The 276,107-nt window shown below is 41.7% G+C and overlaps 10 protein-coding genes, 1 long non-coding RNA gene, 4 other non-coding genes and 1 pseudogene across 18 annotated transcripts; 5 read left to right on the top strand and 11 right to left on the bottom strand.

Moving 5' to 3' along the window:
- Positions 1–24,834: 24,834 nt before the first annotated feature.
- LOC117386264 (bcl2-associated agonist of cell death) lies at positions 24,835–39,311 on the top strand. 4 transcript variants are annotated; one of them, XM_055229054.1, is made up of 4 exons: positions 24,835–25,000; positions 25,700–25,852; positions 26,978–27,174; positions 34,302–39,311. In XM_055229054.1, exons 2-4 carry the CDS (start codon positions 25,708–25,710, stop codon positions 34,419–34,421), a joined length of 462 nt encoding a protein of 153 aa, XP_055085029.1. In that variant the 5' UTR covers positions 24,835–25,000; positions 25,700–25,707; the 3' UTR covers positions 34,422–39,311. The 4 variants fall into 4 exon arrangements, with proteins under 4 accessions (XP_055085029.1, XP_033839492.1, XP_055085027.1 ...); XM_033983601.2 differs by having other exon boundaries at positions 24,855–25,000; positions 25,700–25,795; XM_055229052.1 differs by having other exon boundaries at positions 24,862–25,011; positions 34,302–39,305.
- Positions 39,312–43,505: 4,194 nt separating this feature from the next.
- Positions 43,506–56,079, bottom strand: zgc:101765 (uncharacterized protein LOC450036 homolog). Its single transcript, XM_033983600.2, has 6 exons — positions 56,036–56,079; positions 55,260–55,501; positions 54,357–54,502; positions 54,137–54,276; positions 43,903–44,061; positions 43,506–43,722 (listed from the first exon to the last, which is right to left on the bottom strand). Exons 2-6 carry the CDS (start codon positions 55,496–55,498, stop codon positions 43,543–43,545), a joined length of 864 nt encoding a protein of 287 aa, XP_033839491.1. The 5' UTR covers positions 55,499–55,501; positions 56,036–56,079; the 3' UTR covers positions 43,506–43,542.
- Positions 56,080–83,365: 27,286 nt separating this feature from the next.
- LOC129457072 (glycoprotein hormone alpha-2-like) lies at positions 83,366–84,993 on the top strand. The gene is made up of 3 exons (XM_055228885.1): positions 83,366–83,477; positions 83,914–84,098; positions 84,889–84,993. The coding sequence occupies exons 1-3, from the start codon at positions 83,366–83,368 to the stop codon at positions 84,991–84,993; spliced, it is 402 nt and encodes a 133-aa protein (XP_055084860.1).
- Positions 84,994–86,714: 1,721 nt separating this feature from the next.
- LOC117386056 (glycoprotein hormone beta-5-like) lies at positions 86,715–89,474 on the bottom strand. The gene is made up of 2 exons (XM_033983363.1): positions 89,286–89,474; positions 86,715–86,903 (listed from the first exon to the last, which is right to left on the bottom strand). Exons 1-2 carry the CDS (start codon positions 89,472–89,474, stop codon positions 86,715–86,717), a joined length of 378 nt encoding a protein of 125 aa, XP_033839254.1.
- A 20,059-nt stretch (positions 89,475–109,533) lies between these two features.
- On the top strand, positions 109,534–112,294 carry LOC117386055 (glycoprotein hormone beta-5-like; annotated as a pseudogene).
- A 2,467-nt stretch (positions 112,295–114,761) lies between these two features.
- Positions 114,762–116,317, top strand: gpha2 (glycoprotein hormone subunit alpha 2). The gene is made up of 3 exons (XM_033983362.1): positions 114,762–114,801; positions 115,238–115,422; positions 116,213–116,317. The coding sequence occupies exons 1-3, from the start codon at positions 114,762–114,764 to the stop codon at positions 116,315–116,317; spliced, it is 330 nt and encodes a 109-aa protein (XP_033839253.1).
- A 1,722-nt stretch (positions 116,318–118,039) lies between these two features.
- Positions 118,040–120,799, bottom strand: LOC117386051 (glycoprotein hormone beta-5-like). Its single transcript, XM_033983361.1, has 2 exons — positions 120,611–120,799; positions 118,040–118,228 (listed from the first exon to the last, which is right to left on the bottom strand). Exons 1-2 carry the CDS (start codon positions 120,797–120,799, stop codon positions 118,040–118,042), a joined length of 378 nt encoding a protein of 125 aa, XP_033839252.1.
- An 11,546-nt stretch (positions 120,800–132,345) lies between these two features.
- On the bottom strand, positions 132,346–209,925 carry ppp2r5b (protein phosphatase 2, regulatory subunit B', beta). The gene is made up of 13 exons (XM_033983599.2): positions 209,592–209,925; positions 177,314–177,510; positions 176,526–176,627; positions 176,212–176,304; positions 174,988–175,118; positions 172,580–172,639; positions 171,116–171,224; positions 142,347–142,400; positions 139,583–139,633; positions 137,728–137,847; positions 134,784–134,911; positions 133,084–133,185; positions 132,346–132,574 (listed from the first exon to the last, which is right to left on the bottom strand). Exons 1-13 carry the CDS (start codon positions 209,779–209,781, stop codon positions 132,346–132,348), a joined length of 1,566 nt encoding a protein of 521 aa, XP_033839490.1. The 5' UTR covers positions 209,782–209,925.
- Positions 209,926–218,154: 8,229 nt separating this feature from the next.
- Positions 218,155–241,248, bottom strand: batf2 (basic leucine zipper ATF-like transcription factor 2). Its single transcript, XM_033983787.2, has 3 exons — positions 241,078–241,248; positions 237,245–237,358; positions 218,155–220,648 (listed from the first exon to the last, which is right to left on the bottom strand). The coding sequence occupies exons 1-3, from the start codon at positions 241,120–241,122 to the stop codon at positions 219,437–219,439; spliced, it is 1,371 nt and encodes a 456-aa protein (XP_033839678.1). The 5' UTR covers positions 241,123–241,248; the 3' UTR covers positions 218,155–219,436.
- Positions 241,249–241,701: 453 nt separating this feature from the next.
- arl2 (ADP-ribosylation factor-like 2) lies at positions 241,702–246,920 on the top strand. Its single transcript, XM_033983788.2, has 5 exons — positions 241,702–241,880; positions 243,380–243,490; positions 243,728–243,890; positions 245,939–246,019; positions 246,678–246,920. Exons 1-5 carry the CDS (start codon positions 241,816–241,818, stop codon positions 246,810–246,812), a joined length of 555 nt encoding a protein of 184 aa, XP_033839679.1. The 5' UTR covers positions 241,702–241,815; the 3' UTR covers positions 246,813–246,920.
- Positions 246,921–247,014: 94 nt separating this feature from the next.
- On the bottom strand, positions 247,015–251,632 carry LOC117386433 (uncharacterized). The gene is made up of 15 exons (XR_004542669.2): positions 251,604–251,632; positions 251,056–251,099; positions 250,471–250,505; positions 250,272–250,295; positions 250,063–250,106; positions 249,719–249,774; positions 249,436–249,483; positions 249,261–249,275; positions 249,010–249,070; positions 248,760–248,787; positions 248,485–248,509; positions 248,080–248,137; positions 247,921–247,974; positions 247,773–247,802; positions 247,015–247,620 (listed from the first exon to the last, which is right to left on the bottom strand). It is a non-coding gene; the product is annotated as an uncharacterized LOC117386433 (long non-coding RNA).
- Positions 248,206–248,276, bottom strand: LOC117386742 (small nucleolar RNA SNORD31). Its single transcript, XR_004542717.1, has one exon. It is a non-coding gene; the product is annotated as a small nucleolar RNA SNORD31 (small nucleolar RNA).
- Positions 248,852–248,976, bottom strand: LOC117386743 (small nucleolar RNA SNORD22). Its single transcript, XR_004542718.1, has one exon. It is a non-coding gene; the product is annotated as a small nucleolar RNA SNORD22 (small nucleolar RNA).
- On the bottom strand, positions 249,141–249,209 carry LOC117386741 (small nucleolar RNA SNORD30). The gene has a single exon (XR_004542716.1). It is a non-coding gene; the product is annotated as a small nucleolar RNA SNORD30 (small nucleolar RNA).
- LOC117386740 (small nucleolar RNA SNORD29) lies at positions 249,340–249,404 on the bottom strand. Its single transcript, XR_004542715.1, has one exon. It is a non-coding gene; the product is annotated as a small nucleolar RNA SNORD29 (small nucleolar RNA).
- A 3,161-nt stretch (positions 251,633–254,793) lies between the features above and the next one.
- Positions 254,794–274,959, bottom strand: sb:cb1058 (uncharacterized protein LOC394209 homolog). The gene is made up of 3 exons (XM_033983784.2): positions 274,940–274,959; positions 268,350–268,919; positions 254,794–255,073 (listed from the first exon to the last, which is right to left on the bottom strand). The coding sequence occupies exons 2-3, from the start codon at positions 268,884–268,886 to the stop codon at positions 254,927–254,929; spliced, it is 684 nt and encodes a 227-aa protein (XP_033839675.1). The 5' UTR covers positions 268,887–268,919; positions 274,940–274,959; the 3' UTR covers positions 254,794–254,926.
- Positions 274,960–276,107: the final 1,148 nt, after the last annotated feature.

Genomic DNA, 276,107 nt, shown 5'->3' with positions numbered 1-276,107 from the left:
CCGGTCGGGCCCAGCCCGAAGGAACGACGTGGGGCCGTCCTCCCGTGGACCCACCACCTGCGGGAGGAGCCATGCGGGGCGGGTGCAGAGATATCCGGGCGGCAGTCGAAGGCGGGGACCTCGACGACCGGATCTCCGGACATGGAGACTAGCTCTGGGGACGTAGAATGTCACCTCACTGGGGGGGAAGGAGCCTGAGCTTGTGCGGGAGGTTGAGCGTTACCGGCTAGATATAGTCGGCCTCACCTCCACGCACAGCTTGGGCTCTGGAACCCAACTTCTTGAGAGGGGTTGGACTCTCCATTTCTCTGGCTTTGCCCGCGGGGAGCGGCGGCGAGCTGGTGTGGGCTTGCTCATTGCCCCACAGCTCAGCCGCTGCGTGTTGGGGTTCACTCCGGTGAACGAGAGGGTCGCGTCCCTGTGCCTTCGGGTTGGGGACAGGTCTCTCATTGTTGTGTCGCTGGCCCTACGGGCCAAACAGCAGTGCAGAGTACCCGGCCTTCTCTGAGTCCCTGGGAGGGGTACTAGACAGTGCACCAACCAGGGACTCCGTTGTTCTCCTGGGGGACTTCAACGCCCATGTGGGTAACGACAGTGACACTTGGAGGGGCGTGATTGGGAGGAACGGCCTCCCCGATCTGAACCCGAGCGGTGTTTTGTTATTGGACTTCTGTGCTAGTCACAGCTTGTCCATAACAAACACCATGTTCGAGCACAAGGGTGTCCATCGGTGCACGTGGCACCAGGACACTCTAGGTCGGAGGTCAATGATCGACTTCGTTGTCGTGTCATCTGACCTCCAACCGGAGGTGTCTTGGACACTCGGGTGAAGAGAGGGGCTGAGCTGTCAACTGATCACCACCTGGTGGTGAGTTGGATCCGCTGGCGGAGGAGGAAGCCGGACAGACCTGGCAGGCCCAAGCGCATTGTGAGGGTCTGCTGGGAACGTCTGGCAGAGCCCTCTGTCAGGGGGGTCTTCAACTCCCACCTCGGGGAGAGCTTTTCCCTGATCCCGGGGGAGGTTGGAGACATGGACTCCGAGTGGGCCATGTTCTCCACCTCTATTGTCGATGCGGCTGCTCGTAGCTGTGGTCGTAAGGTCTGTGGTGCTTGTCACGGCGGCAATCCTCGAACCCGGTGGTGGACACCGGAAGTAAGGGATGCCGTCAAGCTGAAGAAGGAGTCCTATCAAGCCTTGTTACCCAGAGGCGGACTCATCCATCACCCTGGCTGAAGTGACTGAGGTGGTTGGCAAGCTCCTCGGTGGCAAGGCTCCGGGGGTGGACGAGATCCGTCCTGAGTACCTCAAGTCTCTGGATGTTGTGGGGCTGTCTTGGCTGACACGTCTCTGCAACATCGCGTGGCGGTCGGGGACAGTACCTGTGGAATGGCAGACCGGGGTGGTGATCCCTCTGTATAAGAAGGGGGACCGGAGGGTGTGTTCCAATTACAGGGGAATCACACTCCTCAGCCTTCCCGGTAAGGTCTATTCCAGGGTACTGGAGAGGAGAATCTGACCGATAGTCGAACCTCGGATTCAGGAGGAGCAGTGTGGTTTTCGTCCTGGTCGTGGAACACTGGACCAGCTCTATACTCTCCATCGGGTCCTCGAGGGCTCATGGGAGTATGCCCAACCAGTCCACATGTGTTTTGTGGATCTGGAGAAGGCATTCGACCGTGTCCCTCGTGGTGTCCTTTGGGGGTGCTCTGGGAGTATGGGGTCCGGGGCTCTTTGCTAAGGGCTGTCCGGTCCCTGTATGACCGGACCAGGAGCTGTGTTCGCATTGCCGGCAGTAAGTCAGACCTGTTCCCGGTGCATGTTGGACTCCGCCAGGGCTGCCCTTTGTCACCGGTTCTGTTCATTATATTTAATGAGGGGGTCTGGTTTGGGAACCACAGGATTTCATCTCTGCTGTTTGCAGATGATGTTGTCCTGATGGCTTCTTCGAGCCAGGGCCTGCAGCAGGCACTGGGGCGGTTTGCAGCCGAGTGTGAAGCGGCTGGGATGAGAATCAGCTCCTCCAAATCCGAGGCCATGGTTCTCGACCGGAAAAAGGTGGTTTGCTCTCTCCGGGTGGGTGGTGAGTCTCTGCCCCAAGTGGAGGAGTTCAAGTATCTCGGGGTCTTGTTCACGAGTGAGGGAAGGATGGAGCGGGAGATTGACAGGCGGATCGGTGCAGCGTCTGCAGTGATGCGGTCGCTGTATCGGTCCGTTGTGGTAAAGAAGGAGCTGAGCCGGAAGGTGAAGCTCTCGATTTACCGGTCAATCTATGTTCCTACCCTCACCTATGGTCATGAGCTCTGGGTGATGACCGAAAGGACAAGATCGCGGATACAAGCGGCTGAAATGGGCTTCCTCCGCAGAGTGGCCGGACGCACCCTTAGGGATAGGGTGAGGAGCTCGGTCACATGGGAGGAGCTCGGAGTAGAGCCGCTGCTCCTACACGTTGAGAGGAACCAGCTGAGGTGGCTCGGGCATCTGCTCAGGATGCCTCCTGGACGCCTCCCTAGAGAGGTGTTCTGGGCATGTCCCACCGGGAGGAGGCCCCGGGGAAGACCCAGGACACGCTGGAGGGACTATGTCTCTCGGCTGGCCTGGGAACGCCTTGAGGTCCCACCGGAGGAGCTGGAGGACGTGTCCTGGGTGAGGGAAGTCTGGGAGTCCCTGCTTAGACTGCTGCCCCCGCAACCCGGCCCCGGATAAGCGGAAGAAAATGGATGGATGGATGGACTATGAATGTTGCTAATCTAACTTTTTCTTAGTTCAATCAATGATCCCAACAGGGCTAAGGGGAAACTGTTGCGATTTCACAAAAACACAGTCAATTGAATTAAACACCACAAAGTTTTGAGTTAAACTCTGACTCTGAACTGTCTGAATCAGCTTCTACTTGAATTAAAAACACATCTTTGAGAACAAGCTCACCTTCCAGTTCTTTAATCATATAATAATCATTTATATTCTAAATATATACCTTTATACATCTGCTCACCTTGTTGTGCCATAATGAATGCACTAATTATTCAATCTGTATCCAAACTGCTGTCTCTGATCATTATAAGGCAATACAAACATTAAAAAATATATGTTCTAACACAGCCTCAGAGCAGTTACTGACTCATCATGTTTGCCTATAGACTGTACCTACAGCTCTATGTTACCATTTACTCTTAAATACAATTGCAGACTATAAGCTACTGAAACCAATAATACATAGTTAAACAAACATACTCCAAATACACATAAATTAGTAGTTTATCATGTTCTCAGGGTGAACTTCAGCTGCATACATATGTAAAACACTGCTGATGTGTTGTGCTCACTGCTTATGGCTGTGGACTGTGCAGAAGACCGACGTCAAAGCTGTGAATGGCTCCAGAATTTTGCATATGACAGGCCCAACTCTGAGTCCTCCCCCAATAACACTCAAAGCCTCATCTCTGTCAGTACTACTACAGACAATACAAATGCAGTTTCAATTTAAACTCATTTCAGTGTCTTCTTTTTTACACATCTAAACACAGTCACATTAAGTGAAGTCTTCACTAATGCACAGGGCCTGATGTTGTTGTCCAACAAGGTCCTGGGTTCAGCTCATTTCAATTCACATTTACATTTCTCCACCTGTGTCTGCTGTGGCATTAACTTTTATGTAAGAGGCAAAATTTTCCCTTTAACAGAAAGGAGCATGACATACTAAAACTAACTACTACTACTACAACTACTACAACTACAAAAAAGATGCCCCTAAAGAGTTTTATTTCACTTAAAAAAAAACACAGCTCAAATGTATTGACTCCAAAATAATGGTTTGATGACAGGCCCATTGTGCACTAGACACAGTAACAACAAACAACAATACAATGTAGGTAAGATTATTGAAATAATTAGCTGGAAAATACAGCACAGTAAACCACATAAATCATTACTCCATTAGAGTAGTCAAAAACACATACCAAAAAACAAGAAATGATACTCATCAAAATCACATATAAATCATTATTAAACATAGAATTTACAAATTCTTTGAACAAGTAGCAAAACTGAAAAAGCCACATTCACAGAACAAATATTTACTTTTCCTGAATAGCTTCACAATTCAGTTACACTGCATCAGAACAAGAATAAAATCACATATATCTGGACCACTGTAATTATGCAGAGAAAAAGCAACAAAAAAGCTAAGTACATGTGACATATACAATGATATTGGAAGTAATGTATGTAGGATGGAAAAGTCGAAGGATGAAAGAGCAGCTATTTTTGGTGGCATAAATCCCGCGGTCGCAAGGGGTGGCGAGGGCCTTTATCACTGCTTACAGTTTTAATTAGGCCTGAGCCTGGGACTCCGTCCCGGTGAGGGACTCATTAAAACCGCGTCCGGAGCGTGGAAAACGGCAAAAATCAAGTAGTAAACACGCCCTGACATGGCAGTGAGTGGTGTCAAAAATTAGAACTCGACGAGCTCTAATTGTCACAAAAGACCCTGAGAAAAAATAACGAAAGACGACTCAGTAGCGCCCCCTCAAACTTTGATTTTCATGGGGCCAATGGGAGCCCGACTCGGAAAAAAGTCAAAGTAAAAATCTGAAACTCGCATAAAAAAAATAGTACATGTCGGGACATGACAAAAATTATATAATGGCCCCGCCTTAAATTGTACAGGAAGTCGGCCATTGTGGGCGGAACCCCATTTTCATCAAAATTTTACCTCTCACATTTGGATTTTTTGAGCCGTGAATTTTCATTTACGAAACTTGCAAATTGGTTAAAAATAACTAGACCCATGTGGGATTATAGACTACTCTTCCTAATTTTTTTAAGTTATAAAATGTGGGTGTGGCCAGCCTGGAAAGAAAAAAGCTATATTTTGAACTATTAAATTGCGCGTAACTCACACATGCAGTGTCCTATTTCCCGGCATTAATATACATTTTTTTCAAAATGTGGATCTGAACACATACATATACAATTCGCATAGGTCAGACATTATATTGCTCCACAGCGCCCCCTTGAACTTTTGAATTGGACCAAAAAAATTACTTTGACATAACCATTTGAAATTTGGCATGGATATCCCTATTGCTATACTGAACATAAAAGTCAATGACACCATACCTCTATTTTCAAAGGTGTTGCCATGGCAACGTCTGACATTTCTCATTGAAATACATGGGTTTTGGATAACTGGGATGAAAAATTATTACTTTGTCATAGACCATTGAAATTTGGTACACATATTCCTCCCATCATACTGAACAAAAAAGCCAATGAGAACATACCTCTATTTTCAACTATGTTAAAGTGGTAACATAATAAATGTGTCATTGAAATGAATGGGGTTCAGAGTACTGGACTTTGTTGTAGACTAAATAGATGCTCTACACTCACCAAACTATGGCCTAAAATTCAAGATTGGCAAAAAGTGTTGTATTTTCAGGTGGAAAAAAATTAATGTTTCAAAATGACTCAATAGTGCCACCTCAAAAGTTGAAATACATTACGGCAATGAGAGATCTTTTTCATCGTAGACAAATGAAATTTGGTACAAACACAGAACATGTCAAGACAAGTAAAAAATTATATTATGACCCCCCCCTAAACCCTACAGGAAGTCGGCCATTGTGGGCGGAACCCCATTTTTTCAAAATTTTACCTCTCACAATTGGATTTTTTATGTCGTGGAATTTCATTCAAGAAACTTGCAAAATGGTCACAATTTACTAGACCATTGTGGTATTATAGGGAACTCTTTTGGAATTTTCTAAGTTATAAAATGTGGGTGTGGCCAGCCTGCAAAGAAAAAAGAAGATTTTTGAAGTTTTAAATGGCCCGTAGCTCAAACATGCAGTTTCCTATTTTCCGGCATAATATACATTTTGTTCAAAATCGTGATCTGAGTGCATAGATATGAAATGTACACATATCAAATATTACATTGCTCCACAGCGCCCCCTTGAAATTTTTAAATGGCACATAAAAAAATTACTTTGTCACAAACATTTTTAATTTGGCATGGACATCCCTATTCCAATACTGAACAAAAAAGTCTATAACACCATACCTCTACTTTAAAAGGTGTTGCCATGGCAACGTCTGACATTTCTCATTGAAATACATAGGTTTTGGTTAACTGAGATGAGAAATTATTACTTTGTCATAGACCATTGAAATTTGGTACACATTTTCCTCTCATCATACTGAACAAAAAAGCCAATGAACACATATCTCTATTTCCAACCGTTCAGGCGTGACAATGTGATAAATGGTCTCTATGGAATGAATGGAGTAGTATTACTCAGTCGCAGATTTTGGGGGGAGGAGCGATGTAAGCAGGAATGAAAGGCAGGATCTTCACTGTGGCCTGTACCCCGCGGTTGCAAGGGGTGGCCGCTTTGAAGCCACTTTTGACCCCCTGAACGTTAACGAAAAGTCAATTTTATTGGACCCAAAATTCAAGGTTGTTGAAAAATTTATTATTTTGATGTTCAAAAAAATTAATGTTTCAAAATGAATCAATAGCGCCACCTCAAAATTTGAAATACATTGCGGCAATGAGAGACCTTTTTCATCGTAGACAAATGAAATTTGGTACAAACATAGAACATGTCAAGACAAGTAAAAAAATATATTATGACCCCACCCTAAACCCTACAGGAAGTCGGCCATTGTGGGCGGAACCCCATTTTTTCAAAATTTTACCTCTCACATTTGAATTTTTTACGCCTCGGATTTTCATTCAAGAAAGATGCAAATAGGTCAAAATGAAGTAGACCCATGTGGGATTATAAGCAACTCTTTTGGAATTTTCTAAGTTATAAAATGTGGGTGTGGCCAGCCTGCAAAGAAAAAAGGCATTTTTTTAAGCTTTTAAATGCGTGTAACTCACACATTTAGTGTCCTATGTCCCGGCAGGAATATACTTTTTTTTCCAAAATGTTGATCTGAATGCATAGATATAAAATTTACACAGGTCAGACATTATATTGCTCCACAGCACCCCCTTGAACGTTTGAATTGGACCAAAAAAAATTACTTTGACATAAACATTTGAAATTTGGCATGGACATCCACTGTACTATTGCACACCCCTGTCTTGCGCACCCTCCTCTCTCTCCTGTACTATTGCACCATTTTTTCCAGAGTTGTTTTTCTTACTCATTTTCTTGTTGTTACCTTTGTATAAGAAAATCATCATTTTTTTCTGCTTGGAGGAGCAGATTAGCTGTCTGTTTTGCATCTTTGTCTGCTAAAGCATTTCCTAGGGAGATTGGGTCTGTTTGATTAGTGTGGGCTTCACACTTATAAATTGCAATTTGTTTACGTAGTTGTTATGAGAAAGAATCATTATAATTGTTACCATTGAGAACCAATAGGCCCTCTGTCCCACCTCATTTCAACCCTGTGCAGGTCCATGTGCATCTGGTCTACACAGGGGGGAAACTTGGCTAGGAGTCTGCACCTTCTCCTTCATAACTGTGACCTTAAGTAATCTCAAGATCTTCAAGAAGCATTAAAAAGACAGTGTTTTATCTTTTAATAATATGATTTAGTTTGCGATACAAACACATTCAGAAGTATTGGCATTTTTACTTAATATAAAGCATCATAGTATGTCAACTAAACATTTACAACAAATAATCTAAAACATTTCAGAACCTAGCGGTCTCAGGTTTCATACCTAATAAAGCTACATATTTTTGCTTGTACTGGTAGTTTTACTGCTTAAAAACATCAGTTTCTAATTTTAATTGTGGCCATTCTAAATGCCATTTCATATGAGTTACATATACTGTATGTTTCAGCCTTGATGCAAAAGCGCTGATATACAATGAAAAGAAATAGCCCAAATAATGCTACATTTGCAAATGGTTGTTTTCAGTAATGGAACAAAAATGTTTAAAAATAAAAGGATACTCTTCTAAATTTTGAATTTGGTTAAAATCAAAATATTTAACAGTGTGGATCTGAGAGTAGGTTCCAGTCATGAGTACCCAGGCAAACACAGCCCAAACGCAGCAGCAGAGACAGTTTTATGGTGCCTTAGAGGAGCAGCAGAGCAATTGTTGAAGGTTTTGATTCAGTTCATTCATTTGTCATCTGACCACTAGAGGAGCAGCCTAGTCCATAGACGAGTTTCAGACCCAGCAGGACTTTCTTTAATTTTAGTTCAGTTCATGTTTCTCAGTGACACAGCAGCCATTTTGAGACAGTCTTTAGACAATAGCAGAAGCAGAACCAGTCCAGGTCATGTGACCTTTCAGTTCAGAGCTGAAGAGACGTGCACCCAGAGAGCCATTGCACTCAGACCACGGTCACCCTGGCACAACAGGCTAAAGACCTGTCTCAAATCCACTTCAGTCAAAACTAAAATCTATTAAAAAATCCATTCCAACTTTCATGGACGTGGATGGTTGTTCATTGCATAGGTTTGCATATGAAATCTATATTTCTATTTAAAATATCCTAAATTCAAAGTCAGGAAAATTCAATATTTATAAAGATAAGATTTAAACAGTTTCTTTAATTTTCAGCATGATTTAATTAAACATAAATTCATCTAAAGTTTATTTGAATGCTAAAATAAAATCATCACTGTCAGATGAGTTAAAAATTAAACCAAAAAAAATTGCTTTTCTTTGCATTGTACAAAGCATCATCAACTGTGGCGCTTTAACCATTGGTTTTATATAATGTATTTTTAGTTAAACCGAAGTTTAATTGTATTGTTGAGACCATTATTTGTTAATTTGCTTCATTTGAAACCGCAAATTGCAAATCTGCAACTCTCCTACCCACTGTTTCTGGCACAGTCTAAAAACTTTCCCGTTACTTTCCTACAGGGACCATGAGCCTCCTCCTCCTCCTCCTCCCCCTTAGAGAGGGGGCCCATGGGCAGCACCGATTGGCCCCTGGGGCCCCTCCATAGACCATCGCTGTCCCTGACAGCTCCCTTATCACGCCACCCAACACTTGCTCTTTCATCTCTACTATTTTGCTGTAATTTGGTTTTATTGTGTAAAAGCAATTTCTTATTTAGAACTTCACAATCTTTCACTATGAGTTTTCCACTAAATCCATATTTCTTTACCTATTTTTAAATATAGATTATGGACCCTTTGCGTTTCTTTTCCATATATCTACACTCTCCTTCATATTCCAATTTTGGATGAGATGACCCCATTATGGTATTTGTCCTGTCAGTGTCGCAGTCACTACAACGGTTGAGAATTCACTTAGGTGGAGTACTTCTTTGAGCCGCGATGGATCCTTTGAGAAACAAGTCTGGATTCTCCTGGGTGTTTTTACTCACAAGGATACCAGGACGTTTTAAACCACCAGTTTATTCTTACTATGGCCTTAATAAAAATACACTGTGATTCTTGAATTCAACAGAAATATGGGACCTTATGTGAACACCATTAGGTTTCCAGTCCCAATTGCCATGAATCTTAAATCAAGTGTCTTTTTCACTCATTCACGGTCGTCACACTCATACAGTCACACTCATACAGTCATTTGAGTCCCAGACTCAGATTAACCTTTATATTTGTTCCCTGACCAAAAACTAATCCCAGATTAGTTATCGAGTCCCTGACTCAGGTTAATCTTTGGATCCAAAAACTAATCCCAGTGTAGCGGACTATACTATAGAATTTTGGACTTTTGCCGCTGAGGTGGATTGGACTGACAGCGCCTTAAAAGCTGTATTTTTAAAGGGACTTGCCGACCGACTAAAGGACAAACTAGTTTCCCGTGACGAGCCTCCCGACTTGAGAACTCTGATTGCCCTAACGAACGATTAAGGCGGTTATCAATTGGCCCACTCCTAGTAACTGTAAACAGCTCCAATGGTTCATTAGGTTCGCCAACTTTTATAGGAGGTTCATCTGTGCTTTTAGCCGAGTTATTTCAGGCTTCACTAAACTCACTTCTCCTTCCCAGCAGTTTATCTGGTCCCCTGAAGCCTAATCAGCCTGTGATCGTCTGAAGAGCCTGTTCACCTCCGCCCCCATCTTGCACCAGCCCGACCCCTCTCGCCAGTTCATCGTGGAGGTAGACGTATCGGACACCGGCGTGTGAGCCGTCCTCTCCCAGAGGTTTGAACCTAAAAAATGCCTTTTTCCATGTGCCTTCTTTTCTCATCGTTTATCCCCAGCAGAAAGCAATTATGACGTGGGGGATCGTGAACTGCTAGTGGTTAAACTCGCCCTGGAGGAATGGCGCCACTGGCTGAACGGGGCAGAGCAACCTTTTTTGGTATGGACAGACCATAAAAATCTCTCATACATTCAGTCAGCTAAACGTCTTAACTCTCGCCAAGCCCGTTGGCCTCTGTTCTTCAGTCGATTTTATTTTACCCTCACTTACCGCCCAGGGACTCGCAATGTTAAGCCCGAAGCCCTGTCCCATCAGTTCGCCCAGGAGGAGAGTTCCACCGCCCCGGAGCCCATCATTCTGTCCTCCCGAGTCGTAGCGGCCGTCCGGTAGGAGATTGAGGACCTGGTCCAGGAGGCCCAACGGAACCACCCTGACCCAAGTAATGGCCAAGTAATTCCCAGGTCCTGGAATGGATCCATTGCTCCCGGTTCGCCTGTCACCCCGGAACCAACCGCACACTCACCCTGTTGAAATGACACTTCTGGTGGCCCACCGTTGACAAGGATACTAGGGCCTACGTTTCCACGTGCCAGGTGTGTGCCAGGGGTAAATCCTCCCATTCGCCGCCGTCTGGTCTGCTTCATACGCTTCCCGTCCCAAGGCGTCCATGGTCACATGTGGCGGTGGATTTTGTGACCTGTCTTTCTCTGTCCCACGGCAAAACCGTTATCCTCACCATTGTCGACCGCTTCTCTAAGGCTGCTCACTTCGTCGCCCTGCCCAAGCTTCCCACTGCCAAGGAGACTGCTGACCACGTCACCCACCAGGTCTTCCGTCTCCACGGAACCCCGTCCGATATCGTGTCCGACCGAGGCACGCAATTCACCTCTCAGGTGTGGCGCGCCTTCTGCGAGGGCCTGGGTGCGTCAGTGAGCCTCACGTCGGGGTTTCATCCCCAGTCCAGCGGGCAGACCGAGCGAGTCAAACAGGACCTGGAGACGGCCTTACGGTGTGTGGTGTCCTCCACCCTTTCAGCCTGGAGCTCTTTCCTGCTCCTCCTTTGTGCTACCCTCCAGATCTTACTCCCTGGACCGGCTCAGCTCCCTCGCTCCAGGCTCTGCTCCGACCCTGCTACCCAGCCCTGGTACAGTCTGTCTTGTCTTGCCTCTGCACTCCACGTCACTGGACCCTGCCTCACACGCTGTTCCTCGTTCTGGCTCTGCTCACCTTGTCTCCGTCCTTGCACTCCACGATCCGGACCCTGGCTCGCACTCTGCTCCCTGCTCCTGTACTGCCCTCACCGTCATCTCTTTCCCACTCCACGTTCCGCCCCGGGACCCTGGCCTGCACCTCGCCCACCGCTCATCACCAGATCTACCTTCTTTATTGTTCAATTTATCACTTATTGTAAATAAACACTTTAAACCTTTCCCAGAGTCCTGCATCTCTTGGTCCAATCCGCCTGCATTACAACACCCAGATTAGTTGTTTTAAATTTTAGGCCTTTTTCTTTTTTCTTTCTTTAAGTCATAGTCCCAGACTACTTACACTTGTCTGGTCTTGTAGTAGTTCGTCGGATGTCGTCAATTTGGTCCAAAAGGCAGATCGTGGTCAACTGGCCAATCATAGAATTCACTATGGCGGTCTTTCTTTTCACGGTCCCAAACCGCCAGCTGTGCACAGTCTTCAGTTCACGACAACCCATCCTCAGGAATGCAGGTATGTTGACATCCAGCTTGAAGAACCAATTTTTATGTCAAAAATACTCTGCTCTTGATGCAATGTTTACCAAAAAGACTCAAGACAAGTATTAGACTTATTTCTGCTCTGATCAGCGGGAAGAAAGCACACAAACGAAGAGCTTCACATCTTTGCCTCGTCAGTGCTTTTCTCCGACTTTCCTCTTTTCACAGCGGCCTTTTATTTGGACTGATGACGCATTCTCTATACACATGACATACATTTCTTTAACACATGACACCTATTTAAAACATCATTAAGACATATGATTTCAACACAAGACATAACCCAGCATTTTAAACAATAGCACTCTGTATCTTTCATCTCTTATATGACTGAAGCCAATGTTAGAACTAATTTCATCAACAAATTAGTCACGGAGAGAAATGACCAAGGCTCTGATTAGTTCAGAATGGTTCAAACTGAGAGTGGATGAAATTATGCATAATCTAAAAAGAAACATTGCACATATATGTGTTTTGTGCACAAAGATCTCACTCCTGTTGCCTGGTCTGCTTCTGTGCTGATTCTTGTGTTGGTTCAGCGTTAATCAGTTTTAAAATGCATAAAAATTTGAAAGAGAAATATTCGGTTCTTTAAAAAAAAATTTTGATCTGGCTCTAAATTTTCACATTAAGGAACCATTTAAAAGAGCTGACTTGAACTGACTCGAGCTGACTCAAGCTGACTCAAGCTGGGGGTCATAGAGGAGGTGAGGCTGGGGGTGAGACTGGGACACATGTGGAGCAGAGTGTGGTTGATCTGGTTGTGAGTGAAGAGCACAGGGAGCAGTGGGGCCCTGATTCATCTTGTGGACACAGTGATTAGGGTGTGTCAGGGCTGAGGCATAGCTTCATGTACGCACTTATAACAACACATAGGTGTGTGCACAAAAGAGGGGAGTGCATGTGAGAGAGGGGACAGAGGTGTGTGTACGAGAGAGGTATCTGCACGAGAGAGAGCACAGAGGTGTGTCAGGGTTGAAGCATGGTCTATACACAGTTATAACCATACATACACCTCTGTGCAGACAGGAGTGTGCGTGAGAGACAGGAGTGTGCATGTGAGAGAAGTGTGCATGAGAGATAGAAGCATGCACAAGAAAGGGGTTTGCATGAGAGAAAAGAGTGTACACGTGAGAGGGATGTGCACCAGAAACAGGAGTATGCATGTGAGAGGGGTGTGCACAAGAGGCAGGAGTGTGCTCGTGAGAGGGATGTGCACAAGAGGCAGGAGTGTGCATGTTGAGAGAGGTATGCACAAGAGGCATTAGTGTCCATGAGAGACAGGAGTGTGCACATGAAAGAGATGTATATGAGAGAGAGGAGTGTGCATAAGAGACAGGAGTGTGCATGAGAGACCGAAGAGTGCATGTGAAAGGGGTGTACAGGAGAGAGAGGAGGGTGCGCAAGACAGGGGTGTGCAAGAGAGACAGGAGTATGCACATGACAGGAGTGTGCACGAGAGACAAGAGTGTGCATGTAAGATGAGTGTGCACAAGTGACAAAAGTGTGCATGTGAGAGGGTGTGCAATGAGAGATGGGTGTGTGCATGTGAGAGGGTGTGCACGAGAGAGGGTAGTGTGCACATGAGAAGGGTGTGCACGAGAGATTACATTAATCTCAATACCATAGGTTTGATTGTGACAGTGAGTCGGCTTATTCACACTCTGGGTGAAACCGATCCCATCCAGGAGCACGCAAAAAGCATTACTGAGGCAATCGCTGCCGTTATCAACATGTATGTTGAAATCTCCAACTATAACAATCCTTTCCCAATTCAAGACTAAACTTGAAATGAAATCAGAAAACTCTGTCAGGAAGTCGGCATATGGACCAGGAGGTTGATAAATTATTATGAATATAACAGCTTTTTGTTTTTTCCAATTGGGGCACGTAATGGAGAGTGCAAGGCTTTCAAAGGAGAGGAATGTATAGTTGGGTTTGGGGCTGAGAATTTGACTGGAATGAGAGATGACGGCCACACCACCACCTCGACCTGTGCTCTGGGCACTCTGAAAGTTCATGTGACTTGATGGTGTAGATTCGTTTAGTCTAACATAATCATTTTCCCGAAGCCATGTTTCAGTTAGGGCTAGCAGTCCACATTTTACACACTTATCATTTTGTTTATTTGCGGCACATTTATTTATTTTTATTAAGTTATAAGATCTGACAGCTTCCTTGTCAGAGTTTAGGGGTGTTTTTTTGTGCTTTTTGTACGTGGGGCACACACAGTCTCTGTCTGTTTGGAGCTGTTCTCGCTGACTGAGCTGTGCTTCACTGGTCTAAACTGCTCCCTAACGTCACTATAACTGTGCTTCCCTGAGCTATTCTGCGTGCTAGTCTTACCTGGTCAATCTAGACTAGCAATCATATTCTGAGCTAACAGGGCGGAGCCAGCCTGCGTGGGATGGATGCCGTCTCTACGTATAAGCCGAGGCTTCCCCTCAAATGCCCTCCAATTATCTATGAAGACGACACCATTCTGCGGGCACCAATTGGTCAACCACTGGTTGACTGCTGAAAAGCGGCTGTACATTTCACAATTGGTGTAGGTTGGGAGGGGGCCAGAGAAGTATACGGACTCCGACATCGACTTAGCCAATTCACAGACTGCTGCTATCTGTAACTTAACCACCTCTGACTGACCGCGCCGAGTATAGTTACCCCCCGCTTGTATAACGATCCGGCGGTACCTATTCTTACTTTTCTTTAAAAGCCTAAGATTCCTCTCGATGTCACCCAGTCTGGCTCCAGGATAACACCGCGTGGAAGCTGCAGGCAGTTTCCACGTCCCTGACTATGGAGCTCTCTATGATTAAAGTGTCCCGGGTCCAGCTCAGGGGAGCAAACCTGTTCTGGACGGGGAGCTCTCTACTCTCAACCCTATGTCCCTGGTCTGCTACAGTCCTATTCTCAGCCCTGTGTCCCTGGCCTGTCCTACGCTTTCTTCTAACTGTCACAAACCTGTCCTGGTCTGATCCCGGCTGCACGGGTTGCGCTGGGGGGCTAATCTCGCTAGCTACGCTAAAGCTACTGCGGTCCGTGGTCCCTACTGCTGCTACCTGACTGTAACTCGGGGTCAGAGTCTCCAATGAGCGGATCCGCGTTTCTAACTCTGAAACCCTGGCCTGCAGGACTGCCACTACACTACACTTAACGCAGTTGTCCCTATCATCGTCAAATAAGCCAGGGTCATCACTCCACATATGGCAACCAGGGCAGGGAAGAGCGAGAGAAGAGGAGGAAGGTTTAGCCATGATGCTAGCCGGCTAGGCTAGTTCAGGCTGAACCAAGAGATAGAGGGGCTTAATCCACGAAGTGCGGAGCAATAGGTGCTGAATGAAACTTTGGAGGTTTAGCGAAGTATTCAGGCACTAGTGTAGATGTTAGAAACTGCAAAAATTGTAAAGATTCAGGAGAGAGCCGCTAGATATACAACTCGCAAAACAGAATGCACTCACCCGGAAATGATGTCAGCAGTCACCAACAACTCTGAACAGCCCTATCACTATCCTATACCAAGGTTAAGAGAGGAATAGTTGTAACCTGTGGACTTTGAGCGGCTACAGGAGCTGACTATTGACTGGAGACATTGTCTGAGTAAGTCCATGCATCACAGAAAGCACATGTGTGGTGCTGTCTAATGCCTGGCTCATTAGTCACATCAGGGTCCACGTTACAGCCCCTGCTGTGCTCCTCTGCTCCATCAAAGCTAAACGTACCTTCACCCCACCTCAACCCACAAGAGAAGGGTGTGCATGAGAGACAGGAGTGTGCATTTGAGAGGGGTGTGCACAAGAGATAAGGGTATGCACAAGAGACAAGGGTGTGCATGTGAGATGGGTGAGTTTTTTTCTTGCAGAGAAAGAATTTCTAACGACAGGGGGTGTTCTGGGACAGTTATCCATTTGCTTTTTTTCTGTTGATTAATTTGCTTGTCTGTTTCTATTTCATTGTCGATTTTCTAACTTTCTGTTGGTTAAATCAATTATCATGTTCAGCCTAAAAGAGCAACTCCTGTTGTGATTTTGGTCTTTACAAAATAAATTGAATTGAATCAAATTGACCCTCACCCACGAACAGTTTTTTTTTTTTTTTTTTTGGAGTGATAACTGTATAATACTCTTTGTAGTTGTTGTACTGTTCTGTTCCTGATAGACTGAGCTTGGATGTAAACGCACAATATTAATCCTTTGTCTACAGCTTGTGTTCAATTGTTATGATTTAATGAGTCTAAGTGCTTGTGTCTGCTATGTCATAGTCTATGACACCTGTGGATCATTATGTTATAATTTGGACAGTCTCATTTGTGAAATGAAAATAAAATAAATACAATTGGAGATCAAAGCAAATACAAAGCATTTGGAGTATGCTGGTGGAGGTGAACATGGGGCGACATATTGCTCCTGTAAATCAGCAATATGGCATCTTGAAAATAAGCGATTAAAGATTGCACAAACATGCACAAATCACTCCAAATACAACTTCAGAAGGGAAAACAACTATAACAAGGTTAAAAGTTCTAAAAAGTCAATTTTGCAGAATAGGTCTGCATTGGTCCACCATGTAACTTTTGGATATGGGGTTTGCCAATTCAGATCTTACTGGTTTGCCTGAAAATGTTCCACAGTATGGCATTAAATATGTCTACCTTGTATTTGTGAGTGGAGTTACTTCGCCACAGATCTAACCTGTAAGTAGGCCTAATGGTGTCATCATGGTGAAGTTTAATGGAACATTCTATGTAAAGTAACCACATCTGAATGGAGATGAGCTGATGGTGGATCCTCTGAAAAGTTATGAAGGGCATGCACTGGCTCGATTCCTAATTTGTGAGCATAGATGTAATTTTAAAGCCTCTATAGTGAGAACATTTACATTTATAACAAAAACTGCAGCAGATATAAAAAAACAAAAAAAACCAACAAAAAACATGTGCATCATGTATTCATGCTTAGCACCACATGCTAATCGGCTCTATAGTGTACCAGCCAAGTGAGGCCAATATGAATGGGCAAAATGTCTCCTTTGTAGCAGAAACAAAGCCAGTGCAGTAATGAGGGACCCTCCACTCGGCCCCTAGAGCCCCTGCCACACTGTGTTTCCAAGTAATCCCAGTAGTCTTCCATCCAAACACTATTCAGGCCCAATTCTGCTTAGCTTCAACAACCTGACGAGATTTGGCACTGACAATCTTGGCTTCAATTTGTTTCATATCATGAAATGTTACCATGTTGCAAATGTTAGAAATACAATTTGAATATGGCTAAAAACTCATAAAACGACACATTTGACATAGTTTATCACCTCTAACAGTTGGTGCTCAACCTGGAAACAATAAAAATGCATTGATGCACTGATGAAGAAGGCTGTCTCCTCATGTGCTATATCATGGTCCTATTGGTCTGTAATGGGCATCTAACATCTGCCCCAGCTCAATTGTACAAATCAAACACACTCCTCTGGATCCTCCTCTAGACCTATCTGGACCCCCTTGAATCCTCCTGGACCCCCTGGACCCCTCTTGACCCCCCTGGACACCTCTGGAATCCTCACTGTTGCGTTACAAGCCAATCCATGGGTTTCAGAATTATGAAAAATTAATACCGTTGCCACAGCAATTAACAATTTAAACAAAACAAAAAACAAAAAAAAGTGCATCTTTTGAATAGAAAAGTTCAAAAGCTCAAAATGTATGTATTTATTTTAATTAGGACAGCATGATGATAATAAAAAAAACACTCTTTCTTTAGACAATAGAATGTGATTTTTAAACTTTAAATCATAGTACTTTACTTTATATTACCATATCTGTGTAATGCCTCAATCGTCCAGGTGGGTTCCATAGTGGCCCATGGGCACATACTAGTCTGTGTGGTCTTATGCTTGTTCTGATACAGCTCAAGATCATTCTAAAGCTATTCAGGAAACGTTCATTTCTGTCCTGTGAATGGAACTATTTCAGTATTGATAGCTGCTCAAATTAGTAATATTCTAGTTTTAGTATGGATGAATATCTGATTTTCAATACTTTTAACAACCCAATTTCAAACAGTCTGTAAGCTGGTGGTTTGACTGTGTGAGAGCAGAAGAGCTTTTGGGGTTGTATAGTTTCACTTTGTACATTTAGCTTTTACTAGTGCAGCTTTGAGGTTGGGAAAAGGAGTAGAGCTTTTTTAGTCTGGCAGAGGCAGATGTATTTCAAGGGTGTGTGGTGAGCAGAGGGAGACCATCCATAGAGTCTGATCACAGAGCAGAACAGGGTGTGGTGGGCATATAATGACATGTTCTGAGGAGGCCACCGGGCAGAAATTGGGTGGAGCTCAGAGGACCAGGGAACATACTAATCTCAGAGCATATGACAGGCTAGGCCATTGAAATTGGGATTCAAAGAGGACATTAAGTTATATTTCATATCATAAAATTGTTCCTCTAAAATATAATTTGCCCTACATATCAGCTTGCTGTTGCTGGGGCATCTAGATTGACTATAAAATAAAATAATTGGTGGACCTCCTGTTTTGTATAACATAGTACCAGGATGCTTAACAGTCACAGACTGCTCCATATTTTCAGTCAGAGGAATAGAAACCATTAAGAGAGCTCCACACATAGGACCCAGAGGAGGTGAGGAGCACCCAAGCCTGCAGACGGAGCTCCCTGTGTGGGAGGGGGAAGCAGGAGAGACTGGAGCAGGCTGGGTGGAACACAGCAAAATAATTATACAGCTCCTGTACGCAGCCACACTCGAACATAGCAACAAGCTCAACTCCAGCTTTGGTCTATTTTAGTCCGGGTTTATTTCTGATGAAGACTCTTTTAATCCAATTTTAGATCTGATTTAGTCCTGGTTTAGTTCTGGATTAGTCTTGGTTTAGTTCTGGATTAGTCCTGCTTTAGTTCTGGCAAAGTGCTATGCAGTCTGGTCTAATTCAGTCATGGTTTTATCCTGGTTGTGTCTCATTTATATCATACTCACACTAGTTAGAGTAGACTGTGTCTACATCACTTCAAATAACAGTATTTTCAGTAGTAATGAACTGGGCATATTAGACTTGTGCCCACGGACAGACTGGCACAGACATAACTGCAGTAGTGTGGCTGGCACCTCTATCACCAGAAGATCACAAAAGCTATCATGCTATTGTCTAATCTATTTATTTATTTATTTACTTCAGGGACAATGCACATTAATAAACATTTGCATGTAAATATGCCAGAATTAGCCCGAGGGCTATTTTTCATCCGTAGTCCCAGGACAGGTGTAAAATGTCAACCTCTAGGAAATAAAATACAATAGAATAAAAACAAGGTTATCTACAGTATGTTATAATATTTTCTCATCAAAAACATACCTGGAGTTATGTTTTGTTTCATTCACACATTTCATTCACACACTCCTTGTGAACTAACTGCATACAACTTCATTAAAATCATTTAGAATCTAAATGATTCAATTCCAGGGCTGAGATGATCTAAATTTTAGATCAACTGCCGATTTCTACTGAGCTAAATCTAAACTACTGCTACATGACATCACAAGGTGAGCTTTGGAGATGACTAATAAATAAAAGGTTACTCAAACATATGTGAATGAAACAAAACACAACTCAAGGTATGTTTTTGATGTGGTAACAACATTATAACATAACTTAAATTTCGCAATTTATATTAAAGGTCCTATATTATTATGCATAATATAGGACCTTTAAATCTAGGCAGTGTGCTTCTTCTAGTAGTCCACAAATCTATTGTCCTTCAGTACATTTTATTACAGTTTTAAAGTGTTAGTGGTTTCCCATCTTTGAGTTTGGAGGTTTAATTCCCTGTTGCCTGCCTTTCCTCCTCTCTCCAGCTCTCCCTATCCCAGACTTCTCTAGCTCTGGACCACTGCTCCCTCTTTAAATGGAACTAAACACCAAATCAACTTTTTTGCTTATAAATTCTGTATATGGTGTTTGAATAGTGTATCTACTGTTCTTACTCATTTTTCATTTAGTGCAGAATAGGTACATTTGCAACTTTTTAGTCAAAAATAGTATGTGCTACCTCCACTGACCACTGCAATTTCTAGTGCTAAGTGACATCAGGGTTTTGTGACCACAAACACGTGGCCGCAGGGTAGGGATGCACCGATCCAGCATTTTCAGTTCTGATACACATTTAAAAATCTGTATCCCCACCTGCTCTCCACTTTAGTCATCCAGGTACTGCCCAGTTTAGCAGCTCAGTTGGAGTTTAGTGTTTAGTCCCACTTTAATCTGTGCAGCACTCACACAAAACCTGAGCATGTTTTTGAATGCACTTTTTGTACATGTGTCTTTTGTTGTTTATTTGTTGTGCTTGTTCCCATCTGCTCTCTCTGGGGCAGTATTAAACACTCCCAGTGGCCTGTTTCTCTCTCTCTCTCTTCTCATATTGACTTGAGGCATTCTACAGATTAAGGAGGACATAGGTTTATGGAGGGCTAGGTTTCCCATGCAATGCTCCATACACTGTGCACAGCTCATGTATTCTTCTCCTGTAATCCTCAACTCCAGAAATAGAGATGGTTACAAAGCAGAGAGGAGAGGAAATCGGGTCACTGTGCAGTGTTTTCTAAAATGTTTGCTCATAAAAGTGAAAGAGTAGATTTGCGTTTTAGGCTCTGTACTTCTGCCCTGAAAATAAACTAATTTAATTAGTGTTTGCCTGGGGTATCTCTAAAAAAAGTATTACTCATTGTCACAATAAAAAATGACATACAAAGTTTAGTTTTTACTTTCCAAAACACAAAATAGACTCTTGCGAGCTTGAAGTCATGTTATAATGCTGTTACCTCATCAAAAACATACCTAGAGTTGTGTTTGTTTGAATAATGCTTTGAATAGTCTATGGACATCTTCAAAGCTCAAAATGTGATGTCATGTAGTGGTAGTTTTCAAGTTAACAGCTACCTTTTATAGTTAGTTTAGTAGAAATTGGCAATTCCAGGGCTGAAATCATCACCCAAATGATTCTTGTAAAGGTGTATGAAGTTTAAAAACACAGTGGAGCACTTCCTGTATCTGGTGTGCCAAACAGGAATAATGTGGAACTGAAGCTCCTCCTCAAACATGACTGTCTAACTGTTTAAATGTGTGTAAAATGAACTGTTGAATTTGTTGATTTTAGTCACTTCAAAGTAAAGTCTGAGTGACATAGGCCTGCTGCCACTGTGTCTGCATTTAGTGGCAATAGGCTATCTGTTAAGTGCCATTTTTTCATCTCCGGCCACTGTGTGGCACTATGCGTTTGTTTTCTGTGGGTTGCTACCATTTTAATTAGCAGTGCCAGGTGTTGCAAATTGATCAGGAACAGTCTTTTGACTGTGTCCGCGGATCATGCCAAAATATAGGAATATTTGCTTTAATGGAGTTTTGTGTTCATTTACATGGAAACATGCGTCAAAAATGTCTTTTAAAATATGCATCTTAGTGGCTTGTGTGGCATAGGGCCACACTGCTCTAAAAAAAACTCCTCAGTAGGCTACAACAGACTGGAGGGCGGTTCTAAGGGCAGTTACGTAATTTCCGGTGCGACAAGGGCTCTCCCATTTCAACCCACCCTACTGAATGCGGCCGAAAACCTGCCCTTCCCTTTGCACCGTTTCCATGGAGATCGGACGTAACCGAAGCGTGCATCCGTGCACACTTCACGCACTTCTATATCCCATCATGCACCGCGGCTGCACAAAAAAGAGAAGAAAATGGAGTCCACTGCACAATACACGTTCAAATGTTCGTACTGGTTTACCTCATCTACAACAGTGTGACATGAAACTTTTAAATCTGAATAAAGATAAGTACAGGCTGTGTGTTTGATGATTAAAAAGGAGGGGAGTTACATGGAATAAAGGAATGTGGAGTTATTGCTAGACAATAAGAAGACATTATTATCATTAGAAAATATTACTGCAATAAGAATAATGTAAGAATGTTCGTTTCTATTGTAAGCGTCAAAGACCAAGAGACTGAAACGTAAAGTCAGAAGGGTTTAATGAGTTCCACACAGGTAATGTGAACAATGAAGCAACGGACTCTGAGGAAAGGACAGAAGAGAGTCCTGAGACGTGCACAAAATCTTCATAAGTTCCGTACATTCCATAGGTCTGCACCCCCTCGTGGGCACGTGTCATTTACCTTCGTGTTAGTAAATCAAGATACTAGCTTGATGTAGCGCTGCACTGCTAGAAAATACCTTATAATAATCAGATGGAAAGAACTGGCACGGCATAGAAGGGAAACAGTGCCCTCTACTGTTATTAAAGTGCTGTAGCCACTGGCCAAAATACCGAACCATTAAACTGCAATATCCCACTATATGTACCACTAATCAGTGTTCTCTGGTTTATAGACTATGAATGTAAAAATTATATTGTTACCTCTGTCTCTGTTATTACGTTTTCACAAGGTATATTTTTTTTAAGTTAAGTAGCTACAATTGAGTAAAAAATCACCTCAAACGTTATATTTGCCTATTGATATTCAATCTAAACAGAAAGAAACGGCTGTGACGACGACATCTGGACTTTTCTTCTATTAAATAATAAATCATTAAAAATAACGTACGTAATGCACGTATCATACGCTCAAAGACAGCGGTGGAAGTGCGGTCCGTGGTGTAGGCCTGTCCCACTTCAGCAAGATGGCAGCTACACTGAGGAGGGCAGATTCTCGACCGGAACCTTCAAACTACACTTTGAAGAGTACTTCGAAGGGACCCTTCAAAAGGTGCATTTGTCGAATTGGGACACAGCCAATCACTCTCCGCAACTGCTTTCTGTCTCGCTGCAACTGCCTTCTGTCTCTGAGAGCCGCGTTTGGTCACTAGAGGAAAGGTGGCAAAGCGGCATTGATTTGGGTGAGGATAGCAACTGGGATCATGTGTGGAGGTGGCGGTAGAGAAGGAGGATCCATGCTACGGACTTCAGCTGATTGAACTGGACACTGACAGAAGCCCCTCAAACAAACAAATCAATGTATAGTAAAATACGCTTACAAGAGATTTGCTCAACTTATTGAGCTTCCATTTCACTTATTTCATCTATAAACGTAGTTCTTTAGCCATAAAAAATTATGAGTAATTCACAAATTTATAACGGTTTAAGTTCAACAGCAGCTGCCTCTTAGGGCTGAACAAGAGAATTAATTTAACCAACAGACGGTTAAATCAACAAAACAAAGTGTGAAAAAGAGAAACCTCGAGGAGAACCACAGTGAAGGAGAGATCCACTCCCATGGACAGCTGCAAATGTGTCCAGGACTAATGGGCATCCATTTGCAGATAGAGGTAAAGTCTATAGGGCCAGAGCTGACTCAAATTGAGGTTGAAAAGGCAGGTCAGATTGTCCGCATTGAAAGAGAAACATTCCATAGAAGAGCAAATGGCAATAATCAGATGGAAAAAGGAACTAGAAATGGAAATTAACTAGGCAGTTTTAGCTGTAATTTCTAAAACTAAGCCTACATTGGATTCACGTAAATTAGAGACTAAATTCAGAGCACCCAATGCCACAAAGTAATTGCACCAACTCTTCTGTTAATTTCTACCATGTCTGGCAAACATGCAGGAACCGGGAGAAGTGAGCTTTTTTTATAATGGACTCTATTCCACCCATTGCTGATCACTTCTCTGACACATCATCTCCATGTCAGGAGGAACAAACTGACACTTTAATCTCCAAAGGTGAAATTCAATCCTCTGAAATTCTTAGATTCCTCAGGTGTGACCAACAGCGAAGGCATAGGGTTGGATGCTGTGGGTGCAGGTGGCCCTCTGAGGGAAAGACAGTGTCACGCCACCTCCTCGTGTCAATGAAGAGTTCTTTTACTGATGGCTGGATGAATCTTTAATTGATGCAAGTGCAAACTTGATTGTTGATGCCAACAATGTCACCATCGCCGTCAAAACCACCAAACCACCGTCGAACTAAATCATTTACATAAATTGCAATTAGAAATATAATAATAAAAAACATAAAATAACACATGAAATTACAAACACATACCTCGCTGGCTGACCCAAATTTAGGAGGTAGAATGAGCTTTACTTTGACACGCCACACTTTGTTGGTAAACCAGTCGTGCGTCCCTTTCCAGTGGTCGAGCGGAACCAAACAAAACAACAGTTCCTACCTGACTACCAAAATAAAACACTAAAATACCATATAATATATTATTAACATTAATATTATTTAAATGAAAGATAAATCTAAATTATGGCAGTAAAAGACAGGGAAGGACAGGGCAGGACTGCCCTTCTTGATATTAATGAGATATCAGTGCTACAGAGTAGAGGCATACAGTTTTTGACCGTGGTTGTGCTAATGTAGAAAATTTACTAAAAGGATTCTTTATGCTAAACATATGGGTATTGAACTTTTCATCCACGCGTTCTAAAACCTTTAAACTGTCAGCCTAGTAGCACAGGGCCGCTGGCCGTTTGGGCGGGTTGGCCTGTTTTCAGTGAGAAGTCTGTACACTCTGTCCTTCGATCCTGTGCTTCCATCTAGTGGCCACATCATAAAAATCTTTTGGATAACTTGCATAAAAAGTTAGGCCTACTGAATTAAATTAGTGTAACTAGATTTGGGCTAGAACTGCGTCTTCGTTTTTCTTGTCCCGGTCCACGTTGTGACAAATATTTTTTTTATTTTTTTAAACATAAACAATAAGTCTACTCTAGTGTACTGTAATAAAACATTTTGCTGTAGACTTTCCTCATGAGCTGGCGGCTGCTATGCTGAATATTATTTATTTTTGACAAGGCTTTTTTTAAAATAAGCATTACATGGTAGCTTAACCTGGCTCTCACCAGATAGATATGTATAGCCTAGCAGTTTGTTCATTTTGAGGCGTGCAAAATGTTCATATTATGGCAAACTAGGGTCCCGGCCCCACAACGCGCGAACCGGCTCTGCTCCGAGACAAAGCGCACTCCAGTCCTGCTTGCAACAGTGACGTCAGCGCGTAGCCGCAGTGCCTGACGCGCAGGATCATTGGGTAAGCGCGCAGTACGCACGGAGCTAAAGTGAATTGTGGATTAAAAGACCAAACAACAACAAGCTTCGCGGGCGCATGAGGCGACCCGTACACAGCCAGCCGCTTTGGGGACGCACACTCGGACATTTAGGGTAAGATTTGAGTTACGTCCCCTTTATTTACGCTTGTTGTAGAGAGAATAGCTCCGCACCGCTTCCGCCTCTAGGAAGTTTCTTTTGTCCTCAGTCAACAACACAACAGCCCGGTGCTGTGCGCGTAGACACGGCTAATGATCTCTTCTGTGTCAAGTTTCTTCTGTGTTAATTTATTCTGGAGTCCTGTTAAAGCTGTTTCCGCTGCTGTATCACCGTGGTGTTGTTGCATGTGAATACCTTTGTACTTTCCATAGTAATAACGTTATCAACGCTGCTTGAACACTGATAACCCGCTGTGTGTGAGACTGGCACCAGTTTGGGACAGCGCTCATTCCATTGTATGATCGTATTGTTAGCGCTTAACTAGCATCATTTTTCTATGTTGTTTTTTAACGTTTGTCAAATACCCTGTGATATTTTTGTCACCTTTTTGTAGATTAGGCTACAGAGGTAATTAACTGCAGGTCAACTCAGTGATGGAAAGATTACTGAGAATTTGTACTCAAGTAAAATTGCAGTGTGTTACATGGCTAATAATGTTGCATTTTAGATGACTTATATACAAAACTTGATTAATTAATCATTTTAAAGCAAATGTTGCATTTTTGTGTAAGTACAAGTTTAAACATGTACTGAGTATTTGTAATTTGTTATTTTCTACCTATGCTAATAGCCTGATTTTGTATGGCTGTACAGGTTTTACAATGGCTGCACACTTCACCATCTCTGACAGTGAGTCTGAGGAGGGGGTGGAGGAGACTAGACCTGCTCCAGGCTGTGTGGGCCATGATGGTACAGACAAAATACAGAGAAAACACAAGCTAACATTACCAGGGCTCCGAGAGGCAGGTGAGAGGGAACCTCAAGCTGAGAATGGACAAAGCATGCATTAATTCATTTGGTTTGACTGTATTCTAGAGGCGGGCAGATTATAAAAATATTAATGTTATTCTAAGACGTTCCAAATTTGAATATTATGTCTGTGTAATCCCTGAAGTCAAATGTAGTCATCAAGTTTTGCTCTTCTACAAAAGAAAATTGAATTCTGAGAAAATGGTATGGTTTTGGATTCTGTTTCCTTTTGCCTTTTAAGTATTATCATTTGTAATGTTAAGTTCCAAATAAGAGTGTGACATTGTTTCTAATTTTACAGTAATTTCACATTTGCTTTATACTTAAACCTCAAATCTTGAATACATTTAAAGGTACAGTATGTAACTTTCTGGAGGGGGCAGGTTTGTGAATGATCCCACAGAATCAAAAAGTTAAAACCATACTTTAGAACATTCTCCATCGAGATAAGTTTTATGCCATACTGTGGAATATTTTAGCTAAAGGAACAACATTCTCATGAAAACGAATAGGAAGAGTCCCTGCTCCAGGCCAACTATGAGTCAGGTTTGTTGAGATGCAAGCCGGCTCATAATAAGGACACATGTTTTTATTGTGCAGTAAACACAACCAAAATTTTAAAAATCATGATTTTATTTTGGTCTATTTTTGGCTAAAAAACTACATTCAGTGACTTCAAAGACATGTTTTAATGTCGCTTGGATTAACATATCGTCTGAATATTGTTATTGGAATGCTGAAAAAAAACCAAGATGTTTATTTTGTCATTATTGCCCATTCTCAGCATCTCGGCAATCGACACATTTAGTGGTAGGCAATACATCAGTATGACCCCTTTTGAGTGTAAATGAATATATTGAAGCCATTAAAGGTGCACTATGTAACTTTTCTGGTGAACACCTGTAATTAAAGAAATTCAAGTTAAAGATCTGTGTTACACAATTTCCTGATCAAAAACATACCAACGTTTTGTTTAATTAACACACAAACTCTGAATATTTAGACTGAGTTATTCCCTCAAACTGAAAACCTTCTTTTCCACATTGTGATGTCATGTGATAACACTCATACTCATTTTTAATGATAAATATGACTATATATTTAGAATGTGTATTCCCTCAGGTGGCAGGATCCGGCTGAGCTCAGAGTCCCATGCTTCAGAGGAGGGCAGGACAGAGGAGGAGCTGGGCACCACCACAGATGGTTTCCCTTTCCGGGGTCGCTCCAAGTCTGCACCCCCCGCTCTATGGGCCGCCAAGAAATATGGGCAGCAGCTGCGCAGGATGAGCGACGAATTTGACAGCCTGCTGGATAGAGGGGTGAGTCTACATCACAACTGGCACTGACAAACAAAATGTGGCATTTAGTTTTAGCATATGTTTAACAAATACAAGATGGAGATGTCATTGGTTTGTCTGGACTGTTCCAAAGTGTGGCATTAAATGTATCCAGGTGATGCCACCAGGCCAAATGACTGTTCAGTGTATTCAGTGTATTCTTTGCAATAAAACACCTGTAACTGATTAAATGCAACATGGGTACATGTAAAGTAATACTGTAGAATATTCCAGACAAAGTAATAAAACATGGAGACAAGCAGGTCATGTAGATGTTGTGTATAATCCTGGTAATACTCCTAGATTTTATTACACAACCATCCTCAAGTCTGCTCTGTCCTGCCAACATGACCATACACCTTGCTAAAGTGACATAAAGCTGTGATGCATTATGTGTTATTTGATTCAGTGAGATTTGTTTAAATCACTGAAGAATTGAAACAAGCCTAAACCAAGGTGGGGCATACGTTGAGAAAATAATATTGAATAATTAAGAATATTGCAATTTAACAGTGCAGTTTTGATTTACAGTGATGCAAATAAGTATTTGAACACCCTGTGATTTTGCAAGTTCTCCCACTTAGAAATCATAGAGGGGTCTGAAATTTTCATCTTAGGTGCATGTCTACTGTGACATAATCTAAAAAAAAATCTGGAAATCACATTGTATGATTTTTTTTTTAAATAATTTATTTGCATGTTAGTACTGCAAATAAGTATTTGAACACCTGAGAAAATTCAATTCAATTCATTTATTTTTGTAACGTCCAAAATCACAACAACAGTTGTCTCGAAGGGCGTTCATGCTTTGGTTGATGGGGGAAACCGGAGTACCCGAAGGAAACCCATCCAGACACGGAGAGAAACATGAAAAACTCCACACAGAAAGGCCTGACGACCCGGGGATCCAACCAAACCCTCTTGCTGTGATGCATGAGTGTTGCCACTCAGCCACCGTGCCGCCTACACACAAAAACAAAACAACAGGAAAAATCAGACAAAACAAGAAAAATCGGCCGGGCGAGGAGGAGAGGGAGGCGGGTGGAGGAGGGCCAGGCGGGGAGGAGGAGAGGGTCCAGCTGTCATCAGCCTATCTTATCCCGGGTTTTAATGTCCCTAACTCCCTCACTATGTAACCTGGTCATACGCTATACCGAAGAGGAAGGTTTTAAGCCTGGTCTTAAATACAGAGACTGTGGGGGCCTGTTTAACATCAGCAGGGAGTTGATTCCATAGCACAGGAGCTTGGTAACTGAATGCTCTCCCTCCCACTGTACTTTTGGACACTCTAGGAACCACTAATAGTCCTGCATTCTGAGAGCGGAATGCTCTGTTTGGCTGGTACGGGACAATAGCATCTTGCAGATAGGATGGGGCCATACCGTTTAGGGCTTTGTATGTCAGGAGGAGGACTTTGAATTTGATTCTAAGCTCGACAGGAAGCCAGTGCAGATATTTTAGTACAGGACTGATGTGGTCTCTTCTTTTAGTTCCTGTTAGGACTCTGGCCGCTGCATTTTGCACCAACTGGAGGCTCCTTATAGTACTTTTGGGGCAGGCGGCGAGCAGAGAATTACAGTAATCAAGTCTGGAAGTAACAAATGCATGGATGAGTTTTTCAGCATCGTTTTTAGGTAAAATATTTCTAATTTTAGTTATATTTCGCAGGTGACAGTATGGGGTTTTACAAGCTAGGTTTATATGGGCTGTGAATGAGAGATTTTGATCAAATAGGACTCCAAGATTTTTTACAGTAGGGCTAGAAGCTATACTCACATTGTCGATTGAGATTATCTGGTCCGACAGAGAATCTCTTTGACCTTTGGGACCAACGACAATGACCTCTGTTTTTTCAGGATTTAAGAGCAGGTAATTCAAGGTCATCCAGGTTTTGATGTCCTTCACACAGGCACTGAGTTTATCTATTTGATCAGTCTGATTTGGTTTCATTGATAAGTACAGCTGAGTGTCATCAGCATAGCAGTGAAAATTAATGCCATGTTTTCTGATAATGTTACCCAGTGGCAACATATACAGAGTAAATAGGATTGGACCAAGCACAGATCCTTGTGGAACACCACAGGCTACTTTAGAACAGGGAGAGGTGCTCTGGTTTATACTAACAAACTGGTACCTATCTGATAGATAGGATTTAAACCATTTGAGGGTGGTCCCTCTGATTCCAATGTCACATTCTAACCTCTGCAGTAGAATGTTGTGATCAATGGTGTCAAACGCTGCACTGAGGTCCAGTAGGACCAGGACTGAAGCCAGTCCGTTATCAGCAGCTAGTAGTAAATCATTTGTTACTTTAAGCAGTGCAGTCTCTGTGCTGTGGTGAGCTCTGAATCCAGATTGAAATTTTTCAAATATATTATTGTCCTGCAGGTGGCGGCAGAGCTGTTTCACCACCACTCATTCTAGAATTTTTGAGAGGAAGGGAAGATTAGAGATAGGTCTATAGTTGACTAGTTCATCAGGATTTAGGTTAGGTTTTTTCAAAAGGGGTTTAATCACAGCATACTTAAAGGACTGAGGAACGTAGCCATTTTCTAACGACATATTTATGATGTTATGGATGGAATCTATTTTTAGGGGGAGGGCTTCTTTGAGGAGTCTGATTGGAATAGGGTCGAGCATACAGGTTGATGGTTTGGACGACATGATGGCTGAGGTAATCTTCACCTCATCAACAGGAGTAAATTTATCTAATATAAAATCAATGTTAATATTTGGTACAGTAGACTTTGTTTGCAATTACAGAGGTCAAACGTTTCCTGTAGTTTTTCATCAGGTTTGCACACACTGCAGGAGGGATTTTGGCCCACTTCTCCACACAGATCTTCTCTAGATCACTCAGGTTTCTGGGTTGTGGAGTTTGAGGTAATCTGAATGAAAAACCTAGGACTAGATTCTAGTCTAGTCTAGTTTCATTTGCACTTAAGTGAAAGTGGTGTGGGAATTTCAATCGAATAATGAAGTAATTTTTTGACGGCAAACTACACCAAAACCATAATGAATATTTCCAAAACGTGGATGATTACTGATGAACAACCTCTATAGATGTGGCATGTGGAGTTTGAGCTCATTCAGATGAAAAACCTAGGACTAGATACGTTTCATAGACATGCAAGTCAAAGTGCCATGGGAATTTCTTTTCAATTCATTGCGCCCCTTGTGGCCAACCGTAGAAAATAACCCATGGCCATAATGTAATTTTTTGGTTCTCCTGATGCCACCAATTGATTCCCCAAATTTCATAGGAATTGGATAATGTTGGCGCTTCACCTTATGTGTAGGGGGCGCTATAGTGTTCATTTTGATAACAATTAATAGTGCATTCTACTAATGGAGTATCACATGTGTGATGTGAATTTCAGCTGTCTAGACCAATGTATGTGCGTGTACGAAATTTTTTTATTTTTTGAGTCTTTGCGCCCCTGGTGGCCAACCGTGGAAAATGACCCATGGCCATAATGTAATTTTTTGGTTCTTCTCATGCCACCAATTGATTCCCCAAATTTTGTAGGAATTGGATAATGTTGGCGTTTCACCTCTGGGGTAGGGGGCGCTATAGTGTTCATTTTGATATCAATTAATAGTGCATTCTATTAATACCTTCATATCACATGTGTGATGTGAATTTCAGCTGTCTAGACCAATGTATGTGCGTGTAAGACATTTTTAAATGTTTTCTTTTGTGGTCTTTGAGTCCCTGGTGGCCAAGTGTGAAAAATGACCTATGTCCATAATATAATTTTTTGGTCCACGAAATGCACCCAATTTATTCGTCAAATTTCATAGGAATCCGATAATGTTGGCGTTTCACCCCCATGGTAGGGGGTGCTATAGTGTTCATTTTGAATAAATTAATATTGCATTCCATTCACGCCCCAATCACGCATATGTGATGTGAATGTGAGCTCTGTAGACCAATGCCCCTAATCGTGAGAGGACATAAAAAAAACAGGAAACGAAGGCGTTTTTTGGTGGCGGCGTGCGGGCAAACCGTGTAGAATTTGGAGAAAACATGGATGTTTTATGAAACCCCATGTGTCTAGATGTGGCCTGTGAAATCTGAGCTCATTTGGACCAAAAACCTGGGACTAGATACGTTTTGAAAACACGCTGCGAATAAAGTGGCGAATATTTGATCCAATATGGCCGACTTCCTGTCCGTCATACGGCAGTGCTATATTTATGTTTTTTGCTTTTCACATGGAGCTCTATCGCTGGTGCGAATTTTGTCAAAATCTGAATCGAGCCTCCCTATTAAATTGAAAATCTCAAAATTTCTAGGTGGCGCTGTCGAGTCGGTGTGCGTCGGACATTGTAGCGATGCCAATTTTATGAAATTTTTCGCCGAGGCGGTCGATACTATACCTATATGTATGACTTTTCGTCAGCGTTCAGGGGGTCAAAACTGTGATCGTTTGGGCGGAAAAAGAAGAAGAAGAAACCAAGCAAGAACAATGCCGCTCCAATAAGAAGAAGAAGAAGAAACCGAGCAAGAACAATGCCCCTCGCCATCACTTCATTAGTGGCGAGGGCCAAATAAAGCCACAAGCAACATCGAACGGCCCTCACGGGCTGTGCTTCGCACTCGGCACTCCCTGTGGGTGGCGCTGAAGTGCCATTTTCCTCTGTTTATTGCAGCTTTGGGCTGCATTTGGAATCAAGTGAAAAGACATTGGAAGCACTGATGCAAAAAATGCAAAAACATCGGTCTTTCCAGGCATCGCCATGGCAACACCATGCAAAATACAAATTTGGAGCCCTGGACTTTTTTGACAGGGATGACCTGAAGAGTTACTGTGCCAAATTTCACATTCCCTCAATGAAGTGAAAAAGTTGTCATAAGACTTTTTGAAATGTACGAAAATTTGGAAATTTTCCCATTAGGATAACATGGGCTGTTTTGCGCATCGCCATGGCAAGCCAGTGAAAAATATGACATGTGATTGAGTTTTTTGATCAGGATGACATGAAGAGTCATGGTGCCAAATTTCACATTATTCCATGAAACTAATTTTGTCCCCATAAATGGGAAAAATTGGGAGGTTTCCCATTAGGATAACATTGGCAGTTCGCCACATCGCCATGGCAACGCGGTGTGATAAAACAACATAGGTCTGATTGACTTTATTGATTGGGATGACCCAATGGAATTTTGTGTCAAATTTGGTAACATTTGGGAAAACTAAATTTTCGGTCCTCCATACAAATATATTAGATGTTCTGTAGGGGGTGCTGTCACACTAGTTTAGTTTCTTTAATAATGAGTAGGTTTAGGCCCGAAAGTTTTGCAACTGATTCGAATTTGATCCCAATCGGACTTTGCATGCGCAAACGGGAGCAAATTTTGAAATTTCAAAATTGCCAAAATTCCGATAGAATTTTGCGGCTTCGCCACACGCAAACCGTGAAAGGCATCATCATAAATTGGATAACTTTTAATGCCCCACTTGTCTAGATGATGTACAGTGATTTTCACCGCTGCCGGTGAAGCGCCTTCAGAGGAGTTGATTAAAATGCGATGTCAGCGAAAACGCTGACTTGGCATTTTGAAATTTTCAATCCAAGATGGCCGACTTCCGGTTTGTCAGGGGGCGTGGCATAACAATATTTTTTGTTTGGCATCACTTGAAGAATGTGTGTACCGAATTTCGTGGTTCTACCTCAAAGTTGACATTGGGATGTCTCCCATTGACGCAATGTATTCTGACGTGTGCAGGGGGCGCTGTTGTGCCATTTTTTTATGCCCAATGATGCATCAATGTTGACGCTGACATGCTAGCAAGAACAAATATGCATATCCCATGCTTACGGCATGGGTTGCTAGGATAGTGGAGGCCGAAGCCCATGTACTCATCATTGTGGAAGCTATGGGCTCGGGCCTAATTAAAGCCGCAAGCGGCATCGAACGGCCCTCGCGGGCTGTGCTTCACACTCGACTGACCTGGCACTCCCTCTGGGTGGCGTTGACGCACCATCTGCCTTTGTTTTATTGCGGCTTTGGGCTGCACTTGTCACCAAACAAAGTCAAAAGACATTGGAAGCGTTGATGCACAAAATGCAAAAACATGTTTTTTTTCCATGCATCGCCATGGCAACACCGTGCAAAATACAGATTTGGTCCCCAGACTTTTTTGACGGGAACGACCTGAAGAATAACTGTGCCAAATTTCACATTCCTCAATGAAGCGAAAAAGTTCTTATGAGACTTTGAAATGTATGAAAATTTGGAAATTTTCCCATTAGGATAACATGGGTTATTTTGCGCATCGCCATGGCAACCCAGTGAAAAATATGATATGGGTCCCATTGACTTTTTTGATCGGGATGACATGAACAGTCATGGTGCCAAATTTCAGATTATTCCCATGAATGGGAAAAATTGGGAGGTTTCTCATCGCATCGCCATGGCAACACGGTGCATAAAACGACATTGGTCTGATTGACTTATATTTGTTTTTCTGTAGGGGGCGCTTACGTGCAAATTTTGTTTCTTTCACCATGACTAGGTTTAGGCTCAAAGTTCTATGACTGATTCAAATTTGAGCCCAATTGGACTTTGTATGCAGAAACGGGAGCAAATTTTGACTTTTGAAAATTGCAAAAATTCTGATGGAATTTTGCGGCTTTCTCTGTACGGAAACCGTGATAAGCATCATCATAAATTGGATAACTTTTGATGCCCCACTTGTCTAGATGATGTGCAATGATTTTCAGCCCTGCCGGTGAAGCGTTGATTAAAATGCGACATCAGCAAAAACGCTGACGTGGCATTTTCAATCTAAGATGGCCGACTTCCGGTGTGTCAGGGGGCGTGGCTATAAAACGAAGTTGTGTGCTTCGAAAAACAGTTGTGGAAGCAATAGGCCCTATAGGCTCGGGCCTAATAAATTATTTTAAAAATCATACAATGTGATTTACAGAGTTTTTTTTTAGATTGTCTCTCACAGTGGACATGCACCGAAGATGAAAATTTCAGACCCCTCCATGATTTCTAAGTGGGAGAACATGCAAAATCACAGGGTGTTCAAATACTTATTTGCCTCACTGTAGAATGACTTGAGTGACTGACTGCTACCCCTCTGTAACCACAGGAGATGAAGAAGGTCAAGACCAGGCCCATCCACCACTCCAAAACCTGGTGGAGTTATCTGTTCAGTCACCAAGAGAACGAGGGGGAGAATAACCACCACGAGTCCCACCGCACTGAGTAGACCCCTGTCCCTGCCCGGAGTGTGTACGCTTTAGGGGCACTCACAGGGGACTTGGTGACCATGAGAGGGGGCGGTGGGCTGGAGAAGGCAATGAGCGAAACGAGGCGCAAACACATGATGTTACTATAGCTGAAGCTTTTGTATTGGTGTTGCTCATGTTGTGGATTCTTCTGGCCAGCCACTGTGAAGTAGTGAAAGTAAGACTGGCATGTTGCTAGACTGTGGTTCAGATGTATTCAGTTCAGGTCCATGGAGACTTACACCCTCATCAACACTATGCACTGTGCCATAGATGAGAGGGACACATATCAGAAGGCTGTATTTGACCCTGGAAATTAGCTTTTCTTTCAAATCATTTCTGCTAATCTGATCCTGAAAATAGCCAGCAGACGTATACTAACTCATGCACTACTCTAACATGCACACAGAGAAAACAAAGTTTCTGCCCTACTTCAATTGCAACAGGGTTTCTAACTTATAAATGCGTGAATCTATTTAGGGTGTTTTGGGGTTTTTTAGTAGCACAATGGGAGAATACTGTTGGTATTCTTGCATTGAGTAGTGCTACATTTGTACCATAGACTAGACTGTATACATAGTGGCTAGATTCAGCTCCATTGACACTGGCTCCAATCCACTTTCTATTGAAAGATCATTGCCTCTTTCTGTAACTGCTGCTATGAGCCTTGTCTGACCTTAGATTGTTCATATTAACCCGCTCTACATGATCCTGGTGTTTTCATTTTGCTATTTTGTCCCTAAATCAAGATATGAACATTAATAACAGATAAATTAGGGGTTTTCAGGTTCAAATGACAGTCACGACTTGTTGCTATCAATAACCTTGCTCCTTATTGGCTTTGTTTGCTGTGAAACACGCACTGTGATTTCCAAATAGGGATCACTGCTCCAAATTATTATTGGCTATAACTGCTAATCTCGATTTGCTTCAGTTGTCTGGAGCCAAACAGTATGGTGTCCCTGAGCTATATACACATTAAGATGTATACAGCCTTATCTGGTTATGCTGGGAAAGGCATGTGACGGGACAGGGCAAGAAACGGTGAAGACAATCTTATGAGTTTTACTCTTCAGATTCATCATCATCATCAACTCCAAAAGAGTGGTTTTGATCACGTGTATATTTTCCACAGTGGTCTGAACTGTTCTCTGCTTGTGTCTGGTTATAGTCCAACTTCCCCAAAGTCAGTGTACTCTTGTGCATATAAACAAGGTAGTGGAGTGTGCCAAAGTGGTCATAAGCCTTAAGCTTCTCATATGGAGAAAACAAGAAACAGCTATTCCTAGGTCTTTAAAGGTACACTATGTAACTTTTCTGATAGCTCAGCTGCTGTCTGGTCACCATGGAGATGTTATTGCTTTGCTTGGAATGTTCCACAGCATAAATCTATCTCAGATTTGTAGAGACACGTTCACTCAGTTACAATGCAGCTTCAAGTTTAATGCCATACTGTGGAAAATTCCAGGCAAAGCATTAGCGTCTCCATGGAGACAAGCAGGTGGCAAATTACCCACAAAAAAGTTTCATAATGCACCTTTAAAGTTAACCTTCTGCTCTGCCTCGAAAGTCACCTGCAAAACCGAAATAGCTAACTGTATACGCTGCCATTACTTCTTCTGCTTTATATAAAACTTTATATCAACGGACGAACAATCTTTTACAAGGACAATCTCTGTTGCAGAAATATCTTTTGTAATAATTCAGGGTTAAATTATATGAGCAAATAACAAATAACTAAAAGCACATCTTTTTAAAGCTTTGGCAAAAAATGGAACTGTGGAATCTATGTGCTTTGTAAATATTGTATTTATACTGAAATGACTGGGATGGGGAGTTATTTTAGCAGTTCCTCTATAAATTAGTGCGCCGAGCTAGCAATAGGCTAAGTACAATCCACCACTAGGTTAGATACTGAAGGACAGGTGGGGACAGGGGTATTTGAGCCTATTTCACCAGTCAATGAGCATGCAAGGATGTTACGTGATGTCATAACAACTCTAAACAGGTTTGATGATGTCATGGGCCTATGCAACTCTACAGGAAATTCACTGTTTTTGAAAGTTCTTAAAACATATGATCCACAAATGTTGAACCTTGTCATTATTTGTTTAGAATCGGCTTCACAAACTTGTCATATTAGTTTTATGGCTATGGCAAATAATTTAGCACAGTAGGTTCAGAAAGTGTTTTCATTACTCATTCTGACAGAAGATGTTCATCTTTGTGCCAACTTTTGTTTCATGTGGATAGGCCCAGTAATTAGAGATATTAACCATAAACCAGGTAAACAAATTTGCAATCTGACAGTTAAACGGCAAATCTGCCTGAAAATTCTGACCTGTTCAAAGTATCGTTATAGATGACATTTTAACGACCCATTAATTCAAAACATTTTGAATTTTGTTGGCCATAGTTCTAATGTTCAATCACTGAGACTCTGGATTGGCATTACCCAGCTAGAATATGATTTTATTACTAGGTATATCCACTTTACACCAGATTTTGTCTAAAGGTATATTGATACTTTGCAGTGACATCACTGGGGTGTTTTACATGAATCTCTATGGTGGAATGTTCAGCAGTTAACATGGTGACACAATGCACACATGAGCAAACACTGTCAAAGTTTTTAGATTGACTGGTCAGATTGAGATTAAAGTCTAACAAGAGCAGTTCTTATAATTGGCATCACACCCCCAGGGAATGTTGACATCAGCTGCAAAGTATCAGTAGGCCTCAGCACTCCATCTGAAATGATGACATCAAATTTTACAATGTGAGCACAACCTACAATCAAAATGTGTACAGGATCCTCTACATGTAGCCTCGATGTGGCTCAGGTGAAACAGGATCTCAAAGTAACTTTTGTGGCCACGCTATAAGTTATGTGTTTTTGAATGCAGTGATTGGCAGCTTGTGGAGTCATGTTTATGCTGTGATCATGTGATAGTGAAAGTTGTGCATCTGTGAACGTTTTACTGGAGTCTGGACTCTATGGGCTGTGGAGTTGTCACACTATAGCACTATAAATTGCTAGAATTCTCAATATCATATCTTTTCCAGAATGGCAGAAATTAAGTTAATAAGTACATGAATTAAAGACATTGTACCCATTTTTTACGGTCTTAAAATGAACTAGTTCTGTTTTTTTTAACGTTTTTTAAGTGGTTTGCAGTGGTCCAAAGTTATTCCTCACTTAGCTTATGTACTCCGAGCATCCTAATTATTCACCGCAATGAGTTTACAAGCACTTTTCACAGCTTTTGGAGGCCAGAGTGGAGCTTTGCCTTCATGCTAAAGCCAACAACATCTAGCATGCTAATGCACACTTCCTGATTATTGGAAAATATACATTAGATACAGACAGTACACTGCAGACCCATTTTGAGCTCAAGAGCTGTACTGGGGCAAGACACACTTCAAATACACGGAAATTGTCAGTTCAAATACATGGAAATTGTCAGTTATTGACTGCTTCTGATTATTTTCCCCCAAGATGCTTTGGCTTTTTTGAATACATAACTTATTCAAGCCTGTGTCACGTGGATTTGATTTCATTCTAACATATCTTGGAATCTTGAAAGAAAATGTCACCAAATAAAGTACTACAATAATAATCCGTTCTATCCAGCCTAATCCAAAGTAGTGGTTCAAATATAAATTTGTCATCGCTGTCATCTTTTTCATTGTGTTAGAAAATGGACACTCTGATAATCTACACTGCACCAATGTTAGCTAAAGTGCTGGAAAGTGGAATGTGTGTTTGACCTGAAAATGCAGTTTCCTAAAAGGTGTAGCTACACTTTTATACAATAACTTTTTAAAACAAATTTTGTTGCAATTTTATCATTTTCTTCTGATGCTGACTTTTCTACTCTTATGAGATGGTTACGTCTTTTGTATGACCCATGACCTGTAGTTCTGCTCCGACATGCTGTACCTTTACAATTATAAGGTTCAGTCTGATAGTTCTGCGCAAATTTACTTAGGGTAAGATGTTTTCCAACCCTCCACCTAAAATCTTAAATGCCCTGTTAATATTGAGGATAAGGGATGTATAGGGATATGTAGCAGATGTATAGGGATATATATCAAAATATTGCAGTATTGGTTAATGCAATAATCGATTGATTTTACATTTTCAAAAGTAAACAATGTAATTGACTGTTTTTGGTCACTTGCCAGTCATCTCATATTTGCCATCGTTATTTAAAAGCCAGTTATTTCTTTTATCATGTTTGTGCATCCCTAATTTGTATAATATTGTTTCTGAATAACTCCTATAAATCAAGAGTTTTCAAATTTTGAGATTTTTTTGGCATCTTATGACCAAACCACCATTTCGATTTTGCAATATGATTTGTTAAAACCTTAACAAAACAGCTCAGAACTCCCCAGAGTATCATTAGAAGCCTTTTAAGTGGCTAACATAAATAATGCTTTACTATTCCAGATCTCAAAGTAGAAAGGTTCTCAGTCTGCCTTGAACAGGTCTGGACTTGTTCATATCACCAGCCTTAACTTGCCGTGGCTGTGTTCATTCTTGTCCTGGATGGACCCTGGGTTAGTCCTGATGTATACTGGGTTTAGTTCCTATTTAGTTCAAGTGTGAGCGCAGCCTTGTACTCTCTTGACAAGCACAAGTGTGTGGGCTCTGAGGCAGTCGAGCAACCTGTACACATGGAAAGACCTGCCGGGTACCTGCTGCTCTGCTAACTAACTTGGGATTACTTGAATATGGAATTGTGCGAGAGAAAGTCAGATTTGAACATGACTTGGTTGATGGTTTCCGTTTCGTTAAACTTTTGTAAATGTGTTTTCTACAGCTTTCTGACTGTGCTGTCTTGAATAAATCATTTTGAGAGTGCAAGTTTGTATGTGTCTGTTATTTTTCTGTGCACATGACAGGTTAGTTAGCTGACTCGAAAGGCAACTGCTGTCAGTTTACAATCTATGTTCCTACCCTGACCATGAGCTTTGGGTAATGACCACAAGGACAAGTCTTAAAGACTCCTCAGAATCCCATTGGAGGAGCTGCAGGAAGTGTGTGTGGAGAGGGAAATTCTAGCTTAAACTGCTGTGTCTGGGACCCAGCCTTGGATAAGCAGAAGAAAATGGATGGATGACAGGTTAGACTACACTTATGTAGGTAACATAATTATATTTAAGATTTTGCTAGTCTGGATTAGTTTTCTTTAGCCTTCCTCTTGTGTTAGCTTTCTATTACCATCTCTTATGTTAACGGGTCAGTTTTGACCCGTGTCCTAAATCAGCTGTAAAATACACTAAAAGCAATCATCTATAATCAAATTTGTTTCTCATCTCTTGGTTACCTTGTTAGGCTTCCTTTTCTATGAAAATGTTAGTTTTAATGTCTTTGGTGGGAGCCTCAGCTCCTTTTTTTGTCAGTATGCCCCTCTATTTCAATACAAAGAAAATGGTAAAATGAAGCTCAAGAGAATAATATAACTAAATAAAAGTTTTTTTGTGTTACCTGGCTTTTACTGAGGGGTATTAGACACATCTCTAAAATAAATGTGTTTAATTTATTTTTTCATTTTGATGTTCTTAACTATAGTAACATCTATGGTGTTACGGGTCGATTTTGACCCCTATATATTTATATTGAGAAGGAGGCAAAAAAGTTTTGTTTTTTTAACAATAGAACTGTAATATAAACACAAAATCAGAACATGTCATAGAACAAAATATAGATTTGCAAGGTCTAATAATAATCAACAAAACAACAAACAATCAAGCAAATCAAACCAATTGAAATCAATTTCTAGTTTGTGTATGCAAGAACTTGTGTATTTGTGTGTCTTCAGATGTATGTGAGGCAAAATGTGACACTTTTAGTGTGTTCCATGCATCACAGGCTGCCCAGATTTGTATACCATACTTCCCTGGCTTATTGGGCATGTATTGCCGAAAGGGGCATTTTCCTCGGAAAGGAACAAGACACTCATCCACTGTCACCTCTGGCCCAGGGTTGAACATCAGTGGAAGGAGCTGCACCCATTTCTCCCAGACATCTCTGATAGGGAAAAGCTTGTCAGATCTTGCTCTGGTATCTTTGTTGTCAAATCTGAGGACTCTTGATATCACTTGAAAGGTCTGAAGTGACATTGTTGCCCGGAAAATATTTCTGCCTGTCGATGCATCCCAGAGACTATCAATGGCCTCAGTGCAGGATCTGTACACTCCAGCAAGAAGAAGACCAATATAAGCATCCAGGCATTCTTCATCAATGTCGTTCCACCTGTCGCCATGGACTTTTTATCCTCAAGGTTTGTCATGCCAATTATGACTTTTTTTAGTGACAATGGCATGAACAGCTCATAACATGTCTTGATGTCACTGACTCTTGTCACAGCAAATGTGGTGATTCCAGGAGTCTTTTTGAAGACATTTACACAGCTGCCCTGCCACATACATCATGAGATTCTGAGCAGATCTTACCATCTTAGGACTTAAATCTTTCAGCTAAAGGGGCTTCACCATCTGTGACTTCCTCATCTGACTCATCAGATGTGTTTGTGTCTTCTGGATGATACTCCACATTGTCTTCCTCCTCAGAAACCTGCTCATCCACATCACTATGCTGCTCTGTGTCATCTCCCTCATTTTCATTAAAAACATGATCCAGAACTTTCCTTACTGTAAATCTTCTTCTCATTTTTGCATCATACAATTTGGAGATGTGCAGTCTGCAAGTCACCAACAATATATACTGACTACCTGGACTTCTCTGGACTTGCTTGTCTTTGTTTTATTTTTGTGCAGGTACACAGGAAAACGACAAAATGAGACTTCCCTAAAGCTCAAATGATTGGGAGAGAAGCTGGCTGTCACTATTTTGGCTTACAGTGCATTTATGATTTCAGTTTTGGTAGTAATAATTGCTTTATGGTCATTTTTTTATAACCGGGTCGAAACTGACCCTAACACCACAAAGGTCATATTTTTAACCAGAGCATTTTATAATTAATTTAAAAAAAAAGTTCATTATTTTGTTAGAAGTAGAGATTCCTGACAAAGTCAAAAAGCCTTGATGCAATAAACTAACCCTATGTGGTTCTTTTATACATTTAAAACCTAAAACGGGTCGGTGGCGACCCTAACACAGGAGGAAGGTTAGTGTGACAATTTTGGTGAAGTTTATAATGTGGTTGAACATAGACAGCAGATGTGATTTATGTAGAGGCAACCATACTGTAAACAAAGGCCAAAACTTGTCTAATTTCCAAAACCCAAAATTAAGGTAGTGCAGAGAGCAGACTCAGAAAGGTACAATGAAAAAACAAATACCCAGGTCAGATGCCCATACCTGAAGCTGTTCCCTGAATATAACCATGCCACCATCACAGTGGCAGATATCCAGGAAAGAGTCATGCCAGTAGGCATGGAGACATGATCCATGCCTACTGGCTAAAAAAAATCACTGCCAAGAACCTGCTGGCTCTTAACATCATTACGGCTAAATAAATGAGCACATGGATCAACCTGTGCACTGGCTATGGCTCAATGCCACACATGGATCAGCAATCCAGCAGGAAAAGGCCCGATGCACTCCACTGTTGAATGAATCAACAGTAGAGTGCAGAAAAAGACCATCATGGAGGACAAGCCACTACATGGGATATGCCATAACTGAAGTGGCTGATATCAAATCCTACTAATGCCTTGAGAGAGGTGGTCTGAAGGACTCATTCTGGCTTCACAGGAGCAGGCCTTGAGCACTAGAGGAATAAAGGCTCACCAGACAAGACCCAAGGCTCTGCAAAGTGGCACCTGAGACAATAACTGCAGGGTGTAAGATGCTGGCAGGGAAAGCATACATGGATCGGCATGACCAAGCAGGCATATTGTGAAGCATCAGAACAGGACAGGAACAACAGAAACATTTGTGCAGAGTATGGACTGGAGACCACAAGGTCATCTTCAAACGTAGTGGACAATGATTGTGCCAAGATCCTGTGGGACTTCCAGATACAGAATGGTGAACCAACCAGACAAACAACAGACCAAAGCCGTTGTGGCGGACACTGCAGTACTAAGTGATGGGAATATCAAGAAAAAGGAACATGAGAAACTAACATGAGATACCAGGGGCTCAAAGAAGAGCTGGAGAAGGCCTGGATGGTGAAGGCATCAGTGGTGCTTGTGATCATTGGATCACTTGGGAAAGTAACCCCCAAACTGGAGGAGTGACTAGAGCAAATCCCAGGAAAAACATCAGGCATCTCAAAGTGCAGTATTAGGAACAGCAAAGATACTGTTGGACAATTGGCATTCTTTGACTCTGGCAAGGCACACCTCTGAAATGAAAACCATTTCAGCTGACTTTTTCATGAAGCTCATTGAGAGAATATGATTTCATTATTTTTTTCACCTACATAATTCCATATATTTTGCTTCATATGTCTTCAATGTGTATCCAACATGTAGAACATAGTAAACATAAGGAAAAAAAAAAAACATTGAATAAGAGGGTGTGTCCAAACTTTTTACCGGTAACGTAAGTAGTATTTCATGGGATCCAGAATACACACTTCTTCAGTACTTTATGAAGATGTGAGTCTGGTCACCTGAATCTCCCTGTTTTCAAATGGGCGTGATTGGCAGTTGAATTAGCCAATCAGAGATGCACATGGTCTGTCCATATCAGAAAAAAATATCACATTGGGCTGAAAAACATGGCGGATTTCTGCAGAATCAATGAGCAAAGCACCAAACTCTGTTCACCAGAGGTAAGAGAAGTTGTATTTTATTTATAAATGATGGGTGACTAATGAGCTCCTTTGTTTCACATTTGTCACTGAAAAAAACAAATCTAATTGCGCGATCACATTTGGCCAGGCTTGAGCGGAGGATGTGGTTATCAGACTGATATCAGTCTGTTGAAATCATTCTGGATTTACCAGACACTAGTACAGTAGTGCACTTCCCTGTAGAAAGCCCCAAGCCAAATCTGGTTATACTTTTCCAGTTTCAGCACAGATAGCAAAGTAAGCAGATAGCTAATTTATAGCATCTGTAGGCATTGGTATTAAAAAGTCCTGTTGCACTATACAACCAGAGCTAGTGCAGTGGAGGTCAGACCACATGTGAGGGGTCCCAGCAGAAGCGCTGTCCACAGTCCAGGCTGCTCAGCTTGTTCATGTCCTCGTCACTCAGGAAGAAGTCAAAGATGGTGGCGTTGGTCTTTATTCGCTCAGGACTGGATGACTTAGGTAGAACTCCAATATTCTGCTGCACAGCCCAGCGCAAAAGAACCTGAGTGAGAACATTAAGGAACGATCAGACAGTACCATAAACACAATATTGATATCGATAATATCAATACCTGCTCAAATGAGTATCGAGTTTCAATACAAGTTTTAGTATTGATTAGTATCTAATTTTCGATACTTTTGACAACCCTGCCATACAAAACCGCAGCCTGGTGGAGAGTACCTGTGCAGGGGTTCGGTTACACGCTTTGGCCACCTCCAGCACCACAGGGTCACTGAACAGCTCCCCTCTTGCCAGAGAAGTATAGGCCTGGAAGAACACCCCAAACTTAGTACACAGCGCTCGGAGCTCAGGCTGGCCCAGGCGTGGGTGGAACTCAACCTGCACACAACAAGAAAAAAACAGAAGGATTCTTTTAGCATTAGTAATATCCTTCAAACATACTGTGTGCTTTAGTCTTAGATTATTTTTGTTATGGAGCTCATCTGAATAATTTAGGGACAGACATAAATCATAGTGGTAAAATAGTCTCAAAAAGACCACATGTGGAAAGGGAAAATAGGCAAATTAAATAATCTTAATTAGCCTTATGGTCCAGAACAGGACCTAACCAAGTCAGTCAAGTACTATGATCAAGTGTGAACCATTGACTGTAGAAAAGCCTCTGAAAAAGCATTGTTCAAGGCAAGGCCCCTAAGAAATTTGAAAGGTCCCTAAAATGCCATTATAATAAGGCTGGAACTGCACTGCAGCACAGACACACACTCACACCAGACAATTCTTTTTAAAATGTAAAAGTCAACAAATATAATGTGTAATGCACATAACAAAGATATGTGCACTACGTAGCCATAATCAAGAGCTTGGAATTTATTAATGATCTAAATAAAAATGATATTGAACAGTTCTCAGATGACATCACTTAACCACATCTCTCTGCTAGCATAGTCCGAATCCCCCTTTAATCCAGCCGTGCTCCAACCTCGTTGACACAGCCATGAACCGGCGCTACTCCAAAGAGGGCATTTCCTTTTACAGAATCCCAGCGGAAGACTTCTGAAAACAGTCGCATCTGTAGCAAACACTTTGTGGGCGGTAGGTTCAGCACACGCTTCAAAGTTTTACTTTTGATGTGTATTTGAAACTTCATTTTAAAATAACAAGAGGTGTTTGAGCATGGTTACCAAAATTCTCGGGATTTCATCCGGGGGCGGGGCTTAGCGTTCCATGTCAGTAAAGCTAGTTACTGCTATTTTCCATAGAGAGTGTTGAAGGATCCCAGCAGGGGTTGCCAAAGGGTGCGTGAACGTGACGTCACACTGCTTTAATAATGCTTAAGGTAGTTAATTAAAATGTTACGCTAAAGTTATGAAGTAGATGTGACTACCGACTTATCTATATCAACTTGCTAAATTTAGACTCATCTGTTAAATGTGTATTTGATTAGCTTTGCTTTATCCTTTTATACACTTATGATATTATGATTATTAAAGGTGCCTAAGTTACTCAATTGGTTAAAAGAATGTTTTGACTAAAAGGACCTTATGTGTGTGCTAATGTTGCTAGTTTATGAAGTTGCTTTGTTGTATCTTTAGGACTGCATTTATAGCTTGTTTTGATTTTATGATGCATTTAAGTAGCAATTTGATGCTAAATGATTTAATGGTATATTACAGTATAACTAAAGTACCTTTTGTTTTATTTTTACTTTTATACTTTTTATACTTTTATACTTATTAAAATTTTGCTTATGCTTGTAATAACAAGGTGATAATTGTAAGATCAATGTTTGACAGTATGAACTGGGCTGGCTATAACTGACATTGAATTAAAAGCTTAAATTTGCTCTAAATTGAAGTTAAGACAAAGTTCAAAAGTTCAGTTGAGTTTAAGACAAGTTCAAGACACATCTGCGCAGGTGCAACTCTACAGTTCACTGAGTGCACAGGGCCATACCATATTTGTAATAAAGGGGAGGTACCTCCTGGTCAGGCCATGTTTGCTGTCAAACACTGATTGGTTCTTGAGATTTGGAAAGCCCCTTGTAACTGTATATAAGCTGTGCTCATTCTGCAAGCAAACAGAGATCTCTCTGACGTGGAGACTTTATGTCTCTCACTCACTGATGCTTCTCCGAGGTCTTTTTGACGTGGAGACAATACGTCTCTCCCAATTAGTCACCTCTAAGTGCTTGCCACCGATTGGGTGTAGGCCATTCAATTCTTGGAAACCCAGGAGTAGAGGTGGGACCCGCCTGTCTACCATTGAGACAGTTGCCAGAATCTCTCACCAATCCAGGACCATATTGAATTGTGCCTCAATTTGTACCCTCGGCTGAATGGGTGTAGGTTGTTCGATACCTGACAAGTCTGGATTAGAAGTGGGACCCGCCTGTCTACCATTGAGACAGTAGCTAAAATCTCTCACTGTTCCAGGTCACATTGAACGTACCTGAATTTGAACCCTCGGTTGAACTTCGCTTGGCAATAAACACACAAAAAAGGCATTTACTGACTACACCTCATTTTTGTCTCCACACTTGATCTCCTCTACTTTTAGCTAGACTAAAAGTTTAGTAGTTGATAAATCTACTTGCAGGAGACCAGATCCTCGTAAGGTAGGTTCTCACACTTTCTTACACATTTCTGGGCTGGTCCTGGTCCAACCTTGGGAGGTAAAAGGGTTATCAATACGGGTCATCGGGTGTCTCTCCCTCAGGTAAAAGTTGTTAAAGTTGCTCTACCACTGCGGTGATTCGACAGAGAGTGAGTTAACTTAGATGAAAATACAACAAATATTAAGGTTGTGATCCGTTACATACAGTTAACAAATACCCTTTTATTTATTTATAATTTTCTTTTGCCTAAAAAATTACAGCTCAGTTTAGCCAAAAATCGGTTAGCACACCTATCCCAAAACCCTAAACTTACCTGTTCATAAACCTAACCCTGATCCTAACCCTAACCTTAACCTGAATGTGAAAAGATATACTGACCAAAACCAATATTAGCGAATAGTGACCATAACGACTAACACAAGTTTGTTGTTGTTTGGCATAACTGGAGTTTGGGGAAAATGGTTTCACCCAGATGCATTTTTTAGGCCTGAGCCCCAACAGGGCGTAGGGCCTACCGCTTCCACAATGATGAGTGCATGGGCTAAGCAGTCTGCATGGGCAAGTGCAGCACGAAGCGCTCATGTCCCCCAAAAACACTCCTAGCACCGAGCCCTATCCAAGCACCGATGCCGCAGGCATGGGCCATATTTATTACTGCTAAAATGAATGGAACTCAATGGGAGGTTAATGGGCTACCGCGCCCGTCATTTCGCCATTGTGGATATATTGTTTTTGCTAAAAATATTATTAGCCCGAGCCCATACAGGGCGTAGGGCACTCATCATTGCAGACTGTCTTCGAAGTTGTGTGCAAAGCACGTGTCCCCTGTCGCCCCCTGCCCTGACTCCTGTATCCTAGCAACACATGCCATAGGCATGGGATATGCATATTTGTTTTTGCTAGCATGTCAGCGTCAACATTGAGTCAATGGGCAACTTTGCGGCTTTAATTTATTCTTTCTTCCGCTCTTTGAGCAGGAATTTGACCCTTTGAACATATTGAAAAACTCACAAAATTTTCCCCAAAATTCAGGTGTGCCGAAAAATTTATTTTTTATGTGTTGCATAATTGTGCATTAAAAAATGGCACAAAATAGTCAAAATACATTGCGTCAATGGGAGAAGTCCTGACGTCAACTTTGCCATAGAGCCACGAAATTCGATACACGCATTTATCAAGTGATGCCAAACAAAAAAAAAAAAAATGCCCACGCCCACGACAAACCGGAAGTCGGCCATCTTGGATTGAAACTTCACCGGCAGGGCTGAAAATCACTGTACATCATCTAGACAAGTGGGGCATCAAAAGTTATCCAATTTATGATGATGCCTTTCACGGCAGCCGCAAAATTCTGTTGGAATTTTCAAAATTTTCACGTCAAAATTTGCTCCCGTGCACACAAAGTCCGATTGGGCTCAAATTCAAAACAGTTGTAAAACTTTCTCGTCTAATTCTACTGTTTGTGAAAGAAATAAAACTGGCGCAATAGTGCCCCCTATAGAATTTCATATGAATTTGTATGGAGGGCCGAAAATTTCGTTTTCCCAAATGTTACCAAATTTGACACAAAATTCCAGGGGGTCATCCGAATCAATAAAGTAAATCAGACCCATGTTGTCTTTTGCTTGGTGTTGCCATGGTGATGCGCCAAAGTGCCAATGTTATCCTAATGGGAGTGATCCCATTCATGTGAAAAATATTACTTTCATGGAATCATGTTAAATTTGGCACCATGACGCCTCATGTCATCAAAAAAGTCAATCATTTCATTTCATTAGGCCCGAGCCTGGGACTACGTCCCAGCGAGGGACTCATTAAAACCGCATCTGGAGCATGGAAAATGGCAAAAATCATTCGAAATGGCAGTGAGTGGTGTCAAAAATTAGAACTCAACGAGCTCTAACTGTTACAAAAGACCCCGAGAAAAAATAACGAAAGATGACTCGATAGCGCCCCCTCAAACTTTGATTTTCATGGGGCCAATGGGAGCCCGACTCGGAAAAAAGGCAACGTAAAAATCTGAAACTCACATCAAAAAATATTACTTGTCGGGACATGACAAAAATGATATTATGGCCCCGCCCTAAAATGTACAGGAAGTCGGCCATATTGGATCAAACCCGGGAATGACAAAAGTGCACACCCTCACATTCAGGACATTTCCTTGCACAGTTTTCATCACAAACACTTACAATTTGGCCCAATCCCACTAAACCCATGTGTGATTAAATATTATCAATTACATTTTGATTATGACTTTGGGTGTGGTCAGGGTGAATTTTCAACAAAATTGCAATTTTTGGAATATTTCAATAAAATATTTCTCTTTCACACATTTTTTGTTGGGAAAACGCTAATACAGCGTTTACGCACATTTGTGAGTTGAACGCAATGATATGCAAATCAAGGCACTCTCTCACAAAATGGCTCTCTAGTGCCCTCTTCAAATTTCATTTTCAAAAATTCGTAGAACACAATTGAATTGTCGTGGACGTGTGAAAAATTTCACAGGGGCCTTACTTGTGATGGGGCACAATGTGAGAAAGTCACATGACTGTAGCTGTTATGGTTTAGGAGAAAGATAATGGGTGGAAAATGCATTTCCATTATTATTATTTTTCTTTATTATTTTGGTCGTGTCGTTGAAGCCATTTTTGACCCCCTGAACGTTAACGAAAAGTCAATTTTATTGCACCCAAAATTCAAGGTTGGTGAATTATTATTATAATTCACCAATTATATTTTGATGTTAAAAAAAATTAATGTTTCAAAATGACTCAATAGCGCCACCTCAAAATTTGAAATACATTGTGGCAATGAGAGACCTTTTTCATCGTAGACAAATTAAATTTGGTACAAACATAGAACATGTCAAGACAAGTAAAAAATTATATTATGTCCCCACCCTAAACCCTACAGGAAGTCGGCCATTGTGGGCAGAACCTAATTTTTTCAAACTTTTACCTCTCACATTTGAATTTTTTGCGCCTTGGATTTTCATTCAAGAAACATGCAAATTGGTCAAAATAAACTAGACCCATGTGGGATTATAGGGACCTCTTTTGGAATTTTCTAAGTTATAAAATGTGGGTGTGGCGAGCCTGCAAAGAAAAAAGCCATTTTTTTAAGTTTTTAAATGCGTGTAACTCACACATTTAGTGTCCTATGCCCCGGCAGGAATATACTTTTTTTTTCAAAATGTTGATCTGAACGCATAGATATAAAATTTACACAGGTCAGACATTATATTGCTCCACAGCGTCCCCTTGAACGTTTGAATTGGACCAAAAAAATTACTTTGACATAAACATTTGAAATTTGGCATGGACATCCCTATTGACATACTGAACAAAAAAGCCAATGAGAACATACCTCTATTTTCAAAGGTGTTGCCATGGCAACGTCTGACATTTCTCATTGAAATACATGGGTTTTGGTTAACTGGGATGAAAAATATTTACTGTGTCATAGACCATTCAAATTTGGTACACATATTCCTCTCATCATACTGAACAAAAAAAGCCAATGAAGACATACCTCTATTTCCAACCGTTCAGGCGTGACAATGTCATAAATGGTCTCATTGGAATGAATGGGGTAGTATTACTGAGACGCTGATTTTGGGGGGAGGGGCGATGTAAGCGGGAACGAAACGCAGGATGTTCACGGTAGCGTGTACCCCGCGGTCGCAAGGGGTGGCGAGGGCCTTTATCACTGCTTGCAGTTTTAATTTCATTTTATTTTTGAAACGCCCAAAATCAAAACAACGGTTGTCTCGAAGGGCGTTCATGTTTTGGTTGATGGGGGAAACCGGAGTACCCGGAGGAAACCCATCCAGACACGGGGAGAAACCTGCAAAACTCCACACAGAAAGGCCTGGGCGACCCGGGGATCGAACCAAACCTTCTTGCTGTGAGGCAAGTGTTGCCACTTAGTCACCGTGCTGCCTACACACAAAAACAAACTGGAAAATCAAACAACAGGAAAAATCTGAGAAAACAAGAAAAATCGGCCAGGCGAGGAGGAGGGAGGGGGGCGGAGGAGGACCAATCAGACCCATATCATACCTTTCACTGGGTTTTTATGGCGATGCGCGAAACAGCCCATGTTATCCTAATGGGAAAATTTCCAAATTTTCGTACATTTCAAAGTCTCATTAAAACGTATTTGCTTCATTGAGGAACGTGAAATTTGACACAGTAACTCTTCAGGTTGTTTCCGTCAAAAATGTCCCGGGGGCCAAGTTTGTTTTTTGCACGGTGTTGCCATGGCGATGCCTGGAAAAACCCATGTTTTTGCATTTTGTGCATCAGTCCTTCCACTGTGTGTAGACTTTGTTTAGTGACAAGTACAGCCCAAAGCTGCAATAACACGGATAAAACTGGCGCGTTAGTGCCTCCTGTAGTGAGTGCCGGGTCGGCCAAGTGCGAAGAACTGCCGCTGAGGGCCATTCGATGCCGCTTGCGGCTTTAATTTATTATTACTTTTGTCAGATTCAAGTTATTTCTGTGACCATTGTAAGTTTTTCTTTCATTAACCGATGGGTACCAACAATTTTGTCCACGTGTGGACTTCAAAATGTGTTATCATAAAAGTCTTATTATTCAAAAGTATTCTACAGTGTGAGAATGTGTTCACCAGTATTGACCCAGCAGCTTATATGCTCTGATTTAACAAATGTTTTTTGTTTTTCTTTCTTTCTGCATGACAGTGATTGAAGTAGCAGAGGGGGAGGATGATGATGCAACAGAGACAAACTATGTCCATAGCCCGTAATGACCTCTTTATCCTTCTATCTCTCTTCTTTTCCTTATGATTCAGGATCTTTGTAGTGGAGAACCCTGGAGTATGGCCAGTAAAAATCAGAGTAGTAGAATAATTAGATAGCTGCATCTCATTTTTGGATTGTGTTTACATGCACCAAAGAAATCTGATCACCAAAAACAGGTGACAAGTGTCAGTTAACTATTAGATATTTAGAGTAACAGTAAAGACTACTGCTGTAACGTACTATTAGTTTTAAATGGCTTTTTCTTTTCTTCTTTAATCTTTCATCTTGGTCTTTCTTGGTACCACATTAGTTTGCCCTTTTTCATAATTGTCAAACCGCCTGCACAGGTGGGAACAATCAGAAATAAATCAGATTACTGATAATCACTCCATAAATCAGGCAATGATCAGATTTTTGGTGTGCATCTCAAACCTAACCTGTAATAGGAGTAACATAGAAAATCGATCCTTTTCCTCTGGTGTGGAATTATGTCTTCCTCAGTAAGTTTCATAGCCTTCACCAGAGGCAGAGCAGAGCATTTAGCACTTCTGTCTATAGGGTTGCACAATTATGGGAAAAAAATTTGTGACTACTTGTCATGATCCGCACCGTCCGCTCCTAGTTTCCTCCTGTCCTGCTCTTTCCCTCCCTCACCTGCCGGATCTGGGCTGGGCTCCTGACTCCTCCTGCGCGCACCTGCAGGTCATCCGCACAATCACCACCACCTGCTGTGTATAAGAGGAGCCAGGACTAGACACTCGGTGCGTGATCATCGTCGTTCCTTCGTTCTGTCATTCCTGTCATTGTCTGCGGGATCCTACGTGTGTCTTCGCCTCCTGTCCTGTCTTGGTCTTCGGCTTGTTTCCCGTCACCTGCCCTGGCTCCCGCTTGCTGGATTACTCCTGCTCGGTCCTTCCTGTTCCCGCGCCTTGTCCTGTCGTGCTCCGGCCCTGGATGTCTCCTGCCCGCTCTGGACTACGCCCGTCTGGCCTGCCTCCCGCTCCCTGTCCCCGTTTGTGATTTACGAACTATTGACTATTAACTCTGCACTATTGTAAATAAACACCGTAAATCTGCCCCGAGTCTGCACTCTTTGGTCCGCTACACCCACCGTTACGACACTACTACAATTAGATTTATAATATGTCTAAAGGGCCTATATTGCATTATTTTCTGATCTCTGTTATAATGTGGTTTCCTCATAGATACCTGAAGTTTTGTTTTTTCCAGTCACTCTTATTTAACACATAAATCCTGCATATTTAGGCTGAGTTCCTCTCTCTCTGTTCCACCTTGTATTCCACCATGTTATGGTAATACAGGAAGTGATCTACAATTATTGAGCAGGTTGTGTACCTCTCACTACAAACTGGACACATCCCATCCTCCCTTAAAGCTACTGTCATCCGCCCCATCCTAAAGAAGCGCTCATTAGGTCCAGAGGTGCTTGCTAACTACAGGCCTATGTCAAATCTCATCTTTCTGCCAAAGGTCCTAGAGAAGGTAGCAGCCTCCCAAATTCAGAACTATCTCAAGCGAAATAGCTTGTTTGCGAGGTTCCACTCAGGCTTTTGTTCAGCCCACAGCACGGAAACAGCTCTGCTCAGGGTGACAAATGACCTACTGATGACACCTGATTCAGGTTCACCATCTCTGCTCAACCTGACAGCAGCATTTGACACTGTGGATCATACCATTCTCCTGGATCGCCTCCACCACAACAGCTTGTTGGGAACTGTATTACAGTGGTTCCAGTCCTACCTGTCTGACAGGACTGAATGCGTTCTGTTGGGTGGAAGCAAGTCCAGGCTTCTCTCTGTCACATGCAGCATTCCGCAGGGGTCAGTTCTCGGCCCCATCCTTTTTACTATCTACATGCTACCCCTCGGTCATGCTTTTGACATGGGTTGTCCTTCCACTGTTATGCTGATGACACACAGCTGTACATCAGAACTGCCCCAAGCCCCTCTGAAGCTCTGTCATGACTCACTGCATGCCTTGAGGAGGTAAAGGCATGGATGAACAGCAGCTTCCTTCAGCTAAACAGTAGTAAAGCCGAGGCACTCCTTGTTGGCACACCCCATCAACTTCGCTCCTTTCACCTTTGATGGTCAGGTCATCACCTTCTCCTCCTCAGTCACTAACCTGGGGGTTCAGTTGGAGCCACAGTTGACTTTCAGTAACCACATAAAACACCTGTGCAAGACATCATTTCACCAAAACATCTCCAAACTCCACCCCTTTCTAAACCTTCCAGATGCAGAGAAACCTGTCCATGCCTTTATCTCCTCAAGGTTGGATTATTAATGCAATGGACTTTTCGTTGGAATTCCTGCCAAGGACATTCAAAAACTGCAATACATTCAAAACAGCTCCGCCAGAATCCTAATGAAAGTCCTAATAAAATTTGAACAAATCACTGCACTGGCTCCCTGTTTCATCCCGGATGGAATACAAAATTCTTCTCCTGATGCTAAATGCATCACTGGTCAGGCACTACTGTATCTGCAAGACCTGATCACTTTGCAATCTTCAGACCGCACCCTCAGGTGTTCAGGCAGCATGCTCCTTCAGGTGGAGTTTGCATGTTCTGCCTGTGCCTGCCTGGGCGTTACATTTTCTCCTACCCCTAAACACATGTACAATTGAGTCCAGTCTACTATGGTCTTTGTCATTCTTTGTCAATAAGAAGACATGATTAAATAATTGTAATTCTTGACGTAGTCCTGAATCTAATTCCATTGTTTGCTAAAATTATAACTAGCTGAAATCCTGAAACAGCTATCAATCAGTATTAGTGCAGAAAAGTGAGGGTTATAAAGATTTTCCAAAGTTTTGAGTCCATTTGAAGTCATTGGTTTAATCATGTACTGCTCCTTGTGATCACACAGGAAAGTCAGCAGAAACATGATAAAGGGCAGCATGTGCTCCTCCAGGAAAATGATTTTTCTGTTGAATTTACTGTGTGACTTTATCCTAATTCATCTTTTTCCAGTTATCCTTGTCTTTGAACAGTAAAACCATTGCTCCTCTACAAACCAAGCCATACTAACAGATTTAGTTTTTACCTGTAGCAAAGCAGGGGGGACTTTGCAGCTCTTCATCAGCGCCCTCATGTGGGCAGGGGTGTAGTTGGACACTCCAATGGCCTTGAGCTTCCCCTGGACGTGCAGCTCCTCCAGCGCTGCCCAGCTGGCTGCTCTGTTGTCTGACACACACACACTCATTGCACTAAATATCATTTAGGACATGGACACTAAAAAATGTGACATGTGTGGGTCCACTCACCAGGGTTCCTCTGGTCTGTCACCTCCAGCCCCTGTGTGCCGGGCCAGTGGATCAGGTACAGGTCGATCCAGCACATATCCAGCTCTGACAGGCTGCGCAAAGCTCCCTCCATGGCCCCCGCACCCTGGTCTTTAGGACCCAGTTTACTGGACACAAATATCATACAGGATACCACTGTTGCATGTTCATGGCACATGTGCAATAATGGGATAGCACATGTGTCATGAATAATTAAGATTTATGACAAATAAAATGGCAAGACTTAGCTGCTTTAATCCTGCTTTTAACTGGTTAATTATGAATTGGGTGCTGCTACTACAGATGCGTAACAATACAATGAAAGAGGTTATGCATTTTAATCATTTTATTCAAAAAATGCTCCTGGCATTTCAGTGGCACTGAAGCAGAACTATGGCCAGCACAACTGACAAAGGGTTTCTTCTTTTTTGCCTCATTTTTGTCCATAGGTCTTTTGTTTTCATACCACAACCCTTATTTCCTCAGCATACAGAAACATGTTACTTAAGGAGAGAAAGGTTTAGGTCAACTGTGTGTGATCACAAAGTCTGTATCAGTGATAAATGTGCCTGTAGTCTGCCATATCCCTGTTGCTTAACTGTTAACTGGTTTTCTACTTTTATTTACTTGATTTTCATATTTTGCACATCAGGTACAAACTAAATAATTAGCATATATTTACAGTCATAGGACTTTATATTTGTTATTGAGCTGTAGCAGCTCTTTCACATTTTGATGTGTTTTGAGCTTTTACATAAGTATATGCCATTAATCACCATTTACACTCATATCCCTTTGTCACTCACTAAGAAAGTTCCAAAGGTTATGACGTCATCTGCATAACCTCTATTGACTGATAATATAGATACACTCACATTTGAATACCTGGTTATGAACACGTCCTCTCTGGTGAGCCCATACTTGGGCAGTAACTCTTTCAGCGCTCGTCCTAAATCGGCCTCATTGCGGTACACAGCAGCACTGTCGAAGGAGCGATATCCAGCAGCCAATGCCGCATCCACAGCTTGGAACACAGCTTCTGCCCCCATCAGTTTATAGGTGCCCAGGCCTAAGAGGGGCATCTGGGCTCCGGTGTTCAGGGACACGCACATGCCGGAGGACATGACCTTGGATTTTAGGAGAGACTAGTCTGTGAACAACAAGAGCCAGAACAACATGCTTGTGTATATATATATATATATATATATATATATATATATATATATATATATATATATATATATATATATATATATCTGACAGAGCGGACGAATCTGCAAACCCCCACTTCTCTGATGATTTGCCTATACTTACTTCAAAACAAAAACGTTGTAGTGTATGTAGTGTAGTTATCTGATATACTTGAGGATTCAATACCATTGTTAAGACACCGTGAATTGGACTGAAAAGGGTTAGCTTTTTTAAATCTTGAATTAATGATAAATCCATTGTGTATTGTTTTTAATGTATTGTAAAACACTGCGTGTTTTTTGTATGAAATACACATAATAAATGCAATTCGATTGATTCTTTTGTTGCAGTGTATCAATCATACATTATAAATGAGCAATAAAGTGCATGCAAAGACTACGTGTGGGTTATTTAGTCAGTGTGAAAGTGAGCATTTATCAGTAGAAAATGGTACTGGTATGGCTACTTACTTCCTAAACTAAGTGAAGACAAATAGAAAAACAGGCGAATATAATCCAAACTTCAGCCGCAATTAAGTTTAGTTTAAAACCACTACAGAGCCTATTTATTACGACCACACACTGTCGCGTTCATAACACTGAGCCACGTGGTTCTGAGGCAGTCATGTGACGTCCCCTCTACTTTCATCTGATTGGAGGAAGAGACAGCCAATCAAAATGGCCCAAATAAACCGCTGGCCACTGGGCTGCCTAGTGGCGGGAAACCGAGCACCCGAGCACCAAGCTCTTCAGCGTAGGCACTGAGAGGAACCGACAGAAGAGAGCCCCGAGCACCGGGACGAGATCAGGACAGCAGCGATAGTCCGACAGCCGACAAGTGAAGGGACACTTCCAGCTGCTCAAACCTTGGCTAAAATAGTTGTTTATTTTGTTATACTGGGACTTTTATATTATTGGTAAAAGTTACCATACAATCTCATATTTAAAATGTAAAACGCTAACAAATACTCCAACCTTTAATTTCTATGTTTTACTTACTTATAACTTATAAACAAGTTACTAAACAAGTAGGCCCATACACCATTTTTTACAAGACGTGTAATTTAACAAATGCATATACTATACATGCAATAGTTTACAGTGATGTCTACAGTGTACTGAAATAAGAAAATAGGCTAATATAAACATAGATGTATTCAGATAAAATATTCAATTTCACTTGTAATATACAGATAAAATATTAAACGTGGAATTGTTTTTGACATGTGGATGCAATTGTGATTGATTTATCAGTTTGATTTTTTACTTCTCTTAAACGTTCGGCTCATCAGCCATTTTAATCTACACATAATCAAAGGAGTACATTTGATTACGTAACACGTGTGCACTATGTATAATCCACACATCTCTGCCAATAGGACTAACCAGTTAAATTATGCTTTATCTTTTGTCTGCTTTCAAAAGAAACAAAATAAATATGTTGAATGTTTTAAAAATCTATTGAAAACCCACAAGCCTAGTATTAGGCCTGTTACTATAACAAATTTTTTAGTGCGGTGTATTGCTGGAGTAAATATAGGCAATAAATGATAATATTGAAACCAATCCATAAAGCAGAAATATCCACCAAAAAGTATTCTAAATGTAGAATATTGTTAAATAATAGATTGCAACATTAGTAGTTATTTTGTATATAATGAGTCATAGGGGTTGATAATTCATCTCTCAAAAGCTCTCATCATAGTACAGAAAAAAAAAATCCTACTGGTACAAAGAAAAAGTACCTATGAGAAATATTGACCCCAAAAAATAATTGTTCCATCTGTATTGAACGATAAGTCGATTATAGTATTTATTGTGACAGGCGTACCTAGTATACAATATTAAAATGGCTTCTTGTTTGAGTGTGTTTAGGAGAGCCATGACACTGCAGCCCTTCTCATTCCCCTTCCCTCAGACACGCTTCTTCAAGGCTGGGACGTACATCTACAAGTTTAAGATCCGAGGAGGCAGTTCATACAGGCAAGGGCACATCCATGCTCACTCTAGATACAGCTTCTTTACAGCTTTCACTGACAAAAATCGATGAAAAGCTTCCTGTTAAAAAAGGCAAATACTGCATTATACAACAAAAGGACTATTTGGCACAATTACATCTCATAGTAACAAGGTTTGGATCATTTCCCCCAAATGATTTTATTTGAAATAGTTATTGACTCACTGTTTTATACACTGCATTGCTCTGCATTAGAAACATATGTGTAAATAAAAAATGTATATTCATGGGTTTTCAACATCAATTCCTTCCTGTTTTGAAGGACTTTGTGAGTACTTGGTGAGGTCCTTTCTCCATTCAAAAGATATAATATTTTGATTTGAATTGCTTAGTTGCTATGATCATGGAGGATAGTTGCCATAGCTTGAAAGTTTGAAACCCATGAATAGGCATGATTCCATGGAAATAGAAGGTTAAATCCATACATCTCTATGGAGGTCGATACGTTCTATGTCAAAGGAACAACATTTCCATGGAAATGAACGGGAGTAGGACTTCCACCAGGCCAAGTATGAATCAGATTTGTGGAGATGCAAGCCCACTCAGAGTAAGAATGCATGTTTTTCAGTACAATAAACACAAAAAATAAACACACAAAATAAAATAAAATAAAACATGTTTTTGTTTGCATACTGTGGCTTTAAGAATGTCGGTGTCTGATCATTACAATAAACACAAAAAATAAACACACAAAATAAAATAAAATAAAACATGTTTTTGTTTGCATACTGTGGCTTTAAGAATGTCGGTGTCTGATCATGTCATTAGAATAAGAAAGTATAATAGTAAACAAGTGCTCAAGTTAGGGGGTATTCTGAGTGTGAGAAAGAGCCTGGGGTACTCAAGACAAAAAAGTTTTGAAACCACTACCAGGGAGTACAGTAAAATCTTCCTATGGACTAAAGTGTGCATGTGGATGAATTGTAAAGCTGGAGCTTTAAGGTTGATATATCAGTCAACCAATACATGGGTCTATCCCAAGGTTTAATTATGGTAATAGTAATCACATTATCTATCCACAGGGCAGTAGAGGCAACAGAAGGACACTCATACAACCCTGAGCATGAAATGGAGGTAGACTTTACAAAGTACAGCAGCAGCATTCATTCATACTCGGTGTAATAAGAGTCTGTCCCATGCTGTGCTCTCAGAACATCATCAGGACTGTGCTGGGCAACCTGGAGTGTCTGCAGCCCTTCACTAGCACGCACTTCCATGTCTACCCCTGTATCCTTTCCCTCAACTCAGGTTAATGGTACTACCAACACTTGAAGACCTTCTGGAGCCAGGTTGGATCTCAAACAGTCAAGGAGCAGTCCAGAGGGGAGCAGGTCAGGGGAGGAGCAGCCCAAGGGAAGAATATGATGTTTAATGCAGTATATACTATTGAAATTTATGCATGGGACTGTAAGATACATTGGTCAAAAATTGGTCAGTAAATGAAATAATTTTCTGCACAAATGGGAACATTTTGTGCCTTATTGTGTGTAAAAGCTGGAACTCCTGTAGTTTAGACTTCTGCAAACATGTTCTAAAATGCATGGGATTCTTGTATTAGTGTAACAGTTCATGTATTATTTCTTCTTTCAGATGTTACGGAAGTGATTCAGCTTTATAGTACATATTTCTAGACTTCGTTATATTTCTTTAAACTATCTACCAGACAAAAAGGCATGGGAAAGAGTGCCTCGTGTCATGTGTAAACACGGAGAGGATTTTAAAGCCTACCGCTTCACTCTGCTCCTGTACTTGGACAAAAACGTGCACAAGGGTGCTTAAGGCCAGCATTTAGGAATCATGGGCCATATCGAGCAATACTGTGGATACATCTATATTAATCATTTCTGATTTTGTGCATTGTTTCAGGTTCATTCACAAGAGAGACAGCAGACAGAACACAAGTGAGTTATACTGGCTTAATGTGAACAACTGTATGAGTATTTAAAGGTGCACTGTGTAACTTTTCTTGTGGCCATTACACTATCTGCTTGTCTCCATAGGGATGTTATATTGATTCATGTGGATAGTTCCACTTTTAGACATATTAATAATGAGCAAAGTCAACAAATCTGACAACTAAACTGCAAATTCCACCATAGAATTCACCTTATTCCATCCTATCCACATTTTCTGCCACATTTTCTGTAAATGGAACTAAACTGCGAAGATCCATCATCTGCTTGAAGCATGCTTAAAAAGAGATTTGTTTAAAGCTAACAAGGTTATAAGCATGGATCTATGGATATAACTTTGACAGAAAGTGTACAAGAAAGGTTGAAGTAAGAAGCCAGGCTAGGCTAAGATGATAAATTGAAAGGTAATTGTCTAGTGATGAATCAGGAACAATGACAACACTAGAAATCAGCTGTGCACTCTGGTTGGACCAAGAAGTTACATCGTCACTTAACTAGTGTGACATCACCACATTGTAAAATCAATTTAAAATTTAAAACCGGTCACAATTCTATGGTTGGAATTTGCTGTTTAACTGTCAGATTGCAGTTTTATTGACCTGGTTTATGGTTTAATATCTACATGAAACAAAAGCTCTGTGTCAATATTTTTAAAAAGCTTAAAGTTTAAAATAGTTTAAAGTGGCGCTATTAGTCAACCCAATAGATGTGACTATAAGTTGAAAGGGATTTAAACCATTTAATCTATGTGGTTAAATTGTAGAGTAAATCCAATCATATGATTATTTTTTTGTTATGAAGACCTTGCCTTGCATCTGAAATTATTATATAATATAATATTATATATATATATATATATATATATATATATATATATATATATATATATATATATATATATATATATATATATATATATATATATATATATATATATATATATATATATATAATTATGCTGATCTATTCTACAATACATTCCAATGTTTGTTTTAATATAGAGAGATTACCACACCCCTGTGGTTGTGCAGTTTTTGAGGTCAAGTGCAAAATCAAGTGCAAAATCTGACATCTGTTTTGTTTGTGTAATGAAAAGAAGTTTTTATTTGGTTAAAGTGCTTAAAAGAAAAAAATGCTATACACTCTAGTAGTAACAGTATTTGTAGTGCACACTGAGGGAGTTGAGTTTGTATTGCAGGAAGATTATGAAGAGAGCCTGTATGAGCGCTCCCCAAAACTGCAGAGGAGAGACTCGCCACTAGAGGATGCAATTCTACAGGACTTGGAGAAGGACAGGGCGGCTGAGATTAAGGTGTCTGTGCTCAGGTCAGTGGGCATGCTAACCAGCCATTTCATTGTCATTCAACAGAAACAATCACATAAATGTTCAGAAATCCAGTTTTTAACAAATGTAGTCATTTAAGGGAACATTAAGACAAGACACTGCAGGCGAATAGGGGACTTTACAGATTTCATTTCTGTTTTTATAAGTAATGTTTTCCTATGAAATGGCATGTGTATTTCCGGTACATAATTAGGAAGATTCTTGGTTTGATTTGTTGACATGTGAAAAAATAAAAATGCATGTATGGTTGCTGGGCATGTCCCACCGGGAGGAGGCCCCGGGGAAGACCCAGGACACGCTGGAGGGACTATGTCTCTCGGCTGGCCTGGGAACGCCTTGGGGTCCCACCGGAGGAGCTGGAGGACGTGTCCGGGGTGAGGGAGGTCTGGGGGTCCCTGCTTGGACTGCTGCCCCCGCGACCCGGCCCCGGATGGGCGGAAGAAAATGGATGGATGGATGTATGGTTGCCTGGGATCCAGAATATACATCTCTCTAATACATTACGAAGCTCCCCGTTTTCAGATCAGGGACGAACATGGCGCATCCCTAATTGACTAATAATTGGGAAAAATAGTACCACAGGGGGCTGAAAAACATGGCATATTTCTGCAGAATAAATGAACAAAGCACTAAACTCTTAATCTGAGGTGAGAGAAATTTGATTTTATTTGTAAATGATAGATGACCAATGAGCTCCTTCATTTTACATGCATCACTGAAATAAACAAATCTGATTGCACAATCATAGCACTCATTTTGGGGGGCGTGGGGACCACAGGGATATCAATCTGTATAAAAATACAGAGAGAGCTTTTTGGACTTGCCAGGCAACATATATGGTGGAAATGTATGTATAATTTAAGTTTATTTTGGGAGGAATTAAAATCTCAATAAATAGTATAGGTTGTTTGAGTAGATGGTACATGTAGTGTTTCCTTTTGTGTGTGCTCTTAGAGTCAGAGCTGAGCAAGCAGTGCACTCTGTAGTTATGAAAGAGCTGAGGTGCCAGCTCACTCATCTGACAGTCAATGCAGTGAGGTGCACATGATCATTTCAAACACTAATACAGCCCATGTAAACATCCTGTCCGCACAAGCCCTAGGTGATGGCAAGTTACAGGTACAGTGCAGCTTTTAATGGAGATGCATGAAATAAAGCCTTATATTACATAGCATAAAGAGCATTACATCCCATTTCAGTGTTTAACTCAACTCAACGTATCTATCTCCATGGAGACTAACAGGTGGGGCCAGAAGGCAAAGTTACAGATCAGATCTATCATGTGCTTCATGAAGACCTGGCTTCATGCGCACTTCACAGACCACAGTCTGTACCAGGCTTTAAGACTTTGCAGGCAGATAGAAACACTGTCACTAGCAGTAAGAAGAAGAGTGACAGGATTGCTGTTTTGGTGGTGCAATCCTGGCCATATTACTGTGGAGGAGCATATCTGTTCAATGGACATTGGCCTTTTGGCTTTGGGAATGGGTCCATATTATTTACCGAGGGAATTTACTTCTGTCCTCATTGGAGTGTACATCCCTCTCTGAGCAGATGAAGATGCTGTGTGTGACAGGATGCACACTCTGGTCTTTGGGCTGCAGCTCAAACAATTGGAGGCTCTACTTCTGATAACCCGTGACTTTGATTATGCTTCCTTGGATAGTGTTTTACCCACACTTCAACAGTATGTGGATTGTAAAGCCAGGGACAATGGAACTCTGGACTTGCTGTATGCCAATTCTAAGGAGTCATACACTGTCGCTGCCTTTTTCCCCACTAGGATGATCAGACCACAATCTTAACATCTCAGTATGCTCCTGCAGTGAAGAGGCAGCCTGGACTATAAGGAGGTGGAGCCAGGAAGTCAGCCATGCCCCTCAGGACTGCTTTGACTTCACAGGTTGGGATGTGCTCTTCTATCCCCATGGGGACAACATCGACAGCATGACATAACTAATAACCCATGACTAATAACAGAATACATTAACTTCTGTGAGGCTGCCCCCACACAGACTGTCCACGGTTATTTCAGCAGCAAGCCCTGGAGCACCAGCCATCTGCTGCACAAGAACTTGGCCTTCAACTCTGGAGACAAGGATGATTTCAAGAGGCAGCTGAAGTTCCAGTTCAGGCAGGGTCAGGAGGCGCCTACGGGAGAAAGTTGGAGGTAAAACTCAGACAGAACAACACCAGAGACTTTAGATGGGGATGAAGTCCATTACTAATTTTAACACCAAAAAAATGCAATAGCCCAAGACAGGTCAAATCTACTCAGTTTGCTTTTTAATAGTTTTTCCTATCCCTTCTGTCCCTACACATCTCAAGTGAGCAATCCACACCTCAGTACAGACCACACAGACAGCCATTCATCAGCCCATTGCTTCTGCTCCCACACCTACTCCCACTCCCGCAAATGAACCCAGTGCAGTGATTTTGTCACCTGCCCCTGTAAGAAGGCACCTGGAGAAAGTTCATCAAGGCTAGTCTCCTAGGCCAGACCAAGTCAAGAACTTGAGAACTTGTGCGCTTTCTCTGCACTGTGAGTCTGGACCTTGAAAGGATACTGGTGCTATGGCATTGTGCCACTATCGAAGAAGTCTATTCCATCTGGACTTAATGACTTCAGACCCCTTGCATTGACGTCTTATGTCATGAAAATGTTTGAGAGCTCAGACTCCCGGTGGGCTCTGCCCCCTCCCCAATTTGCATATCAGTCCCATGTTATTGTGGGTGATGCTGTCATCTGTCATCTGTCATCTGTCTTCTGCTTCGTGCTCACAATTTCGTGGTCAGTAATGTTGGTAGTCAAATTTTGTGGAGTGGTGCCAGGCAAACCATCTGCTCCTGAACGTTTAGAAAACCAAGGAACTGGTGATAGACTTCAGGAAGAAGAGGACACCTGTGGAGCCCATCACTATCCAGGGTCAGGAGGTGGAAATGGTGGACTGCTACAAGTACCTATAGACTACTTCATGATAACGCTCAGGTCTTTCAATGTGTGCAGCAAGTTACTGGAGTTTTCTATCAGTTTGTGATGGCCAGCGCCCTGTACTTTGCTGTGGCCTACTGGGGGAGCAGCATCAGTACAAAGGGACATTGGAACTGATCGGTCATGTGATCAGTTTTGTGCTGGAGAAATTTGTTACAGTGAGGGATAGGAGGAAACTGGACAAACTGCTCTCCATCATGGGCACACTGCTCATCTATAGAGAGACAGAGGAGCTCATTTTCCAACAAGCTCCTACAGCTCCGCTCAAACAGTGAGAGATACAGAGAGAGATTTCCCTTGTGGATCAAAGTTTGTCTGAGTTTAAGATCTCTGATGAGGCCATCCACAGTAAAGATGCTTTTTCAAGGTATTTTTGAGCAGTTAAAATACCTGTAGTTGAATAAATTCACAATGGATAATTTAATGCCATATTGTGGAACATTCCAGATAAAAGAGTAACAACTCCATAAAGACAAACAGACAGCAGACTCCTGACCAGAATAGTTGCATAGAGTATTGTTTTATATATATATATATATATATATATATATATATATATATATATATATATATATATATATAGTAGTATATAGTAGTCAAGCTGCTTGGAGATGGTCTTATAGCCTTTACCTTTAACATGCTCGTCTATAATTTTCATTCGTATCTCCTGAGACAACTCTTTCCTTTTCTTCCTCTGGTCCACATTGAGTGTGGTACACACCATGTCACCAAACAGCACAGTGACGACCTGTAGCCCTATATATAGACCTACTGACTGACTGATTACAAGATTGTAGACACCTGTGATGCTAATTAGTGGACACACCTTGGATTAACATGTCCCCTTGATAACATTATTTTCAGGGTTTTCTAGGGGTCCCATCATTTTTGTCCAGGCCTGTTTCATGAGTTTATTTTTTTTAAATAATTCAAGTGAAGCATGGTTGAAAAGCAATGTCTGACTTTCATTGGTTAAATTTCATAGAATTTGTATTTATTATTACTTTCACCATCCTTTCAGTCTGTATCTGGAAGTCCCACAGGATTTTGGATCAATCATTCCCCACTACCTTTTGTGGTGTTCCCCACCTTTAGGGTCTCTAGTCCATACTTTGCACAGATGTTTCTGTACACTGTATCCTCCACTTGATTATGCCGCTCCATGTATGCTTTCACTGTCAGCATTTTACACTCTGCAGTTATGACTGTCTCAGGGGCCTCTTTGCACAGCCCACACCTTGGGTCTTGTCTGGTGTGGTAGATCTGGGCCTCTATTGCTCTAGTGCTCAAGACCTGCTCCTGTGCAGCCAGGATGAGAGCCTCTGCACTGTCCTTCAGACCAGCTCTTTCAAGCCATTGGTTGGATTTTTTGATATCAGCCATTTCAGTTATGTTTTGGTGGAACATCCTATGCAGGGGTTTGTCCTTCCTACCTCTAGCATCTATTCCTTTGCACTCCACTGACATTTGCTGAGCATGTCATCTGTTGGGACCTTGTCTGTGATATACTTATGGATCTTGGATGTTTCATCCAGGACTGTGGCTCTCACACTCACTAGTACTCGGCCTCCTTCCTTACAGCTCACGTACAGTCTCAGGGTGCTGGATTTGGGATGGAAACTCCCATGCCTGGTCAGGAGCTTTTGTGTCTTAACGTCTGTGGTCTGTATCTTCTCCTTTGGCCACCTTATGATTCCTGCTGGGTATCTGATTACTGGCAGGGCATAGCTGTTTATTACCCAGGTCTTGTTCTTGCCATTGAGCTGACTACTTAGGACTACCTTCTCTCCCTTTGTCACCATCTGGCTACACTTCTCAAGCCCAAATGACATTCCAATGTCTGTACTATAGATCCTGGTGATGTGGATCAGTGAGTCGATGGCTCGCTCATTCTTAGCGTACAGCTTGATGTCATCTGTGTGGATGAGGTGACTGATGGTAGCCCGATTCCTGAGTCGGTATCCATAGCCAGTGTTGTTGATGATTGGGCTGAGGAGGTTCAGATCTATGCAGAACAGCAGTGGGGACAGTACGTTTCCTTGCTATATGCCACATTTGATGGTTACTTGTGCCATTGTCCTCAAGGGTGGTTTTCCACAACCGCATTGAGTTTGCAATGAAGGCTTTTAGATTCCTGCTGATGTTGTACAGCTCCAGGCATTCAGTGTAATCAATCCAGGTAGTGCTCTGGTTGGTCTTACGGGGCCTGCCATCTCAGGCGACTGTTTGGTCTCCCAGGAGCTGGTGTTTAACTCCCCTGCTAACTTGGTACCTTTTGATCCATGTGTCCACTTATCTTAGCCGCTGTGAGACCTGACATGAGCTTCCATGTTGTGGAGAGACAGGTTATTGGCCGATAGTTAAATGGGTCTGTACCCTTTGAGGGATCCTTCTTGATCAGGATTGTATGCCCTTCAGTTAACCATTCAGGTTGAGTCCCATCCCTTAGCAGCTGGTGCATTTGTGTTGCCAGGTGAGCAGTGAGTAAAGGGCCTGGTGCAGTCCAGATTTTCATATGTGGATGTCTGCCAGTGTGACCTGTGTGTACAGTGGGTACAGTGGGTACAGAAAATATTCAGACCCCCTTACATTTTTCACTCTTTGTTATGTTGCAACCATTTGCTAAAATCTTTAAGTTCATTAATGTAGACACAGCAACTTATATTGACAGAGAAACACAAAATTGGTGAAATTGTAGCAGATTTATTAAAAACGAAAAATTGAAATATCACACGGCCATAAGTATTCAGACCCTTTGCTGTGACCCTCATATATTTAACTCGGGTGCTTTTCAATTTTTTGATCATCCTTAAGATGGTTTTACACCTTCATTGGAGTCCAGCTGTATTTGATTATACTGATTGGACTTGATTAGAAAGGCCACACACCTGTCTATATAAGACCTTATAGGTCACAGTGCATGTCAGAGCAAATGAGAATCATGAGGTCAAACGAATTGCCTGAAGAGCTCAGAAACAGAATTGTGGCAAGGCACAAATCTGGCCATGGTTACAAAAAAAATTCTGCTACACTTAAGGTTCCTAAGAGCTCAGTGGCCTTCATAATCCTTAAATGGAAGACGTTTGGGACGACCAGAAACCTTCCTAGTGCTGGCTGTCCAGCCAAATTGAGCAGGGGGAGAAGAGCCTTGGTGAGAGAGGTAAAGAAGAACCCAAAGATCACTGTGGCTGAGCTCTAGAGATGCAGTTGGGAGACAGGAGAAAGTCAACCATCACTTCATCCCTCCACCAGTCGGGGCTTTATGGCAGAGTGGCCTGACAGAAGCCTCTCCTCAGTGCAAGACACATGAAAGCCCACATGGAATCTGCTAAAAAACACCCGAAGGACTCCAAGATGGTCTGGTCTGATGAGACCAAGATAGAACTTTTTGGCCTTAATTCTAAGTGGTATGTGAGGAGAAAACCAGGCACTGCTCATCACCTGTCTGATACAGTCCCAACAGTGAAGCATGGTGGTGGCAGCATCATGCTGTAGGGGTGTTTTTCAGCTGCAAGGACAGGACGACTGGTTGCAATCAAAGGAAAGATGAAGACCATGACCCTAAGCATACAACTAAAATAACGAAGGAGTGGCTTCAGGACAACTCTGTGACTGTTCTTGAATGATTCAGCTGGAGCCCTGACTTAAACCCAACTGAGCATCTCTGCAGAGACCTGAAAATGACTGTCCACCAGCGTTCAAGGAGGAGGAATGGCAGAGGATCCCCAAATCCAAGTGTGAAAGACTTGTTGCATCGTTCCCAAAAACACTCATGGCTGTATTACCTCAAAAGGGTGCTAAATACTGAGCAAAGGGTCTGAATACCTGTGGTTATGTGATATTTCAGTTTTTCTTTTTTAATAATTCTGCAAAAATGTAACAATTTTATGTTTCTCTCTCTCTCTCTCTCTTTCTCTATCTATCTATCTATATCTCTCTCTCTCTCTCTCTCTCTCTCTCTCTCTCTCTCTCTCTCTCATATATATATATATATATATATATATATATATATATATATATATATATATATATATATATATATATATGATTAAAATGAATATGGTTTTCTGTTGCAGGCCGTATGAGGCAGGGTTACTGCTGCAGCAACCTTCTGATGAAGACTCCCACCATGAAGACAAGGTGCACAGTGATGTATTTCTTATGTGAGGCTTCATCACTTTAAAAGTCAGCTGAAGACTTACAGAGCACACTCATTGCAATCAATGACCCAACCTCTTGGTGAGAGGGCTGTCTACTTGGCCTCTGTGCAGTCTGCCTGGGGCTGGTATGAGCACACACACAGGTACAGGGCCAGGCGCAGCCACATGAGCTCACCTCCACATCCTCACTGCTACGGCTGCCCTCATTAGTCGACTTTATGACTACAGGAAAAAGTATCCAGCCATGTATGATTTAGGGCTGCACATTGATGACTTGCACCAAATGAGATGATAGGGTGAGCTCATGTAAAGATGATGTATGTTCCTGTCCCTAGAGGCTACTCCTACTTTGACAAAAACACAACCACAACAAACCATCAGTCTTTGGGTGTCATGTACTGCCACGTTCTGCATGTTGACAGGAGAGAAACACTTAACAATATCTTTAACCTCATTCAAACAGAATGGAAAACAAACAACATCGTACAACTTTTTGTCCAGTTGACAGATTTTACATTTTGCTTTTAATGATAAAACTCTTTCTATTGTAACCAGAGACATTTTGGATACATTTCTTACCAAATAAAGGTTCCAATCTGGTGACCGAAGGCTTTTACATAGAAAGTATTTACGAATAAAGTATATCATTGATTAAAATCTGAAATGGGTTTATTCTCGTTTTGATTTTTAAATTTGATAATTCTACTCTATTTGCTATAAAAAGGTCTATAAAATGTGTTTTAGACTCTGTATGACGATTAAGATGACCAAAACTGCAATTGTTTTTGTATAGTCAACTGTCACTATTACGGTAATCAATTACAGCCCTACTTACTATTGAAATTTAGTTTGAAATGTTTGTATTGTGATAAGACTAGTTTAGATCCCCCTTCCTTATGTAGGCACTGGAGAGTACAGTCTCTTCACAAAAAGATGGTCTGGGGCTTTAACCCACAGCCTCTTATGATAGGCTAACCTGGCTCATACCACATTAATATGTGTAGCACTCTAAACTGAGTTCTACGCATTTATCAATCTGGTTAGTGTTAAGCTGAGCATAGAATTAATTATATTATGTTTTGTTTTTTTTGTTTTTTTACTTTTTTGCAGTTTGTTGATATGAATTCAGTCCCAGATGCTGTAGAAGAAGATGATGATGACGATGAAGAGGACGATGGTGAAGAATCTGGTGGTGAAGACTCCCCAATGCAGCCAGGCATGCTCTCCACACTGACCAGGTTAGGTCTATACTGCACATGTTTGATGGAGATTAGCTCTGTACTGCAAATGTTTGAGACACTGACCAAGTTAGATCAGTACTGCACATGTTTAGTGGAGGTTAGGTCCGTACTACATGCTTGATAGAGGCAGTCAGACAGGTGGAAGTGATGGTGACTGGGTCTGACAGTGCAGCGGATACTGAAGCTGACAGGGGAAATCCAGGCTTGGACCAGCCCCAGCCTTTCACAACTATTACAATATCAACTTGTATTTCATCGTATTCATGGGAAGTATCATTTGACTGCACTAACCACGGGACTTTTTCTTTTCTGTTTTACATTGGAGTTTTACACTGTCAATTAATTCAATGAGACATATTATGTTAAATTGACTTTGATGAGCTCGTAACCATGTTATAATGATATTCCCTCATCATTAGCTCACTCAGAGTTATACTTCAGTGGATTCATGCATGTTTGAATAATTCTGTATTGACCTGTATTTGAGTCATGTACCTTTAACATATTTATGACTAACTACTATCTAGCAAGTTTGATTAAATTAAACAACTGGTTAAAATGGTTTAAAGTTAGGGGTAAGGTTAAGGTTAGGCAAGTAGTGACTATGGTTGAGGTTAGAATCAGTTTCCAGGATATTAATGGAAATGGATGTATTATCTCCACAAAGCATCTCACGTGTGTGTTCCAGGCACGTCTTTCCCTTCTCCTTGTTCTTGAGGGCCACTTCACAGACATGAGTGTTCCACACCAGTCTCTGCCACACAGGTGCTGCTACATACACACATGATGCTTCAGTTATTGTTTTTCACTATATGTGCAAGTACAACAAAATCCCAAAGATCAAATAGTCCTGTCCTTATATAGGAGAGATATAGTTCATTCTGTTATCTGTTAACATTGTATTTATTGTTATCCAATGTATTTTATTTTATTACAACATGTATAACTTTTTCTTCTTCTTCCTCCTCTTCTTCTTCTTCCATTATTATTATTATTATTATTATATTGAATCTTATTGCTGTATTTTATTTTCGCAGAGCTGTGCTGTGACCTGTAGTGCTGTGGTCTGGATCCGCAACATTCGGTTGTGATCCTACAAAAGTGCCTGAAAATCCATCCTTAACCGAATTATGAATTCTGGAACTCTTCAAGATGTTCAAGATGGCATGCAACATCCAATAAGGACCCATAGCAAGGACCACAAGTTTATGTTAAATTCTAGTAAAGTTCACAGATTAAATTTTCACTCTTGTAAAAATAATAACAAAATGTATTTATCTGGTATATAAAATCATTTATTGCATGGCTATGTAAATACAGCTATATTTTTACTCATGAGTCTGAAATCTGATGCACTGAAGGCAAACTGAGAATGACATATAGGTACACAAACCGGGGCCATGCAAAAAAAAAATTAAAATTCAATGTCCGATCGATACCGATATCTGGTCTGACATCTCCAATAACTTATCCCTGAAATAAACCATGCTTTGTGGTCACTTAGGTTTTATACAAGAGGCAATTGGGTTTGTGATAATAGTTGAGATTTAATCCAGGAACAAAGCATAATGTGCGGAGTATTTTGGCAAAGAATGTCGAATCCAGATTACAGATGTTCTTGTGTTAATTGCCCTAACTGCTCCATAACTGCTCTGTAACTGCTCCGTAATGGACTGAGGCGGTAAGATTGCAGGGAGCACTTGTTGACAGGGCAGAGCAGAGCTGAGATTTCTTCAGGTAATTGTTCCACGCAAAGCTCCAGTATTTCCACTTTGCTGTATACCTCCAGTTCTCTTTGTGTGGAAACTCCTACCCCGGCCTGTCACTCACTACACACCTGCAGGGATACTGCACAGTACAGTTTGCTTGCTTGTGTCAATTGTATTGATGTTGAGTTTTGTATATACTTTTATTAAAAGCAGACATATTGTGCTTCTGTCAGATATATAATTGTAATCCATGACACCTGTGATCATTATGTTGTATTTTGAAAAATTTAAATCACAATATTGATCTAAAATGCAGAAGATGATGACACGCGCACGCAGCAGATTTTTTTCATTTGTGCCGAAATGGCTATGCCACGCTGCTGAATCCTATGTGTGTCACAGATTAAAAAAATAATAATAAAAACAAAATTGGAGAACTAAGTATGTCACAGGGGGTGTGTACTGGTGGCAGTGAAAACAGGGGTAGATGTCCTGAATCCAGGAGAATAAAGATTACTCACAACTTCAGAGGGTAAATGAGAAGGGAAACGATTATAACAAGCTCTGAAAACTCAATTACAAATTAAAGCCGCAAGCGGCATCGAACGGCCCTCGCGGGCCATGCTTCGCACTCGGCCGACCCGGCACTCCCTGTGGGTGGCGCTGACGCGCCACTTGTCCCTTTTTTATTGCGGCTTTGGGCTACACTTGTCACCAAACAAGTCAAAACACATTGGAAGTGCTGATGCACAAAATGCAAAAACATGTGGTTTCCAGGCATCGCCATGGCAACACCGTGCAAAATACAAACTTGTCCCCCTTGTATGTTCGTCGTTGACGTTAATAAGTCGTTATAAGACTTTGAAATGTGCGAAAATTTGGAAATTTTCCCATTAGGATAACATGGGCGCTTTCGCGCATCGCCATGGTAACACAGTGAAAAATATGACTTGGGTCTGATTGACTTTTTTGATCAGGATGACATGAAGAGTCATGGTGCCAAATTTCACATTATTCCATGAAAGTAATATTTTTCCCATGAATGGGAAAAATTGGGAGGATTCCCATTAGGATAACATTGGCAGTTTGGCGCATCGCCATGGCAACACGGTGCAAAAGACGGCATAGGTCAACATTGAGTCCTAGCAACCCATGCCTACGGCATGGGTTGCTAGGACACAGGAGTCTGTGCAAGGTCGCGGTGCTGCCACGAAGCGCGCAACTTCGTGAAGACAGTCTGCAACGATGAGTGCTTCGCACTCATCGTTGCGGAAGCAATAGGCCCTACGCCCTGTAGGGGCTCGGGCCTAAATACAAAATAGATAATAGATAAGACAGGGTTTAACAACAAATGAATGAGACTCTTGTAAACACTCAAACGTTTCTATTTTTTTCTTGAAAGTCAGAACTGAGCTCCAAGTAATGTTCTTTTACTGGCACAGATTAGCTGGTACACTGCAAAAACAACACAATTTATAATAACTCTCTATATAACTCTCTTGTTCTGAGTAGTTTTTGTTTGTTTATTAAGTTTAAAGTGTAATGTTTTAAGTGGAGTAATACGTCCATTAGTAAATTTGAGTTGTACTGAAATGTACTTTATTTTAAATTGTGTAGTGCAAATTTAAAGATGCACTAGGTAACTTTTCTCAATAGAGAGTTATTGCTTTGCCTGGAATCTCCCTCATGCATTAAACATACATATAATATCAGTCATACATCAGTCATACATATTTATTCCATTACAGGTGTTTATATTGCTTAAGAAAATCTGAAAAATAATCTACATTCTTACTGTGAGAGGGCTCGCTTCTCCACAGATCTTACCTGGTGGCACCACTTGCTTGTATGAAAGTTTAATACTATACAGTGGAATATTCCAGGCAAAGCGTTAACATTTCCATGGAGACAATCAGATACTATGTGCACCTTGGTGCACCTTGGTGCACCTTTTAGATTCTTCTTTTAGATTCTTCTTTGTGCAGTGCAAACATTATAATAAAAAAACGCCGAAGATGTTCATTGTCAATTTGAAAATATTTAATTTGTATTTGATTAAAATGGGATTAATTCCAGCACTCCTTAATACAATACTTTAGTTAAATGTGGCATTTGTGTGCGTAAAATTACACAGGATAAACAGGTCAGGCAGAGTGGCACCTCACCTCATGTCATGGAGGAGCAGGAAAAGTTTGCCTAATCCGTTCTCAGATTGTCTTAGAGCCCAAAATAACATAGCCCACGCCCCACACGCTGATCTTAAAATAACAGGACGCCACAAGTGGAAGCGGACACATTAATGATATTATAGGCTGTCTCCATGGCGATGTAGAGCATAGGAGTCACGCTGCCACACAAACAGCTTGAGTCACTGCACTAGAGTGGGGCTAATGCGCTCCCCTGTGGTGAAAGCTCATTTACAGTCAACAGCCTAATGGGAGTGAGTGTAGGAGGGGCCAGGCTGAGCTCACACATTCCGTTTTCCATTGACATAACTGTTTGATGACAATTGTGTTTTCCTTAGGAGCAGAGCGCGTTCAGAGGAAGCGCCTGGCTCACAAATATCATCTTACAAAACCTGAAGCGAAGCCACTCATAGAAGCTACAAAAACATCACTAATAAAATTGTATTCATGCTCAGGCTAACCTTTCACAGTACATAATCAATTGGTTAAGTAAAGGTCCTGCACCTGGTTGTTTTCCCCATGCATTTGAGCAAAATATGTCTTCCATACAGATATAGTGTATGAGCAGCTCTCAAGGTCAAAATAGGTCCACTGTGAACTATCTGCATCTAATTTATAAAGAGGTTTATTATCCGATAATAATGAAGGGCTTATAAACTCTTCACGGAATGTATAAGATAAGTGAAGAATAACTTTGGATGACTGCAAACTTTTAAAAATAAACTAGTTCTGTGGTTCACGTTTTGAAGATGGTAAAATCAGGCACAGCACCTTTCAGAGACACTTTATTGTCCCCATAGGGAAATTTGTTCTCTACATTTGACCCATTTTTCAATGCCGCCGGGGCAACCTGTCAGGAGCAGTAGGTGTGGGGACCCATCTCCAAATGCCTTGAGATAGGCTTGTTCAGGAGGTCTGGTGTTTTTGGTTGATGGGGGTAACCGGAGTGTCCAGAGGAAAACCACCTAGGCACAGGGAGAAACATACAAACTCCACACAGAAAGGCCTGTGAATCAAACCCTGTGCTAGCCACACACCTAGCGTGTTGCCTTAAAACAATCTTGGTTTGTATTATCACCCAAATAATTATGATTCTGACATTTCCCCCCAATTTAGCAGCTCCAAACCTAAATTATTCAATATTTGTGTATTTCTGGGCCATTTTCTTTTACCTATTTATAGATGGCACAGGTGAGGTGGGGAGTGCTCACATTTAATAGATTACATTTTAACTTAAAATGCAATTTGTGCGTCACAGAGTAGTTTTCTGAACTTGTACTCCTATTATTATTAATGAAGTTATGGGACTCTTACTTGGAGAGTAAAAGATCAAGGCCAGTTACGTCGCCCGGACTGGCGTTACCGGGGCCCCACCCTGGAGCCAGGCCTGGGGTGGGTGCTCGGCAGCGAGCGCCTGGTGGCCGGGCCTTTCCCCACGGGGCCCGGTCGGGCCCAGCCCGAAGAAACGACGTGGGGCCGTCCTCCCGTGGACCCACCACCTGCGGGAGGAGCCATGAGGGGCGGGTGCGGAGAGATCCGGGTAGCAGTCGAAGGCGGGGACCTCGACGACCGGATCTCCGGACATGGAGACTAGCTCTGGGGACATGGAATGTCACCTCGCTGGGGGGGAAGGAGCCTGAGCTTGTGCGGGAGGTTGAGCGTTACCGGCTAGATATAGTCGGCCTCACCTCCACGCACAGCTTGGGCTCTGGAACCCATCTTCTTGAGAGGGGTTGGACTCTCCATTTCTCTGGCGTTGCCCGCGGGGAGCGGCGGTGAGCTGGTGTGGGCTTGCTCATTGCCCCACAGCTCAGCCGCTGCGTGTTGGGGTTCACTCCGGTGAACGAGAGGGTCGCGTCCCTGCGCCTTCGGGTCGGGGACAGGTCTCTCACTGTTGTGTCGGCCTACGGGCCAAACAGCAGTGCAGAGTACCCGGCCTTCTTGGAGTCCCTGGGAGGGGTACTAGACAGTGCACCAACCGGGGACTCCGTTGTTCTCCTGGGGGACTTCAACGCCCATGTGGGTAACGACAGTGACACTTGGAGGGGCGTGATTGGGAGGAACGGCCTCCCCGATCTGAACCCGAGCGGTGTTTTGTTATTGGACTTCTGTGCTAGTCACAGCTTGTCCATAACAAACACCATGTTCGAGCACAAGGGTGTCCATCGGTGCACATGGCACCAGGACACTCTAGGTCGGAGGTCGATGATCGACTTTGTTGTCGTGTCATCTGACCTCCGACCGCGTGTCTTGGACACTCGGGTGAAGAGAGGGGCTGAGCTGTCAACTGATCACCACCTGGTGGTGAGTTGGATCCGCTGGCGGAGGAGGAAGCCGGACAGACCTGGCAGGCCCAAGCGTATTGTGAGGGTCTGCTGGGAACGTCTGGCGGAGCCCTCTGTCAGGGGGGTCTTCAACTCCCACCTCCGGGAGAGCTTCTCCCTGATCCCGGGGGAGGTTGGAGACATGGACTCCGAGTGGGCCATGTTCTCCACCTCTATTGTTGATGCGGCTGCTCGTAGCTGTGGTCGTAAGGTCTGTGGTGCTTGTCGCGGCGGCAATCCCCGAACCCGGTGGTGGACACCGGAAGTAAGGGATGCCGTCAAGCTGAAGAAGGAGTCCTATCGAGCCTTGTTGGCTCGTGGGACTCCTGAGGCAGCTGATGAGTACCGTCAGGCCAAGCGTGCCGCGGCTCGGGCAGTCACAGAGGCAAAAACTCGGGGTTGGGAGGAGTTCGGGGAGGCCATGGAGGAGGACTATCGGACGGCCTCAAAGAGATTCTGGCAAACCGTCCGACGCCTCAGGAGGGGAAAGCAGTGCTTCACCAACACTGTTTACAGTGCGGGTGGAGAGCTGCTGACCTCGACTGGGGATGTTGTCGGGCGGTGGAAGGAATACTTTGAGGATCTCCTCAATCCCACTGTCACGTCTTCCGAGGAGGAAGCAGAAACTGGGGACCCAGAGGCGGACTCGTCCATCACCCTGGCTGAAGTCACTGAGGTGGTTGGCAAGCTCCTCGGTGGCAAGGCTCCGGGGGTGGATGAGATCCGTCCTGAGTACCTCAAGTCTCTGGATGTTGTGGGACTGTCTTGGCTGACACGTCTCTGCAACATCGCGTGGCAGTCGGGGACAGTACCTGTGGAATGGCAGACCGGGGTGGTGGTCCCTCTGTATAAAAAGGGGGACCGGAGGGTGTGTTCCAATTACAGGGGAATCACACTCCTCAGCCTTCCCGGTAAGGTCTATTCCAGGGTGCTGGAGAGGAGAATCCGACCGATAGTCGAACCTCGGATTCAGGAGGAGCAGTGTGGTTTTCGTCCTGGTCGTGGAACACTGGACCAGCTCTACACTCTCCATCGGGTCCTCGAGGGCTCATGGGAGTATGCCCAACCAGTCCACATGTGTTTTGTGGATCTGGAGAAGGCATTCGACCGTGTCCCTCGTGGTGTCCTTTGGGGGGTACTCTGGGAGTATGGGGTCCGGGGCTCTTTGCTAAGGGCTGTCCGGTCCCTGTATGACCGGAGCAGGAGCTGTGTTCGCATTGCCGGCAGTAAGTCAGACCTGTTCCCAGTGCATGTTGGACTCCGCCAGGGCTGCCCTTTGTCACCGGTTCTGTTCATTATATTTATGGACAGAATTTCTAGGCGCAGCCAGGGGCCGGAGGGGGCCTGGTTTGGGAACCACAGGATTTCATCTCTGCTGTTTGCAGATGATGTTGTCCTGATGGCTTCTTCGAGCCAGGACCTGCAGCAGGCACTGGGGCGGTTTGCAGCCGAGTGTGAAGTAGCTGGGATGAGAATCAGCTCCTCCAAATCCGAGGCCATGGTTCTCGACCGGAAAAAGGTGGTTTGCTCTCTCCGGGTGGGTGGTGAGTCTCTGCCCCAAGTGGAGGAGTTCAAGTATCTCGGGGTCTTGTTCACGAGTGAGGGAAGGATGGAGCGTGAGATTGACAGGCGGATCGGTGCAGCGTCTGCAGTGATGCGGTCGCTGTATCGGTCCGTTGTGGTAAAGAAGGAGCTGAGCCGGAAGGCGAAGCTCTCGATTTACCGGTCAATCTACGTTCCTACCCTCACCTATGGTCATGAGCTTTGGGTAATGACCGAAAGGACAAGATCGCGGATACAAGCGGCTGAAATGGGCTTCCTCCGCAGAGTGGCCGGGCGCACCCTTAGGGATAGGGTGAGGAGCTCGGTCACACGGGAGGAGCTCGGAGTAGAGCCGCTGCTCCTACACGTTGAGAGGAACCAGCTGAGGTGGCTCGGGCATCTGCTCAGGATGCCTCCTGGACGCCTCCCTAGGGAGGTGTTCTGGGCATGTCCCACCGGGAGGAGGCCCCGGGGAAGACCCAGGACACGCTGGAGGGACTATGTCTCTCGGCTGGCCTGGGAACGCCTTGGGGCCCCACCGGAGGAGCTGGAGGACGTGTCCGGGGTGAGGGAAGTCTGGGAGTCCCTGCTTAGACTGCTGCCCCCGCGACCCGGCCCCGGATAAGCGGAAGAAAATGGATGGATGGATGGATGGGACTCTTACTTGAGTAAGTCTATTAGTCTATAAGCAACAAAAGATTTACTTGAGTCATTTCTTAGACAGTGTTAGATTATTTTGATGAGTGGATTATTGGCAGCATTCCCCACCTCTGATCGGCAGGCAGCAAGAAATCGATGAGCTCATTATTAAAGACCTTAGAATGAACAAAAAGAGACCGCTTGAATTTTGATTAAGTAATTATACTTATTATACTTCAAGTTACAACAAGCCAAGTCCTTACAGTAGTTCTATTACTTTATTTCAGGCCTGTGTCTATGTCAGTTTAAGCCAAAAACATTGACCTCAGATGGACTTGTCGATGCTGAAATGGCTAAAAAAGTTGCCAAGTGAAATCCTCAGTGCTAAATTTGTCTTGTATTTAGTAATTTTTGAATGCAGTAGCTCATAACCCTCTTGCTACTCGATCTCCCCACAGAGACAAGTAACACTATCAGCGTCTGCACACAGCGGCCCACGGCAGTTTTGACCCAGAGCTGTCATGGCACCGTGATGAATGATTTATGATTATATAGTGACTGAATATTTTACAGCATGTGATTATGACTATACAGTGCATTTGGGTGAGTGTGTTCATTCATAAAAGCTAGTGCATACACTGTCTCTGACCCAGACACACAGGACTAACAGAAGTGCTCCACCAACCACAGGCTCCAGATGAGAGAAACATGCATAGAGGAAATTGAACTTCAACATACACCTCTGTCATGGTTGTATCCTGACCCGGAGTCTAGTGCTGTTTCATTGTCACTGCACATTGCACAAATTGACTGGATAATTGTACTTTTTGAGGAGATTCTTAAACATGTACCTGTACTTGTAATTGAGTATAGTTCTGGAGAGGTTTATTTACATCAGTACAGGATCAAGTACCCAGAGACATGAATCCTCAAGACACTGTCATAATGTTGTCCAGTATAGTCTAGTTCACTCTGGCTATGTTTCTGTTGTAGGGAGTGTCATATCTCATGATGTTGGCAAAGATAACAAGGACTGAGCTGGCGGTGTGGGACTAGCACAGTACAGAAATGTGATGTCTCTATTAAAATGTTTGAGAGGGGGGTAAACTACAGGTACAAGATTTTTGTTATGCCTGTAATTTAGGTCTAAACTATGGGTACAAGATTTTTCTTTTCTAGATATTTTGCTCTTTGCATAGAGCATTCCATTATCGCAATAATTGCAGCTTTTGCAATGCTGTGCCAAAATGTGTTGAGTTGATTTTGATATATTTTGCAGCCCTACTAGCCAAGTAACTGTGATGGGCCCCAATTGTCCAATTTCAGCTTTAAACTATTTAATTATTCATATTTTGCATACAAGACTGGTGGAAAATGCTGCAAAAACTGTGAAAATTAAGTAGTACTTTGAGTAGGCCTATTTTTTATTTTTTATTTTACCTACTTAACACTAGCCTTGTCCCTTTGAATGCTTGGATTAGTGTCGCCAGCATGTCCCACAGTAAGGCATGTTTTGCCAGTAAGCCATGTTACAGAGCAGATCAGAGGAGAGGCACACACTTCACTGCAAAATATTAAATTTAATTGTTAACTACGATTTTGAAATGTCATGAGCATTTCAAAAAGCCCCAAAGTTTCATGATAAGCAAACAAATGCATTTGAATTCACATGAAGTTGATAACTGCAGGTCTTGACTCTGGTTGACCCGTGTGAATGGGCTTCATTATGTGATCTACTCCCATGCACATGGAAACCCCGCTTTGCTTTCTGCACTTGGATTCACTCGGTTTCTGACATATTAAACAGCTTTGACTCATCGAACCAACCACTTTTCCCTGTTTTCCTGAGCAGCTTCCCACATGGAGATGGAGATTGGGTCATGACTGGCTGGTGCCATTACCCTCTTTGAGACTCGAGTAGGTCAAAGTGGTGGCTTTATTGGATTACATTGTAAACACAATATCAACCACAAGTTTCCCTTGAAAAATAATACATTTTATACACTTGTGAAAAGAGGAGACAACATAATTAACAAATTGTTTTGAAGACATGAAACATAAAAATATATACATAAAATAAATATATGTATATGTATATATATATATATATATATATATATATATATATATATATATATATATATATATATATATATATATATATATATATATATATATATATATAAATAAAAATAATGTGACTATAGTTATCAAGACATTCATTAGTATCAACATCACTCAGCCTCTTTGCTGAATTGAAGATAGCATTTTTACTATTTACCCTGTTTTTACATAACTGGGTCTAAACCCAGAATTAAACCTGAACAAAACCAAGAATGAATCAGGACCAGAACAGGACAAGTGCCTATGCACCCTTAGAAGTACAAATCGCAATGTGCTGGTGGAATAAGAAAATCATGCTAATTTAATGTTATACTGTGTAACTTTTCTGTTGAAGGGTATGCCACCTGCTTATTGGAGATGTGATTTTTTTTTTTTTAGATGTTTTTCAAGGTATTTTTGAGAAATAAAAACACCTTTAATTAGGTAAATGCAAGATAATTCTGTTTAATGCCAACCTGGGGGACATTCTCAGCAAACTTATTACATCTCTATGGAGACAACAAATGGCGTACCCCACATCAGTAAGGTTACACAGTTCACCTTTAAACCGGAACCATGCGTTGTATACATTTAAACAGACGATATAGGGTGTATTCTGAACGGCTTTAGATTTGGTGTGGTACAGCCTTTTGTATTGTGATGATGGTGGAAAACCTCTCTACTTTTCCTTCGTGTCACAGCAGCAATGCCCCTCAGTGGAGGGAGGTGGAGGAGAGTGGAAGCGTTGGAGGGACTGAAGGGGGTGGAGGGGCAGGAGGCTGAGGAGGACACAGGCAGAGAGGCTTTACTGCAGGTCCCAAGGAGTCCACCACACTAGCTCCAGCCCCAGCCATGTGCCTGCAGACTGGGGGTGTGTCCCAGGTATAAGGGTTGCTGCTCGATCTCTGGCTCACCTGTCACAGCCTACCTGCTCCTCACCACTGCTCCTCACCACAGCTCAAGCTCTGCTCTGGTTCTCTTCTGGCTCTTCACGGTTCCTTAACTGCTCCTCTCTGCACTCAGGTGGGACTTCTCTGCATCCACTTTTAGTCTGGAATACCTAATATAGCATGTCTTTCTGTTGTTTTACATGCAACAAAACTTAAACAAGGCATTAGCTAGCTTGAGGTCAGTAATGAATGAATGAATGAATGAATATTGTTTATTTGAGCATAATAAGTAATGCTTCAAGTGTCCCATGGGACTCTGGGGAAAAGCTGGCCCACAAAAATAGAATAATTCAAAGAGTATGTGAAAGAAAAAGTAAATCTTATTTTGAAGCATGTGATTTTTTTAAAGTAATTTTGAAATGCAGTCACTTTATTTTTAATACAGTGCATTTGTTTTTAATAGGGTACTTTTGTTTTGTAAAACAAATGTTTTGGTCCATTAGAATAGGCACCAGGCTTTTTGAATTAAACATGAATTCAATACTGAATAAGTTTGCTTTAAGTCAGAATATAGTTTTTTGGAAGCTAAGGAATGGTTCCTGATTTAAAAAATCAAAGTTAAACGTCTTTGTTCCAGATGGGAAATGACTTGGTCACTACAGCTCAATGTACTACAAACAATGTATATACTTGCAGTACATGAGTCTACAGAAAGTACTTTTATGAGTGGTGTACCTGTATGACTTGTGGATGCACTCACCAGCCTGCTGCCACTGGGATGCCAAGTGTCTAATACATGTGATATTTAAAAGGCCTATATTATGCTATTTTTTTTATCTATGTTGTTTGCTCATCAAAAACATACCTGGTGCTGCGTTTTGTTTCATTCACACGTTTAAAACACAAATTTGCATATTTAGGCTGAATTATTCTCTCAAACTGAAAACACCCTGTTTCACCTTCTGATTTAATGTCATAATACAGGAAGTGTTCCACTTTGTTTTTAAACTCCATTTGGATTATTTCATCCCTGGAATTGCCAATCTCCACTGAACTAAGGGTAACAGGTAGCTGTTAACCTACTCACAAGGTGGAACAGAGCATTTTGAGCTCTGGAGGTGTAGACAGACTAATAATAAAGGATTACTCGAACGTGTGATTGAAACAAAAGACAACTATGTATTTCTATGTACTATGTAACTAGGTATGTTTTTGATGATGTAACAACATTCTATTATGACTTAAAGCTTACAAGAGTCTAGAGTCTATTTTATGTAATATAGGACCTTTAAACATGTATTGAACTGTTGAATTGTCTTGCGTTCAGTTCAATGAAATGAAATATGTTGTACATAGTGAGAGGACAGAGCACCCGTAGGTCTATGAGAGTCCGGCTCTGTAGAGGTGGTCCCTTAGACAGGGGGACATTACAGCCCATTTCCTCTAGGACAAAAGCAAGCCTGAGGGGAGGAAAAAGCCGGGCATTTCCCATGTTAATGTGCACACTCCTGACCCAGAGTAATGAAGTCCCCTGGGCCCTGCCATCACAGCCCACAGACCCTCTGCTCCCCTGCTCCCTCTCCTTTGCTTTTCTTTTTCTTTTCATCTTCTGCTCCTCTCTGCTCCCTCTGTTCCTCTCCTCAGCTCCCCTCTGCTCCTCCCTTCCCTCTCCTTCCCTCTCCTCCCCTCTTCTTGTCCCTCTCTTCTCCTCCCCTCTCCTCTGCTTTCTGTGTGCAGGGTCCCTGGAAAGAGCTGCCAGTCTGGGGCCAAGGGTCAGGAGGGATCCCCACAGTGTGAGGAAAAGCTGACTGTGTTTACACACGTGTGTTGGTTCATTGGAGGAGAGAGGATGGGCACAGAGTACAAGAGCAGCGTATTGTACAGATATAGGAGTGCAGAATACAGTGGAGTATAATATGCGAACATGTGAAGGGTACAGTAGAGATAATATACGTACATAGTAGAGTATAGTGAGAGCTTTGTCTGTGTCCACAGGAGCTGCTACACATCTGAATGACAGCAGGGGAAAGCACCGCACTCTGGTACAAGGGCCCCTCAGGGCCATTTACAACATTTAGTATTTAACACAGGTCATAGTCAGGTGTACTATTGTCTCAGTGCTGTGTACAGTCCGCATGTGTGTATGTGAGGGGGCCACTCACAGTGAACTGCTCTAAAGTCCATTCATTATACTATTTTGTATGTAGGAGTCATTCCTCTGTCTGAGACTAAATGCATGCACCTAGTCTGTCTCTTACCAATACTACACCATAAGAATATAGCAGTCTAGTAAGTAACATCTGGGTAAGTAACATACATGTGAAGAAATGGTTTGATTCAATACTATTTATTTTGTGCAGTCCAAAATCACAACAGCAGTTGCCTCACAGGACTTCACAGACAGTTGATTTCACCAACAGAAAATCAAATATTGAAACAATTACTGGTCCATAACAGACAGGCAGATGAACCAACATTCACAGGAAACAAGCACATGGAGAACTGCCTTGAGCACACCCTGTTCTTAGACCTGCACATGCTTAGTACTAACTGTAGGACCAATCTCATTTAGTTTATCTCTATTCAGTCCTTTAGCAACTAAATCACAACCATTAAAGTTATTGTAGTTGAGAGTAACTGGGATTGAGGGTTGAACTGTGCTGTGGCAGAAGGTCAGGAAGTTCAGAGGAGAGATGACTCACAGCAGTGCTCCTTATGGTGTCTTATAGGACTGTCCCAGATGTCCCGCAGCTCCATCCCCCTGTACCTGCTGGTGCCGCTCATGTCCCTGCTGCTGCTCTCTAGTCTGTGCTCGAGTCATGAAGGCCTGGCCCCGGGGTGCCACCTTTACCGTGAGTAGCACCAAGCACCAGAGTCACCACAACACAGCCCCACTCTAAACATGTGTCTTCCATAACCTTCTGTACAGCAGAAAACCCTGCATTTTTTTAATGCACCACCACCGCATACCTTGGGTACATACAATGCCACCACACATAAAAAAAATAATATAAAAATAAAGCCATTCCGCTACTCAATTGTCAGACAGCAAGAAATCCTGTACTATTAATAACCATAATCGTATATTAGGACTAATCCAAACAATATACCCTCATTCACCACAGTTACTGTTGTTCCCATGCCACCCCTCCTTCTCTCTTCTATCCATTTTTTCTTTAAATTCATCTTACTGTATTTTTTTTGTGCAGCATAATTATTTGTATCTATACACATAGTAAGTGCAAACGCTAATAATATAAATAAATAAAGCCATGTCTTTTTGGACAGCATTCAACGTGACCATCCACAGTGACCGGCGCAGTACGTGTCGGGGAACCCACCTGGTGTACGCCTGTGTGGGCTACTGCGAGTCCAGCGCCTTCCCTTCCAGGTACTCTGTGCTCGTGGCCTCCAACTTCACCCACAACATCACGTCTGCGTCCCGCTGCTGCACCATCAGCAAGGAGGCTAAGGTACTATGCTCTGAGAGACCATCTACTTACTATGTGTAAAGTGTGTACTGTTTTAAGGCTATATTATTCAGGGAATACTCAAGGTTTTACTATTATCATTAAAAACGTGCACTTAGACTCCGCTCTGGGGCCAGGCCTCCTCTGAACATGACACTAAAGAATTTTAGTGAAGTCCAGACAAGCACTGAAGACATCAGCAGGTGGAACTGAGCATCTAGTCCTCTTGAGAGGGATGACATAGGGGCTGAGGGTTTAGCACTAATGGCTCATACCAAGGAGCCTCTGAGATCAACACCCTGTGTGGAGTTTGCCCAGTGAAAACCCACCCAGACACTGGGAGAACATTCACTCTAGTTTCCCCCATCAATCCAAAAGGCCACATCCTGTAGCTAAGGTAGTCTTGACCAAGATCAGCTCAAGATCTGGAGATCTTGCCATTGACATGAAAGGATGGGCCAAATGCAGGGGACAAATTTCCCTACAGAGACAATAAAGTGTATCTTACTCTAGTGTGTGTCTGCATGTGTGTGGGTGGATATGTATTACTTTTTGAGGACTCAAATCTGTACACACACTTACGTCATGGGGACCTGCCTCCTTTATTGGACAAAAATCAGGTCCATGGCGTAATTTTTTTTAAAATTAGATCAACAACATGGTTTAAAGTTCAGATCTGAGTTCACATAGGTTAAGGTTGGGGCTTAGGTTAAGATTAGTAAAGTAAGTAAGTAGTTAAGGCTAGAATCAATCTTCAGGAAATGAGTGTCAATGTAATGTGGTTTGTCTGCAGGTGAAGGTTCGTCTGGACTGCCCGCGAGGCAGACACCATGATGAGATTGAGATCCTGACTGCCCGAGCCTGTCGCTGTGACATGTGCCGCAAGTCCCGCTACTAACCCCGCCGCTGCCGCTTACCACAGGGCCAGAAGACTGAATGTGAGAAGTGGTTGGCAACTAACTTGAGCACATAGGGACACTTGAGCAGGGCACAACCCTCTGCAGTAAACAGATCATATACATATGCAGCACAAACCACTAGAACAGACCAAGCATTAGAGAATGTACCAATATTTATATTCATGAATCTGAGCTAAGAGGACTTTTGTAAATGTCTATTTTATTAAGAGATGTTCAAATGTCATTGAGATGAACATTCAAATGCACTGTTTTGATAAAGTTTTAAATAAATGACTCTAATAAATGACTGCAAAACCATGTTGTGTCTATAGATCATTTCTGCAGATCAGACCTAGTAACTTGAAATGGAGCAATCAATCCTATAGTCCTGCTCCAGTGTTGGTTTAGACCTGGTTTAGTCCTGGTTTGGAGATTTTGTGTGAGATTTAAGAACACAGGGATATAGGAGGGTCTGAGGGCATCTGACACGTGGATATAGGAGGATGGGAGGGCATCTGACACATGCACATTGGAGGATGGGAGGGCATCTGACATACACATTACACAGTCTCATTTGAAGAGTGTTTATGTCTGTTCACACAGAGGGTCAGACTGAGCAGAGGATGTAGAGGAGAGGGTCAGATGGAGCAGAAAATACAAAGGAGTAGAGGATGTAGAAGAGAGGGTCAGAATGCTAAAAATTTCAGTTCTTGCTTCAGATATAATTAGTGATGCACTGATGCAGCTTTGTCAATTTTGATATCACTACTTTTACTTTAAGTATCTGCCAATACTGGATATTAACTGATACCAGAGTAGACACAGAAAAATGACACTTATTTCCTTAAAACACAGTTAACTTACAACAGAAGAGATCCAATTGTGTTATGTGACTGTGATTTATTCTTCACATCACTACTGAATAGCTTTGTATGAATTCAAACATTATGAGATGTTCTAGGCCAAAATCAACCTGTAAATAGTCTATACATCCAATTATAGGTGCAATCAGAATATCATGGAACCAAAACCCAATCTGGCATATTTTTCTATACGCTAATATCGTTGCATCCCTAGATATTGATACTTTGCAGCTTATGTCATCAACATTCCCTGGAGGTGTGATGCTAATAGACTGCTCTGTCTGAAACTGATGCTCAAGTTAGATTTTAATCTGAATTTAACTCTCTTAACACAATTTGACCATAAAGAACTGATTTAGCTGGAAATACAACAGATGATCTGTTTTGTGCTGTAAAACAAGTCCCTTTTAGATAACAGATTGCAGACTACAGTCACAAGCTAGCTAGCATTAGCCAACAACTTTTCAGTTAGTCACACTCTGAATGCTCATATTGATCACAGGCTCTTAAAAATGTTTTGTTTGGGTTTTGTTTGTTTTTTTGTTTTTTTGTGTGTGTGTTTTTAATTGTTGTATTTTTTCTTGAATTTTCAGATCACCTTAAAACTTTTTTGACAGTATTTGCTAATCTCAGTATTGTGTCACTATGGTAAGTCCTAAACATTCTGCCTTTAGAGATACATGAAGTATCACTGAAAAGTATCAATAATGTACATGGGTTATGGCTATTAGATGAATGAAAGAAAGCATCTTGCCCTGGCCGCTATCTGGAATTTTGACATTGCAGAACATGACCACAAACTTAAATGAAGTTTTGAAGAAATACACAGAGAGACTTTATGTGGGGTGTGTGGAGCCTCAGAAGGTCTCGCACTCGGTGTCCACAGTGGAGCATATGGCACAGTGACAAGACATGGCCAGTGGGTAGTGGTAGAGAGGTGAGATGTGGGGCAGGCAGCCAGGCAGGCGGGCGGTCATGGGGCGGATGCGACTGTAGGTGCACACCCGGTGGTGTACATGGGTATAGGGCGGCTCCAGCACGGGCTTCTGTCAGGACAGGACACAAGAGGGCACTGTCAGAGACATTACAACTCAGATAATTTTCTATGAGTATTTTCACTGAATACTTCACAATAGTTTGGATCCAAATTTTGAATTACACAGTAGTTATGATTTGACTAATAACAATAAATGATCTGAAATAAATGCTTAAATTGCTAGAAAAAGTTCTTCCTTGTGTGTAAATTCTTGTATTTGGGATGGAATTTTCAGTGTTGATGAGTTTTTGTACTTTTTTCAGTTTTTTCCACAGACAGCTGCTTAAGAAAGCTGGTCTAAAACTATAATAAATAATCACCACGGATACTACAGATGCCACCAAACCAAGGCAGAATGAAAGCTGTTACATGCCCTTTAATGCTTTCACCCATAAACCCAAAGGTCAGATGTTCAATCCCAGCGCAGCCTAGTGCATGGTGTCATTGTTTCCTGAGGCAAAACACTTTGCCCAACATTACCTATGTGAGTATGTGTAAATAATGAAAACTTGTACAAAGCATTGAGTAGCAGTGTACAGTTAAAATTAAAGATGAGATTGGGAGGACATCTGATACAGGGATATAGGAGGATGGGATGACATCTGATACACAGTGATATACACACATGGACAAAATTGCTGGTACCCTTCGGTTAATGAAAGAAAAACTCACAATGGTCACAAAAATAACTTGAATCTGACAAAAGTAATAATAAACAAAAATGTAACCAATGAAAGCCAGACCTTGCTTTTCAACCATGCTTCAACAGAATTACTTAAACAAAATGGACAAAAATGATAGCACCCCTAGAAAACACTGAAAATAATGTGACCAAAGGGACATGTTAATCCAAGGTGTGTCCACTTATTAGCATCACAGGTGTCTACAATCTTCACACGTCACTGTGCTGTTTGGTGACATGGTGTGTACCACACTCAACATGGACCATAGGGAGAAAAGGAAAGAGTTGTCTCAGGAGATTAGAAAGAAAATTATAGACAAGCATGGTAAAGCTTGTCTATAAAACCATATCCAAGCGGCTTAATGTTCCTGTGACTACAATTGCACATATTATTCAGAAATTTAACATCCATGGGACTGTAGCCAACCTCCCTGGACGTGGCCGCAGGAGGAAAATTGATGACAAATCAAATGGGGGGATAATATGAATGGTAAGAAAAGAGCCCAGAAAAACTTCTAAAGAGATTGAAGGTGAACTTCAAGCTCAAGGAACATCAATGCCAGATCGTACCATCCATCATTGTTTTAGCCAAAGTAGACTTAATGGGAGACAACCAAGGAGGACACCACCGTTGAAAACAAATCATAAAAAAGTCAGATTGGAATTTGCCAAACTACATGTTGCCAAGCCACAAAGCTTCTGGGACATTGTCCCATGGACAGATGAGACAAGAATGGAACTTTTTGCCAAGGCACATCAGCTCTACGTTCACAGACAGAAAAATTAAGCATATAGAGAAAAGAATACTGTCCCTACTGTGAAACATGGAGGAGGCTCTGTTATGTTCTGGGGCTGCTTTGCTGCATCTGGCACAGGGTGTCTTGAATCTGTGAAGGGTACAATGAAATCTCTAGACTATCAAGGGATTCTAGAGAGAAATGTGCTGGCCAGTGTCACAAAGCTTGGTCTCAGTTGCAGGTCATGGGTCTTGCAACAGGACAATAACCCAAAACACACAGCTAAAACACCCAAGAATGGCTAAGAGGAAAACATTGGACTATTCTAAAGTGGCCTTCTGTCAGCCCTGACCTAAATCCTATTGAGGATCTTTGGAAAGAGCTGAAACATGCCATTTGGAAAAGGCACCCTTCAAACCTGAGACAACTGGAGCAGTTTGCTCATGAGGAGTGGACCAAAATACCTGCTGAGAGGTGCGGAAGTCTCGTTGACAGTTACAGGAATCATTTGATTGCAGTGATTGCCTCAAAAGGTTGTGCAATAAAATATTAAGTTAAGGGTACCATCAGTTTTGTCCAGGCCTGTTTCATGAGTTAATTTTTTTAAGTAATTCTGTTCAACCATGGTTGAAAAGCATTGTCTGACTTTCACTGTTTACATTTCATAGAATTGTTAATATTACTTTTGTCAGATTCAAGTTATTTCTGTGACCATTGTGAGTTTTTCTTTCATTAACCGAAGGGTACTAGAAATTTTGTCCATTAGTGGATTGGAGAGCATTTGACACAGAGATGCAGGAGGACAGGATGACATCTGACACACAGGGATATAGGAGGATGAGAGGGCATATGACACACAGGGATGTAAGACAACAGGAGGGCATCTGATACAGGGATATAGAACAATGGGAGGGCATCTGACCCACAGAGATACAGGGGGTTGGGAGGGTATCTGACACATGTGAGACAGTACCTCCCAGGTGTGGCAGCGCCCCCAGCAGGCCTCCGTGCTGATCCGCAGGCTTTTACATCCAGGTTTTTGTGCCACAAAGGAGAACTCCCTCACCGTACAGCCTCGCACACCATGTAGGGTGGTCATCACGGCAATGCATCCTACAGTCGCCCCGGCAACCAGCAGGAGGAGGACGTGAAAGAGTTGCATGCTGGGAGAGGTGGCACAGGCAGGTGATCAGCTATTTATTTTAATAGATCCATGGTCATCAACAGGGAGCCCCTATTGATACTGATACTGATGTCATCAACATTCCCTGGTGGTGTAAAGCTAATTGGCTCTCTCTCTACTCTGTCTGAAGTTACTCAAATTGGACTTTAATCTGAGCTTTATTTTTAACACAATCTGGCCAGAAAGGGCTGACTTGGCTGCATCTACAACAGGTGAGCTGATTTGTACAGTTAAATAAGACTCTCATACATGAAATTATTTTTTATTTTATTTTTTTTGTTGAAAGTTAAATTAAAGTTAACAATTAAACAGGACCATGGATGCTAGTATTGATCACAGGCTCCTGAAAATGTGTTGTTTAAATCCATTTTGTGTTTTTTGTTTTTTCTTGAGTTTTCAGACCATCTAAAAGCTCATGTGTTTGCTAATTTGTTCATTGTGTCACCATGGTAACTGCTGAACATGCTTCCATATAGATAGATGTAGAACACCCCCAGTGTGATGTCACTGCAAAGTATCTATATGCTTTTAACATTAAAGGTGCACTATGTAATTTATCTGGTGGAGGGTCTGCCATTTGCTTTTTATTGCCTTGTCTAGAACCTTATTAAGTATGGCATTTATCTACAGAGGTTACTCAGTTGCATTTACTTGAGCAACTTTTTTTTTTTTTAATTGTACTTTTCAGCATACTTTTCTAGCAGAATACTTTTACTCCTACTTGAGGAATATTTTTAATGAAGTAACAGTGCACTTGTAAAAGTTGTGGTTCCTCTTCCTCCCTGTGAGTAAGTCTGCACATGACAAAAGACAAATGTTGACATTTTGGAATGATTTGAACATTTGTGTTTCTTGCACCACTCCTCCAGATATGATTTAGTTTGTCTCAAACAATAACAGTTTCAGTGTAGTTAGCTCCTCCCTTCAAATAGATATAAGGCAGTGTACATCAGCAATTTGACCAAAAGTGAAAAAGCAACTTGGATGAGCAGCAAAACATCTTCCCTCCTACAACTTTTTGTCCAGTTGACAGATTTAACTTTGGCTTTTACTATGAATCAGAACTGGGCGACTGAGGGATTACACAGACATACAAACATCTTCTTGAGTATTACTTTTCCCAAATACTTTTTTTCTTGCTTGAGTAATTTTAAGTAATGTTAGTTACTCTTACTTGTGTACAAAATGTTGGCTATTCTACCGGCCTTACATTTGTTCCATTACACATTTATTATTGTCTTAAAAATATGATTTTTTTTTGATTTTTTTTTATGTGAATACGCTTTCCTCTCCACAGATCTGACCTAATGTGGCCTTGTGGGATCCCATCCTTGTCTCTGTGGAGAGTGACAAGTTTAATGCCATGATGTGGGACATTCCAGGTAATTAAGCAACAGAAACGTTCCACAGTGCAGCTTTAAATCCTGTGCATTCATGTCACACTCCTTTCCATAGGCTGCTCCATGTTGTCAAGTGGATGCGATGAACACAAGCATGTGAAGTGTGGTAAGACTGTGATAAGTATGTTGTGTTTATGTGACATCAGCACATTGTAGACTCCCTATAGTTTAAACTGAGTGAGGACAGGTCAGAATTCTATGGTGGAATTTGCTGTTTAACTGTCAGATTGCAGATTTGTTGTCATGGTTTATGGTTAAAGAGGGGGGATTTTCCTTCTGTAGGGTATAAACTGCTAACACATAACATATCTAGATAAGCATGTTACCTTTTATTGTTTTGCAAAGGCTATGTTTGCCGAAATAATGTGTTTTATACTCCCCATCACTCCCCCTTCAGAGTGCTATCACAACACAGTCTGTGTCCATCCCACTAATGAAACTGCTGCACATCGCATCATGTTTGTGAAGTTGCTGTTTACAGTTTTGCATCATGCTTCAGGTATATTTATGGAAAACTGTTGTGTGGGAACATGGGTGACACAGGCTTGTGGGCTGAGTATTACACAGAATCTTTTGGCTAACTATAAGGATGGTTTAAATAGGGCCTAGGAGAGATTGCTAAAATATTTAAACATACATGGAGGACATCTAAAAAAAAAGAATTGGCATAATACCAATGAATAATACCAATACTATATATCTCTGTAATTACTGGGCCTGTCCGCATGAAAGAAACACTGGCACGAAGTTCAATGTATTCTCTATCAGTATAAATAAACAAATGTGTCTGCGTGTGTCTTTTCACAATAGCTTTAGACAGTGGTGCCATTATTTAACCCCAAAGATGTGGTTGTTGTCAGCTGCAAAGACTTTAAATCTGCAGTATGCATCTTTTTGGAGATGGCACACAACCTGCATGATTTCATGGAAACAGAGCGAAAACAGTTTTCATGGAGACAAGTTTTATACCAGGGAAGATTATAGCCAAAGGAACAACATTTCCATGGAGATGGAAATGAGAAAACGCTACGTTAAATAAGAATCAGGTTTGTGGAGATGCAAGCCTTTTAGTGCAATAAATATAATCAAAATGAAAAAAATGACTATATATATAGATATTATAGAGTAGATTAAAGACACTGTTGATGAGGGATTACACCATCTCTTTTCCAACAACTTGGAAGAATTTGGTCTATGTTTTGTTTTCAAAGTTACTTACTGTGACTTTAAGGCATGATATTAATATGACAAGTTTGTGGAGCCAGTCCCAAAGAAATAATGATATGGTTCAATATTTGTGGATCATAAGTTTACAGATTTCATCTAAAAACAGTGAATCTCAAATAGAGTTAAATAGGCCCCGCTCTCCATCTAAAACTATGACATCATCAAATTCTGGATCATCAGAGGTAATGGATATGAACATATTTTTAATTGTTTTCTTTAATGATTTTTCTTTCTTTCTTTATTTTTTTAATGGTTAATCGCTATATTAACTGTTCTAATTCCCCATCATCGTGAAATCTATGAATCAGGTGGGGCTTCTTTCACACAATGAGTGAGAAATAAAACAAATACTGTTTGTTTTGAAGCTTACCAGTTCAAAAAACATAATTAAAAAAACATAGCATTCTGACCTGTCATTAAACTTTTGGTTCTTTTGAATATTATGATGGTGATTTTAAATGTGCAATAGTTCTTAAGATAAGACTCACCACTTGTTGTCAGTCTTCTCCTATACTCTCTTCGAGTAGGCCTTCTTTGCTGGGAGTGGAACTAATCAATTTGGTTTGGCAACAGGTCTTACTGCTGTCCACTTAAATGACAACTCCCTCTAGCGTCCACTACGGCTACTGCGCTTTGCTAAGCAACGGACTTTTAAATACTTGGCCTCAGACTTCATATATTTGTATTTATAGCGTAAAAACAGCTTGGGACATTAGCTGAGCCAAAGTGAACCAGGTCTAGCCCTCGTGACTCAGTGTCGCCTATGTGATGGATTCTGCAGAAGCTCATACACAGAGCGCATTAGAACATGCGCACGTTTAAATGACTAAAACAGCACAGGCTTCACTCAAACTACTTTCAATAAAAAGGGGGGAAAGCCTTATTATGATAATAATTTAAATCATAATCATTTAAAGTATAGTGTTTAACTTTCTGGAGGTGGTAGGTCATTTAAAACCGTTGGTACATTCTCCATGAAGATGATGCCATACTGTGGAGGATTATAGCTAAAGAAACAACATTTCCATAGAAACAAGAAGGAGGAAGCCGGCCTCCAGGACAGGTATGGTTTGTGGAGATGCAAATACGGTTACATTAAGGATGTATGTTTTCAAACAAAAATAAAATACAATACAATAAAAAACAAAACAAAAACAAAACAGTATTATTTCAGTCTTTTTTTTTTTTTTTTTTTTTTTTTTTTTTTTTTTTGCTAAAATTACATACTGTGACTTTAAATAAGGAAACACGATCTCACAATATGTTTCTTTATACAGACGAACTTAAATCCTGAAGTTAATTGGAATAAAAAGACTCACCTAGAGATTGGAAGGAACTGTGCGTTGTGCGTGGGCTCGTGTGCGTGGCTCCGGGTGCGTGGGCTCGTGTGCGTGGGCTCGTGTGCGTGGGGCGCGTGTGTTGACAGTGTCCCCACGTCAGTGCTAGCCGCTGTGTCTGTGGAAGCGCCGCGCAGGGCTCGTGTTGTTGTGGATAGAGCCATTACGCACGGCGCACGGACCCTCTGACATCATGGTAATTAGATGGAAAAGCGCTGGAAAGTCCTGAGGCTGCCGTGTGTTTGGGTAACCTCTCCGAGTGCTCCAGCCCGGGTTGCTGTGGGTGGGCCCCAGGCACAGGGCTTTCATACAATTTGTCACACTGTTACATTGCAGCATGTCAGATTCAACTGAGACAATACAGTGACCAATACACTTCTATATCTGACCCTCTCCTTTGCATCCTCTGCTCTGTCTCTCTTCTGTATCCTCTTCCCTGTCTGGCAATCACCTCTGCATCCTTTGCTCCTCTGACCACTCTCCTCTGCTCTTCTCCTCTTCATCTTCTGTTCCTAATAACTCTCTCCTCTGCATTCTCTGCTCCTCAGACCCCCTCTTTTGCTCCTCTGACCCTCTCCACCGCCCCCGTCTCATTATTACATTTTTAGGACAAAGACACAGAGACAGAAAAGTCGAGGCAAACTTTTCTCAAAGTGAGTTTCATTGTAGCACATAGTAGTCTTCAGTTCTACACCCTGTAATGTTACATACAGTGGCACACCCCATCGCGCAGTTGGTCCCCAAAATATAGGTCATCTTCTTCTAACACAATAGAGAGAGACAGTGCAAATCTAAGAGCAAGAGAGGTGCTACAAGACGCTTGGATGGACATCTTCTCAGTGCGGGATACTGGCCCAGGTTTAGCCCCTGGTCTGGTTCGGGTCTGATTCTTGTCTGGTTCTGGTCTGGGTCTGGTCTAGGTCTGGTCTAGTCCTGGTCTAGTCCTGGTCTGATTCTGATCTACTCTTGGTATGGATCTGATTCTGGTGCTAGTTTGTTCCTAGTTTGGTCCTGGTCCGATCTTGGTACAGTTCTTGTCCATCCCTGGTTTTGTCCTGGTCTGGACCTGGTATGGTTCTGGGGTGGTTCTGTTGTGGTTCTGGTGCTAAATTGGTCCTGGTTTGGTCCTGGTCTGGTCCTGGTCTGGTCCTGGTCTGGTCCTGGGCTGGTCCTGGGCTGGTCCTGGGCTGGTCCTGGGCTGGTCTTGGTCTGGTCCATTTCACATTATCCTTATTAAGAATACAAGTTACAAGTACAAGAATTAAGAGTGCATTATAAATAAAATTTATTTTTTATTATTAAGTCTGGTCTGGTCTTGGTCTGGTTCAGTCCTGGTGCAGTTCAGTCCTAGTCTGGTCTGGTTCTAGTCTTGTCCTGGTCTGGCCCTGGTGTGGTTCTGGTGTGGTTTTGGTTCTGCTTCTGGTGCTAGTTTGGTCCTGGTCTGGTCCTGATCTGGTCCTTGTTTGGGCCTTGTTTGGTACTGGTCTTGGTCTGGTCTGATCCTGGTCTGGTTCTGATCTACTCTTGGTATGGATCTGGTGCTAGTTTGGTCCTGTTCTGGTCTTGGTACAGTTCTGGTCCAGCCCTGGTTCTGTCCTGGTCTAGACCTAGTATGGTTCTGGGGTGGTTCTGATATGGTTTTGGTGCTAAATTGGTCCTGGTCTGGTCCTGGTCTGGTCTTGGTCTGGTCTTGGTCTGGTCTTGGTCTGGTCTTGGTCTGGTCTTGGTCTGGTCTTGGTCTGGTCTTGGTCTGGTCTTCGTCTAGTGCAGTTCAGTCCTAGTCTGGTCTGGTTCTGGTCTTGGTCTGGTGCAGTTCAGTCTTAGTCTGGTCTGGTTCTGGTCTTGTCCTGGTCCAGTACTGGTGTAGTTTTGGTCTGGTCCTGATCTAGTCCTGATCTGGTCCTTGTTTGGTACTGGTCTTGGTCTGGTCCTGGTCTAATCCATGTCTGGTCATAGTTTAGTCCTGATACTGGTCCTGATCTGGTCCTGCCCACAGAAGATGAGGTCCAGAGAGAAGCCAGGAATTGTGTGGTAGAACATTTGAGAAGAGCAAGGAGCAGAAGAAGACTTCTATTAGAGATAAAAGGGTTTTGGCCCAAGTCCCACAGTCCAGCCCTGTACACTCATATAGGATAATTGCCCAAGTAATTTTTGTCTCTCTCTACTCTCCAGACCTTGCTGCATGTGTAGATGTCATTGGCTCCGCCCTCGGCCAATCAGGAAGAGTTTTACAGCTAAAAGCCATTTAACTGCCCGGTCATCTTATTGACATAGGCAGTTTATTTTTGTTTTATCCCCAAAACCTTTATCTAAAAAAGCTCAAAAAGCTCTGCAATGGTTTGCAGTGGTCTAAAGTTATTCCTCACTTACCTTATGCATTCTGAGCATCATAATTATTCACAGTGATGTCTTTATAAGTGATTTTCAACTTTTAGAGGAGAGAGTGGAGTTTTGCTGACAACTGGCATATTCACACACTTCCTGGTTATCAGAAAATAAAAAGCTTTATAATTAGATGAAGAAGAGTTATTTTGGCCTTAAGAGCTGCTTATACAATATCTGTCTCGAGGCAAGACACATTTTGCTCAAATACATGTGAAAAAAATTGGGGAAAAGGACCTTAAAATAAGCTTAAGTGTTATGAGTAAGAATCGTCTTATTGGTTTTAGTTAGGCCTGCACAACTTTTCACATTTGTGAATTATGTTTTAATAGTAGGATCCTGTAATAGTGCACATTTCAAGGAGCATGTTTGGAGCACATTGTTTGTAGAGGTCTAGACTACAGGGTGAAAGGTAATGTAACTGGTGTATTGTATTGTATTGGATAGTATTTTACTGCATTGCATTGCATTGTATTGCACTGTAGCAAAATGCATCTTGCTCCAGTATGTATATATACTGGATAACCAGTATATATAACCACTGGATAACCAAATATGTATACTGTATAACCAGCTCTTGAGGTCAAAATAAGTCAGTTGCGAGATGTTTGAATTTTATTGTCCTATAATTAGGAAGTGCACGGTAGCATGAAGCATTTTATTGTTCAATAATCAGGAAGTGCATGCTAGCATGATAGTTGTTGTTAGCTTTAGCATGAAGTGTTTTATTATTTGATAATAAGGCAATGGACATTAGCATGCTAGTTTTTGCTAGCTTTAGCATGAAGCGTTTTATTGTTCAATAATATGGAAGTGCACGCTAGCATGCTGATAGCCAGGAAGTGCATGTTAGTACGCTGTTTGTTGTTAGCATTAGAATGAAGCGTTTTATTGTCTAATAATCAGGAAGTGCACAGTTAGCATAATGGTTGTTGTTAGGGTTAGGAGTGACATCAAAATTGTGGTCTCTGAGTCAAGATGTGAAAAGTGCTTATAAACTCATTGCTGTGAATAATTAGGATGCTCAGAATGCATGAAATAAGTGTGAGAATAACTCTGGACCACTGCAACCTGCGTAAAATGAACTAGTTTTGTTTTTCATGTTTTTAAGAAAGTAAAACACATGAAAAGACTGAAATTTTGCTGTTTGCAGAGGAAATTCTTAACAATTGCAGGTATTCAAATTGTGATTTTGATTCCATTATATTGTGCGTACCTAATTCCAGTAGACCAAAGATCTCCAGGTATCACTGTTGGAGAACTCACCAAGTTAGATGGATCTTCGGTTAGAACTTGGACTGCAGACTTGGTCTGGACTAGGTCCTGAACTCGTTCTGGACTTGAACAGTACTTAGGCAGGTCTAAGGGAGTGTTAGGGTTCCACAGGTAGCTCTGAATGCATAAAAAAAACAAAAAAACAATCACTCTGCTAATGGTACATTCATCTGACACAGCCCCCTAAACAGCGCCTCCACAAGACAAAATAAATAGTGACATGTTCATACAAAAACAAGGAATCTACAACATAATTATAAAGCAAAAATTATTGTCAAATGATTGTACACAAAAAGTACCTTTTAAGACAACGTGAGTATCCAGGACGCAAATGAAACACCAAGGATCCTGAAAGGGGGAGATATTGCTAACCGAAGTGTCCCCGCACTCGTATGGTCAGACAGATGAGGGTTATTGTGTACTCTGAGGAAGTCCATGTATGGTCTGCTGAGCCTCAGACGCAGAGTTTAGGGAGCGTTTCTTTTACCCCATGGCCCTATCGGGATGAGCGGGGCAGCTAATGATGGAGCCCCAATGGCCAATGCAAGCTTTCTAATATTTCACGGATTCTCAAATTTGGAATATTTTGGAGGTAAAGGTGTTCCTGGGTAACTTTGGGGCCTTATGTGTGCAGTCTGGGCCTATCTTCATTTCTGGGTTTGATACTGTACCTCTTGTGTTGCAGAAAATTTGGCCATATAATACTGCCTATGGTTTAGTAATAAAAAGTATTTTGTTGGAGGAGAACCATAGTGATGGGCGATACCAATATTTTGACATTTCAATACTGATGAGCAGAATATTCAGGTACAATTACTTGAGTATTTTTTTTGAAGACATTGTACTTGTCAGAGTACTTTTCTAACAGCAAAAAATTACTCCTACTCGAGTAATTTTTTATTGATGTAACAGTACTCTTACTTCAGTAAAAGCTTTGGTGACTTTCCACTGTGACAAAATCTACAAGTGACAAAAGCTTTATGTTGACAACATGAAATGATTTGAATATTTGTGTTTTTTGCATCACTCCTTCAGAAATGATTTTGTTTGCCTAATTTTTTTAATATCCATTGAAAATACTAGATCTTAAGCATTAGTCAATGTTTTGTCTTTCAAATTACGTAAATTTCAAATTATAAATCAGGCGTTGCACCCTGGCATTTACTCTTTAAACTGAGTAATACGATTTTGTAACATTACTCTTATAGCACAATTTTGCCTACTCTACTACCTCTACTGATGAGATGTATGGATTTCTTAAGCACTATTTATAGTTGTCTTTCTCTGCACATTTTCACTGGCCAGGTTAAATGAGTGATTGTGGGAGCCAGAGATGGGTTCTTCTAAATAATATTTGAGCATGTTTGTGGGTAATTTTGCAGTCTTTTCAAATGCGGCTGTTTCTTAGGGCTGGGCAATATGATGATAAAAACAGAATTGTGAGCTCAACTTGTGACGGTTACATTTTTTGTCAAATCCTCACATTGTGATTCATCATTTCTCTCTTGAATGCAGATCTATGCTAAAAACACACTCAGACACTTTTCACTTTTCCCTAGCACTTCTATTGGTCAGCTTCCAGAGTGCGTGACAGGTGGGTTTAATCAATTACAATGACATGTAAAGAAGCAGGTGACTTTAGTTACCTCTACAAGGCAATATAAAGATACTAAGTTACATGAATCGTGATGAAACTGAAAACATGATCTGGCTCCAATAAAATCTTGATCTTAATTTTTTAGCATATAGCCCACCTCTCCAAATGAAGCCACATTTTTGTTCTGCCCAGAATTTCAATCATATGCAGTTCTGACAGACAGCCAGCAGATGGTGCTATTCAAAGTGGTTAATTGATTAATGAGGTCCCAAACTCCCCATCACTAAATGTTATTTAGGACAACCCCCAAAAATGAACATTGATATCACTACTGGATCGATAATGCTAGTCCTAGTACAAGCTGGTATCAGATTGTGATGTAAAATTTCTGGTATCTCCTATCACTAATCTGGAATAAACTAACATTGCCAATCACATAAGGTTGTTTCTCTATCATGTTTCAACATGTGAGTGATAAGCAGTTTGTAGGTGGGGTTGGGGCAAGCCGTGTACCGTTTAATACTTTTTCATCAGTCTATTACCCATCCATTTGTAACTAAAGAAACACTCACTAATCCCTGTTCACTTGTGCGTCTTTAAGGTGAGTGGCCCTGGGCTCTGTCATGTTATGGCCTCAGAGTCCAGCAGCACGCCCTTTTAAAAGCTCTGCTACAGTTTTCTCCCATAGATACTACAGGAATATCCAGAATATGTGTGTGTGTATGTGTGTATGTATGTATGTATGTATGTGTGTGTATATATATATATATATATATATATATATATATATATATATATATATATATATATATATATATATATTATATATATATATATATATATTATTATACATACACACACATACATACTACACATACACACATACACACACACATATGTCTGGATATTTCTGTAGTATCTATGGGAGAAACTGTAGCAGAGCTTTTAAAAGGGCGTGCTGCTGGACTCTGAGGCCATAACATGACAGAGCCCAGGGCCACTCACCTTAAAGACGCACAAGTGAACAGGATTAGTGAGTGTTTCTTTAGTTACAAATGGATGGGTAATAGACTGATGAAAAATATTAAACGGTACACGGCTTTGCCCCAACCCCACCTACAAACTGCCTTATCACTCACATGTTGAAACATGATAGAGAAACAACCTTATGTGATTGGCAATGTTAGTTTATTCCAGATTAGTGATAGGAGATACCAAAATTTTAATCACAATCTGATACCAGCTTGTACTAGGACTAGCATTATCGATCCAGTAGTGATATCAATGTTCATTTTTGGGGGTTGTCCTAATAACATTTAGTGATGGGAGTTTGGGACCTCATTAATCAATTAACCACTTTGAATAGCACCATCTGCTGGCTGTCTGTCAGAACTGCATATGATTGAAATTCTGGGCAGAACAAAATGTGGCTTCATTTGGAGAGGTGGGCTATATGCTAAAAAATTAAGATCAAGATTTTATTGGAGCCAGATCATGTTTTCAGTTTCATCACGATTCATGTAAACTTAGTATCTTTATATTGCCTTGTAGAGGTAACTAAAGTCACCTGCTTCTTTACATGTCATTGTAATTGATTAAACCCACCTGTCACGCACTCTGGAAGCTGACCAATAGAAGTGCTAGGGAAAAGTGAAAAGTGTCTGAGTGTGTTTTTAGCATAGATCTGCATTCAAGAGAGAAATGATGAATCACAATGTGAGGATTTGACAAAAAATGTAACCGTCACAAAGTTGAGCTCACAATTCTGTTTTTATCATCATATTGCCCAGCCCTAAGAAACAGCCGCATTTGAAAAGACTGCAAAATTACCCACAAACATGCTCAAATATTATTTAGAAGAACCCATCTCTGGCTCCCACAATCACTCATTTAACCTGGCCAGTGAAAATGTGCAGAGAAAGACAACTATAAATAGTGCTTAAGAATCCATACATCTCATCAGTAGAGGTAGTAGAGTAGGCAAAAATTGTGCTATAAGAGTAATGTTACAAAATCGTATTACTCAGTTTAAAGAGTAATGCCAGGGTGCAACGCCTGATTTATAATTTGAAATTTACGTAATTTGAAAGACAAAACCTTGACTAATGCTTAAGATCTAGTATTTTCAATGGATATTAAAAAAATTAGGCAAACAAAATCATTTCTGAAGGAGTGATGCAAAAACACAAATATTCAAATCATTTCATGTTGTCAACATAAAGCTTTTGTCACTTGTAGATTTTGTCACAGTGGAAAGTCACCAAAGCTTTTACTGAAGTAAGAGTACTGTTACATCAATAAAAAATTACTCGAGTAGGAGTAATTTTTTGCTGTTAGAAAAGTACTCTGACAAGTACAATGTCTTCAAAAAATACTCAAGTAATTGTACCTGAATATTCTGCTCATCAGTATTGAAATGTCAAAATATTGGTATCGCCCATCACTATGGTTCTCCTCCAACAAAATACTTTTTATTACTAACCATAGGCAGTATTATATGGCCAAATTTTCTGCAACACAAGAGGTACAGTATCAAACCCAGAAATGAAGATAGGCCCAGACTGCACACATAAGGCCCAAAGTTACCCAGGAACACCTTTACCTCCAAAATATTCCAAATTTGAGAATCCGTGAAATATTAGAAAGCTTGCATTGGCCATTGGGGCTCCATCATTAGCTGCCCCGCTCATCCCGATAGGCCATGGGGTAAAAGAAACGCTCCCTAAACTCTGCGTCTGAGGCTCAGCAGACCATACATGGACTTCCTCAGAGTACACAATAACCCTCATCTGTCTGACCATACGAGTGCGGGGACACTTCGGTTAGCAATATCTCCCCCTTTCAGGATCCTTGGTGTTTCATTTGCGTCCTGGATACTCACGTTGTCTTAAAAGGTACTTTTTGTGTACAATCATTTGACAATAATTTTTGCTTTATAATTATGTTGTAGATTCCTTGTTTTTGTATGAACATGTCACTATTTATTTTGTCTTGTGGAGGCGCTGTTTAGGGGCTGTGTCAGATGAATGTACCATTAGCAGAGTGATTGTTTTTTTGTTTTTTTTATGCATTCAGAGCTACCTGTGGAACCCTAACACTCCCTTAGACCTGCCTAAGTACTGTTCAAGTCCAGAACGAGTTCAGACCTAGTCCAGACCAAGTCTGCAGTCCAAGTTCTAACCGAGATCCATCTAACTTGGTGAGTTCTCCAACAGTGATACCTGGAGATCTTTGGTCTACTGGAATTAGGTACGCACAATATAATGGAATCAAAATCACAATTTGAATACCTGCAATTGTTAAGAATTTCCTCTGCAAACAGCAAAATTTCAGTCTTTTCATGTGTTTTACTTTCTTAAAAACATGAAAAACAAAACTAGTTCATTTTACGCAGGTTGCAGTGGTCCAGAGTTATTCTCACACTTATTTCATGCATTCTGAGCATCCTAATTATTCACAGCAATGAGTTTATAAGCCACTTTTCACATCTTGACTCAGAGACCACAATTTTGATGTCACTCCTAACCCTAACAACAACCATTATGCTAACTGTGCACTTCCTGATTATTAGACAATAAAACGCTTCATTCTAATGCTAACAACAAACAGCGTACTAACATGCACTTCCTGGCTATCAGCATGCTAGCGTGCCACTTCCATATTATTGAACAATAAAACGCTTCATGCTAAAGCTAGCAAAAACTAGCATGCTAATGTCCATTGCCTTATTATCAAATAATAAAACACTTCATGCTAAAGCTAACAACAACTATCATGCTAGCATGCACTTCCTGATTATTGAACAATAAAATGCTTCATGCTACCGTGCACTTCCTAATTATAGGACAATAAATTCAAACATCTCGCAACTGACTTATTTGACCTCAAGAGCTGGTTATACAGTATACATATTTGGTTATCCAGTGGTTATATATACTGGTTATCCAGTATATATACATACTGGAGGCAAGATGCATTTTGCTACAGTGCAATACAATGCAATGCAATGCAGTAAAATACTATCCAATACAATACAATACACCAGTTACATTACCTTTCACCCTGTAGTCTAGACCTCTACAAACAATGTGCTCCAAAACATGCTCCTTGAAATGTGCACTATTACAGGATCCTACTATTAAAACATAATTCACAAATGTGAAAAGTTGTGCAGGCCTAACTAAAACCAATAAGACGATTCTTACTCATAACACTTAAGCTTATTTTAAGGTCCTTTTCCCCAATTTTTTTCACATGTATTTGAGCAAAATGTGTCTTGCCTCGAGACAGATATTGTATAAGCAGCTCTTAAGGCCAAAATAACTCTTCTTCATCTAATTATAAAGCTTTTTATTTCTGATAACCAGGAAGTGTGTGAATATGCCAGTTGTCAGCAAAACTCCACTCTCTCCTCTAAAAGTTGAAAATCACTTATAAAGACATCACTGTGAATAATTATGATGCTCAGAATGCATAAGGTAAGTGAGGAATAACTTTAGACCACTGCAAACCATTGCAGAGCTTTTTGAGCTTTTTTAGATAAGGTTTTGGGATAAAACAAAAATAAACTGCCTATGTCAATAAGATGACCGGGCAGTTAAATGGCTTTTAGCTGTAAAACTCTTCCTGATTGGCCGAGGGCGGAGCCAATGACATCTACACATGCAGCAAGGTCTGGAGAGTAGAGAGAGACAAAAATTACTTGGGCAATTATCCTATATGAGTGTACAGGGCTGGACTGTGGGACTTGGGCCAAAACCCTTTTATCTCTAATAGAAGTCATTCTTCTGCTCCTTGCTCTTCTCAAATGTTCTACCACACAATTCCTGGCTTCTCTCTGGACCTCATCTTCTGTGGGCAGGACCAGATCAGGACCAGTATCAGGACTAAACTATGACCAGACATGGATTAGACCAGGACCAGACCAAGACCAGTACCAAACAGGACCAGATCAGGACTAGATCAGGACCAGACCAAAACTACACCAGTACTGGACCAGGACAAGACCAGAACCAGACCAGACTAAGACTGAACTGCACCAGACCAAGACCAGAACCAGACCAGACTAGGACTGAACTGCACTAGACGAAGACCAGACCAAGACCAGACCAAGACCAGACCAAGACCAGACCAAGACCAGACCAAGACCAGACCAGACAGACCAAGACCAGACCAGGACCAGACCAGGACCAATTTAGCACCAAAACCATATCAGAACCACCCCAGAACCATACTAGGTCTAGACCAGGACAGAACCAGGGCTGGACCAGAACTGTACCAAGACCAGAACAGGACCAAACTAGCACCAGATCCATACCAAGAGTAGATCAGAACCAGACCAGGATCAGACCAGACCAAGACCAGTACCAAACAAGGCCCAAACAAGGACCAGATCAGGACCAGACCAGGACCAAACTAGCACCAGAAGCAGAACCAAAAACACACCAGAACCAAACCAGGGCCAGACCAGGACAAGACTAGAACCAGACCAGACTAGGACTGAACTGCACCAGGACTGAACCAGACCAAGACCAGACCAGACTTAATAATAAAAAATAAATTTTATTTATAATGCACTCTTAATTCTTGTACTTGTAACTTGTATTCTTAATAAGGATAATGTGAAATGGACCAGACCAAGACCAGCCCAGGACCAGCCCAGGACCAGCCAGGACCAGCCCAGGACCAGACCAGGACCAGACCAGGACCAGACCAGGACCAAACCAGGACCAATTTAGCACCAGAACCACAACAGAACCACCCCAGAACCATACCAGGTCCAGACCAGGACAAAACCAGGGATGGACAAGAACTGTACCAAGATCGGACCAGGACCAAACTAGGAACAAACTAGCACCAGAATCAGATCCATACCAAGAGTAGATCAGAATCAGACCAGGACTAGACCAGGACTAGACCAGACCTAGACCAGACCCAGACCAGAACCAGACAAGAATCAGACCCGAACCAGACCAGGGGCTAAACCTGGGCCAGTATCCGCACTGAGAAGATGTCCATCCAAGCGTCTTGTAGCACCTCTCTTGCTCTTAGATTTGCACTGTCTCTCTCTATTGTGTTAGAAGAAGATGACCTATATTTTGGGGACCAACTGCGGCGATGGGTGTGCCACTGTATGTAACATTACAGGGTGTAGAACTGAAGACTACTATGTGCTACAATGAAACTCACTTTGAGAAAAGTTTGCCTCGACTTTTCTGTCTCTGTGTCTTTGTCCTAAAAATGTAATAATGAGACGGGGGCGGTGGAGAGGGTCAGAGGAGCAAAAGAGGGGGTCTGAGGAGCAGAGAATGCAGAGGAGAGAGTTATTAGGAACAGAAGATGAAGAGGAGAAGAGCAGAGGAGAGTGGTCCAGAGGAGCAAAGGATGCAGAGGTGATTGCCAGACAGGGAAGAGGATACAGAAGAGAGACAGAGCAGAGGATGCAAAGGAGAGGGTCAGATATAGAAGTGTATTGGTCACTGTATTGTCTCAGTTGAATCTGACATGCTGCAATGTAACAGTGTGACAAATTGTATGAAAGCCCTGTGCCTGGGGCCCACCCACAGCAACCCGGGCTGGAGCACTCGGAGAGGTTACCCAAACACACGGCAGCCTCAGGACTTTCCAGCGCTTTTCCATCTAATTACCATGATGTCAGAGGGTCCGTGCGCCGTGCGTAATGGCTCTATCCACAACAACACGAGCCCTGCGCGGCGCTTCCACAGACACAGCGGCTAGCACTGACGTGGGGACACTGTCAACACACGCGCCCCACGCACACGAGCCCACGCACACGAGCCCACGCACCCGGAGCCACGCACACGAGCCCACGCACAACGCACAGTTCCTTCCATCTCTAGGTGAGTCTTTTTATTCCAATTAACTTCAGGATTTAAGTTCGTCTGTATAAAGAAACATATTGTGAGATCGTGTTTCCTTATTTAAAGTCACAGTATGTAATTTTAGCAAAAAAAAAAAAAAAAAAAAAAAAAAAAAAAAAAAAAAGACTGAAATAATACTGTTTTGTTTTTGTTTTGTTTTTATTGTATTGTATTTTATTTTTGTTTGAAAACATACATCCTTAATGTAACCGTATTTGCATCTCCACAAACCATACCTGTCCTGGAGGCCGGCTTCCTCCTTCTTGTTTCTATGGAAATGTTGTTTCTTTAGCTATAATCCTCCACAGTATGGCATCATCTTCATGAGAATGTACCAACGGTTTTAAATGCCCTACCACCTCCAGAAAGTTAAACACTATACTTTAAATGATTATGATTTAAATTATTATCATAATAAGGCTTTCCCCCCTTTTTATTGAAAGTAGTTTGAGTGAAGCCTGTGCTGTTTTAGTCATTTAAACGTGCGCATGTTCTAATGCGCTCTGTGTATGAGCTTCTGCAGAATCCATCACATAGGCGACACTGAGTCACGAGGGCTAGACCTGGTTCACTTTGGCTCAGCTAATGTCCCAAGCTGTTTTTACGCTATAAATACAAATATATTGAAGTCTGAGGCCAAGTATTTAAAAGTCCGTTGCTTAGCAAAGCGCAGTAGCCGTAGTGGACGCTAGAGGGAGTTGTCATTTAAGTGGACAGCAGTAAGACCTGTTGCCAAACCAAATTGATTAGTTCCACTCCCAGCAAAGAAGGCCTACTCGAAGAGAGTATAGGAGAAGACTGACAACAAGTGGTGAGTCTTATCTTAAGAACTATTGCACATTTAAATCACCATCATAATATTCAAAAGAACCAAAAGTTTAATGACAGGTCAGAATGCTATGTTTTTTTAATTATGTTTTTTGAACTGGTAAGCTTCAAAACAAACAGTATTTGTTTTATTTCTCACTCATTGTGTGAAAGAAGCCCCACCTGATTCATAGATTTCACGATGATGGGGAATTAGAACAGTTAATATAGCGATTAACCATTAAAAAAATAAAGAAAGAAAGAAAAATCATTAAAGAAAACAATTAAAAATATGTTCATATCCATTACCTCTGATGATCCAGAATTTGATGATGTCATAGTTTTAGATGGAGAGCGGGGCCTATTTAACTCTATTTGAGATTCACTGTTTTTAGATGAAATCTGTAAACTTATGATCCACAAATATTGAACCATATCATTATTTCTTTGGGACTGGCTCCACAAACTTGTCATATTAATATCATGCCTTAAAGTCACAGTAGTAACTTTGAAAACAAAACATAGACCAAATTCTTCCAAGTTGTTGGAAAAGAGATGGTGTAATCCCTCATCAACAGTGTCTTTAATCTACTCTATAATATCTATATATATAGTCATTTTTTTCATTTTGATTATATTTATTGCACTAAAAGGCTTGCATCTCCACAAACCTGATTCTTATTTAACGTAGCGTTTTCTCATTTCCATCTCCATGGAAATGTTGTTCCTTTGGCTATAATCTTCCCTGGTATAAACTTGTCTCCATGAAAACTGTTTTCGCTCTGTTTCCATGAAATCATGCAGGTTGTGTGCCATCTCCAAAAAGATGCATACTGCAGATTAAAGTCTTTGCAGCTGACAACAACCACATCTTTGGGGTTAAATAATGGCACCACTGTCTAAAGCTATTGTGAAAAGACACACGCAGACACATTTGTTTATTTATACTGATAGAGAATACATTGAACTTCGTGCCAGTGTTTCTTTCATGCGGACAGGCCCAGTAATTACAGAGATATATAGTATTGGTATTATTCATTGGTATTATGCCAATTCTTTTTTTTTAGATGTCCTCCATGTATGTTTAAATATTTTAGCAATCTCTCCTAGGGCCTATTTAAACCATCCTTATAGTTAGCCAAAAGATTCTGTGTAATACTCAGCCCACAAGCCTGTGTCACCATGTTCCCACACAACAGTTTTCCATAAATATACCTGAAGCATGATGCAAACTGTAAACAGCAACTTCACAAACATGATGCGATGTGCAGCAGTTTCATTAGTGGATGGACACAGACTGTGTTGTGATAGCACTCTGAAGGGGGAGTGATGGGGAGTATAAAACACATTATTTCGGCAAACATGAGCCTTTGCAAAACAATAAAAGGTAACATGCTTATCTAGATATGTTATGTGTTAGCAGTTTATACCCTACAGAAGGAAAATCCCCCCTCTTTAACCATAACCATGACAACAAATCTGCAATCTGACAGTTAAACAGCAAATTCCACCATAGAATTCTGACCTGTCCTCACTCAGTTAAACTATAGGGAGTCTACAATGTGCTGATGTCACATAAACACAACATACTTATCACAGTCTTACCACACTTCACATGCTTGTGTTCATCGCATCCACTTGACAACATGGAGCAGCCTATGGAAAGGAGTGTGACATGAATGCAACAGGATTTAAAGCTGCACGTGTGGAACGTTTCTGTTGCTTAATTACCTGGAATGTCCCACATCATGGCATTAACTTGTCACTCTCCACAGAGACAAGGATGGGATCCCACAAGGCCACATTAGGTCAGATCTGTGGAGAGGAAAGCGTATTCACATAAAAAAAAATCAAAAAAAAAAATCATATTTTTAAGACAATAATAAATGTGTAATGGAACAAATGTAAGGCCGGTAGAATAGCCAACATTTTGTACACAAGTAAGAGTAACTAACATTACTTAAAATTACTCAAGCAAGAAAAAAAGTATTTGGGAAAAGTAATACTCAAGAAGATGTTTGTATGTCTGTGTAATCCCTCAGTCGCCCAGTTCTGATTCATAGTAAAAGCCAAAGTTAAATCTGTCAACTGGACAAAAAGTTGTAGGAGGGAAGATGTTTTGCTGCTCATCCAAGTTGCTTTTTCACTTTTGGTCAAATTGCTGATGTACACTGCCTTATATCTATTTGAAGGGAGGAGCTAACTACACTGAAACTGTTATTGTTTGAGACAAACTAAATCATATCTGGAGGAGTGGTGCAAGAAACACAAATGTTCAAATCATTCCAAAATGTCAACATTTGTCTTTTGTCATGTGCAGACTTACTCACAGGGAGGAAGAGGAACCACAACTTTTACAAGTGCACTGTTACTTCATTAAAAATATTCCTCAAGTAGGAGTAAAGTATTCTGCTAGAAAAGTATGCTGAAAGTACAATTAAAAAAAAAAAAAAGTTGCTCAGTAAATGCAACTGAGTAACCTCTGTAGATAAATGCCATACTTAATAAGGTTCTAGACAAGGCAATAAAAGCAAATGGCAGACCCTCCACCAGATAAATTACATAGTGCACCTTTAATGTTAAAAGCATATAGATACTTTGCAGTGACATCACACTGGGGGTGTTCTACATCTATCTATATGGAAGCATGTTCAGCAGTTACCATGGTGACACAATGAACAAATTAGCAACACATGAGCTTTTAGATGGTCTGAAAACTCAAGAAAAAACAAAAAACACAAAATGGATTTAAACAACACATTTTCAGGAGCCTGTGATCAATACTAGCATCCATGGTCCTGTTTAATTGTTAACTTTAATTTAACTTTCAACAAAAAAAAATAAAATAAAAAAATAATTTCATGTATGAGAGTCTTATTTAACTGTACAAATCAGCTCACCTGTTGTAGATGCAGCCAAGTCAGCCCTTTCTGGCCAGATTGTGTTAAAAATAAAGCTCAGATTAAAGTCCAATTTGAGTACCTTCAGACAGAGTAGAGAGAGAGCCAATTAGCTTTACACACCAGGGAATGTTGATGACATCAGTATCAGTATCAATAGGGGCTCCCTGTTGATGACCATGGATCTATTAAAATAAATAGCTGATCACCTGCCTGTGCCACCTCTCCCAGCATGCAACTCTTTCACGTCCTCCTCCTGCTGGTTGCCGGGGCGACTGTAGGATGCATTGCCGTGATGACCACCCTACATGGTGTGCGAGCTGTACGGTGAGGGAGTTCTCCTTTGTGGCACAAAAACCTGGATGTAAAAGCCTGCGGATCAGCACGGAGGCCTGCTGGGGGCGCTGCCACACCTGGGAGGTACTGTCTCACATGTGTCAGATACCCTCCCAACCCCCTGTATCTCTGTGGGTCAGATGCCCTCCCCATTGTTCTATATCCCTGTATCAGATGCCCTCCTGTTGTCTTACATCCCTGTGTGTCATATGCCCTCTCATCCTCCTATATCCCTGTGTGTCAGATGTCATCCTGTCCTCCTGCATCTCTGTGTCAAATGCTCTCCAATCCACTAATGGACAAAATTTCTAGTACCCTTCGGTTAATGAAAGAAAAAACTCACAATGGTCACAGAAATAACTTGAATCTGACAAAAGTAATATTAACAATTCTATGAAATGTAAACAGTGAAAGTCAGACAATGCTTTTCAACCATGGTTGAACAGAATTACTTAAAAAAATTAACTCATGAAACAGGCCTGGACAAAAACTGATGGTACCCTTAACTTAATATTGTTATTGCACAACCTTTTGAGGCAATCACTGCAATCAAATGATTCCTGTAACTGTCAACGAGACTTCCGCACCTCTCAGCAGGTATTTTGGTCCACTCCTCATGAGCAAACTGCTCCAGTTGTCTCAGGTTTGAAGGGTGCCTTTTCCAAATGGCATGTTTCAGCTCTTTCCAAAGATCCTCAATAGGATTTAGGTCAGGGCTGACAGAAGGCCACTTTAGAATAGTCCAATGTTTTCCTCTTAGCCATTCTTGGGTGTTTAGCTGTGTGTTTTGGGTTATTGTCCTGTTGCAAGACCCATGACCTGCAACTGAGACCAAGCTTTGTGACACTGGCCAGCACATTTCTCTCTAGAATCCCTTGATAGTCTAGAGATTTCATTGTACCCTTCACAGATTCAAGACACCCTGTGCCAGATGCAGCAAAGCAGCCCCAGAACATAACAGAGCCTCCTCCATGTTTCACAGTAGGGACAGTATTCTTTTCTCTATATGCTTAATTTTCTGTCTGTGAACGTAGAGCTGATGTGCCTTGGCAAAAAGTTCCATTCTTGTCTCATCTGTCCATGGGACAATGTCCCAGAAGCTTTGTGGCTTGGCAACATGTAGTTTGGCAAATTCCAATCTGACTTTTTTATGATTTGTTTTCAACGGTGGTGTCCTCCTTGGTTGTCTCCCATTAAGTCTACTTTGGCTAAAACAATGATGGATGGTACGATCTGGCATTGATGTTCCTTGAGCTTGAAGTTCACCTTCAATCTCTTTAGAAGTTTTTCTGGGCTCTTTTCTTACCATTCATATTATCCCCCCATTTGATTTGTCATCAATTTTCCTCCTGCGGCCACGTCCAGGGAGGTTGGCTACAGTCCCATGGATGTTAAATTTCTGAATAATATGTGCAATTGTAGTCACAGGAACATTAAGCCGCTTGGATATGGTTTTATAGACAAGCTTTACCATGCTTGTCTATAATTTTCTTTCTAATCTCCTGAGACAACTCTTTCCTTTTCTCCCTATGGTCCATGTTGAGTGTGGTACACACCATGTCACCAAACAGCACAGTGACGTGTGAAGATTGTAGACACCTGTGATGCTAATAAGTGGACACACCTTGGATTAACATGTCCCTTTGGTCACATTATTTTCAGTGTTTTCTAGGGGTGCTATCATTTTTGTCCATTTTGTTTAAGTAATTCTGTTGAAGCATGGTTGAAAAGCAAGGTCTGGCTTTCATTGGTTACATTTTTGTTTATTATTACTTTTGTCAGATTCAAGTTATTTTTGTGACCATTGTGAGTTTTTCTTTCATTAACCGAAGGGTACCAGCAATTTTGTCCATGTGTGTATATCACTGTGTATCAGATGTCATCCCATCCTCCTATATCCCTGTATCAGATGTCCTCCCAATCTCATCTTTAATTTTAACTGTACACTGCTACTCAATGCTTTGTACAAGTTTTCATTATTTACACATACTCACATAGGTAATGTTGGGCAAAGTGTTTTGCCTCAGGAAACAATGACACCATGCACTAGGCTGCGCTGGGATTGAACATCTGACCTTTGGGTTTATGGGTGAAAGCATTAAAGGGCATGTAACAGCTTTCATTCTGCCTTGGTTTGGTGGCATCTGTAGTATCCGTGGTGATTATTTATTATAGTTTTAGACCAGCTTTCTTAAGCAGCTGTCTGTGGAAAAAACTGAAAAAAGTACAAAAACTCATCAACACTGAAAATTCCATCCCAAATACAAGAATTTACACACAAGGAAGAACTTTTTCTAGCAATTTAAGCATTTATTTCAGATCATTTATTGTTATTAGTCAAATCATAACTACTGTGTAATTCAAAATTTGGATCCAAACTATTGTGAAGTATTCAGTGAAAATACTCATAGAAAATTATCTGAGTTGTAATGTCTCTGACAGTGCCCTCTTGTGTCCTGTCCTGACAGAAGCCCGTGCTGGAGCCGCCCTATACCCATGTACACCACCGGGTGTGCACCTACAGTCGCATCCGCCCCATGACCGCCCGCCTGCCTGGCTGCCTGCCCCACATCTCACCTCTCTACCACTACCCACTGGCCATGTCTTGTCACTGTGCCATATGCTCCACTGTGGACACCGAGTGCGAGACCTTCTGAGGCTCCACACACCCCACATAAAGTCTCTCTGTGTATTTCTTCAAAACTTCATTTAAGTTTGTGGTCATGTTCTGCAATGTCAAAATTCCAGATAGCGGCCAGGGCAAGATGCTTTCTTTCATTCATCTAATAGCCATAACCCATGTACATTATTGATACTTTTCAGTGATACTTCATGTATCTCTAAAGGCAGAATGTTTAGGACTTACCATAGTGACACAATACTGAGATTAGCAAATACTGTCAAAAAAGTTTTAAGGTGATCTGAAAATTCAAGAAAAAATACAACAATTAAAAACACACACACAAAAAAACAAAAAAACAAACAAAACCCAAACAAAACATTTTTAAGAGCCTGTGATCAATATGAGCATTCAGAGTGTGACTAACTGAAAAGTTGTTGGCTAATGCTAGCTAGCTTGTGACTGTAGTCTGCAATCTGTTATCTAAAAGGGACTTGTTTTACAGCACAAAACAGATCATCTGTTGTATTTCCAGCTAAATCAGTTCTTTATGGTCAAATTGTGTTAAGAGAGTTAAATTCAGATTAAAATCTAACTTGAGCATCAGTTTCAGACAGAGCAGTCTATTAGCATCACACCTCCAGGGAATGTTGATGACATAAGCTGCAAAGTATCAATATCTAGGGATGCAACGATATTAGCGTATAGAAAAATATGCCAGATTGGGTTTTGGTTCCATGATATTCTGATTGCACCTATAATTGGATGTATAGACTATTTACAGGTTGATTTTGGCCTAGAACATCTCATAATGTTTGAATTCATACAAAGCTATTCAGTAGTGATGTGAAGAATAAATCACAGTCACATAACACAATTGGATCTCTTCTGTTGTAAGTTAACTGTGTTTTAAGGAAATAAGTGTCATTTTTCTGTGTCTACTCTGGTATCAGTTAATATCCAGTATTGGCAGATACTTAAAGTAAAAGTAGTGATATCAAAATTGACAAAGCTGCATCAGTGCATCACTAATTATATCTGAAGCAAGAACTGAAATTTTTAGCATTCTGACCCTCTCTTCTACATCCTCTACTCCTTTGTATTTTCTGCTCCATCTGACCCTCTCCTCTACATCCTCTGCTCAGTCTGACCCTCTGTGTGAACAGACATAAACACTCTTCAAATGAGACTGTGTAATGTGTATGTCAGATGCCCTCCCATCCTCCAATGTGCATGTGTCAGATGCCCTCCCATCCTCCTATATCCACGTGTCAGATGCCCTCAGACCCTCCTATATCCCTGTGTTCTTAAATCTCACACAAAATCTCCAAACCAGGACTAAACCAGGTCTAAACCAACACTGGAGCAGGACTATAGGATTGATTGCTCCATTTCAAGTTACTAGGTCTGATCTGCAGAAATGATCTATAGACACAACATGGTTTTGCAGTCATTTATTAGAGTCATTTATTTAAAACTTTATCAAAACAGTGCATTTGAATGTTCATCTCAATGACATTTGAACATCTCTTAATAAAATAGACATTTACAAAAGTCCTCTTAGCTCAGATTCATGAATATAAATATTGGTACATTCTCTAATGCTTGGTCTGTTCTAGTGGTTTGTGCTGCATATGTATATGATCTGTTTACTGCAGAGGGTTGTGCCCTGCTCAAGTGTCCCTATGTGCTCAAGTTAGTTGCCAACCACTTCTCACATTCAGTCTTCTGGCCCTGTGGTAAGCGGCAGCGGCGGGGTTAGTAGCGGGACTTGCGGCACATGTCACAGCGACAGGCTCGGGCAGTCAGGATCTCAATCTCATCATGGTGTCTGCCTCGCGGGCAGTCCAGACGAACCTTCACCTGCAGACAAACCACATTACATTGACACTCATTTCCTGAAGATTGATTCTAGCCTTAACTACTTACTTACTTTACTAATCTTAACCTAAGCCCCAACCTTAACCTATGTGAACTCAGATCTGAACTTTAAACCATGTTGTTGATCTAATTTTAAAAAAAATTACGCCATGGACCTGATTTTTGTCCAATAAAGGAGGCAGGTCCCCATGACGTAAGTGTGTGTACAGATTTGAGTCCTCAAAAAGTAATACATATCCACCCACACACATGCAGACACACACTAGAGTAAGATACACTTTATTGTCTCTGTAGGGAAATTTGTCCCCTGCATTTGGCCCATCCTTTCATGTCAATGGCAAGATCTCCAGATCTTGAGCTGATCTTGGTCAAGACTACCTTAGCTACAGGATGTGGCCTTTTGGATTGATGGGGGAAACTAGAGTGAATGTTCTCCCAGTGTCTGGGTGGGTTTTCACTGGGCAAACTCCACACAGGGTGTTGATCTCAGAGGCTCCTTGGTATGAGCCATTAGTGCTAAACCCTCAGCCCCTATGTCATCCCTCTCAAGAGGACTAGATGCTCAGTTCCACCTGCTGATGTCTTCAGTGCTTGTCTGGACTTCACTAAAATTCTTTAGTGTCATGTTCAGAGAAGGCCTGGCCCCGGGGTGCCACCTTTACCGTGAGTAGCACCAAGCACCAGAGTCACCACAACACAGCCCCACTCTAAACATGTGTCTTCCATAACCTTCTGTACAGCAGAAAACCCTGCATTTTTTTAATGCACCACCACCGCATACCTTGGGTACATACAATGCCACCACACATAAAAAAAATAATATAAAAATAAAGCCATTCCGCTACTCAATTGTCAGACAGCAAGAAATCCTGTACTATTAATAACCATAATCGTATATTAGGACTAATCCAAACAATATACCCTCATTCACCACAGTTACTGTTGTTCCCATGCCACCCCTCCTTCTCTCTTCTATCCATTTTTTCTTTAAATTCATCTTACTGTATTTTTTTTGTGCAGCATAATTATTTGTATCTATACACATAGTAAGTGCAAACGCTAATAATATAAATAAATAAAGCCATGTCTTTTTGGACAGCATTCAACGTGACCATCCACAGTGACCGGCGCAGTACGTGTCGGGGAACCCACCTGGTGTACGCCTGTGTGGGCTACTGCGAGTCCAGCGCCTTCCCTTCCAGGTACTCTGTGCTCGTGGCCTCCAACTTCACCCACAACATCACGTCTGCGTCCCGCTGCTGCACCATCAGCAAGGAGGCTAAGGTACTATGCTCTGAGAGACCATCTACTTACTATGTGTAAAGTGTGTACTGTTTTAAGGCTATATTATTCAGGGAATACTCAAGGTTTTACTATTATCATTAAAAACGTGCACTTAGACTCCGCTCTGGGGCCAGGCCTCCTCTGAACATGACACTAAAGAATTTTAGTGAAGTCCAGACAAGCACTGAAGACATCAGCAGGTGGAACTGAGCATCTAGTCCTCTTGAGAGGGATGACATAGGGGCTGAGGGTTTAGCACTAATGGCTCATACCAAGGAGCCTCTGAGATCAACACCCTGTGTGGAGTTTGCCCAGTGAAAACCCACCCAGACACTGGGAGAACATTCACTCTAGTTTCCCCCATCAATCCAAAAGGCCACATCCTGTAGCTAAGGTAGTCTTGACCAAGATCAGCTCAAGATCTGGAGATCTTGCCATTGACATGAAAGGATGGGCCAAATGCAGGGGACAAATTTCCCTACAGAGACAATAAAGTGTATCTTACTCTAGTGTGTGTCTGCATGTGTGTGGGTGGATATGTATTACTTTTTGAGGACTCAAATCTGTACACACACTTACGTCATGGGGACCTGCCTCCTTTATTGGACAAAAATCAGGTCCATGGCGTAATTTTTTTTAAAATTAGATCAACAACATGGTTTAAAGTTCAGATCTGAGTTCACATAGGTTAAGGTTGGGGCTTAGGTTAAGATTAGTAAAGTAAGTAAGTAGTTAAGGCTAGAATCAATCTTCAGGAAATGAGTGTCAATGTAATGTGGTTTGTCTGCAGGTGAAGGTTCGTCTGGACTGCCCGCGAGGCAGACACCATGATGAGATTGAGATCCTGACTGCCCGAGCCTGTCGCTGTGACATGTGCCGCAAGTCCCGCTACTAACCCCGCCGCTGCCGCTTACCACAGGGCCAGAAGACTGAATGTGAGAAGTGGTTGGCAACTAACTTGAGCACATAGGGACACTTGAGCAGGGCACAACCCTCTGCAGTAAACAGATCATATACATATGCAGCACAAACCACTAGAACAGACCAAGCATTAGAGAATGTACCAATATTTATATTCATGAATCTGAGCTAAGAGGACTTTTGTAAATGTCTATTTTATTAAGAGATGTTCAAATGTCATTGAGATGAACATTCAAATGCACTGTTTTGATAAAGTTTTAAATAAATGACTCTAATAAATGACTGCAAAACCATGTTGTGTCTATAGATCATTTCTGCAGATCAGACCTAGTAACTTGAAATGGAGCAATCAATCCTATAGTCCTGCTCCAGTGTTGGTTTAGACCTGGTTTAGTCCTGGTTTGGAGATTTTGTGTGAGATTTAAGAACACAGGGATATAGGAGGGTCTGAGGGCATCTGACACGTGGATATAGGAGGATGGGAGGGCATCTGACACATGCACATTGGAGGATGGGAGGGCATCTGACATACACATTACACAGTCTCATTTGAAGAGTGTTTATGTCTGTTCACACAGAGGGTCAGACTGAGCAGAGGATGTAGAGGAGAGGGTCAGATGGAGCAGAAAATACAAAGGAGTAGAGGATGTAGAAGAGAGGGTCAGAATGCTAAAAATTTCAGTTCTTGCTTCAGATATAATTAGTGATGCACTGATGCAGCTTTGTCAATTTTGATATCACTACTTTTACTTTAAGTATCTGCCAATACTGGATATTAACTGATACCAGAGTAGACACAGAAAAATGACACTTATTTCCTTAAAACACAGTTAACTTACAACAGAAGAGATCCAATTGTGTTATGTGACTGTGATTTATTCTTCACATCACTACTGAATAGCTTTGTATGAATTCAAACATTATGAGATGTTCTAGGCCAAAATCAACCTGTAAATAGTCTATACATCCAATTATAGGTGCAATCAGAATATCATGGAACCAAAACCCAATCTGGCATATTTTTCTATACGCTAATATCGTTGCATCCCTAGATATTGATACTTTGCAGCTTATGTCATCAACATTCCCTGGAGGTGTGATGCTAATAGACTGCTCTGTCTGAAACTGATGCTCAAGTTAGATTTTAATCTGAATTTAACTCTCTTAACACAATTTGACCATAAAGAACTGATTTAGCTGGAAATACAACAGATGATCTGTTTTGTGCTGTAAAACAAGTCCCTTTTAGATAACAGATTGCAGACTACAGTCACAAGCTAGCTAGCATTAGCCAACAACTTTTCAGTTAGTCACACTCTGAATGCTCATATTGATCACAGGCTCTTAAAAATGTTTTGTTTGGGTTTTGTTTGTTTTTTTTGTTTTTTTGTGTGTGTGTTTTTAATTGTTGTATTTTTTCTTGAATTTTCAGATCACCTTAAAACTTTTTTGACAGTATTTGCTAATCTCAGTATTGTGTCACTATGGTAAGTCCTAAACATTCTGCCTTTAGAGATACATGAAGTATCACTGAAAAGTATCAATAATGTACATGGGTTATGGCTATTAGATGAATGAAAGAAAGCATCTTGCCCTGGCCGCTATCTGGAATTTTGACATTGCAGAACATGACCACAAACTTAAATGAAGTTTTGAAGAAATACACAGAGAGACTTTATGTGGGGTGTGTGGAGCCTCAGAAGGTCTCGCACTCGGTGTCCACAGTGGAGCATATGGCACAGTGACAAGACATGGCCAGTGGGTAGTGGTAGAGAGGTGAGATGTGGGGCAGGCAGCCAGGCAGGCGGGCGGTCATGGGGCGGATGCGACTGTAGGTGCACACCCGGTGGTGTACATGGGTATAGGGCGGCTCCAGCACGGGCTTCTGTCAGGACAGGACACAAGAGGGCACTGTCAGAGACATTACAACTCAGATAATTTTCTATGAGTATTTTCACTGAATACTTCACAATAGTTTGGATCCAAATTTTGAATTACACAGTAGTTATGATTTGACTAATAACAATAAATGATCTGAAATAAATGCTTAAATTGCTAGAAAAAGTTCTTCCTTGTGTGTAAATTCTTGTATTTGGGATGGAATTTTCAGTGTTGATGAGTTTTTGTACTTTTTTCAGTTTTTTCCACAGACAGCTGCTTAAGAAAGCTGGTCTAAAACTATAATAAATAATCACCACGGATACTACAGATGCCACCAAACCAAGGCAGAATGAAAGCTGTTACATGCCCTTTAATGCTTTCACCCATAAACCCAAAGGTCAGATGTTCAATCCCAGCGCAGCCTAGTGCATGGTGTCATTGTTTCCTGAGGCAAAACACTTTGCCCAACATTACCTATGTGAGTATGTGTAAATAATGAAAACTTGTACAAAGCATTGAGTAGCAGTGTACAGTTAAAATTAAAGATGAGATTGGGAGGACATCTGATACAGGGATATAGGAGGATGGGATGACATCTGATACACAGTGATATACACACATGGACAAAATTGCTGGTACCCTTCGGTTAATGAAAGAAAAACTCACAATGGTCACAAAAATAACTTGAATCTGACAAAAGTAATAATAAACAAAAATGTAACCAATGAAAGCCAGACCTTGCTTTTCAACCATGCTTCAACAGAATTACTTAAACAAAATGGACAAAAATGATAGCACCCCTAGAAAACACTGAAAATAATGTGACCAAAGGGACATGTTAATCCAAGGTGTGTCCACTTATTAGCATCACAGGTGTCTACAATCTTCACACGTCACTGTGCTGTTTGGTGACATGGTGTGTACCACACTCAACATGGACCATAGGGAGAAAAGGAAAGAGTTGTCTCAGGAGATTAGAAAGAAAATTATAGACAAGCATGGTAAAGCTTGTCTATAAAACCATATCCAAGCGGCTTAATGTTCCTGTGACTACAATTGCACATATTATTCAGAAATTTAACATCCATGGGACTGTAGCCAACCTCCCTGGACGTGGCCGCAGGAGGAAAATTGATGACAAATCAAATGGGGGGATAATATGAATGGTAAGAAAAGAGCCCAGAAAAACTTCTAAAGAGATTGAAGGTGAACTTCAAGCTCAAGGAACATCAATGCCAGATCGTACCATCCATCATTGTTTTAGCCAAAGTAGACTTAATGGGAGACAACCAAGGAGGACACCACCGTTGAAAACAAATCATAAAAAAGTCAGATTGGAATTTGCCAAACTACATGTTGCCAAGCCACAAAGCTTCTGGGACATTGTCCCATGGACAGATGAGACAAGAATGGAACTTTTTGCCAAGGCACATCAGCTCTACGTTCACAGACAGAAAAATTAAGCATATAGAGAAAAGAATACTGTCCCTACTGTGAAACATGGAGGAGGCTCTGTTATGTTCTGGGGCTGCTTTGCTGCATCTGGCACAGGGTGTCTTGAATCTGTGAAGGGTACAATGAAATCTCTAGACTATCAAGGGATTCTAGAGAGAAATGTGCTGGCCAGTGTCACAAAGCTTGGTCTCAGTTGCAGGTCATGGGTCTTGCAACAGGACAATAACCCAAAACACACAGCTAAAACACCCAAGAATGGCTAAGAGGAAAACATTGGACTATTCTAAAGTGGCCTTCTGTCAGCCCTGACCTAAATCCTATTGAGGATCTTTGGAAAGAGCTGAAACATGCCATTTGGAAAAGGCACCCTTCAAACCTGAGACAACTGGAGCAGTTTGCTCATGAGGAGTGGACCAAAATACCTGCTGAGAGGTGCGGAAGTCTCGTTGACAGTTACAGGAATCATTTGATTGCAGTGATTGCCTCAAAAGGTTGTGCAATAAAATATTAAGTTAAGGGTACCATCAGTTTTGTCCAGGCCTGTTTCATGAGTTAATTTTTTTAAGTAATTCTGTTCAACCATGGTTGAAAAGCATTGTCTGACTTTCACTGTTTACATTTCATAGAATTGTTAATATTACTTTTGTCAGATTCAAGTTATTTCTGTGACCATTGTGAGTTTTTCTTTCATTAACCGAAGGGTACTAGAAATTTTGTCCATTAGTGGATTGGAGAGCATTTGACACAGAGATGCAGGAGGACAGGATGACATCTGACACACAGGGATATAGGAGGATGAGAGGGCATATGACACACAGGGATGTAAGACAACAGGAGGGCATCTGATACAGGGATATAGAACAATGGGAGGGCATCTGACCCACAGAGATACAGGGGGTTGGGAGGGTATCTGACACATGTGAGACAGTACCTCCCAGGTGTGGCAGCGCCCCCAGCAGGCCTCCGTGCTGATCCGCAGGCTTTTACATCCAGGTTTTTGTGCCACAAAGGAGAACTCCCTCACCGTACAGCCTCGCACACCATGTAGGGTGGTCATCACGGCAATGCATCCTACAGTCGCCCCGGCAACCAGCAGGAGGAGGACGTGAAAGAGTTGCATGCTGGGAGAGGTGGCACAGGCAGGTGATCAGCTATTTATTTTAATAGATCCATGGTCATCAACAGGGAGCCCCTATTGATACTGATACTGATGTCATCAACATTCCCTGGTGGTGTAAAGCTAATTGGCTCTCTCTCTACTCTGTCTGAAGTTACTCAAATTGGACTTTAATCTGAGCTTTATTTTTAACACAATCTGGCCAGAAAGGGCTGACTTGGCTGCATCTACAACAGGTGAGCTGATTTGTACAGTTAAATAAGACTCTCATACATGAAATTATTTTTTATTTTATTTTTTTTGTTGAAAGTTAAATTAAAGTTAACAATTAAACAGGACCATGGATGCTAGTATTGATCACAGGCTCCTGAAAATGTGTTGTTTAAATCCATTTTGTGTTTTTTGTTTTTTCTTGAGTTTTCAGACCATCTAAAAGCTCATGTGTTTGCTAATTTGTTCATTGTGTCACCATGGTAACTGCTGAACATGCTTCCATATAGATAGATGTAGAACACCCCCAGTGTGATGTCACTGCAAAGTATCTATATGCTTTTAACATTAAAGGTGCACTATGTAATTTATCTGGTGGAGGGTCTGCCATTTGCTTTTTATTGCCTTGTCTAGAACCTTATTAAGTATGGCATTTATCTACAGAGGTTACTCAGTTGCATTTACTTGAGCAACTTTTTTTTTTTTTTAATTGTACTTTTCAGCATACTTTTCTAGCAGAATACTTTTACTCCTACTTGAGGAATATTTTTAATGAAGTAACAGTGCACTTGTAAAAGTTGTGGTTCCTCTTCCTCCCTGTGAGTAAGTCTGCACATGACAAAAGACAAATGTTGACATTTTGGAATGATTTGAACATTTGTGTTTCTTGCACCACTCCTCCAGATATGATTTAGTTTGTCTCAAACAATAACAGTTTCAGTGTAGTTAGCTCCTCCCTTCAAATAGATATAAGGCAGTGTACATCAGCAATTTGACCAAAAGTGAAAAAGCAACTTGGATGAGCAGCAAAACATCTTCCCTCCTACAACTTTTTGTCCAGTTGACAGATTTAACTTTGGCTTTTACTATGAATCAGAACTGGGCGACTGAGGGATTACACAGACATACAAACATCTTCTTGAGTATTACTTTTCCCAAATACTTTTTTTCTTGCTTGAGTAATTTTAAGTAATGTTAGTTACTCTTACTTGTGTACAAAATGTTGGCTATTCTACCGGCCTTACATTTGTTCCATTACACATTTATTATTGTCTTAAAAATATGATTTTTTTTTTATTTTTTTTTATGTGAATACGCTTTCCTCTCCACAGATCTGACCTAATGTGGCCTTGTGGGATCCCATCCTTGTCTCTGTGGAGAGTGACAAGTTTAATGCCATGATGTGGGACATTCCAGGTAATTAAGCAACAGAAACGTTCCACAGTGCAGCTTTAAATCCTGTGCATTCATGTCACACTCCTTTCCATAGGCTGCTCCATGTTGTCAAGTGGATGCGATGAACACAAGCATGTGAAGTGTGGTAAGACTGTGATAAGTATGTTGTGTTTATGTGACATCAGCACATTGTAGACTCCCTATAGTTTAAACTGAGTGAGGACAGGTCAGAATTCTATGGTGGAATTTGCTGTTTAACTGTCAGATTGCAGATTTGTTGTCATGGTTTATGGTTAAAGAGGGGGGATTTTCCTTCTGTAGGGTATAAACTGCTAACACATAACATATCTAGATAAGCATGTTACCTTTTATTGTTTTGCAAAGGCTATGTTTGCCGAAATAATGTGTTTTATACTCCCCATCACTCCCCCTTCAGAGTGCTATCACAACACAGTCTGTGTCCATCCCACTAATGAAACTGCTGCACATCGCATCATGTTTGTGAAGTTGCTGTTTACAGTTTTGCATCATGCTTCAGGTATATTTATGGAAAACTGTTGTGTGGGAACATGGGTGACACAGGCTTGTGGGCTGAGTATTACACAGAATCTTTTGGCTAACTATAAGGATGGTTTAAATAGGGCCTAGGAGAGATTGCTAAAATATTTAAACATACATGGAGGACATCTAAAAAAAAAGAATTGGCATAATACCAATGAATAATACCAATACTATATATCTCTGTAATTACTGGGCCTGTCCGCATGAAAGAAACACTGGCACGAAGTTCAATGTATTCTCTATCAGTATAAATAAACAAATGTGTCTGCGTGTGTCTTTTCACAATAGCTTTAGACAGTGGTGCCATTATTTAACCCCAAAGATGTGGTTGTTGTCAGCTGCAAAGACTTTAAATCTGCAGTATGCATCTTTTTGGAGATGGCACACAACCTGCATGATTTCATGGAAACAGAGCGAAAACAGTTTTCATGGAGACAAGTTTTATACCAGGGAAGATTATAGCCAAAGGAACAACATTTCCATGGAGATGGAAATGAGAAAACGCTACGTTAAATAAGAATCAGGTTTGTGGAGATGCAAGCCTTTTAGTGCAATAAATATAATCAAAATGAAAAAAATGACTATATATATAGATATTATAGAGTAGATTAAAGACACTGTTGATGAGGGATTACACCATCTCTTTTCCAACAACTTGGAAGAATTTGGTCTATGTTTTGTTTTCAAAGTTACTTACTGTGACTTTAAGGCATGATATTAATATGACAAGTTTGTGGAGCCAGTCCCAAAGAAATAATGATATGGTTCAATATTTGTGGATCATAAGTTTACAGATTTCATCTAAAAACAGTGAATCTCAAATAGAGTTAAATAGGCCCCGCTCTCCATCTAAAACTATGACATCATCAAATTCTGGATCATCAGAGGTAATGGATATGAACATATTTTTAATTGTTTTCTTTAATGATTTTTCTTTCTTTCTTTATTTTTTTAATGGTTAATCGCTATATTAACTGTTCTAATTCCCCATCATCGTGAAATCTATGAATCAGGTGGGGCTTCTTTCACACAATGAGTGAGAAATAAAACAAATACTGTTTGTTTTGAAGCTTACCAGTTCAAAAAACATAATTAAAAAAACATAGCATTCTGACCTGTCATTAAACTTTTGGTTCTTTTGAATATTATGATGGTGATTTTAAATGTGCAATAGTTCTTAAGATAAGACTCACCACTTGTTGTCAGTCTTCTCCTATACTCTCTTCGAGTAGGCCTTCTTTGCTGGGAGTGGAACTAATCAATTTGGTTTGGCAACAGGTCTTACTGCTGTCCACTTAAATGACAACTCCCTCTAGCGTCCACTACGGCTACTGCGCTTTGCTAAGCAACGGACTTTTAAATACTTGGCCTCAGACTTCATATATTTGTATTTATAGCGTAAAAACAGCTTGGGACATTAGCTGAGCCAAAGTGAACCAGGTCTAGCCCTCGTGACTCAGTGTCGCCTATGTGATGGATTCTGCAGAAGCTCATACACAGAGCGCATTAGAACATGCGCACGTTTAAATGACTAAAACAGCACAGGCTTCACTCAAACTACTTTCAATAAAAAGGGGGGAAAGCCTTATTATGATAATAATTTAAATCATAATCATTTAAAGTATAGTGTTTAACTTTCTGGAGGTGGTAGGTCATTTAAAACCGTTGGTACATTCTCCATGAAGATGATGCCATACTGTGGAGGATTATAGCTAAAGAAACAACATTTCCATAGAAACAAGAAGGAGGAAGCCGGCCTCCAGGACAGGTATGGTTTGTGGAGATGCAAATACGGTTACATTAAGGATGTATGTTTTCAAACAAAAATAAAATACAATACAATAAAAAACAAAACAAAAACAAAACAGTATTATTTCAGTCTTTTTTTTTTTTTTTTTTTTTTTTTTTTTTTTTTTTGCTAAAATTACATACTGTGACTTTAAATAAGGAAACACGATCTCACAATATGTTTCTTTATACAGACGAACTTAAATCCTGAAGTTAATTGGAATAAAAAGACTCACCTAGAGATTGGAAGGAACTGTGCGTTGTGCGTGGGCTCGTGTGCGTGGCTCCGGGTGCGTGGGCTCGTGTGCGTGGGCTCGTGTGCGTGGGGCGCGTGTGTTGACAGTGTCCCCACGTCAGTGCTAGCCGCTGTGTCTGTGGAAGCGCCGCGCAGGGCTCGTGTTGTTGTGGATAGAGCCATTACGCACGGCGCACGGACCCTCTGACATCATGGTAATTAGATGGAAAAGCGCTGGAAAGTCCTGAGGCTGCCGTGTGTTTGGGTAACCTCTCCGAGTGCTCCAGCCCGGGTTGCTGTGGGTGGGCCCCAGGCACAGGGCTTTCATACAATTTGTCACACTGTTACATTGCAGCATGTCAGATTCAACTGAGACAATACAGTGACCAATACACTTCTATATCTGACCCTCTCCTTTGCATCCTCTGCTCTGTCTCTCTTCTGTATCCTCTTCCCTGTCTGGCAATCACCTCTGCATCCTTTGCTCCTCTGACCACTCTCCTCTGCTCTTCTCCTCTTCATCTTCTGTTCCTAATAACTCTCTCCTCTGCATTCTCTGCTCCTCAGACCCCCTCTTTTGCTCCTCTGACCCTCTCCACCGCCCCCGTCTCATTATTACATTTTTAGGACAAAGACACAGAGACAGAAAAGTCGAGGCAAACTTTTCTCAAAGTGAGTTTCATTGTAGCACATAGTAGTCTTCAGTTCTACACCCTGTAATGTTACATACAGTGGCACACCCCATCGCGCAGTTGGTCCCCAAAATATAGGTCATCTTCTTCTAACACAATAGAGAGAGACAGTGCAAATCTAAGAGCAAGAGAGGTGCTACAAGACGCTTGGATGGACATCTTCTCAGTGCGGGATACTGGCCCAGGTTTAGCCCCTGGTCTGGTTCGGGTCTGATTCTTGTCTGGTTCTGGTCTGGGTCTGGTCTAGGTCTGGTCTAGTCCTGGTCTAGTCCTGGTCTGATTCTGATCTACTCTTGGTATGGATCTGATTCTGGTGCTAGTTTGTTCCTAGTTTGGTCCTGGTCCGATCTTGGTACAGTTCTTGTCCATCCCTGGTTTTGTCCTGGTCTGGACCTGGTATGGTTCTGGGGTGGTTCTGTTGTGGTTCTGGTGCTAAATTGGTCCTGGTTTGGTCCTGGTCTGGTCCTGGTCTGGTCCTGGTCTGGTCCTGGGCTGGTCCTGGGCTGGTCCTGGGCTGGTCCTGGGCTGGTCTTGGTCTGGTCCATTTCACATTATCCTTATTAAGAATACAAGTTACAAGTACAAGAATTAAGAGTGCATTATAAATAAAATTTATTTTTTATTATTAAGTCTGGTCTGGTCTTGGTCTGGTTCAGTCCTGGTGCAGTTCAGTCCTAGTCTGGTCTGGTTCTAGTCTTGTCCTGGTCTGGCCCTGGTGTGGTTCTGGTGTGGTTTTGGTTCTGCTTCTGGTGCTAGTTTGGTCCTGGTCTGGTCCTGATCTGGTCCTTGTTTGGGCCTTGTTTGGTACTGGTCTTGGTCTGGTCTGATCCTGGTCTGGTTCTGATCTACTCTTGGTATGGATCTGGTGCTAGTTTGGTCCTGTTCTGGTCTTGGTACAGTTCTGGTCCAGCCCTGGTTCTGTCCTGGTCTAGACCTAGTATGGTTCTGGGGTGGTTCTGATATGGTTTTGGTGCTAAATTGGTCCTGGTCTGGTCCTGGTCTGGTCTTGGTCTGGTCTTGGTCTGGTCTTGGTCTGGTCTTGGTCTGGTCTTGGTCTGGTCTTGGTCTGGTCTTGGTCTGGTCTTCGTCTAGTGCAGTTCAGTCCTAGTCTGGTCTGGTTCTGGTCTTGGTCTGGTGCAGTTCAGTCTTAGTCTGGTCTGGTTCTGGTCTTGTCCTGGTCCAGTACTGGTGTAGTTTTGGTCTGGTCCTGATCTAGTCCTGATCTGGTCCTTGTTTGGTACTGGTCTTGGTCTGGTCCTGGTCTAATCCATGTCTGGTCATAGTTTAGTCCTGATACTGGTCCTGATCTGGTCCTGCCCACAGAAGATGAGGTCCAGAGAGAAGCCAGGAATTGTGTGGTAGAACATTTGAGAAGAGCAAGGAGCAGAAGAAGACTTCTATTAGAGATAAAAGGGTTTTGGCCCAAGTCCCACAGTCCAGCCCTGTACACTCATATAGGATAATTGCCCAAGTAATTTTTGTCTCTCTCTACTCTCCAGACCTTGCTGCATGTGTAGATGTCATTGGCTCCGCCCTCGGCCAATCAGGAAGAGTTTTACAGCTAAAAGCCATTTAACTGCCCGGTCATCTTATTGACATAGGCAGTTTATTTTTGTTTTATCCCCAAAACCTTTATCTAAAAAAGCTCAAAAAGCTCTGCAATGGTTTGCAGTGGTCTAAAGTTATTCCTCACTTACCTTATGCATTCTGAGCATCATAATTATTCACAGTGATGTCTTTATAAGTGATTTTCAACTTTTAGAGGAGAGAGTGGAGTTTTGCTGACAACTGGCATATTCACACACTTCCTGGTTATCAGAAAATAAAAAGCTTTATAATTAGATGAAGAAGAGTTATTTTGGCCTTAAGAGCTGCTTATACAATATCTGTCTCGAGGCAAGACACATTTTGCTCAAATACATGTGAAAAAAATTGGGGAAAAGGACCTTAAAATAAGCTTAAGTGTTATGAGTAAGAATCGTCTTATTGGTTTTAGTTAGGCCTGCACAACTTTTCACATTTGTGAATTATGTTTTAATAGTAGGATCCTGTAATAGTGCACATTTCAAGGAGCATGTTTGGAGCACATTGTTTGTAGAGGTCTAGACTACAGGGTGAAAGGTAATGTAACTGGTGTATTGTATTGTATTGGATAGTATTTTACTGCATTGCATTGCATTGTATTGCACTGTAGCAAAATGCATCTTGCTCCAGTATGTATATATACTGGATAACCAGTATATATAACCACTGGATAACCAAATATGTATACTGTATAACCAGCTCTTGAGGTCAAAATAAGTCAGTTGCGAGATGTTTGAATTTTATTGTCCTATAATTAGGAAGTGCACGGTAGCATGAAGCATTTTATTGTTCAATAATCAGGAAGTGCATGCTAGCATGATAGTTGTTGTTAGCTTTAGCATGAAGTGTTTTATTATTTGATAATAAGGCAATGGACATTAGCATGCTAGTTTTTGCTAGCTTTAGCATGAAGCGTTTTATTGTTCAATAATATGGAAGTGCACGCTAGCATGCTGATAGCCAGGAAGTGCATGTTAGTACGCTGTTTGTTGTTAGCATTAGAATGAAGCGTTTTATTGTCTAATAATCAGGAAGTGCACAGTTAGCATAATGGTTGTTGTTAGGGTTAGGAGTGACATCAAAATTGTGGTCTCTGAGTCAAGATGTGAAAAGTGCTTATAAACTCATTGCTGTGAATAATTAGGATGCTCAGAATGCATGAAATAAGTGTGAGAATAACTCTGGACCACTGCAACCTGCGTAAAATGAACTAGTTTTGTTTTTCATGTTTTTAAGAAAGTAAAACACATGAAAAGACTGAAATTTTGCTGTTTGCAGAGGAAATTCTTAACAATTGCAGGTATTCAAATTGTGATTTTGATTCCATTATATTGTGCGTACCTAATTCCAGTAGACCAAAGATCTCCAGGTATCACTGTTGGAGAACTCACCAAGTTAGATGGATCTTCGGTTAGAACTTGGACTGCAGACTTGGTCTGGACTAGGTCTGAACTCGTTCTGGACTTGAACAGTACTTAGGCAGGTCTAAGGGAGTGTTAGGGTTCCACAGGTAGCTCTGAATGCATAAAAAAAACAAAAAAACAATCACTCTGCTAATGGTACATTCATCTGACACAGCCCCCTAAACAGCGCCTCCACAAGACAAAATAAATAGTGACATGTTCATACAAAAACAAGGAATCTACAACATAATTATAAAGCAAAAATTATTGTCAAATGATTGTACACAAAAAGTACCTTTTAAGACAACGTGAGTATCCAGGACGCAAATGAAACACCAAGGATCCTGAAAGGGGGAGATATTGCTAACCGAAGTGTCCCCGCACTCGTATGGTCAGACAGATGAGGGTTATTGTGTACTCTGAGGAAGTCCATGTATGGTCTGCTGAGCCTCAGACGCAGAGTTTAGGGAGCGTTTCTTTTACCCCATGGCCCTATCGGGATGAGCGGGGCAGCTAATGATGGAGCCCCAATGGCCAATGCAAGCTTTCTAATATTTCACGGATTCTCAAATTTGGAATATTTTGGAGGTAAAGGTGTTCCTGGGTAACTTTGGGCCTTATGTGTGCAGTCTGGGCCTATCTTCATTTCTGGGTTTGATACTGTACCTCTTGTGTTGCAGAAAATTTGGCCATATAATACTGCCTATGGTTTAGTAATAAAAAGTATTTTGTTGGAGGAGAACCATAGTGATGGGCGATACCAATATTTTGACATTTCAATACTGATGAGCAGAATATTCAGGTACAATTACTTGAGTATTTTTTGAAGACATTGTACTTGTCAGAGTACTTTTCTAACAGCAAAAAATTACTCCTACTCGAGTAATTTTTTATTGATGTAACAGTACTCTTACTTCAGTAAAAGCTTTGGTGACTTTCCACTGTGACAAAATCTACAAGTGACAAAAGCTTTATGTTGACAACATGAAATGATTTGAATATTTGTGTTTTTTGCATCACTCCTTCAGAAATGATTTTGTTTGCCTAATTTTTTTTAATATCCATTGAAAATACTAGATCTTAAGCATTAGTCAATGTTTTGTCTTTCAAATTACGTAAATTTCAAATTATAAATCAGGCGTTGCACCCTGGCATTTACTCTTTAAACTGAGTAATACGATTTTGTAACATTACTCTTATAGCACAATTTTTGCCTACTCTACTACCTCTACTGATGAGATGTATGGATTCTTAAGCACTATTTATAGTTGTCTTTCTCTGCACATTTTCACTGGCCAGGTTAAATGAGTGATTGTGGGAGCCAGAGATGGGTTCTTCTAAATAATATTTGAGCATGTTTGTGGGTAATTTTGCAGTCTTTTCAAATGCGGCTGTTTCTTAGGGCTGGGCAATATGATGATAAAAACAGAATTGTGAGCTCAACTTTGTGACGGTTACATTTTTTGTCAAATCCTCACATTGTGATTCATCATTTCTCTCTTGAATGCAGATCTATGCTAAAAACACACTCAGACACTTTTCACTTTTCCCTAGCACTTCTATTGGTCAGCTTCCAGAGTGCGTGACAGGTGGGTTTAATCAATTACAATGACATGTAAAGAAGCAGGTGACTTTAGTTACCTCTACAAGGCAATATAAAGATACTAAGTTTACATGAATCGTGATGAAACTGAAAACATGATCTGGCTCCAATAAAATCTTGATCTTAATTTTTTAGCATATAGCCCACCTCTCCAAATGAAGCCACATTTTTGTTCTGCCCAGAATTTCAATCATATGCAGTTCTGACAGACAGCCAGCAGATGGTGCTATTCAAAGTGGTTAATTGATTAATGAGGTCCCAAACTCCCCATCACTAAATGTTATTAGGACAACCCCCAAAAATGAACATTGATATCACTACTGGATCGATAATGCTAGTCCTAGTACAAGCTGGTATCAGATTGTGATTAAAATTTCTGGTATCTCCTATCACTAATCTGGAATAAACTAACATTGCCAATCACATAAGGTTGTTTCTCTATCATGTTTCAACATGTGAGTGATAAGGCAGTTTGTAGGTGGGGTTGGGGCAAAGCCGTGTACCGTTTAATATTTTTCATCAGTCTATTACCCATCCATTTGTAACTAAAGAAACACTCACTAATCCCTGTTCACTTGTGCGTCTTTAAGGTGAGTGGCCCTGGGCTCTGTCATGTTATGGCCTCAGAGTCCAGCAGCACGCCCTTTTAAAAGCTCTGCTACAGTTTTCTCCCATAGATACTACAGAAATATCCAGACATATGTGTGTGTGTATGTGTGTATGTATGTATGTATGTATGTGTGTGTATATATATATATATATATATATATATATATATATATATATATATATATATATATATAAACATCATAGTACTTAGAGTAGAGTAGTAGTAGAGTAACAAGTAAGAAGAACATTATTGTACTTTCTGTCTCGTCCAGTTGGTGGAGCCCACTGTGGGAGGAGCTAGCCCATACTCGCGTGTCCATCAGTCCCAGTGCGTGTCGATGTTCATAATTCATATTTGATATTTACAGCCTGTGCACCTGCCTCTGTGTGGGGCATTTGTGTCAAAGTGAGTCCTCTTTATATTTGTGCTATTCAGAGAGAGTGGGTAGAGGGTCAGTCCACACGCGCTGCAGCCTTTGTCAGATTTACATTTCATTAAAACAAGGTTTCTGTGGAAGAGTGCACTGAAGGGGTTAAAGAGAGGGTATTGTGGAGAATGGACGTTTTTTATCTTTCTAACATGTTATACCATTGTTTCCTCATCAAAACATGCCTGTAGAGATTTTAGATGCCATCCATGTATGTTTCAGTATTTCAGCAATCTCTCCCAGGCCCTAATCAAACCCTCCTTACAGTTAGTGTAAGATTTGTGCAATGCTCAGCCCACAAGCCAACGTCATGCATACTCCCACATGGCAATTCTCCATAAGTCAGGATACAAACTGTACACAGCAACTTGACAAAGTTGATGCGATGTGCAATAGTTTCTTTAGTGGGATGCAGCCTGATTGTGGCATGATAGCGCTCTCAAGGGGGTGTGAATTAATGCGGAGAGCAAAGGGAGGGGAGGCTCAAAAGTGAAAAGTGAATCTTATCAAAAAAGTTAATTTGTTGTTTCTGGCAAAGAAACAATAAAAAGGTAACATGATGATGTAAATATGTTACGTGTTAGGCGTTAATACCCCATAGTATAGTATAAGTATAATACCCTCTATTTAAGTGGTGTTCACATGTACATTGAGGCAACATCAGTCTAGTCTTGCAGAATATGCCCAATGCAGAGTGGCTTGCTCAGTTCTAAACACTAGAGCCCTCTGATTGGACAAACAGCTAGACTTAACACCAGGAGATGCCCCGTTTTTTGTACTTTTGGTAGTCTAGCTTTAATGCTACAAATCTATATTTGGAAGCTTTTTTAAACACTGCTGGTTTGGTGCGTGTGGTGGACTGGACCCTCTCAGGTAAACCGGTCTTATCAGGTCTTGATGGTTCTGATCTGGTTTGATCTGGACTGATTAGGTTTGGACTGGAGGTTAAGGTCCACTTTATTGTCCCTGTAGGGAAATTTGTTCTACATTTGACCCTTCCTTCAATACCGCTGGAGCACCTCAGGGGTAGTGAGTGCCTAATCAGGTTTGAAATGGTCTGATTTTGTTTGGACCGGTCTGAACAAGTTTGGACTGGTCTGAATACTGCTCTAGATCTTGACTGGAGGTCAGACTTGAAGTGATTCACTTTCACACAGGTGTCGGGAGAGAGTGCTCTGGTCTGTAGAGACCAGACAGCAGAGCACCCCTCCTCCTGCCCTCTACACTCTCCCCTTCCCCCTCTCTGTGACCCCTGCCCCTCTAGGTGGCGCTCTCCCCGGCCGCACTGGACCCCCCGCTGGGCTTGTGCTGCGGCTGATCGGAATGACCCTGCGTTGGGCTGCAGGCCTTGGGCGGTTCCCCTCTGTCAGATCTCTCCTGGAGGTTCCGTTGGTTCCGAGCGGCTTCAGTGAGCATTTGCAGCCGGCGCTCCTGGTACTCTTCCAGCCCCCGCCAGAGCTCGCCGCGCTCCCGCTCCCTCTTCAGCTCTCTGCACACAGAGGGCCTACAGTTAGCCTTACAGCACACCACACTGGCTAACATGTGGGACTAAGGGAATATCCTTTATCTCTGTCCATGATGTGTGTAACCTATATGGTCATTCTCACCAATCCAACTAGTGGCTAAACTGTGCGGAGAGGATTTTGTAAACCAACTGCTCATTGAAAAGTGCATGTTTGACCAATGTAATTATCAGTAAATTCAAGCCTTGAACACGATCTAAGCAGCATCACATAACCAGACAGAAAAGACTGGATTATTACAGGTTTTGAGCAAAGAAGGAGGCACTTCTGTTTGGATTTACACAAAGGAAAACTTAAGGCAAGGTAACTGCACCACCACAGATAAAAGATCCATGCTGAGAAAAATGTAGCTGTAAGTGAAAGGTTTTGTGAATGAAACCACAAACAGTTAGAAAGAGAGGTAGAGAGAGACAGAGAGAGAGGAAGAGCAAAAGACAGAGAGACAGTCACACAGACAGAGAGGCAGCATACTCACTTCTGCTTCTCCACCTTGTAGGATGCAGTGAGGTCATCAAATAGTTTGCTGTTCATCTCCATAAAGGTCTTGAGCACGTTGTAGATCAGAGACACGATGGTCCTGAAACAGCACAGGGTGTGTGGTTGTTAGTGTAGTGGTTTGGCTGTGTCTGGTAGTCTGGGTAGGATCTGGCGGTTGGTGGTCTTGTGGTTTGGTGGTTGCTTGTGTTGTGGTGTGGAGGTGGTCTGGTGGTTGTTAGAAAAAATAAGTGTTGTCCTAACGAGTCTTAAGAGTTGTAAAGAGAGGCAGCAGACTCTGGATGTCTGAGGCAGAAGAAGTTTATTTCCCATCAGTCTGGGTCCTGGTGAATTGAATACTCAACACTGCATGCTAGCATCAGTCATTCAAGTCACCAGGTCCTGGACTGATGCTGCCGCAGATATACAGAGTGTCCTGCCCCTCTTCACAACACTAGGACTCGTGAGGACAACACTTATTTTCCCTAACAGTTTGGCATCACGTACAATGAAATCTACATACAGCTGATCTGATAAGTGCAACTGTTTTTCATCTCCTTTTATTAAAGAGAGACCGTTTTACTTGCATGCTTGATGGATTCAAACATATGCAATGGTAGTGTATCAGTTTAGTCCTTACAAAGTACAAGAGTGAACTGGCATAAAACAGGTCTACAATTTACATTTTCTATTCAACTAGAATCGATATATTTGAATAATTAATTATAAGAATTATTTGTGCTTATGTATGTGTTGCGATTGGCTCATTCTGGAGTTGGGTTTTGGTGGAGGTGGTAGGGGCCATCAGGTCTGGACTACTGCGTATTCCGGAACAGAACTGAGCACAGAGCCAGGTACTTCTTACACTGTCAAGCCAAAGCACATAATTGTGAGTGAGGACAAGCAAAGGACAGTGAGTTTGTAGGTTGTGTGTAAAGCTTGTGATTCATATTTACTGATAGCCAGGTACTGCTTACATTGTAAAGCCAGAGGTCATGATATGATCAAGGAAAAATATTGTTAAGTATTTTAGTTCAATATGAACTAAACTGGATATAAGTTCAATTAGGCAATGTAAATTGACTACTAAGGTGGGGAGTTTTATTTCACAGTTTGTGGATTGTGACCACAGGCTGGTGTGAAAACCTAGGAAGATGTGATCTATTTTTGGAGGTCATAAAAGTGTGGTGTAATATGGGCATTATTCAGACTAGCTGTATATGGAGTAGTAGTGCAGTGTGGGGAAAGGATTCATGAGTTTAGGGAAGAGCCTAGGAAAGCTTCTCTTTAAACATCAACCCCAGGCTTGGTGGATCCATGTTGTTTTGTACTCTAAACACTGCAGAACTCCAAAACATTTTGGTGCATACAAAACTGATGATACATATTCATATGATATATATTCCTAATACTGTAAAAGTCCGTATCTGTGCATGGCTTTTATATGTTGCATTCAGTTACAGAGAAACCTTGGTGTGTGAGTCTTATCGGGGTCTGGTGGTTGTTGGTCTTGTGGTGTGCTGGTCTGGTCTGATGGTTGCTAGTCTTGTGCTGTGGTAATCTAGTGAGGGTCTGATCATTCGTGGTCTGTTGGTGTGGTGAGAGTTTAGTGACATGGTGGTCTTGTGGTCTTTGGTGTGGTTGGGGTCTGCTGGTGTAGTAGGGTATGATTTTGTGGGTATGGTGACACTGTGGTCTTACTGGTTCCAGTGTTCTTTGGAGACCCTGTAGAGCGTGGCGAACACCAGGGGAAGGATGACCTGACAATTCTCCTCAATCAGGCTCAAGATGTACTCGTTGTTCCAGAAGTACAGGGCCCTCTCTGCCACCTGACACACACATCCACATACACAGGACATATACACACAACCACACAGACGCACACAGGACACAGCACAGTTGACCACAGGCATGAGATTCAACTCAAATAGAATGTCCATATCTGACTGATTAGATGGACTTTTTAGTCAATATGATATCCAATGTATGTCTCACTGTGGCCATTACAGGAACTGGATATAGCTTGCGCTCTTTTTAAAAACAGTACTACAATCACAACTGAACCTGGGTTGCCAGTGGACAGGCCATGCCTCATGTGATACCTCAGAACCTTCAGAATTCACTCACTTCGCTACAGAAGCTGCACTGAGCACTGATTAATGATTGGCTGGAGGTGCTGGCGCTAAGGCAGTGATGATTACAATTATTATCAGTAAAAGCTATATTTGACTTGACCTTGATTTGACCTCGTATCTAGGGAAAAAGGTTGATTTTTGGAATTTTAAATCAACATGCAGTTACATATGATTCCTTTAACTGATATATGCAGATGCTAATATCAATATTTTTAAATCTTTAGCAAGTTCAACTCACAAATTAACTTTTGTTTAAAAAAATCTACAAAATGTGTTTATGGTAATGGTATATATAATTAGTGATTGTAACAACGTACTGGATTGATTATGACAATATCTGAAAAACATTGCCCATTTTCAGATATCAAAATTAGCCCTAGTATATTGTTCTCCCTTAGTCCTTCAGACAAACTCTAAGGTGATGCAGGGACTTTGTCTTGTAGCTTTTAACTTTCTGGCCCCAAGAGGCTCTGTGGACTATTGGAACAATATTAACTGGAACAAACTTCTACTGGTGTGTTGTGCTTCACCATGTTTTTAAACTCCATACACCTTCATTAGAATCATTTAGATCATTTCATGCCTGGGTTTGCCCATCTTTACCAAACAAAAAGTAAAAGGTAGCTGTTAACTTGAAAACTACCGCTTCATGACATCACAAGGTGGAACAGAGCATTTTGAGCTTTGGACGTGTAGACAGACTAATAATAAATAATTACTCATGTGAATGAAACAAAACACAACAACAGAGGAAACAACATTCTAACATGACTTAAATCGAGAGTCAATTTTGTATAATATAGGACCTTTAATACCTTTATAACACGATACATTATATCTTTTGGGCACCGATCCAGCTTTTTCAGTTTTTCAGTTACAAAAAGGATTTAGTATTTAGGGTAAAAGTATGTGAACTGTTTCAGAATATGTAACCATTATGTATTCTTCAATTGACTATGAAACACTACATGTTATAGGTCAACACTGGTATTATATTATCTTGATGCCATTATTGATAGACCAAATCCTGACCGGATATTGGTCCACTCCCAACTTCCCACAATCAAGTCCCACTGGAGAAAATGGAAACTGACAAATGGATGTGTGGTTTTTTTGGTCATTTAAACCTTTTCCTGGCTTCTCCTGACTTCCTGGTGCTGTCTTTAGAATAATAGGTGTAATTACATGTATTTACACTGGTGTACTTAAAGATAGGAAAAGGCTGAGTGGCTGTGTATCTCCAGCCTGACCCATGGCTCATCATGCCTGACCTTATCACAGGGTCTGAGGTGCCTGAGGAGCAGAGAGAGTTGAGTCAGGGTGCTAACTGTCTCAGAGGGACTGAGTCTGGGTGCTAATGGCTTCTGAAAACGCTTCCCAGTACACTGTGAGATCTGACAGGAACAGTGTAGAGTCAGGGTAGAGTCAGGATGGGGTCAGGATAGGGTCATGGTAGGGTCATAGTAGGATTTTGACAGGGTAAGGAAGGGGTCAGGGTAGGGTCACGGTAGAGTAAGGATGGAGTCAGGATAGAGTCAGTGTTGACTCAAGTTAATTAACAGTTAAATGTTGTATTTTTAATGAACGTCTGTTTCATATTTGCCTTAAAATAAACATGTTTAAAGAATAAAATTTATTGATGACATATTATATGCAGTTTGTCCGTATATGTATTGCTATAGTGACCAATGTTTGAGCGATCAAATTTTTATTCAAATATGGTTGGACACACTTTGAGGAATCACAGGGTAAGGATGGAGTCATGTTGGGATGAGGATAGGGTCATGGTGGGGCAAGGATGGAGTCAGAGGAAAAATAAGGTTCAGAGTATTGTGAGGATAGGGTCAGGGTAGGATGTTGGACTCTAATGGGTTAGTTGCAGGGTATGCTGGCCTCTACTTTCCATCCACTCTGTTTGATAAAGCAGTGTTTGTGTCCAAATAAGCGTACCCTGTACCTCTGCATGTTTATGTAAGTGATAATTTTTACTAAGTTCGCTGTGTTCATTGTGTCAATGGTTGTTTAGTGAATAAAATTGATGTAGTGGATGTTGTACTTTTCAACATACTCAAACTGGTTTATACTGCATCATTCAGTGACCCATAACTCACATTCAGTGTTGGTGAGAATGAGGTACTTCTTTAGTCATAGCTCCCTGGGGCAGCACCACCACGTGTCTCACTTGAATGCACAATCCTGGTGTGACAGCTCAGATGTCAGTCAGTAAAGAAAATGCTGTGTAAGGCAGGAGATGTGATACTGGAATACACTATACAGATATGTCAATGTGTCCTTGGGCAAGGCACTTATCCTCTTTGCCTAGGTATGAATGTGGCCTGTGAGTGTTGGTGGTAGTCAGAGGGGCTGATGGAACAGATTGGCAGCCATCCTGCACTCAGTCTACCCTTGAACAGCTGTAACTGCAGAAGTTGCGGATGGAGAGTGAATGAGCATCATACATTTTTTCCCTTTGGAAATGAACAGTGTAGTCCATGAGAGCATTTGCAGACCTGGAAATGTGGGCTGGAGATGCAGACAGCGATCTGTCTGAAGAGTGGCTCCTGAACCCTTATAAACTGAGAAGGTTCAATCACGTCCAGGATCTCCTCAATCTCCCCCAGGAACATCACCTGCACAGGGACAGCAGAACATTCAGTCTGTCCGGTCATCAGGAGCATGCTTAGATGTGGCCAGGGAACTACAGAGAGGGGCTTGTGGCTTCATATTTACATTTACAGTTGAAATCAGAAATTTACATGCACTTTCTCACTGTCTGATATGAAATCAGACTAAACTTTTCCTGTTTTATGTTGTGACAAAGTAGGCCTTTGTCCTATTAATCTCACCTTAATTTTGTTTATATTCACACATTTGTTCATTTCCAATAATTTTTCAATATTCACCTAAACTATCCCAGGTTTGTTTTGTTTAGTCTTTTGGATAGTCTACCTTTAATTTAAACACCATAGTTACACCTGTTACTTTAAATATATTTTGTTTGGTTAAATTTATTCAGTTCAGTTTAACAACATCCATCCATGCTTACCTGAATCTCCATACAGTCTAGACAAAGAGGGGCATGCACTATGTCAGCCATTTTAAAGCCTCGGGGGAGGTCGTGGGCCGGCCCATGTGGAGGGGAGAACTGGTTTAAGTTCTTTTTTTTTGTTTCAATGTCCTTGAGTATTTTCTTTCAATGTTTAAGTGCTTGTAGTTTTATTTTTAAACACTTTTGGGTTAAAGGAACTGAGGCTCTCAAAGGTATGTAATTGACTGTGAGGTCCTGCTAAAGTTATACCTACAGCTCCTGTAAAGTAAATGGTATTTACCTAGGAGAGGTGCTTCTGGTTTGGGAGGGTATTTAAGCAGGGCAAGTCAGTCTTTTGGGGAGAACATCAGTGTAGCATGGTACATGTGAGTACACATGTACCCACATGTACCCACATGTACCCACATGTACCCACATGTACCCACATGTACCCACATGTACCCACATGTACCCACATGTACCCACATGTACCCACATGTACCCACATGAACCCACATGTACCAGGCTACAGTTTGTTAATTTCTGTTACTTTTGCTGAAGTTGAGCACAGTTAAATTTTGTAGATATGTGTTATTTTTTTTCCACAGCATACCACAGTGATCCGCAATAAATTTCTCTGGGCACCGAACTCATCTTTTTGTTTGATCAGATGAATGTGGCATATTCAGGCATCTGGAAATTGCACCCAAAGATGAACCAGACTTGTGCAGTTCTCTTCCTGATATCTTGGCTGATTTCTTTTGACTGTCCAATGATGTTACACAAAGAAGCAGCGTGTTTCATGTGTGCCTTCAAATACATCCATAGGTGTGTCTCTAATTAACTCAAATGTTGTCATTGAATCTATCACAAACTTCCAAAGACATGACATCATCATCTGGGGTTTCCCAAATTGTTTAAATGCAAAGTAATCTTACAGTATGTGAACTTCTGAAAATCTAAAATGTTTTAAAAACAGAATCCTTCTCTCATTATTCTTTCATTTAGCAAACATAAATAATTTTGGCAATATTAATTGACCTAACACAGAAGAAGTTTAGTTTGATTTCATGTCAGAGAGTGAGTAAAAAGTGTATGTGCCTTTTTATAGTATGTAAACGTCTGGTTTGGAGGGATGGAGATTTTAATCATGTAAGCTAAAGGAGCTATTATTCACACACATGTTCCTTGACACTACATGTCTAACAGCTAAACAAAATGTAGAAATGTAAAACCTACTATCTCTTATTTTGACCTATGGGGGCACTGTAGAGCAGAGTATCACATGTTCTACCAGAGAGCGGAGCTATAGAGCTGTGGTGGGGGATGGGGCATACCTCTTTCTGCGTGCATGTCTTGGGCCAGTACTTGAGCAGACCTCTGATGATCTGCAACAAGAAAAGCACAAATTCAAGAATGGGCTGAGAAATATGATGATGCAAAACTGTATTGGTCAGCCTCTGTCCCGCTCTGAGTGAGTCACAGGTGGATTTGACCTATCACGGCAAAGTGTGGACCAAAATAAATTTTGTAATTCATTTGGTCAGGATTTTTTTTTTTTTTTTTTGTTTTTTGCCTTGGCCATATGCAAACATCTAAGAAACAAATCTGATGCTCCATACATATGAGAAGGTTTAATCAAATGTGTATAAATTGAATATTAAACATGTTATATATAAAATATTTAGTCAAGTTAACAGAAAAAATATTGCAATATTGCAGTTACAAAAATGTTATAATTTAAAATGTATTAACATTTGTTTGTTGACAAAATGGATCACTGCTTTGAATGCTTAAACTAAGCATTTTTTGTTAAAGGTGTCCATTTTAGACATTTACCAAGCATCCTAATTATTCTTATAATTTAAAAGCACTCGTCACATCTTTCAGCACTTTTCACATCTTTCAAGGACCAGTGCAGACTTTTAGCATCATGGTGAAGCTAACAACAACTAGCATGATAACATGCACTTCCTGATTATCTGACCAAAATCTGCTTAATAATTAGATACAGACAGTACATAGCAAAATTATTTTGACCTCAAGAACTGCTTATACAATATATCTGTACTGGAGCAAGACCATTTTAGTTCAAATACATGAGAAAAATCAGATACAGGGCCTTTAATAGTATAAGAATAGCGCTATTAATAGTCTGGGCTCTTAAAAATCCTGATATTTCCTTGGCATATCGCCCTCCACAGCAGCAGAGTAGACTCCATTTTTAATGTGCATATTATGTTGAAGTATGCCGTATTTTCTATAGAGCTCGATGTTTGACCCTGTAGTTGTATCTGCTGCTAGGAGCCCAAACAATAATACAGGACAGACACATGATCCTGGGTGCTTTTATGCGATATGATTTATGGACTGAGCTGCAGTGAGTCACAGCTGCCCCCGGGTCCCTGCATTGTTCGCTTTGACCTTTGGTTCATTCACACTGCATAAGCCAAGTCACTGTACACTCCCACTGCTCCATAGACCAGATTGAAGGATGGATGGGTGTGTCATCATCTTTGCTTTAGTGCATGGGATGTGTTATAGTTACGGAGGCATTCAGTGAGCACTTAATATTCCCTTTGTTGTGGAAAAAATTACAGTTCTAGTTGAAAAGTAATCCATTTGCGAAGCTTGGTGAGGTTTGAAATACAGGAAAAAAGGTTTATTGTTTGTTACAGCAGATACAGAGAGGACAGGGCCCAGGCCTGCCCTGGCCACAGACTGGTAGCCTCCCAGCCTCTCCTCCAGTTCCCCTCTCACTCTAAGTCCAAGTCTCAACAACCCAACCCCAAGCATCTGAGCTCTGACTATTTTATACCAGAATGACAATGCTACATACATTTTAAAGCAGAGTGACTTTTGTTTCACATCCATGAGATAATGAACTTAGACATGTATTATAACAACGAGTTTCCTGTGGGATGGAGACAGAACCTTCACACATGTTAATGTCTAGTCTGGGTCTAACAGGCTGATGTGATCTCACTCATGTGATTAAATGCATTTAAAGACACAACATGAATATACTTAAATTTCCATCACAACTTTAAATAACCATTCAAATGTCAAAATGTTATAAACTCTCTGCTTATCTCCACAGAGTTCAAGGACACATATGCATTCTAGTGGCTTTCATTTTCTTTTAAAGGGCCCATATAATGCTATTTTCTGATCTGTTATAATGTTTCCTCATCAAAAACCCATTCACAAGTTGTGTTTTGTTTCATTCACACATGGTTAACACAAAAGCCCTGTATATTTAGTACTTCATAGTTCTTCTCTCAAACAGGAAACACTATTCCACCTTATGAATTCATGTGACAATACAGGAAGTCTTCCAATGTGTTTTTATACTCCATACACCTTCAGTAGAATCATTTGGATAATTTCATCCTTGGAATTGTCAATCACTACTGAACAAAAGGTATAAGGTAGCTACTAACTTGAAAACTATCACTACATGACATCCCAAGGTGGAACAGAGCATTTTGAGCTTTGGAAAGGATTAGTCAAACATGTGTGAATGAAAAAAACACAACTCCAGGTATGTTTTTGATGAGGTAATAGCATTATAACATGCCTCACAAAGGTCAATTTTGAGTAGTATAGGACCTTCAAATGCTACGTAGGAGATGTCACAGGCAACAGGCAAAATACAAACAAAGCATTTTTGAGTGTTCAGAAAAGACAACTTAGGATGAATTGATTATCTCCAGGTATGTTTTTCAGAAGGTGAAAACAGTATAATGTGGTCAAAAGCAGATATGTACAATTGTATGTACAATTTTTACATCAAGTGCCTTAAATAAGACGTGAGAACCAATAAGACATGATGAACCACGTGTATACATTTTTCCTTAAATTTGTATAAAGTAATTATTGGAATTTTGAAAGAGATATCTGTAAGTTCTATCCTATTCACCTGCAAAGTGGAGGAAATGTGTTCTCTGGTTTGGTCCATTGACTGTATGCTGGACTTAATACAACTTTGATGACTTAGTGTGTAAATCCTTTCAGACGTCTGTGAAACTATGAAAAACTTCATGTGTGAATGAATGAGTGTGTGCATGAGCTACATTATGATCAGTAATGTTCACTCACGTATTCAGTGACTGTGGCGTCCTTTTCCATGAACTGCACCACACAGTAGGCAAGCTAAGGACAGAGACAAGGGGAGGGATAGGGGACAGGAGTAAAGACAGGGGCAGAGGCAGAGACAAGGACAAGGTTAAAAGTGATCTCACACATCATAACTGCAAACTGTAGTCCTTTCATCAAGTCTACAGGGACCCACTAAGTCAGAGTTAAGTCTGAGTGAAGGGCAGAGTGGTAAGAGCTTCAGCCTCACAACATGTTGGGCCTTGAAGTGTGGAGTTTTCTTGGTCTGCCTCATTTACCACTTAAGCAACTAAACGACCAGTTCAAGTTTAGTGTCAGCCCATCTATGAGTTCTCAGTCTAAACCTGTCCAGAGACCTGTTCATGATGATGATTGTTGCCATACCGGCTTGTCAAAGCCTGATTTCGTCTGATCTCAGAAGCTAAGCCTTGCTTAGCTTGTGAGATCAGATGAAATCTGATCTCAGAAGCTTCTGGGCACCACACACACACTGGGGTCTCTATGCTATCTGGGCACAATATATTGATATTTATTACATTCACTCATTTCCTGGAGGCTGGTTAGTACTTGGATGGGAAACTGAAGGAAAGGCACGTCAACCACATTGCCTAGTATGAATGTGGTGTGTGCATGAGTTGTTGTTGGTGATGGTCGCAGATGGCACAGATTGGCAGCATCACTTCTGTCAGTTAAGCCCATCACGATAACAAATTTTGAAGTCATATTGCTGTAAATATATACAAAAACGATAAGATTGAAAATAATTTATACCACTGACACAGTAACCCAAGAGCAGATTTAAATCATATCATGTATGATATTGTAAAAAAAAAAAGAAAAAAAAAGAGCTGGAATAAATAAACTGAAGAAAGAAACACTTCAGTGCTTAGTTTGCACCTCTAATAAGTCAAACAAGTTATTAATTCAATCTTTCATTAAATGTTATCATATAGCAAAAAAAATACCCAAAACTATCCCAGTAGTGCAAAGAAAATACACACACAATAAGATTTTATATATCGAAAGATAAATCGATATAGTAATTATCATGACAGGCCTACCGTCAGTCTGTCCCAGGACAGCTGTGGCTACCAAGTGTGAAATGAATGAAGAATGCACTGTGAAGTACTTGTGCCTTGAAAGGCACAATATAAATCCAATAAGAAATGAAATCTTAATACACAGGTTACTTCACAAATGCAGTAGTGGTACTTGTAGTAGTGGTATTGTAGTAGTTAGTAGTGTACTGAGTGAATCCCTGAGGCTGGGGTTGATTCTGCAGGATTACCCTGATCATCAGAAAGAGTTTTGCAGCAGTGAGGGTGTGTGTGAGTGAGGTGTGTGTGTGAGGAGGGGGTGACCAGGCTGTTGTCGCGGTGACAGGACTGTTTACTTGGGAAGGAGTGATATCACACACGTGCAAGGCCTGGGGCAGATAGAGTCTACAGCTTGTCTGTGCTCTGTAATTACACACTCACTTTTACTCAGGGCACAACACACGCTGGTTTTCCATGCTATCTGTGGACGATATATTGATATTTATTACATTCACTCATTTCCTAGAGGCTGACCCTAACCGTAACCATAGATACATGGAGTTGTGTTTTGTTTGCCACACATTTTTAACACATAGATCCTGCATATTTAGGCTGAATTTGCCTAACTTTGAAGTTACAGTTATTGTTTTAGCCTAATGAAACTGTTTCACTCCTCAGTGCACGAGCAGGTGCAGATAATGCAGGATTACTCAAACATGTGTGAATAAAACAAAATACAACTCCAAGTATGTTTTAGAGGAGATAACAGGATTATAATATGGCTAAAAGCTCTAATTATGATTTGGTTTGGTGGTAAATATTTATCAAAGCTGGACAGTTAAGTAGAAGTTTGTGAAGAAAAGTACAGAATAAAACAGTGCAACAATGCAGGAAGAAGTCCTGAGATCTAAAATGGAATACCGCTATCTATCTCATCAACACACAAAATTCCCAGAAACTTTATACTCAAGAAACACATTTTAAACACACAGAGTTCAAACCTTCATTTAACAAAATAAAGGTGTTGACATCTACGTAAGGATTGCTCAGAGTTGTTTAATACATATCATGGCCATACAAACTGAAAATAGTTCACTTTTAAATCTGACATTTTGGCCATCCATGGATGTTCAAAGCACTAGTTATTTCTTTTTTAGTTGAAGCTACTCCCTCCTAACAATAGTTCTTTTGTTTACCCCCCGCTATGGTGACGGTCACAATGTAGTGATATAGAACAGTGAACAGCTGTTGGTGAACTACCTGTACAGTTATACAAAAATAATGCATGCAGCTAGCCTTAGAATTCTCACTGACCACAGTATAATTTTATTTATTAAATCATAACTATTGTGTAAGCTAAATTGTCTCTTGTTTACAGTATGGTTGATATATGACAGAACTGGAATTAGTATGTCATATCTGCAGCACATATCAAACCTATAAACTTGTTGAACTACAGAAAATTAGGCAAGATTTAAAAAAAAAAAATCTTAAATATAATGTGAAATTAGTATAACCTGACATAAGCACTTTCATCCTAAAACCCTAAACTGAACCTAGTTTAATCCATGTCTGAACTTTAAAGGTCCTATATTATGCAAAAAATTTGAGAAAAGAACACGGGCTAAATATTCAGGATTTGATACAGAAAGAGCAACACAGATAAAAATAAATACCACAGTATAGGCCCTTTAAACTATACTGTCTCCATGATGTGAGTGTGTGTACAGATTTGAGTCCCCATACTGTAATAAGTACCTGCCCACACACACAGTCCGAGAAAGGGCCTGATGTTCCACACACAGGGCTCTCAGAGGGAGACCCAGCCCTGGTTTGAGATGATCTTAGTGGTTTCAGACTCACACTGTTGAGAGAGGAATTGCACTGTCGCTGTCTCTTTGTGCCCCTGGTCTGGTGGGAGCTCGAGGATTATGGGTATTATAATTCTGGGATTCCACCTGTGTACATGCATGCTGATGACAGGTAAAACTTCAGGTTAAGTCCTCCTGGAGTCAGACTTATATCATGCAACGTTCTTAATGAAGGATAAACAGAATTAGTGATAGAGACAGACATGTACTCATTTTGTGCTTTAGAAAATTAAATGATGCATTAAGGGTAGGCCTCACAATATCAAGGTACATTGATATATATCTGCACAAATAGTTTGCGTATTTCACAAAACTAAGTAGTGGCAGCAAATCAGATTTTATTTAGAGAAAGAAGACTTGTTTATGTAAAAAAGTTCTTTATAGTTTTGTGTGACTTTTCGAGTGGAGCATCTACCACCCATTTTTGGTCCATGGAGATGCTATTGCCTTATCTAGAATGTTCTCCAGTATGACATTAAACTTACCTTATATATAGTCAATTATATGTAAGATAACTTTAATATTTTCAAAAACACACATTTTAATGTGAGTCACTACTTGAAATGAGAGATCCGGTCCATAAAGTTTGAACGTTGAGAATTAGGACTTAGACGAGACGATATTATTTAGAGGTGAGAAGTGAGCAAGTATACTTACTTTTAGTTAGAAATCTACATAAAGTTTTATAAATGAGACCCCAGATGTGTAACTTGGTCTGGTGACACATTCAGCTTGTCTCAAATAAATATATAGATACATAAGTTAAATGCAGTACTGTGGAACATTCCTGTCAAAGGAGACAGGCAAGTTCTGGCCGGCGGACCCTCACATTCTGCTGGTTACATAGTGTATCTTGAACAGAATGCGTCTGTGGTGGTTTAACAGTATTGTAATCATGCATGTTTGTGATCTATTATAGAATAACATGAAGACTATATTACATGGCCATACCTTATTATTGTGAGGATTGTATTGTGAGCTCTGTATCATATATCAACTGAGTGGTCTGTCAGATTACTGCTCATGGATACTTTTAACAGGGATCAAAAAGAGCTGTTTGTGGATTTTTAGTGTATATTTTGTATGTAATAATTTATAAGTTTCATCTTCCTGTTACACTTCACTATTCACTATTAGGGCTGTAGTTGACTAAAGAAATTCTTGATCGGCAATAGACATGTCTTGCTGCGTTAGTTATGGCCTACTGTAGCTCTGGTGTTCAGAAAATAAACAACCAGAAGAAATTCTGCATATTTCCTTACACCAGAATGCTACAATATAAATACCAGAAAATACCAAATTTTCAGCTAACTCACTCACTGACTCACTAACAACTAAATGATTTAAAGCCCTCAGTCCTATTCAAGAGATATCATATTTTGTTTTAAATTGTTAATCACTATGGCAACAGTCTTCATCATTCTGAAATCCATGGATAACATGGTGTCAGGAGGAATGTGCTCTTGTGCCTGATTCAGTCTCACCTGACAGTGTGTACGTGGAGATGAATAGGCTGTGTCATCTGCTCCTCACAGTTCTGAATCACTCTCACATCTTCACAAAGACTATGAGAGTAACCTTACTTCAAAATAATATGACTCAAGTAGAAGTACAGGGGAGTGGCCCAAGGAATTAGTAGGAGTAAAATATTATGCACAAAATCAGATGTTTTCATAGGATTTTCAAAGAAAGCTAAATCATACCTGAAGAAGTGGTACAAGAAACACAAATGTTCAAATCACTCTATATTGTCAAAATAAAGCTTGTGTCACTTGCAGGCTTACACACAGTGGAAAGAGTAACCACATCTTTTACTCAAGTAAGAGTACTGTTATTTCAATAGAAATATTACTCAAGTAGGAGTCAAAGTAATGCTGCTGGAAAAGTACTTTCTAAAGTTACTGAATATATAACTGAGTACATATAACTGAGTATTACCAACCTCTCTATATCATTCAGTGTTCCTCTAACTATTCCACACACACACCACGGACCAGCCAGTGTGAGGAGAACTGCACTGCTGACCCCTACTGGACACATCTGAACATAGGCAAAGTAACCTTTTCCTGCATAAAGAGTAGTTTTTGCATGAACTCTCGTGCAGGTGTAGTCTTGTGAGTTCCATTTGGATCGGATAAATAGAGATTGGTAATAGTTTTGGGAGCCTTTGTCATGCCCGCTATCCATCCATTAATTTTCTTCCGCTTATCCGGGCCTGGGTCGCAGGGGCAGCCGTCTAAGCAGGGACTCCCAGACTTTCCTCACCCCAGACACATCCTCTTGCTCCTCCAGTGGGACCCCACAGAGTTCCCAGGCCAGCCGAGAGACATAGTCCCCCCAGCATGTCCTGACCTCCTCCTGGTGGGACATGCCCGGAACACCTCCCTAGGGAGGCGTCCAGGAGGCATCCTGAGCAGATGCCCGAGCCACCTCAACTGGCTCTTCTTGATGTGTAGGAGCAGCGGCTCTACTCAGAGCTCCTCCTGTAAGACTGAGCACCTCACCCTATCTCTAAGGGAGCACCCAGCCACCCTGCGAAGGAAGCCCATTTCGGCCACTTGTATCCGCGATCTTATCCTTTTGGTCATCACCCAGAGGTCATGAGCACAGGTGAGGGTAGGAACATAGATTGACCGGTAAATCGAGAGCTTTAACTTTCGACTCAGCTCCTTCTTTACCACGACGGTCCGAAACAGCGGCCGCCTCACTGCCAGCACAACACCAATCCGCCTGTCAAACTCACGCTCCATCGTCCGGATCTCTGGACATGGAGATTAGCTCTGAGGACATGGAATGTCACCTCGCTGGGGGGAAGGAACCTGAGCTTGTTGAGGCTGAGCGTTACTGGCTAGATATAGTCGGCCTCACCTCCACACACAGCTTGGGCTCTGGAACCTAACTCCTTGAGATGCCCGCTATATAGTAGACTAATCAAGCAGCAGGACATGTCTTTACTTGATGAAAATTTTCTTTAGTCGACTACAGACCAAATGGATTCTGATACAACTTTCACTCCTGTTATTGTGTTAACATAAGATTACCTAAACCTAGGAAAGGACCTTTAGTTTATTTACAAAGTTTGGTTGAAGAGCCTATTACTGTCACCTTAATCATTATTGTTTCTAGAACTAACAATAATAATAATGCATTTGATTTATATAGCACCTTTTAAGATACCCAAAGTACTTTACTTTAAATCATTTATCTACTATTTATTAGGTGATGGTGATATATCCACAACTGTCCTGAGACAGACGAACAGAAGCGAGGCTACTATTCTGCGCCATTGGCCCCTTAAACAACCGCCAACACGCCACATTCATACACAGTGAGTGAAATGCCTTGCCTAAGGACACAACAACAGTATACAATAGTAGACCCTGTGAGATTAATATCTGATTTAATATTTCATATGACAAAATTGTATGATTACTTGTTTTGCCTCCTGTGAGCTCCACTGTGGTATATTTGCTATAAGTACTTTGAACTGCTATGTGTATGTTTGAACTCAGAGAACCAGCTAAGCACACATGCTATGTCCATGTTGACCCTATGTAAACTCAGAGGGACCTGTTTATGTTGAGACAAACCAAGCTAATCATTAAGAAGATGCGATGTGTCATACCAGTATAAGAGCTCACTTAGGAGAGGTAACCTTTGGGAGATAGTGTCGAATCAGTGTGGATTATTGCCTGTGCCAAAATAAACATCTGGATTGGAATATACACGCGCCTTCTGGATTTTATTCTAGGTTTACCACCAGGGGAAACTGACAGTTTCTTAGTGACCCCGACGTGATAAAAAAAAAACCTGGTGGTACAGGAACTATCTCCTCTGCAAAACGCTCTGAGAAGGACATCACAAAACAAGGAGTGCACCAGAGAAAAGTCAGTATTACAGAGGCCTTTTTCCTAGAAATTCTGTCCATTGGTTCAGTGCTAAATTAATGTGATGTGCTCTTGAGACGTTGTGTGTAAATTAATTGTGTTATAATTTTAACCTATATAAAATTAGTACCGTAAATTTCTGACTATAAGCCGCGACTTTTTTTCCACGCTTTGAACCCTGCGGCCTATACAGCAGTGCGGCTTATTTATAGAATTTTACTGGATAACGGCCCCTGGGGGGCGCTCTCTAGCTGTAAACGTAAAAGTGAGACAGACGTGGGGAAAGATTCTGCTCTGAAGAATTCACTAGTTTTGATTTTGAATGATCATTTTGCGCATCATGAAATGGATATGATGCAGTTTTTAAGATAAAGAAGGAAATAGAGCAGGGGTCGGCAACCTATAACACGCAAAGAGCCATTTGGACCCACTTTCCACGTAAAATAAAACACTGGGAGCCGCAAATACTTTTTGACATCTAAAATTAAGATAACACTGTGTATAATAATAATAATGTAACAAATAATGTAGGTTTTATTTTCACAGACAAGCCTTCTACACGTGGCAGATAAATATGGAAAAAATAACTTAAGTGCATAAAAAAATACAACTCACCAAACCGCTGCATCAGTGTGAGCTCTGCGCTGATTATGTGATTATGTCTACTCTGCTCCGCAGTTTCTTTAAAAAAAAAAATCCAAAGGCGTATCGTTTAATCCCAGGTGCTTAGTCTCCATGTACCAAAGCAGTTTTGAAGGTTTCATTGCCTCATTTGCTTTTCCCGCATATTACGCAGAGCGGACTGTGCGTGAGAGTAACCTGTAGCGACAAACCCAGATTTTAAGTAGGTATCGTCTGTTAAATTTATCTTTCTTTTTCTTGGAGGTCGTAGTCTCCTCTTCTGGCTCCTCAGTTGCCTTTTCCCCTTTGTTAAAAGCTCTCCAAAGACTTTTGTTTGGGCTCATTTTCACTCGCTTGTGGCTCTACTTTTGGGCGACATGTCTGATGTGTTATACGTGAAACATCATCACGGCGACAAGAGCAGATAATAAACTTGCTACTACATCAAATAGATTTCTGTGGCAATTTCCAGCAGGATTTTCATGATACATCTACGGACGAGCTTATTAGTGCGTCATTAGGGACAGGCGAAAGTTGCTCCTGACCCCTGTGCGCACAGCGTCTGAAAATCAGGGCTCTTTACACAGGACTGTGAGCTGTGTCTGTGTCTGTGTCAGTGTCTGTGAGACGTGAGACGTGAGTGGTGTTTGTTTTGAACATTGTTCCGCGAGTGTGACGCTTATTTTGAGCAACGAAAAATAAGAAAATATAATTTTATTTTAAGATCATAATAATCTTCCAATTTAAACTACAATAAAAAAGAGCTAACACAAATAAAATACACTTCAATTAAATACTTAAAATGTATTTTCCCAAGCCACGCAGAGCTGCAGTATAAGGATGAAAGAGGCGCATGCGGCTCCGGAGCCGCGGGTTGCCGATCCCTGAAATAGAGCCACTGCACGTAAGCTCGGCATCAATGAATCCAACTTGGTCAATGTAAAAAGATGACAAAAGTTTTCAGAGGAAATAAAAGCAGATTTTCCGTGTTGGTGCAGCTTTATTTTCTAAACCTGCAGGTGTGTTCATCCCGTGTTGATGTCATGTTGGTGCCAATTTTCAGGCAGGTGTCGGTGCACCGTCACTGTAAATATCTCATGTTACGATATGAAAACCTGCGGCTTATATTCAGGTGTGGCTTATATATGTACAAAATTGATTTTCTTTTCAAATTTAGCTGGTGCGGCTTATATTGAGGTGCACTCTGTAGTCCGAAATTTACGGTAATTAAAAAGTGTTTATGCTTTAGCACAAAAGGAAAGCACTGAAATTCAAAATTAGTAGTTAAAGGGTGTTTATACTTTAGCACAAAAGGAAAGCACTGAAATTTAAAATTAGTAGTTAGAGAGGTTTATGCTTTTAGCAAGTAAGAAAGCAATTAACGAGGTTTATGCTTTTAGCAAAAAAAGAAAGCACCAAAATTAATAATAAGTAGTATGTTTATACTTTAATCAAATAAAGTGTGATTAAAAACAAAATCAATCATTTCCGTGTTTATGACTTTGCACGAGAGAAAAAAATCAGGTTTTATAAAAAATATACTTAGTGGTTAGACTTTACACTAAAAATAAAACAAAACTTCTAATCAAGTTTAATATAAAAATGTGGTACCCAAAATATGTATATGTAACGCTAGCAACAATTTTTATTAACTTGATAAGATCTCAAGGAAACTAACCTGTCCAAATGAGTTACACTCAGGATGGACATGAATTAACTTGCCATTGAAAAATTGATCAAGGGTCAATAATTCAGATTGGCATCCTATACAAGCCCTGTAACCCAGAAGCATTAATAGATGGGATTAGTGTAACAGATTTAACTAAAAGCAAATGAAATCGCAACCTATTCACCCCTGCTTGGCATGTATTCAAAAGTATGTGATTCAGTGAATGAAATCCTGAAACAAAAAGAGAATGTTACTGAGATAAAACTGCAGTGCACCTGGTATAACAGGCCCATACGGTCTGATATTGGCTGCATTTGCATTTCATTCCCTCACGGGAACGAAGAGATCAATAATACGGAAAATGCTTGTGAAAACATTACAATGACAGATGCTAATACAACGTTTGCAAATAACAGGCACCTCAGGACATACCAAAATGCCAGTGAAAATAGTCTGTTTGACGTTTGACAATTGATAAAAAACAAATGTAATGCTCTTATGGAAAAAGTTACGTTTACTATAGGAGCAGTGTCCGAACCAAAATACCCACAAGAAACCTACCTAGAGACTATGACTAAGAAATTAAAGAATCAAATGGTGAAAGCGATTATTGACGAAGCTAGAAATGTAACCAAAAACATGTGTCCGTCAAACTCATCAAATGTTGCTAAAATGCTAAAAAATCTAAAAGAAGAGTATGATGCATTAAAAATGGTTCTAAAGGGAAGTGTTGTTTACGTAATGACGGCATTTATTGCTATCTTTTTAACTTTAGGTTGCGTATTAGTCATATATTGTTGGGTTTGCGATTGACGGGGAACACTAAGGTCATGACCTTAAATCTTCCTGTTTCAGCTTCTAGCTCAAGCTGGGATGTTGAAACACAAAATAGAGAAGACAGTTCAAATGATTAACTTAAGATAAAAATTGGATGGCATTTATTGGTAACTGTATCTTGTTGTGGCCAGATGGGGTATAGTTCTTATAAAGAGTTATTCATATAAATAAATTATCTAAATAAATGAGAATTTATAAAACTATTCACATCATTAGATGTTAATAGAAGACAAAGATAATTACTTAATAAATGTGGAATAAAACTGTTATTAAGAAAATACTAAGCTTGTTAAATTTATAAAAAATAAATAATAACAAATAAAATTAAGAAAAATAAGATTATTAAAAATAATAATAATAACAAATAGAATAAATAATCTTAATTAAGTACTATAATAAAGTAATGCTGATTCCTAGATGGATTTTGAACTCTATCTAAGTTAAGTTTCTTTCTTTTTTGGAAATCAAAGACAGGAAGTGGGAATGAAGACACCCCCTTTGAGATCAGAACCCCTTAGAGCCTACAGGTAGATAGCTAAAGACAAAACTGTTCATAAAAGTGACTCATTCTACAAAAATCATAAACTTGACACTTTGAATACAAATTAAAACAATACCTAAATTATAATACAGCTACTGAGAAGGTAACTTAACAAAACACAGAATATACCGCAATGTCTCAATTTGTCACGCTGAACCAATTAATAGAATTTTGGAATGGAAAAACACTTCAGGAGGAAGCAGACCCGAAGAAGGCTCAAGAAAACCAGTCCTTCGTCCAAGACATAGTCAAGAAATATGTCAAAAAAGGGATGATCCATGGTGGAAAGGATGCCATTGCCCCCACAGAAGAGCAATGGAAGAACAAACCTACTACAAGGAGAAATTAAACAGTGTCAATTGGAGCCTACAGGAAGTGCTATAATAAGAAAGATGAATCAATTGAAGATACAAAAACACAAGAATGAGTTGGGACGCCAAGTAAAAATACAAAATTCTCAAGCCAAAGGAGAAGGAAGTGGTCTTGAAGGAAGAACTTCTGAAACAAAATTCGAAAGAACCTGCTGTGGGCGTATATCCAACTCTCAAAGAATATAAAACATCACATTATTACGGCACACGCTCTAAAAACAGAAGTTCTTGGGAAGGACCCCGAGACTCTGATGAAGAAGAAATGACAAGCAGTAAATTACCAAAGAAAAAGCAAAAGTCACAAAGCTCACAAAGTTGGGATGAAGACAATACAGATGATGATGTCCCACGCTTTGACCACATCTTACAATATCCAACAAGCCCACCTCCACATAACAAGCAATACAGTGCTGAGATGTCAAGAAAAACTGCTCTACCCCCGCCATATTCAGGAACTATCAACAAAGATCCCGAACTGAGAAAGTCTTCTGCTTCCATGATGACACCAGATCTAACCACATGCTTGACTCAGAAAATAACTCACAAAGTAGTTGGAGGAGAGTTGGCATTAACGTCAGTTGGAGCATGCTCGAGAGAACTGGAAGAAAAAATAGACTCTGTCCAAAACCAAGTAACTGCACTGACTCATATTGTAGAAACTGAGAAAAAGCTGAAACAAAGTAATGATACAAGACACATGAGAAGACAGGAAATGGTGCTTGACCAAGAGAAAACAATAGAGACAAGCGGAAGGTCAACAACTGAAAAGGATGAAGCAAGAGATGCTATGGCTGAAGTCTCAACGAAACAAAATGATGAGTCCTTTTCGGTTGATGGATTATTCAGTGGAAATGTTGAAGAGACTCGATATAAAGAATCATACAGCAAGGGAATTATCAATCCTACACCACAAAGGCAATCTGCATCTGTCTTTCCAATAAGAACGGATGGACTACAAGTCATCTACCAACCATTCTCACTAAAAGACTGGAGTGCCCTAAAGTTCACTCTACCAAGGCTGACTAAGGGAGGTGTACCATGGATGAGAGCTCTGCTGAAACAAACGGCTGGAGATAAACTATGTTGGGGAGACATGCAAGCTGCCCTAATCAAAGCTGCTGATGAAACAGTCGCTGAAAACATCGGAAAAGCCATGGAAAGAAGAATGGGAACACGGCTACAGAACAACCATCCCATCCATATTTTCCGACACATCCTAGAAGAACTAAGGACAAGATACCCATGCATTGTCACAGAAGAGTTATTGTCTATGCAAATGAGAGACAATGAAGATTATCACGGCTACAAACAACGTGCCACGAACCTGTATCATGATGTCACTGGAGAACTAATCGAGCCAGGAACTGGTATGGCAGTCATGTTAAGGTCTGTACTGGTAAATGGTATGCCGAACCTAGTTCAAGAAGCCTTGAAAAATGTATTGGGACTGTACAGTAAAGCTGAAGAACAATTTGATGCACATTGCAACCATCAAATAAACAAATGGCAGAAGGACAAGAAAGAGTCTGAAGAACAGAAAAAAGAGTTGGAACTGGCAGCTGTGAAGTTGCAAGTGCAGAAATACCAAGCTAAAGAGAAGAAGAAAGACAAGAACATAAAAGTGATGAGTGTACAGTCAGACTCTCCTGAGGAAGACGTGCTATCTGTCACGAAAGAACTAACAACTGCAATTAAAATGGTGATGAATGCTCAACAACCACAAGCAACAGCAATACCACCCAACGTCCAATCAGGTCAACCTATGCCAACACCGAATGTGCCAATGGTGATCTACAATGGCCCCCAATCAAGGAATCAAGAAGGTTTTAGGAACCCCGGCAGAAACAGAAGGCCAAACTACATGAACAAGTCAAATCAAAACGATCAATGTTTTCAATGTCAAGGAGTGGGACACTGGAAAAGAGATTGTCCCTTAACATTTCAGAGACGAAGACAAGAGCCAAACAATTTTCAACAACACATGCAACCAATACAGAATTACAACCAACAATAATCCATGCCACCAATGATGCCAACATACCATACACAGGTCAGGATGCCACAACAAGCATTTGTTCCAATGCCCCCAGCTCCAAATGGAAGACTCATGAATGTCGGAACTTACAACCAAGGAGGAAGAGATGTTCATGGATCCTTGGATGAACACTATGACTACTGAAGGGGCCTGCAGCCAGACCATTCGCTAAAACCATGGAAGAGCGAACCAATGGTGGTCTTAAAGATAAATGGACAGAAGATTAAATTTTTGGTGGATTCAGGGGCTACAGTATCCTGCATACGACCGAAATTTCCACTCTCATCGAAGACTATGTCCATAACCGGCTGTGTGAGAGAACCAGAAGTAAAAACCTTTACTGAACCATTGGCAGTAACAATGAATGAACAGACAGTGAAACATGAATTTTTATACTTGCCTGACTGCAGTGTCTCCAAATGTGGAAGGGACTCGATGTGCAAATTATCATTGTCAGTGGTGTTTTGCCCTGAAGGTCATAAAATACTCAACCGATGTGACACAATGAAGATGCTGAGAAATGTGACTACATGTAAAACCAGAGATCCTGTACCTTTCTCCAGATACCACCCAAGACTCAAAGTCACAAGTCACAATCTATTGGACAGAAATACTCACAGATCCAGAAAAAGGAAATACTGCATCAGCATTATGGCAAAACTACAAGACATGGGCAAAGTCACTATATCCACTCAGTGAACCTTTTGACCCCTTGCATGTCTCTCTATATTACTCCACACTTGATGACGACACGTATGACGAATTATGGCAAAAGGTGGATGGACAAACTTTTCGAGTGAACTACTCATGTCTCTATTTGGGTCCTCAAGGAATGGCCCTCGCTGTCTCCCTCCCAGAAGAACTGAAACCGTATTTCATGGGAAGTGAAGAAAACACACCTCATGTATCGCTGGCCATAACGGAGCATCATTCACCAAGACAACATGGTCCAATGGTCAAGCTGGCTTCAAGTCTTCAGTATAAAGCCACTGAAATTGAAGGTGTTTTTTACAACCCGCAACACAAAATATTCAGAATTGTGCCACCTCAAGGCTCTGAAGACAACACAAGAACATCTAAGCAAACCAGACAACGGACTTTTGAGAATCATCCGGATACGGAAATGTATCTTGCACAAGTACCAGCACAAATATGGATGATGCACCCGAACAATGTGGGACAGAAGAAACATACTGTTAAAGGGCATCATACCACAACCAAGCCGATATACCATCCCCAATATCCACTCAAAGAAGACCAAGCAGTGGGGATTCAAGAAGCTATCAATGGATTACTGGAATCTGGAGTGAAAATATATAAAACAGAATCAGAATATAACACATCTCTCTTTCCAGTAAAAAAAAAATCTGACTTACAAAACTGGAGGATGGTTCAAGACTTTTGTCCAATCAATGAGGTCACAGCAGGAGAATCATATCCAGTGCCAGACCCTTACATCGCCTTGAATAATCTGTTGCCAGAGCATAAATATTATACTGTGTTGGACTTGGCAAATGCATTCTTCACAATCAATTTGGAGGCCTCTTCTCAAAGATACTTTGCCTTCAGACATGGAAACAAAGTCTATTCATACAGAAGAATGCCCATGGGATGGAAGCATAGTCCCAGGTTTTTCAGCCACTTCCTAAGACAAGACCTGGCAGATTTGAAGTTCCCAGAGACATGCACTCTGATCACTTATGTGGATGACATCCTCATCGCTGGAAGGACAGCAAAAGAAGTCCTAGAAGCAACAGTACAATTACTCACACATCTGTCGAAGAAGGGGTACAAGGTTAAAAAGCAAAAGATACAAGTTGCAAGACAAACTGTGCATTTCCTCGGACGAGAAGTCCATCCATCTATTTTCTTCCGCTTATCCAGAACCGGGTCGCGGCGGCAGCAGTCTAAGCAGGGACTCCCAGACTTCCCTCACCCCAGACACGTCCTCCAGCTCCTCCGGTGGGATCCCAAGGCATTCCCAGGCCAGCCGAGAGACATAGTCCCTCCAGTGTGTCCTGGGTCTTCCCCGGGGACTCCTCCCGGTGGGACATGCCCAGAACACCTCCCTAGGAGGCATCCTGAGCAGATGCCCGAGCCACCTCAACTGGCTCCTCTCAACGTGTAGGAGCAGCGGCTCTACTCTGAGCTCCTCCCGTGTGACTGAGCTCCTCACCCTATCCCTAAGGTGTGCGCCCAGCCACTCTGCGGAGGAAACCCATTTCGGCTGCTTGTATCCGCGATCTTGTCCTTTCGGTCATTACCCAGAGCTCATGATCATAGGTGAGGGTAGGAACGTAGATTGACCGGTAAATCGAGAGCTTCGCCTTTGGACTCAGCTCCTTCTTTACCACAACGGACCAATACAGCGACCGCATCACTGCAGACGCTGCACCAACCCGCCTGTCAATCTCACACTCCATCCTTCCCTCACTCGTGAACAAGACCCCGAGATACTTGAACTCCTCCACTTGGGGCAGAGACTCACCACCCACCCGGAGAGGGCAAACCATATTTTTCCGGTCGAGAACCATGGCCTCGGATTTGGAGGATCTGATTCTCATCCAAGCCACTTCACACTCGCCTGCAAACCGCCCCAGTACCTGCTGCAGGTCCTGGCTCGATGAAGCCATCAGGACAACATCATCCGCAAACAGCAGAGATGAAATCCTGTGGTTCCCGAACCAGACCCCCTCCGGCCCCTGGCTGCGCCTAGAAATTCTGTCTATAAATATAATGAACAGAACCGGTGACAAAGGGCAGCCCTGGCGGAGTCCAACATGCACCAGGAACAGGTCTGACTTACTGCCGGCAATGCAAACACAGCTCCTGCCAAAGGACACCACGAGGGACACGGTCGAATGCCTTCTCCAGATCCCCAAAACACATGTGGACTGGTTGGGCATACTCCCATGAACCCTCAAGGACCCGATGAAGAGTATAGAGCTGGTCCAGTGTTCCACGACCAGGACGAAAACCACACTGCTCCTCATAAATCTGAGGTTCGACTATCGGTCGGATTCCCCTCTACAGTACCCTGGAATATACCTTACCGGGAAGGCTGAGGAGTGTGATTCCCCTGTAATTGGAACACACTCTCCGGTCCCCCTTCTTATACAGAGGGACCACCACCCCAGTCTGCCATTCCAGTGGTACTGTCCCCGACCGCCACGCGATGTTGCAGAGACGTGTCAGCCAAGACAGTCCCACAACATCCAGAGACTTGAGGTACTCGGAATGGATCTCGTCCATCCCCGGAGCCTTGCCACCGAGGAGCTTGCTAACCACCTCGGTGACTTCAGCCAGGGTGATGGACGAGTCCACCTCCGGGTCCCCAGTGCTTCCTCCTCGGAAGACATGACGGGGGGATTGAGGAGATTCTTAAAGTATTCCTTCCACCGCCCGACAACATCCCAAGGTCGAGGTCAGCAGCTATCCACCCGCACTGTAAACAGTCTTGGTGAAGCACTGCTTCCCCCTCCTGAGGCGTCTGACGGTTTGCCAGAATTTCTTTGAGGCCGTCTGATAGTCCTCCTCCATGGCCTCCCCAAACTCCTCCCAACCCCGAGTTTTTGCCTCTGCAACTGCACGAGCCGGGCCTGCCTGTACTCATCGGCTGCTTCAGGAGTCCCACGAGCCAACAAGGCTCGATAGGACTCCTTCTTCAGCTTGACGGCATCCCTTACTTCCAATGTCCACCACCGGGTTTGGGGATTGCCGCCGCGACAAGCACCGCAGACCTTACGACCACAGCTACGAGCGGCCGCATCGACAATAGAGGTGGAGAACATGGCCCACTTGGAGTCCATGTCTCCAACCTTCCCTGGGATCAGGGAGAAGCTCTCCCGGAGGTGTGAGTTGAAGACCCCTCTGACAGAAGGCTCTGCCAGACGTTCCCAACAGACCCTTACAATACGCTTGGGTCTGCCAGGTCTGTCCGGCTTCCTCCTCTGCTAGTGGATCCAACTCACCACCAGGTGGTGATCGGTTGACAGCTCAGCCCCTCTCTTTACCCGAGTGTCCAAGACACGCGGTCAGAGATCAGATGACACGACAACAAAGCCGATCATCGACCTCTGACCTAGAGTGTCCTGGTGTCACGTGCACCGATGGACACCCTTGTGCTCGAACATGGTGTTCGTTATGGACAAACTGTGACTAGCACAGAAGTCCAATAACAAAACACCACTCGGGTTCAGATCAGGGAGGCCGTTCTTCCCAATCACGCCCCTCCAGGTGTCACTGTCATTATCCACATGGGCGTTGAAGTCCCTCAGGAGAACAACAGAGTCCCCAGTCGGTGCACTGTCTAGTACCCCTCCCAGGGACTCCAAGAAGGCCAGGTACTCTGCACTGTTGTTTGGCCCGTAGGCGGACACAACAGTGAGAGACCTGTCCCCGACTCGATGGCGCAGGGACGCGACCCTCTCATTCACCGGAGTGAACCCCAACACGAAGCGGCTGAGATGTGGGGCAATGAGCAAGCCCACACCAGCTTGCCGCCTCTCCCCACGGGCAAAGCCAGAGAAATGGAGAGTCCAGCCCCTCTCAGGAAGTTGGGTTCCAGAGCCCAAACTGTGCGTGGAGGCAAGGCCGACTATATCTAGTCGGTAACGCTCAACCTCCCGCACAAGCTCCTTCCCCCCCAGCGAGGTGACATTCCATGTCCCCAGAGCCAGTCTCCATGTCCAGAGATCCGGTCTTCGAGGCCCCTGCCTTTGACTGCTGCCCAGATCTTCATGCACCGGCCCCTTACGGATCCTCTTGCGGGTGGTGGATCCACATGAGGACGGCCCCACGTCACTCCTTCGGGCTGAGCCCGGCCGGGCCCCGTGGGGAAAGGCCCGGCCACCAGGCGCTCGTTGTCAAGCACCCACCCCAGGCCTGGCTCCAGGGTTGGGCCCCGGTAACGCCGGTCCGGGCGACGTAGCTTGCTTGGGAAGTGTCAAACTGTACCCAAGGAGTGTCTGACAACAACAAGGACGCCATCTTGAGCACTCCAAAACCAACTACGGTACGCCAAATGCTCAGTTTCCTGGCTATACAGAACTCATTAAACCCCATGGCATGCACAACCCCTCAGCTGAATTGTACTGGACAATGGAGGCCGAAGAAGCATTCATCAAGACAAAACAAGCTATATGTGCAGCATGCAGCCTACGTGCTCCGAACTATGACATTCCGTTCCAACTGGATGTGATAGAGAAACGATCATTCGTCCAAGCTGTTCTCTGTCAAAAGCATCATCAGCGCAGAAGAGTGCTGAAACACTACTCTTGTAAGTTGGATCTCCATGAACAAACTCAACCTGGTTGTGCTCGTTACCTGGCGGCTCTGGCAAAGACAATTGAGAAGACTTCGCATATTGTACAAAATCATCCACTGGTGGTACACACTCAACATGGAATACTTGCTTATCTCAACTCTCGTTTGTTCATAACTACTGCACGAAGATCCAACCATATTTTAAAGACTTTGAAACAGTCCCATATTACGTATGAAGGAGGAAATACAAATATGGCGACTAACCTACAGACTGAAGGATTTTCACATGTGTGTGAAGAAAAAGTCAGAACTGAACTGTATGTGAGAGCAGATCTACATACTACACCACTTTCAGACCCAGAGATGGCCATTTTCTGTGACGGCTGTGCCTACAGAGCAAAAGAAGGTCATATTGTGTCCGCATATGCAGTGGTGGAACAACTGCCCTCTAACCAACATCGTGTGATGGAAGCCCAACAGATAGCAAAAGGTTCTGCACAAGTGGCTGAGATAACAGCGATGCTACGAGCACTACAACTCTCAGAGGGCAAGGCAGTAAACATCTACACAGACTCAATCTACGCCTACAAGACTGTGACGTTGTCGTTAGCTGGTTGGATCAGAAATGGTTTCAAACTTGGGACCGGTCTTCCAATTAATCATGAACAACTGATCAAACAATCCTGTGGTTCCCAAACCACAGGATTGTTTGATCAGTTGTTTGATCAAACCACAGGATTTCATCTCTGCTGTTTGCAGATGATGTTGTCCTGATGGCTTCTTCGAGCCAGGACCTGCAGCAGGCACTGGGGCGGTTTGCAGCCGAGTGTGAAGTGGCTGGGATGAGAATCAGCTCCTCCAAATCCGAGGCCATGGTTCTCGACCGGAAAAAGGTGGTTTGCTCTCTCCGGGTGGGTGGTGAGTCTCTGCCCCAAGTGGAGGAGTTCAAGTATCTCGGGGTCTTGTTCACGAGTGAGGGAAGGATGGAGCGGGAGATTGACAGGCGGATCGGTGCAGCGTCTACAGTGATGCGGTCGCTGTATCGGTCCGTTGTGGTAAAGAAGGAGCTGAGCCGGAAGGCGAAGCTCTCGATTTACCGGTCAATCTACGTTCCTACCCTCACCTATGGTCATGAGCTCTGGGTAATGACCGAAAGGACAAGATCGCGGATACAAGCGGCTGAAATGGGCTTCCTCCGCAGAGTGGCCGAGCTCCTCACCCTATCCCCTTAGGGATAGGGTGAGGAGCTCGGTCACACGGGAGGAGCTCGGAGTAGAGCCACTGCTCCTACACGTTGAGAGGAACCAGTTGAGGTGGCTCGGGCATCTGCTCAGGATGCCTCCTGGACGCCTCCCTAGGGAGGTGTTCTGGGCATGTCCCACAGGGAGGAGGCCCCGGGGAAGACCCAGGACACGCTGGAGGGACTATGTCTCTCGGCTGGCCTGGGAACGCCTTGGGGTCCCACCGGAGGAGCTGGAGGACGTGTCCGGGGTGAGGGAAGTCTGGGAGTCCCTGCTTAGACTGCTGCCCCCGCGACCCGGCTCCGGATAAGTGGAAGAAAATGGATGGATGGAACTGATCAAACAACTGATAGACGCTGTCCAACTACCATCAAGGCTTGCTATCATGAAATGCAAAGCTCACACCAAGGTAACAGACTCTATTTCCCTGGGTAATCAAGCCGCAGACCAAGCCGCAAAGAAAGCTGCAAATTTTAATGCAAGAAACATGCTTATTTGCACCGAAGAGAAAATGGAGAAGCTACCTGATGCTAACCTGATTGATGCAACATACATAAGAGAGATTCAAGAAGCAGCTGGAATATATGAACATGGTGCTTGAAAACAACGTGGTGCTACAAAAGATGCTTCAGGAATCTGGAGAAATCTAGAAGGAAGAATTATGGCTCCTATCTCACTGCTGCAAATTCTCTATGACAAATACCACACCCCTACTCATCATAGCTACGAAGCCATCTTAAAACACATCGATTTGTGGTGGCATCCACACATGAAGTCTATAATACAGTACTGGATTGATGATTGTCACATCTGTCAAACCATGAATCCAAAGAAAGCTTGCAACCCACCTCCAGGAACTTATAGTCTGCCCAATAAGCCCTTCAAAAGAATTGTTATGGATTTTACCGACATTGGTCCAGAAATGAGAGTCAGAGGATACCGTTATCTACTGGTCATAGTCTGTGAATATACCAGATGGGTTGAAGCATTCCCTGCAAGACGGAAACTGCCAAGGAAGTAGTTAAACACTTAACTACTGATGTCTTCCCACGATTTGGCATTCCACAAGTCATAAGGTCAGATAACGGGACACATTTCACTGCTAAAATAGTCCGTGATGTATTAAAGGCTCTAAATATCACCCAACGTTTTGGAACTGCCTATCATGCTGCCAGCCAAGGAGTTTGTGAACGCATGAATGCCACTGTCAAGAAAAAACTTGCAAAGGTTTGGAAAACCACCAACCTCAATTGGCTCACTGCCTTACCTTTCGTTTTGATGGACATCAGAAACAGTGGGAATAAAACCACGTCATATTCTCCACATCTATTACACTGGTCAACACTAAATTTATTGTCTAAGATTTTTTAGCTGATTTTGGATAATTTTGATGTGCTGAATCCAAAAATTACATTGGTTTTGCTCAATCAGGTCAACGTTCTGAACTAAGCTACATATTTGTTTTTGGACGATTTTGTTTACATGTATGAGTATTTTCACGTCATATGATGCAAAATTCTGTTATATTTCTCGCTATAAACAAATTCTGAAGATTTTGCATGTGCCAACTTATGACTAATTGCTTTTTTTTATATTACAAGTGAATGAAATGGCTTCGACTAGAAGATCTTGCAAAAATAAGCCTGACATATTCTGCTACATCTGCGGTGAATACACCAATGTTCCTAACAGGAATCAAGTCACAAGTTTCATAAAGCGTGCTTACCATGCTTATTTTGGTATTAAACTTGGTGACCAAGATGAAGCTTGGGCGCCACACATGGCATGCAAGTCATGCACCGAGTATCTGCGTCAGTGGACTAAAGGCAAGAAGAGTTGTCTGAAGTTTGGAATTCCCATGGTTTGGAGGGAGCCGACATCAATAGCTACTTCTGGGCTATTGATGTGACTGGGATCAACAGAAAGAACCGAAGCAGCCTCAAGTATCCTGATCTTGAATCAGCACGTCGTCCTGTAGCTCACTGTGATGAAATTCCAGTACCTGTCTTTGTAGGAGTTCCTGACATCAGTGACAAAGATTCCTCCGGTGTGGTTTTAATGATGATGCTTCACATCCTTTTTCCCAAAAGGAGCTAAATGTTCAGGTTTCCTGAGAATCTGGGATCACTGAGTGATGAGCAGGGGGAGAGATTCCATCAGGACATAAAAGAGATGGAGACCAGGTATCAGGGACTCTGGGATGCAGTCATGATGGCTGATTACTGTTGGACTCTGAAGAGAGACATCCCTGCTGCTGAGCATTCAAGGGGTTCATAAAAACAGAAGTTCATGTCCTGAATTTTGCACAATGATAACATAAAGTTCCAATTTACATGTACTTACCTTTATAAATTAACATAACGTAACATTTAATTAATACATTCTGTTAGAAAACTATTTTTTATCTCCTAAAACATTTTTTGGATGAGAAAGAAAATCAACTGACAATATCACAAAATTGTAATCAATTTAGTCAGAAGATCGGATTTTTCAAAATCAAATTAGCATAAAAACCTGACCTGACTGAGAAAAATGGATATCATTTTTGGATTCAGCGTTGCTAAATGGTCCTAATTCAGTTGAAAAAACACAGACAACTTTCAAAAATGTTTTTTTTTTGTAACCCAGTGTTATTAACGGGCAGAGAAATGCAAAAACCAGAAGGCTCATTCAGTGAAGACACACCATTTATAGAGTGGGACAAACAACATCACACATATGTCCAACAACTTCAAGGAATAGTGATGCAACTACATAAATGTAGACAAAGAACACATGATCTTGAAGATATACTCGATCCAGAGATGAACATATCCCCGGGATCTTGGGTGTATGTAAAGGTGCACAAACGATACAACTGGACTCAACCATATCAAACTGGATGATACCAAGTTCTACAGTCCACTGGAAGATCAGTACAAGTCCAAAAAGGAACATCTAAAGTGTGGTACCACTTATCACACTGTTTTAAGTCACCAGTAGACCCAAGTGAACGAAGTCTTACCCAAATCCGCACTGACATTGCCGCCACATCTACCATACAGAATGAAGAAAGCCGACCATATCCAGGCATCGCTGGAAACAGTGACCCTGAGGACTAACCCCGACCACTGGGGCTCCAGAGGAGAAGGAGGAAAGGGGGAGAAGAAGAAGCAGAAGAAGGAGAGTACAGGCCATACTTTTTGAAAAATTTTCAATGTGTAGTCTTGATTACACTATCCATCCATCCATCCATTTTCTTCCGCTTATCCGAGGCCGGGTCGCGGGGGCAGCAGTCTAAGCAGGGACTCCCAGACTTCCCTCACCCCGGACACATCCTCCAGCTCCTCCGGTGGGACCCCAAGGCGTTCCCAGGCCAGCCGAGAGACATAGTCCCTCCAGCGTGTCCTGGGTCTTCCCCGGGGCCTCCTCCCGGTGGGACATGCCCAGAACACCTCCCTAGGGAGGCGTCCAGGAGGCATCCTGAGCAGATGCCCGAGCCACCTCAGCTGGTTCCTCTCAACGTGTAGGAGCAGCGGCTCTACTCCGAGCTCCTCCCGTGTGACCGAGCTCCTCACCCTATCCCTAAGGGTGCGCCCGGCCACTCTGCGGAGGAAGCCCATTTCAGCCGCTTGTATCCGCGATCTTGTCCTTTCGGTCATTACCCAAAGCTCATGACCATAGGTGAGGGTAGGAACGTAGATTGACCGGTAAATCGAGAGCTTCGCCTTCCGGCTCAGCTCCTTCTTTACCACAACGGACCGATACAGCGACCGCATCACTGCAGACGCTGCACCGATCCGCCTGTCAATCTCACGCTCCATCCTTCCCTCACTCGTGAACAAGACCCCGAGATACTTGAACTCCTCCACTTGGGGCAGAGACTCACCACCCACCCAGAGAGAGCAAACCACCTTTTTCCGGTCGAGAACCATGGCCTCGGATTTGGAGGAGCTGATTCTCATCCCAGCCACTTCACACTCGGCTGCAAACCGCCCCAGTGCCTGCTGCAGGTCCTGGCTCGAAGAAGCCATCAGGACAACATCATCTGCAAACAGCAGAGATGAAATCCTGTGGTTCCCAAACCAGGCCCCCTCCGGCCCCTGGCTGCGCCTAGAAATTCTGTCCATAAATATAATGAACAGAACCGGTGACAAAGGGCAGCCCTGGCGGAGTCCAACATGCACCGGGAACAGGTCTGACTTACTGCCGGCAATGCGAACACAGCTCCTGCTCCGGTCATACAGGGACCGGACAGCCCTTAGCAAAGAGCCCCGGACCCCATACTCCCAGAGCACCCCCCAAAGGACACCACGAGGGACACGGTCAAATGCCTTCTCCAGATCCACAAAACACATGTGGACTGGTTGGGCATACTCCCATGAGCCCTCGAGGACCCGATGGAGAGTATAGAGCTGGTCCAGTGTTCCACGACCAGGACGAAAACCACACTGCTCCTCCTGAATCCGAGGTTCGACTATCGGTCGGATTCTCCTCTCCAGCACCCTGGAATAGACCTTACCGGGAAGGCTGAGGAGTGTGATTCCCCTGTAATTGGAACACACCCTCCGGTCCCCCTTTTTATACAGAGGGACCACCACCCCGGTCTGCCATTCCACAGGTACTGTCCCCGACCGCCACGCGATGTTGCAGAGACGTGTCAGCCAAGACAGTCCCACAACATCCAGAGACTTGAGGTACTCAGGACGGATCTCATCCACCCCCGGAGCCTTGCCACCGAGGAGCTTGCCAACCACCTCAGTGACTTCAGCCAGGGTGATGGACGAGTCCGCCTCTGGGTCCCCAGTTTCTGCTTCCTCCTCGGAAGACGTGACAGTGGGATTGAGGAGATCCTCAAAGTATTCCTTCCACCGCCCGACAACATCCCCAGTCGAGGTCAGCAGCTCTCCACCCGCACTGTAAACAGTGTTGGTGAAGCACTGCTTTCCCCTCCTGAGGCGTCGGACGGTTTGCCAGAATCTCTTTGAGGCCGTCCGATAGTCCTCCTCCATGGCCTCCCCGAACTCCTCCCAACCCCGAGTTTTTGCCTCTGTGACTGCCCGAGCCGCGGCACGCTTGGCCTGCCGGTACTCATCAGCTGCCTCAGGAGTCCCACGAGCCAACAAGGCTCGATAGGACTCCTTCTTCAGCTTGACGGCATCCCTTACTTCCGGTGTCCACCACCGGGTTCGGGGATTGCCGCCGCGACAAGCACCACAGACCTTACGACCACAGCTACGAGCAGCCGCATCAACAATAGAGGTGGAGAACATGGCCCACTCGGAGTCCATGTCTCCAACCTCCCCCGGGATCAGGGAGAAGCTCTCCCGGAGGTGGGAGTTGAAGACCCCCCTGACAGAGGGCTCCGCCAGACGTTCCCAGCAGACCCTCACAATACGCTTGGGCCTGCCAGGTCTGTCCGGCTTCCTCCTCCGCCAGCGGATCCAACTCACCACCAGGTGGTGATCAGTTGACAGCTCAGCCCCTCTCTTCACCCGAGTGTCCAAGACACGCGGTCGGAGGTCAGATGACACGACAACAAAGTCGATCATCGACCTCCGACCTAGAGTGTCCTGGTGCCATGTGCACCGATGGACACCCTTGTGCTCGAACATGGTGTTTGTTATGGACAAGCTGTGACTAGCACAGAAGTCCAATAACAAAACACCGCTCGGGTTCAGATCGGGGAGGCCGTTCCTCCCAATCACGCCCCTCCAAGTGTCACTGTCGTTACCCACATGGGCGTTGAAGTCCCCCAGGAGAACAACGGAGTCCCCGGTTGGTGCACTGTCTAGTACCCCTCCCAGGGACTCCAAGAAGGCCGGGTACTCTGCACTGCTGTTTGGCCCGTAGGCCGACACAACAGTGAGAGACCTGTCCCCGACCCGAAGGCGCAGGGACGCGACCCTCTCGTTCACCGGAGTGAACCCCAACACGCAGTGGCTGAGCTGTGGGGCAATGAGCAAGCCCACACCAGCTCGCCGCCGCTCCCCGCGGGCTTGATTACACTAATTATGCTAATTTCTGTTGTTCTAGTGTGTTGGTACATTCCATCTATCTATGGGAACATTGAGAATGGCCTCGGACAGCCGACAAGCAAAACGACAAGTCTCGACATAACCGAGCTGGCAACCCAAAATACAGGTAAGAGACAATGGGCACTGAAAAGAACAAAGAGGGGGACACCAAAACTTGTAAAATATTGTTATGAGGGACAAACTTGCAACATACTCTTTGATGTTTGTGAAGTACTAGACTGTATGCAGGATATTCCTGCTATAGATCATGCGTTAAATGTAGAAATTGTTTGTAAGGATACATGTTTGACAAAAGTAAATGCTCACGATGATAAGGTTATAGAGATCGCCAGAGTTATAGCTAGTACTAATGGCCAACATGATCAAGAAGAAAATAATTTCAAAACTGACTTACAACAGAGAATTACTTTAACAAAAAATAGGAAAAATGATGCATCATATCAAGCGGACCTAAAACGTTGCAGAGGGCATAAATCAATTACTCAACAATGTAATCCTTTAATATTATCCATCAAAAATCTGACATTTAATGACTCTGGAATATATTCCATAGGGTTCCAGTGTTCAAATGTTGATACTGTAACACTGCAACAGGAAGATAAAGTTACATTTTGAAGGCTACATCCAAACAATAATTTTGAGACCTAATAAACCCGCTCCCAAAAATGATTTCATTTCCCTAACCGAAGCAATTAAAATTTAAACAGGACTTGAAATGAATTAAAATACTTGGCTAAAATGGGTACAGTATACTGTTCACACTTTAACCACTGAAGATTGTATTGTATGTTCTGCGGCTAGGCCACGATTGACAACTGCGTCAATACCATATTCTAATGAAGAAGACCTGACCTGTATACTTAAACTCTTTATTAAAAAATAATTTGATAAAACTGATGAATGCTATCAACTCCATAATAAATTACCAGTAGTAGTTTCCAAAGATATACCACCGTCCTGGACTATGGGAACAGCTAAATACACGTGTTTTCTAAAAGACACAGACAAACAGGGACAAGGAATAATGACAAAAATGAAATAGAACATTTTACTAACTATTTCTGTAATCAGACTTTATCTTCTGATAATTATGAAGAATTTGCCCTTTTAAATGAACACACTACCACTCGTGCAGATATCTGGTGGTTGTGTGCGAATTTATGTTTGTATGCCATTCTCAGGCTGTGCACCAATTATGTTAATTATTCCATTTACTATAGGTCCAGCATATTCACTAAATTTAAGACAAACCCAATTACCATACAGAGGTAACTTAAGAAATAACCATGTACACAAGAGGTCATTGTCAGATCAATCTAAGCCCAAACTCCAAGGATCATTTAATGAGGACATTTACCTCAGTGCAACAGGTACACCTGTTGGTGTTCCAAATGAATTCAAGGCACAAAATGTTGTCGCAGCATTCAGCATTCTTTGCCGGAGTAACGGCTACTAAAAATGTAGTTTGGATCAATTATCTCTATTACAATCAACAGAGATTTATAAATTATACAATTGAGGCAATAGAAGGCATCGTTGAGCAATTGGGCCCCACATCACTCATGGCCTGGCAAAATCGGATCGCTCTAGATATGATACTTGCCAAAGAATGCTCCATGTGTAGCATGTTTGGATCTGAATGTTGCACTTATATACCAAATAATACCTCCCCTGATGGTAGTATTTCTAAAGCTCTAAACAAACTTAAGTCTTTGTCTGTGGAATTTGCCAAAAATTCTGGCATTCCTGAAAATACTTGGTTAAATTGGTTCTACAAAATGTTTGGTCTTTGGTCTGCCACCATAATATCTATAATTACCACTATATTGACTGTAATCGCTGTCCTAGTCATAATTGGGTGCTGTGTCATCCCATGTCTACGATCGCTGGTAGAGCGATTGATTGCCACTGCCTTGCAAAAAGCTCCCCCATCCCAAATATTATTACTTTCTATGGGATCTCAGTCCTCAGATCCCGAATTAACTGATTAAGTTAGGTCAAAATTGCTCTGATTAACTTCTGATTCTAAAATACAACATCTAAATTCTGAGTCCCACTAAGTGCTCCTTGTTTCTTATCTGCTGTCCGAGAGTCATGTATTGATTTATGTTAGCATAAGGGCTGGGGTATGTTATAATTGTGGTGACTAAAGCTAAAGTTAATATTTTACTCATATACGGTAACTTTAAGTTGTATGCCCTATCATGTGTAGTAGCATTTTGCTCTTTGATTTTGGTTTTAATTTGTGATCACATGTGTGGATGTGATCAAAAGGGGGAATTGTAATATTAATGTCTGATTTAATATTTCATGACAAAATTGTATGGTTACTTGTTTTGCCTCCTGTGAGCTCCACTGTGGTATATTTGCTATAAGTACTTTGAACTGCTATGTGTATGTTTGAACTCAGAGAACCAGCTAAGCACACATGCTATGTCCGTGTTGACCCTATGTAAACTCAGAAGGACCTGTTTATGTCGAGACAAACCAAGCTAATCATTAAGAAGATGTGATGTGTCATACCAGTATAAGAGCTCACTTAGGAGAGGTAACCTTTGGGAGATAGTGTCGAATCAGTGTGGATTATTGCCTGTGCCGAAATAAACATCTGGATTGGAATATACATGCACCTTCTGGATTTTATTCTAGGTTTACCACCAGGGGAAGCTGACAACCCGCACCCTGTGGTATCTAGTATTCCCAGCGATCTCCCATCCAAATGTTAACCAGGACCAGAGGGTACCTGAGGTAGTGTGTAGGGGTACCGTACAGACATAGTGTGCAGAGGTAGTGTGTAAGGGTAGTGTGCAGAGGTAGTGTGATGATGTAGTGTGTAAGGGTGGTGTGCAGAGGTAGCGTACAGAGGTAGTGTGTAGAGGTAGTGTACAGAGGTAGCGTGTAGGAGTACCATACAGACGTAGTGTGCAAGGGTCGTGTGCAGAAGTCGTAAGCAGGGTACTGTACAGAGATGCAGAGGTAGTGCGCAGCTGTAGTGTTCAGAGGCAGTGTGCAGAGGTGCAGAGGTAGTATGCAGGGGTAGTGAGCAAGGGTCGTGTGCAGAAGTCATAAACGGGGTACTGTACAGAGATGCAGAGGTAGTGTGCAGCTCTAGTGTTCAGAGGCAGTGTGCAGAGGTGCAGAGGTAGTGTGCAGGAGTTGTGTACAGAGATAGTGTGCGGAGGTCATGGGCAGGCGTAGTGGGTAAAGAGAGTGTGCAGACGTCGTGTGCAGAGGTTCTGTGCAGATGTAGTGTACAGAGGTAGTGTACAGAGGTAGTGTGTAGAGGTACAGAGGTCATGTGCAGTGGTAGTATACAGGGGCAGTGTGCAGGGGTAGGGTGCAGGAGTCGTGCGTCTCACCTGTGCATGGAAGATGGACAGGGACTTAGCCGTGTGCAGAGGGATCAGCACTCGCACCAGGAACTGTTTATGCTCCGCCTTCAGAGGCAGAGCGAAGCCGTTTATGATGCTGCGCACAACAACATATGGAGACAACAATAACATAACCACTAGAGCAGGCAGGAGACATTTTAAAATACTTTTGGACATGTTGGTTCTAGTGCTTCCCCTATTGCAATCTATGCCTGCAACTCTGGACTGTAACTGTTTATAAGTACCTGAGAGGAAAACAGTGACACAGGCAGAGAGAGAAAGGGAGAGAGAGAAGCAGAAAGAGGGCTACAGTGAGTGAGGAAAAAAGAAGAGAGGAGAAGAGCCAGTAGGAGAGAGAAAGAGAGACAGTGACAGTGAGACAGAGAGAGAATGGTGAGACAGAGAGACAGGGCAGGAGGACAGAGAGAGAGAGAAGCAGAGAGAGAGAGGAAGAGAGGAAGACATTTTATTTTTATAACACTGTTACAGTAACATTAACTGCCCTAAATGTTTCACATGTACAATTTATTATTAAAACATGTACCAATAATAAATCAAACCATCAAGTGATGAGAGTCAGATCTGAGAGTCAGATCTGAGACCTACTCTTTGTAACACTGCCCCCTGCTGATGTGTGGTGCCATGTGTGGGCACCTTTATAAATAGTGCAGTCTCACAGAAGGGCCCTTAGGATACCTTCTATGGATTGGTTTAAAGATGCACTGTGCAACTTTTCAGGTCTTGCTACCTTTAATTTAACTACTTATTTTGTATTAACTCAATTGCAGGTGTTTTGTTTTTTTTGCTCAGAAATACCTTGAAAAACATGCATTGTTACTGTGAGTGGGATCGTCTCCACAGATCTGACTTGCCCCTAGTGGTGTCAATTTTGATCCTGCCTGAAGCTCCAAGGAGCTACCCATGATGACTGCTCTCTGTCAGCAGACTCTAATACTTGTGAGCCATGTTATAATGCTATTATCTCCTCAAAAATATATCAGGAGTTTTGTTTCATTCATACTGTTTCAGAAATTCTTTATTATTACATTATCTACATTTTCCAAGCTCAAAATGGTCTGTTCCAACTTATGATGTACTTTAGTGGTAGTTTTCAAGTTAACAGCTACCTTTTACCTTTAGTTAAGTACAGACTACAATTTTAGGGCCGATTCTAGGAAAGGTATATGCAGTTTAAATATACAGCGAAGCACTTCCTGTATTACCGCATACATCACAAGATGTAACAGAGCCTAAATATGCAGTGACTGTGTGTTAAATGTGTGTAAATGAAACAAAGCACAACTCTGGGTATGCTTTTTTATGAGGAAACAACATTATAATATAGATCTGAAAACAGTGTAATAGTCCACAGCTCTTCAACGAAGCTCTATCCAGTTTGTGATCCAGAAAAAGAGGAGCTCAGAGGACTGACCCATTAGAGTGTGTGCATACCTGCCCAGGATCTCCAGCAGCTCAGCCACACCGTTGAAGTGCTCAGTTTCATAGATGAACCTGGAGAGAAATAAAGATACACATCAGAAAAACACATTTAACCTCCTAAGCCCTGAGCTCTTGCATGACATGCTTTATTAATTTATCTTTGTTATTTAGGCAGACTGGGACCTGATGAGTGTAAAAACAAAGAATTATCTTTTTACATTTTGTAGTTTCTGAAAAAAGTGAAGTAAAAAGAATGTCCTCATATGGGGACATTTTAATCATTTTGATAAAACATTTGAATAATTATTTGCAAAAACTATGTAAGTGCCTAAACACAGCAACATTTGTCCTGAATGTAAAAACAAAATGAGAAACAACAATTGTGGCTCTTGGAACAATGTGTCTCATGTGATGTGCTGCAGACAAGAGCAGGAAGACATATGCCTTTACAAAAAAACAAAAAAACAAAAAAAAAACAAAAAAAAAAACAATATATATATATATATATATATATATATATATATATATATATATATATATATATATATATATATATATATATATATATATATATATATATATATATATATATATATATATATATATATATATATATATATATATATATATATATATATATATATATATATATATATATATATATATATATATATATATATATATTTTTTTTTGTTTGTTTTTTTTTTTTTTTTTTTGCATTGTGGCCTAGACAACCCAAAATGTGTTGTCCATATATGTGGATGCCTCCTAGGAGCTTAAATTGTAGCTCTTAAATTGTCATAACTGAATAATTATAAAAGATTTCCTCAAATCATTCTATACTTTAGGAAATCTACAAACAGCAACAAGCATTATGGTAAAGACATATACTGTATAGCATATTAAATCACAAGTATGCTAATAATAACTCCACACTCAGTGGTGATAGCCGCATTTGCTCTAAGGAAGACCAAAAGAAGCAAGGCTGCCATCTGCACCTTCAGCCCCTTCGACCTGGTACAGTCCTGGTTCAGTCCTGGTTCAGTCCTAGTCTAGTCTTGGTTTAGTCCTAGTTTAGTCTTGGTTCAGTTCTGGCTTAATCAGTCTTGGTTTCACTGTTTGAAGTTACTTTTTGCTAAATCATCTATTTTGTTGAAGTGCAATTGACTACTTTTTGACTAAAACATAGTTAACATGATTATATTTAGGATTTTACGAAAGAGTTTGCCTAGTTCTGTCTATTGTTTTTTTTTTTTTTTTTAATTCTCATAATTTTACTTCCTGGTCAGACAGGGCAGCAAATATGAATAAAGGTCATTCAAGTTGTTACAAAGGACCAAATTATAGCAAAAATTACAAAATTACAGTTATAATAACACAAATAAGATTTTTTTTTTTTTTTTTTTTTTTTTGCATTGTGGCCTAGACAACCCAAAATGTGTTGTCCATATATGTGGATGCCTCCTAGGAGCTTAAATTGTAGCTCTTAAATTGTCATAACTGAATAATTATAAAAGATTTCCTCAAATCATTCTATACTTTAGGAAATCTACAAACAGCAACAAGCATTATGGTAAAGACATATACTGTATAGCATATTAAATCACAAGTATGCTAATAATAACTCCACACTCAGTGGTGATAGCCGCATTTGCTCTAAGGAAGACCAAAAGAAGCAAGGCTGCCATCTGCACCTTCAGCCCCTTCGACCTGGTACAGTCCTGGTTCAGTCCTAGTCTAGTCTTGGTTTAGTCCTAGTTTAGTCTTGGTTCAGTTCTGGCTTAATCAGTCTTGGTTTCACTGTTTGAAGTTACTTTTTGCTAAATCATCTATTTTGTTGAAGTGCAATTGACTACTTTTTGACTAAAACATAGTTAACATGATTATATTTAGGATTTTACGAAAGAGTTTGCCTAGTTCTGTCTATTGTTTTTTTTTTTTTTTAATTCTCATAATTTTACTTCCTGGTCAGACAGGGCAGCAAATATGAATAAAGGTCATTCAAGTTGTTACAAAGGACCAAATTATAGCAAAAATTACAAAATTACAGTTATAATAACACAAATAAGAGTAAACGACAACACCTTCATTTTATTAAATCAATGTTTAAACTGACAGAAAAATGTGTTACTTGCATGTAAATTGTCTGGATGGTGTTTTCGGTGTTGGTGACATAGGTAAAGGGATTCTGTTTTAGAACTCACCACTTTTTTCCACAAACTGCCACTTGATTGATGTAAAACTATGATAAATATTGACCACAAGTACTGTCCCACCAAACAAAGTCATAATTAGAAAAAAAAATGAAAACCATTCAAGAAACAACCAATTTGACCCATATCGCCTACACTTAATCCGGATGATCTGAACAATAATGACCCATATTGTAAATTGTACAATACACGTCCACTGTGTCTTACCTGAGGAAGATGTTGTTGATCTGCTTGCGGATGTACGCCCGCAGTCCCAACAGTTTGCCGTAGACGCGGTGTAGGATGGTCTTCAGGTACTCCCGCTCCCTGGGGTCCTCACTGTCAAACAGTTCCAGCAGCTGAGTGTAGAGACGGGGAGGGGAGATAGAGGCAGGGACAGAGAGAAAGGCAGGGGCAGACGGATTTTTGTGAGAAAAGGAGAGAGAAAAAAGCAGAGGTAGACATAGAGCAAGAGAAGCAGTCAAGAGGAGAAAGACATAGGGAGAAGAAGAGAGAGAAGAAAAAGAGAGAGACCGCAGAGATAGTGAGAGAGAGGCACAGAGAGATAAACAAAGAGACAGAAGGAGAGGCATACACAGAGAGAGAGATAAAGAATACAAGCAGGGTGCAAGGGAGTGTGAGAGAGAGGGGGAAGGGAGAAAGATTCATCTTATATAATAATATAATATTAATATATTTCATATTAAACTATAAAACACATAGATCATTAGTGTACATCTTGTTGTGTAAAGTGTAATATCAAAATTGATCAATAATATTGATTTTTACCATAAAATGAAAAATAGCATTTTTTTAACCATATATGTGTGTGTGTGTGTGCGCGCAGGGGTGTGTGTGTGTGTGTGTGTGCGCGCGCGGGTGTGCGTGCATGTGTGTGTGTGTGTGTGTGTGTGTGTGTGTGTGTGTGTGGGTGTGTGTGGGTGTGTGTGTGTGTGTGTGTGTGTGTGTGTGTGAATCAATCAAAATACAACTTTGAATGAGTTCATGATGGCAGTTGTTATAATATATGTCCCATTTAATAGCAATCATATTCACTTGTCTGATTCCACTCTGTGGGAATTATGCCTTAGTTTTTGATTGTTCATGGGGTTTTCTGATTGTGGAATATGAACCATTATTCATACGCATAAAGTATGATATGGTCTGTTATGGTCTGGTCTGTTCTGGTATGTTTCATATATGGTCTGCAATGATATGGTCTGGTATGGTCTGTTGTGGTCTGGTATGATATGGTTTGGTATGGTCGGTTGTGGTCTGGTATGGTATGGTCTAATATAATATGGTCTGGTATGATATAGTCTGGTATGATATGGTCTGGTCTGGTCTGGTCTGGTATGGTATGGTATGGTATGATATGGTCTGGTATGGTCTGGTAAGGTGTGGCATGGTCTGGTATGGTCTGAGAGCATATATTATGTCCTTGAAGATTACCTGTAAGACAAACTTCTGGTCCACGTAGCGCTTGGCCATGGACGGCTGGAAGTCTGGACTCTCCAGGAATCGCAGAAAGAACTCATACACCAGCTGGGCACAAGGGAGCCATAGATTATAGGGTCATTTCAAATTCACAGGTTACCCCTTAGATTATGTCTTTTGCACGCTCAGGTATTCAGTGTGGATGACAGTAAATACTTTTGAAATTGGCCTAGATTTTATGTTAAAATAAGAACTTAAAACTACTATAGGTTTAATATAAAAATGAAATAAATACATACAAAATAAGTAGTTGAACGTGTGCAGAGTACCTGGAGGTGTGGCCAGGATGCCTCCAGTGTGGGCTCATCCTCCTCTGGGTCAAACTCAGGGTTCTCACTTGGGGGCAGTGTCCGGAAGATATTCACCGAGATCTGCACACAGGAGTTACAAGACAAGAGTTAGTTTAAGGTTTTGGACTGCCCTGGACAAATACCACCAAGGTTTTGTGGCCTACTGTACACTCCTTGCTCCTAGTTTTATTAAACTGGAATAGAAAAATTGCAACTGCATTAGAAACACTGGATATAATAATTTGGTAGATGCCCTGTGTTACTGCAGTTTTGATTACACTGTAATTCTTGTAATTATTATTAAACTATTTTATATTTTTATTTTTATTTTTAATGTTTTATTTTGCTACATCCATTGGGTGTTTTTTTCTGTGTGAGATGGACATGTTCTATGTTATGTTAAGATAATAACTTAAAAAAAAAAAAAAAGAAAAAGTCAGTTCTGTCAACAGGACAAAAAGTTATTTGAGTGAAGATATTTTGTTGCTCATCCAAGCCACTTATTCAGTAATGATCATATTGCTGGTGGACACTACCTTATATCTGTCTGAAGGAGGGTTGACCATATCTGGATGACTGAGGGATTATACAGACATAATAACTTTTGCCATAATGCTTTTTTTGTATATGAACATTTTTGTAAATAGAGTATCACAAAAAGAAAATATTAGGATTCTGGTTGAGGTTAGACAATGGTTAAGGTTAGGATCTTTAGTAAAACTGTCACTACAATATTGTGGTCTCTGTTATATATAGTGTGTTGTTACCATCTTAATAGCCTCGGGGTAGAGCGGCTCGATCAGCACTCCTCTGCTGGTGGCTACACTCTCCACTAGCTCATTGAGAGCAGCTCGTTTGATCTCTTTGCCCTTCAGGTCAGCCACACAGTCCAGGAAGTCAAAGAGCACACAGCACTGCTGCAGCTTCTTACAGAACAGATCGTGGAGATCTGCTACCGGGGCATCTGATGGAGAGAAGACGAAAAAGAGGAGAGAGGAGAAGACAAGAGATGAGGGGACGAGATCAGAGGAGAGAGGAGGAAAGGGGTGAGTTACGACTCATATTCATTATAAACATAGTTTGACATATGCTTGATCTCCAGAGATATTAGTGAAGCAGGCTCCCTTTACTCTCTAAAAGACAGCAGGTCTGTGTCTATGTTTATGCATTGTAGCATCTCAGACTCTCAGACAGTAACAGCCGCACTCTGACTACTGTACCAGCCGTACTCTGACTACTGCACGAGTTATACTCTGACCACTGTAACAGCTGTACTCTGACTACTGTAACAGCTGTAATCTGACAACTGTAACAAATATAATGTGACTACTCTAACAGCTGTACTCTGTCTACATTAGCATCTATAATCTGCCTACTCTGACCACTGTAACAGCTGTAATCTAACTACTGTAGCAACTGTAATCTGACTACTGTAACAGGTGTAATGTGACTATGGTAATAGCTGTACTCTGACTACTGTAACAGCTGTAATCTAACTACTGTAACATCTGTAATCTGATTACTGTTGTGATAGAAATTTAAGTATATTCATGTTGTGCCTTTAAAAGCATTTGTTCTGTTGTTCAGTCTGTCAGACCCAGACCAGGCATTAACATGTGTGAAGGCTCTGTCTCCATCCCACAGGAAACTCGTCGTTGTTCTAACTGTCTAAGTGTAAAAGTTAATTCTCTTGCGGGTGTGAAACAAAAGTCAGTCTGCTTTGAAATGTATGTAGCATTGTCATTCTGGCAAAAATAGTCAGAACTCAGATGCTTGGGAATGGGGAGTGGGGAAGACGCCGAAAAGCTGCCAGTCTGTGGCCAGGGCAGGCCTGGGCCCTGTCATATCTGTATCTTCTGTAACACAGAATACACTTTTTTCTACATTTCAGAACTCACCAAGCTTCGCAAATGGATAACTTTTCATCTAGAATTGTAATTTCTCCGCAACATTAATTGTGTCACAAGTGGGATGCAGTGGTCGTCCAGAGCACGGTGAAGATGGAATTTTGTCTTCCTTTTGGTTTCAGTCCTGATGCATGCCGCTTTCAAAGAATTACATAGATGTACATTAGTTTTTGTCCTGGATCACCACCGCTGGATTCAAACAAGTTTTACTTGGTGAGCTTTTGCAATACAGACTTATTTTCCTTTGAAAATGAAATCTTCATCTACAAAGACTGATAAATCAAAGGCAAATATATTTTGGAAATGTAAAATGCTTAAATAAACATAACCAACGGCCATAATTCTAATCCTATACCATTTTTGATTCATTTCACAACTTTTCAGTCTTTTTGGCTCCAAAATCTCATGTGTGTACCACCATGCTGACCTAACAACGAGCTGCTAATACAATCCCAACAACGATGGTGCTCCCCCACTCCTGGTTTCCTCACTTTTGGGACTATTGGAAGTTACGAGTGCTAAAACATCTAAAATGGGGAGCAAAACTTCAAGGGGGTATTCCCCTCCAGGAGACCCCATTGTATTTTATTAGAAGAAAACATGAAGATAAGAAGTCTTCAGAATTTGGTGCATTAAGTTTAAAAAATGTTCATGCACTGGAAAACAAATTCTGTGAAATTGAAGTCAAAATAAGAAAAAAATTAACATTTTTTATAAAAAAAAAAAAAAAAAAAAAAAGAAAAAAGAAAAACTGAATGAAAACATTGAAAATTACAAGGAATGTTTAAAAATGTGGAAAGACGAAGCTGAAGTCAAAATCAGAAAAACTATCCACAAGCCTCTTCTCTTTGAAGATGCAGCTGAAATGTGTGAACTGAAACCGTCCCACTCACAGAACTCTTTGTCTCAACAGTTGACTTTACTGAAGTTTGACCCAGATCTGAACAACAACCCCCATCCAACCTGTCTGTCTTCACCAAATAACTCTACAATGCAGGACAGTAATGGATACGTGCAGATACAGATGCAAGCAAGGTGAGCCATGCTGAAGAAGATACAGTGTACAGTATGCCAATGGTTGAAGTCTCTGGTCCACGAGGTTCAACATTAGTTTTCTGTCCATGGATTTCTTCTGAAATATCTGCAGCATCTCAACATCTGCCCAATCCTACAGCATCAGGTCAGACGTTTGCTAAAGAACTTATCACTTTTTGTCAAGATTTGAGTGACACTGAACAAAGAGACACTGAGGACCCTGAAGAGTTTCTCACACGATGAACAGAAGTGTATAACACCCACAGTGGATTTACAAGACTTGGTCACTTAGGTGTGACTTGTGATGTGTGGGAAACATACTTGTGTAACTATTTCATTAATGGATTAAAAACAAACATTTCTTCAGCTGTGAAGAAAACCTGCATTGGCTGGAATGCTGCTCACCTAATTAACGTGAAAAGACACACCACACATGCATATGAACAGCTAAAAAGAAAGAAAATAGTGAAGCAAGAAAGAATGCGGAAAGAGCTGCATATGGCAGCAGTGACTATGTACAATAAGACCCGACAACATGAAAATGAAAATCACTGACTGCATTCCCAATTACTTAGACAACTAAGGACTCATCAGCCAACACGTGAGCAAAGCAAATATGGGAGGAGAGCCCATCGAAAGTACAAGAGAAGATTTTCCAATGAACCTTGCTTCATCTGTGGTCAAGCTGGACATTGGAGATGGGGGTGCCCATCTATAAGCCCTCTGCATTTTAAAGGTGAACATGGATTTAGTTGTGCAACATTTTGCTTTATATAATATCTAGTATTAGGACATACTTTAATTTATTTTCCAGAGTGAGGTTTAGGAGTCATTACAGTTAACTAACAAACAGTCATGGGTGAAATTCCCCTCTAGTTGTAACTAGCTAGTAAACAGTCAAATGTGTGGAAGTCCCTGCTATTTAGTGAACAGTCACTAGGTCAAACTCCTGTCTAGGGTTACTACCTGGTAAAAGGCAAAAGGGACAGTGTGTGTGAGAGTCCCAGTGTAGTTGAGCGTAAGGACAACTGAACTTTTTTTCATGAGGGAGAGTAAAATCAGCAGTGCGCCTAAATCTAAGAATGGAGATAATATCTAAGTGCAAAATGCAGGCAAATGTAAATTTATGTAATGTCAACACTATGCTCTAATTCACTCACAATGTTAACTGAGAGAGAAAAAAAAACAGTAAAAAGAAAAAAAGGGGGGGGAAACAAAAAACAAAACAAAAACTGAAGAAAAAAAATATGAAAAAAGAAAGAAAATGGTTAAAAACAGAGTGTGACACCAAGAGTCAACTGTACATTTGTGTATCCTTGGACCTGATCAGCCAAACTGTATAGTGTGAATTGTGCAACATCAGAAAATATGGGTGTAACAGCTAAACCATTGTAAACAGTGTCAGAAAGAAAATGGCAGGATGCAGATTCAACTGATCCACTCATTTTCTACATTTCTTAGTTTTTTTTATATCTCTTTTTTTTTTTAAAAAAGATTTATTTTGTGTTTTTTGCCTCATTACTGCAGTGAGTTTAATGACATGCATGTTCTAAGAAAAGTCCAGCTGGAACCAAAAAACCTCCTCAATTGTAATTGGAAAGAAGAAACCAAATTTTTCCACAAATTCCCCAAATGTTAATGAGCTCTCTTAAAAACACAATGAAGGCCTAATCAAAGCCGGTAATGATCACCAATCCAAACTGACTTGACTGACTTGACCATCCTTGATGACTAAGCACCTGCGATTTCGTTTAATAACTTGTTGTTTTTTTTTACAGAAGTTGTGGATGTTCCTGTTAAATAGTCACACACTAACAACACTAACAACTATCCAATAACAGTTTGGGCAAACCAAATGCTTCTTTCAGAACTGCAATTTACCCAAAGTGTTCACTTAGAGCAGAAGATAACTAATCCAGCAGAGATGCCAGCTCTGAACAAAACTGACACATGTATATATGCACATATATAAATGTGTCAAGGGGGGATATTACAAATTTTGTTTTAGTTTTCAAAACTGAATTGTGTGAAAACAGGTGTTATCATTTAGAGACTGTTTTCCATTAACTACAAGACCTGTAACCTGACAATATGTGAAGCCAGAAATAACTTTCCACCTGGACCTGAACCAAAAACACCTCCTGAGCAGCTGCAGCTGGGTTTGCATCGCACTCTTATCTTATCTTATTAAAAGTCCATCCATTCACTTCTTTTCATGTGACTCAAAAGAACTCAACCTGATCCTCCTGCCCCCAACCACAGCCCTGAAATCGACACATGGGCTGAATGACAACTCCAGAGACGAGCTGTGGCCAGAGAGACGCCAAGCTGTATGCGGCCAGCGAGTACAGTTGTGTGTGGTCAGAGGGAGGACAAAGGGACAGAGTAAAGGCAATGGGGAAGATTTAACTGAATAGCACCACCATCATGTTAAAATAGCATTCATCTTCTGACTACAAATTATAAACTGAACTGAACACAACAATGAACTGTTGAATTTGCCTCCATCTCACTCAACAAACTAATGGAACTTAATCTCAATGAACATTTTACTACATGTTCTGTCTGTGACAATGATTGTTTATAAAGTATGATTAATGAATAATCAAAATTTAAGTATATTCATGTTGTGTCTTTAAAAGCATTTGTTCTGTGTCAGTCTGTCAAACCCAGACCAGGCATGAGCATGTGTGAAGGCTCTTTCTCCATCCCACAGGAAACTCGTTGTTGTTCTAAATGTCTAAGTGTAAAAGTTAATTATCTTGCGGGTGTGAAACAAAAGTCAGTCTGCTTTGAAATGTATGTAGCATTGCCATTCTGGCATAAATAGTCAGAACTCAGATGCTCGGGGATGGGGACTGAGGGAGACGCCGAAAGGCTGCCAGTCTGTGGCCAGGGCAGGCCTGGGCCCTGTCATATCTGTATCTGCTGTAACAAAGAATAAACCTTTTTCTGTATTTCAAAACTCACCAATCCTCACAAATGGATTACTTTTCATCTAGAATTGTAATTTTTCCACAAGACTGTAACAGATGTAATCTGAGCTACTGTAATCGTTGTACTCTGACTACTGTAACAGCTGTAGAGGTAGGGCCCGTGTCTTTACACTCTTCCTTCCTCTGCTTGCACCGACTGCAGTCTCTATCCTAACAGAGCACACCCATCCATCCATTTTCTTCCGCTTATCCGGGGCCGGGCCGCAGGGGCAGCAGTCTAAGCAGGGACTCCCTGACTTCCCTCACCCCGGACACGCCCTCCAGCTCCTCCGGTGGGAACCCAAGGCGTTCCCAGGCCAGCCAAGAGACATAGTCCCTCCAGCGTGTCCTGGGTCTTCCCTGGGGCCTCCTCCCGGTGGGACATGACCGATCCGCCTGTCAATTTCTCGCTCCATCCTTCCCTCACTCGTGAACAACACCCCGAGATACTTGAACTCCTCCACTGTCCCTAACTCTAACAGAGCAGACACTGCCCCTAACCCTAAAAGAGTAACATCAAACACACTATCCCTAACCCTAACATAGAAATATCAGACACACTGTCCCTAACCCTAAAAGCACACACTGTCCCTAACCCTAACAGAGTACACACTGTTCCTAACCCTAACAGAGAGTACACTGTCCCTAACCTTAACAGAGCACAGACTATCCCCAATCCTAACAGAGCACACACTCTCCCAAACCCTAACAGAGAGTACACTGTCCCTAACCCTAACAGAGCACAGACTATCCCTAAACCCTAACAGAGAACACACTGTTCTTACAAAGACAAATTCAAACACACTGTCCTTAACTTTAACATATAAACATCAGTATGAGATTCCTGTCTTTTTCAAACCTACAAACACTTTGAGATAAAAACTGGTTCACTCTAAGGACAAACCCCTAAGCCATAAACAAAGTAATTTAGTCTACTCCATTCAGTGTAGTGAAGAGTGCAGTGAGCATTATATTGGAGAAACTAAACAGCTACTCCATAAGAGCGTGAGAGTTCCTCTGGACCCCGGTCCACTGTACATCTCCATCTCAAAGCCACTAACCACTCCTTTGAAGATAGTGAAGTTCAGATCTTAGGCAGAGAAAATAAATGGTTTGAGGGAGGAGTTAAAGAAGCTATTTTTGTTAGCATAGAGAATCCTTCCTTAAACAGGAATGGAGGCCTGAGACAAAATCTCTCCCCATCCTCAGACCCAGAACAATGAGAACAATAGCAGGGTTGTTAAGGGCTGAATAGGGTAGTTTCAGCTGAAACTGGAGATAATAGATATTTACAGCTTCAGTGTAGTTAGCCCCTCCCCTCAGATAGATATTAGGCAGTGGCCACCAGCAATCTGACCAGAACTGAAGAAGTGGCTTGGATGAGCAGCGAAACATCTTCACTCTTACAACGATTTGTCCAGTTGATAGATTTAAACATCATCTTTTGCTATGGATCAGACCTGGACAACTGAGGGTTTTGCACAGACATCTACTCTTATATTTTATATCTCTTATATCTCTACAGTAACAACAGTAATCTAGTTATAATATTGCAGCATGCACACAGTGAGGCCGGTTATAATGCAGTATAAACACACTGTAGCATGTGGGGGAGATGACTATGAGAGTTGAGCCAGAGCACTGCTCTGACAGAGACAAGGAGTGGGCTCATGACACATGACTCACAGGACAAATATAACAGTATATCCATATTTATGTGCATCTCACTGAGGACTATGTGGTTATTCTAAGAATGTACCCACAGAGTTCTGTGTCGCAAATGCCCTGAGATAATGATTAAGTCTGCAATTAGTTAGAAAGAGAAATGTCATGTGTGATGTCACATGAAATCAGTCTTGTTTGTATTCTGATGACCTTCCTTCTCAGTGCTCTGTCCTGTGCTCAAGAGCAGCTCAGGTCCAAATTACAAGCTGAAGCGTAACAGTCCAGTTCACATCTGTTAGAGCCCAGTGACAGCACCTAGAGTGGGGCCATCCTCCTACTCAGACACCTAGGCCCATGTCTTTACACTCGCCCTTCCTCTGCTTGCACCTACTGCAGTCTCTATCCTAACAGAGCATACACTGTCCCTAACTCTAACAGAGCAGACACTACCCCTAACCCTAACAGAGGAACATCAAACACACTATCCCTAACCCTAGCATAGAAATAACCCTAAAAGCGCACACTGTCCCTAACCCTAACAGAGTACACACTGTCCCTAACCTAACAGAGAGTACACTGTCCCTAACCCTAACAGAACACAGACTATCCCTAAACCCTAACAGAGAACACACTGTTCTTAAAAGATCAATTCAAACACACTGTCCTTAACTTTAACAGATAAACATCAGACACACTGTCCCTACACTAACAGAAAAATCAGGCACACTGTCTCGAAAACAAACAGAGAAACATCAGACACACTGTCCCTACTCTAACAGAGCACACACTGTCCCTAACCCTAACAGAGAAACATCAGACACTGTCCCTAACCCTAACAGAGCACACACTGCAAAACCTGTCAGAGCACTCTTGTCTCAGTCAACAGCAGATCAAATAACCAAATACGTGCAAAATAGGGCTACCAGATATTGAGCTGTGTCTAGTAATTTAGCATTAGCACTGATATAGTTACCATCCATCCATCATGAGGACACGTCCTCCAGCTCCTCCGTGGGACCCCAAGGCGTTCCCAGGCCAGCCGAGAGACATAGTCCCTCCAGCGTGTCCTGGGTCTTCCCCGGGGCCTCCTCCCAGTGGGACATGCCCAGAACACCTCCCTAGGGAAGCGTCCAGGAGGCATCCTGAGCAGATGTCCGAGCCACCTCTGCTGACTCCTCTCGACGTGTAGGAGCAGCGGCTCTACTCCGAGCTCCTCCCATAGCTAGCTATGGCTGGGCACCAAACTAATAATAAATAAATAAACAAATAAAACTTGTGCTCGTGAGTCATCGGTGGAGAGGCCGTAGTTTGTCATCGCCGCTGATCTCGAAGTGAGTCCACACCCAAAACTATGTCTAATATTTTCCTTGCAGTTTCTTATCCCATGCAGATGAACACCTCTCCTGTTACCTAATGTAAATCGTACAGCGCTATTACATGCAGAAGGTATCCAAGTACTTACCAGCTTCTCCAGATGTGTTATTGGGATATTTGAGATTCATGACACCTCAACTATTGTTCCTAGGTTTAGACGCATTTTAATAAATTGGTTTAAATTGGACTAGGCCAGTTATCTGGTTTTCTTGGTGTGAATGTAAACGTAGTGACTGTGTAACTGGTCTCAGTGACATGACTATGCACCTGAAAGCTGCTGACTCATTACTGCCTCAAGACTGCCTCAAGACAAGTGTACTTATTGCAGTGTGTTTCATTAGTACAAGTTGATTATAAAAGAGTTTCTTGGGATTATCAAGCTGTGAGCAATATTACCCTCGTCTGGTTCCCTCTTCTCTCTGGATGGCTCAGCAGAGACTATGTTATACCATTTTAAAGAATCACAATGGTGAGAGGTCCGCTACCTGCTTGTCCCCATGGATTTGTTACTGCTTTGCCTGGGATGTTACACAGTATCCTTTCTCCCTTGCATGTATTCATAATGTATTAAATTGAGTTTTTATTGCTCAAAAACCCTGCTTCTTACTCACTATGTTTACATACACACCAGCAAAACCGAACCTAAATCGAATCGCAAAAATCCCAATAACACAACTGGAAAGGCCGATATGTACTCAGATACCTGCTACATGTAAGCAATTTACATTAGGTGTAGACAAGGAGAGGCATTCAACAGCACAAGGTAAGAAACAGCCAGGAAAATATTAGACAAATGTTTGGACATTTACTCATTCATTTTAGATTAGCAGCGATAACAAACTACAGCCTCTCCACTGAGCACCTGTTTTAGTTTCCTACGTTAAAGTGAAAGTAAAGACTTTCATACCTTCAATGTATTTATTTGCCCTACAGAGAACAATGCAGTTGTCTAAAAATCAAATGCTCACCGAAAATGAGATGTTGCTTATCTATTTCTGCCAAAAGCAGTTGTATGTAGGAAAGCCATTTTTATTAGTAAATTTGAAAGAGAGAGAGAGAGACAGAGAGAACAAGGGCATGAATGAATGTTGAATTTGAGCGTGTATTACGATACAAGCATTTCACCGAGGATGAGGAGGAGCCGGTGTCATTAACTTAAAATTATTCCAAAAAAGTATTTAGGGGGCAACTATTATTTATATTATTCACACATACAATACCTGACATGATGCACAAAACCTGGTATTTTGGTATATTTCTGGTACAAAGGATAGCTCACAAAAATTAAAGATCTAAATCAAATCAAATACTTTAAAAAACACATATTATGCTAAATCAACATTTTTAGCTCTTGGATACCTTTTCCTGAGTCTACAGGGTCTGTATTAACTCATAAAAACTCAATTTGAACTATTCACTAGATGTAGAGATGTCTTTTTAGACCCCTTTTAATTCTGGTTCAGATACGCCATTTTCATTTTCTACAATCTGTTGCATTTTTTCAATCTGTTGCGTCAGTGATTTTCAGAGGAAATCTCCATAAAAGGCCAAACAAGTTCAATAACTTCCGTTCAATTGCTCTCAGAGTCCGCCATCTTGTTTTTGATTTGTAGTCCAAACTCAACATGAAAAAGAAATTGTGTATTTATAAAGCTAGGTGTTCGGTTGTTGGCTGTATTAACCAGCACGTATCGTTACACCGGCCTCCAGTCACAGAACATCTGAGAACTACTACATTTATTTTTCGGTTAAATGTTCCTAGGAACATGCCCAGGATGCTTCTAAACCTGTGCCAGTTGCTGAAAGGCTCCATTTAACAAACTCTTGTTATTTTTGTATTCATTACGGAATTGATAACTGCACCTTTTGCATTTTCATTTTGTTATCTTCCACCTATAAATGCTAAAAGGTGAGTTAGCTCTAGCTTCTAGCTCGTTAGGCTAATCGCTTGTTCACATACATTTACATATTTGGGTGTTAAAAACTAGTTTTATTGTGTAACGTTATGTTCAAACCACTATGAAGAATAGTCACAGTGGTCTTCGGGAGCCAGCCGTGTAATCACAGGCTACGTGGAAAACATCCTATGCAGTTTCAGTGGAGGAGATGGTAACACTACGAGTAGCTACACAAAAGTGTAAATATTCTTGTTAGACTGTGTCTTTGCAATTGACAACCAAGCACCCACACGTGAGCTGTAAAAAGACATAAGCTGCTATATCAAATGTTAAGCTCAAATACTTTATTTAGCTAGCTCGGAGTCACATTTAGTGTCTAATAATAATAATGATAATAATAATAGACAGACAACATTCATTTTATTCCTGTTTGGATGTTAATATGTGTCTATCTAAATATAGTCGATAACGAACACTTTTACCTTTAAAGCAAAATACCTAATGACCACTGAAGGACTATTACTTATTGACTGATTATATATTGCACAATTAAGATGTCATTGTTGTTTAGGGGACTTCTGCACACCAGCCATCGTCTGCTACAACAGGCTGCCAGACAGAAATAATAACAACATGCACAACAGGGACACAGTTCTTTATCAAAACCATGCACTCTCATTTTAGGAGTATAGGTATGTAAATATTTATACTATGTGCAGATACTATAAAGTGGTAAAGAGATTAATAGTACCCCATTTTCTTATGTGAATTTGGAGTATAGATCCTGGGCTGAAAGAACTGTAAGGATACTGATATAAAAATATCAGTGTTTCTTTGTTTTGTTTTTTTAACATAGGAACTCTGACCACCCCACAGTGCACAGATATTGTTGTTGGTACGTTCACTGCTGGCTTTGTACATAGACAGTCATCACATCTATCTGAAATTATTTTGCATGCAAAAAATTACCACCGGAAACTCCCATATTTGCTGTATTTTAATGACAGCTGTGCAAAACAACAAATATCAAACATCGCAAATAAAAAATAACAGATAATTGTCCATTGTTGCAGATTATGTTGATGACATCCTGGAGCTGATTTTTGAAGAGGTGTTTCCAGACTGAGCTCCATTTGTCCAGGAGAGGCTACAGATCCCCATTCCACTTCCACTGTCCTCTCAGCACCCCCGTCCAGACAAGGCAACTGCCGTCTCTGCTTTTACCTTCCACCTGAAACCTACATACTGCCCCTCTTCATCTGGGATTCTTGGTGTATTCGGAGGATGACACAAGATGGCAGAACCATGCAAACTCTCCAACCCAGTCATCCCCAGCACCATGACACGAAACTTCTAGGCACAGTATCTATAATGACTGAAGCACATATAGAACTGATTATACAGCGTGTAATAATTATTCATGTATTCTATTTATTTATGTTTGTTTTTTAAAAGTTGTGTTATGGGTGTGCTTGCAGTGAAACAGAAATGAAAAGTTATCCAGCATGCAATAGCTTATTTATTATATTTATGTGTTTGTGTTTTAAGTTATGTCTTTCTAGAGTTGTGTTGCAGTGAGACTAAAGTAAAAATCTATATATACAGTGTACAATACTTAATCTATATGTGTTTTTAAAGTTGTTTATGTGGTGTGTTTGATGTCAGATAAAAGAAGTTATAGTGTGAAATACTTATTTAAAGATTTTTGAATATGTCTGTGTTAAAGTAAAAATATTTATTGATACAGTGTGCATTATCATATTTTTTATTTGATTGTACTTCGAATATAACTTTTAGTGTTTGTTTGACAATAAATTGGGACCATAGCAAAATGTCAATTTACAGTTGAGAGGAATGGTGCAGTAATAGTCCACACAATGCTTTGCACACCTTAATGGCAATTTTAAACGGATAATATACTGAGACATACAGGCTCAAATCCTGGATGGTTGTCCATGCATGTGGGTTGGCTGGGGACTTCTTCCATTCTTGTGCGCACCTAGCAACTATATTATCAGTAACATGAGTGTGCATGATATACCGTAAATGAAAACAAGTTTTTTTAAAGAGAACTCACTTTCAGAGGTTTCTTGACAGCTTCTGTTTCCCATGTCAGTCTGCATTGTAGCGCAGTTGCCACATGTGTCACACCTAGACACGATATAAACAAAATGAACCACAGCAATTGCACACAACTGAGCCAAAATGACATGCTTGATCCGCCAATATCATCAAATGTTCTGTTTCCACATTTTACAGGCTGTGCAGTGAGGCACGCACTTGTAAACAAACTATGTATGCACATGTGGTTCATGGAGGAGTTTATAAATGCATCACCTTTAGTCGTATTTGATTTAACAGTATTATATAGCCAAACAAACTATATTTTTTCTCAATATCTTTCTCATCTTTATGCTTAAAAATGCATGAGCAAACTACAGAGATGATTTCTTTTATAATAACATGCATCATACATACACCGTCCATTGATGCACCCACAAATGCACCTTTGTTAGTGTATAATTACAAGTTAACCAACTCACCATTAAGAAGTGTTCATTCTAGATTCCAAAGGTTTGTCTTGTTTGACATCTTCGTGCTCCGGGTCAGATTCTGGTACAAACATGTAGGGTTGGATGGTAAATTCTTCTTGTGCCATTTTTAATCCATAGTTAAGAAGCGATCCAATTTCAGCAAAACCTCCACAGAGCATGACCGTTATCTAGAGGACTACAACAATGGCTATAATACTTGTTTATATTATATTTTTAATATTAAAAACATATATTGTCAACATACAGCTTTTGTTACTTTATTTGCTCACAGTGGGAAGAGGAACCAAAACCTTTACTCAAGTAAGAGTATTGTTACACTGTATTACTCAAGGAGGAGAAACCCAACTACACAACTGTTAAAGAAGACCTATTCTGCAGAATTGACTTTGTAGAACTTAGCTTATATCATAGTTGTTTCCCCTTCTCATTTGAGAAGTCTGAAGTTGTATTTAGTGATTCATTCATGTTTGAGTAATCTTTATTCTCCTGTATTCAAGATGATATTGCCCCAACCCCACTTTTAATCACCACCCACTGCTCTGTACTTCATCCATCCATCCTTTTTCTTCCACTTATCCGGGGCCGGGTTGCGGGAGCAGCAGTCTAAGCAGGGACTCCCAGACTTCCCTCACCCTGGACACGTCCTCCAGCTCCTCCAGTGGGACCCCAAGGCATTCCCAGGCCAGCAGAGAGACATAGTCCCTCCAGCGTGTCCTGGGTCTTGCCTCCTCCCGGTGGGACATGCCTGGAACACCTCCCTAGGGAGGCGGTCCAGGAGGCATCCTGAGCAGATGCCCGAGCCACCTCAACTGGTTCCTCTCGATGTGTAGGAGCAGCGGCTCTACTCCAAGGTCCTCCCGTGTGACCGAGCTCCTCACCCTATCCCTAAGGCCACCCTACGGACGAAACCCATTTCGGCCACTTGTATCCGCGATCTTGTCCTTTTGGTCTTTATCCAGAGCTCATGACCATAGGTGAGGGCAGGAACGTAGATTGACCGGTAAATCAACAGCTTTGTCTTGTGACTCAGCTCCTTCTTTACCACAATACACACGATACAGTGACCGCATCACTGCAGACGCTGCACTGATCCGCCTGTCAATCTCACGTTCCATCCTTCCGTCACTCGTGAACAAGACCCCGAGATACTTGAACTTCTCCACACAGCTCCTGTTCTGGTCATACAGGGACCAGACAGCCCTTAGCAACGAGCCCCGGACCCCATACTCCCAGAGCACCCTCCAAAGAACACCACGAGGGACACGGTCGAACGCCTTCTCCAGATCCACAAAACACATGTGGACTGGTTGGGCAAACTCGCATGAACCCTCAAGGACCCGATGGAGAGTATAAAGCTGGTCCAGTGTTCCGCGACCGGGACGAAAACCACACTGCTCCTCCTGAATCTGAGGTTCGACTATCGGTCGGATTCTCGTCTCCAGTACCCTGGAATAGACCTTATCGGGAAGGCTGAGGAGTGTGATTCCCCTGTAATTGGAACACACCCTCCTGTCCCCTGTCTTATACAGAGGGACCGGCACCCCGGTCTGCCAATCCAGTAGCACTATCACCGACCGCCACACGATGTTGTAGAGCCGTGTCAGCCAAGACAGCCCCACAACATCCAGAGACTTGAGGTTCTCGGGACGGATCTCATCCACCCCCGGAGCCTTGCCACCGAGGAGCTGGCCAGCCACCTCGGTGACTTCAGCCAGGGTGATGGACGAGTCTGCCTCCAGGTCCCCAGTCTCTGCTTCCTCCTCAGAAGACGTGACGGTGGGATTGAGGAGATCCTCAAAGTATTCCTTCCACCGCCCGACAACATCCCCAGTCACAGTCAGCAGCTCTCAACCCGCACTGTAAACGGTGTTGGTGAAGCACTGCTTCCCCCTCCTGAGGCGTCAGACGGTTTGCCAGAATCTCTTTGAGGCCATCCAATAGTCCTCCTCCATGGCCTCCCTTAACTCCTCCCAACCCCGATTTTTTGCCTCTGCGACCGCACGAGCCGCTGCACGCTTGGCCCGCTAGTACTCATCAGCTGCCTCAGGAGTCCCACGAGCCAACAAGGCTCAATAGGACTCCTTTTTCAGCCTGACAGCATCCTTTGCCTCCGGTGTCCACCACCGGGTTTGGGGATTGCCGCTGCGACAAGCACCGCAGACCTTACAACCACAGCTACGAGTAGCCGCATGGACAATAGAGGTGGAGAACATGGCCCACTCGGAGTCCATGTCCCCAGCCTCCCCCGGGATCAGGGAGAAGCTCTCCCGGAGGTGGGAGTTTAAGACCCCCCTGACAGAGGGCTCCACCAGACGTTCCCAGCAGACCCTCACAATACACTTGGGCCTGCCAGGTCTATCCGGCTTCCTCCTCCGTCAGCGGATCCAACTCACAACCAGGTGGTGATCGGTTGACAGCTCTGCCCCTCTCTTCACCCGAGTGTCCAAGACACGCGGCCAGAGATCAGATGACATGACAACAAAGTCGATCATCGACCTCTGACCTAGAGTGTCCTGGTGCCACGTGCACCGATGGACACCCTTGTGCTCAAACATCGTATTTGTTATGGACAAACTGTGGCTAGCACAGAAGTCCAATAACAAAACACCGCTCGGGTTCAGATCGGGGAGGCCGCGTTTCCCGATCACGCCCCTCCAGGTATCACTGTCGTTACACATGGGCATTGAAGTCACCCAGGACAACAACGGAGAGTTCCGTTGCTCATCCAAGCCGCTTCTTCAGTTCTGGTCAGAATGCTGGTGGCCACTGCCTTTAAATCTATCTGAGGGGAGGTGCTAACCACACTGAAACTGTAAACAGCTATTGTCTCCAGTTTCAGCTGAGACTAACCTATTCAGCCCTTAACGACCCTGCTATTGTTCTCATTGTTCTGGGTCTGAGGATGGTGTTATAGATGGGGGAGAGATTATGTCTCAGGCCCCCATTTCCGTTTAAGGAAGGATTCTCTTTCACAACAAAAATAGCTTCTTTAACTCCTCTCTCAAACCATTTATTTTCTCTGGCTAAGATCTGAACTTCACTATCTTCAAAGGAGTGGTTAATGGCTTTGAGATGGAGATGCATGGCAGACTGGGATCCAGAGGAACTCTCTCGCCGTTATTGGTACATCCTCTTATGGAGTACCTGTCTCTCCAGTGTAATGCTCACTGCACTCTTCACTACACTGAATGGAGTAGACAACATTACTTTGTTTGTGGCTCGGGGTTTTGTCCTTAGGGTGAACCTATTTTTGCCTTAAAGTGTTTGTGGGTTTGAAAAAGACAGGAATCTCACACTGTCTGAAGATTCTCTGAAGTTTTTCAGACACACCCGCAGTGTAAGGAATGGTAATACCTCTCCTTATAGGTTCAGATTCCCTGTTGTCCTGTTTTTTAGCTCTCTTCGATCTATTGAAGACCCATTTTGGATATCCACAAGCAGAGAGGGATTTCTCCACATGTTGCTCCTCCTTTACTTTTCCCTCTGTGTTTGTAGGCACGACTTGAGCTTTGTGTTGTAGTGTCTGGAACACACCGAGTTTGTGCTGCAGTGGATGGTGTGAATCAAATAGCAGGTATTGGTCCGTATGTATAGGCTCCCTGTAAACTTCTGCCTGGAGTCGCGTGTCCTCTCCTATTGTTACTGCTCAACAGAAAAAGGCCAGTTTGTTCTCCTTCGTTTCTTCCCGTGTGAACTTGATGTTTGGATCCACAGCATTAATATGTGCAGTAAAAGGCTCCAGATCCTGAATTTTGATTTTAGTCCAGTTGTCATCCACATAGTGAAATCAATGTGTGGGTGGCATACCTGGAAATGAGGCCAAACCCTCCTGTTCAAATTGTTCCATGTTTAAATTAGCCATAATAGGAGAGACAGATTCCATCCATAACATAATAAATATGTCGTTACAAAATGGCTACGTTCCTCAGTCCTTTAAGTATGCTGTGATTAAACCCCTTTTGAAAAAACCTAACCTAATTCCTGATGAACTAGCCAACTATAGACCTATCTCTAATCTTCCCTTCCTCTCAAAAATTCTAGAACGAGTGGTGGTGAAACAGCTCTGCCGCCACCTGCAGGACAATAATATATTTGAAAATTTTCAATCTGGATTCAGAGCTCACCACAGCACAGAGACTGCACTGCTTAAAGTAACAAATGACTTACTACTAGCTGCTGATAACAGGCTGGCTTCAGTCCTGGTCCTACTGGACTTCAGTGCAGCGTTTGACACCATTGATCACAACATTCTACTGCAGAGGTTAGAATGTGACATTGGAATCAGAGGGACCGCCTTCAAATGGTTTAAATCCTATCTATCAGATAGGTACCAGTTTGTTAGTATAAACCAGAGCACCTCTCCTTGTTCTAAAGTAGCCTGTGGTGTTCCACAAGGATCTGTGCTTGGTCCAATCCTATTTACTCTGTATATGTTGCCATTGGGTAACATTATCAGAAAACATGGCATAAATTTTCACTGCTATGCTGATGACACTCAGCTGTACTTATCAATGAAACCAAATCAGACTGATCAAATAGATAAACTCAGTGTCTGTGTGAAGGACATCAAAACCTGGATGACCTTGAATTACCTGCTTTTAAATCCTGAAAAAACAGAGGTCATTGTTGTTGGTCCCAAAGGTCAAAGAGATTCTCTGTCGGATCAGATAATCTCACTTAACAATGTGAATATAGCTTCTAGCCCTACTGTAAAAAATCTTGGAGTCCTATTTGATCAAAATCTCTCATTCACAGCCCATATAAACCTAGCTTGTAAAACCGCATACTTTCACCTGTGAAATATAACTAAAATTAGAAATATTTTACCTAAAAACGATGCTGAAAAACTCATCCATGCATTTGTTACTTCCAGACTTGATTACTGTAATTCTCTGCTCGTCGCCTGCCCCAAAAGTACTATAAGGAGCCTCCAGTTGGTCCAAAATGCAGCAGCCAGAGTCCTAACAGGAACTAAAAGAAGAGACCACATCAGTCCTGTACTAAAATATCTGCACTGGCACTGCACCTGTCGAGCTTAGAATCAAATTCCAAGTCCTCCTCCTGACATACAAAACCCTAAACGGTATGGCCCCATCCTATCTGCAAGATGCTATTGTCCCGTACCAGCCAAACAGAGCACTCCGCTCTCAGAATGCAGGATTATTAGTTGTTCCTAGAGTGTCCAAAAGTACAGTGGGAGGGACAGCATTCAGTTACCAAGCTCCTGTGCTATGGAATCAACTCCCTGCTGATGTTAAACAGGCCCCCACAGTCTCTGTATTTAAGACCAGGCTTAAAACCTTCCTCTTCGGTATAGCTTATGACCAGGTTACTTAGTGAGGGAGTTAGGGACATTAAAACCCGGGATAAGATAGGCTGCAGTAGGAGATAACTAGCTGGAGGAAGTATGGCAACCTGAGCACTACCCTCTGCTTTGTCCTATTTTCTTTTCAGCAATGCTATTCACATGTTGTCCCCTGTCCCACTCCCCCTGTGGAGTGTAACTCTTTCAGATGCCCCGATGACTGCGGCCCTTCTCCACCCGCCTCCCTCTCCTCCTTGCCTGGCTCTCATCCTCCTCGCCCGGCTCTCCTCCTCCTCACCTGGTCTTCCTCCTCCTCGCCTGGCCCTCCTCCGCCCCCCTCCCTCCTCCTCGCCTGGCCGATTTTTCTTGTTTTGTCTGATTTTTCCTGTTGTTTTGTTTTTGTGTGTAGGCAACACGGTGGCTGAGTGGCAACACTCATGCCTCACAGCAAGAAGGTTTGGTTTGATCCCCGGGTCGCCCAGGCCTTTCTGTGTGGAGTTTTGCAACTGTTGTTGTGATTTTGGGCATTACAAAAATAAAATGAACTGAATTGATTTGAGACAGGTGAGCCCATGGCACAGCCGTGGATTTGCCGGTAGAAGTTTCCTTTAAACTGGAAATATGTGGTATTAAGACAAATTTCCATCAGTTTGCAGATTTTGTCCAGTGTGAGTTTAGTTCTCTCTTCTAGCTTAGTATCCTGCAGTAGCCTCCTCTTTGCTGCCTCCACCACTACTGATGTGGGGATACAGGTGAAAAGAGAGGTTACATCAAATGAAACCATGGTCTCATTCTCATTTTATAGCCTAAAATGTGGCTCATGTATGAAAAACTGTGCTGACAAAACTCTACAATTTCCATCAGAGAGCGTAAAGACAAGTTCAAAAACAGGTCTAAAATAATAGAATTATCTCAGACGCTGGTGTTAAATAACTTAAATATGCACCAATTGCACTATGCAAGACTTAAAATCAAATACAGTCCTTTGATTTGTCCTTCTATTGGACAAAAAGCTGCAGCTGGATCACTGCTTATCTGTGTGACACATGTACTACATTTGCATGAGATGATATACTTCTGATCGCTGTCAAGGCTCTCTCTGAAAATATGAATATGCATCACTCGAGCAGCAGAACCATATGTCTCAGCATATGTCCCATCAATCTGATCATGTGGAGACCTACAGGAGCTCTAGCACATGCCTACAGCACACAACTACTGAAGCTCCAGCACACACTTAACAGAAGCTCCAGCACACAACTATAGAAGCTCCAGCACACATCTACAGAAGCTCCAGCACACACCTACAGTACACACCTACAGAAGGTCCAGCACATCCTTACAGAAGCTCCAGCATACAACTAGGACGCAGGTCTAAGGAGCTCCAGCACATTCCTACAGGAGCCCCAGCACACATCTACAGAAGTTCCAGCACACATCTACAACACAGACCTACAGAAGCTCCAACACACAACTACAGAAGCTCCAGCACACACCTACAGCACACAACTACAGAAGCTCCAGCACACACTTACAAAAGCTTCAGCACACAACTACAGAAGCTCCAGCACACACCTACAGCACACACTTACAGAGGCTCCAGCACACACCTACAGCACACACCTACAGAAGCTCCAGCACACACTTACAGAAGCTGCAGCACACAACTACAGCACAAGCCTACAAGAGCTGAATGATGCAAATAAAATACTAGTTTTTAATGTTTGCTACTGTTAAGTTATGAGGCTAACTCCTTTGTACTTCAAACTGCAATTCTAAATGTGTAACCACAAACAGTTTATTTTTGTTGCAGCCCTAGGTTTACATTGCTTGAAGGTTGGGCGGAACAGTTTTGGAAATATATTCATTTACATTTTTCTCACAAGCCTTATCATTCACATTGTCAGATCTCAGATCTGAGCTGCCAAACCAATACAAGAATCACATGTATTTCAGAACATAAAAATGAAGGGCTTGTACCTTGTACATTTTCAAAAGTGACAAAAAAAGCAAATAGTATACAGAGATTGGAGAACTATAAGGAAACAACCAGGGTTGTCAGATTTTCAGAGAGCAACACGCAACTGTGACTTTGAAAATAAAAGTTCAAAAACAGTGCCACAAGCCCCACAAAAAACACCCCAAACAGAAGCAAATAGAAGCAAAATAATTGCTCTTTATATCATGCAATGCCTGAATATATTGTTGTGGAATTAATCTATAAAAAAAGCCTACCAACAGAGTGCTTGCAAGCTTTGAGCCCAGAGCTGTGATTTTACAAAGCTTATATACTCTATGTGGCACAATCCCTCCCAAAGCTTTTGTTTTAGCTGACCATTTGTATTTGTATTTATTCAGTGTGTTTATGTTGCACTTTTTCACCGAATCAAGTTCCTAGTTTGTGAACTGTGTTCACAGACTATGGCAATAAAAGTCTTCTGATTCTGATTCTGATTCTGATTTGGTTAGATTTCCAGTAACCTATAGGGGTCACACCTCTAATTATCATTAAGGTACATGCCAAACGGATTTAACACCGACAGTGATGAGTATCATGAGAAGCAAAGATAAAAATAAAAAAATTTCAACCAAAATCTCAATATATTTTTATTATTATTAAACATTGTGCCAAAGCTGTTTTATTAGCATATTTAACATCAATAACAGTGTTATAGTATATAGCATTTTCAAAACAATAAAAGGTATGGTGATCTGAATATGAGTAGCAGTTAATACCCCATTTTACACTTAAAAATATCTTTAACGTGATAAGTGCCAATCAGAACAAGCGCAATGAAACACAACCTGCAACTTTCAAAATGTACGAGGGACTTTCCAAACACAGAAGTCCAAAGACACTACAAAGAAACAAACTTGACAAGTGGAAAAAAAAATTTTAAATCATTAGGTTTACCTGCTTAGAGTAAAGATTGAGTGTTGTTTTTCTCTTCTAAAAATGCAATTACTCAGGATATTGTGTTCATGTTCTAGAATCCAATGACAGAGGGCGGGGCCTATATAACTCACTGAGACTCACTGTTTTTAAAGAAATCTCCAAACTTATGATCCACAAATGTTGAACCTTATCATTATTATGTTAAAGCTAAAAGTCTTTTGACAAGTCTTTGGGGTTGAACAATAGCACCATTATGTGAAGCTATTGAGAAAAAACTGTTTTGCTTTTGTTTATTTATACTGATAGATAAATAAACAAATAGATAGTTTTTCATGTGGATAGGCCCGATAATTAAAGCAGCTCAACAAATCTGCAATCTGACAGCTTAACAGCAAATTCCACCATAGAATTCTGGCCTGTCCTCCAGCTCAGTTAAATTATAGTGATTCTACAATGTTGTGATGTCACTTGAAAACAGCACATTTATAGGTATACCTAGCTGGTAGATTCCATTATCATGCATGTATTGTAAGTTGATGCATCTAAGCGTAGTGCTCAAGAGAAGCAACCCAGACACAGGGGAATAGAACCACTGTCTCTCACAATCTGAATGTATATAGAACACAAACAGTAATCTTAATAGCCTTAATAGTCTTATCCTCGTGAATTGGTATGCTAGCGGTGGTGATATTAGCGCACTGTGTGAGTTAGCAGATCAGATGGCAGAGTACAGACACAGGAATAGCCTAGCCTCACAGCCTGGTCATGTGACACAGTGGGCGCTGCTTTGTCCTGCTTGCAGTGTGGAGTCTGTTTGTAGTTTCCTACCATGTTACAATGTTCTCTCATCAAAAACATGCCTGAAGAGGTTTTAGATGTCATCCATACATGCTGAATAATGAAGCAATCTCTTCAGGGCCCTATGCTCACACAGGACAATTCTCCATACATATACAAAAGCATGATACAAAACTACACAGCAACTACTTTTCTTTAGTGGGATGCATGTTAATCGGGTTGTGATAGTGTTCTGATGGGGGAGTGACTTAGCATGGAGAGCAAAGGAAGGGGAAACTCAGAGCATCAAATATCAAAGTGAAACATGTTAGTACATTGTTTTCAAAACAAGAAAAGATAATATGGTGATCTAAATATGTTATGTATTAGCCAATAATACCCCATAGAAGTAAAATACCCCCTTCTTAAGTTGTGCAGTTGACAATGTACATTTTGGATGAGTCCAGGAGACTCAATATTGAGAGAAGAGAAAATTAAATTTAAATTTAAAACATTTACCTAAAGAATTGCAGTCTCTGTGCTTTGCTAAATGTGACCATACAAATTGCAAGTTTGATTTAAGTTTAATCTTACAATATAGTGGTACATTTAAAAAAAAAAAAAAAAGTTTGGAGTGATGAAGTGCCCACTCTCATCCAAGAGCTCTCTTCAGTTCTGACAGGGACATGAATGGGCACTGTAAGACACTCTTATATCTGTTTGAAGAGAGGAGCTCACTACAGTCAAACTAACCTAAATGTTTACTGCATGTAAGATTTAGAGTTTTAATTCCATAAATATGATCTTACTGTGTTGCCAGATATGAGGCAGACATTTTCAAATGAATTATTGCTCTTACTGGTAACAGTTCTAATGTAGATACATTCTTATTTACAAAAACATTGGATGTGACGTCCCATTTATTGATATTATAATTTGGTGCTTTGGCTCTAAAGACAATTATCCAATCAGAAAGCAGAACGAGGCTCATGTGAGTCTTAACTAAACCGCAGCACCTGCAGCCAATTATTGATCAAGTCAAGTCAAATTTATTTATAAAGCACATTTAAAAACAATCACAGCTGGCCAAAGTGCTGTACAAAGGCAAAATAAAGTGCAATCTTATAAAACTAAACATACAAAAACAATAAAACAATAATATACAAATATTCTGCTCAGCTTGTGTTAAAATCTAGTGCATACGAATGATTTTTCAACAAAGATTTCAAAATATTAGAACATTTGGCTGTTCTAATACCCAGAGGTAAACTGTCCAGAGTCTGGAACCAGCTGCAGCAAAAGCCTGGTTCCCTCTAGTTTTTTAGCCAGGACCTTGGAACATCAAAAATCATCTGGTCTGCTGATCTCAAAGTTTTACTTGGAACATGGACAGACAGAAGCTCAGAGAGATAGGGAGGGCCCAACCCAAGGAGACATTTAAAAACCATCAACAGAATCTTCAAATCAATTCTGAAGCTGACAGGGAGCCAGTGCAGAGAGGCCAACACAAGAGAAACATGCTGATATTTCCTAGTGCCTGTGAGAATCCATTTTGGACTGACTGTGAGCGATAGATGAGGCCCTGATCCAACCCACAGTACAGGGAGTTACAGTAGTCTAAGTGATGAATTCATGAATGGCACGCTCCAGGTCAATGCAGGGCAGATATGGCTTCACCTTACTAAGTAAGTTTATCAGATTACCTGGCTGATCTGATGGTCAAATTTGAAACCATCTAAAACAACACCAAGATTTCCAGCAGACTGATGGCAATAAGAACTCAAAGTTGAGATTTTGGTATCAGATAAATCCCCAAATACCACAATTTTTTGATTCGGGTGGGAAGGGGCATTACCATCAACAGCTTCGCTCCAGATTTGCTCGTTGGTTGCTATGATGAGGTGGACCGGCTGGTGTCCTGGTGCAGCAGCAACAACCTGGAGCTCAACGCCCAGAAGACAGTGGAGATGATTGTGGACTTCAGAAAAGTCACAGCCCCCCTGCCTCCCCTCACCCTGACGGACTCCCCCATCACCACTGTGGACTCTTTCCACTTCCTGGGCACCTGCATCACCCAGGATCTCAAGTGGGAGCCGACCATCAGCTCCCTCATCAAGAAAGCCCAGCAGAGGATGTTCCACCTGCGGCAGCTGAGGAAACTCAAGCTGCCAGTCCAGATGATGGTGCAGTTTTACACTTCCATCACTGAGTCCATCCTCACCTCCTCCATCACTGTGTGGTTTGCTGGGGCCACTGCCAGGGACAGACAGAGACTGCAGCTCATTGTGCGCTCTGCTGAGAAGGTGACTGGCTGCAGCCTTCCATCTATACAGGACCTGTACGTTTCCAGGACTCGGGGGCGAGCAGGCCGTATAGCAGCTGACACTTCTCACCCTGGACATGGACTATTTGAGCTACTTCCCTCTGGCAGGAGGCTACGGTCCATTGGGACCAGAACCTCTCACCATAAGAACAGTTTCTTCCCCTCTGCTGTTTGTCTCATGAACACTTTATAATATCTGCACTAAACTGGACACTTTATAATACCGGTCACTTTAATAAGCCATGTTTGCACTGTTGTTCTGATGCTGCTGTTGTATATATTTTCTCCCTTTAAGTACTTCATTTGATTTTTTTAAGCATATCTTTTTAACTTTGTGCATGCCCTTATTTGTATTTGTATTTATTCAGTGTGTTTATGTTGCACTTTTTCACCGAAGCAAGTTCCTAGTTTGTGAACTGTGTTCAGACTATGGCAATAAAAGTCTTCTGATTCTGATTCTGATTCTGAAACTCGTGGCCCGAATTCCAAATACGGAACTCGGCTCCGAATTTGCCCCTATAACTGTTAGTCTTGACAAGCTACTTTTGGAGCCGAATGCTGTGGGTGTCTTTATACAGTCTATGGTCAGAACTGAAGAAACCTCTTGGATGAGTTTATAGAATTAAATCTTTCTGAAATGAAACCTACCTAGACAACTGAAGGATTAAACAGATTCGATTTTTGAAGTTTTGAATTTAGATGTACGGCAGACTGGGGTCCAGAGGAACTCTTCTGCCAGTGTTGGTACATCCTCTTATGGAGTAGCTGTTTAGTGAGTGTTACATTGAAGAAACTAAACAGCTGCCCTCTGGACCCCAGTCCGCCATACATCTCCATCTCAAAGCCACTAACCACTCCTTTGAAGATAGTGAAGTTCAGATCTTACGCAGAGAAAATAAATGGTTTGAGAGAGGAGTTAAAGAAGCTATTTCTGTTAGGAAAGAGAATCCTTCCTTAAACAGAAATAGGGGCCTGAGACATAATCTCTCCCCCATCTACATCTCCATGCTCAGACCCAGAACAATGAGAACAATAGCAATGTCGTTAAGGGCTGAATAGGGTAGGGTAGTCTCAGCTGAAACTGGAAACAATAGCTGTTTACAGTTTCAGTGTTGTTAGCCCCTCCCCTCAGATAGATATAAGGCAGTGTCATGATGCCTGCATTTCCTGTCCTCCTATGTTCTCTCCCCCTCCCCTACCTGTCTGCCCGGAGCACGCACCTGGAGTGCATCAGCGCAATAACCTTCACCTGCTGCCAAGTATATGAGGGCTCGACAGAAGACACTCGGGGCCAGACCGTCCGCGTGTCAACATCCCTGCTCTCGCTCGTTCTTGCTCCTGTCTCTGCGCTCCAGCTTCGGTGCAGTCGCCCCTCTGTCTTGCCTCCTGTTCCGTCTCGGTCTCCGGCTGCTTCTCGCCTCCTGCCCTGGCTTTCACTCTCTGGACTACGCCGGCCCGGCCTGCCCCGGTCTCGTCTCAATCCTGTCTTTGCTCTGGTCCTGGCTTTCCCGTCCCCGCTCTGCACTACGCCTGTCTGGTCTGCCTCCCACCCTCTGGCTCCCTGTGTGTGTTAAATGAACTATTAAAAACTGAAATTCACCATTTTGTAAATAAACACTGTCAACTTGCCCTGAGTCTGCACTCCTTGGTCCGCCCCCGCACTAGCCGTTACGACAGGCAGTGGCCACCAGCATTCTGACCAGAACTGAAGGAGCGGCTTGGATGAGCAGCGAAACGTCTTCACTCCTTTGTCCAGTTGACAGATTTGAACTTCGTCATTTGCGATACGCCAAAGTGTTGAAAGTTTTTTAAATACAGTCTGGTGGTAGTCCATAGTCCTGCTGAGGAACATACTCAATAAATGCTATAAAAACATAAAATTAAAATGGTACAAAGCATTCAGTTCAGCCACATAAACCCAAGTGACACCATATTTTGATGCACTCTCGTGTCAACTGTGTGAGATGCTCTTCCATTCTCTTGTATCCCTAAGTGTCAGATGCCCTCCCATCCTCCTGTATCCCTCTGGGTCAGACGCTCCTCCATCCTCCTGTATCCCTGTGTGTCATATATGCCCCATCCTTCTGTTTCCCCGTATGTCAGATTCCCTCCCATCCTCTTATATCCCTGTGTATCAGATGCTCTTCCATCTTCCTGTATCCCTGTGTGTCAGATGCCCTCCCATCCTCCTATATCCCTGCGTGTCAAACGCCTCTACATCCTCCTGTATCACTACGTGTCAGATGCCATTCCATCCTCCTATATTCCTGTATGTCAGATGTCCTTCCATCCTTCTGTAGCTCTGTGTGTCAGATGCCCTTTCATTCTCCTCCTCCTAAAGAGTTCAGAGTCTCAGCAGCAGGAGCAGAATGACAACATGACCGCTTCCTGGGGCTTCACACACCTCCACATACACCTCCCACTCTCCTCGTTCTCCGTCTCTCTCCTCTCTCATCTCTCCCCTCTCGGTGCTCTCTCATCCTCCCGCCTTTTCTCTCCCCCTCTCTCCTTTCCCACTCTACATGTGCACGCACCTATGTGCACACTCTCTGTGCCCGTGCATGCTTGTGGCCTACATGTAGCTGCAATAGATTTCCCCTTTGCTCTACTCCTCTTTCCACCACACTCCCCATTTTTTTCTCCTATTTTGTCTCTCTCCTCTCCATCCATTCCTCTTCTCCTGGAACCCCCTCTCCTGCCCCTCTTTTTTTCCTCTCCCTCCCCTCCTTCCTCTGTCTTTCTGTCTCTCTATTCTCCTTGAGCCCCTTTTCCCTCCCCTCTTTCTTCCCCCTTCCTGTCTCTTTCTCTCTCTCATCCATCCTCTCCTCTTCTCCTTGAACCCCTTTCCCTGCCCTCTTTATTCGCCCTCCCTCTCCCTTTCGCTCTCTCTCTCTCCCCCTCCCTCTTGATACATTTCCACACACTTAACACACTTACACACAGCTTTGACAGTGACCCTAACAGAGGTCAGGGGCACCCTTCTTCTCTCCTTCTCACTCTCTCTCTCTGTCTCTCTCTCTCTCTACCCCTCTCTCTTTCTGTTTCCCTCTGTCTGTCGTTGCGTGTCTCCGTCCTTCTTTGTCCTCTCTCTCTTCACTTTTCTGTCTGATTGTTCTCTCTTGTGTCCTTCTCTCTCCTCTCCCTCCTTACTCCCTCTCTCCTCTCTCTCTCCATATCTTTCCGCAGATGATGTGTTCAAACACAGGGCAAGTAAAGAGGTCAGGTGCGTCTCTGATGCCACATTTAAGAGTCTGTGCTCACAGCGGGCACCTGCACCTTGAGCAAAGCACTTCATGCAAAATGGACAATGTACTGAAGATGAAAGGTAAGAGCTAAATATCTGGCCTTAACAAAACTAATTCAATAATTCAATTCATTTGGTCATTTCTGTTTGTTCAGAGCTTGTAAAAATATCTTCCCAAGTGAAGAAGAACTCAAAAGATATGCTTATATAAACTGCTAGACTAATCCAAGAATCCCATGCATTTCAGGTAGAGCATCTGACACAAGAGACATTTCAAAAGATGTTTGTAGAGGTCTAAACTATAGGGTTTAACACAGAGTAAGACCCCATGGAGAAACAGGAAGGGCATCTGATATATAGGGACATTTTACAATATGTTCATAGAGGTCTAAACTACAGAGTTAATAGCTTCTACACAGAATAAGACCCCATGAAGATGCATGGAGGGCATCTGACACACAGAGATATTTCAGAACAGTGAGAACAGCATTCCATTCTGTGTGCATGGGGACATGTTGTTGTGAGGCATAGGTGCATTGTGGGACAGGAGCTATGGAAACGCCCCTGTGCACCAGCAGACACACACTGCGAAAGACACAAGTACTATCAGGTACTATCACATACAGAGTTGGATCAGGCTTTACTAGCATTTTAGCAATATCCAGGTACTAATGCTAATTGAAATGAGACTGTACTCATTTTTTCTATGTATTTGAGTAAAATGGGTCTTGTCTCAGTATTGTATAAGCAGATCTTGAGGTCAAAATAATTTCACTGCGTGCTGTCTGCATCTTCTTACAAAGCATTTATTGTCCCATAATCAGAAGTGCCAGTTAGCTTGCTAGTTGTTGTTAGCTGTAGCATGAAGCGCTTACTGTCTGATAGTCAGGAAATTATATTAATGCATTACTGGAAAAAATATATATTATATATATATTCCTGTAATTCGTTACTTTTGTAAAGTGGTACTCCCAACACTGGTCCCCATATACACATAAACAAACTAAATCAACTAAGATGTAAGGCTAATTATGATGTCTTAAAGAAGTGAATTTTCATGTCTTTCTAATTCTGACTTGGTTTGGTGGGATAGAATCTGTGGTCAGTATTTATCATAGTTTTACATCAGTTAAGTGAGTTTGAAGTACAAATATACAAGAAGTAGCTCTAAGTTCTAAAACAAAATCCTAAGCCATCAACACAGAAAACTCCATCCAAAATGTAGAGACAATTTAAGTGCAAGGAAGGCATTTTTCTGACAGTTCTGTCTAGGTTTCTAGTTTTTTACAGAAAACTAGACAACTAGGCAAGATTTTTGTAAACTCTGAAATTTAATGAGGCTCACTGTGTTTTAGTGAAATGAGTCAAATTTCATATTTACTTTAAGTCCACCTGCTCCAGCTCACAGAAGTTTGCATGTTCTCCCTGTGTCTGGGTGGTGGGCACTCTGGTTTCCCTCATCAACACAAAACATGCACAGAGGTAAGATCCTTCAGCAACCTTACCTCAGGGTTTCCCTAGGCAAGGCAAGTCTATTTGAATAGCACAATTCGTAAATCAAAGTGCTTTACAGAATAAGAAAGACATTAAAATCACACAAATCAAAACATAAATAATCACAAATAATCATTATAAAATTACCATTAAAACAGAAGAGTGCAGAATAAAAAGCTTTATAAAAACCTTTCTAAAAACCTTTCAGTCATATGCACAGCTAAACAGAACTGTTTTGAGACTGGATTTAAACATTGTCAAGGTAGAGGCCTGTCTCACATCTTCAGGAAGACTGTTCCAGGTTTTAGCTGCATAAAACTGAAATGCTGATTCCCCATGTTTAGTCCTGACTCTGGGCACCAGCAGGAGGCCAGTCCTCAGAGTGCAAAATGGTTCATATGGCACTAACATGTCAGAGATGTACTTTGAACCTAGGCCATGGAGAGACTTGTACACAAGTAGAGCTGCTTTAAAGTGTATTCTTTGAGCTACAGGAAGCCAGTGCAGAGACCTGAGCACAGAACTTATATGCTCGTACTTCCTGGTTCTAGTCAGGACCCGAGCAGCAGCGTTCTGGATATATTGCAGCTGTCTTAAGGCTGGTCACTGAGCAGGCCGCTACAGTAGTCTAACCTACTGGAGACAAATGCATGGATAAGTCTCTCAAAGTCTGACTTTGACAGTATACCTTTGATTTTTGCTATGTTTTTTAGATGGTGAAAAGCTGCAGATGTTATTGATTTAATGTGGCTGTTAAAGTTCAAGTCTGAGTCCATTATTACCCATAGATTTCTTGCCTGATTTGAAGATTTTAGAGAGAGAGACTGGAGGTGTCTGCTAACACTTTCTCTATGTTTCTGTGGACCAAAGATGATGACTTCAGTCTTGCCTGAGTTTAGCTGAAGAAAGTTGTTTTGCATCCACACTGATCTGTTGGATGCAGTGGAAGAGTGAATCCACCGGTTCATATTCACCTGCTGCCAGTGAGACACAAAACTGAGTGTCATAGCATAGTAGTGGTAGGACACATTATTGCTGCATATTAACTGGCCTAACGGCAGCATGTAGAGATTGAACAACAGGGGTCCCAGGATTGACCCCTGAGGCACTCTGCAGCTCAGGGACATTTTATCTGAGACACATTTTTCAATTTCAACAAAGTACTCCCTGTCTAAATAGGACTTGAACCAGTTTAGTGCCGTACCATAGATGCCCACCCAGTCTTTTAGTCTCTGTAGGACGATCCCATGATCCACAGTGTCAAAGGCAGCAGTCAGATCTAACAGGATCAAGACTGAGACTTTGCCTGCATCAGTGTTCAGGCGAATGTCATTTGTCACCTTGATAAGAGCAGTCTCGGTGCTGTGGTGGGGTCTAAAACCTGACTTGAAAACATCGAAGGAGTTGTTAATTTGGAGGAAGTTAATAAGCTGTTGGTAACAGCTTTTTCGAGGACTTTGCCTAAAAATGACAGATTTGAGATTGGTCGGTAATTGTTCAATATTGTGGCATCAAGACTGCTACTGCTCTTCTTTAGGAGAGGCTTGATAACTGCAGTTTTCAAAGCTCTTGGGAATGTTCCAAATTGAAGTGACATGTTAACTATGCGAGTGAGTGGTGACAGCAAACTGTTGTTGTTATTTTTATTTTTCATATTTTATTTAATTATATTTACATTTAAAAATGTATGTATGAAAATATTGTAGCCAACGTGGCTAATTTCCATCTTCAGTCGCTCCGCAGGCTGATGTTAAACAGTCTACAGAACAGGGAAAAGAACAGCAACAATAACATAATAGCAAATGTAACACAACAGCAGATTACGCACACAACACACTCTCTGTACATACAATTATATAACAGTTAATTTGAAGTTAGTTAAAAGTTAAACCAACAATCTCTCAATATCAAAAAGGCATTTAGTTATACATGGTGACATATTTGACCCTAGAACCAATGCTTTAAAGCTTTTGAAAATGCTACCAGTGTTCAGAGGTCTCGTATATGAGTAGGCAGTGTGTTCCACATCTGACCTGCTCATTAAGCAAAAGAGAGTTGTCCAAAAGCACTTTTCCTACGGCACAGAACAATCACCTCCAGAACCTGCTCTTGTTGTCTGGTTTTAATTTTATTGTACTTGTGTCTGCTATATAGTTATAATCTATGATAACCATGGATCATTGGATGGTATTTTGGACATTTTAAGTTGCAAAATGTATCTAAAAAGACTTAATAAAAGAAACAAGTCTGCTGACTTCCACGTCAGAAAGCTGCTGTCCCCAGTAGGAGTTGACGTCAACCTACAAAGTCAACCCAACAAAGAGGTGTGTAGCTGTCGCCCCTCCTATGGATAGCTGCACATCACAGTATAGTGAGTACCAAAATGACTACATGATGCTGCCAAATTCTGTACATATCACTGACTAAGAAAATAAAATTGGAGAACAAAGAGCAGTTGGCATGTACTGGTGGCGGTAAAAACAGGTAGATCAGAGCAATGATGTGTTGAAAACAGGAGAATAAAAATTACTCAAACATGCATGAATCACTCCAAATAGGCCTCTCATGATAACAAATTTGGAAGTGCAATATATTGCTTAAGTAAATATAGATGATAATATTGAAATGAAACCAGACTCATGTTAAATCAAGCAAAAATTGTAATCTTATCCAATCCAATCTATTCTATGAGGGAAAATTTGAGGGGGACCCCCATAGTCTCCTCTATTAATGGGAAGCACAGAGCCATGCCTGTCATATGTTTTCTGCAGTGACCTTTATGTCACATGAACACAAAAGGACAAAATATGGAGATATTGTGAACTGAGCAATCCAACCCTGATGCAGCGAGAAATAATGTAGGCCTATTTTTATGTATGTCAAAGCTGCTTATGGTTAAAGGGCCCATATTATGCTATTTTGCAATCTATGTTATAATGTTGTTGACTCATCAGAAACATCTAGATTTGTGTTTTGTTTCATTTACACACATTTACCACACAAACCCTGCATATTTTGTTCTTGTCTCAAAGGTAAAAAGTAGCTGTTAACTCCCAAACTACCACTTCATGACATCACAAGGTGGAACAGACTATTTTGAGCTTTGACGATGTAGACACACTAATGATAAAGGATTGTTCAAACATGTTGAATTAAAGAAAACACAACTCCACGTAGGTTTCTGAGGAGGTAACAACATTATAACATGAACAAAAGTTCACATGGATAAATTTACATGATATAAGACTTTTAAAGGAACTCATAGTGCAGTGTTTTAAAAAGCTACTACAATCACAACTGAAACTCGGTTGGCAGGGCCTTAACCTGCAGATAGAGGACACTTATGTGTGAATGTTTGCTCATTCTCAGTATTAATAATTAAGAATAAATCCGCTTTATAATTATTATCAGGCCTATTGACTCCTTAGGCCTACTCCTCCACATTTTTGCCTACACACCAACGGAATATCATCTGCCCATACATCATAACATCCAGCAGCACGGAGGATCAATAGGAGAAGCCCACCCTCCTCCTGTCCCTGGGCCTCTCCGCTCCCTGTCTCCCTGTCAGAGCGCACATGTGCAGCTGTGACTCACCTTTGAGCAGCGGCAGCGGGGTGAGCTCCACCTGGGAGCTCTGGTAGCGGAATTGGGACGAGCTGTGGGATCGCCTCTGACGGGCCCGGCGCATGGACCTCCGTGGGAAGCCGTCCACCTTCTCCGCGGAGGGCACCGTGAAGCCTGTGGTGGGGGAGGAGGGGCTGGGGGGTAGCTTGGTCGTCTCCATCCCGAAGGAGTATAGCAGAGGCTCGGATGCGGGCTGTAGGGGACTGTCTGCTGATGAGGATCAGCGCTAAGCGGGGAGGAGGAGGAGGGGGGACAGGAAGCAGAGGAAAATGGCTGATGCTGATGTCCAGTGTGTGCGCAGCGTGGATCAAAGGCCGCCTCCAAATGGCAGCATCCCGGCTCTGTGGATGTGAGTGTGTTTGGTCCCGTGTGCTGCACGCGCCGTCAGGCTCCACACGCCGCGGAACTCGCTTCTATGCAGTGGAGATAGTCCGTCACACAGCCAAGTCATGGGCCTATATTTGAAGCTAGAGAATGAGCTGTTCACCTGCGCGCACAGAACAAGATCAAATCACAAGTGGCTCCCGGAGGCGGCGGATCTCGTCAAACATCGGCCGGGCCCACCGCGGCTGCCGCGTCGCTGTCCGCTGTCCTCTGCAGCTATTCTCTGCCACTCTCTGGACGCACCTGAGCACTCGATCTAAATGTCGATGTTGCGCCTGTGTGCGCTCCTCCGCTCTCCCTCCTCCAGCCGTTTCAGGGCGGGGAGACAGCTTTCAAAGCGCCGACATGTGCAGCTCCTGAGTCCGCAGGCGATGTCCTGCCTCCCGGTGTAACACGCAGGGGTAAAACTGTCTGCTTATTGAGGAGGCGCGGAGACGTGAGGAAAGTGATGCGGTGTGTGTACACTGACGCGGGCAGCTCTTCTTCCTCCGCTCGGTGATCGCCGTTATCCGGTTGTGTCCTCAGACAGGTTCGTCAAAACAAAGGCAACATGCAGGGACGACAGAGGAAACACAGCGCACGGCTTTTCACAGTAAAACTTCGAGCGTAAAACAAACCTCTGCAGCGGTTTTCGAAATTGGCCATAGACAGCCAATCAATGTGAGGTGATGAGGTGGTCCGCATTCATCATCCAGATCTGACACGATGAGGCAGAGTTAAATAGTCAAATGAAAGCGCCAGTTCATGACTGCCCATGAGTGTCTGTGCCGAAACATAAAGAATGATACATTAAAACTCCCTCGGTCACAAAATGGCGGGTTTAACACTATATAAATGGGCTCATTTCACTAAATCATCAAGTCAAAGTATCACTTGGCCTGTTTTGATTTTTGTTGTCGACAGTTGAGTTTTATTTTGAAAGGCGGTGCCGGACGCGCGGTGCCTCCGCCCCGAGTCTTCACACTGGTCCTCGGTCTGATGCAGTGAGAGAGGAGTGGGCTCACTGCGGATGACGCTATAGGATGTACTTATTTATTTAATTCTCTGCTTTTATTTACGTCTGCTGGTGGGGGCTCTGCGCTCGCATGGTGCACATACGTCGTGCACACGCACAGTGCACACGAGCCTTGCTTGCGCGTCGTGCACACGCCGTGGTAGTCTGATCGCGCGCATTATGGCGGCAGCCTACAGACAGCTGTGGTGATGCGCCCTAACTTCGTCTTCTCCTCCGTGGCGCGTGCATGCTGCGTGGAGGCGTCTGTGCGTCAGCGCCATTGCCCAGTGTCCACTCGTGCTGCCGCGCTTACAGTCAGGACCGCGTGAGTGCTGTGCGCTGCTCCTCTAAACGTACCCTGACGCAAATGCGTAGTAGGGTATAGTCTACATATGCGACAGCTAGACTGCATCTTTTTTTTTTTTTTTTTTTTTTTCATTTAAACAGGCCTACATGATACGCATGTTTGTAAACCACTACACAATGTACAAAATCTCATAGGCCTACATGCGTTAGATTTATGATGGAGATCAAGTGTTCTACTTTTGTAGCCATAGCCACTGGGGTAAACTAACCAAAGCGAGGCTCTCAGTCTGTGCAATCGGAGCCTCACCAACACACACCACACAGGCCTAGAAAAGGTGTGAACGTGTATTGCCAAAGGACAAACAGAATGCACCTCAGAGTAGGTTGGCACTTAAATAAACCTGGCTTCTGTTCAGTTTAGTGTTCAGACAGCCACCTGAGCCACAGGTGAAGTTTAACATATATAGAAGAACAAGCAGGTAAGTGAATTTAATGACAAAATCACACATTATTATATATAGGTTCTATAATAATTACCCATGAATAAAGACTTTTTAAACTGTTCTCTTAGATTATATACAGTTCATATTTCACTGTACATGAACATGACATTTTAACCTGTGTACTCAAAAATATGAATAACAATGACCATACATATGAGGGTAAAAATGCTGTTGCCAGTTTGTAAAACGATGATACTGCAGTCCCACATGCAGACAGTCAGTAGGTTATCATGGTCAGTATGAAAATAAACATATACTTTTAGCAGGAGGTTATGCTGATTCCACTACTACCTAAGACCCTTTTATATGAGTAAACAGATACATTGTAAATTCTAGAAATTGTACATTTCAGATGACTGATGAACTGCAAATTATCAATTGTTACATCCCTAGTACATTCCTGAATAGAAGCCACATTACATTTCATTTCATCACAAATTATCATTTACTCTTTTTGTCAACCTAAAATACAATATAGTATCCTTCCATCCTTTGTTCTAAATACTATACTATCTTTGAACTGTATTACAGTCCATATGACAGGTTAGACTCTTCACTTAAACACAGTTAATTTAGGATTTTAACCTTTTTTTTTTTTGAAGTTTATAATTTTACTTCCTGGTCGGACATGGGCAGCAAGTGTGACATACATAGAGGTAATTCCATAATGGTTACCTAGCAACCATAATGTAAACAACACCCAAACGTGTCTAAATTGCACAATTTTGGTTGGCGTTTTCAGTGTTGATGACATAGGTTTACGAATTATGTATATGACAATTAGATCATTTTGTTAAAGGTCCTTATAACACTATTTTCAGATCTATGTGATAATGTTGTTTCCTTATCAAAAACATACCTGGAGTTGTGTTTTATTTAATTCCCACATATTTAACACAAAAATCCTGCATAATTAGGCTGTGTTCTTCTCTCAAACTGGCAACACTGTTTTTAAACTCCCTACACACTCATTAAAATCATTTTTGATCATTTCAGCCCTGGATTTGATTGACTTTGAAGTTACAGTTATTGTTTTAGCCTCACTGAAACTGCTTCACTCCTTGGTACACCTGCAGATATTAAAGACTTTCTATTAACCACTTAGCGTTCCGACGGCCCGCCCGCGGGCCATCGCCTTTGCGTTACAACTTTACAGCAATGTACGTGTATTTCTGCGTCACTCACACAAACAATCTACACATCAAATGAAAGCTACGGCATTCATCTTTCTGAATATGTAAACTATTTACACCTCTAATCACCACAGTGCTGACAGGAAAGCCGTTTTTACAGAGAAGTCAGAAATGTGGATTTGGACTTCACTTACCATTGAGCGGTCTGGTTCTGTCAAACATCAACATATTCACACAAAGTTGGTCTCATTCGATCCGTAAAGGTCCAGAGAATATAGTCCAGTCAAGAAATTATGTCCACAAAGGAAGTTAGAGCCTCCATGTCCAATCTGCTGCAGGAAAGTGAAATCTGTTCCATCACTTCTCTGCATTTCTTTTGTCAGTTTCAGGCATAATAAACTTCTGACAGCGCCAACTTCCTCAGCAAAACAAACTTGTTAGCTTATGATTGACACCAAAGTTGGCCAATAAGGTCCCATGAACTGCGGAACACGCTGATGCGTGACATGCAGTGGTTTACTGTAAACAGACGTAGTTTTCTGCACGCGTAAAAAGACGAGACTCGATATAAAGATCCGTGCGTAAAATTACGCGCGCATATTGCGTTATTTTACGCAGCAGTTTTGCGTTTTAAACATGACGAAACGGGCAAAACAAAGGAAGTACGCGACCGCGGATACTGTGGATGTTTGTACAAGTTCAACTAGAGGCATCTTGACCCGGAGCGGTTCATGGAACCGAGTGAAGATCCCATGGTGGACTCAGGAGTAGAGGACCTTATGTTTTGATGGACTGGATGCTGTTCCTGATCGGTAAGCGTGGTTTATTCTGCTATTAACTTAATTGTGGGTGGAATGTGTATCATGTGTAATCATTAGCATTAGCTAATGCTTATCTTCGCCCCCCGACCACCACCAATCATCACGCACACACCACTTGAGTTAAGTGTCTTGCCTAAGGACACAATGACAGAAGAACTAAGGACACGATGACAGAAATTGGTCCGAGTGGGACTCCAACCTTCGGGTTGCGGGACCAAAGCTCTAACCACTGAGCCACTGTTGCAGAATGACTGTCTCACTGTACATCATCATGTACAGTGTGTTCTCAGTTTCCAGTTCTTAGTTTAGTGTGTTTGTTTACATTTTGAAGTGTGTGTGTGTGTGTGTGTGTGTGTGTGTGTGTGTGTGTGTGTGTGTTTGTTGATTGTTTGCAGTGTGTGGTTTGTAAATATATATTTATTTTGACCCATAGCACTTGTTTTGACTGTATTTTATATACAAATATACATTTATATTGTGTTTTGATATGATATATAAATGTACAGTAATAGAGCAGCTGGGTGTGCAGATACAGATTCCTCTCAGTGTGAGTTTTCAGTAGAGCCCTCACTGGTGTCTGTGGGTTGAAACATTCAAAAGTTATTGCACTTTTTCCAAACGTTCTCCAAATGTCTTCATTCGGATAGGTTTGGAGAGGCCTGGACTTACTCATGATAAAATGATTGTAAAACTCTCATTTTTATAGGTATTGACCTCAAATTTGAAATGTAAGTGGTCAACAATCTTGTCAGTTGAGATATAGTGTATTTTTGGCCCCAGCTACCTACTGCAGCTTTCTACACCTTCATTTTCACAAAAATGTTTTGGCGAGGATGAGACGAGACGAGATTTTTTTTTTATGTGTGTGTTCCAAAGTGTATAAATGCTCAGCAGACAAACTTACAGTGATTCTGACATCTGTGGGTAAAACTATAGGGTGTTACCGTTACAAAGACCCCAAACTAGTGCAGTTACTACTGAGGGTTCAATAATGGTGATTATTTTAATTTGGAGAGGTCAGAACAAAGGTAATTTCACCAAAATGACCCGGAATGCTAAGGGGTTTTAACAATCCCAACTGTACAAAAGGTCAAATGTTCAAAAATAAAAGCAACTTAAGGTATTCTAGCGAAATCGAGAGTAGAGCAGTTCAACTGAGGCTAAAAAAAAAGATGTTAACCTTCAAACTACTAAATGCCATGACAAGGTGATAGTGTTCTGAAATGTTTTGTAAATAAAGTTAAAAAAAAAAAAAAAAAAAGTTGCATTCACCGAAATGAATCTTTCCTGAATAGCTTTAGAAGGATTTTGAACTGTATCAGAACAAGTATAAGAGATTACATACATAGATTAGCATGCACCCATGGAACATACCTGGATTACTGAGGGATTACATAGATTTAAGGCCACATGGGAATATAAAATAAATTTCAAGGTCGAAAATGACCTTCTATTGTCTACATAAAGTCATTTATGTAGACATTTATGTAGACATTTATATCATTGTGTTATCAGAATCACTATTGATTATCGAGTCTATTCCTTAGTATCAAAATTGGGTTTGAAATTTTTTAATCCTGACTACACGGTGGAACAAAACATTAAATTGAACTAGACAGCCCAATAATCCAGGATTATTCATGTGTGAATGAAACAAAACACAACTCCAGGTATGTTTTTGAGGAGTGAAAGTGGCTAAAAGCTCACAGGAGTCAGTTTTATATAATATAGGACTTGTAACCTTTGTAACAACGCACATAAACTCCATTCACACATAATTCCCAGTAAATTGTCGAGTACAAAATGCCAGAACACTTAGCAATGACCCCTATTCACACATGCACCAGTCCCAGAACATTTCCAGATCTGCTCTGTTTGCAGAGCAGATGTCCCTGACATTTGGCTCTCATTTCATCATTTCAACTGGCCTTCCTTGCATTTTTCTGGTAATTTACCTGGCAAATTGCCAGATCGAAATGCAGGAAAATCAGTACTGGATTAGTTCACACATGACCCTGTCCTCGAAAATGGAGGTAAATTCCCAGGTTAGGCTGCATGTGTGAATGGAGCTATTGCTACTTTGCAGTGACATCATGCTGGAGGTGTTCTACATGTATGTCTATGGCGAAATGTTGCCATGTTGACACAAAGCATGCATTAGGAAACACAGCCAAAACATTTCAAGCCTCAAGAAGAAATACAAAATGCATTTAAACAAGACATTTTTCAACAATAGTGTAACGTAGGCTGGCCGTTAGCGGTAGGAGGTGTGACAGAAGACAGCAGCACGGGTGTGGTCCACAATTTTTTTATTTCTTTCTCCCATCAATTATTAAAGTGCCAGGTGCATTGTGCAAATGGAGGTCAGAGGAGCAGCATCATCTCCAGCAGCAGAACATGGTTTGATGGTTGCAGGCGCCTTTTATCCTGTTCCTCTAACTGGACTATACTACTATTAATTACTAGGGGTATTTAAAAACTAGCCTTAGCTCTTTAAAACTCAAACCTCCATAAAACCCAATAAACTCATAACCCAAATCAACATTATACATATTAAAATACATAAACCCTAAAACCAAACACCAAATGTACTTAAAACCCATAAACCATTTAAAAATGCCCAACATGTCTCCCCTACCCCTCCCCCGCCTTGGTCCTGCCCCGGAACCTTTTTAAGGGAGCTTGTTTCCCTGGGGATCTCTTTGACACCTGGACACAAGGACAAGGAGGTGGTAAGTTAACATTTTAAAACACTTTCACTAAAAACACTACAAATTACAGAACACACCAACACTTCAAAACATTCTCAACAAACATTGCACTAATATTGCACATATCCAATGTATTAATTAGCTGTTAATTTTGTCCTCTTTCCCCTCCAGGACACGCAGCTTCAATTAAAATGCCTCTGTGCCCAGATCTAAAACTGGGTAAAATCAGACAAATTAAATAAACATTTTTAAATCCTTTTGTGCAATTCTTTTTTTTACAGTGCAAATAATGCTTAAAGTGCTGTGTGCTATTAAAGTGTATGTGCAATTTAAAGTGCATGTAGTGAAAGGTGCTATTAATCTAGTAACAAACTTGGCTGTTTGTTACATTTCCCCCCTCCTCTCAACAAGGTGAAACCTCAGTCTTCAGCCATTCTAGACAGACAGTCCGCTACCACGTTGGTCTTCCCAGGTTGGTACTGTACTGTAAAGTTGTAGGGCTGAAGAGATAGATACCAGCCTGCGATACGAGTATTGGCATCCTTCATGCGGTTCAACCACTGGAGCGCTCGATGGTCAGTCTCCAGTGTGAAATGACGTCCTAGCAGGTAGTACCTTAAGGAGTCGATGGCCCACTTCATCGCCAGACACTCCTTCTCCACTGTAGAGTATCGGGTTTCCCTGTCAAGCAGTTTACGACTAAGGAACACCACTGGTCTCCTCTCTCCCTCGCAGCAGGAGGAAATCAAACACCTGCTCAATCCCACTTCTGACACCAAATGTAACGTAGGCTGGCCGTTAGCGGTAGGAGGTGTGACAGAAGACAGCAGCACGGGTGTGGTCCACAATTTTTTTATTTCTTTCTCCCATCAATTATTAAAGTGCCAGGTGCATTGTGCAAATGGAGGTCAGAGGAGCAGCATCATCTCCAGCAGCAGAACATGGTTTGATGGTTGCAGGCGCCTTTTATCCTGTTCCTCTAACTGGACTATACTACTATTAATTACTAGGGGTATTTAAAAACTAGCCTTAGCTCTTTAAAACTCAAACCTCCATAAAACCCAATAAACTCATAACCCAAATCAACATTATACATATTAAAATACATAAACCCTAAAACCAAACACCAAATGTACTTAAAACCCATAAACCATTTAAAAATGCCCAACATGTCTCCCCTACCCCTCCCCCGCCTTGGTCCTGCCCCGGAACCTTTTTAAGGGAGCTTGTTTCCCTGGGGATCTCTTTGACACCTGGACACAAGGACAAGGAGGTGGTAAGTTAACATTTTAAAACACTTTCACTAAAAACACTACAAATTACAGAACACACCAACACTTCAAAACATTCTCAACAAACATTGCACTAATATTGCACATATCCAATGTATTAATTAGCTGTTAATTTTGTCCTCTTTCCCCTCCAGGACACGCAGCTTCAATTAAAATGCCTCTGTGCCCAGATCTAAAACTGGGTAAAATCAGACAAATTAAATAAACATTTTTAAATCCTTTTGTGCAATTCTTTTTTTTACAGTGCAAATAATGCTTAAAGTGCTGTGTGCTATTAAAGTGTATGTGCAATTTAAAGTGCATGTAGTGAAAGGTGCTATTAATCTAGTAACAAACTTGGCTGTTTGTTACAAATAGTTAATGTCAGATACAATTTAAAATGTTACTGATTGTGTCTAAATGTTTGTACTCTATGGGTTCTCTATATTTGATTCTCTTGCCCTCCAGCCAGAGCCCTGACCAGCTCCTGCTGACTGTTCCCAGTCAGCAGGAGCTAAATTGTATTTTAAATGTGCTATATAATTAAAATTGAATGGAATTGACCAAAAAGGGCGAGAGTGACTAACAAAAAAACTGTTGGCTAATGCAAGCTAGCTTGTGGCTGTAATGTTGTTTGCGAGTGACTTGCTTAAAAGCATAATGGGCTCGACACACGGGGAGTGACTAACGACAGCATGCAGCGACACTCATCACATAGGCTTTAAAATCGAACACACGGGCAGCGACTAGCGGCAGCTTGTCACGTCACGCTCTGTTCCAGAGCAGATCGCGAGCCTCCTACACGTCTGATTGGCTGTTTATTTGGAGGGAATTTTGAGGTTAATAGCGGTAGATGGGAAAAAGATGCTAAAATGAAATCTCGTAAAGTTTTGCTTCATTTGACTAAAATATTACAATTGGTTGCACTCTACAAAACTAAAAAAAAAGTTATCCTTGGTCCACCCTATTCTGCAGCTAATTCTGTTTAATGTAAAAACCTTAAATAAGTATATATTTTTTAATGTTGAATCAGTCTTTAATACATTTGGTTATTAGCCTCCATAAATTTATCTGAATTAACAAATTTGCGCATGTTAACTTACCATTCATATTCACCCTGGCACCAACGAGTTCCCAGGCAGCTGCTTTTTTTGATATATCTCGGTAGTCTCTTTGAGATATGTCAAAAAGAATTGGGAAATCCGACACCGTGAGTATATAATTTTCTCCTCCATGATGTTTCTGAAGTGGACAGTGTATTGGCTCGTCAATCAAACTCTCGCTGACTGGCTGTTGTGCAGGCGACAGCAATAAAAGTAGAACATTTTTCAACTTTCATTAGTCGCGTCGACATGCATGAGCGCGAGGTTTTCACGTGCACGACTTTCGCTTGTCGCGGAGGTGAGAGAGACGAGCGATTTTCGCAGTGTCGCACAGGTACCATTGAAAATAAATGGAGAGCAAGCGACGTCGCTCCCCATGTGTCGAGCCCATAAATCAGCTAACCTGTTGTACTTTCAGTATTAATAGGGTTAAAATAAAGCTCAGACAAAGGCGTAATAGAGCTACAGTTAGAACGACACCCCAAGGAATACTGCTGACATCAGCTGCAAAGTATCAATTGACAAATAATAATTACATTTTTGGCACTAAATTTGTATCTTTAAAAACACATTATTAAATATTAAGCATCTACTCATTATTGTCTAGTAATTGCTGTAGAGTGTCATTGAATAGTGCAAGGTCCAGGATATCGCTGAATGGGGGGAAGTCCAGTGGTCCAAGGATCAGGTCAGTGGCCAGGCTGGGAGAGGGCCCCGGGCTGACTGGGGGTATGAGGACCCCAGAGTACATGGGTGATAGTGAGGTGAAGGAGTCTGTGACAGGAGCGACCAGACAACCTGACCTGTCTGTGACAGAACAGGAGGTTTGTGGGGAGCTGGAGTGAGTCTGTCTAGAGACAAATAGGGGGTATGGGGGGACAGGGACAGGGGTGGTGTAGGATATCTCAGGGTAAGTGTTTAGGCCGAGGCTGGAGGTAGAAAGTGGACAGACAGTTGGGAAAGATACAGATGTGTGGACATGGGCAGAGACAGGTACATTGGTGGAGACAATGGTGGGGACACTGGTAGTAATAGAGTCAAAGACAGTGATAGGGAGATGTGTGGGGCTATAAGGGGAGACAGTGGTAGGGACAAAGTTGGAGGCAGGAGTGCAGATAGTAGTGGAGCCATAGGTGAAGGCTGTGGAAGGGACACTGGCAGGGACACAGGTAGAGACATTGGTACAGACAGTGTTGGAAACAGGTGCAGGGACAAGTTGTTGGACATTGGTAAAGACTCTGTTGGGTACAGGTGCAGGGACAGGTTGATGGACACTGGTGGTGACAGATCTATGGACAGTGGTGGGGACAGGTTGTTGGACTGTTCTAGGGACAGTGGTGGGGACAGACAAATGGACAGTTTGATAGACACAGTTGAGGACATGTGCAGGAGCAGGTTCATGGACAGTGGGAGGGACAGTTTGATGGACAGGTGCAGGGATAGGTTGATGGACAGGTGCAGGGACAGGTTGATGGGTAGTGGTGGGGACAATTTGATGGACAGGTGCAGAGACAGGTTGATGGATAGTGGTGGGGACAATTTGATGGACAGTTGCACAGACAGGTTGATGGATAGTAGTGGGGACATTTTGATGGACAGGTTGATGGACAGGGTTGGTGGAGACAGTCATGAGACCAGCTGACAGACCCTCACAGGAGTTCTCAATGTCAGTGGGCTTGCGAGTGAGACAGCAGTGTGGGACATGTGTCTCCAGCAAAGAGGTGTAGAAGTCCTTATCCTTCTGCAGAGCTGTGATGTCCCTTTGCAGAGACAAGTTGTCCTGCTCCAAACGCTGCAGCTCCTGAGAATACAGCACAGTCATAAACAGACAAACCACATCCTGAGCAAAGTGTTTGTGATTACAAATACCTTGCTGCAGGGGCAGAGTTTGGAGTGTTAGACCAATCAAACTGTTCCATACACCCCCAGACCCCTCCCCTCTCATTCTCCCCTTTGGTCCTACAGACCCTTCCCTTCCTCTCCCCTCAGACTCCCCTTTAGTCCTCCAGACCTATCTTCTCCTCTCCCCTTTAATCCTCCAGGTACTACCCAGTTTGACAGCTCGATTTGTTGAAATGTGGCTGTGGGAGGAGTTTAGGTGTTTAGTCCCACTTTAAATGTAGTTTTCCACACCCACTCATGTTCTGTGATGTAACATGAATGCAGCCATAGTTACCTCTTTAAAAGATTTTATCAGTTTAGTTTAGGGACCACATATTGATGGCTATTGGCCAACTGATAGTATAAGTCTGACTGACTTTCTCATCAACAAACACAGAGCCAGCACACAGCACACTGCTGGAGCTGCCAGCGTGACTGTCCTCCCGGTGACACAGTTGTGGTTTTACGAAGTTACCTTATCGCCAATGCGTGCAGTGTGTTTGATGCCTAAGATAAGATCACATTAAGCTTAAGCTTCTTCCCCTTAAAGTTGTGCTCATTAGCATTGTTAGCATTTGTACATGTACATGCATAATACTGTTAAGAAGCAATAGAGGTTATGGACTGTCATAATTTTACTTGAAAAATGCCCCTTTACATTCTGACTGAGTGACATTGAGGCAGAACTATGGGAATCTTAACTGACAAAATGTGTTTCTTTAGGTTTTGGCCATGGAACAAATTTTGTTAGCTCAAATTGGCTTTACACATCAAAATGGAAACTGAAAGTATTTTTTCCTTTGTTGCCATTAGTTAACAATAGTGGAAATAAAGCAAAACATTTTAACATGCCCCACAATAATTAATCTCAACACATCAGAAATATCTTACAGGTTTAGTTCAACTGTGTCTGATCACAAAGTCTATGTCAGTGACAAATGTGCATGTAGTCCGCAGTGCCCCTATTGTTTAGCTGTTAGTAGATTTTCTACTGTGTACTTAATTTTGTAATTTGCTTTAGATGCCAAGTATAAACTAAATATCTTGCAGAGTTTTATATTTGTTATTAGATTGTAGCAGCTGTTTCACACTTTAGATGTGTTTTGAGCTTTTACCAAAGAAAATTTACTTTTTTACCACTGACACTCATTCTAAAAATTCAAGAATGCTGGGATGTCATCTTCAGAACCCCTATAATAAGTATGTCATAAACACTGACTAAACCATGAGTAACCACTAACTAGCATAGCAATTAACACCCAAATCAAAACAAAGAAAACAATAGGGGTGGTCAGTATGCTAATAGGCATGAAAGCACCCATTAGGGGCCTGAATGATTATGCAAAGTATGGCTCTGGCATAGTGCATACTTGTAGCTCATTATACCTATCCTACAAACAGAAAATGTAAAACAATAAGTGTGTCAGTTTCAGTGTAGTTAGCTCCTCCTTTCAGATAGATAAAAAGCAGTGTCCATCAGTAATCTGACCAGAACTGAAGAAGCAGCTTGGGTGAGCTGCAAAACGTCTTCACTCCTACAACTTTTTGTCCAGTTGACAGATTGACAGATAATTTTTCTTTTACTTAGTTATACAAATAAATAGGCACTAAACTAAATTGTTCTAAACCAACAGTCAACCTTTTTCCTGCCAAGGGCTACTTCAGAATTACTACCAGCTCATTTAAAATTACATAAGATTTAAAAGCTATTATTAATTACACTATATAATAAGACACATATACTTTTTTCTCACTGTCTGTCATGAAATGAGCCTAAACCTTTTCTGTTTTAGGTCAATTATTATTACCAAAATTATTTATATTTGTTAAATGCCAGAATAAAAGTAATAAATAATAAGACAATTAAAACTGCAAGCCGTGATAAAGGGCCCTCGCAAACCTTAGCTTGACATGTGATTTAATATTTCCAGAGTCATGTTGGAGATAAATGTTTATGGCCCATTGTAATTTTGCAGAGGGCGATGGGGAGCCATTTTTAAAGATAGAATTTTAATCCACACATAATTTTGTCCAGTTCATCAAAATACACAGACAGTACATTGGGTTTGTCTGAAACCGACGACGTTTGGAAAAGAAAAAATTTTATATTTTTAAAATGGGTGTTTCGTTAAGAGCTCGTCATGACCACATCCACAACTTTTGAGCCAAGATATGCCCTGATAATGCTGCCTCAGTTTCGAGTCTGTCTCTTCTATCCCATTTTACCTCTGCAGGGGGCACCGGAGAGCCACTTTTAAAGATACAAGTTTAATTTACATATCATTATGTCCCAAATTATCTACATTAAGTCCATCCAGAGCCAACTATTTTTGCAAGAATTACAAGGAATTCAAAGCTTTCAAAATGGCCACTTCGTTAAGAGCTCATTATCACCACACCCTGAGACTTATGTAAATTCTTTTGATCCCAGATTTATCCTGATGATACTGCACCAATTTGGGGTCCGTCTGATAAAAACTCTAAAACAAGCTCTGTTATGATGCCTGCATTGTCTGTCCTCCTGTGTTCTTCCCCCTCCCCTACCTGTCTGCCTGGAGCTGGCTGACTCCTCCCGCGCGCACCTGGAGCGCATCAGCGCAATTACCTTCACCTGCTGCCAAGTATATGAGGGCTCGGCAGAAGACACTTGGAGCCAGACCGTCCGCGTGTCAATGTATATGCCTCAGCCTAGCTTTGTATTTGTGTTGCCTGTCTGCCCGTTACTTACCGGATTTCTGCTACCTTCCAGATTCCTGCTCTCGTTCGTCCCTGCTCCTGCCTCCGCGCTCCAGCTCCGGTACAGTCCTCATCACTGCCTTTCCTCCTGTCCCGTCTTGGCCTCCGTCTTGCTTCCCGTCTCCGACCCTGTCTCCCGCTCTCTGGACTATCCCTGCTGGGTCTTCCCTGGCCTTGTTCCTGGTCCCCTTGTGCTCCGGCCCTGGCTGTCTTTGTGCCTGCTCTGGACATCTCTGCCTGGCTTGCTCTGGTCTCATCCTGATCCGGTCCTCGTCTCGGTCCTGGTTTCCCGTCCCTGCTCGGTACCACTCCTGTCTGGTTCGCCTCCCGCTCCCTGCTCCCTGTGTGTGTGTTACATGAACTGTTAAGACTGAACTTTCACTACCTGTAAATAAAACACTGTAAACCTGTCCCGAGTCCTGCACGTCTTTGGTCCGCTACACCCACCATTACGACAGAACGGAATCAGGTGCTGTGCCACGCCTTTTCCCACCACGAAGTGATTATTGGGCAGCACGACCAGTCCCTCCGGACTCTGTTGGACTATAACCAGACTCTTACTCAACAAGTGTCCCAGCTTACCGGTCAAGTCGCAGCTCTGCTCGCCGCCTCGCCTCCGACCCCACCTCCCGCTGCTGCCGCCGTCGGAACTGCACCACTGCCACATTCCCCGGAGTCGAGGGGCACGGACCCTGACCCCTACTCAGGTCAGCCCGGACTATTCCAAGGATTTTTGTTCCAGTGTACGTTTTTGTTCCAGCAGTGCCCTGCCCGTTTTGACTCTGACGCCGCTAAGATACGATACATCTGCGGACTACTTAGGGGAAGGGTGCTCCAGTGGGCGGAGGCGCGGCTGTCTAACACGGCCCCGGACAATTTGAACTATGAGAACTTTGTGTAGGCTTTTAAACTAGTGTTCGATCACCCGCACTACCAAGCAGATGCGGCTGCCCGCCTGTTAAGTCTCGCCCAGAGGCGCCGGCCCGTTGCGGATTACGCCATTGAGTTTTGGACGCTTGCGGTGGAGGTAGACTGGACGGACAGCGCACTGCGGGCTGCCTTCTTAAAGGGACTGAACGGACATTTAAAAGATGAATTCGTTTCCTGAGACGAGCCCCCGGATTTACAGTTTCTCATCTCGCTGGCCCACCGGATCGATAACCGGTTGCAGACTCGACAGAGGGAGAGACGCCGGTCTCCGGTCCCACGAGAGACACGTGTTTTTCAGTTGCCTCCGGAGGAGCCTATGCAGTTGGGCCGGGCCAGTGTGTCCCCCGAGGAATGCAGTCAGCGTCGCCGCCGGGCGGGGGAGTGTCTCTACTGTGGTGAGCGGGGACATTTCATCGCTGTCTGCTCGGTTCGGCCAAAAGGGGGAGCCCACCAGTAGGACTGGGAGTACTGGTGGGTCAGTCTCACATCCCGGAAGGAAATAATAGACTCACGTTGAATGCAACCCTGTGTCATCACTCGGATACCTTATCGGTGGTTGCTCTCATCAATTCTGGGGCCGAGGAGGACTTCATTGACAAGCGGCTTGCGGAGCAGTTTGGAATTAAACTAGAGGCCCTGGAACATCCCCTCGATGCGCGGGCGCTGGATGGACGCTTTCTTGCCCGTGTGACTCTGGTCACGGAGCCCCTCACACTTGTTTTATCAGGGAATCACCGCGAGGTTCGCCACTTCCACGTTCTTTCCTCCCCCTCATCGCGGCTGGTCCTGGGCTACCCGTGGCTACAAACCCACAATCGGGTTTTCGACTGGGTCCGGAGGAAAGTGTCTGGCTGGAGCCCCACATGCCACACCCAGTGTCTCCAGTCGGTCCTGTCCCCCGGAGGGAAGTTCGACCCCACTTCCAGCCCCGCCTTGGATGTCCCGAACCTCTCAGCTGTCCCAGCGGAGTACCACGACCTCCAGGAGGTATTTAGTAAAAGTAGGGCACTCTCGTTGCCTCCACACCGGCACTATGACTGTGCAATTGATCTCTTGCCGGGTGCCCCCTTACCGTCTAGCCGGCTGTATAACTTGTCCAAACCCGAATGAGAGACTATGGAGGAGTATATACGGAACTCACTGGCCGCTGGTATCATCCGCCCGTCCTCCTCCCCAGTAGGTGCAGGGTTTTTCTTTGTAGCAAAAAAAGACAAGACATTACGTCCCTGCATTGACTATAGGGGGCTAAATAACATCAACGTAAAAAACAAATACCCACTTCCTCTCCTGGATTCCGCACTCACACCCCTCCACGGAGCAACCATCTTCTCCAAACTCGACTTACGGAACGTGTACCACCTGGTGCGCATAAGGGAAGGGGACGAATGGAAAACCGCTTTTAAAACTCCCCTTGGCCATTTCGAGTATCTGGTCATGCCATTCGGCCTTACTAACGCCCCAGCTGTATTCCAGGCCCTGATCAACGACATGCTGCGGGATTTTCTTAACCGATTTGTGTTCGTATACCTTGATGACATTTAGATTTTTTCCAATTCTCTACAGGAACACCGTCATCATGTCCACCAGGTCCTCCAGCGCCTACTGGAGAACAAGTTATTAGTTAAAGCAGAGAAGTGTGAATTCCACACCGAGGAGGTCAGTTTTCTGGGTTTCATAGTGGGGCAGGGGCAGGTTAAAGCAGACCCGGAGAAGATCCAGGCAGTCACGGATTGGCCGGTTCCTGCCAACCGCAAGCAGCTCCAACGATTCATTGGCTTTGCAAATTTCTATAGACGGTTCATCTGCAACTTCAGTCAAGTTGTCTCACCCCTCACTAAATTGACCTCACCCGCGTTGCCGTTCACTTGGTCTCCGGAAGCACAGTCCGCGTTTAATAGACTCAAGCACCTGTTCACCTCGGCTCCTATCCTCCACCAGCCCGACCCGTCTCGGCAGTTTGTAGTTGAGGTGGACGCGTCGGACACTGGGGTGGGGGCGGTCCTCTCACAAAGGTTTAACCCTCACAATCGCCTTTTTCCCTGCACCTTTTTCTCCCGCCTGCCTGACTCTCTCCCTACTGAAGCGGCATTTCTGGTGGCCCTCCATGGACCAAGACACCCGAGACTATACGGCCGCCTGCCAGGTATGTGCTCGGGCGAAAGCATCCCACTCACCTCTTTCGGGACTTCTGCTTCCCCTTCCAGTTCCTAAGCGGCCTTGGTCCCACGTGGCAGTAGACTTCGTCACCAGCCTTCCCGTGTCCCAGGGCAACTCAGCAATCCTCACGGTAGTGGACCGCTTTTCTAAGGCCGCCCACTTCATTGCCCTACCCAAGCTCCCCACGGCAAAGGAGACCGCGGACCAGTTCATCGTCCACGTCTTTCGCCTTCATGGGATCCCGATGGACATTGTCTCGGACCGGGGGACCCAGTTCACCTCACAGGTGTGGCGGGCTTTTTGTGAGGGTCTGGGGGCCACGGTAAGCCTCACCTCCGGGTTCCACCCCCAATCAATTGGGCAAACTGAGTGGGCGAACCAAGACCTTGAGTCAGCCCTCCGGTGCGTAGTGTCCGCCAATCCCACGACCTGGAGCTCCTTCTTACCCTGGGTCGAATATGCCCACAACTCGCTGGTAAGTACCTCCACTGGTGTGTCTCCATTCCAGGCCTCCCTCGGGTACCAGCCTCCACTGTTCCCGGTGGAGGAGAGGGATCTGGAACTGCCCTCTGTCCAGCATCACCTCCAGCGCTGCCGCAGAGTGTGGAAGAAGACCAGGGCGGCGCTCCTCCAGGCGGGCAGACGCATCAAGGCGGAGGCGGATCAGCGTTGCGTCCCGGCACCCACATACCAACCTGGCCAAATGGTGTGGCTCTCTTTCAAAACCATCCCACTCAAGACCAACTCTCGCAAACTCTCCCCCCGATTCTTAGGACCATTCAAGATCACGAAGATAATCAACCCATTGGCCGTACAGTTACAGCTACCTCCATCTCTCCGTATCCATCCCTCTTTCCACATCTCCCAGGTTAAACCCGTCCGGACCAGCAACCTGTTCAGAATGTCATTATGTGCGGAAGCAGGCTCAATGTAGTCGAAGTAGGAGGCAGACGTGCATAAATAAGTGGTGTTTTACCAGACAAATTCATTTAAAAGACAACTTTGGTTGGATGCAAAATCATTTAAGAAAAAAACTTACTGTTTACACAAAACAGAAAATGAGCACCTTAAATTAAATCTGCAAAACACAAGCACACCACACTAAAGTCCTCCCGAAAGACTAACTTGCATACCCTCTTAAATACCTTTCCAAGCACCTCCCCCAGGTAAATGCCATTTACTTCACAGGTGCCTTAGGTTTGACTTTAGCAGAATCTTATAACCAACTGTGAACTTTTGAGGGCCTTTAACCAAAAGAGTTTAAAAATAAAACTATAAATGCTTAAACATATTGAAACAAAATACACAAAGACATTGAAACAAAGAAAAAGAACTTTAACTAGTTCTCCCCTCCACCTGGTGCAGCCCACAACCTCATCCAAGGCTTTAAAAATGGCCGATACAGGGCACTCTTTGGTCGTGTCTCAATTCGCCAAAATGGCCTTAGATTCACCACTGAAAGTGTGTGTCGAAGGGCAGTTATGTAATTTCCTGCGCGACAAGGCCTGTCCCATTTTAATGCACCTGACTAATGAGCAAGACAAAATGTGCCCTGCGTTTCCAGCGTTGCCATGGAGGTTGGTCTTAGTGTGCATCCATGCAGACTTCACGCACCGGCACTGCTATATCCCATCATGCACCGCGACTACGCAAAAAAGAGAAGAAAATGGAGTCCGCTGTGCAATACACATTCAAATGTTCGTACTGGTTTACCTCACCTACAACAGTGCGACATGAAACTGTTAAATCTGAATAAAGATATGTACAGGCCGTGTGTTTGATGATTAAAAAGGAGGTGAGATACATGGAATAAATGAATGTGCAGTTATTGCTAGACAATAAGAAGACATTATTATCATTAGAAATTATTATTGAAATAAGAATAATGTAAGAATGTTCGTTTCTATTGCAAGTGTCAAAGACCAAGAGACTGAAACATAAAGTCAGAAGGGTTTAATGAGTTCCACACAGGTAATGTGAACAATGAAGCAACGGACTCTCAGGAAAGGACAGAAGAGATTCCTGAGACGGGCACAAAATCTTCATGAGTTCCGGTACATTCCATAGGTCTGCACTCCCCTGGTGGCACGTGTCATTTACCTTCATGTTAGTAAATCAAGATACTAGCTTGATGTAGCGCTGCATTGCTAGAACGAAGTGTGCATCTGAGCACACTTCATGCACTCCTGCATCCCATCATGCACTGTGCATGACTTCATCTACGGGAGAAACAAGGTATATTTTCTTAAAGTTATGTAATACTAGTTACAATTGGGAATAAATCACCCATAACATTACATTTACCTATTGATCTTCAAAGAAAGATTAATTCCCTACTTCATTCAATCTAAACAGAAATCAACACCTGGGCCAATGTTACCTCGACTCTTCTTCAATTAAATAATAAGTAATTAAACGTAAAACTGTAATTATTTATATATATTTATATGAGTCCATTTTAAATGTTTAGCTCATTAGTCAGCAGCCGTATAGCTCTTTTTTATTTATTTATTTTAGAAAGATCATTGTTATAATGACAACATGCAAAACACATATTATAACATAATAAATAGAATGCTGGGAGGAGGTATACACAGAAAAAAGAAAAGCTTAAACAGTTACACTGTTGCATTGTACAAAGATATTTAAAGACAAACAACCTTCATATGTCAATATGTTTTTTTGTTTAAGCTTTTGGAAATAGTAGATAGGTAGGATACTAATTGCTTAATTAAAATAGGAAAAAACAAAGAAAATTTACTTTTGTAAATATAAAATTTCCCAAATATAATAAATTAATTGCCATTTTTTTATTTGAATCCAAATTCTTATCATGTATACCAAAAATTATATGCTCAAATTTTAGTAAAAAGTTAGGGTCTAAATGGTCTTTTTTAAATTTTAAACTGTCTAGTGCAAAAAATATGACTTTTTATGACTCGTTTCGGGGTATTCTATACAAATGTGCAGTGAGGGTCAATTGTTTTGATATATTTTAGCATAAATTGATTAGTAGGATCAATTCTATGCATTAGTTTAAAGGAGAAATCTCTCATCTTTTGGTTCAAAGTCCATCCTTTTTTCCAAATAGATTATTCTTATGGACAGGAACCATATATAGTTAGCAGCCAAAGAAAAGTCATTAGTCAGCAGCCAGCGTGGTTGCTAGGCAACGTAACATAAGACAGTGATTGACGTACGCTCTGTGGCATAAGCCTGTCCCATTTCAGCATAGCCTTTGCAGTCGACGGAGGCTACACAGAGGAGCACCTTTCAATGGTACCAAATACTGATGAAATGTATGTAAACTTCTGCCTTTGAAGAAAGTAATGAAAAATTGTCTTTAAAAAATTCTCTCATTCTTTCATTATTCTGGCATGTAACAAATAAATTTGGTAATCCCAACTGATCTAATACAGGAAAGGTTTAGTCTGAATTCAGGTCAGACAGTGATAAAGGGAAAAAAAAAAAAGCATATGTGTGTTTTTATATGGTGCATGTAATCATATGGTTTCAACTGTATGTCTTGTGTTTATTTTTGATAAAGTTTACATTTAAAAAGGCTGATTCACAGAGACAGATGAACCCAATAAGACAAGCAGTGTTCATACTGTAGCTGCTGTGGAGACACCTTACAGAAATTAGGGGCTGTCTGATTGAGAAAGATGTCTTTTTGTCTATTATTAGGCCCGAGCCTGGGACAACGTCCCGGCGAGGGACTAATTAAAACCGTGTCCGGAGCATGGAAAATGAAAACATCAAGTGGTAAACATGCCCCGACATGGCAGTGATTGGTATCAAAAATTAGAACTTGACGAGCTCTAAGTGTCACCGAAGACCCCAAGAAAAAATAACAAAAGACACCCCCTCAAACTTTCAATTTCATGACATCATTTTCTCACATCAAAAAATAGAACATGTCGGGACATGACAAAAATTATATTATGGCCCCACCCTAAAATGTAGAGGAAGTCGGCCATATTGGATCATACCTGGGAATGACAAAAGCACACACCCTCACATTTAGGACATTTCCTCGCACATCATCCCAAACTTCAGACAACTCTTCTTGCCTTTAGTCCACTGACACAGATACTCGGTGCATGACTTGCATGCCATGTGTGGGGCCTAAGCTTCATCTTGGTCACCAAGTTTAATACCAAAATAAGCATGGTAAGCACGCTTTATGAAACTTGTGACTTGATTCCTGTTAGGAACATTGGTGTATTCACTGCAGATGTAGCAGAATATGTAAGGCTTATTTTTGCAAGATCTTCTAGTCGAAGCCATTTCATTCACTTGTAATATAAAAAAAAGCAATTAGTCATAAGTTGGCACATGCAAAATCTTCAGAATTTGTTTATAGTGAGAAATATAACAGAATTTTGCATCATATGACGTGAAAATACTCATACATGTAAACAAAATCGTCCAAAAACAAATATGTAGCTTAGTTCAGAACGTTGACCTGATTCAGCAAAACCAATGTGATTTTTGGATTCAGCACATCAAAATTATCCTAAATCAGCTAAAAAATCTTAGACAATAAATTTAGTGTTGACCAGTGTTATCAATTACATTTTGAATATGACTTTGGGTGTGGTGATCGTGATTTTTCAACAAAATCGCAAATTTTGGAATATTTCAAAAAAAATTTCTCTTTCACACATTTTTTGTTGAGGAAAAAGCTAATGCAGCTTTTATGCACATTTTTGAGCTGAACGCAATGATATGCAAATCAAGGCACTCTCTGACAAAATGGCTCTCTAGCGCCCTCTTCAAATTTCATTTTTAAAAATTCATAGGAGACAATCGATTTGTGTTGGACTTGTGAAAAAATTCACAGGGTCCTTATTTGTAATTGGGCACAATGTGAGAAAGTCACATGACTGTAGCTGTTATGGTTTGGGAGAAAAATAATGGGTGGAAAAAAAATTCCATTATTATTATTATTATACTTACAGCTTGGAGGCCATTTTTGACCCCCTAACGTTAATGAAAAGTCAATTTTATTGGACCCAAAATCTAAGTCATAAAATGTGGGTGTAGCCAGCCTGCAAAGAAAAAATACGTATTAAATGCCACGTAACTCAAACATGCAGTGTCCAATTTTCCGGTATTAATATACATTTTGTTAAAACTGTTGATCTGAACGAAATCATATTCAATTTACATATGTCAAATATTACATTGATCCACAGCACCCCCTTGAACTTGACCTTGAATGGTACTCAAAAAAATTACTTTGTCACAAACATTTGAAATTTGGCATGGACATTACTATTGCCAGAAACCAATTTGAAATGATTCGAGCTTTATGACATGGTGCATTATCCTGCTGGAAGTAGCCATCAGAGGATGGGTACATGGTGGTCATGAAGGGATGGACATGGTCAGAAACAATGTTCAGGTAGCCCGTGGCATTTAAATGATACCCAATTGGCACTAAGGGACCTAAAGTGTCCCAAGAAAACATCTCCCACACCATTACACCACCACCAGCCTGCACAGTGGTAACAAGGCATGATGGATCCATGTTCTCATTCTGTTTACGCCAAATTCTGACTCTACCATTTGAATGTCTCAACAGAAATCGAGACTCATCAGACCAGGCAACATTTTTCCAGTCTTCAACTGTCCCAATTTTGGTGAGCTCGTGCAAATTGTAGCCTCTTTTTCCTATTTGTAGTGGAGATGAGTGGTATCTGGTGGGGTCTTCTGCTGTTGTAGCCCATCCGCCTCAAGGTTTTTCGTGTTGTGGCTTCACAAATGCTTTGCTGCATTCCTCGTTTGTAACGAGCCGTTATTTCAGTCAACGTTGCTCTTCTATCAGCTTGAATCACTCAGCCCATTCTCCTCTGACCTCTAGCATTAATAAGGCATTTTCGCCCACAGGGCTGCCGCATACTGGATGTTTTTCCCTTTTCACACCATTCTTTTTAAACCCTAGAAATGGTTGTGCGTTAAAATCCCAGTAACTGAGCAGATTGTGAAATACTCAGACCGGTCCGTCTGGCACCAACAACCATGCCACGCTCAAAATTACTTAAATCACCTTTCTTTCCCATTCTGACATTGAGTTTGGAGTTCAGGAGATTGTCTTGACCAGGACCACACCCCTAAATGCATTGAAGCAACTGCCATGTGATTGGTTGATTAGATAATTGCATTAAGGAGAAATTGAACAGGTGTTCCTAATAATCCTTTAGGTGAGTGTACCTCTATTTGCAAAGGTGTTGCCATGGCAACATCTGACACTTTCATTGAAATACATGGGTTTTGGTTCACTGAGATGAAAAAAATGTGTTTGTCATAGAACATTGAAATTTTGTACATGTATTCCACTCATCATACTGAACAAAAAATTATTATTATTTGATGCGTAAAAGAAAAAATACGGATGGATGTGTAAAATAGAAGTTGTGTGAAAAAATGCAGTAAATTCTGATACTTCGTTTAACATGATTTTTATGGCTATAAAAAAGACAAAACCGTAATCAACATGATTAGATCTGTTATCGCTTTCAAACGAAAAATGCTATTTTACTCCTGGCTGGCTGTCAGAAGCTACTGCCCAAACTATTCATCCCTCACTGATTCCATTCAGTGCAGTAATCATCATACAAGTAATTATGGACATGTAAGAAGTTCAATTGTGTTGTGCAGTATTATCTCATGACGTTGTACAAGGTACATCAAAATGCACTGTACATGTAAGAATTCATAATACATTTACAAATAAATATATGTTTAACATTTTTGTATTAGGTGGTAGATCTTTCAGACATGATCATTTTAAAATTAGCTCACATACTGAAAAAGTCTGAGCACCCCTGACGTAGACGCTGATTTTGAGGGGAGGGGTGATGTAAGCGGGAATAAAAGGCAGGATCTTCACTGTGACGTGTACCCCGCGGTCGCAAGTGGTGGCAAGGGCCTTTATCAATGCTTCATTAGGCCCAAGCCTGAGACTACGTCCCGGCGAGGGACTCATTAAAACCGCGTCCGGAGCATGGAAAATGGCAAAAGTCAAGTAGTAAACACGCCCCGACATGGCAGTGAGTGGTGTCAAAAATTAGAACTCGACGACCTCTAATTGTCACAAAAGACCCTGAGTAAAAATAACGAAAGACGACTCGGTAGCGCCACCTCAAACTTTGATTTTCATGGGGCCAATGGGAGCCCGACTCGGAAAAAAGTCAACGTAAAAATTTGAAACTCACATCAAAAAATAGAACATGTCGGGACATGACAAAAATGATATTATGGCCCCGCCCTAAAATGTACAGGAAGTCAGCCATATTGGATCAAACACATGAATGACAAAAGTGCACACCCTCGCATTCAGGACATTTTCTCGCACAGTTTTCATCACAAACACTTCAAATTTGGCCAAATCCCACTAAACCCATGTGTGATTAAAGATTATCAATTACATTTTGATTATGACTTTGGGTGTGGTCAGCGTGAATTTTCAACAAAATCGCAAATTTTTGAATGTTTCAAAAAAATATTTCTCTTTCACACATTTTTTGTTGGGAAAACGCTAATACAGCATTTATGCACATTTGTGAGCTGAACGCAATGATATGCAAATCAAGGCACTCTCTCACAAAATGGCTCTCTAGCGCCCTCTTCAAATTTCATTTTCAAAAATTCATAGAAGACAATCGATTTGTCGTGGATGTGTGAAAAAATTCGCAGTGCCCTTATTTGTGATGGGGCACAATGTGAGAAAGTCACATGACTGTAGCTGTTATGGTTTAGGAGAAAAATAATGGGTGGAAAATGCATTTCCATTATTATTATTCTTATTTTGGTGGCCGCTTTGAAGCCATTTTTTACCCCCTGAACATTAACGAAAAGTAAATTTTATTGGATCCAAAATTCAAGGTTGGTGAAAATTTATTATTTTGATGTTCAAAAAAATTATTGTTTCAAAATGCCTCAATAGCGCCACCTCAAAATTTGAAATACATTGCGGCAATGAGAGACCTTTTTCATCGTAGACAAATTAAATTTGGTACAAACATAGAACATGTCAAGACAAGTAAAAAATTATATTATGACCCCACCCTAAACCCTACAAGAAGTCAGCCATTGTGGGCGGAACCACATTTTTTCAAAATTTTACCTCTCACATTTGAATTTTTCATGCCGTGGATTTTCATTTAAGAAACTTGCAAATTGGTCAAAATCAACTAGACCCATGTGGGATTATAAGCAATGCTTTTGGAATTTTCTACGTTGTAAAATGTGGGTGGGGCCAGCCTGAAAAGAAAAAAGACGTTTTTTAAAGTTTTTCAATGCGTGTAACTCACACATTTAGCGCCCTACGTCCCGGCATGAGTATACTTTTTTTTCAAAATGTTGATCTGAACGCATAGATATACAATTTACACAGGTCAGACATTATATTGCCCCACAGCGCCCCTTGAAATTTTTACATGGGTTTTGGTCAACAAGGATGAAAAATAATTACTTTGTCATAGACCATTGAAATTTGGTACACATATTCCTCTGATCATACTGAACAAAAAAGCCAATGAAGACATACCTCTATTTCCAACCGTTCAGGCGTGAAAATGTAATAAATGGTGTCATTAGAATGAATGGAGTATTATTACTCAGTCGCTGATTTTGGGGGGAGGGGCGATGAATGAAAGGCAGGATCTCCGCGGTGGCGTGTACCCCGCGATCGCAAGGGGTGGTGAGGGCCTTTATCACTGCTTGCAGTTTTTATTATTATTATTATTATTATTATTATTATTAATATTATTATTATTATTATTATTATGCCGATGACAACATCCTTGCAAGGGACAAATTAAAACCACATCTGGAGCAAAGAAAATTACAGAAATCAAGTAGTAAACATGAACCCAATCAAACTTAGATTTTCATGGGGTCAATGAGAGCCGGATCTGGAAAAAAAAAGTAAAAATCAGATTTTATGGACCGCCCTAAACTGTGCCGGAAGACAGCCTTATTGGACAAAAGCACACACTGTTGTATTTAGGACATCTCCTCTCCTTTTTATCACACTTTAAAGTGCGAAAAGACACTAAACCCATCTGCAATTAAAGGCAATGAATTACATTTTTGTATTGTATTGTATTAGTTGTATGATTATATGTATTGTATGCCATAGACTCCACCAGTATAATGAGAGTTATGCCCGGCATTCAAGTTAAATGATGTACCTAATAATCACTACTAAAAAGATTATATAAGTGCCACTGAGACAGTAACAAACTACATGTGCATGGAAACTAGTGCTGTGTCATTCTGAAAGAAAATTGTGAGAACTGTGATTTTTCTGACAAATATTGCAACAGTGATTAGATCTGCACATTAAAACATCCAAGACCAATAATATCTGACTGAAGGCTGAAATCTGATATGCCAAATTAATACAACAAGCACATGCATTTAAGAAGAGATAGTAGTAGTAAAGGTTTAAATATCAGGCTTAACCATTGCTCCCTAAATAGACTGGGTATTGTGCTGTTTGTAGTGGATATATTACCTTGTAAAAGCTATAGATTTGATGAACTTTCATTGTGTCATTTCAATAGCTGTGTTGTTTTAGTTTATCCTAACATACAAATATTTCCTCTCTTTCATTTCAGTGTGTACTGTGAAGGTGTGTGTGTGCAGCCTTGCGTAATGCATTTCTTGTAAATGCTCTGTTTCATTAGAGGGCCGTGTGCCAGTGACCTACCCTCTGCTATATGCCCTTTACAGAAAAACATATGAACGCACACACACACATGGGAACACACTCGCATGTGTGTTCCCATGTTTGCATGCATTCCACTCATTTCTTGTAGACTGATCCTAAGCATAAATATAGTCACTCTTTGTCTATTTAAATCCATATCTGAATTTTATGTTGTTGATCTAATAATAAAGTATTTATGTCATGGACCAGATTTTTGTCCCCATAAAGGAGGCAGGCCACCATGATGTGAGTGTGTGTAAGGTATGCAATAAATACCTGCTCGCAAATGTTGCACACAGTTCCAGTTTCCACGCATCTTAAATTTATTTATATATTTTATTTTATTTTGCCAAGAAGTCCCATAGCATAGTAAAATGTACATTTACGCATACATTTTTACTGAACCTGTGGTCCACAAAGCTTCAGTTAAAACAATTAAAATCATCTGAAAAGATAACAGATATAGTGCGTTTAAATTCACTTAAGGGAATTACAATGTTTAGTTTTAGTTGGTTATATGAGTGTTTCATAAATGACGGGCATAGCATCTAAAACCAGCTGCTCTGTGTAGATTTGTGGTACTGCTAAGGTCAGTCTCTCCTGAGACCTGGTATGGTAATGAATTTAATTGAAACAGGGAGGAGAGATATTGTGGATGTTTTGCCAATACAGTGTTGTAAAAGAAGATGTGGATGTTTATAAGCCTGCAGGTTTGCAGTGAGGTCCAATCAACCTTGCTATACAGATCACAGTGGTATGTGAGTTTAGTAATTGTCGAAAGTAATAAAGCAAAGTGCACTGTGGTAAATAGTCAAGATTTTTTTAAGGTTTGCTGCATGACCATAAATAATGTCACCACATACATGTCACACATACAACACACACACAGTTACATACATGTTACACACAGTTCCACAAATGTTACACCCATGTTACACCCATGACACAGTACATGTTCAACACACAAACCTGGTGCAGCTCGTCAGCCCTCTCGGTGGTCTTCTGTCGGCTCTTTCTCGCTGCCTCTCTGTTCCTCTGCCTCCTCCTGGTCCCCATGTCCACACTGGGGTGGTACTCTGTGTCCTGCACATCACATTAAAATTATATAAAGTATATAGACTGCCTGGCCCAAAAAAAAAAAAGTCGCCACCAAAAAAAAAAGTCACACACTCTGGCACACACACTGGCATTGTTTCAACAAGCTTCTGCAATGTTGCAAAATTTATTTTCATCCAGTGTTGCATTAATTTTTCACCAAGATCTTGCATTGGTGATGGTAGAGTCTGACCACTGCACAAAGCCTTCTCCAGCACATCCCAAAGATTCTCAATGGGGTTAAGGTCTGGACTCAGTGGTGGCCAATCCATATGTGAAAATGATGTCTCATGCTCCCTGAACCACTCTTTAACAGTTTGAGCCCAATGAATCCTGGCATTGTCATCTTGGAATATGCCCCTTCCCTCAGGGAAGAAAAAATCCATTGATGGAATAACCTGGCAATCCAAACAAGCCCACCCTCGTCCTAAAACAAGTGCCCCCTGGTTTTAAAACAAGTGCACCCTGGTCCTAAAACAAGCACACTCTGGTCTTAAAACAAGTGCACCTTGGTCTTAAAACAAGCGCACCCTGGTCTTAAAACAAGTGCACCCTGGTTCAAACAAGTGCACAATCATTTGGAACATTTCTCATCAGTTCACACAGCTCAGGCTCTTTCTCACAAAACTTGACACAGCTGTCATTCAGAAGCATCATTGAATTCACTGAGTTTTTTCATAATTACTTGTTCACACATGGTAATGGCCTAAACTCTGTCCCTTTCAATATGGAAATCTAAACAACAGCAATAAACAACAGCAAAGGATTTCATGCATGATTCAAACAGGGAGAAGGATTTCAGCTGAGAGCACAAACTGTGTAAATAAGCCTAAATAAAGCTATCCTAGGATTTTATAAAGCTACATCCAGTGAGATGTAAATGTCTTGTCTAATTTTACATAGAGAAAACATGCATCACAAAAGTAGTGTTGTGTTATATGTACATTTATTTCATTTTTAATTTTATTTTTTTACAAAAATGATAGTTTTAGACACAAAAAATGCTCTTCCAGTCTTCAGTTTATATGTGTAAAGTGTGAACACCAATGTCAGATTCTCATTCTGAGCCACACTGTCATATGAATAAAAGAAAAACACAAGACCAAGTGTGAGACTTTTGATGGTGAGAAATTTTGATAAATGTGAGAAATGAGAGAGATGAAAAATGTGTCAAAACGATTAACAAAACCTAACTCTCAGATTAATACTACAAAAAACTTTTTGCAGAACCTAAAACACAGCAATCAACTAATTAAGCACATATTGCAATATAACACTCACTCTTTATAGTAGTGTACCTACAGTGTCTTGCAAAAGTAGTCATCCCCCTGGAACTTTTTCACATATTGTCACGTCACAACCACAGATTTAAATACATTTTCTTAGCATTTTATGTGAATGAGCAACACAAACTGGTGTGAAGTGGAAGAAAATATTTTACAAGATTTCCCTTTTTTTTAAATAAAAAACTTAAAAGTACAGCGTGTAAAAGTAAAAAAAAGTATTCAGCCCCCTTTTTCTTGAATGCAACCAATTGCTTTTAGAAGTTGCCTGATGATTTTGGAAAGATTGAATGCTGTCCTAATGACTAAAAAGAGTCCACCTGTGTGTAATCTTGTCTCAGTATAAATGCAGCTGTGCTGTGAGGGCCACAGAAGTTTGTTAAGAGAGTGTTGGGGAACAAACCACAAAATGAAAAAGGAGCACACCAAACAGGTCAGAGAAAAAGTTGTGGTGAAGTTTAAAGCGGGGCTTGGATCTAAAAAGATTTCCCAAGTGTTGAACATCTCAAGGAGCACTGTTCAATCCATCATCCGGAAATGGAAAGAGTATGGCAGAACTGCAAACCTACCCTGACATGGCCGGCCACCAAAACTTACAAAACGAACAAGAGCACTCATCAGAGATTCAGCCAGTAGGCCCATGGTAACTCTGGAAGAGATGCAGAGATCCACAGCTCAAATGGAGGAATTTGTTCACAGGACAACTATTCTTTCTTTCTTTCTTCTTTATTTGACAGGGACCATGTACAAATTCATTAATCTTACAAAGAAAAGATGATTTGCACCAGATTTAGCTACTGCTACTTTCCATCTGCAGTCCCTGAGCAGGTGAACACACATTAAAAAACACATATCAATTGACAATTACAATATACGACTACCGATCTGCCATACATATGTCCCCCCCAGTCCAAACTAATATAAAAATCATTATGTGCAGGTTTATACAGTGAGCACAGAGCAGCACCAACTAACTAGACTGATGTGGACACGTTTGATTATTTAAAATGAACTTTTTCAAATTTCTAGTAAAACTATTAAAATCCACAGACAATTTCAGACTGTCTGGAAGCTGATTCCACTGCCTAATGGTTTGATAAGAAAAAGCCGATTATTATTATTAGATGTGCACTACACAAATCTGGTCTTTATGGAAGAGTGGCAAGAAGAAAGCTATTGGTGAAAACCATCCATAAGAAGTCTCATTTACAATTCACTAGAAGTCATTTGGAGGACACTGCAAACATGTGGCAGGTGCTCTGGTCTGATGAGACCAAAATGGAACTTTTTGGCCTAAAAGCAAAACGCTATGTGTGGAGGAAAACTAACACTGCACATCACTCTGAACACACCATCCCCACAGTCAAACACAGCGGTGGCAGCTCTGACTACTTCACACAACACATCTAACAGTGTCGTAGCATTCTCCGGCCATTTATTTTAACCACAAAGTGTCCTTTTTACAAGATATAGTTTTATTCACTGTGCCGGTTGAGACCTATTTTTTTGCCACTGGTGCCTGCTAAACAGACCCAAGAATCCCATGCATTCTTGAACATATTTATAGATATATTCTGACCAGAAAATATTGAACTACTAAAATAATTGTTGCTGTTGTGTTCATGTGAAAATTACTTGATGATTGAAACACTGGACGAATGTGAAACCTGACTATTTAATGGTTATGGCTTGCTCCAGTCCATGGTCGAGCAAGGTCCAATGGGAAAATGATTGCTTCAGTGCATACAGTCATTGTATCCTTGGGCAAGATACTTCACACACCTATTTATGCATGTGTGTGGACTGTTGGTGGTGATCAGTGAGTCTGATGGAGCAGAATAGCAGCCTTGCTTCTGTCACTCAGCCCCAGCACAGCTGTGGCTGTAAATAGCTTAGGATCACCAGGTGTTAAGCGTAAAATGTCTATGAGTGTCCATAAAGAGCTGCATAAATAGATAATGGTTAACAACACCTCCAGCAACAACTGGAGGTGTTAGCCCAACTGATGCAATTGAAGAAATGTTTAGTTTCACTTTTGCATTTCTCTGTAGGCTACGTATGTTCTTCTGGAGAACCAAAGAAGGCATTTCATAAATAGTAAAGACTACATAGTCTCCATGTGTGTAGAAGACCCGGTAAAATGATGAGAGGTCCCTTTAGCTCTATTTCTTAGGCAAGTGGTTACGTGTGTTAGAGATGGGTGAATGAATGAGTTCATATTTGCCTATGTTTAGCCTTCTTGAGTCTACAATGTTGTACCTATCTACAGCTGATCTGTTTTGTAATGTTCAACGTTATTTTGCAGATGTTAACATTTGGACACATTTCTCAGACATCCTATCCAAAACTGACCTGTTGATTTATTGAGTTAACAAATCCAGCAGAGTAGGATAAATGTTTTCTGCCACTCATGGAAGAACCGACCTTGTTAGCGGACCAAGGGCTGCAGGGTTCCCTCCTGGTCTCCATGGACGGGCATCTCCGGAGCTCGATACTCTATCACCCGCCCTGCAGCTTCATGGGGCCGGTGCCTCTGTGCGCGCTGGCGCTGGAGCGAAGGATGCACTGCTGGATACACTGGTGAGTGCTGGGAACCGGGAGTCGGTAGTCTGTGAGAGGCGGTGTGGTGAGACGATCACAGAGGGGTGTGTGCAGTGACGAACCATGACGGCGTGCCTTCACTTTCCTTTTATTCGAAACGGCTCCTTTTAGCGGCAGCGCGGGGACCGTGGATACTTTCACTTTCTCATGTGAAGACTGAAGGATAACAGAGTGATGTGATGAGAGAGAGAGAGGGAGAGAGAGAGAGAGAGACAGACAGACAGACACCCCCCCACCCACCCCCCCCCACCCCCACCCCCACCCCCACACACACACACACACCCACACACTTATTTGACTGTCATACCACAGACTGGCACAAGAGGGCTCCAACGCTCTTTCCCACGCAGCCCACGCCTAGCTAGCCTTTCACCAATCACAGCTCGCTCTAGGATGAACGAGCCAATCGGTGACAGCGGGGGCAAGATTGCGGCTTTAGGGGCTTCCGGGTCTGCAATGCTGCATTAGACTTGTATTATAGTCACTTCATTCACCAAAACATCACTTTTAAAACCGAAATCATCGCGTTAGGTGAGTGTCCGCGCTGACGGAGAAGTCCACATGGGTCTGCTCACCATTCTGAAAAAACTCAAGCAGAAGGAGCGGGAGATGAGGCTGCTCATGTTGTATCCTTTTACGTACAGGACTAGCATCAACCTAGCATCTCTCATGTTTACGTGACTGAGATTACTACTGTCAGAGGTGGCAGAGGAAGAATACTTAAAGGTCCTACATTACAAAAAAAAATACTCTTGTGAGCTTTAAGTCATGTCATAATGTTGTTGCCTCCTCAAAAACATACCTGGAGTTGTGTTTGTTTGTTTCACACATGAGTAACACTTTATTGTTAGTCAGTTTACATCTCCAAACCACAAAATGCTCTGTTCCAACTTGTGATGCCACAAAGCAGTAGTTTTCCAGTTAACAGCTACCTTTTACCTTTAGTTCAGAAGAGATTGACTATTCCAAGGTTGAAATAATCCAAATGATTCTTGTGAAGGTGTAGTTTTAAAACCCAGTGGGGCAATTCCTGTATTACCACATGACATCACAAGGTGGAAGAGAGTGTTTTCTATCTGAGAGAAGAAATCAGTCTATATTTGCAGGATTTGTGTGTTTAACATTTGTGATTGAAACAAAACGCAACTCCAAGTATGTTTCTGATGAGGAAACAACATTATAACATAGCTCAGAACATTGCGTAATATGGGCCCTTTAATGCTCATTGTTGTATTGTACGTGGGTGAGGTTGTATGAGTCTGTGTCGCTCAGAGTGAGACAGTGGGCAGCTGTTCTTATTATTTATTGGTGTAATTACACTGTATTTCTGTAATTCGGGGACTACTTGAGTACTGAGTCACAGATTCGACAAAAATGTATTTCAAATCAGATTAATTAATTAATGAAAAATTAAGAAAACATTAGACAAACTAAATCATATTTGAAGGAGCAGTGCAAGAAACACAAATATTCAAATAATTTCATTTTGTCACATGTAGGGAACAGTAACAGTGGGAAGAGTAACCACAACTTTTACTCACATATGAATACTGTTACCGTCAAGTATAGGGTGAAAGAATTACTCTTAATTACTAAAATGTAAACTCAGTTTACTTGAGTAACTTTGAAAAAAAATATACCTTTCAAAGTACTTTTCTGACAGCATACTTTTACTACCACTTAAGTAATATTTTTATTGAAGTAATAGTACTCTTACTTGGGTAAAAGTTGTGGTTACTCTTCCCACTGTGAATCAGTCCGCAAGCGACAAAAGCTTTAGGTTGACAGTATGAAATTATTTGAACATTTGTGTTTCTTGCACCACTCCACCACCACTTCAGATATGAATTAGTTTGTCTCAGTTTTGTGTCTATCCTTTGAAAATACCAGATTTGTGTATTGTCTAATGTTTAGTCTTAGAAATCATATGTTATGTCCTGACAATTACTCTTAGTTCAGTAGTACTTTTCCCAAGTAGAGTAAGAGTACTTTTTTTTTCTACTCTACACACCTCTGCTGAAAAGTACAAATCAATTCCTGACGTAAATGTAACTGAGCCCAAAGCTGCTGTGTATACCCTTGTCGGCATAAGTAATTTATATCCTCTATAACCAGTGGCATTCAGGGGCCTGGATAACGCAGGAAAGACCACAATCCTCAAGAAATTCAATGGAGAAGACGTCAGCACCATCTCTCCAACACTAGGCTTCAACATTAAGACACTGGAGCACCGGGGGTAAGAATATATGGTACAAATGAGGCACAGTGATTATATGGTACAGGGGAAGAACAGTGAATATATGGTACAGAGGAGGCACAGTAAATATATGGTACAGTAAAGGGACAGGGATTACATGGTACAGAGGAGGGACAATGAATATATGGTACAGAGGAGGGACAGTGAATATATTTGGAGAAAAAATATATGGGTAGAAGGATGCTGATATTAGAATTATATTTTTTGTGGTCACAGGTATAAGTTGAACATGTGGGACGTAGGCGGTCAGAAATCGCTACGCTCTTATTGGAGGAACTACTTTGAGAGCACAGATGGGCTGGTGTGGGTGGTGGACAGTGCTGACCGACTCAGACTGGATGACTGCAGACAGGAGCTGAGCGCACTGCTGCTGGAGGAGGTACCACACTAACACACGATAATACACTACTGCCGGAGGAGGTGCCACATTAATATATGCTAACACATGCTAATACACTAATACACATGTTATGTTTTCATCCTTTTTGGGGACGTTACATTGACTTCCATTCATTGGGAGACTGATCCTAACCTTAGCCATAATTACTTTTCCCCCTAATTTAAAACAAACTGTATGTAGTCTGCCCTCTTACAGTTAAAAAAACCCCCTACACATTCAGTGTAGTAAAGAGTGCATTGAGCGTTACATTGGAGTAACTACTAACATGGTCTTAAAAGGTGATTTTGCATAATGGGTCTGCTTTAACATTCTATTGCAATTATGGTAGCCTTCTTTTAAACACTGTTTTCTGTTCACTTGAGCTGCTAAGTCTAAAAAGCAGTCTTTTTGACAAGACAAAGTTTAATGTAAACCTAAAATTAGAAAAAAAAAAAACACATCCAGTTTTTCCCCCCACTCACTGGGTATTTGTAGCTATGTTCACAAATGTTGATTTCGGAAATTATATTTTTTCACAATCAGGTTAAGTTTACGGTTTTGGTTAGGTTTGCTAACCGAATCTTGGCAAAACTGAGCAGTAATTATTAAGAGAAAAGATAATTATAAAATTATTAGTCAACTGTATTTAATAGATCACAAAAAATACTGTCAGTGTTGCTGAGTTTTAATATTTGCTGTAATTACATCTGCTGATATTGAAACTGTCTAGGGAAAATACAGCAGGCAGCAGCTATTTAGCTTTCATTGACATGGAATGCTAAGCCCCACCCCCAAACGAAATGCAGAGAACTAAGTCCAATGTTCATCCAATGTTTGTGTAATTAAGGATAAATCAGCTTTACAGTTGTTATCTGTAAAAGCTATATTTTACTTGAACATGTTTAAAACTTCAAACTCGATTTTGATACTTAGACTGAATACTCAATACAGAGTCCAATGCCACAATGATAATACTCTTTCTTAAACACTCTTTCCTCAGACAGTAGGATGTAATTTTCAAGATCAAATGGTAGTGTAATCCCTGTGTCCAGGTAGATTCCATAGTGGTCCATGGACATATACTAGTCTATGTGGTCTTATTATTGTTATGATTCAGCTCAAGATAATTTTCAAGTTATTCAGGAAAGGTTCATTTCTGTTCTGTGAATGTGACTTTTTTAGTCTGGATACCTGCTCAAATGAGTATCTAGTTTCGATACTTGTTTTATTATTGGTTAGTATCTGATTTTCAATACTTATGATAACCCTACTCTAAACTGACAATTATAATCACTATTTCCTCAACACTTCCTTTAACAACTTTTTTGATGATACTTTCTTTAGTGCTTTTATATACAGTATATATTTTATATATCTTCTCATTCCCAACCTATATATAAGGAGAGAGAGAAAGAAAAGGAGGAAGAATGTTGAGAAAAAGAGAGAAGGAGGAGGAAAGAAAAGAAAAGATACTATAACTAGGGATGCAGCAACCCAGCTTTTTCAGTTCCGGTACCAATTTCGATACTATAGCCTTAAGTATCTGCCAATACCTGATATCGACCATCATTAAGACTGAAAACAGCATTTATTTCTCTAAAATAAAATAAGGCAGAACTGAACACCAAATGTGTTATATAGCTCTTATTTATTTTTGCTGCTAAAAGCTCAAATTGCGTGATATCTTTGCATCGAATATGACATGATTGCCTTTAAGAACCTAGACCAGGGGTGTCCAAACTATGGTCCGGGGGCCAAATGCGGCCCTCAGGCCTTCAGTTGATCTGGCCCAATTGATCATAATCAGTACTTTTTACCGCAAATTTGAGTAACCCTACCAATATAACCTAAATAACATTGCATTGTCATACAGACCTACTATTAATATCCCAAGCCTTATTTAAAGTATATTAAACGCACTCATCTGAATTATCCACTGTATTGACCACTGGTCTGTGGTCCTCTGTGTTGAATATTTTTCAAGATATGGCCCTCGGTGAAAAGAGTTTGGGCACCCCTGACCTAGACTGTATTATTTGCCCTTGCAGAGGTTAGCTGGAGCTACGTTACTCGTATTTGCTAACAAGCAGGACCTGCCTGGAGCGCTATCTAAAGAGGCCATCCGAGAGGTAAGGTATCTGCTACTAACCACTCTGCTAGCACACAAATAGGGACACTGGCTTTTGTCTGATAATTATGAAAATTGTACTATCCGAAAAATCATGTGCCCATCCAAGTTCTGATACCAACACATTTCTCAGTTTTTATTTTTACCTCTAAAATTGCAAAAATGAAAAGCCATATCTGTTAAAAGTATATATAGTATAAGCCTGTAACAACAGTTAAAGGCAGTTCACATAGGCCCATAAGGGCAGAACCATCTTTTCCAAGTATATAATCCCTTGAGAAATTTGTACCAAAATGATTATGCACACTAGGGAATTTCATATTTCTCCAGCAACCATGGTGTACACTAAGCCGAAGCCATTTGACAAATATATAAGAAAACACCTGTACTTTGTCAAAATGCTTAACGTATCAAAAATGTTTGTGCAATTTGTGCTGAACTTTTGGATAGAATTCTTCCTAGCATGTCATCAAAACAGAACCCTCTAAAATAAACTTCCTGTAATTTAACATTTTTCTTGGCCAATTGCTTCCTGGTCAGTGTGAAATTATAATTGATAGTCAGAACAAGTATTATCCCACCAATTTGAGTCATGCATTTTAAACCCAGGTACTCATTTCTTTAGAATGTAGTCTGTACATATTGGACTGTCTGTGCAGGCCCTGGCTCTGGATGACATCAAGAGCCATCACTGGTGCATTCTGGGTTGCAGCGCAGTCACAGGGGACAACCTGCTGACCGGAGTCGACTGGCTGCTGGATGACATTGCGGCCCGGATCTTCACTGCAGACTGAGAGGAGCTGGGTCTGGGACTCTAGGGCTGCTCATGTTCTTCAAACAACCAGGAACTCCCTGCACCACATAAGCACTCACTTGGCCTTTTAAAAATAAAGACTTCCTACACTTGCACCTGTCAGTTTGTAGTGCCAAGTGTACACTTTGCCAAGGGGGTACTTGAAATTTAAAAGATGGAGGAGAGCAGTATTTGAATCCAAAATATGCTAATATTTAAATGGTTATTAGTACTACAAAACTGGTACACATGGTAAATTATAGCCAATGGGAAAAAAAAAAACAACTGGTTAAGACTAGTGGAAACAAAGGGAAAACCACTGAAGTGTGTCAAACTCTTGATAATGGGATATGGGTACTGGTTTTCAGTGACTATACCTGCTCCAGTCATAGAAAAAGGGTCACAAACCCCTCCAGAGAGGGCGTGGTGGGCCAAATATTTATAAATATTCTTGGATGAGTAATTAGCCAGGCATTTAGATGTGTACAATCAGAACCACCCTGAAATCTCAGTTGTCTGCAGATTTGTGCCAACCTCAACCAGGCTAGACTGCACTTCAAGCCTGTTAACGGTACCATTCTGAGAAGGCTGGAACAGGACTGACAGCTCAACACTGGGCCTCCACAGGGCCAGTGTCACCTCATCTTTTTTTTGCTGTTAAGCTATGGCAGGGAAAGTGTTTTCCCATTTGTTACAAATTTAATTTTTGTAAATATACCAGCTCAAATTCAGTTTTGAAAGTGGCATTGACTCATCAAAATTTTTATTTAAAAAACAGCTCACAAACATCTGATCACTGCATCTTCAGGCTGCAAAGACAAGGAGGTTTAGAACAGTGTTATGGAACATGAATATGCATGCATTAGTGGAGATCAGGTCAGCGGGGATACCAATCCGTCATCAGATTCTGACTACAGGAGTGTTGACTCATCACTTCTCCATGTTTAAAAGATGTCCTTACCATTCATCTGCAGAACACACTGATGCCAGACTGCAGAAGTTAAAAGGCATCAAAAAAAAAAAAAAGAAAAAAAAAAAGTGTATCAGAGGGGGGATACCAATCACCCAGTTCAGACTGGGGCAGTATCTGACACTCATACTAGACTTACCATGTGACCAGCACCGAGGCATGACATACTGCATTCCTGTCAGGGTCTCTGCACCTAAGAGGGGAAGGAGTCAAGCAACAATGCTTTATAGAATTGAATATAGTCAGTTTAAACTGTAGTGCCAAAGCCCTGATTGTGTCAGCAGTAAACATTACTCACCAATACAACACCACTGGTATTTCCAGCAAAAGCCCTCAGAACGTAGATCAGGTCAAACCTGTAAGAAAAGGTCACCGCTTAGAAAGACCTAAAGACATGTTCTTAGCAGCATGTGCAGAGCAGAAGAAGAGCTCAGAGGATACCAATCAGTCATGTACATTCAGACTGGGGCGGTAAAACCGATCATCATTTATAGAACTGACAGCACGAGGGCTAGCTTGTGTTAAGCCCTGTATCACTTCCTGTAGTTAATCATTCAGTATTTGTAGGGTGTCAATGTCAGTGGCATGTGTAGTTTAAATTAATCTTATGCATTTACAGGCATAAATCTGGTGCACTTTAAACTTGTATTCATTATGTACAATGCCAGAAGATGGAGCAGATAAGGCATTTAAACACACTTACCAGGCGTAAATGTCCATTCCCAGTCCTTACAAAAAAAATAAAAAATTAGGTACATCACTGGAATGACCCGTCTATGATTGCTCAAGAATGCGATCAGATCATTTTCTCAGTTACTCAGGCCATGAGGCCTGTGAACCGGGGACACTTTACACCAGGCCAGAGCCATACGGGTTCTCAGTGTCTGGCCGGGCCACAGTAGTCGTCCTCGGGACCCACTGTTTAGGGTTGTCATCATTCTCACAGCAGTACAATAATATAAGGCCAAGATGGCTCACCTGAGCAGGTGCAGGCTCGCAGCAGAACCTGAGAACACAAGAAATTAATTAAACCAACACAAAGACTTTTCTCCCTTGACACAACCCTGGTCTCAGTTCAGACTGTTGGATTCCCAACAAGCAGTCAGCCATGTGCCAGGGCAGCACCAGTGGGTTCACCTTCTCAGGTCTGGCACTGACACCTGGCCTCAGACATGTGTAGCTCTCATCAGCACAGAGACGCAGAGCTCATTTAGCAGCAGAAGCTCACCTGACCAGAGGCTGAAGCTCCACTGAGGGACAATCTTTAACAGTACTGATGCAATCAGGGCCTGTTAAACACAGATTTTTAAAGGCAGCACACACAGCTCAGCAACAGATCACACACACACACCACATGACTGAAGTCAGAATTCCATTTCTCAGCAGGAGCTCAGACGAACGAGATTCCAAAGTTCTCTCATCACGATCAGAAGGTTCAATTAAAAAAAAAAAAAAAAAAAAACACATGATGACCCTCACCTCAGCAAACAGGACCTGTGGACACAACAGCCATTAGACCAGATGTCCTGCCTCAGCTCAACCCCTCTTGGGTCTGAGCAGGCCTCAGATGTTCATGTAATTTCACTGGCACTCAAAGTGAGCTAAGTATCATCATCACTGACCTACAGAGAAACAAAGCAGAAGACAAGCTTACCTCCAGGAGACAGCCAGAGAAAACCTTCAGGAGACAGCCAGTGAAGCCCTGCAGAGAGTGTGGTGAGAAAGAGCTGGCACACCAGTGCTGAGCAATACAAGAACATGTTTGATCAGTGCTTTGGTGACAAACTGCCATGAGACGCTGTCGTCCAGAAGTACATGGACTTAGCCCGTTCATCCTCTCAAACAGGACAATGAGTGTTTGACTGAAGCTAGTGTAAGTGGGGTTTTTAAAGTAAAGGATTCATTCAACACTTGGGCAATTTGTTTAATGGGCTGACCTTTCATTCACATGCTGCGTTTGTCTCCAGGACAGGTGTTCCATCTTCAGGCCACTCTAGACAAGCAGGAACAAAGTCAGTACCACATCAAAGTGAGAACAGTGGCCCTGTGTAAAAGCAAAGGTGTACAATACATCTGAGTGGCAGTTTTAGGTGTGAAAGTAAATTAAGTTTAATGAGCCCTTATCCAAGCAAGGTGTGTCCCTTTGAGCAAAGAGCTGGGCTAATCACTGGGGCTCACCCCTGAAGGGCTTTCAGATTACTGGTAGACATCAGCAGACTCAGGCATATGCTCATCTGTAGAATCATCAGCGCCACAAGCACACGGCATGTTCCTCACCTACCTGTGGACATGAAGCAGTCACTGGTCCTGGATCACCACACCGGTCTACAACACAAAGCTTGATTAGAGCAGTAGCGAAGCGGGCAAACATGTAGCTACAGCAGAGGGCCAATCAGAGAGAGAAGACATCACTGGAGTCAGCTATATGCTTGTCTATTCTCCTATCATCATCTGGTTCATTTAACAGTCAGTGTGTTCTGACTCACTCACCAAGAAGACTGGAGCTGCAGGACCCTGAAATTAACACACACGTTACACATCCAACTATCACTGGTGGGGAAAAGGTGACATGAATCAAATATGCTCAGAATCTGGTAAAGTGATTACTTCAAAAGTCAATTCAGCAAGAGAGAGTTCAGGGCTCATCACTGCACTCAGACAAGAGCAGAGATGTCACACTAATGTTTACCTGGTGCACGAGTCTGGACCAGCTGCACTGTCGACCTGTGAACAACAGGTAAAGGCAGTTCACATAGGCCCATAAGGGCAGAACCATCTTTTCCAAACTTTTAAAATTAACTTTCAATTGTACAAAACCTATGTTAAAGTTAGGCAGATGGGGACTAAATTGTGCACAATCAGGTGACAGGTCGGATCTGTGGCGAGGTGAGCAAATGGCAAGAAAACACGGTGTCCTGGATATTCTAGAGCAATACAAACCTTAGTGAATAAATGGATGATTTCAGTACTGTAACATTTCAGCGCAATATCACCATGGACAGGTGGCAGGCCCTCCATCAGAAGCTACATAGTGCATTAAAATTTTCTCAAATTGGTAAAAGATTTAGAAATAGGTGTAGAATTCTGTATCTCAAAAGGGTAATTCAATTTCTTTGTTTGGATCTGCCCCATACCTCAGTACTTGTGATAAACTAGCAAACTGCTACTCAGGCTTAGTTTTGAGCTTTCCTCAAATCTTTTCAGTGAGAGAGTTCAAGACATCACTGTAGCATTCCTGTGGCATTTGTGTGTGTCAGCATGAAAATCCACAAACCTTCATGATTCTTAAGATCCAGCATGGCTCCAACTTCCTGTTCCCTGCAAAAGAAAAAAAAAGAAAAAATAGACGGTTACAGGACTCATTTAGCATATAAGTATGCCGTAACGTGGGGTTGTATCGCAGTGTCTTCAATCAGAAGTGTAAAATTGCAATCACAGGGTTCAGTACAGGTCTGTGAAAAGTATCATCACGCCAAGACACTGCGCGTACTAGGCCATGGCACCAAACATGGCAACGTGCTCTTGAAATGTCGTACTTTTAACAATTAATACTAACTGCTAATTGTACAACACATGTTAAAAAGCTTCGTGGATATCATTATATTCAGATGTGTTGCAATTTACAACAGGATGGCAAAGGATTGGATCGGTAAGAACGAGTAGCATGGCGGCTGCGGCGTCTTGGGCCTTACATTCAAGACAAGTCGCGGTAGTAAATCTTAAACATATGGCTCCAAATTGGAGCAGGTGTTTTGTCTTTAGATTATAAAACCGCTTGGAAGCACGCAAATTAGCAAAAAACAAATATAGTTACGCTCTTACCTCTCTCAGACACTGGCAGGAAGTGGAAGAAAGAGAGGCGCGCGCGGGGTTTTATTTTCCGCTTTAAGCTCCGCCTACCGACGTTAAAACATGGTAAAGTAGGCGTTGAAGCTATTTTCAATTATTTTTGGTGTGTGTGTGGATGGGGGTGCGCGCGCGTGTGTGGCTGGGTCAAATATAAAAAATATAACCTAACAAGAAGTAGTTGCAATTTTCGACCTAGCCAATAGATGACTGTACTATACGGGTAATGCAGTATTTGAAGTCGAACGTGTGATGTCATCAAAGCGCAGACAGCCAAGCGCCTTAGTGAGAAACAGACAGAGAACAGTGTGAGTAAGAAATGTGAGATGAATGGGTTTCGAGCACAAAAAAATAATCTTTAATATTGACAAACAATGTTGTAATGAGCGTCATATTTTAAGATTATAAATGTAGTTTGTAGAACCTAGGATTGACTTGTTTAAGATTAACCATCCTGTGAAAACTAACGGCTCACGTAATGGAAAGACGGAGCGGCTGACGACGTGAGTGTTACAATCAAATGTAATTGTTTAGAATGTTTTATTATTTTGTGACTGATCTTGTACATTTGTGATTGATTCAGAGCGGAGATAGCACAGTCCAGGGGTTTTCCGTGTGCAAAGTTGTTCTGGGCAGTCTGTCCGCCATTTTAAAGTGAGTTGAAATTCACCGTTAAACTACATTACATTTCTATTGTTCTTCTGCTGTTTGAACTAAATAGTGTTATTCCATGTTTTGGTATAGGAAAAGCCCACTACTGTTGTCTTTTGTCTTTTTTATCTTTAGTCTTTTATTATTACTGTTGATAATTACAAAGAAAAAAAAAAAGAAAGCCAAATCAAACCAAAAATTAATGTTGTTCTCCCGCTCGGGACAGCCGGGAAATAAAAGACCCACATACATTTTTGCTGGTGTCTGGTCTATTCATTTTACACCTGGCCACATTTGTTTGCTTATTTGTTTTTTGCAGTTAGTGATGGGATATAATAATTTTTGATCTGTTCATTTCAAAGAGCCTTACAAAAGAATGACTCTTTTTATATTTATTTATATCACAGAAGCCAATGTGAGAACTTATTTTATCCACAAACAAATCATAGAGAGAAGACTCGGTGCTTTTAAAATGAGACTCGTTTCCAACTGTTCACATTAAGGAACCATTCAAAAGAGCCGACTCGTTCCTACTAATTGTAGCCACTATAAAGACATTTACAGTGAGTTTGATCGGTTGTATATATTTTTTATGGTCAATTTGGTGATGCAGGCACAGAATTTGTTTGTGCCTATATACCTGTAGTTGGGGAGTTAGTAAAGTGTAGTTTGAGTTTTAAGTAAAAGTCATATCCGCCCTGACACAACCTGACTCAGACACAAGATGGCGGCATCATACAAGTAGGGGTGTATAATATAATCACGATGAATTTAGAACTGATAGATTCTTCTATGTATTTACTAGTGTCCTTGGGTAAGACACTATGCACTTTCACCAAATATTCAAAACACATTTGTGAATTTATATGACAATGTTGCCTGGGATAGAATACACACTCAGTACTTTACGAAGATGATATCCCTTTGTATAAAAATACAGAACAACATCAATCTTGAATGGCAATATTGCTCCATATCTGTCTCACTGTCCGCTACTTTTGTGCATCAATCAGAATGCATGTTTTATGCACTTATGTGGGCTATATTTTGCCAGTGTATATCTACCAAAGTATAAAAGTTGTGAAAAATACTAATGGTAATTTGTTGAATCATTTTGGTGGCTGTTGTTCCATGTAGATGAACACAATGCATTTTGACAAAAGCAGATGATGGTGTAAGAAACAACAGACAAGTCTATGAAATCATTTGATATAATGCACCAAAACATTTCCTCTGTGTGTGTTGTGTGTGTGTTGCTTACATATTTGCAGGATTTGAAGGTTGAATAATTAAGAAAATATTACGCATTGCTGCTTTAAATAGATGCCAGTTTCTCACAGAAAGGCCCCTCTCTGTCTGGGATTTGAACCAGGGACCTTCTCACATGGATTCGTCAATGTGCCGGACAAATGTAAGGAATCCTCCTCCAAATGTAAGCCATCATATCTTCTGTTCATAGTACTAGTGTTGTAACGATACAAAAAATTCAAACTAGATTTCGATACTAAAGAGTAGGCTCACTCAATACTCAATAGCTTGCCAATTTTGATACCACTGTGATACTAAAAACACTCTTCATTTAGCCATTAGAATGTGATTTTCAACATTACATCGTAGTACTTTATTATATATTACCATATGTCCTTATATCTGTGTAATCCCTTAATTGTCCAAGTAGGTTCCATAGTGGTCCAAGGGCATATACAAGTCTATGTGTTCTTAAATTTGTTTTGATACAAATGTGTATTTAGTTTTGATAGTAGGTTTACCATCAATTTGTATCTGCTTATCAATTTTGTAACTTTAACAGGTATTGGTACACATTCCAATTAATACATCAAACACACTTTTATTAAAATATGTTATTTATTGATAAAACTGCTTCTGTAGTTATGAATTGACAAAATAATTTAAATACAAATACATGTCAGACACACTGGCTCACACCGTTCACCTTTGTCAAACAGATTACAACATGGCCCATATAAATACTATTGTACTGATTATTAAGTACATACCGGTACTATTTCTCTCATAATACAAAGTGATCAGACTGCAGAGTCCAGCTGCAGCCCCTCCCAATATTGCTTTGTTTGATTGGATAAGACAGCCATAGGAAGATCTGATTGGATAAAACAGCCATGTAACAATCTGATTGGTTGATTCATAAACAGTCATAATGTTTCAGTCAACTCTATTCTATGACATTCTGTTCCACATTTATGTGTGCCAGATCACATCAGCTGAAGCTTCATCATGTCCACAGCATTCTAAAAAGAACCAGGGACTTTCACTTTAAATTTATAATGACAGATTTTGCATTTAAATCTATTATATTATGAATGGAATGTATTTAAAGAAGACCTATTGTGCTTGTGTTTGATATCTATCTATCTATCAATCATACATATATCATACATGTATATGTATGATACATATATCATACATAAACATTAAGATAAATAAAATATTTAGATTACATAATACACTCATTCAATGAAAAATTCTCATTAAATTATTAAAGTAGCGACTCTCAATCCTCCAGGCGAGTAGACGTCACTGTGCCACCCCATCCTCCCATGCTTTATCTCTGGATTCTCTCTTGGTTTAAGGAAGACTGTCATGACCCAGAGTGACCACAATCCCAGTCAATGCATCTCTGCTCGGACACTGCTGTGCTGTCTCTTCTTAAGTGAAGGTGAGGAGGGGGAGGAGTCAGAGGAGGAAATGAGGGTGACACTGTATAGGTTAGTGATGAAGGCCTCCCAACCACGACGGAACGCTCGGTCCAGGGCCTGAGCACACACACAATACAGAAGCAGATTAGAACTATAGCTTATCTCCAGGGTGTCCAAACATATTGAAACATATTTGTAGTACACTATAAAAATCTGTGGATCTTTCAGATTCATAAAAAGGAGATAGTTTGGGCACTCCTGGTTTAGCTGCATGAGCTTTGATGTGGCCATGATCTCTGAGGCCTATATTTTTTAGGCTTCAAATTTTACTTCCTGGTTGGAGATCATGACATCACGCTAGAGAAATCCATAACTGTTACCTAACAATTAACCAACCAGCACCAAATCTCCTCTAATGTACACAGAATTTAATATTTGACAAATAAGAAAACAAAAAATAATGATTAAATTAAAGCCGCAAGCGGCATCGAACGGCCCTCGCGGGCCGTGCTTCGCACTCGGCCGACCCGGCACTCCCTGTGGGTGGCGCTGACGCGCCACTTGTCCCTTTTTTATTGCGGCTTTGGGCTGCACTTGTCACCAAACAAGTCAAAACACATTGGAAGTGCTGATGCACAAAATGCAAAAACATGGGTTTTCCAGGCATCGCCATGGCAACACCGTGCAAAATACAAACTTGTCCCCCTGGACTGTTTTGACGGGGGCGACATGAAGAATCACTGTGCCAAATTTCGCATTCCTCAATGAAGCGAATAAGTCGTTATAAGACTTTGAAATGTATGAAAATTTGGAAATTTTCCCATTAGGATAACATCGCCATGGCAACCCAGTGAAAAATATGACTTGGGTCTGATTGACTTTTTTGATCAGGATGACATGAGGAGTCATGGTGCCAAATTTCACATTATTCCATGAAACTAAAATTATTCCCATGAATGGGAAAAATTGGGAGGATTCCCATTAGGATAACATTGGCAGTTTGGCGCATTGCCATGGCAACAAGGTGCAAAAAAAAGCATGGGTCTGATTGACTTTATTGATTGGGATGACCCAATGGAATTTTGTGTCAAATTTGATAACATTTGGGAAAACTAAATTTTCGGCCATCCATACAAATATATTAGATGTTGTGTAGGGGGCGCTATCGCGCCAATTTAGTTTCTATCATAATGAGTAGCTTTAGGCCCAAAAGTTTTACAACTGATTCAAATTTGACCAAAATGGGACTTTGCATGCGCAAACGGGAGCAAATTTTGACTTTTGAAAATTGCAAAAATTCCGATGGAAATTTGCGGCTTTGCCGCACGGAAACCAAGATAGGCATCATCATAAATTGGATAACTTTTGATGCCCCACTTGTCTAGATGATGTACAGTGAATTTCAGCCCAGCCGATGAAGCGCCTTCAGAGGAGTTGACGAAAATGCGAGGTCAGCGAAAACGCTGACTCGGCATTTTGGAATTTTCAATCCAAGATGGCCGACTTCCGGTACGTCCGAGGGCGTGGCCATAATAATCTTTTTTATTTGGCATCACTTGAAGAATGCGTGTACCAAATTTGGTGGCTCTACACCAAACTTGACGTCGCGACGTCTCCCATTGACGCAATGTATTTTGACTTTTGCAGAGGGCGTGATGTTATCCTAATGGGAAAATTTCCAAATTTTCGTACATTTCAAAGTCTTATAACGACTTATTATCGTCAACGACGAACATAAAATTTGGCACAGTGATTCTTCAGGTCGTCCCCGTCAAAAAAGTCTGGGGGGCCAAGTTTGTATTTTGCACGGTGTTGCCATGGCGATGCCTGCAAAACCCATGTTTTTGCATTTTGTGCATCAGCACTTCCCATGTGTTTTGACTTGTTTGGTGACAAGTGCAGCCCAAAGCCGCAATAAAAAAGGGACAAGTGGCGCGTTAGCGCCACCCACAGGGAGTGCGGGGTCGGCCGAGTGCGAAGCACGGCCCGCGAGGGCCGTTCGATGCCGCTTGCGGCTTTAATTTATTCTTCTGCTCTTTGAGCAGTAATTTGACCCCCTGAACATATTCAAAAACTCACCAAATTTTGCCCAAAATTCAGGTCTGCCGAAAAATTTATTTTTTTATATGGTGCATCATTGGGCATAAAAAAATGGCGCGACAGCGCCCCCTGCAAAAGTCAAAATACATTGCGTCAATGGGAGACGTCCCGACGTCAACTTTGGCGTAGAGCCACGAAATTCGGTACACGCATTCTTCAAGTGATGCCAAAAAAAAAAGATTATTATAGCCACGCCCTCGGATGCACCGGAAGTCGGCCATCTTGGATTGAAAATTACAAAATGCCGAGTCAGCGTTTTCGCTGACCTCGCATTTTCGTCAACTCCTCTGAAGGCGCTTCACCGGCTGGGCTGAAAATCACTGTACATCATCTAGACAAGTGGGGCATCAAAAGTTATCCAATTTATGATGATCCCATTTACGGTTTCCGTGCGATGAAGCCGCAAAATTCCATCGGAATTTTTGCAATTTTCAAAAGTCAAAATTTGCTCCCGTTTGCGCATGCAAAGTCCGATTTTGCTCAAATTCGAATCAGTTGTAAAACTTTCGGGCCTAAAGCTACTCATTGTGAGAAAAAATAAATTGGCACGATAGCGATGGAATTTTGCGGCTTCGCCGCACGGAAACCGTAATAGGGATCATCATAAATTGGATAACTTTTGATGCCCCACTTGTCTAGATGATGTACAGTGAATTTCAGCCCTGCAGGTGAAGCGCCTTCAGAGGAGTTGACGAAAATGCGAGGTCAGCGAAAACGCTGACTCAGCATTTTGGAATTTTCAATCCAAGATGGCCGACTTCCGGTGCGTCAGAGGGCGTGGCCATAATAATATTTTTTGTTTGGCATCACTTGAAGAATGCGTGTACCGAATTTCGTGGCTGTATAAAAAAGTTGACGTCGACGTCTCCCATTGACGTCAAAAATTTGACGTTTGCAGGGGGCGCTGTCGCGCCATTTTTTTATGTCCAATGATGCACCACATAAAAAAATAAATTTTTCGCCAGACCTGAATGATGGGCAAAATTTGGTGAGTTTTTGAATATGTTTAGGGGGTCAAATTAGTGCTCAAAGAGCAGAAGGAAGAAGAAATTAAAGCCGCAAGCGGCATCGAACGGCCCTCGCGGGCCGTGCTTCGCACTCGGCCGACCCCGCACTCCCTGTGGGTGGCGCTAACGCGCCACTTGTCCCTTCTTTATTGCAGCTTTGGGCTGCACTCTTCACCAAACAAGTCAAAACACATGTGAAGTGCTGATGCACAAAATGCAAAAACATGGGTTTTCCAGGCATCGCCATGGCAACACCGTGCAAAATACAAACTTGGCCCCTAGGACTTTTTTGACGGGGACGACCTGAAGAATCACCGTGCCAAATTTTGTGTTCGTCGTTGACGGTAATAGGTCAATATAAGACTTTGAAATGTACGAAAATTTGTAAATTTTCCCATTAGGATTACATGGGCGCTTTCGCGCATCGCCATGGCAACCCAGTGAAAAATACGACATGGTTCTGATTGACTTTTTTGATCAGGATGACATGAAGAGTCATGGTGCCAAATTTCACAGTATTCCATGAAACTAATATTTTTCCCATGAATGGGAAAAATTGGGAGGTTTCCCATTAGGATAACATTGGCAGTTTGGCGCATCGCTATGGCAACACGGTGCAAAAGACGACATAGGTCTGATTGACTTTATTGATTGGGATGACCCAAAGAAATTTTGTGTCAAATTTGGTAACATTTGGGAAAACTAAATTTTCGGCCTTCCATACAAATTTATTAGATGTTCTGTAGGGGGCGCTATCGCGCCAATTTAATTTCTGTCATAATGAGCCACTTTAGGCCGGAAAGTTTTACAACTGATTTGAATTTGAGCCAAATCGGACTTTGCATGCGCAAACGGGAGCAAATTTTGACTTTTGAAAATTGCAAAAATTCCGATGGAATTTTGCGGCTTCGCCGCATGGAAACCGTAATAGGGATCATCATAAATTGGATAACTTTTGATGCCCCACTTGTCTAGATGATGTACAGTGATTTTCAGCTCTGCAGGTGAAGCGCCTTCAGAGGAGTTGACGAAAATGCGAGGTCAGCGAAAACGCTGACTTTGCATTTTGGAATTTTCAATCCAAGATGGCCGACTTCCGGTATGTCAGGGGGCGTGGCCATAATAATCTTTTTTGTTTGGCATCACTTGAAGAATGCGTGTACCAAATTTCGTGGCTCTACGCCAAAGTTGACGTCGGGACGTCTCCCATTGACGCAATGTATTTTGACTTTTACAGGGGGTGCTGTCGCGCCATTTTTTTATGCCCAATGATGCACCATATAAAAAAATAAATTTTTCGCCAGACCTGAATTTTGGGCAAAATTTGGTGAGTTTTTGAAAATGTTCAGGGGGTCAAATTACTGCTCAAAGAGCAGAAGAAAGAAATAAAAAAAAAAAAAAAAAAAATAATAATATTTTTAGCAAAAACAATATATCCGATAACATTAGAAACACATATTATACGTTTTTTGAAAGCTCTCGACCTTCCCCACATCACCGTGGGGTCAATGGCGAGTGACGAGCGCTAACGCGCTCGTCATTCGCCATGACGTCGGGGTCCGCCATTGACCTCCCATTGACTTCCATTCATTTTAGCAGTAACAAGTATGGGCCATGCCTGCGGCATGGGGGCTTGGATAGGGCTCGATGTCAGGAGTGTGTTTGGGGACATGAGCGCTTCGCGCTGCGTCAGCATCAACATTGAGTCAATGGGCTTCGCCCATTGACTCAATGTTGATGCTGACATGCTAGCAAGAACAAATATGCATGTCCCATGCCTACGGCATGGGTTGCTAGGACACAGGAGTCTGTGCAAGGTCGCGGTGCTGCCACGAAGTTGCGCGCTTCGCGCGCAACTTCGTGAAGACAGTCTGCAACGATGAGTGCTTCGCACTCATCGTTGCGGAAGCAATAGGCCCTACGCCCTGTAGGGGCTCGGGCCTAAAAAAAAAAAATAATAATAATAATTAAAGCCGCAAGCGGCATCGAACGGCCCTCGCGGGCCGTGCTTCGCACTCGGCCGACCCGGCACTCCCTGTGGGTGGCGCTAACGCGCCACTTGTCCCTTTTTTATTGCTGCTTTGAGCTGCACTTGTCACCAAACAAGTCAAAACACATGTGAAGTGCTGATGCACAAAATGGCAAAATTTGTTTTTTCCAGGCATCGCCATGGCAACACCGTGCAAAATACAAACTTGGCCCCCTAGACTTTTTTGACGGGGACGACCTGAAGAATCACTGTGCCAAATTTTATGTTCGTCGTTGACGAAAATAAGTCGTTATAAGACTTTGAAATGTACAAAAATTTGGAAATTTTCCCATTAGGATAACATGGGCGCTTTTGCGCATCGCCATGGCAACCCAGTGAAAAATATGACTTGGGTCTGATTGACTTTTTTGATCAGGATGACATGAAGAGTCATGGTGCCAAATTTCACATTATTCCATGAAAGTAATATTTTTCCCATGAATGGGAAAAATTCTGAGGTTTCCCATTAGGATAACATTGGCAGTTTGGCGCATCGCCATGGCAACACGGTGCAAAAGACGACATAGGTCTGATTGGCTTTATTGATTGGGATGACCCAATGGAACTTTGTGTCAAATTTGGTAACATTTGGGAAAACTAAATTTTCAGCCTTCCATACAAATGTATTAGATGTTCTGTAGGGGGCGCTATCGCGCCAATTTAGTTTCTGTGATAATGATTAGCTTTAGGCTCGAAGGTTTTACAACTGATTCGAATTTGACCAAAATCGGACTTTGCATGCGCAAACGGGAGCAAATTTTGAAATTTGAAAATTGCAAAAATTCCGATGGAATTTTGCGGCTTCGCCGCACGGAAACCGTAATAGGGATCATCATAAATTGGATAACTTTAGATGCCCCACTTGTCTAGATGGTGTACAGTGATTTTCAGCTCTGCAGGTGAAGCCCCCTCAGAGGAGTTGACGAAAATGCGACGTCAGCGAAAACGCTGACTCGGCATTTTGGAATTTTCAATCCAAGATGGCCGACTTCCGGTGCGACAGAGGACGTGGCCATAATAATATTTTTTGTTTGGTATCCCTTGAAGAATGCATGTACTGAATTTTGTGGCTGTATGAAAAAGTTGACGTTGACGTCTCCCATTGACGTCAAAAATTTGACTTTTGCAGGGGGCGCTGTCGCGCCATTTTTTTATGCCCAATGATGCACCACATAAAAAAATAAATTTTTCACCAGACCTGAATTATGGGCAAAATTTGGTGAGTTTTTGAAAATGTTCAGGGGGTCAAATTACTGCTCAAAGAGCAGAAGAAAGAAATAAAAATAAAAAAAAAAAAAATAATAATATTTTTAGCAAAAACAATATATCCGATAACATTAGAAACACATATTATACGTTTTTTGAAAGCTCTCGACCTTCCCCACATCACCGTGGGGTCAATGGCGAGTGACGAGCGCTAACGCGCTCGTCATTCGCCATGACGTCGGGGTCCGCCATTGACCTCCCATTGACTTCCATTCATTTTAGCAGTAACAAGTATGGGCCATGCCTGCGGCATGGGGGCTTGGATAGGGCTCGATGTCAGGAGTGTGTTTGGGGACATGAGCGCTTCGCGCTGCGTCAGCATCAACATTGAGTCAATGGGCTTCGCCCATTGACTCAATGTTGATGCTGACATGCTAGCAAGAACAAATATGCATGTCCCATGCCTACGGCATGGGTTGCTAGGACACAGGAGTCTGTGCAAGGTCGCGGTGCTGCCACGAAGTTGCGCGCTTCGCGCGCAACTTCGTGAAGACAGTCTGCAACGATGAGTGCTTCGCACTCATCGTTGCGGAAGCAATAGGCCCTACGCCCTGTAGGGGCTCGGGCCTAAAAAAAAAAAATAATAATAATAATTAAAGCCGCAAGCGGCATCGAACGGCCCTCGCGGGCCGTGCTTCGCACTCGGCCGACCCGGCACTCCCTGTGGGTGGCGCTAACGCGCCACTTGTCCCTTTTTTATTGCTGCTTTGAGCTGCACTTGTCACCAAACAAGTCAAAACACATGTGAAGTGCTGATGCACAAAATGGCAAAATTTGTTTTTTCCAGGCATCGCCATGGCAACACCGTGCAAAATACAAACTTGGCCCCCTAGACTTTTTTGACGGGGACGACCTGAAGAATCACTGTGCCAAATTTTATGTTCGTCGTTGACGAAAATAAGTCGTTATAAGACTTTGAAATGTACAAAAATTTGGAAATTTTCCCATTAGGATAACATGGGCGCTTTTGCGCATCGCCATGGCAACCCAGTGAAAAATATGACTTGGGTCTGATTGACTTTTTTGATCAGGATGACATGAAGAGTCATGGTGCCAAATTTCACATTATTCCATGAAAGTAATATTTTTCCCATGAATGGGAAAAATTCTGAGGTTTCCCATTAGGATAACATTGGCAGTTTGGCGCATCGCCATGGCAACACGGTGCAAAAGACGACATAGGTCTGATTGGCTTTATTGATTGGGATGACCCAATGGAACTTTGTGTCAAATTTGGTAACATTTGGGAAAACTAAATTTTCAGCCTTCCATACAAATGTATTAGATGTTCTGTAGGGGGCGCTATCGCGCCAATTTAGTTTCTGTGATAATGATTAGCTTTAGGCTCGAAGGTTTTACAACTGATTCGAATTTGACCAAAATCGGACTTTGCATGCGCAAACGGGAGCAAATTTTGAAATTTGAAAATTGCAAAAATTCCGATGGAATTTTGCGGCTTCGCCGCACGGAAACCGTAATAGGGATCATCATAAATTGGATAACTTTAGATGCCCCACTTGTCTAGATGGTGTACAGTGATTTTCAGCTCTGCAGGTGAAGCCCCCTCAGAGGAGTTGACGAAAATGCGACGTCAGCGAAAACGCTGACTCGGCATTTTGGAATTTTCAATCCAAGATGGCCGACTTCCGGTGCGACAGAGGACGTGGCCATAATAATATTTTTTGTTTGGTATCCCTTGAAGAATGCATGTACTGAATTTTGTGGCTGTATGAAAAAGTTGACGTTGACGTCTCCCATTGACGTCAAAAATTTGACTTTTGCAGGGGGCGCTGTCGCGCCATTTTTTTATGCCCAATGATGCACCACATAAAAAAATAAATTTTTCACCAGACCTGAATTATGGGCAAAATTTGGTGAGTTTTTGAATATGTTCAGGGGGTCAAATTCCTGCTCAAAGAGCAGAAGAAAGAAGAAATAAAAAAAAAAATAATAAAAATAATAATAATAATTTTAGCAAAAACAATATATCCGATAACATTAGAATGACATATTATATGTTTTTTGAAAGCTCTCGACTTTCCCCACGTCACCGTGGGGTCAATGGCGAATGACGAGCGCTAACGCGCTCGTCATTCGCCATGACGTCGGGGTCCGCCATTGACCTCCCATTGACTTCCATTCATTTTAGCAGTAACAAGTATGGCCCATGCCTGCGGCATGGGGGCTTGGATAGGGCTCGATGTCAGGAGTGTGTTTGGGAACATGAGCGCTTCGCGCTGCGTCAGCGTCAACATTGAGTCAATGGGCTTCGCCCATTGACTCAATGTTGACGCTGACATGCTAGCAAGAACAAATATGCATGTCCCATGCCTACGGCATGGGTTGCTAGGACACAGGAGTCTGTGCAGGGGGCGATGGGGGATGAGTCCTCCTATTGACTCCTGTTAACGCATGTCAGCGTCAACATCGAGTCAATGGGCTTCGCCCATTGACTCGATGTTGACGCTGACATGCTAGCAACAACAAATATGCAAACCCATGCCTACGGCATGGGTTGCTAGGACACAGGAGTCTATGCAAGGTCGCGGTGCTGCCACGAAGTTGCGCGCTTCGCGCGCAACTTCGTGAAGACAGTCTGCAACGATGAGTGCTTCGCACTCATCGTTGCGGAAGCAATAGGCCCTACGCCCTGTAGGGGCTCGGGCCTAAAAATTAAAGCCGCAAGCGGCATCGAACGGCCCTCGCGGGCCGTGCTTCGCACTCGGCCGACCCGGCACTCCCTGTGGGTGGCGCTAACGCGCCACTTGTCCCTTCTTTATTGCGGCTTTGGGCTGCACTTGTCACAAACAAGTCAAAACACATGTGAAGTGCTGATGCACAAAATGCAAAAACATGGGTTTTCCAGGCATCGCCATGGCAACACCGTGCAAAATACAAACTTGGCCCCTAGGACTTTTTTGACGAGGACAACCTGAAGAATCACCGTGCCAAATTTTGTGTTCGTCGTTGACGATAATAAGTCGTTATTAGACTTTGAAATGTACGAAAATGTGGAAATTTTCCCTTTAGGATAACATGGGCGCTTTCGCGCATCACCATGGCAACCCAGTGAAAAATATGACTTGGGTCTGATTGACTTTTTTAATCAGGATGACATGAAGAGTCTTTGTGCCAAATTTCACATTATTTCATGAAACTAATATTTTTCCCATGAATGGGAAAAATTGGGAGTTTTCCCATTAGGATAACATTGGCAGTTTGGCGCATCGCCATGGCAACACGGTGCAAAAAAAAACATGGGTCTGATTGACTTTATTCATTGGGATGACCCAATGGAATTTTGTGTCAAATTTGGTAACATTTGGGAAAACTAAATTTTCGGCCTTCCATACAAATTTATTAAATGTTCTGTAGGGGGCGCTATCGCGCCAATTTATTTTTTGTCACAATGAGTAGCTTTAGGCCGGAAAGTTTTACAACTGATTCGAATTTGAGCCAAATCGGACTTTGCTTGCGCAAACGGGAGCAAATTTTGAAATTTGAAAATTGCAAAAATTCCGATGGAATTTTGCGGCTTCGCCGCACGGAAACCGTAATAGGGATCATCATAAATTGGATAACTTTTGATGCCCCACTTGTCTAGATGATGTACAGTGAATTTCAGCCCTGCAGGTGAAGCGCCTTCAGAGGAGTTGACGAAAATGCGAGGTCAGCGAAAACGCTGACTCAGCATTTTGGAATTTTCAATCCAAGATGGCCGACTTCCGGTGCGTCAGAGGGCGTGGCCATAATAATATTTTTTGTTTGGCATCACTTGAAGAATGCGTGTACCGAATTTCGTGGCTGTATGAAAAAGTTGACTTCGACGTCTCCCATTGACGTCAAAAATTTGACTTTTGCAGGGGGCGCTGTCGCGCCATTTTTTTATGTCCAATGATGCACCACATAAAAAAATAAATTTTTCGCCAGACCTGAATGATGGGCAAAATTTGGTGAGTTTTTGAATATGTTTAGGGGGTCAAATTAGTGCTCAAAGAGCAGAAGGAAGAAGAAATAAAAAAAAAAAAAATAATAATATTTTTAGCAAAAACAATATATCCGATAACATTACAATGACATATTATACGTTTTTTGAAAGCTCTCAACTTTCCCCACGTCACCGTGGGGTCAATGGCGAATGACGAGCGCTGACGCGCTCGTCATTCGCCATGACGTCGGGGTCCGCCATTGACCTCCCATTGACTTCCATTCATTTTAGCAGTAATAAAGATGGCCCATGCCTGCGGCATGGGGGCTTGGATAGGGCTCGATGCCAGGAGTGTGTTTGGAGACATGAGCGCTTCGCGCTGCGTCAGCGTCAACAATGAGTCAATGGGCTTCGCCCATTGACTCATTGTTGACGCTGACATGCTAGCAAGAACAAATATGCATGTCCCATGCCTACGGCATGGGTTGCTAGGACACAGGAGTCTGTGCAAGGTCGCGGTGCTGCCACGAAGTTCGTGAAGACAGTTTGCAACGATGAGTGCTTCGCACTCATCGTTGCGGAAGCAATAGGCCCTACGCCCTGTAGGGGCTCGGGCCTAATAATAATAATTTTAGCAAAAACAATATATCCGATAACATTACAATGACATATTATACGTTTTTTGAAAGCTCTCGACTTTCCCCACGTCACCGTGGGGTCAATGGCGAATGACGAGCGCTAACGCGCTCGTCATTCGCCATGACGTCGGGGTCCGCCATTGACCTCCCATTGACTTCCATTCATTTTAGCAGTTATAAGTATGGCCCATGCCTGCGGCATGGGGCCTTGGATAGGGCTCGATGCCAGGAGTGTGTTTGGGTACATTAGCGCTTCGCGCTGCGTCAGCGTCAACATTGAGTCAATGGGCTTCGCCCATTGACTCAATGTTGACGCTGACATGCTAGCAACAACAAATATGCAAACCCATGCCTACGGCATGGGTTGCTAGGACACAGGAGTCTGTGCAAGGTCGCGGTGCTGCCACGAAGTTGCGCGCTTCGCGCGCAACTTCGTGAAGACAGTTTGCAAGTTGCGGAAGCAATAGGCCCTACGCCCTGTAGGGGCTCGGGCCTAAATATATATATATATATTTTTAGCAAAAACAATATATCCGAAAACATTAGAATGACATATTATATGTTTTTTGAAAGCTCTCGACTTTCCCCACGTCACCGTGGGGTCAATGGCGAATGACGAGCGCGTTAACCCATTGACCTCCCATTGACTTCCATTCATTTTAGCAGTAACAAAGATGGCCCATGCCTGCGGCATGGGGGCTTGGATAGGGCTCGATGTCAGGAGTGTGTTTGGGGACATGAGCGCTTCGCGCCTATGGCATGGGTTGCTAGGATACAGGAGTGTGTGCAGGGGGCGGTGCTGCCACTTGCAACTTCGTGAAGACAGCCCTAGCAATAGGCCCTACGCCCTGTATGGGCTCGGGCCTAAATATTGGAAAAAAAAAAATTCTTATGTGTATATTGTGCTAAAGATTTGGATAGAATTAGAAACTCTCCACTTCCTGTAATTTTGTAACATATTTGAAAACTTTTCCTTACAAATTGCTTTTGGTGTAAAACTATAATTTATATTTACAACAGGTATTACCAAATTAAGTCAAAATTTAAGAATCAATCAGAACATGTCGTGTACACTTTAACCAGGACAAAAGCTCCATTATACAGTTATATTATAAAAATAATATATGTATAAATATTTTTACAGTTCAAACAAATTGCACAATTCTGATTTGAATGAATGAGAAATGAGTTGGGGACAGAACATGTGACCTTTAGCCCACTCCTCTCTGAACACCTGATCACATGGCATGCCTGGTTACCGTGACGACATGTGGCCTTCTGCCACTGTATGCATACAGCACAGGGCGAGGGGCCATAGGAGCTGGTTGGGTGAGAGTGCTGGAATGGCTTGATCCAGCACCATACTTCATTCCACAGATCCAAGCTGATACAAGGGCCCGGAATATCTCCTGTGTGTGTGCATGGAGATGTGATGTTTATTTGTGTAATTTAAAAAAATAAATTTACTTCTCTGAGTAGTTTTCAGATATCTTACTTTTAGTCATACTTGAGTAATGTGTTGTGCAATATAAAAATACTTGTACAATTTTTATTCCTACTGTGAGTAAGAGATAAAAGCTTTATGTTGACAATATGAAATGATTTCAGCATTTGTGTTTTTTTGCACAGCTTCTTCAGATATGATTTATTTTGTCTCATTTTTGTGTCTAGTCTTTGAGAATACCAGATACTGTACATGATTTAATGTTTTGTTTGCAAAATTTTGGTTTTAATAATATTAACTTCAAATTATAAATTAGGTGTTATATCCAGACAGTTACAATTATGCTTACTTTGAGCAGTGTCCTGAAATACTTTTTAACTCTAATGTCTTGGACCACAAATTTGTACTTCTCTTGAGTAATCCTTGGACTCTGACCTGCTCATATGATGTGTGCTGTGGCTATGATAGTGTCCATAGACACTGAGTCCACACTGTGTGCTAATGGAAAGATAGAGAACTTTGAGTCACCAGTCAGGTTAAAGTTTAACTCAGATTAAACAGATGGAAAGAGGAAGTCCCATGCCAAAGGTGACTGGTTTCTGAGCGTTTCGTGGTCAGGGGAAAAAAAACACTCAGCAAAATGTACATTGGCAGAGTTCTATCGTAGCACTGGACAGCCCCAAGTGCAATACTAAGTAGGAAAGTCATTACTATAGCAAAACATACAGTATTAGTAGTATTAGTAGTAGTACATCATGACAAACAAAGACACTGCACTTCAATTGATCTTCATGTTCTGCATATTATGGATGTGTAATTGAGCAAGAGTGTGACAGTGTGACTGAGGGCAGCCAGATTCTGAGGACTAATCCAATTAAAAAGCAGAAATTAGAGCTGTTGTCAGCTCTAAGTTCTGCTTCCAGTGAAAGGCATCAAGTTGGTAACACAAGTTGGTATGCACTTATTGTCACTGCATCTCACCTTGTGGTAGTTTTTGCTACTCTTCTTCTTCAGAGCCTTGAAGCCCTCCTCCTGCTCCCTACTCTGCCTCTCCTCCTCTGGCATTTGCTCCTCTGGCTGCTCCCGCACCTCCTGTTCAGCTTTGTCCATGATCAGCACTTTGTCATCTGCCACCTCTGGGATGGCAAAGTGCACCACAGCCGGCTCCCTCTCCTCAGTATACAGCTGCACCTGGATCATGACCTCTGTGATCTCCTGGCTCCCTTGTCTTCTCTCCTCCTCACTTTGTTTCCTCTCCTCCTTGCTCTCCTTCCCCCGCAGATTCCTCCACCTGCTGCTACATCTGCTAGGCTTCCTTCTCAGTAACATCTCACCATCATCCTCGTTAAACATCTCTACCTCTTCCAAAGCTCCACAGAAGAACTCCACCTTCAGATCTTCTACCACTGTTGGGATCTCCGGTTCATCCAGGCGGCCATAGAACCCACTGGCTTTGTCTAAAAACTTGGTTGCTCTGATGGAGCTGCGCACGAAGGACTTCCTCTGGCCGATGGTCATTTTGAAGGTCAGAACTTGAGATGTTTTTTTCACCTGAAACAGAAGGGCCACAGATTAATGAGCTTGATATAGAGTGACACTAAAATTTCAAACTCAATTTCTGACAAGATCCCAGTCTGCCTTGTGTTTTGTACCATTTTCCCCCTCCCTTCTGTGTCAGAGCCTGGAGCTGGGCGGAGAATAGCTGTAGAATGACCTTGAGCTGTATCAGAACAAATATGAGACCACATACACTAATGTACGCCCATGAACCACCATGGAACCAAACTGGACTGCTAGATGAAATGAAAAGACCAAATGGGCCTTATTGGACTAGATTGACTAGGTGTTAGATAGTGATGGGAAAATGAAGCGTTGTGAAGCAATGACCCTTCCGCTCAAAACTGTATCGAAATCGGTTCACTAAGTTAAGTCATGTGACACGTGACGCCCGGCGCTTCATGTTACACAACACATACGTCACTGATTCAAGCGCGGGTCCGAATCTTTAAATGAGAGGCTAAGCGCCCGCCTCCTCGTGGGTTGTAGTCGTGGCGGAAAGCGCTGAGCTTATTGAGGATTGCGACAATTTCCAGTGGAAATTACAGGCACAGGCCAATGGAGCATTGTGGCAAGCGCAAGGTTCAGAGATGTGGCGGTACTTTGACATGATATCTGACACAAAGGTTAATATTGACATGATATATTATATTTGTATTTATAAGTAAGCCAGAACCAGTATCTACCCTGGGCCACATTCTGCTGATATAGTGGGTAAATATTTTAATAAATGTATGTAGTGCAGTTTGTTGTGGTAACTTTTAGCCATGCTTCTACTACAGTATTTTAGTGTATTTTGCATCTCATATTTTTTATTCTTCTTGCCTTTATAAACTATGGAGTCCAAAATGCTACTTGCGCATCATGATCCTTTGCTTTTAACACAGCGCTGCCAAAACGAACCACTTTCTGAACCACCCAACCACCCCTTTCACATCTAGTGCTTCATGAACCACTGATGACGTCACATGCTGAAAACAACACACGCTCCGATACGCGCTTTGTGAACCAGGATCCGGAAAAGCTCAAGGCGCGTGTCGAAGCGCCGTTTCATTTCGTCCATCACTATTGTTAGATAAGAGAGCCCATATAGGCAGACAGCTACACACTAGAATTTCAAGTTTATAAAAGTTGTTGATGAAGGTGCTGAGAAGATAAAGGGTCAGGAACGCTCTCTGTCAGGAGGGCAAATGGAGATATGAATATGTCGAAGGATCTAGAGTCAGTCATGGGGCAGTGACTGTAACCTGTATTTTCTCCTAAGTGATATTTATTTTATACTAACAGAGATAAACATTGCCTCTACATTGACATAAGTCATTGTACTTGTAGTAGTCATTTTGAGAAGTTGAGACCTGACTGGATCAAACTGATTTCAGAATCAGAATCCTTTTATTGCCATCGTTTGTGAACACAGTTCGACCAAAACCCATATTAGTTGACTAACGATTTAATTTAGCTTATAAGGATTTATACAGGACAACAGCAGAAAGAAGTGAGTTAGCTGAAGATTTGGTATTTTTTGGTATTTGTATATAAAGAGGCATATTGAACTCATGATTCACAAATTTAATCTGTTTTTATATAATTAGACAGTTTAATAGTACTTTTCACTGCATAAATAGTACTTTTAGCATGAATTCCCGTGCACATGTAGTTTTGTGAGTGCAGTTTGGGTCAGATACATAGAGATATGTAATAGTTTTGATAACTTTTGCCAAGCCCCCTTTTTAATCAACCAATCAATCGGCAGCACATGTCTATAGTCCACCAAGAATTTCTTTAGTAGATGACAGACCTAGAAAAGGTCTGTCATCTACTAAAGATGACAGATATGTTCAAATAGATATGTTCTTTTGAGGAGAAGCATCAAGTCGTCTCATGTCACAGGCTCGGAGTGCAAGTCGAGTCACAAGTCTGAGTCAATTTGATCTAGTCAGGTCTCAAGTCCTCAAAATAGTGATCAAGTCTGACTCAAGTCTTCAAGTCACCATCTGTCAATTATTTAGTGAAGCAGCCAATATTACATCATTGTGATAAGATGTAATCAACTGAATGTCATTATGCTGTTGTATTATTGACCTGCGCCCTACAGTGCTTTAAAGAAGAGCTATTGTGCTTGTGTCTGCTATATAGTTATACATACATGTATGACATCCATAGATCATTATGCTACAATTTGGACATTTTAAATTGCAAGATTCATTTACCCCAACTTAATAAATGAAACAAGTACACTGACTTCCAAGATAGAATACTGCAATGTCTTTGTACCATAATGACGATGCAATGCTGCTGCATAATACATGTATCACCGATTAAGAAATAAAATTTGAGAAGAAAGTAAGTACAAAGCAGTGGGTTTATGCCACTGATGGTGAAAACGGGAGTTGATCGGCAAAATGGTGCCTTGAAAATAAGCAATTAAATATTGCTCCAACATCAAATACAAGATATACTCTAAATACAACATCAGAGGGTAAATAAGAAGAAGAAACAATCATAACATGGTTAAAAGCTCTGAAACGTTGATTTTGCTGAATAGGTCTGCTTTAAAATTGATAGCTGACCATATAGGTATTAGTAATATTTAATCACGTGGAGTTTATTTTATTAGATTTGCATGTGATCATCTACAGTAAACATGAGCATTACATAAGGGAATGGAGCTATGCCAACACACTGTGGCTTCTGTGTCTCAGGGCCGCGTTCACACCCGGGCTTTAAGTGTATTTGACTCATCTGATACGTTTGCAGCATGTCACCACGAAAAAAATATAATCATGATGCATTGTGTAATAAAAGTATTGTGCTTACAAGGTATAGCATTACAGTTTTGGATTTGACAACACTTTTGGTTTTCTGTTAATATAGTTAGATAGGCATTTTTGGTTCACACTTGGCTATCCCTCACAGCACACAACCCCCTTTTTAGCATTTTTCTGGGGTGTCCCAACTGTTTTCATAGAGGGCCGAGTACTTGTAGTGGAGGGTCAGATTGGTGGCCAAAGCAGTAAATCAGATGGATGCTATTCAGCTATGATGGATACGCTGTGTTTTAGTGAAATGAGAAGTCTAACCTGTTAAAAGGCAGAGTTAACATCATTGTATTTAGGATTTCACAAAAAATATTGCCTAGTTTTTCAATTTTTTTAAGTTTTATTTTGGTAAGTTTTATAATTTTACTTCCCATTTGGACACGGGTAGCAGATTTAACATTCCATAACTGTTACCTAGCAACCAAAATGTAAACAAGGGTGTGTATAAAATACACAATAGTTATGAATAGAATTATCAAAATAAATGACAACACATTTATTTTGTTAAATTCAATTTTAAACTGTCAAAAAAAATGCCTTCCTTGTAAAATCTCTCTACATTTTGAATGGAGTTTTACGTGTTGATGACATAGGTAGAGGTAGAGATTCTGTTTTAGAACCCAGTGCTTTTCTGTATTTTTCTTTTCAAGTTTTTCCCACAAACTGTCACTTAGTTGATGTAAAAATATGATAAATATTCACCACAGGTTCTACTCCACCAAAGCAAGTCAAAATTAGAAAAACATGACAATGTCATATGCACTTTAAGATTTGAAACATTCATGAATGAGAGGGAGAGCAAGTGAATGAGAAGGGGCGACAAGGATAGCAGAGTCTGGTCAGTCTTATCTCCAACTCAAAAATGGAGGAACAGATGTTCTCCAAACACTTGTGGACTTTAGCCTCAATGCGGACCTTCTCACAGGAGCAGGGTCACCATATTCCTCTGATCATACTGATAGGTGCAATTATGTCATCATGTCTTATCTCTGTGGACTACACATCACCGCTTTCCCCTAAAGGTCACCAAGAACCACTAAACACTTTACATTTAAAGATCTAAGCCAAATCTGAACTTAAACCAGGACTGAACCAGGACAGAACCAGGCACTAAACCAGGTCTAAATCAGGACTGAACCAGGACTTAACCAGGACTAAATGTATTTATTTATTGGTTTATTTGACAGGGACAGTGTACATTAATAGCATTGTTGCAAATGCACCAGAAATAGCCAAAAGGCTATTTTTCATCTATTGTCCCTGGACAGATGGCAGACCTGTTTCCCTAAAAATAAAGACATATGGAGCCATTGTACGATGAGAATACTGTGAGGCAAATAAGTATTTGAACACCCTGTGATTGTGCATGTTCTCCCAATTACAAATCATGGAGGGGTCTGAAATTTTCATCTTAGGTGCTCATGTCCACTGTGAGAGACATAATAAAAAAAAAATCTGGAAATCACATTGCATGATTTTTTTAAATAATTTATTTGTATTTTACTGCTGCAAATAATGATTTGAACACCTGTCTATTAGCTAGAATTCTGATCTTCAAAGACCTGTTAGTCCACCTTTAAAAAGTCCACCTCCAATCCACTTATTATCCTAAATTAGAAGCACCTGTTTGAGGTTGTTAGCTGCATAAAGACACCTATCCACCCCATACAATCAGTAAGACTCCAACTACTAACATGGTCAAGACCAAAGAACTATCAAAATGCACAAGAGACGAAATTGTAGACCTCCACGAGGCTGGAAAGGGCCATTGCCAAGCAGCTTGGTGAAAAAAGATCCACTGTTGTAGCAATTATTAGAAAATGGAAGAAGTTAAACATGAATTTTGACTGGGGCTCCATGCAAGGTCTCACCTCGTGAGGTCTCAATGATCCTAAGAAAGGTGAGGAATCAACCCAGAACTACTCGGGAGGAGCTGGTCAATGACCTGAAAAGAGCTGGGATCACCGTTTCTAAGGTTACTGTTAGTAATACACTAAGACGTCATGGTTTAAAATCATGCATGGCACGGAAGGTTCCCCTGCTTAAACCAGCACATGTCCAGGCCCGTCTTAAGTTTGCCAATGACCATTTGGATGATCCAGAGGAGTCATAGGAGAAAGTCATGTGGTCAGATGAGACCAAAATAGAACTTTTTGGTCTTAATTCCACTCGCCATGTTTGGAGAAAGAAGAATGATGAGTACCATCCAAAGAACACCATCCCTACTTTGATGCATGGGGGGGTAGCATTATGCTTTGGGGGTGTTTTTCTGCACATGGGACAGGACGACTGCACTGTATTAAGGAGAGGATGACCAGGGCCATGTATTGCGAGATTTTGGGGAACAACCTCCTTCCCTCAGTTAGAGCATTGAAGAAGGGTCGTGGCTGGGTCTTCCAACATGACAATGGCCCGAAGCACACAGCCAGGATAACCAAGGAGTGGCTCTGTAAGAAGCATATCAAGGTTCTGGAGTGGCCTAGCCAGTCTCCAGACCTAAACCCAATAGAAAATATTTGGAGGGAGCTCAAACTCCGTGTTTCTCAGTGACAGCCCAGAAACCTGACTGATCTAGAGAAGATCTGTGTGGAGGAGTGGGCTAAAATCCCTCCTGCAGTGTGTGCAAACCTGGTGAAAAACTACAGGAAATGTTTGACCACTGTAATTGCAAACAAAGGCTATTGTACCAAATATTAACATTGACTTTCTCAGGTGTTCAAATACTTATTTGCAGCAGTAACATACAAATAAATTATTTTAAAAAATCATTAAATGTGATTTCGAGATTTCTCTGACAGTGGACATGCACCTAAGATGAAAATTTCAGACCCCTCCTTGATTTCTAAGTGGGAGAACTTGCAAAATCACAGGGTGTTCAAATACTTATTTGCATCACTGTATGTCCACATATCCACACTTTTAGAGACATTGCATAAAATATTACCTAACTTTTTAAACAAATTATCAGAGATTAAAATTACATTTTACATTCATCCATTTTGATTTTCTAAAGTAACTTTTTTGGTTTCTCTTCCCACTGTGAGTAATGTCATATTATATTTATACTTCTACTGGAGTAATTTCATTGTAAAATAGCAGCATTTTGTTGAGTATATAATTGGATTATACCTCTGCTTACATAATAAATATGTTGGAATACACATTATATATTTTAAAAAATAATTATGGTCTTACCGTGCTCTTGTGTGCTCCTCCTAAGCTTCTGAGTTCTGTTCCTGGGCCCTCCTCCCACACACATACCTACTCAGAGATCCCGCCCACCTGTACACTAACTCTGCCCACAAGCCTAATGAGCCTGCTCATCAGATTACTCACCCCACCCACAAATCACACATATGTATGCTGCGTTTCCTCTTGGGGACATTCCTTGACTTCCATTCATTTCCTAGAGACTGGTCCTAATCATAGTCACTACTTGCTTACCCTTAAAGGGCCTATATTACATTAGTTCAGATCTATGTAGTAATGTTGTTTTCTCATCACAAACATACCTGGTATACCCTACATAGTTAGGCTCTATTCTTTTCTCAAACTGAAAACACTGTTCCTCCTTGTGATATCAATAATCTCAACCATTAAAAAGGTAAAACAAAAATATTCAAAAATAACACCTTCATTTTAAATTTCTAGAGTACTGGCAATTAAAGCAGTTCAACTGAAGCCAAAAATAGTTGATAACCTTAAAATTACCACTAAATGACATCACAAAGTAAAACTGAACTGTTGTGGAAAAATTACAGTTCTAGATGAATAACATAATATCTCCATTCTTAATCCTAGATGGACTGCTGAATTTACTCTTCCTCATGAAAAAAATTCAGTCGTCCTTACACTCACCTACACAGGGAGTCTGAATTCTTTTGCCTTTTACCACTTAGTAACCCTAGACAGGAGTTTCACCTTGTGACTGTTCGCCAAATAGCAGAAACTTCCACCCGTTTGACTGTTTACTAGCTAGTTACAACTAGAGGGGAATTTCACCCATGACTGTTTGGTAGTTAACTGTAATAACTCCTAAACCTCATTCTGGAGAATAAATTCAAATAGGTCCCAATACTAGATATTATATAAAGCAAAGTGCAGCAAAACATGTTCACCTTTACACAGTGTCTCACAGCGTAGTCATAGGTAGAGCCACAGTCATCACAATCCCATGGACTAGAGCTGGATCAGGCTAGTGACTGGGCACAGTCAGCACAGCAGGGCTCCTCAGTTGGAATTTCTTTCCAGATCCTCTTGAAATTTTGCTCCACATTTCAGGTTTCGTAACTTCATTTTCTTAGTTTCAATGGCTTAAAACGATGAGCTGTCTGCCAACTATGTCCCAAAAGTGAGGAAATCA

This window comes from Periophthalmus magnuspinnatus, chromosome 18, assembly GCF_009829125.3.
Source record: "Periophthalmus magnuspinnatus isolate fPerMag1 chromosome 18, fPerMag1.2.pri, whole genome shotgun sequence".
Taxonomy (NCBI): Eukaryota; Metazoa; Chordata; class Actinopteri; order Gobiiformes; family Gobiidae; genus Periophthalmus; species Periophthalmus magnuspinnatus.
The sequence above is the reverse complement of the archived record's forward strand: the minus strand, read 5'-3'. Positions and strand labels throughout refer to the sequence as shown.

What these genes read in the sequence shown, in the direction of transcription:
- LOC117386051 (XM_033983361.1), bottom strand. Translation starts at nt 120,799, where the DNA reads ATGCAACTCTTTCACGTCCTCCTCCTGCTGGTTGCCGGGGCGACTGTA. An exon ending in GGCGCTGCCACACCTGGGAG is followed by an intron (nt 118,229 to 120,610) that starts GTACTGTCTCAC and finishes CTGTCCTGACAG; the next exon opens with AAGCCCGTGCTGGAGCCGCC.
- batf2 (XM_033983787.2), bottom strand. Translation starts at nt 241,122, where the DNA reads ATGGAGACCAGGAGGGAACCCTGCAGCCCTTGGTCCGCTAACAAG. An exon ending in GCCCTTGGTCCGCTAACAAG is followed by an intron (nt 237,359 to 241,077) that starts GTCGGTTCTTCC and finishes TGTGATGTGCAG; the next exon opens with GACACAGAGTACCACCCCAG. An exon ending in GGGCTGACGAGCTGCACCAG is followed by an intron (nt 220,649 to 237,244) that starts GTTTGTGTGTTG and finishes CTGTATTCTCAG; the next exon opens with GAGCTGCAGCGTTTGGAGCA.
- zgc:101765 (XM_033983600.2), bottom strand. Translation starts at nt 55,498, where the DNA reads ATGTCCTCCGGCATGTGCGTGTCCCTGAACACCGGAGCCCAGATGCCC. An exon ending in TCCCCCCTGCTTTGCTACAG is followed by an intron (nt 44,062 to 54,136) that starts GTAAAAACTAAA and finishes TGTTGTGTGCAG; the next exon opens with GTTGAGTTCCACCCACGCCT. An exon ending in GTAACCGAACCCCTGCACAG is followed by an intron (nt 43,723 to 43,902) that starts GTACTCTCCACC and finishes GTTCTCACTCAG; the next exon opens with GTTCTTTTGCGCTGGGCTGT.
- arl2 (XM_033983788.2), top strand. Translation starts at nt 241,816, where the DNA reads ATGGGTCTGCTCACCATTCTGAAAAAACTCAAGCAGAAGGAGCGGGAG. An exon ending in GAGATGAGGCTGCTCATGTT is followed by an intron (nt 241,881 to 243,379) that starts GTATCCTTTTAC and finishes AGTGGCATTCAG; the next exon opens with GGGCCTGGATAACGCAGGAA. An exon ending in GCGCACTGCTGCTGGAGGAG is followed by an intron (nt 243,891 to 245,938) that starts GTACCACACTAA and finishes TTGCCCTTGCAG; the next exon opens with AGGTTAGCTGGAGCTACGTT.
- gpha2 (XM_033983362.1), top strand. Translation starts at nt 114,762, where the DNA reads ATGTTCAGAGAAGGCCTGGCCCCGGGGTGCCACCTTTACC. An exon ending in CCCGGGGTGCCACCTTTACC is followed by an intron (nt 114,802 to 115,237) that starts GTGAGTAGCACC and finishes CTTTTTGGACAG; the next exon opens with CATTCAACGTGACCATCCAC. An exon ending in CCATCAGCAAGGAGGCTAAG is followed by an intron (nt 115,423 to 116,212) that starts GTACTATGCTCT and finishes GTTTGTCTGCAG; the next exon opens with GTGAAGGTTCGTCTGGACTG.
- sb:cb1058 (XM_033983784.2), bottom strand. Translation starts at nt 268,886, where the DNA reads ATGACCATCGGCCAGAGGAAGTCCTTCGTGCGCAGCTCCATCAGAGCA. An exon ending in GTAGCAAAAACTACCACAAG is followed by an intron (nt 255,074 to 268,349) that starts GTGAGATGCAGT and finishes GTGTGTGCTCAG; the next exon opens with GCCCTGGACCGAGCGTTCCG.
- LOC117386264 (XM_055229054.1), top strand. Translation starts at nt 25,708, where the DNA reads ATGGCTGCACACTTCACCATCTCTGACAGTGAGTCTGAGGAGGGGGTG. An exon ending in ACCAGGGCTCCGAGAGGCAG is followed by an intron (nt 25,853 to 26,977) that starts GTGAGAGGGAAC and finishes GTATTCCCTCAG; the next exon opens with GTGGCAGGATCCGGCTGAGC. An exon ending in ACAGCCTGCTGGATAGAGGG is followed by an intron (nt 27,175 to 34,301) that starts GTGAGTCTACAT and finishes CTGTAACCACAG; the next exon opens with GAGATGAAGAAGGTCAAGAC.
- LOC129457072 (XM_055228885.1), top strand. Translation starts at nt 83,366, where the DNA reads ATGTCCCGCAGCTCCATCCCCCTGTACCTGCTGGTGCCGCTCATGTCC. An exon ending in CCCGGGGTGCCACCTTTACC is followed by an intron (nt 83,478 to 83,913) that starts GTGAGTAGCACC and finishes CTTTTTGGACAG; the next exon opens with CATTCAACGTGACCATCCAC. An exon ending in CCATCAGCAAGGAGGCTAAG is followed by an intron (nt 84,099 to 84,888) that starts GTACTATGCTCT and finishes GTTTGTCTGCAG; the next exon opens with GTGAAGGTTCGTCTGGACTG.
- LOC117386056 (XM_033983363.1), bottom strand. Translation starts at nt 89,474, where the DNA reads ATGCAACTCTTTCACGTCCTCCTCCTGCTGGTTGCCGGGGCGACTGTA. An exon ending in GGCGCTGCCACACCTGGGAG is followed by an intron (nt 86,904 to 89,285) that starts GTACTGTCTCAC and finishes CTGTCCTGACAG; the next exon opens with AAGCCCGTGCTGGAGCCGCC.
- ppp2r5b (XM_033983599.2), bottom strand. Translation starts at nt 209,781, where the DNA reads ATGGAGACGACCAAGCTACCCCCCAGCCCCTCCTCCCCCACCACAGGC. An exon ending in ATCAACAACATCTTCCTCAG is followed by an intron (nt 172,640 to 174,987) that starts GTAAGACACAGT and finishes ATTTCTCTCCAG; the next exon opens with GTTCATCTATGAAACTGAGC. An exon ending in ACGCCACAGTCACTGAATAC is followed by an intron (nt 139,634 to 142,346) that starts GTGAGTGAACAT and finishes TTCTTGTTGCAG; the next exon opens with ATCATCAGAGGTCTGCTCAA.